Source organism: Molossus molossus, unplaced genomic scaffold, assembly GCF_014108415.1.
Source record: "Molossus molossus isolate mMolMol1 unplaced genomic scaffold, mMolMol1.p scaffold_m16_p_1, whole genome shotgun sequence".
NCBI lineage: Eukaryota > Metazoa > Chordata > Mammalia > Chiroptera > Molossidae > Molossus > Molossus molossus.
In genome coordinates this window covers 60,471,862-60,760,219 of record NW_023425344.1, presented here as the reverse complement: position 1 = coordinate 60,760,219, position 288,358 = coordinate 60,471,862, and the positions used below count along the sequence as shown (strand labels likewise).

The following is a 288,358-nucleotide window of genomic DNA, read 5'->3' as shown; positions in this document are numbered from 1 at the left end:
GTCTCTTTTCAGTCTATGACACTTTTCCATTCTTCTCAATCTGTAGAAATTGTTTTCTTAGGCTCCGGGAGGGACTGTATTTAGTTCTCTCAGCCAAAGATACTTTCATGAGTGGGCTTTACTGTGGAACTTTGGCTTTCGTCTTGCCAGCCCTCCAGACGTTATCTGTGTGTGTGTGAAGACTGGGTGCAGTGCCCACAGGCCCCGGCAAAGCTCCCGAGGGCGCTTCCCACAGCTGGCTTAGCAAAGTGTGAGGACGGGTTGCTCATCGACCTACAGTCTGTCGCGGAGCACGTTTCTCTTGTCCCTTTCAGGAACTGTATTTTATTTTATTTATTATTTTTTTTAATGAATTTTTATTTATTTTTTTGTTACAGATATTTTACCTTTTTACCCCATTGGCACCCCCCACCCCACCCCACCTCTGCCCTGTCCCTGGCTTAGTTGTCCATGTCCATTGGTCATGCATACATGCATATAAGTTCTGTGGTTTATCTCTTCCCACCCCCCCAACCCCCCATCCCCTCTTCTGAGGGATGTCAGTCTGTGCCCTACTTCCGTGTGTCTGGGTCTACTGTATTCCTCAGACTGTTATGTTCATTATATTCCATAAATAAGTGAGATCATGTGGTATTTGTCTTTTTCTGCTTGGCTTCTTTCCCTTAGGATAATACTTTCCAGGTCCCTCCATGTCGTCTCAAAGGATAAGAGATCTTTCTTTCTTACCGCTGCATAGTACTCCATTGTGAATATGCACCACAGCTTTTTTATCCATTGGTCTACTGGTGGACACTTGGGCTGTTTCCAGATCTTAGCAGGAACTGTATTTTAAACATTCAGTGTTTGAGGGCCATGGAAACAGTGGCAGGAGTGACAGGCCTAAGATAGCCCAGCACGATGCCTGGCGTGGGACAGATGCACGGTAAATGCCTGGTGAAAAAAATAAGTCAATAACTGCTTACTAAAAAAAATACAATCTCTTCAGAAGGGAAGGGGCATGTTAGCAATATTGATAAGTCACTACTAATTTGCTAACTTAGAAAGAGTCTCCATAAAATCGCAAGGAATAACTAAAAGAATTTTGATTAGCGATGCTCACAAAAAGCACGTGGCCTGTCTGCATGCTGCCTGCTGTCTGGTGGTGAACATCAGCAGGGTAAGCCATCACAGAGACTAATCACTAATTCCGTTGCTCAGGGATAAGGATTTTACTCTTTGAAATTTGTAGTTTTGAGGCTCTCGAACAAGTCATGGGGAAGCAGAAACATGAAACTTACATTCTTCTTTGTGGAACCTCAATGTGCAGGGTTCATTTAAATGGTCTCAGTAAGCCCTAAAAAAACAAAAAACAAAAACCCCAAAACACCTTGTACAAGTTAGTCATATACCCACTTTTATGACAGACATGTAACAGGGTGGAAAGAGGATTTCTGAAGGTGCCAGTCATTTATGAACACAATAACTTTGTTTTCAAAGTAGTCATGTTGAACCAGAGATAAGATATACACAAGTACGTAATGTCTTCAAAACAGCTTTGGACGGTACAGCATCACGCCTTCTCCATGCAGACCGGGCATGGCAAACTTTCTCCTTAGAACCTTCATCAGGAATAAAAGATGCCCAATTCCAGCAGTGACTCCAAACCACCAGTTGGTGGATCAGCTGCATTAGAATGAGCAAGGGAACTTGACAAAATATTGATATTGGGGCCACACTCTTGAAATTATGACTAAGTAGATCTTGGTGAGGCCCTACTATGTGTGTGAATTAAAAATTTTTATTTCTGGCCCTGGCCGGTTTGGCTCAGCGGTTGGAGCATCGGCCTGCGGTACAGAGAGACCCGGGTTCAGTTCCCGCTAAGGGCATGTACCTCGGTTGCAGTTTGTCCCCGGCCCTGGTTGGTCGTGCGGGTGGCAGCCACTCGATGTGTCCCTTCACATCGATGTTTCTCTCTCTCTCTCCCTTTCTCTCCCTCCCACTCTATCTGAACAAAAAATGGAAAAGTGTCCTCGGGTGAGGATAAAAAAAATAAAAAAATAAAAATTTTTATTTCTGGTGATAGAATGGATAAGATGATTGGAGAAACCTTTCCTGATATATGTCTAAAAATGCCCAGTAAGATATTTCTCACACACACACACTTTATATGTAGCTGAGTTGGAGGCAGAATAATGGAATTCTTTGGGTTCAGGTATGATAAGAAAGTTTAACTATAGAATTAAGCAAAGCCCAAACCTGGCCTTGACCTGGTGTACCTGCTTAGTACCAGTGTCTGCAGCCTGGGTTTTGCCCTCATGTGCATTGAGGGAGGAAAGGAAGCCTAGGGTCCCAAGCAGATTAGGAAGTTAGAACATAGTTTACGTGCAAACCCAGGACCCCCAAAGACAGTATGCTGAGTGGGTAGGCCAGAAAGCTGTCTGCCCTGAGTAATGTGGACATGCACCTGTTTCAGCTTCGGCTGTGGATAGAACAAAGACATAAGCAAATTGCCTCCTCTGATCATCCCTGAACATAAGCTCACTCTCATGCAGGATCATGGCTTGAATTTACACAGCCTCGTATGTAAGTGCCCAGACATTCCAAGCTGTACATTAAATGTGAGAAAGCCTGTAGGTGGCAAGCGGAAACCGAAGGTATGCACTTTAAACAGGGCCTCAGAAAAGTCTCACAGGTGATATTCCAAGTAAGTGAACACATAATTTCAAAAGCCCTATGGACATGAGGAAATAAGCCACTATAAGAGAGAAATAGCTGGAACAAAGACATACGGAAGCAGAGATACAAAAACTATAGGCATTGGAAGTATCAGGTATCAAATATAATATAGAATAACAAATTGAAGGCATTTATTTTACAATCAAAAATAAGAAGATGTCCACTATTATTGCTTTATATTCTCCAACTGGGGCAGGATTGAATCCATGAACTGTGATTTATGGGTATATTTTTAAGACTAATAAATAAAAATATATCTGTATTAGTGTGCTAGGGTTGTCAAAACAAAGTACCATATAGTCTGGGTGGCTTCAGTAGCAGAGATGTATTCTCCTGCAGTTCTAAGACCTGAAGTCTGGGACCAAAGTGTTGTCAGGGTTAGTTTCTTCGGGTCCTCTCTCCTTGGCTGGTAGACAGCCATCTCCTCCCTGTGTCTCTACATTGTCTTTCCTCTGTGCATCTCTGTGTCCAGATTACTATTCTTATAAGGACACCACCCATATTGGATTAGGTCCCATCCCAATGACCTCTTTTTAACTCAATTATCTCTTTCAAGACCCTGTCTTCAAATATAGTCACATTCTGGGGTATGGGGCAGGGCTTAGGACTTCAATATATGAATTTGGGGAGACATAATTCGGCCCATAGCAAGGTTCAAGGGTAACAAATCCAATAAGGAAAAATAAGGTGGGAAAAGGGTTGGGAATATCTAGAGGCTGCAGTTTTAAGTTGGATTGTTAGGGAGAGTCTCTCTAGGAAAGCGACACAAGCAAAGACCTCAGGGAGGTGAGGAAGCCGCTCATACACCAAGGGGTGTCAGGTATGCTCCAGAAAAAGTCACAAAATACCATTTCATACCCCCAATATCAACTAATAGGCCTGAGGACAGCAGTTTTTGGCAAGGATGTGAAGAAATAGAAATCCTTATACAGTGCTGGCAGGAGGCATCCACGTTGAAATAAACACTTTGGGAATTATGTAGACATTTCCAGGTAAGAACGGAGATGACTGTGGCCTGCGAGCACCCCAGTCCTCAGTACACTGGCAAGGAAACTCCTGCCTGAACATCAGGAGAAGAGTAAAAGAATATTCATGGCAACATGGTGACATTCACAGCAGCAAAAAATGGGCAACAATAATACAATGTTCATCAACGGAAGGATTAATCAATAAGCTGCATGTATTAATAAATGAAACATTGTAACAGTGTAAGTGGATGAAATACAGCGCTGTATATCAGAGTGGGTGGCTAAACTAATGTTGAGCACATATGTAGTATGCTTCTGCATAAATACAGTCCATGAACAAACAAAAGTCCTTCTTTTAAGGATTGCTGATGCCCATGCATGCGCACAGCATCCACACATTTGTGCTAAAGCTGCAGAGGAAGGCCAGAGGATGATTAACAAGTTTTTAAGCAAGGAAATGATGAATAAATATTGGGGTTGGAGTTTACCTTTGGTGGGGAGAGAAGGAGATTGGATTGGGAAAGAGCACACAAAGGAACAGAAAAGCGTTTTGATTCTCCCTCTTAAACCAGTTGATTGCATGGGCATTTAAATACTCAAATATAAAAGTCTTGACATGGTTAGTGTAGGTAAAGTATATAAGTCACAGGTTAACACAGAGAAGATGGGGTCAGATTTATTTCTCATTGTTTCATCTCGTAATCAGGAATGTGTACTCTTGCTTAAATCAGTGCTAGAAAATAATGTTTTCTTAAATACAGCCTTAAATTTTGCGTAGTGGTCTTTTTTTTTTTTTTCTTTTCCCATTTAATCAAACTTTTTGTGTGTGTGAGAGTTGGGAGAATTCTACACAATCTTTTATGACAACATTAATGCTATATTTATTAATGTGCTTTCTCTTTTCACACTTAAAAAAAACCACACACACCCAACATTGAATCTCTTACAATGCTGAAGCAGAGTCAGCACTGGGTAGAGTCAGGACTATAGTCTATTTCACAGCCGACAAAGCTTACTTAAAGCACTGAATAGACATGATTAACCCTATTTAAACATTCACTTCCTTTCTTTCCACTAAAAGGTGCATTTAGCTTCTCTGACCAGCTATTCCTGTTGATGACCCAAGTAAACTACCAAGGAGAGAATATATTCACTGGAGTATTCAATTTGTGTGATTAAAATTTGAAATCATTTCCTTTGGTGACAAGATTTCATCATATTGCTATATAAGCTTATAGCTTATCTGTAAGCATGTTCCCATGTTTCCTGACTTGAGCCTTTACCACCCCGAGAGTGAGGTAAACAGTTGGAACTATAGAGGAAAATGGTCTTAAGGCCATGAAGTCTTCTCGTTAATGAACAGAAGGGTCAGAATTTGAGTCTAGATCTTCTGACTTCTAGGCCTGCTCCTTTTCTCTTATATAACATGTTGCTTTTCATTCGTCCTCCAGTTTTCAGTTTCAGAAATACATGTTTTACGAAGGAACAAGACACAGCAACTGGCTTATGTAAAGAGCAGATTATTCTTCTCAGAAGTCCAGGGCAGGGGTAGGCACTGCTGATGTTGGTTTAGGTGAAGGCTCAAAACTATCCTGATGTCTCTGTTCCCTCGTGATCACAAGATCCTTGTGGCAGTTTCAGATGCCATGTCCATATTCCAGGCAAAAGCAGATAAAAATTGGAAAGGTGTTGCCAACAGATCTTCATTTACATCCTTTTGTCCAGAGCTGTGATATAAATATCTCTCACTGAAAGACGTGCTGAGAAATTATTTTGTTGTGTTTTCAGCCTCGACAGTAGAAGCAGGCGAAGGAGAATAGGGTTGAGATTGAGCTGGGCTTTGCATACGCTAAAGCCGGTCGTGTTTGTCACAAGAAATCAGAGGCATAGCTCAGATGCTGATGCTGGGTGCTGTGATTAATCAATATGTGCACAGCCATTTAGTTTTAAGCTTAAGGAATTCTTTGTAAGCCCCTCTTTATGGGTTGCTCCACAGTGGACCATAAGTAATTACTGAGATTCTGTCTATTAATTAAAAAGCAGATTACTGGGAAAGTTAGAACAACGACTAGCAGTGTTTCTCTGTGGTCACATAGCTTCCAAATCAATCCCTTGTAGGTGTAGCTGCTGGTCTTGCCCTTGGGCACTTACAGCTTTGCCCTTTGCTTTTACAAAGCATCGGACAGCTGGAGACTCAGGCGATCAAACCAGGGTCCGATGCTAAGGGCTGGGTTTTGTGTGTGTGTGTTTAATTCAGCAAAACATAACTGTAAAAAGTCATCTTTACTCACTTTGTACACATTTATTTAAAGCCTGGGAATACACTCTAAAATAGGGGTTGGCAAACTTTCTGCCATATTTTAAGCTTGTGGGCATTATTGCCTTTGTGTTGTGACTAATCAACTCTGCTATTATAGAGCGAAACAATCATAGAAAAAATGTAAATGATGGGCTGTGGTTTATTGTTATCTACAAAAAACAGACAGAGGGCTGGATTTGACACCTGGACCTAAGTTTGTCTATTCTTGCTCTAGAGAGGAGCTCTGGAGGAGGAATAATAATAATAATAATAATAATACAACATAATAGCCAAACTTCCACAGTACTTCTGAGCCAGACCTTGTTCTAAGTCCTTTCCAAATAGTATTTCATTTTGTTCCCATACTAATCCTATGGGGTGGATACTGTCATTAACTCATTTCACATATGAGAAAACAGGCACAGGGAGTGTGTTTGTCTTGCCCCAATGCCCAGCTAGTGCAGTCGTAGTAGGTCTTCAAATTTAGTTTGGCTTCACTGTGTGTTCTCTCCTAAGACAGTGTTTGTAAATGTCTTTTGAAGAAATTTAGGTAATAAAGCAAAAGAATATTTTTCCATAATCTATTCATCCACGCTTATACCCACCCAGCCAGTCATTTAACCTAGGTAACAGATATTTATTTGCTAGCTCTCAGGTGGCAGGCACTGTTCTAGGCAGTGGTGACTCAACAGTGAACAAGACTGACTAGATTTCTCTCTCCGCAGAAGCTCGTTGTCTAGTGAGCAGAGCCAGGCAGATAAACAAGTAACAAAGAACATCATGCCAGAAAGTGAAGACTACGTGCTCGGATGAAGTGATAATGACTGGGCTGGCCAGTCCCCTAATGATGAGAGAAATGAGCCACAGAAAGATCTGGGAGAAAGGGAGTTCCAGGCAGAAAGGAAAACTCATACAACTTCCTGAGCTGGGAATGAGCTTGGCCGGAGGCTGCACGGCAGGGTGTAGAGAGGGCCTTACAAACGAGTGATGTGAGGGGCAGCTGCAGAGTTAATCCTGGGGCAGGACCTATGGGACCTTTTAGGTGGAGATGAATTTGTCTCATTCTAGTTTGGTGAGAGGTCACTGAGGGTTTAAAGTAAGAAAGTGGACGATCTGATTTACAGTTTGCTATATTGTGATTTATAAGAAATCACATTCAGATGACCAGAATGTGTTTCTCATACATATCTGTTTTTCACTCACAGTTCCTGGCTAGCACCTCCCAAACCTCTTGGAATTTCTTAAGTGTCGAGAGTGGAAAAGTGTCTTTTGGTAAATTGATGAGGTGACTTTGGGGATGCACCTAAGGATGGGGGCTGGTTGCCAGAAGACCTAATCTAAAGATTAGAACTTTTTGTCTCACCTCTTACCTCTTGGAATCAGCTGCTACTGGCCAGTGATGTAATCAGACATGCCCATGTAACAAAACTTCTGTAATGACCCAAGTGGACAGGGGATGAGGTTGGGAGGCGTCTGGGCCAGTGAACCTGGGAAGAAGTGGGGAGAGTGGAGCACCTCGTGAGGGTATGGAAGCTCCGTGCACTTCCTCTGTGCCTCGCCCTATGCATCTCTTCTGTCTGGCTGTTCCCGAGTTCTGTATCCTTTTATAATAAACCAGTAATCTGCTAAGTAACACGTTCCTCTGAGTTCTGGAGCCGTTACAGCAAATTAATTGAACCCGAGGTGGGGGTTGTGGAAACCTCTGATGTATAGTCGGTCGGTCAGAAGAGCAGCTAGCAACCTGGACTTGGGATTGGCATGCTGAGTTGGAGAGATTTGTTAGCCTCTCCAATCCATGGCCAGTTGATCTGGAGCAGAGGGAGCTGGGCTTGTGGCGGGCCTCAAGTTTGTGTGTCTGGCATGGGACAGTCTTGTAGGACAGATTCTTATGAAATCTGACTCTATTTCTAGGAAGTAGATAGTGTCAGAATTTAGTTGAATTCTAGGACACCCTGCTGGGGTCTGAGACTTGTTTCTAGGAACCCAATTTATTGTTTGAGATAATCAACTCTGGCTGCTCTGAGGAGATTATAGGAGGAAGGAGGAGGGTGGTTAGGAGGTTAATGCATGAGTCTGAGAGAGAGAAGATGGCTGTAGAGAGATGAAAAGTGTGAAGTTTGGGGATTTTCATAGATAGGGTGGATAGATTGGACATGGTTGCCAGGGGAAAGGGTAATCCAAGACAACACCTGTGGTTTGGCTTGAGCATATGGTAATATTTGCAAAGATGGGCAACTCTATGAGAGAGAGAATTTGAGAGGGAAAGGGGTAACCAGGAGCTCTTTTGAGGACAAGTTAGTTTTGTACGACTATTCCATGTCCAAGGAGAGCTGTCAAGGCAAGTTATAGGTATTAATCTGAATTGTAGGGCAGATGTTATAACTGAGATAAAAATTTCAGAGTTATATGAATGTACCTGATTATATCAATTAGAAAGTTCCTGTTGCATGTAATAAGAAACCCAAATTGAACTAGATTAAATGATAATTGCTCATAGGAGGAAGCCCAGATGTAGGTCAGACTTCTGGTTTGGTTTATTGAACACTTCAATGCTATCTTCAAAGACCCAAATATTTTCTTCTTTTTATTGTGCTATATCAGTGTCTTCTGTATCCCAGAGTTAGTTTTTGTGTGGTTGACATCAAAGCTATAGTCTTCCTCATTCGTAGGTGAAGGGGGTATAGGATGGGTGGGGTGTGGGTGGGTGTAGAAGACAGAGAGACAGAGAAACAAACGCAATGACTATGTATGCCTCTCAAAAATAAAAATGTTCCTTGCCAAGGATCCCTGAGGAAACCTTTGCTCACATATTATTGGTCCAACTTGGCTTAGGCCTGCCCATCCCCCAAACAGTAACTGGCAGTAATCATGAGATTCCATGAGTCAGGAAAGACCATTGTCCTGTAGAATATTCATTTTTGACTGGGTTGGGGCCAGAAGCAGGATACTAACTCTAAATTTATAAAATCCCAATGTTTGCTAAGTTATTGTTTCCAGAGGAAGGGTAAGGAGTGTTAAGCATTTATGGTCCTCTTTTTAAATTTACTAATTATGAATCGATAGTCCCTAGAAAAAGTTGTTCATAATTGGTCTTGTTTGCAGGGTGAAATATCTCTTTTCAGACCTTTGAAGATAGACCAAAGATCAAGTTTCACACATCAGTACCCAGGTTTTTTATCTTTTAGAATACCATAAGCTGATAAAAAAGTAAAATGAATATGAAAATACTAAAATCTTATTTCTTTATCCTTCCTTTTGGGCTTCTACACATTCTTTCTTATTCATATATGCCTGAGTAGACCACAGCTATACAGAGGGCAGGCGTGTCAAAACTACCCCTGACTACACGTGAAATTTATGTGGATATCAGTGACAATACCGTGTTCCCTTATCCTGAGGAATGGAATCATGGATGGATGGGTGAGGGATGGATAGAATGCTGAAATGCTATATGTTCAAATTTCTTAATCACGCCCAGGGTGAGACAAAGTCAAATGTCATGTAGATGAGGTGAGGGGCCAAAAGGATCGGGAATGTGGAAGGATGATAATACAGCATGTTTTGCAGAGTATTTGGACTTTCTTGTATCTCTTTCTTTAAAAGTCTGATTCCTCCTTGAAATTCTGAACTCCTTTGGGGAAAGGATTCTACTTTATTTATTTATTTTTTACTTTTATATTTTCAGTGCTTAAAGAGTGTCATGGCTGTAAAAATGTTAAGTAAATGGAAAGAGAAGGTTGGATGGAATGGGGTAGGTTGGCGTAGGACTGATGTTACATACAGGAAACAATAGTTTTGCATTTCTGTGTGATGCTATTCATTATGTGTGAAACCTGTCAAGAGAAGCACCATGTGAAGAAATAAAAAGCTTCTGAAATGATTCCACTAATCCAACTAATCCAGTGGTTCAACCAGGGGCAATTTTGCATCTCAAGAGACATTTGGAAACATCTGAAGACATTGGGTAGTTTTCTATGCATTTGCTTCTTATTTCCTTGTAGAATAGTGCTTACAGTTATCTTGGTAATGAGACTGGAGAGGAGCCGAGCCCTTCCTAGATTTCATGGTGATGTGGAGCTTTTTAAAAGAGTCCACGTCATGCCTAGACGGTGTGGCTCAGTAGTTGACCCATGCACCAAGAGGTCGCCGTTCGATTCCCGGTCAGGGCACATGCCCAGGTTGTGGGCAAGTCCCCAGTGGGGGGCATGCAGGAGGTGGCCAATCGATGTTCTCTCTCATTGATGTTTCGTTCTCTCTCTCCCTCTCCCTTCCTCTCTCTCTAAGATCAATAAAAAGAAAAATAATTTAAATGAAATAAAATATTCCATATGATGTGTTAGTGTAGAATTTTCAGACAGTCATCTTGGTTGTAAAGAAATTGTGCTTCATCTGCTCCTTTCGTTTCTCTGGATTCGGACTTCATTCTTTACGTGAGGGCCTAACCTAGCACACCTAGAGTGCACAGTACAGATTCACCAATGATCCAATGGATGACAGAGTGAGTAATGAAAGGTGCTGTGTGTGACTCCCTGCTCCCCACCCTGTATTCACATGGCACTGCACTGAAACATGTAACAATGCTGCTGTGTCCGCTCGACTTTCCCATGTGGAAATGAACAGCAGGTGGTGTCTGACCAGCTGAAGGATGCTGAATAAAGCTCCACACAGCTGTAGATAGCAGGGAGCTCCCCAGGACACGCAGGGAGTGCTGGGCTCCTTCCTAATCTGGCAGGCTTCTGTGCAATCACATCTGCGTGCATAGTTGCGACGTCTCTCATTACCATTTCAAATGATGAGCTTATTTTTTAATGCACATAAATTGCCTTCAATAGACGTAGTGATTGAACACTGTAAATATTTTTCTGTGCCACTAAAAATAGTGAGCCCTCTGGAAAGCGTTTTTGTTTCCTTTTCTGCAAAGGCTTGTCTTCCTGCAAAGGCTTGTCTTCCTGCAGAAGCTGAGCCCTTGAACGTGATCTTTTACACACACCCTTCTCACTGCATCTTTTGCCACCTCCTTTACCCGGGTGAGCTGTCAGGGCTGCTGCACACCCCACTACCCTCAGTAGTGCTGAGCTGGCCTGGGGAATGTTTCCCTCGGTGTACATGGTGGGGGGGGGGGGCAGGGTAGGGCAATGGCTTTGGGAAAAGCTGCTGGATTGGGGACAGAAAGGGCCCTCTGCCAGTTGGCTGCCTTGCACGCATGTGTCTAGGCTGCCCGGCCTCTGTTCCTTAGGGCAAAACACCAGCTTGCTCTTTCTGCATATTGTTAAGGGCCTGCCATCCCCTGAGGAGCTGCTCATGCAAATGATACGTGGCAAACCGTGTCTTCCTCTGTCCCCTGCTTTCTGGGAGCACTTACCCTTAGACTGTTGTGTTAGCAGTCTTGGAGTCAGAATGAGGGGTTCCCATCAGCCAGGCCTCAAGAAGTTGTGTCAAGTGCTCTTGGTGAGGGGGAGGGAATGTGCACTGAAAAAAATCTGTGCTTGTGGTTCCAAGTTTGATTGTCTAGGGTAGCACTGAATAAAACAGCTTTGCTTCAAGTTCATATAGAGGACGAATGAGTTGAAGTGAGAAGGAGAAGTCTGCGGCCCAGGGCAGAGGGCTCAGGTACTCAGACGCTTCCCCTTTGTGCCGCTGCATGTTCCAGAGCTGCTGTGCTCTCCAGAAAGTAAGCTATGGGGCAGGAGGGATGGGTTTCTGTTGATCCTGCTACTTGGTTTTTTCATGTTATTCCCTACAGTCAATATTCTATATTCTGGTGATCTTATAGAGAAAATGTACAAAATATTGCTAGTGTCTTCCCCTGACATTTGAAAACGTTCTCATTACATTGATAAATCTCCTTTGGGGGCTGGAAGCAGCCTCCTGGGTGAGCTGCCCCAGGTCAACGGCAGGAATTCAGCGCAGGAAGCAGGTACCAGCTCTGCCTTAGTCTCTAGGTGTCGGTCTTGCTTTGACTCCTAACACTCTGCTGAGTTCTTTCAGCTGCAGAAAGAGGGAAGTATGACCTGTTCTGCACTGCTCCTACTTGTAGGTCCAGGACTCCTGAGCTGTTTGTTGGTGAAGATGTCGTACACGCGTGTTCTTGATAACACTGTTCATTTGCCTCAGTCAACTGACTCCATCCAAAAATAAGAAGGGAGATGTGTTTAAAGCCCCAGAGCTATTGGGGTGTCTGTTCTGTGTGGGCAAGACACTGACTGAGTGTTCTTCCCTGTATGAGGTGTGTATGTACGTGTGCATTTGTGTATATATGTGTTTGTGCACATGCACATGAATGTATGTGTCTGTGTGTATGCATGGTCACAGAAGGCTGCTGGACGGGAGCAGGTGCTGGGCCCAGGTGCCAAGTGAACCACAGGAGCAGGGTAAGGGCTTTTGGTGTTGTTCTAAGCTATGGTTCCCACCACTGTTGTTACAGCACCAGCAGGCAAGGGGTTGCCTCACAGACGTTTCTTGGAGACCAAGGGGCTTCTTTGCAGAGAAACTGCTGCTTGGCAAGGCAAGAAGAAGAGCTGTGAATCTATCACCCTGTTGGCAGGGGGCCTGGTGGTTACAAAGGGGCAGGCTGGATGCCCAAAGCAAACGAGTTCTGGCCGGGATTTCTGAGTGGACCCTCTGGCAGCTGTTTCCTGGAGCTCGGTTCACAAGGATGAATGGGTGACACAGATGCTCAAGTCTCTCGTGGAAACAGATCTACCATGAACACAGTCACAAATAAAATAAATGTATTATTCTGATTGCTAGGAGAAACACAGCCACAAATATTTTTTCTTGTAAATGTGTAAAATACTCCATGGTATTTTTCTGTTTTTTAAATTTTAGGACTTTGTATAGTCTTAAATTAAGACTGCAGGTTTAGAAACCAGCTCACTCAAAATAAATTCTTCAGGCATTTTTGTGAGGAATGCAAATAAGGATGCTTCTCAAGAAATGGGGCGATGGCGAATGTGATTCCCAGCACACAGCTCTACACACTTACCCACCTCATGGGCTGATTTGGGGCTCCCCCCACCCACCCCACCAAATCAATATTTTGAAGTCCTAACACCCAGTACCTTGGAAATGACTGTATTTGGAGATGGGGTCTTTAAAGAGGTAATTAAGCTAAAATGAAGTTATCCGGGTGGTCCTAACCCTGTATGACTGCTGTCCTTATTAGAACAGAGAATTAGACACAGACACAGAGGACAAACCATGTGAAAACTGAGAGAAAAGATGGTTATCTGCAGGCTAAGGAGACAGGGCTCAGAAAAAGCCAACATCTTGAACTTGAACGCCTACCCTTCAGAAGCAGGGGGGCTACTATTTTGTGGTAAGAAAGTAAAATTTTGGAGAAAAAGATATTTGAGTTGGTGCGGTGCCAGGCGAAGAAAAGATGATGGCCAGGGGGAGGGATTATTTGAGTAAAGTGTAGTTAAAAGTCATTGAAGGTGAAGGAAAAAGAAAAAGCCAGAGGTTCATTTTTATCACAATTTATCATGAAAAAGAAAACAAGGTGAAATCTCTGTGAGGAGTGAGCAGCCAGGACTGGGGTGGCAGGAGATAAGCTTAATGATGATTAATAATGAGACATTTTCCCCTTAGGAAAGAGCATTTGCTTGCTTATTTATTTTGGGGCATGCTTATTTAAATAGAGGGAGTAGACAGTGTGGGTTTTTCCATTTCTAATGTCAAATAAATCCCTAGTAGCTGGAGAAAAAGCAACACAGATGTGATTGATGCTCTAAATAATGAACTCTCCCTCAATGCCACGAAATTGCAAATGAGTCGTGATGTGCTCATGATTATTTTGTTAATGAAAATGTGACATTAAGCTATTCCCAGCAACATAGTAAACTTCTGTTTGCTGATACACCGGGCCTTTCATTAACCTTTTCGCACGTGCCGTAGGATCCATTTTCTGTTCATCAAAGCTTTATATTCAAACCCCTCATAAATGCTATCAAAGTAGAAATGTACTTGGAGAGTTTATTTTCAGCACACGAGAGAAGAGGGTAGGAGGCTTTACCTTGCTGTCCTCAAGCACCAAAGACACTAAAAGCAAGATTGGTGAATGGAGCAAATTGAAATCTTGAATCACAGTTGTCATGGGAAGGTTAAAATCCCTGTAGGGTTCTCGTGAAATTCTAGATCTAACTAGCTCAGACTTAGTCTTGATGTTTTATATTATTTCCCGTTGGCTGGCTTTTAGAATAAAATTGATAAAGATGTAGAAAAGAGGTAAGACAATTTGCAAAAAAGTTATATAGGTTAAGAAAAGTTCATGAGGCTGATCTATTAGGTTCCTAAGACTCTTACTCTTAAGTCATTTGTGGGGCTTATGGGGTCTCAGGCTTTGCCCTGTAAATTGTCCATCACAAATTACTATTTGTGGTGCAGTGTGTTCTTCATAGCTGTTCCTTAAGCTGCAGCATAGGAAAAGCTACAGTAAATTTACCTGAGCGTGTCTTATATGGGCTGCTGAGGCATGAATACGCCAGGGTGCTGTGGGACATGCATTTCTCAGGCTTACCTTTCAAATAGCTTGGTATTGTTTTCTTCTGCTTGGTTTCATGTTCTACATTGTTAGCGATGCCACTGTTGGAACGTTCACTGTGCTCGCCTGGATCAGAGTTTAGTCAAACAGTATGGGCAGAAGGACCACTGGAGAGCCACTGAAATGTTATTCAACCAGCCAGAAATGAGTGGTGAGCAGCAAGAAGGACTGTTCATTTCACTCAAGGGCTACACGGGGACCGGTTAGCCCGGCATGGTCTCTGCAAGCTAAGTGGAAGTTTCTTTGCCCTCTTCCCCCTGCTACTGCAAAGTCTTGAATCTTTTCAAATGGATTCATATTCCTTACGTCCATACCAATACCTCCTGAAGCTGGCTCTTATTCTTACCCCACCCCAGTCCACTGTTCAGTGTCAAAGCATATGGATCTGCATTTAACCCACAGCACAGATTGTCTAACCTTGAGAACCTGGTCTTTTTTTGGTCCAATCTCTATCAGAACTTGCTTACCAGAAAGCATAATTATGAAGGATTGTTTGCTGATGTTACAGTCTATCCACTTCTCCAGGTATTAAAAGTGTTTCCCTCAGATGAAGAAAACCATCCGAGAATTGTTCACCTTGATCCTTATCGGTCCCTTGTCAAAGTGCTTTAGCTGAATGGCACCTCAAAATTTGAACTCCTTTAGCTTTGCAGGGCAGGTTTTCATCAGCAACACCTGAGCATCCTTTGCTATGGATTTTCCTATGGGATATGTTTGAGGGCATTGCCCACCACACTCTACAGTGTCCCCTCTGGGTGATCCCAAGGAGACATTGACCTCAGGTGAAAGCCAGGCCACTCCCAGGCAGTTGGTTTGTTTTCCTCCTAAAGATGTGATTCATCTTGTAACATGTTTTTCCCTCTTTGCTTTAGCCATTAGAAAGTTAGAGCTCAAATAGAGACTTAGCTCTAAAAAGTATAATGCTAATTTTACCCTTAGCTTTATTATATTCCCATCCATTTTACCTCATGTACCAGCTTCTTCAAGGATTTTATATCCTTTTGTGATTGTATTAGGAATTACATAAAATCTCTCTCAATTTGAAGACATTATGATACACAGTCTCAAGTGTTTGCCAATAAAATAGTGAAGATATAGCTCCTGGTGCTCAAAGAAAATGAAAGTAATGACCCCATGACAAAGGCGGCTCAGTTCAAAGTATGTGTCCATTGCAAAGAATGGCCACCATGCAGCTTCATGTCATTTATTTTAAGTCAAAAGGATACTGCCAGAATCAGTGTTCCCTGGAGTGCGTTCTATAGGACATTAGTTCTTAAAGGATTTTATGTTCAATTATGTTTGGGATACTCAAGGAATAGATTTAGCTTTTTTAAAACCTGGATTTCTAGAAGTTCTTAGCTTACATTCATCGTGAATCTTCAGGAGGTAGACTGTGTGGTGAGTATTTCCAAATTTATTTGACTGTTTATTTTTCCTGGAGCATGTCCAAGAGCTAATCTTTATTGAGACATACTGGGGTAGAATAATGCCATTATAATTATAATTATTAGAAAATAATGTTCTATTTTCTCTTAAAAAGTGTAGGACAAAGGCTTAGATATTTATTGGTAGTAATCTTAAATTTTTTTAAAATATTTTTTTCTTTATTGATTCCAGAGAGAGAGGTAAAGAGAGGGAGAGAAAGAGAGAAACATCAATGAGAGAGGATATTGATTGGCCGTCTCCTACATGCCCCCCACTGGGGATCTGGCGTACAACCTGGGCATGTGCCCTGACCAGGAACCAAACCAGCAACCTCTTGGTGCATGGGTAGACGCTCAACCACTGAGCAACACCAAATTTTTATTTTAAAGTGTAAAGTGACAATGCATTAAAAATAAAAGCAAAAAAAAAACCTTTATAAGCCACATATGGTGCTTTGTGTATTTATTTAGTGGAGTCTTTTATATTTAGGTCATTCCTTCTTAATTTAATGTTTAAAGCTCTTAATTGTAGGACAATGTGATGTTGAGGTGGAATCCTTGGCAACGTGCTGATTTGATAACATACTTACACTTTAGGAAGGCACAATAGTGAAGTGGTTGGAGTCTGGAATAAGACATTGTTTCAGTTTCTAGCTCTATCTAGGTCTATGAACTCGGGAAAGTGAATTAAATTCTATGAGCCTTGGTTTCCTTGTCTGTAACATGGGTATTATGATACACCTACCTCGTAGACTTGTTCTGGGGATTAAATTAGTGCGTGTGTGTGTGTGTATGTTTTGTGTGTGTGTGTGTGTGTGGAGTGCTTAGCACAGTGCTTGTCATATAGTGAGTACCTAATAAACTGTACCTGTTTAAATTTTTGTTTATTTAGCAATAATTTATAGAGCCACTTCTAGGTAATAAGTACTGTGTTGTGTATGTGCTTATAACTATAAATGAGTCACAGTCTCTGCCCTTGAAAAACGTCATCAAGTAGACAAACAACAGTTACATATGTGTGTGAAGTAAAGTATTTATGGACTGATAACCATACATGCAGAAAGAGTGGGGTCATAGAAGAGATGGTTGTCAGTACTTTGGGACAAAGGTGGCTGGCATGAGGATCCATAGTGGATACTACATTAAAGATGAGTTATAAAGGCGGCTCCGTGTTTGCCAGGGAGAGGACAGTGAGGCCAGGGGTGCTGGCAAAAGGGATTCCAGGGTGCTTAAGAGAATGAACAAAGGAGGCAGAGTAAGTCCAAGAGGCTGCAGCTGGCTCAGAAGAGCTGTGAATGGCAAGGGCAGGGCAGAGGTATGAGGTGGCCAAGGTCAGCAGTGGCTAGAGCATGAGGGTCTTAAATCCCAGAGTGAAGCATTTGCAAGTCCTCAAGTCATGCAGCAAGTACTGGGGAGGCGCTGAGGTATTTCGGCAGTGGAGTGACCACTGCATTGTCTCTGGTCAGTGCTACTCCCCGTGTGGCAGTGCACTTGCTGTATTAGCATCAGACAGGACTTTTACTAGAAATGCAGATTCTCAGGACCCATCCACAGTTACCGAATCAGAGTCCCATGTTTTGGCAAGCTCTCTGGGTGATGTTTTTTGTAACATTACAGTTGGCAAAGCACTGGTTTAGATAGATCGCTCTTTGTGCTTTATAGAGGATTAGACTGGACTCTCTCCAGTTAGAAGCAGGGAGATTAATGAGTGAAGAACCATTGTCCAGGTGAGGAATGATGGCAGGGTCTGAACTAAATCAGAAGTGGGGAAAAAAGAGGAAGAGATATATAATAAAAATATTAATAAAGTTTACTTTATGGAACCTTAGTTACTACTTGGATGTTACGTTAGGAAAAGGGATGATTCAGGGTAACGCCTAGATTTCTTGCTGCATTAATAGATTGTGATGTTGTGCATTGAGAAAGGGAATATAGGAAGAGTATAAGGTTTTATTTGTTTTTGTTTTTGTTTTTGGCAACGAAAGCAATCTACATACCACTCAAACTAAATATACCACTTGAAGTTCTCTAAACATACATGCTATCTTAACTTTCAGGCCTTGGTACATGCTGTTGTTCCCTTGCCAAGAACATTCCCTGCCTCATTCCCTTGCTCAGCTCTCTGCATCTAGCAAACACCTACTGATTCCTCAAGACCTCCTTCAAAGTAATCTTCTCCCCAGAAATGTGCTCCTTCTAGATGCTTTCTTAGGGCTACTACTTTAAACAGTTTCTCTGTTTCCTTTGTGCTTAGGTCCTGACAAGGTCTGTGTCTGGTTCCACATTTTGCCCCAGTCCCTGGCAGGCTACCAGGTGCTCAAAAACTAATTGTTGGATAAGTTATAAAAGAATGGTCAGAAGAAGAAGAGTTGTCAGAAGAAGACTAAGAAAGCATCATATTAGAAGCAGAAGGAGTACAAGGAGGAAGTGATGTCATGGAAACCAATGAAAGAAGTCTCAGAAGGGAGTGATTGGTAGTGTCAAAAGCTTCCAAGCAATCATGTAAGATAAAGACTAAAAATGTCTCTAGGATTTCATAATCAGGGCAGTGGCACCCTTAGCCTGGTTGGTTTGAGGGAGTGAGCTCTCATAGTAGAAATGAGATTGCGATGTTAGAAGAATAGCTGGCCCATGATAGAAAGGATGGAAGAAGAGGACATGTGTGTCAAAGGAACACTCTTTGAAATGAGAGATGATTTAATAGATTTAATATATGTTTGCTATTCAGTGGGGTCCTGGCATAATGAATCTACAGTAAAGAAGGAGGAAGAAGAATGATAACCAACTAGATTCCAGTTTAGAGGAAGGGATCAAGCTTCATGAGGAAGAATTAATCTTAAATTGGAGGAGAATGGAGATGGGTGTGGACATAGACAAGTTTATTGAGATGGGGAAGGAAGTTCTGAGAGTTTACAATTGATAGCTTAATTTTCTCGTTGAAATTAAGAGCAACAAACTAGGAGTTCCCACTTATGAACGTGTGTGAGCATGTGAGTGTGCGTGTGTGTGTGTGTGTGTTTACGGGGTGGTCTGGACAGCCCCAGGGATGGAGGGAATGAAGGTTCCAAGCAGTCATGTAAGACCCAACAGAGTGAGCTGACCAGAAACACATTATTATTATTATTTTAGAAAAGGAAGTCCTATCGTTTTAAGATTAGTACCCCTTATGAATTCTAAGAATTTATTGATTTAGATGAGAAATTCTTATTGAGTATATGGGGAGTGTTGTAAGGTCATTATTAATTTATAATATTATGTTTCAGAGACTATCACTGAGGAAACAATCTTTTTAAAGGGCTATTTTTCCATAATTCAAAGAATGTTATTCGCCTCACCATCTAAATATTTATATACTATATAAACAACCCGAACATTTAATAACAGTGTGATCCATGTGAGCCTCCCACATTACAAAAGCGGGCAGAATCCAACCATGTTATTACTTTGGTTGAGTTTGTCACATTTCTTAGTTAAATGCATGAGCAAACTGTGCTGTACTGCCTTGAATAAACTATTAATCAGTATAAAAATATAGAGATATGGACCTTAAAATCATGGTTTTATGTCCTAAGTGGCTCTGTAATATTAAACATTAACATTTATTGCATTCTTACATAATGTCGTATATTATGCTATAAGCTTTCCCAGCATAATCTCATTTAAACTTCATACTAATTCCCAGGAGGCAGGACATATTCAAGTCATGTTTATGGACAAAGAAATTGAGGCTTAAAAAATAGGACCCTTGCCCTCTTTTAGCTTTCTGTTCCAAGGAGAATGTGTAAACTTCAGATGGCCTGGTATTTAGTTAGTTTAGGGTTCTATATTTAAACTGCAATTACACAATTTTACAACATTGAATAACCTAGGTAGGGAAGTTTGAAAGTCCAGGCTAGCCTGGTCTAGCCCCTGTGCTCATGATGAACAGATACATGGCACATGTGCCTTCCCGTCCTCTTCTGCACCCATTGCAGACATTGATAATCAATCGTAGCACACTTGAGGCCAGACTTGGTCTCAGCAACCTGCTGAGACAGTGATGCAGGCAACCATAATAGCTGATTTGTCATCCTGAGGCTGACGTAGCCAGTTATTTTCTAATCACAATGGGGAGGCAAGAGTGTCAGTTCGGATAAACTGAGAAACAGCCAACGTGGGATGAGACCTATAAGGGCTTTATTGGGAGAAGTGCTAGTGTAGATAAAGGGGAAGCAGGGAGGGGAACTGTTGTAGACAAGGAGGGTCTTCAGACTACAGTGCAGGTTTGACCATGGTGAAAGGATAGAAGTAAGGATCGGATAGGTAGGATCTCCGGCTGTGGCACAGTTCTGAGAACGTCTCAGCCAGGATGAGGGGTGTCCCGAGTAAAGGTGTCTTTTAAAAGAATGCCCTGTTGGGCAGGAAGGGGCAGCCGGGGGGGAGTGTGACCTTGGAGTTGATAGCCACAAGTCAGCTGAGTCCTTGGTGAAGATTTGAATGCACACTTCCATTGCAGTCATGGCAAGTAGCTCTGGAAGTGTCTTAGCAGGGTCCTGTAGATCACGTAGGAACTATGCGCTGCTGCTAGTGCTGGCGATTCGGAGCCACTGAAAGTTTCTCAGCAGCTGGAAGATTAGAGCTCCATTTCTCTTTCCCAGAGAGGGGCCATCTTCTGGAGTCTTGAGGAGTTGGATGTGGACAGAGTTCCTGTGTGTTTGTGGAGCCCCTGGCTCCTCCCCTCACCACCAAACCCCAAGGAAGAAGAGGAAGTGGCAGCCACTCTTTTTGTCCTGTAACAACTGATCCCTGATCTTACCCTTCATTCTGTGGGAAATGATGTTTCACTTAGCAAAAGTCATTCTCTTTGTTACAAGGGTTGTAACATCATAACATATGCTTTATCAAGTATTTAAAAAATATTGCTATGTACATTGGTACCTAAAACATTAGAATGTGTTCAAGATCTTTAAATATTTCCTGAAATTAGAAATACAGAAATGTTTATACAGCTCATTGGCTTCCTCCCAAATTATATTTTCACTGGAAGACATAGGCATTTATCTTTCTCATGTGATGAACACTTTTATTTTTCTTAACAAATGAAGATTCTGCTACTTCGAGAGTCACTGACAGTAAGTTGCACCTCAGCAGGGCTGCTGGGCTGGTAACTCAGTTCATTCCTTACTCAGTGATCTCGTCCTGCACACCAGTCTCAGAGCAGGTGGGGATGAAGGTGTATTTCCGCAAGATTACACCACACTGTACCAATGACAGCACTCACAGTTACTACCTGCCAGTTATTGACTATCCATTGCCAAGGCACTGCATTTGAAATGCATTAATATTAAATGTTTATAATAATCCTATGAGGTAGATGGTACTACCCCTTTAAAAAAGGGGGGGGGGGGATCAGAGAAGTTAATGAGGTTACCAAAGTCAAATAGTTAGTGGCAGAACTGATTTAAAACCACAAATCCTTTGGCTCCAAATCCCAAGCTTTTAATTAATGTTTGGGGTTACTCACAATGAGTCAGAAGCTGTAGGTCAAATCAATTTATAGCAGGGCCTGCTGCATATAATACCATACCCCTTCCTCCCACAGTTTGATCAAATTTTCTTTTAGCGCTAGATGCAAATATCATTAGATGAAAACCCTTATCTAAATATATTAATCATGCCCCACACCTTAAGGCTAGCTTCAGAAAAAGGAGCTTTAGTACAGGGGTTTTTCTAATGCACATTAAAAATAGAGGGCCTGGAGAGGATTGTGCTGAGCAAAGTAAGCCAGTCAGAGAAAGACAAGTGCCACATGATCTCACTTATTTATGAGTATCGTGAACAAAACAAGCTGTCAACCAAAAGAGATCCAGGATCACGGAAGTCAGGAACAGACTGACTAACCTCGGAGGAAAAGGCAGTGGGGGGATTGGGAAGAGATAAACCGAAGAACTGATATGCATATATCATAACCAGTGAACACAGACTACAGTGTGGAGGAGGGGATCAATGGGGGAAAAGGGAGGTTAACTCTAATACTTTGAACAATATAGAACTAAAATAAAATATAACATAAAAATAAAGTTAAGTTAAAAGAGGATGCTTTCGGGGAGAGATAAACCACAGAACTTATATGCATGCATATATGAACAATGGACATGGACAACAAAGGTGGGGAATGGTGGGGAGGGAGCGGGAGGGGGGGATCAGTGGGTGAAAAATAGGAAACATCTGTAATAAAAATAAATTAATTAAGAAAATTAAATTAAAATTTAAAAAAAAAGAAAAGAGGATGCTTTCTCTGTTTCTCTCTTCTCAAAATTACATGGAGGCCAAGGGCAGTGTTATAAGCGATAGGTGGGCAGAAGCCATGTCTAGCTTATCCCTGGTTTCTAGCACTGTGCCTGGGACCTAAGGGAAGTTCTAAGCTCTATGGCCATTGCATGAAGGATTGCTGGCATATCATGGGCAGGAAAAGAATACCTTAAGTTTACTTAAATTAAGATGAAAACATATCTAGAATGTTGTGTGCCCCAAGTATGGTCAGTAGCCTACTCTTCTTTGAGGTTGAGGGTGGTTCGTTGTGGATCTGATTTTCCGAAAGGACACAAAAAGGGGCAGTTGGCTTAGCCATTAAGAGGAGAAAATGAAAAGAAACATCTGACCACTGTTTTTCAAAAAATGCCTTATTACAGGTCCTGGGAAAATGTGTGCGGCAGATCAAAACAGCCAGGTGCTTGGAGAACAGCCCTCTGGGGCCAGCTGGCAGAGGGCAGCTGATCTTCAGAGTGGATGGGAAAAAACATCTGAAAGATGAAGAGTTAGCCCTGGAAAGGGCACAGGAAAGCACCCAGTGTGAGGGAGGCTATGGACAACCGTAAATTATATGGATGAGAAAAGAAAAAGGAGCACAATTTAGAAGGTGCTAATGTCTAATAAAAGGCCTGTAATTAGCAGAGGCAGATGTCCAGCTAGGAAATCAGTTGTCCCTTCAGATGTGGGGGATGAGAAGACGTGCACAGCATTCGAGAGGTGGAGAGACTGACTCGATGCTCTGATGAGCCCGAGCACCTCCAGCCAGGGAACCGCCAAGCTCGGGGCTCTAAATTACAAGGCAAGTGTCTGTGGGTTGAAGGAAGGGGATGGGAAACTACCCAAATTGGACAAATACCATGCAATTATCAATGGCTTTATGGGGGGAGAAATCCAAAATGTTTTGGATTTTGAACTTCTTGTCAAGTAAAATGATGGACTATATGTATAAGGGAGAAATACAAAGTACTGCTGAGGTCCCCCTACTGCCTACCCCTCCACTCTCTTCTTCACTTGTGTTCCCAAGGCAACAGCATGCTGTAAATAACAACTAACACTGCTTGGCACTTGTTGCATATAGGCACTATTTTAAGTTTTTTACATAGATTAAATTGTTGATCCTCACAAAACCCCTCTGAGATGACACTTTTATTATCCCTATTTTACAGATGAGGCAAATGGGTCACAGAGAGGGAATTGATAAAAGGAAAAAAAGAGCACCTAACACCCAATAGGGTAAGAAAACGTAGCCCCACCAGTGTTAAAACAAACTACTGGTGCCCTGGTCGGTTTGGCTCAGTGGTTAGAGCGTTGGCCTGCAGTCCAGAGAGACCCGGGTTCGGTTCCTGCTAAGGGCACGTACCTTGGTTGCAGTTTGTCCCCGGCCCTGGTTGGTCGTGCGGGTGGCAGCCACTCAATGTGTCCTTTTTACATAGATGTTTCTCTCTCTCTCTCTCCCTCCCACTTTATCTGAACAAAAAATGGAAAAAATGTCCTTGGGTGAGGATAAAAAATTTTTTAAAAAAGCAACTGGTTATAGTAACTGAGAGCTAGAGATGAAAGGTAGAAAGGACAGATAGGGAAAATGGGCAAAAAATGAAGCTAGAAGAATAACCTTTGATTTGGGGGTGGGGTAGGGTGGGGTGGTGGAGACTAATCTTAAAGGAATAAAGCTAAGTAATAGGCCTAAAGTCTATAAAATTTGACCAACATTTACATATTAAAGGGACTTTAGAGCTAGAGCACAATCTTTAAATTCTGAAAATAAAACATTTCGTCTAGATCCTCAAGTTAGCCTAGTGATGTTGAAAAAGCTCTGGGAATAAAAGGAAGCAAAGAAGTGGGGGGAAGCCCTGACCAGGTGGTTCAGTGGTTGGAACATTGTCCCACACACCAAAAGGCTGCAGATTCGACCCCCAGTCGGGGTGCCTACTGGAGGCAACCGATCGATGTTTCGTTCTCACATCAATGTTTTTCTCTCTCTCTTCTTCCCTTCTTCTGTGTCTAAAAATCAATTAACAAAAACATATCCTCAGGGGGTGGGGAGTCAGCAGACGTGGAGGACACAGAACACACTGTTGACAGTATGGGGTTGACCATCTGTCACGGTCCATAAACCCTCAGGGCTTTGGCTCCCAAGCCCAGAAACTCTCATGTCTTCTGTAGGGTCCTGGGAGAGAAATTAACAGGCTCCACTCGCGTGGCACAGCAGTCTGTTGTTACACATATGTTCAAACTGAGACTGTCTTCCAAGAGAAGCTGTTTTTCATTCATGCATGTGTACGCTGAATCAGCCAATCAACTTCTAGTGGTTCAAGGCCACTCTTAGCTGATGTCTTTACTTGCCCTTGCCTGTCTCCCACCCACTGCTGCCTTCAAAGCAGGTGACGAGACCCCGAGTCCTATAGACTGAGTCAATGTACAGGGCTCTGTCTGCCTTACGATTCTCAACTTATCACAGCAAAAGGCACTGTTGCTAAGAACTTGGCCGGGGAAATTGCAAAGATGTTTTCCACCAGGAAAAAATATGCAAATAAACTGTTTTGAAAGGAAGTACGGGGCAAATCCAGAATCTTAGCTTCTGAGCTGGAGCAGAGAGAACCAAGAAGTTAATGTGATTGTCTGTGGCTTGGAAATAGAAATGTAGCGACTCCATTGCTTTTAGTGTCCTTGTGGAGTCAGAAAGCTGAAAGATAAAACAGGAATACTCCAAACTTGATCAAGTTGGAGACCTCAAAATACGAGCTTAGATTAAAATCTTTTCTCATTTCATAAGATGCCTGACATGCTTATTTGAAATCTTTGCACGGCAAATATAGAAGGGGTTAGCTTTCCTCTCTGCTCTGGTGTGACTTTTGGAGAGCCCAGTTCCTGGCCACTCTGCCCCTCCTCTGCTGTTGTCAGAAGAAAATTCCTTCCCAGCCCATTTTCCTGTATCTTAAAGGTTACTGTCTCTTCTGTGAGGACTCACTTACTCTCTTAAACCATCATGTTGAGGTATGAGCTAGGTGCAGACAGTCCACTTCCTGAGAGGAGGGAGGGACAGGAATACTTCTCCCAGCTGGAAATCTTAGCCAACTGGGCAGGCAGAAGGTTGTATGTGTGTGCCTGCCTGCACATCAACTTGATTGCTGGCAACAACTGTGTTGTCAATTTATCAGGTGAATCTTTGCGATGAACTGATGTATAGACCTCTATTTAGGCTCACTGATTTATTTTCTCAATGTACTAGTAAACATAGGGCTCTCTACACTATTTAGTCCAACAGTGGTTCTAAACATTGGCTGCGCATTGTCGTTATCTGGGGAGCTGTAAAACACCCCACAGGAGACTCAGATTCCGTTGGTCTGGGTGTGGCCTGTGCATCAGGACCTTCAAAAGCTCTGAAGGTGATTCTAATTTGCAAACAAAACTAAGCACTAAAGACATAGAGTTACAAACTAATGAGAATCCTAAGGATTCCTCAGGCTACTGGGCCAGATGAAAGGACCCGGTATAGTGACACAATTAGTCAAAAGGAGGAAGACATTAAAAATCACTATGTCAATGCAGCTATTTCTGTTTACAAAACAGCAGCATGATCAGCTGTGAGTCAGTACGGGAGGCCACAGAAAACACTGGATCTCTTCCAAGTTGTATTTTTATAGTTAATCCATTTGTATCAAGGTAGGTTATGATTCCCCTCTCTTAAACACTAGGAGATGCTCAGGAAGCCTGGAGGCCAAGCACAGCTTTATTAGCAACGTGTTCACTGATTCTCCCTGGAGTTCAAGTAACAGAGTGATCTCTGCAGACAAAACCCACTGCTGTCAGTGCACATCAAGACAGACACCAAATCAAGTCGTTCACCCTGTTCTCCAAATGAACACACTATGAAACCAGAAAACTATGCCACTGGGGTCTGGAAAAGGCAGTGTCAGTCAGGGTCTCCTTGTCTTTCTGCATCTCGACACCCAGGCAACTTTCAAGACTCGACTTGGTTTTAGTGAAGGAATTCCTTCCCTTGTAATTGTATCAAATCCGATCGGTGATGACATGCCACCTTCACCCAGCACTGCTATGAACCAGGCATTTTGCTAAGGGCTTTATATGGATTATCTCATTGCATCCTCACTTTCTCTACAGGAAGTAGCCTCTGTTTTCCCTCATTTCACAGGAGAGGAAATTGAGACTTATTGTGGCCTTATGATGTGTTCATTATCTAGAGGCTAGTCAATAATAGAGCAAGGATTTTAGAGCTGTCACTTCAAAATCCGAGCTTTTGTCACTGTGCTATGCCCTTGGTTTATAGACTTCCAGGATAAAACAATTCAATTTTGCTTGTTTTTCAATCCGTTAGTTTAAACTTTCCTAGAATCTGAACCCTCGTAATTTTCTTGATGAGTAATTTTTTTTGTTGTTGATTTATTTAAAAATGTAACTTTCTCTGAGAGGTTGCTAAGGCATACGTGAGCTTCAAACAACAGCTGACCTTGTGATTCGGGATCGAGATGTTCCTTCCTGCAATCTGACTAATCGCAAGACGGAAGCGCCTGGCAATAAAAACCGAGTCAGGAGCCGCTGGGCGAGCGTCTGTGCTGACTCACGCCCTCAGCGCTGCTGTTTCGTCAACACTGGAAACGCAATTTGATGCTTTATACTGTTCCTTTTCTGTTTTAGCTAACGGGTAACGTTTTGCTCGATCTGCCAGAGATACTTGAAAATCTTCCCAAAGCTATGGTTAGTGAGTAATGAAACGGGGCCAGCCTGGGTTTCTCTGCCCAGCGGTATGTGGAGGCCTGGGTGCGGTGTGAGCTGTGACGACACCTGGGCCTTTCTAACACTGACCCTCTTACCACAAAGTCATAAACCGAGAGGACAGCCAATGAAGGCTTGGCTCATGCGTATTTGAATGCGTGTCGGTAGAAGGACACACATGTATGTGTCTTCTGCTAACTTGTGTCGTCATCGGAGTGCATGTTGAATGAATGGCTTGGGCCTCGCTACTGTCTGAGCCTGCCCAGCTCTCTGTGGGCTGGCTCTTCTCCAACAGGAATGTTCTAGCCATTCTGTAGGATGCCAGGGCTTCTTGCTCGGGGTTCTGCACTTGAACTCGGTGTCATTGGGTGAAACGCGTCCATGGGGATCTATGGAAGCTCCAGGACTTCTAAAATAAGTTGCAACTTTTCAGAGTCTACCGAGGCCAGAAAGCCTAGAATAAGTAAATCTCAAGATCAGTTTATTTTCTTTTGAAGCTTTTACTCCTCTGAGGCTGAGACCAAATTTTTTACCTCCCCAAATAAAGCATGTAGCAACGTGTCTTTTTTTTTTTTTATCCTCACCAGAGGACATTTTTCCATTTTTTGTTCAGGTAGAGTGGGAGGGAGAGAGAGGAACAGAGAGAGAGAGAGAAACATCGACACGAAAGGGACACATCGAGTGGCTGCCACCCGCACGACCAACCAGGGCTGGGGACAAACTGCAACCGAGGTACGTGCCCTTAGTGGGAACCGAACCCGGGTCTCTCAGGACCGCAGGCCGACGCTCTAACCGCTGAGCCAAACCGGCCAGGGCGCAACGTGTCTTTTTATACTATGGGCTCCTCTAACTTCTGCCTAAAGGACACAACAGGTTGAGAAGGTGATGGAAGAGCTTACGACCCCCTCGTTCACTGGTGGCACAGCCTGTGCGCTGCTGTCCCCTAACTTTAGGAAAGATGCCCGTGGCAGAATGCAGGAGGTTCCGTCTGATGGGGAGACCAGGTTTGGTTTCCTTCTGATTGTGATAGATATTATTACTTATATAATTATATACATGTAGTGATATGTATTTCTACTATACTATAATGTAAATTTTAACTAAAATGAATTTTGGAAATAATGCAAAGATATTTGTAAAACCTGGAGAGGCTGCAGTGGTCAGAATGACTCTGTGGGATTCACAGGGCTGCTCCACAGCTCCCTTGCCTTCCAGGCCCACAGTAGGACTGCAGTTCCCCACCATCCTCTTGACCTAGGTGTGGCCTTGAGACTGCCTTGGTCAACCAGGTGTGCATGCAGGGGGGCACTGTGCTCCTGGGCAGAAGCTTTAAAGCTACTGTGTGTTTTGAAAGGCTCACCTGCCACATGGTGGGTGGCTGCTCCCACAGCCCGGATCCCTGATGGGATCTTCCTGTGGACCCACTGTGGACAAGTAGATGGAACAAGAAACATTCTTTTATGATTTGAAGCTACTGGATTTAGAGATTACTTGGATTGGCAACATAGTCTGATTGATAAAAAAAAAAAAAAATCATCATATTAAAGCTCCCATGTTGAGAGGCAGTAGAAATATGACAAAGGAAATTGCTCAAGAGGAAAGGACTTGAAAATTGAAAATTGTTTGTTTGTTGTAACCTTAGGAACTGCTGGCCAGAAAATGTAGGAAAGGATTGAAAAGTTATTAAATTGCCCAGGCCAAACCCTATAAATTCTCTGTTTTGTTGTTTGTTTTTTTTCAATTGTAGTAAAATATATATGACATAAAATTTGCTATTTTAACCATTTTTATGTGTATAATCAGTGGCATTAAGTACATTCACATTGTTGTGCAACCATCACCACCATCAGCATCCAGAACCTTTTCATCATCCCAAACGGAAACTTGGTGCCTATTAGACCCTAACTCCCCATTCTCCCTTCCTTAACTCCTGGCAACCACCATTTACTTTCTGTCTCTATGAATTTGTCTTACCTCATAGTATAAGTCCAATTATATAGTATTTGCCCATCTGGGTCCTTTAAAGCCCCTCCCCCCTTTAATACTCACTGGAGGATATGTTTATTGACTTGAGAGAGTAGAAGGGGGAAGGAAGGAGAGAGAGAGAGAGGAACATCACTTGGCTGCCTCCCATACCTGCTGGGACTAGGGATCAAACCCCAACCTAGGTATGTGCCCTGACTGGGAATCAAACCCATGACCTTCCAGTGCACAGGCTGATGCTCCAACCAACTGAGCCCCCCACCCTGGGCAAGTCACTCCCCACCTTTTAATAAAAAGATTGCGTTCTAGTTTTTGCTACCAACCCCAAATCTGTGTGGCAATTTCTAAGACAGTTTTAGCTCAAAAAAGAGAGAGGATGACAAGAACCCGTCCCAGTCGCTGACTGTTGCCTCTGGCAGTGGGTCAAGGTGGCTTTATGCTTTCTAGGCCAGGGGTTAGCAACCTTTCCAAATTGGAATGCCAGAGTTCCAAGCCCTGCACTTCCCCTGAGTCAGGGGTCAGGGGTCAGGGGTCACAGATGGTTTCAAGCCTCCAGTGACCAAGTTCTGCCTCCTGCTGATATGAGGAAAGGCAGATTGCTCTGTTCTGCAAATTGAGTGGAGGGACAGCTTTGATTTCTTTCAGATGTAGAGTAAATGTTGAGCCCAGTGACAGCAGGTGGTTATAGCTTTCAGAAGTTAGCTGTGATAATGGTGACCGGTCCTAATGACATAGGAAACCATCCTCTGAACTATCCAAGAAGGGGGAAGCTTCTTTATCATACTTTTACTTGAATAAAAGGAAGTTGTCAGAGGAAGTTATTTACCCTTTCTGGTCATTGCTCCTCCCTCCCCCAGAATTGCACCTGTTAGACTTGAGTAGGTAGTCTAAGGTAGACACCAGAGGGGCTGAGGGATAGCAGTGGGAGTGGGGTCAGAGAACTTCAGGTTGGAGGATGCAAAATCATTTACATTCATGTGGTCCCCTGAGCTCCTGTTCAGGGAGGTGGGCTCGCCTTGGAGGTCATGGGTGAGCCATCGGAACCATCCCTGAAATCTAGCTTCTGCATGCTCTGTTAGTGGGCCACATGGGCAGAGTAGTGAAATCCCTGTCTACTGGTAATATTAAAGTTTTTGTTTGAAAATTAGCAGAATCAAAGGTTTAGTTTTTTTAAGGGGTCATAGGAAATTTCAACAATTGCCTTAGAGATAACAAACTGTGCTCTGTCTTATGTATTAGCTCAGTAGGTATCTATGTGTCAGGCATTTAACTGGGTGCTGAGGACATTACAGAAGCAGAAACAGACATAGTTTCCTCCTCCATGGAGCACCCAGGCCAGGGAGCAGACAGACATTAATCAAATAACAAGTCACTTAGTATTTATTGAGTATGCATTATGTTCCAGACACTGAGGATACTCCAGGAAGCTAATCAAACATAAATCTTGTGAACAAAAATACCAAATTATAACTCTAATGGGGGCTAGACCAAAAGATCTGCTCTGGACCATGGCAGTCTGTGGTCCATGTTTGGGATCGCCGGGGAAACTTGTTTGGAGATCAAGGGACAGAAGAGCTTCACCAGGTGGAAGGGGACACGAGCACATTCCCGGCGGCGGGAGTAGCATGGACAGGGCCTGTGGGAGGGAACTGGGTGAGAATGAGGACGGATGAGGCCATCTGAGGTAGGAGTGGAGAAAGGAGGCCTTGGTGGACGAGGTGAGGCTGGAGGGGCAGGCGGAGCTGGTCAGGAAAGGCGCGCTCATAGAAGTGAGAGGAGTCTGCTGAGTGTCTTCCTTGTCAGAAAGACTAAGAGCGTGGATTCTGGAGCCAGACTTCCAGGCTGGATCCCTGCTCTCCCACGCATCAGCTTTGGGACCAGAAGCAAATTATTTCACCTCTCTGTGCCTCAGTTTCCTCATCTGTAAAATGTCGAATATGATGGTGCCTACCTTATAAACTCGTCAGGAAAACTGAGTGAGTTTATGCACGTGAAGAGTTTAGAACCATGTCAAGCACTGACGGTAAGTGCTGCATACATCAGACGTGTTATCATCACCCTACATGGAAGAGAGCAACACTTGTCACCAGATACTCCCCCGTCCGTGTGTGAATAGAAATCCACACTGATGATATCCAGAGGACGTAAATGTTTGCATCAAACAGAAAAAAACTAAAACGAACCGTTGGTCTCTTCAATGCCCATTGAGAGTGCGGAAACGGCATTTTTCAAGTAAATCATCTTGGGGCAACGCTCTTTCAAAGGTGAGGGAATCGAACCGCCTTCTATTTTGCCCAGTGTGCATCTGAGATTTTTGATGCTGATTCGGGTGATGCACGGAACTGAGGGCAGAACTTACCTCAGATCCTTTCATCGTTTCATCATTGATGGAACAGTGCAGCCAGAAGCGACCCTAGAGATCAACTAGTCATTTGTTCTGATTTCATTGGCTGTTGGTTTCTACAGGAAGTGATCCCATTAGAAAAAAGAGCTGCCAGCTTAAGTCCTTAACAGACAAGTATTTCATTCACCGAGGTGCCTCTGTGAAAATCATTAATCATCTGCAGTTTTTCCTTTGGAAGGTGGTAATGCATTTTTGCTGAACTTAAAAAATTTTTTTCTTCTGAAAAATAAAAATAATAAGCAGCCTTACTTTTCACCTATAGGTTTGTTGACATGGTGAGTCATCAGACCCTCCGTGTAGACAGCACTATGTTATTAAACAAACAAACTGTTATGGAAAGCTCACTATGTATGGAGCCTTGTGATGGATTCTTTTATATGCTGCCCTGTCTGATCCTCACGGTGATTATGGGGAGTCCTGGGCAGGTCTTGGGCCGGTGGCCCTGGGATTCCGTCTCGCCCTTCCTCTGCTCTGCTCTGTTTCAGGGCACTGATTCCTGCAGCTGTCTTTCCCAGCCTCTCCTGCCCACGAGTTCCTGGTTGGGTTTGGGCTTTGGCAGCTCTGGTGGAGATGTGGGATGGGGTAGACAGAGGAGCCAGGGTATTTCCTCTCTCTCTCTGTCTCTCTCTCTATATATATATATATATATATATTCCCCCCCCCCCCCCCACTCCTCTTCTTCTCTCTCTCGTTCTCTGCCTCCAGCTGACACGGGACGAGCAGAGCAGGGTTCAACTTCGTCCCTAGGCTCCCATATCATGGTTTCCTCTCTCAGCCTCCCCAGCCAGTGGATGGTAGCACTTCCTTCTCTTGTTCATCCTGAAATCACCCCACCATCTGCTGTTTGGCGTACAGTCCCATCACCTGTATAACCGGTTTCCTGCATTAAATTCCCCCATGAAAAATAGCGATGTCATCCCTGTTTTCTTATGGAGGTGCTAACCCATAGAGTTCAGTCTACTTCTACCTGTTTTTGTTTTTTAATATATGTGGAAACTGAGGACCGTACAGACTATATATATCATAACATTAAGCTGTCAGCTTAATCAATATTATAAATCTAACTGAATCAAATCAAAGTCCTTGCACTTCTGAGCTCACGTATCCTTTTTGTATTGTTATACTGTGGTGCCTTCGTAACTCTCCGGGAAAGGGAAACCCGCCTTCTAGGGGTGATTCCTTTTGCACATTAGTGTCATGATGGGTTTTAACACAGTCTTGTTTAGTTCAGTTGGATCGATAACTTACTGTAGGATGAGTTTGAGGATCAACATCTTGCATCTCTCCTGACACAGAATTATTAGGACCCTCAGGCAGTAGATTAGAAAGATGTCCTTTCGTGTGTCCACTAAAGCTTGGTTCTTGGGAAATCTTCTGCAGATCCACGAAGCCACCAAGTTCTGACCAGGTGATGAATTTCCCCTTGTCTCAGATCAAATAAAAAATTGAAATCTTTATTCCTCACTTTGAATTCACTCAGAAGCAGGATAGGGAGACTCTTAAATTATCATGAACTTCTACACAAGATCAAAGACTTTAGACTTTATCATAATTTTAGACTTAATTTTTAGATTCTTTTCATAGGAATAAATCATAGGCTAAAATGTTTGTGGTCTGAAAGCACTGAAGGACTCTTAAGATAACCTCGATTTCCTTGCAGCGACTCTTCTTATGAAGCAGTTGCCATTCAAAAAAGGACAATGAAATGCTAAGCCAGCAGTGAAGAAACAGCCTCTGAATTCTCTCCTGTTAAATAGTAAGAATAGATAGATGGGATCAAGTAGTAGGAAGTGTTAAGTCTAGATTAGTGTCTGTGTGTGTATATGTGTGTATGCAAGTGGGGTGCGATGCCAAGCTATCAAAGCAGTCAGTGATTTGACTATGTGTTTAAGTAAACAGGTAAAATTGTGTTGGTTGAACTTAGAGATGAGGAAGAGGGTCTGGATGGAGGGTACTATTATAATGTTATTATAGACTGTATATATAGCATATAGTATATATATTACAACACTATTATGAAAAGTAACACAGACTTGAACTAAGTGACTTGGAAGTAGAAGCTGCAGGTGGATCTGGGAAATGATGTGGAGGTAGAACTGATAAGATCTACTCATTGGTTGGGGTAGGAGACGAGGGAGGAGAGAAAACAGGAGAAGGATTCCATCTGGAGTCTTCATGACTTTCTTTTCTTTTTTTCACATAATGTCCAACCCAAATAACTTTTCACCCTTTTGTGAAACGTTCATATGACTACGGGAAACTGTTTGCCAGCCAGCCTTTGGTGAGGACAGAGGAATGCGCACGGTGGCTTAGCACAGCCCCCCTCAGCCCTCGGAGGCAGAAAGGGAGCAACTAGGAGACTGCGAAGCGTCTGTGCTGCTGGCCCCAGACGGAGACCACGGCGGGTGAAGGACAAGGGCGCCTTCCATGGACTCATCACACAGGGAGTGACTGCCAGTCCCTGGGCTTCGCAGTGTGTAGAGCTCTAGAACATCCTTGTAAGGTGAGAATTGTGCACAGGGTCAGGCAAGGACTGAGGTAATTACTACCTCAGCTTCACCTGCGGTCAGAAGCAAGCCATGAAGGTTCTGAAACCTGGCGAGGGCCTCCACTCCACTCAGGCCGGTCTCCGCACTGCTCTGAGGGGAGGGGACACCTTTCCTCACCTTTGTGTCCCTGTGCTGGCTGGTCCTCTTACCTGCGCGACTTGTTCCTCGTTGCCTTTGCGTCCTTCCCATCACCAGGGCCTGAGTGCCTCCTGCTGCCCACCCCGGTGATGTGTTTTCCTTTAAACTATTACAGCGTGCTTATTTTTATTTTGTACTTCACGATATAGTGCATTTTGTGACCATTGAATTTCTCCAGTCGTGTTAGTCTTATCTTTCCAAGCACATCACAGAATCCCTGAGGGAAGAACTATGTCTTATTCTTTCTCATCCTCCACAGCACCTTGGAAGGGGTGAATCCTTCATGAACGATTTAGTATGAAAAATTTGCTCCCACCTTCTCCGAGCCCCCTGACCTCCTTAGTTACCTCTCTGCTTCCTTCTTCAGCTGGTGGGCTGCCGCCATGCCTATGAACACACAGTGCAAATTCTGGACCTGAGATATTTCTTCCAGACAGAGACAGAGAGAGTCCCACACGCAGTGGTGCAGAGGGAGAAAGGCAGAAAGAAAAATGTGCTTAGAAACAAACACAGCTTGTCCTTGGACCTGGGAGAACTTGTTTGCTGGAAGTTACCAAAACATAAAGCTGCTCGAACAATTATCAGTCCATCTTCAGACTCTGGTATGTCTTAAAACAGCAGTCCAGTTGGAAATGACGTAAGCCAAGAAATTCTTGGTGCAGCATTTGGGTAAAAAGGGTTTTCTGCTCTAAGAACATTAACTTTTTTTTTTTTTATCCTCACCCGAGGATATTTTTCAATATTTTGTTCAGATAGAGAGAGAGAGAGAGAGAGAGAATCATCGATGTGAAAGGGACACATCGAGTGGCTGCCACCCACACGACCCAACCAGGGCCGGGGACAAACTGCAACTGAGGCACATGCCCTTAGCGGGAACCGAACCCAGGTCTCTCTGGTCCGCAGGCTGACGCTCTAACCGCTGAGCCAAACCGGCCAGGGTGAGAATATTAGCTTCTTTATCAGTACAAGAGACCAGCAGGTCATGTTTCAGTAACTACTATTTATCCATCTAGGAATACGATGGTCACACATCTATGTGTTGAATTTTCCCCCACATAGATACACATACATAAATTTATCCTAACTTTCACTAAAAATGAATACACTGAGATTCAGGGAGTTTAAGTAACTGAACATCAGTAAGTTGCCTCCTCCAGGAAGCCTTCCTTGCACCTTTAGGATGGGTTAAGCTATCTTTATCTTAGCCCCTTCATATTATTTTTATATTTTATATATATAATATAAATATCTGTTTAATATAATAATATAATAATCTGTTTTATATCTCTTTCCTCTCCCTCTATTAGATTGCAGCCTCCTTGAAAACCAAGTTCAGTTTCTAAGTCCAGTTCTTTTTTTCCCTGTTACATTTACACTACCATTTTAACGCATGTCATAGACCTTGGACTTTTTAAACATGGAGTGCCCTTTAGTTACTGAGAATAATTACTAGCTTTATTACATGGTCAAGGTTACTCGGCGTGTCCTCCTTCCCTTTGGGAAGGGAGTATTTAGAACGTTTTTTTTTTTCTTATGAGACACCCACCCCACTGCATTTTGGTGGCTAAGGAGGCTCTGTTTCTGGAATTTAACATCAAAGGAAGGTAGCTGATAGTTATAATTGCTCCCTGGCAGAAAGGTTGCCACGGACACTAGAGAACATTCACGGTCAGGTTTTTAGAACCGCGGCTAATGGGACAAATCACTGAGCCATGGAGCTCTCTCCAGTTGAAGGAGAATAAAGAGACACAGAGGGGGAAGCAGGTCATGGGCTCTGCCCTGGGGTTCATGGCAAGGAGAAAGCAGGCAGCTGTGACTCACTGGGTCAGCTGTGGGTGGCATTGGACTCAGCTGTCACAGTGGGGCTGACATCAGCAGCACATGATTGACATCAGGGCAAAGACAGCACCAGCCACCCAGGAGCACGTGGTGGGGACAACCACGGTTTGAATCCTGTAGATGAAACTCTTCTGTTGGGGGACACCAGGTAGCAGCAGAGAGCCCTCTCTTGCTGTCTAAAGTCTCACGAGGCTCAGACGACTTGGAGAACTTATCTAGGAGGTGCTATGACTTAGTTTAGATCACACAGAGCATTGGAGGCCAGACCGGGGCTAACAATGGGGTGTTCAGATTCCCAGGCTAGTGCTCTCTGCATGGACCACACTGAAAGGGAGACGTGAGCGGATTTTCAAGAAGTTGTGAAATCAGGTTAGGAACCAACTGACCCTTGGACAGCTTCCTTCTTTAAAGCACAAAAGTTCTTTCGGGTGTTGGGTGGCTGCAGTGATTTGACACAGCAGCTTGTACTTATTTCCTGGGGGTGATTCTTGCAGATTAAGCCAGAGAAATATTGCCATTGTTCAGTCATCATGGTGCTGATCTTTACTGATGTATGAGAAGTAGCCACAGTGCTGCTTGCAAGAAAGATTTCAGTGGGTCCCCTCCGGTGCAGGCAACCGGGTGCTTTTCAGACAGGAAGTAGTAGTGCAGACTTAAAACTGTAACAATCTTTAACATAATTTTAAAAGATGACAAACAGCTTGACTTTGCTAAAAGCTTCAATTATCACAAATGTTTGATGAAGTCTATCTCATTTGATCTTCACAGCCATCTCTCCATAATGTAGTAGGCAGTAGGAGACACTCATTTTGCAGAAGAAGCGTCTGAAACCAGAGAGGTTTGGCAAGTTGCCCAAGATCACACAGTTAGAACCAGGACAGGAATTTTGGTTCTTATCTAGTGTTTTTGTGTAGTAAAGTTCACAATCCCTTATCTGAAATTCTGAAATCCAAACACACCAAACAAAATAACCTGAGTCTATTTTTTCTTTCCTAATTCGTTTGGTGGCAAAATGTTACCTTCCCCAAAGTACTGTGGCGACAAAGCCTGGCTTGAGGTGACGTGAAGCTCTTTCTTGTTCTCTTTAGGGAGAATATTCATGTGTTTTAGTGCAGAAATTTTACTGTGTTCAATTACAAATGCTGCCTGAAACCGGTATATGATATTTATTGTTATAAGCCGTACTGTCTTTATAAAGTCCAAGAAAAATTCTGATTTCAAAAGCACATCTGAACAGGAGCGTTCTACATCGTTGTAACCTTGAGGCAGACTGCCTGTGCCCTCTAACAGTCAGGATATGAAGCCTTGACGCTAACCACATATTCTGGTTACCTGTCAATAGAGGTGCCATGTATGTATTGCTATGTTGAGCGATTTAGACTATAATGAAATACACTTAATATCAACTCAGCAGTTGTGAGGGTTAAATCAGACAATTCAGGTAAGTCAGTTGGCAGAGTGTCTAGTTCATGACACGCATTGCATACCAAGAGTGTTGGCTGTTACCTTTCTTTAAAAAATTTTTTTTTTCTTTATTGATTTTAGAGAGAGAAAGGGAGAGGGAGAGAGAGAGAAACATGGATGACAGAGAACATCGATTGGCTGCCTCCTGCATGCCCTGCACTGGGGATCAGGCCCACAACCCAGTCATTCGCCCTGACCGGGAATCAAACCAGTGACCTCTTGGTGCATGGGTCTACACTCATGCACCACACCACTGAGCCACACCAGCTCGGCAGGCTATTACCTTTCTCAATTAGCTTTGTATCTCCATGTTACGGAGGAAACAGTGACAGACTGAAAGGTCAAGTAACTTGCTCAAGGTCACATGGCTAGTAATGGCTTGTAAGTGGCACCACCAGGACTGGACACCCAGACTGTCTCTTCTGCCCAAAGCATATGAATAACCATGAGGGTAGAAATAATTCTTGGATCTTCCAGGGGTCTTTAGAAATCTTTCCACATCATCATCGTGAAAATAAAGTATGGAATCACTGGACTGTCGTATGTGGAAGCGCAGCTTAATAGCTTGCTGGTTAAGTCAGGTTTTGTTGTGGAGAGAGAAAGGGGGGTGGGAGAAGGAGAAGGGGTGGGAGAGAGGGGAGGGATGACTTATGGATTGGCAGACCTTTATTCCAGAGAATTATTATAAGTATATTATAAGCATAGTAACTCCCTTGGATGAATTGAATGAGATCTTTCTGGGAATTAGAGCAAAGAAAAGACACTCCTTCCCAGGGCTATCCCCCAAATTCTGTGCATCAGGCCAATGAAACTTATAGTTTGGCAGGAAAATAATCATGACTTGTGTTGTCACTTCTATAATAAGAAGTCACTCCACTCCCATCCTGCCCCCTGCTCCCCTCACAGTGGCTTCTCCTACGATTTCCTTACTTTGAATGCAAGGCTTTTCTTTTCCAAACCGCACTTTGGAGGTGAGTGCCCGCTGGGCAGTGGGGAAGGTGAGGGGCTGGGAGAGGGCGGAAGCGTGAGGTGCAGGCCCAGGCAATGAGGGGAGAGCAATGCTGACCTTCCCATCCCCAGCTCCCTTCCTGCCACAGCTCACATCCGGGTGGTGAGAGGAGCTCTCCACGCCTGTGCCTGTGGTCTGTCAGGACAGGCTGCCGGGGAAAGTGAGCCCTGGGCCGCTAAGCCGAGGAGAGACCTGTCCCATTGTGCTGGCAGCTGCTCCGACTCCGCGTGCTGTGCGGCAGCGGCACATGTCTCGCCTTATTTGCTGTTTGGGACTCGCACTGAAAGGTGCCCCTCCCCCAGCCTCCTTGACATTTGTCCAGAGATTAATTGGGCTAATCCCCTTCTTGGAAGAATGGGTTGGAGGGCGGGTTTCTGGGGGGGGGTGAGGAGGCAGGCCTCCGGGACTGCAGAGCCCAGCATTAATGAAGGCGCTGGGGCTGGCTGGAGCCTTTGAAGGAAGAAATTTCTCTGCTGTTCCTGGACGAGGCTGACAGGTGGGCAGGGAGACTGCAGCTCTTCTGTTCTGCCCGGCGTTGCCAGAAGGTCTGTGCACACCAGCAGCAACGGTGCTGACAGCTCCAGCTGTCACTCAGGGAGGAAGTGCTCCCCGCACACCTTGGCCTGCGGGCAGAAGGGGAGAGGCGAGGACGGCCGTCCGACCTGGAAACACACAGGGCTTGGGGACTTGTCTGGGGAACTTACAAAAGTACTTTTAAATTTTGTTTTGAATCAGGCGTTCAAAATAAACATTATTTATTATTTGAGATTTGGGGTCAGAGGGAAGGCAGGGGACTAGGGACAGTTGCTTTCTTATACTCTGTGCAACTGTCCCTGTTTGGAGGGAAGGGAGGGCCACCAAGCTCTTCACCTTATTGTCTAATAATAAGAGCTAGCAGTTACTGGGAGCTTATGTGCCAAGGCACTGTTTCAAACATTTTACATCTATTAATTAGTTTATTGTTCTTAACAACCTATATGAAGGAGGTGCTAAAACTGTCTGCATTGGACCGCATCGGTCGCCTCCCCAGCATCATTTGTAAATGTGGCACCAAGACTCCACTGCCCACTGCTCCGTTCTCGGCCCCACCCTCCTAACCAGGGCACAGGGCGGCATTGCTGACAGAGAAAAGGGAACACGCATTTAGCCTGGGCCAGTTCCAGGTTAGAACATGACTTCAGCGAGATTGAACAGTTAATTGAGGATAATGCATCCCGGGAGAACTAAGGATAAAGAGCCGTGGAAATACTTAGAGGTCCCTGGAAACCTCTGAAAGCTATGTGCTTAATTGTACCACTGGTGGAAAATTCCCTCCAGCAAACAGGATTCGGAGCGCGCTGTGTCTCCGTAAATTACTGCAGACCCTGGCGTGAGGAATATGAAAGCATTGGTGGCCAATCAAATGCACCTACAGGAAGCGAGTTCTTCAAGTGGGATTTATACCGATGCCCATTACAAAAACTGTTAATAATGAGCAATTTTTAAAATGTCATTGCAAGGTGAAAAGAAATGTGCAAAGGTATGACTATGTGCTTATTTTGATCAGAGGTATGATAACTAGGTCACGGAATCTGCTTTGGGGAAACAGAAAGGAGAGATAATGTCAGAACAACGGTTAGGAAATTTTGGGCATGTCTTTGTGATTTTTGAGCAGGACAAGCAACCTTGGACTTAGGAGCACCTGACTCACCTTGGTTTCTCCCTTCTGGGTAACCACGGTCCACCCGGCAGGAAGCACACACCGCCTGTGTTCTTCCGGCCCCGTCTTGTTCTGGTGCGGGGATTCGTTTCCTGACCCTCCCGTCAGGACAGATTCTCAGGTGGGAAAAAGAAGAGAAGGGAAAGGTGGTGTAGAGTCACCTTGTATTTGATCTTGGAAACCAAGCTGAGAAGGAAGACTGCCTTCACTGGATGACAAGGAAACTCAAGTTGGAAGCAGTTGCTAACTGAAGATCATGCAGTGAGTAAGTGGTCAAGCTGGGTTTGTGCACAGGCTGTGACGTCCAGAGTGGTGCCTCCCTCGCCGCGTCCACTCCTCCTCGCCAGCATGTCTCCGGCCCCAGGTGGTAAAGATGGCAAAGTAGGAAAGGGAAACGGCATCCCTCCACCTTGGTGCCAGCCCCCTTCCCTCCTCTGCTTTGCTGCCAGACTACTTTGCCAACCCAATCAGTGTTCTTGCTCCAGACAGAGCTGGGGGAAAGGGATAAAGGTAGGCTTCCTTGCTTCTTCCCAGTTTCACGCCTTTCTCCCTGTTCAGCCACAACCCCCCTCACCTCCTCACCCTGCTCTCATCCCATGCGGGTCCTCCCTGCTCGCTTGGACCTGAGAACATTTACACCACTGTCGACTCCTTCACCTAGAAAATGACTTCGGTCATCTTCACGAAACTTCGGCCTGACAGATCTGAGGAGTAAATCTTCCCGTGTGCTCAGGAAAGTGTTTTTCAATATCCATCACCAGTACAGTTACCATACCCAGAAAAGACTGATGTGAGAGTTTGTCAGCAGAGAACCTGTCCCAAACCAGATTTCCCTAAACGACTGGAACAGGCTCCTTTTTACAAGCTGGGGAATCACTAGCGAAATCTCCTCTATATAGGGAGTCTTCAGTTTCTAGGAAAATGCTCAGTGGTTTTCAAGTGGTACTACTGTCTGCATGAAGATCAATCTATTCATTACATACGATAATGCCACCTATATTCATCTGACTGTGCTTTAACATGCCACAACTTGGGCAGTTTTTCTTTCTTGGTACTGCTATGGTGCTTTGGACGCCTGCACCATAGTCATTCACTTGCTTTTGCATCAGACTTGTGAACTCCTTGGTTGCACAGACCATGTTTTAACTGAATTTGAATCTTAGCATAACAACCTTCCACTCTTATCCTGTTCAGTCCATTTGTCACACAGTGGCCAAAGAGAACTTTTGAAACCATAAATCAGATTGTGTCATTTTCTTGCTTGAAAACCTTCCAAGTCTTCCTATTGCCTTCAAATACAATGTGCCTGCCTGGTGGGGACCTACCACCCCTGCGGGGCCTGGCTCTCAGCTCCTCCCCAGCCTTGCTCCAGGCCTGCTGGCCTTTGCTCGGCTCTGCTACCTGGGGGCTGGTGCTTCTTTCGGTCTGGAATGCCCTCCCCCGGCTTTCGCGGAGTTGGCTCATTCTCACGTCTCCAGTCTTTAAATGCTTAAATGTCACCTTAAATGTCAGAGAGACCTTTTCCTGAACACTCCATCTGGTGCATCTTCCTTGTTCCTTTCTATCCCTGTACTCTGTTTAATTTCTTTACTGTATGTATCACAGTCAGCCATTCCTCTGTTTATTGACTCATTTCGGGTTCTCTGTTTCTCTGTTGAGAATGCAGGCATCCTGAGGACATGGTCCACATCTGTTCACAGATGCATCTTCAGCACACAGAGCAGTTTGTGCTTGGCATGGAGCATTGCTCTCTATGAACGTGTTTAATAAATGAGTGCATGAATGAACAGTCTCAGAGGTTCCCTTATAGTCATTCCCCAATGATTTGTGTCTTTTGTATTTTCCCAAGGGGATGGTGTAACCCCCTCACACTCTTGAACACACCAACCACAGGGAACCAAGAGAAAGGCAGCTGTTGTTATAAGAGAGTGCTGCCTGAGGGCAGAGAGGATGTTCAAGGGTCCCAGTGCTGTTCTGCATGCCTGCTGCTCATGCTGTCCGCCCCCTCCTCCTGCCAAAGCCTAGGTCTTTGCAAGCCTGAGATGGCCAATTGCCCTTAGACACTCTATGAATAACAATGAATTGGCAGGTTCTCGCTCCTAAATTTGGGAGACTCTTACTCATAGCTCTTTAAATAAAGTATCTGCTTTTACAGGAAGCTTTAAGTAAATGGGAGTGGATAATTGGGATCTAACCCCTCAAGGCTGCTCCCTTAACTACAGCATCACTCCCTCTGGGAACTGAACATCCTCAGAAACAGGTGATTGGTATTGCCATATTCAAAGCCCTGTGTCTCTTTTTCAGGTCTGGTTTTAGCATCCTGAGAGGCAAGGGAGTGAGTCTTACCAATTGTATAAACATTTAGGGTGACTTATTTTTTTGGCTCAACTTGACAATTCTCAAATTTATGCTAAAACAAAGAAAAGGTGACTGGAACCCAACAGACCAAGGTTTCCCCAGTACCTCTGTTGCTCTTCGATTTATACAATAAGGCCCAGAGGCATTCTGTGGAAAATAACTCCTTCAAATATCCATGTTATATAGGTCATTTGAAATGTATTTTCTTAGACATAGATGATATTTTGCTTTAAATTTTCTGTTTGTTTATATTTACAATGCTTACTAGAATTTTGGTTAAGCTCCTATAGCACGCTTAAGAAATGTGGACTCAAAATAGAAAATGACAGGGATTGTCTAATAGTATTCAGGAAACAATGAGTTCATCCTTGTATTATCAGTTCTTTTGAGATTGAAAAATAATTTCCTGAATTGCGGCCTAAGGTGATAATCTCCTAAATATAGTCTCCTCTCAGTGAAAGGGTTTGGAATCCTTGTTTTGTTTCTTGCCTTTGAAACATTTATGGATTTAAAGCCACCCCGCCAAGCACCAACGGGTCTCTGCCAGGTGCGTTGGCCTCAATGGGTTGGAAGTGAAATGTGGGTCCCAGGCAGGGAAACAGATGAAAACCACATTCACAGTTTATTTGTTCACAGATGTTCACATAATAGGCACTGAAATTTAAGAAGTAGCTTCTTTCTCTTTGTATTTGGCAAGAGACAAAGAAAACAGTTGTGTGGGGGGTTGGGAAGGCAAGCGGCCATGCAACTCTGAGAATAAGTGGGAATGCCCCATGGTCATCAGCCCTGGCAAGAGAGCATGTTCATTGACAAGAGGATTGATTTTCTTTCCCAGGAACACAGACTAAGGCATTTTGGGCTCTTGATGATTCTTTTGCAAGTGACTTTTGCCCCAGGAAGGAACTAGGGCTTGATCCTGGATGAGGCCTGGGAGACCCCAGCACTGATTTCTCCTCGGACCCTGAAGAGCTGTGAGGGAACAATTATGCTGCGTTAGGGTCACGACGACTCCTTGTGCTTGTGAGCTGCTGAGATGCTGGGCACAGATGTCCTCTCCGTCCGTGTCAGCGGTCAGTGCGGGTCTGCGTTTACTGCAGTGACTTGTCACCTTGTGGTAGCGAGTTCTCTGTTCCTCATGCATAAAAAGGTGGGCGAGAACGAAATTTGCTGTGACTTTCTAAGCTCGGACTCGCCACGCTGCTCTCTTCCCTTCTGTGTGCCGTGCTCCTTTAATCACCCTCAACGACTACATGAACAATTGCTTCTGAATTATGATTTTTATGGTCTGAACAGCTAGATCTCTTTTAGGTTTGGTTAAATGAGCCAATGATGATTTCCCCATATATTGTGATGCTTCTAAAACTTATGTTTATAACATTGTATTTTAAATTCATGTTACCCTGCATTCTCACATTGAGGAGTCTGTCTCCTGGGCCTTGCCCTAGTGCTCAGTGCTTATCTCTGCTGAAACAGCAGTGCAGGTGGGATCATGCTAGGTTTTCCAGACCAACAGGCATTATTCTATTGATATCTCCAAATATCTTATTTTTACCTGTATGAAACTTAAAAGAAACATATATATGTAATTTGCATCATATCTCTTACTTTCTTCAAAATGTTCACTTCATGCATAATAATGATGAATATACTCATTAGTTAGGGCAGGATAACTGCTACCTAAAACAATGTCCACATTTCAGTGGCTTTACACAATAAAATTCATTTTTTTATTTGAATGGGAGATGTGGGGAAGATGTTCTATTCAGCCATTCAGAGACTCGGTTTCCTTCTGTTGTGTGGCTCCTCATTTGTCTAGAGCTGGGGTATCTTGTTCATTCAGCTGGTGATGGAAAAGAGAGTATTATGCACTGGGGATGTTTATGGGTCAGACCTGGAGGAGTCTGCATTATATTCGTATAATTTTATTGACTAGAATTAGGTTACACAACCAAACCCTGGTGCGAGGGAGATTAAAAATACAGGCTTGACAGCCAGGTAAAAAAGGTAAACATAGATACTGGTAAATACCAGCAGTCTGCCATACCAAAAAAGCTTTAAAAGGAGGAAAAACCTTGATCTTTTTACTTTTCTATTTCTAGAGAGATTTCTGAGTTAATGACAGATTTGTTTGGCCAGTTAAGGAGTTCGTCCTAACAGTCTTGACTGCCAACCTCTCAGGACACCAAGATTTTCTCTGTTACTCTGCCTTTGACTGAAGCTGAACCATAGGGATATCTGGGTCATTGGGTCATCAGACATCTACTGTACACAAGATGATTCGTATTGCCTCTTTTTTGGCCCACTAGACTTTGTTACCCATTAGCTCCTGAAGCCCTGGAACTTGTTTTATTTATATTGTGCCCTTGGCTCCTGGCTCGCTGTTTATGACATGGTAGGCCTTCAACAAACGTTCTGCAGTGGTTCTCAAAGTGTGGCCCCTGGACCAGGAATATCAGCATTATATGGAATCTGTAAGGAATATAGACTGACAAATGTCAGAGAGGAAGGGGTTGGGGGGGGTTGGGCTGGATAAAAGAAGGTGAAGAGGTTAGCCAAAGAACATGTATGCATAGCCCATGGACACAGACAATAGTGCGGTGAAGGCTGAGGCAGGGGGGTCTGGGCAGAGATGGTCAAGGGGTGAGGGAGAACATCTGTACTAGTGTCAACAATTAAAAGAGAAAAGAAGTGCAAATTCCTGTGGTGACCTTGTGTTTTAACAAGCTCTCCAGGGTTCTGAGACATGCCGAAGTCAGAGAACCAGACAGTGTCAGCTACTTCACTGTTGTTCACTGTTCTCAGTCACGTTGAGTCTAGCCTTGGTTTTAGTTCAAGTTTAAGTAAAATACTTGAGAACCTTTTCTGGGGTTTACCTATAATAATGGAGCTTTCTTCATTTTCGCCAGATGTCTCGTAATATCCCAGTCGATGCTTTAGATTCTACCGGGTGAGGGTGATACTGGACTTGCCTCCAGAACTAGGAGAGAAGCATCTTTGTTGTTTCTATCACCAGGTTTGTGGTAATCTGTTACAGCAGTCACAGGGAACAGATACATGCAGGCTTCTCCAAGCATTTGGTTTTTCCTGTTGGTGAAATATTTTGAGCCTGTCATTCAGAATATGTTTATTCATAAACACTTGCACGTAATATATTCATTATATTATATACATTGTAAGATATGCAATATAATATTTTAAAATGGTACACTAAGAAAGGGAAAAAAAATACTATCTTATAGGACATTTCATATTACTGAATGGCATAAAAATCTTTTACTCCCACTAAGAATAATCATGCTTCAGTAAAAACAGTGTATTTGAATGTGCTTGGTTAGTTTGAAAACCTTGTTTAACACTTTGTTAAAGATCTGTCAAAGTTACTTAGATATTTATTCTAATGGTCATTGTGGCTGAAAAATACCTCACAAGAATATGCAGACTTAAAAGGAGTGTGTATGTTTTGGGTGGGGAGAGTACTCTGAGTATTTTAAATAAAATTCCTAGAATTCGGGCCAAGAAAGGCATACGCAGGAGGAGAGTTCTTCCCTAGAGAAAATCCAGAGATCTTTGAGAAAAGCCTTTTTTCCCCCCTCCCATCATCTTTAGGTTCTTTCAAACTCCTAGGCATTTCTAAACCTGAATCTTCTCTTAGCTTCTGGTGATCAGTCTTAAAGGGACAGGTGGCTCCTTGTTTATGGTGGCGCTGGGGTGGGAATATCAATTACCTATTAAGGAGAAGGAACTTGAGGCCCAGAGGAGACACTCAATCCACCAAAGGTCAAATGAGTCAATGACAGTGTAGGACCTAGAACATTAACTGGAGTTTTATTCACTTGAACACCCGATTTTCCAGGACAGAAAGTAAGCTGGTTTCCCCTCACAGACGGATATTTTTTCTGTGGCATCTGACACTCTGTTTTTCTTAATTACCTAGTTGTGGGGCTCCAGAAGGTATGAGTACGTCTTTGTGAGACTAAAAGAGAAAAGGCAGACTGTTCAAATATGAAGCATTGTGTGAACTAAAAGGGGTGCATTATGATCAACAAACTGTCAGAGGAAAGAGCAATGAAACATTTTATTCAAAGAAAACTAATTTCTTTATCGAAATAAATCAGAGTCTCCAAATACTGTTCCATGCTGTGTATGAACTAGACTGGGCCTTAACCCATGCCTCCCACAGGAGCATGAGCCGCACCCCCTTGAACTGTATGGTACCGAATTCTGCCCCCACGAGGACAGTGCCAGACACATAGAAGGTATTCAGTAAATATTTGCTGGGTGGATAAATGTGCCGGCCGCTCTCAACTTCCAGAGTCATTTCCCTGCTAGACTCTAGCAAACCCTCCTCTAGTGTTCTTGGTTGGGATGTTGAAAGACAGGTGGGGTGGCGTGACCTACTGTGTTAGAAGGAAGTTACCATTATTAATCTCCTTTCACAGGCCACGTGTGTGAATGGCTAGTGCATTGAGGATTTGAAAACCAGGATGCCTCTGACTTCACCACTGTTCTGTAGCCCTGACTTAATCTGTTGTCAAATCATAGCGAATTGGCCTGCACCTGCATAGTGATCATCCAACTGGCCATTCAACAAGGGTTTTTGGAAAGCCTACTGTGGCCAGGCACAGGCAGTACCGGCAAGTACACAGATAAATGATATAGGCTCTGCTTCTGATTCGTTTGTTATTTAGTTCATGGCAGCCCCCAGGAGGCTGAGGGTTGTAAGAAGAGGCGGGTCCAGCAGTGCCGGGCTGCCTGAGGTATCTGCACTTACTTGAAGAAGGCTGTGCTGCTGGCGTACTGTGTGGGCCCCTGTGATGCGGTGTACAACGAAGATGTCAACACTGAATGTGAACAGTGTTCAGACACGAAGAGAAAGGTGAAGCTCCTTTTGCTCACCGCAGCCCCGCCCTTTGATCCCGAAGGCCTGAGCGGCACTCCGTTCCCTACCCAGGACGGGAACCCTGCAAAGATCACTGCGGCACCAACGTGAGAATGGGGAGGAGAGCGAGGTGCAGTTCCAAGAGGACCAGACTGGCTGGAGGCTTGGAGGAGGGCAGTCAGAGAGAAAAGGTCTGTCTGGATGCAATGGAGCGTAGCCACCACATGCTGGGTGCTCACTGACTGTGGCCGGCACTGTTCTCTGCACTCTACATGTTACTTCATTGAATCCGTACAACAACCCTGTGTGGTTGATATGATCAGAGTGTTTTTCAGGTGAAGAAACTGAGGCGTGGAGTCATTAAGTTACTTGCTCAAGGACACACAGCTAGTAAGTGGGAGAAGCAGGGTTTGGGCTCTTGACCACCTCTCTCGGCTGCACTGTGCTTGATAGATTGGATGTGAGAAGAGCAATGAAGGGAGAGCCCAAGGGTGAGAGCCTGGCTTCCGGTTCAGAAGCCACTCCCCCTGGTTGCTTACTGTCAGGGGGGCTTCAGAGGAAGGGCAGGGTTGGGAGGCCAGGGAAGTGTGGTTTGGGATAATCTGAGATGGAGGCATCTTTGGAAACTGCAGGTGGAGATGTTAGTCAATGATACATGGTTGTGGAATTCAGGAGAGAAATCTGAGCCTGAAAGAAACTGAGCTAGATATAAACAAACAAAAACAAAGAAATAAACCACAAGCCCCCCCCACATAGCAAAAAAAACCACAAATATTTGTAATAATACTTGAAAATGTAACCTGATATTTTGAGTAGCTGGTACCTAGAGTCACTACTTAGTCCAATCCTGAGCGCTTATACAGAATAGGCCTTCGTACATAGAGTCCTTTCCTCTGGCTATTCTCACGAGGAGGCCCAGCTCTGAGTGAATGTATATCTATCAGCAGCGATGATCTGCCATTATTTCATTCATTGTCTGTGACACCATGGCCAGCTGTGTGGGTACAGTTTGTGTTCATGGAATTCATTGACATCTACTGACATTTCATGCTCAGCATCCGTTCCCTGGGCAGCTTATACCCACTGGAGGACCTGAGCGGTAGAAATACTGAGGCAGAGGAGATGCTGCAGACATTTTTATGAGTCTGTAAAAATACTATTTCAGGGCTTTATATTTAATACATCTACTTGCACAACTGCTGGTGCTTTCTATATTGTCGGGGAAATAAATGAGCCGAATGACTGTGCGGGACTTTGTTCCTTGTTCAACAAGGGGGCACAGCTCATGTACGGCTGTTGCCCACAGGAAGCTGCACTTCAGTCTTTAGTGAAAGATGTTTGTCCAGGGCAACAAATGCACCGTCTCCAACCCTAATCAGAACACGCCCCCATTTTTTTACCTCTCTTGAATGCCTCTCAGAGAATCAGTTTCATGGTGATCCTCGGTGATGAGTGGTTTAAAACTAAAGGTCTTTGACATGAGGTTACTGATGACTTCCTGTGGCAGGAAGTCATTTTCATAAACGCAGACAGCTCCTTGTCTCTGTCTCTCTGTGGGTGCGGCGGTGGGCTGTGCTGTCGCATGTGAGAACTGGGAGCCCACTAGTTAGAAAATGGACAAAAAATTACAAAGAAAAAGAAAAATCGCAACCAAGACATTAAGTAGTGCAAAGTTGCTCTGAGGAAAAGCTGGATCTGCAGATTTCTGAATACCCAGAATGATAGGTGCCTCAGGACATGCCTCCAATTTTTTCCCTCTAATGGGAATTGCCTGAAAGACCATTCCTTCTGTCCGCTGTGTAGCCAGGGGAGCTGTTGCTAAGTGAGTCACCTCTGAGAGAAACCAATGTTTTTTGAAAGGGGCTTAGCATTATTCTTCTTCCTCTCTTTAAACTATGAGTCTTTAAATTTTTTTAACTGTCTTCCCCATCGATAGAAAAAACTTGGGTAAGGACTGTTCAATATGGTGCGACCCAGCAGCCCACAAGAGCAGTGGGAAGCCAGAGCCCAAGAGGACTGGTGTGATCCAGCTGCCTGCCCACGGGACCTGCAGGGTGTGAGGGCACCAGACAGGCCTGTGCAACCCAGCAGGGACTGTGTCATTCAGTTACCTTTGGGACCTGTGGGGTGCTGAAGCACCAGAGAGGCCTGTGCAACCCAGCAGCCCATAAGATAGGCATAGAGCCGGGTCTCCAAAGGGACTGTGCCATCCAGTTACCTGCAGGACCCGCAGGGTGCAGGGGCATCAGAGAGACCTGTGTGACCCAGCTGTACACAAGATAGGCTCAAAGGATGTGAAAATGGAGGCAGAGTGAATGGAAGCTACACAGACGATCTCCCAGGACCAAACTGGAATTACAACTAAAATAAAGACAAATCCTCAGAAAAAAAGCAACAGAAAAGCAGCAGGACAGGAACATATAACCAGGGACACTGGTAGGATCTGCGGAGGTGCGAGAGGGTGGCAGGCTGGGAGCCCATGGACAGCAGCAGACTTAGCTGTGAGCAGCACCCTTGGGGAATAAAGACTAAGCCCACTTCACAGCGCAGAGAGCCAGGACAGAGCACTAAACTAGCCACTGCCACTCACCTGGGGGCTACAGCAGAGGGTGGGTAGACTGGGCTGGAACTCTGTGGGGACATCCAGGATTTGGAAGGCACTCAGATTTTGTGCTGATTTGCGGCCACAAAGGACAGTGGCCAATGTGCTCCTTCCCAGAGCTGTGGGGAAAAGCAGCAGCCTCCCTCGTTGAAGATTCAGCCTTTTCCAGGTGAGGCAAAGAAATGCAAATTACGGCTTATTAACAACCAGCATCTATCCCACCCTCTGAAAATCCTCTTATGCAGAACACAAGGGCTATATTCCAAGGCACTGAGTAACTGAGACTACTAGCTTCCAGGAAAAAGCTAGAGGAGAACTGAACCTTTCCTGGGCTTGCAAATCTACCCAGGAAAGTAAGTCTTGACAGTAGTGTTTAACATGGGCCCACCCAGGCTTGTCCAAACCCAGTAGAAAGAGCCACAAACAGCCGAACACCAACACCCACAGGGAAAATTTGGCGGGTTCCAAAACCCACTGAGATAGCCAAACTGGTGAAACAAAGAAACAAATCCCATATGAAAGAACAAGAGAACTCTATTGAAGATGAGATCAATGAAATGCAGTTAAGCAAATTGTCAGAGGTAGAGTTCAGAGCCAGGATCTTGAGGAAGCTCAGCAGCATGAATAAGGACATCAGCACCATGAGTAAAGATATAGAAACATAGAAAACCAAACAAGAGGAAATGAAGAATGACAGCAGAAATAAAGAACACATTGGAAGGACTAACCAGCAGAGTAGAGGAAGCTGAGGACCAGATCAGTGAATTAGAAGACAGGGTAGAAAAAAATCAACCAATCAGAAAACCAAAAGGAAAAAACAATGAAAAAACAGGAAGATGGCTTAAGAGAACTGTGTGACAATTGGAAACGTAATAACATTCGTATCATAAGAGTCCCTGAAGAGGAAGAAAATGGGCAAGGAGCCCTGGCTGGTTTTGCTCAATGGTTAGAGCGTCAGCCTGCTGTCCAGAGAGACCTGGGTTCGGTTCCCACTAAGGGCATGTACCTGGCCCTGGTTTGGTTCTGCGAGTGGCAACCACTAGATGTGTCCCTTTCACATCGATGTTTCTCTCTCTCTCTCTCTCCCCCTACCACTCTATCTGAACAAAATATGGAAAAATGTTCTCAGGTGAGGATAAAAAAGAAAAAAGAAAATGGGCAAGGGTTAGAGAATATATTTGAAGAAATAGTGACAGAAAACTTTCCTAACTTGTTGAAGGAAGAAGGCATTCAAGTTCAAGAAGCACAGAGAGCCCCAAGTAAGAACCCAAACAGGCTCACACCAAGACACATAGTAATTAAAATGCCAAAAATTAATAACAAAAAGAGAATCCTAAAGGCAGCAAGAGATAAGCAACAGGTTACCTACAAAGGAAACCCCACAAAACTCTCAGCTGACTTCTCAACAGAAACACTACAGGCCAGAAGGGAATGGCATGAGGTAATCAAAGTCATGAAAAACAAGGATCTGAATCCAAGGCTACTCTATCCAGCAAGACTATCATTCAAAAAAGAAGGTCAAATAATGAGCTTTCCAGACAAAAAAAAAAAGTCTAAGGGAATATATTAACACCAAACCAGCACTGCAAGATATGCTAAAAGGACTGCTGTAATTAGTAGAAGAAATAAGAAGAAAAATATAACCACACTGAACAAAAATGGCAATAAATAAGTACATATCAATTATCACCTTAAATGTGAATGGTTTGAATACTCCGATAAAAAGACATAAGAGTAGCTGACTGGATAAGAAAGCATAACTCACATATATGTTATTTACAAGAAACCGACCTCACAACAAAAGATTCACATAGGTTGAAAGTGAAGGGATGGGAAAAAAATCATTCAAGCAAACAGAAAGGAAAAAAAAGGCTAGGGTAGTAATACTCATATCTGATAAAGTAGATTTCAAAATGAAGGCCATAACTAGAGACAAAGAAGGCCACTACATAATATTGAAAGGATCTATCCAACAGGAAGATACAGTGATACCTCGGTTCTCGAACATAATTCGTTCCAGGAGGACGGTCGAGAACCAAATTGTTCGAGAACCGAAGCAATGAAATAAGCAATAGGAAATAATGGAAACTGGATTAATTCGTTCCAAGCCCCAGAAAATGCCTATTTACTGGCCTAATTTGTATATAATATGTAGAAAAACATAAGTCTCAACAAGAAATAAAAGTGTACAATATGTCTAAGGGTTAAATTCAGTGTAAAGCGTGACTCTCTCCACAAAGCGTGACTCTCTCCACAAAGCGTGACTCTCTCTCTGCACTCACACTGATGACGCAAGCAAGGCGCACTGGGCCGAATGAACGCCATTCGGCTCAACTTGGCTCATCTCGGAAGTTAGAGTTCCAAATATTTGTTTGGATTCCAAGACAAAAGTTTCTCGAATCTCCTGGTCGAATACCGATTTGGTCGAAATCCGAGGCGTTCGAGAACCGAGGTATCACTGTATAACCTTGGTAAACATATATGCACCCAAGATAGGAGCACCAACATATATTAAAAATCTTCTGGAGGACTTCAAAGGAGAAATCAACAGCAATACAATCATAGCAGGGGACTTCAACACCCCTCTGACATCACTGGATATATCATCTAGACAAAAATTAACATGGAAACACAAACTCTAAATGAAGTGCTAGATCGAATGGATTTAATAGATATCTACAGAGAATTACACCCCAAAACCGCAGAATTCACATTCTTCTCAAGTGCAGATGGGACATTCTCAAAGATAGACCACATGTTAGGGCATAAACTAAGTCTCTACAAGTTAAAGAACATTGAAATCATATCAAGCATCTTCTCAGATCACAATGGCATGCAACTAGAAATCAATTGCAACAAGAACATGCAAAGACATTTGAAAACATGGAGGCTAAATAGCATGTTATTGAACAATGAATGAGTTACTATGGAGATCAAGGATGAAATTTAAAACTTCCTGGAAACCAATGAAAATGAACACACAACAACACAAAATCTATGGGATGCAGCGAAAGCAGTCCTGAAAGGGAAGTTCATAGGACTACATGCCTACCTCAAGAAGCAAGAAAAATTTCTAATAGACTAACCTCACAACTTAAAGAACTAGAAAGCAAACAAAAAGAAAACTCCAGAGCAAGTAGAAGGAAGGAAATAGTAAAGATCAGAGCAGAAATAAATGACATGGAGACCAATGAAACAATTCAAAGGATCAATGAAACAAAGAGCTGGTTCTTTGAAAAGATAAACAAGATTGATGGACCCTTAGCTAGACTCATCAAGAAATGAAGAGAGACAACCCAAATATAAAAAATAAGAAATGAAAGAGGAGAAATAATAACTGACACCACAGAAAAACAAAGGATCATTAACAAATATTATGAACAATTATATAGCAACAAATTCAACAATCTAAGCGAAATGGACAAGTTTTGAGAAACACATAGTCTCCCAAATCTGAACCAGAAAGAGATAGAAAACTTGAACAGACCAATAACAACAAAAGAAATTGAAGATATACTCAAGACTCTCCCAGCAAACAAAAGACCAGGCACTGACGGCTTCACGGGGAAATTGTACAGAACATTCAAAGAAGAACTAATACCCATTCTCCTCAAACTATTTCAAAAAATTCAAAAAGAACGAAGACTTACAAACTTGTTTTATGAGGGCAGTATAATTCTAATTTCAAAACCAGAAAAAGACACTACAAAGAAAGAAAACTACAGGCCAATATCCCTGATGAACATAGATGCCAACATCCTGAACAAAATACTAGCAAATCAAATCCAGCAATACATCAAAAAAATTATTCACCATGACCAAGTGGGATTCATCCCAGGGATACAAGGCTGGTACAATATTCGCAAATTAATAAATGTGATACACCACATAAACAAAATGAAAGATAAAAATCATATGATCATATCAATAGATGCTGAAAAAGCATTCGACAAAATCCAGCACCCATTTTTGATAAAAACGCTCAGCAATCTGGAAATATAGGGATCATATCTTGACATAATAAAGGCCATATATGAAAGACCTACAGTCAACATTATACTCAATGGGCAAAAACTAAAAGCATTTTGCTTAAGAACAGGAACAAGATAGGGATGCCCACTTTTGCCACTCTTATTTAACATAGTACTGGAATTCTTAGCCACAGCAATCAGACAGGAAGAAAAAATAAGAGGGATCCCAATTGGAAAGGAGGAAGTAAAACTGTCATTATTCGTAGATGACATGATACTATCCGTAGAAAAACCCAAAGACTCCATCAAAAATTTACTAGACTTAATAAATGAATTTGGCAAAGTAGCAGGATACAAAATTAACGTCAAGAAACCGACGGCATTCTTATACACCAATGATGAACTCACGGTAAGAGAAACTAAAAAAAACAACAATCACATTTACCATTACAGCAAAAAAATTAAGATACCTAGGAATAAACTTAACCAAAGAAATAAAGTACCTATTGGCAGAAAACTATAGGTCATTGAAAAAAGAAATAGAGGAAGATATAAAAAAGTGGAAGCGCATACCTTGTTCACAGATTGGAAGGATTAACATCATTAAAACATCCATACTACCCAAAGCAATCTATAGATTCAAGGCAATCCCCATCAAAATATCAACGACATACTTCACAGAACTAGAACAAATACTTCAAAAGTTCATATTAAACCAAAAAAGACCCCGAATAGCCACAGAAATCTTGATAAAGAAGAACAAAGTTGGCAGGATCACATTACCAGATTTCAGGTTATACTACAAAGCCACTGTAATGAAAACAGCCTGGTACTGGCACAAGAACAGGCAGATAGATTGTAGAACAGAGTAGAGAACCCAGAATGGACCCAAGACAATATGCTCAATTAATATTTGACAAAGGCGGCAAGAGCATACAGTGGAGTCAAGATAGCCTCTTTAATAAATTGTGAAGGGAAAACTGGACAGCTACATGCAAAAAAATAAAACTAGACCATGAACTTATACCACACACAAGAATAAACTCAAAATGGATAAAAAACTTAAATGTAACTCATGAATCCATAAAAATCCCAGAAGAAAATGTAGGCATCAAAATTTCAGACATCATACGCAGCAGAATTTTCACTGATACATCACCTATGGCAAAAAAAACAAAGGAGAAAATGAACACATGGGACTACATCAAACTCAAAAGCGTCTGCACAGCAAAAGAAACAACCACCAAAATGGAAAGGCAACCCACTCTATGGGACAGTATAATTGCCAACAATACATCAGATAAGGGGTTAATTTCCAAAATATATACAGTGCTCATACAACTCAACAAAAGGAACACAAAGAACCCAATTAAAAAATGAGCAGAGGAACTAAATAGACACCTCTCCAATCAGGACATACAAATGGCCAAGAGACATAGGAAGAAATGCTCAACATCACTAATCATCAGAGAGATCCAAATTAAAACAACAGTGAGGTAGCACCTCACACCTGTCAGAATGGCTGCCTTGAACAAATCATAAAACAACCAAGTGTTGGCAAGGGTGTGGAGAAAAGGGGACTCTAATACACTGCTGGTGGGAATGCAGACTGGTGCAGCCACTAGGGAAAACAATATGGTCTTACCTCAAAAAATTAAAAATTGAACTACCATTTGACCTAGTGATCCCACTTCTAATAATATACCCTAAGAAACCCAAAACACCAATCAGAAAGAATATATGTACCCCATGTTTGTAGCAGCACTATTTACAATAGCTAAGATCTAGAAACAGCCCAAGTGTCCATCAGTAGACGAATGGATAAAAAAGCAGTGGTACATATACACAATGGAGTACTATGCAACTGTAAGAAAGAAAGAAAGATCTCTTATCCTTTGAGGCGACATGGAGGGACCTGGAAAGTATTATCCTAAGCAAAACAAGCTAAACAGAGAAAGACAAGTATCATATGATCTCACTTATTTGTGGAATATCATGAACATAACAGTCTGAGGAATGGGGTTGTTCCAGAGACGTGGAAGTGGGGTACAGACTGACAATCCCCAGAAGAGGGGGTGGGGGGGGGGAGATAAACCACAGAACTTATATGCATGTGTGCATAAGCAATGGACATGGACAACAAAGCTGGGGACAGGGCGGGGTGGGAGGGGGAGTGGGGGGAAAGGAGACACATCTGTAAAAAAATTAATTAGTCAATTTAAAAAAGAGTGTATATATATATATATATATATATATGTATTCTTAAATCGTGTGTGTGTGTGTGTGTGTGTGTGTGTGTGTGTGCGCACTTAGTACTGGCTGATATGCGCATTATAAAAGTTTTCCTTACCCACTCAAGTTAAGCATTTTGGCATTTACTGAGTGAGAAGGGCATTGTTATTTCAGTTCTTAAGTATTTGTGATTGTTAGTGAAAAAGAAAACCTTGTTGTAATGTAGTATGTCCACATATATCTGGATACCCACAGATGTCTCAATACCCCATATGCACTGAACACCTATTTTGTGCCTTTGAACAAAGCAAGTCCCCACCAAATGAGCCTCTGTTCCTGAGAGAGCCAGCTACCCTGGGATGTGGCTCAAATCGGTGCCATATTCCTAGGCCACATGGAAGTCCAGGAGCATGTGGTGCTGGTGAGGGAAGTACACGTGTACCTGCTGGCCAGGAAGAGTGGGTGCTAAGAGGGAGAAGTGTAGACTGAGGGTGTAGGGAGCGAGAGGGCTGCTCTTTGTCATGGGGATGTCTTCTGAGAAGGGAATCAATGGAGGGGGGACCTGACTGCAGGGAGGCCACTCCTCCTGTGGAGGTTGGAAGAAGGGCATTCTCGGTTTTCTTTCTGGGTTCCATCCTTGGGTCCCTGGCTGCAGATGAGCACAGCCCCGCAGGCCTGGGAACGATCTGCTGGGGGCTTGCTGGCTCCAGGGAACAGGAGGCCCATCCTCAGCAGCTGTGAGCTGCCACATAAATAAAGCACCAGCGCTTTGTTCCGCTCAGTCTGCTCGCTGTCAGTCCTGACAAGGCAGCACCCTTTGTGCTCACGATAATGGATGTCCCTTCTGAGGCGCCATCAGGTTCTGAAACACAGACTGTGGGGTAGTAAGCCCAGCTTGTCTCTCCCCACCTCTCCCTCCACAAGTCTGGGAACTCAGATGCTTATAAAGACTTTTAGGAATGTGGATTGTTACAGTCTTGTATAAAATGGATGTCCAAGCTATTCAAACGGTTTACTCACCAGCTGGCCAGACCTTACCCTGTAGTGACCAAGTACTTTAGAAAGTGGACCTAGATAAGAAGGACATTGCTTGTGAGATGAGGCCGGGGTAGAAAGCGGGAACTTTTTTTGCAAGGACTATTGGGAGTCTTTGTAGTCTCTTCCCTCTATGTTCCTACTGAACATTTCTTAAATGATAGAAATAGCACATTTGTTAATAAGCCCAACAATACAATGGTATAAAAAAATAATAATCTCTAACCCATTCCTCTAATAACTTGTGTGGTAGAATAGTGCAGAGGTCTAGTGGGCACCTGGGCTCCCTCCGAGCGGCTTTGGCATGACCGTCTCGGCAGTGGTACCTGCTCAGTGAAAGGTATGGGGCTTAAGATGCAGGGTCTCACGCTGTCAGTTCTCTTCCCAAGTAGGCTAGAAGCCCTTTGAGGACAGTGGTTGTACCTCACGTGACCTTTCACAAGTTCATCTGTTTTGGCCTCAGTTTCCTTATCTGTAAAATGGGAGTGTTAACAGTCTTATACCGACCTTACAAGGTTGCTGCGAGTATTAAATGAGTAGCACATACTGTACTTAAAATAATACCTGGTAAAAGGTAAGCACTCTGTTCATAGTAGCTATTATTAGCATAGCTATTACATGTCACTTTTTTCTTTGTTTTCTCTTAAATCATCATAAAAAACTTGGAAACTTTTGTGTGTTTTTTCTCACTTAACCTATCACAAGTATCTTTTTAGGTCCAAATCCAAACATATGTAAATATTATCATTAGTTTTTTTTTTGTTTGTTTTTTTTTTATCCTCACCCGAGGACATTTTTCCATTTTTTGTTCAGACAGAGCGGGAGGGAGAGAGAGGAAGAGAGAGAGAGAGAAACATCGATGTGAAGGGACACATCGAGTGGCTGCCACCCGCATGACCAACCAGGGCCGGGGACAAACTGCAACCGAGATACGTGCCCTTAGCGGGAACCGAACCCGGGTCTCTCTGTACCGCAGGCCGACGCTCTAACCGCTGAGCCAAACCAGCCAGGGCTATCATTAGTTTTTAACAGCTGCATACAACTACTTAATATGGATAGTCATTGATCTGTTTAGACATTTTTAGTAGGTGTTTGCTTGTTTCTAAGTTTTTAACTCTTATGAACAATGTAGCAATAAAGATTATAGTACACAAATCCTTTTGTGCTGTTGTTTCTAAAACATTTTTAAAACTGGGATCGCTGGATCAAAAGTCACGAGATTTTGAAGTGGTAATAGATGGCCCAAAATATCACAGCAATTTGCACTCCAACCAGAAATATACCAGTGCTCATTCCCCATGTGCTTACCAGCAGTGGATGCTATCCATCTTCAATTTTTTCCTAGTCCAGCGGGCGAAAAATAGAATCTCATTGTCCTTTCAAATGACATTTCTCTGACTACCAGTGAGCTTCAGAACTCTGAGGGGTTCTAAGCTGGCACAGCCTAGTAAGAGTCCTCGTCGGAAAGAGCGTGGCCACGGCCATGTGGAGGACTAAATAGGATGGGCGTGGGGAGGGCTGATCTGGAACCAGAGGGTGGTTAGCAGGCTGTTTCTGTTCTCCTACCTTTACCCGTTATTTCGCAATAACCTCTACTTCCAAATGTCAACCTTGAACGCCTGATCATTGTACTAGGTTCTAGGATCATGTTTCTTTGTCTGTATTACACATGTAGAGGCAGCTGTCTCCAAATGTCCAGAATAAATCCCTCTCTTCTCTTTCCCCTCTCCCCAACCTATCCTTTCTCTTATTTCCTTGACTTAGTTAATGGCCTCGCTGTCTTCCTAACTAAATCTAGCATTAGGGTTAAATCTAGGATTTGTAGTTTTGCCTAAACTACAAAATTTGGAGCCACTTTTCGGTCCCTCTCCTTTCCCTCCTACAGCCAATCCATCCCTGCGTCCTGTGATTTTACCTCTGCTGACCTTTTGAGTCCTCCCTCCCTCGAATTCCCCCAGGGGCTGCCAATTGATCACACCTCCATCATCTTTTCCTTGCTCACTGTATACCTTCTTGAGTTCCCAGCCTGATCATGTTTCTTCATTCTCTTCTCTCTGCTTGGCATTATCTGTCACTGGCTCCCAAACAGTGACGTGGAACTTCTTCCTAAGCTCAGCTGGATTGTTCCTTTTCCTGGGAAGTCCCTGGTATTCACACTCTGCTCCAGGCAGAACCCCCGGTGCCGCTGTGTGCTTCCATGTGTCCCTACATGCTCAGGTTGCCACACTTCCCCTGTATCATCTCCACTCGAATGCACAGCACTCTCTTCCTCCCCCAACTAGCTGTGACCTTGAGGACACCAGCCGTGACTTCCTCACTGTAGTTTGTTGAAGCAAGGAAGGCACACAGGTTTAAACTTCTGCTGTGAGGAATGACGTTGTCATTAAAAATACCTTATCTTTAATATCTTTTAAAATTGTAAAACAGCACTGATTCCTTGTAGGAAATTTGGGGGGGAAATGAAACGTAGAAGTAATGTCATCCATTTTCCATTTATAATTTTATTTTGCCTTTCCCCATCTTAGTTTAATGACTACATAATAAATTATAGCGGGTGAGTATCCCCTGCCTCCACCGCCATGTCCCCATTCCAGAGTCTGGGGACCCAGTGCAAAGCCTGCTGCGATACCGGTCAGCACTGGAACGAGAAGGGCAGTTCTTTAATGCACTGGCTGCAAAGTATGTTAGCAGCAGGCTGTCCTGCACAGCACTGCAATAGAGGAGATATTTCCCAGAGCGGTGCCATGGCTCTGAGCGACGTTCTTGTAGGGACTGAGCCAGGAATGAATGGACTGGATGATGGGGCTCATCTTGAATCCCCACCACTCGATGTGTACTTAAAAAAAAAAAATGTTTTTTTATAGATTTTGAGAGAGAGGAAGGGAGAGAGATAGAAACATTGATGTGAGAGAGACACATCGATCAGCTGCCTCCTGCATGCCCCCAACTGGGGATTGAGCCCCCAATGGGCCTGTGCCCTGACCGGGAATCAAACTGGGACCTCTCAGTCCATGGGATGATGCTCAGTCCACTGAGCCACACTGGCCGGGCCTCAGTGCATACTTTATCACTCATCATCATGTTTTTATTTTTTCCTTAGCAGTAGAGTTTCTCTGGTGAGATTCTGCTTCTCTCCCTCACTCATTTTCAGTGAGCAAAACAATGAGCAAACTGTAGTTGCTGTCCACTTTATAATAGGGCTTGGAAAAAGGCAAGAGAGGTGGGACAGATCTCATCTCACCAGATCTTTACGTCATTAGACTCAGAAACAACCAAATAAAGCTATTGAACTTCCTCTGGTACATCTGCTTTGTAACTGACTCTTCACCTTCTCTCTTCCATGTTGAGAGGCGTGGTTGCAATTTCCCTTTATTCAATATAGTATCATAATTTACACACTCAATCCCATGATATTGGACATTTAAATGTTTTCTTTGTTTAACCATTATAATAATTATAATTATTAAATATTTGAGGCAGTAAATATTTTGTGTATTTAACTTGATATCCTTTAGCCAGTTTTAGATATAGGGTTACTGAATCGAAGGATAAGAACAGTTTGAGGTTCTTGATACATTTTGTATACTTTTTTTTCCAAAAGAGTTTTTCAAATTTACACTTTTTCCTATAATGTATGAAAGTGGCATTTTAATCATATTGTTTCCAAGAGTGAATGTTGGCGATTAAAAAATAAACTTCTGCTAATTTGCTAGGTGATGGGCTGTTACAGAATTTTTACAGATTATGTCCTCACCTCTTCAGGAAATCTTAAGACTGACCAGGACTGTTTATCTGGGTTAAAGGTCTGTTATAGATGACTTTAAATGTTCTGATAGCCCTGTAATTCTGGGCAACCCCAAGCATTGCTCCCATTTACAAGGTGTACTGGTGTGCTTCAAAAACAGCTGGGTGTGCTTCAAAAACAGCTGGCTATACATAACAGGGGCTGTGCCATCTTTGTGTAGGAGGAATGACTCCTTGTAAGGAGATGGCAGCCAGGGGCCCTAGGGAGAAAGGAAAAGAAAGAAGATGTTTGATTAGGCGTAAGTTGGGTAATCTAGAAATGAGCTCACTAACATTTGCCAACCATAAATTACAGTTTTAAGACCAAAAGGACTGTTAGACAATGTAACTAGGGACTTGCTTTCTTTTGCAGTTGAAAACAAATCGCACACATATTCCTCTAGGTATAGGCAGGGGAGGGGGAAGAAGGGAGAGACAAGAAAATCCTTTGAGCCTTGATTCCCCTTAAATGAGGTCCCTGAGCACTCATTGGGACTCACTGAGAGTCCCTGTTTTTTATGATATTTGGTTGCCTCTCTCTAGCTGTATGCTTTTCCTGAGCGCATAAAATATAAAGTACAAGGTTTGGATTTCAAATTGCCACTTGGGATCATAATTTCAAAGTCCCCCCAGAATGGGAAGTGGCCATTTGTGGCAAATGCTTCTTCAACTTTTTCTAGCCCTTCACTGAAACTTTCTCCCTAATCACCATGTGTAGTTGTTGCTGTTCCGTAGAAGGAAAGTTATATGGTGAGATGAGAGTCTGCTGCTCTCCCTTACTCATTTTTAATGCCCGATTAGAGCATTCAACAGATGTGGATCATTGTCTACTTCGTGCTGGGCCTTGGAAAGGACCGGAGGTCTGGCCAGGTCCCACCCTGCCGGATCCTCTGTTTAAGAAAAAAATTCAAGGTGATTAGTAACTAAGTGAAGTTCTGCTTTCCAGTAGATTACAGTCAAGTTTGGTAGAGACCCATGGGCCCCAGTCATGGAATTGTTCGGGTGAGTAATGACCGGGTGCCAAATGCTGGGGGACAAGTGTGAGTGCAGGCCAAGATGAATGATACTGGAACTTTGCTAGAGCCTCACAATTTAGAAAGAACTTGTAAAGAAGTTATTCTTATTTGAGCTTCCCCGAAACAAAGTCTCACAAAGTCACCATTTTACAACTGAAGTCACTGAGGCTCAGAGATATTAAATAAACAGCCTGTCAAGCAGAACTCTGTGAGTCAGGACACAGACAGGAATAAACCTCCCAGTTCATGACTCAGTGAGGAGACTGGCCTGTCTGGGGCTTTACAAAGTGATCTCCTGGGAATATGATTTCAGAGGTAGGGTGGAGCCTTTGGGACGAAATTCGATGTCTTTGATTTTGGGGGGAAAAGTTTTAGCAGGAATCTGATGTATTAAAAGTGATGCTTGGCGTAGGTATACAGGTTGAATTCGGATGGGGAGAAGTTGGTTTATAGAGGTTGGCTAAGTAATGTTGTAATAGCCAAGGTATGCTACAACTCACATTAATTTTGGATGGGAAGGTGGTATAGGATGGATAGGAGACCCATGAAGGACATATCCAAAGAAACACATGGAGGTCAGTCGTAGTAATGAAACGGACATGGTTGATGATATGGTATTGAGGCGGGGACAAGAACGGCAGCTCAATGAGCCCAGACCTGGCTCCCTGAATTCTCAGGCAGTCAGACAAGTCTCTGAAAGTATTTCCATTGTTGGAGGGACACAGGGTTGAAGGGGAGTTACACAACTTGAGTTCTCTGGCTTGTTTATAATCAGCAAATTAATTCAATGAGGAAGCCATCCAGTAAGAGATAGGGAGAACTAAGTTTTTGTCAAAATGTTTCCAGTGTTGATGAGTGGGATTCTCTGCTACAAAAACAGCAACACTAAACCACTTTATCCAGTTTTCTGCCTTGTTTGGGGATGGTGTTACTTCAAGCTACAGCATGGGATGGGTAGAGACTAGAGTTCTTTAATAACAAGATTTCCATTTGTGAAGTTTTCAATCTCCTTGCAGAAAAATAGATATAGTTATTATAATCATTTGTATTTCTCTGGCTTCCCTGACTAGCACAGCTTCTGAATGTACCTCTAAAACACATTATTGCTCTTTTAGCAATGTGGGCATTGCTAAATGAAGTCAGTGATAACAATCATCTTTGAATACAAGGGTGTCCTAAGCAGATTTCAATATAATTAGTAGCTCATGGAATAATTATACAGGATGGGGCAAAGGTAGGTTTATTAATTACTATATTATTTTCCATACAAACAACTGTAAACCTACACTTGCCTCACTCTATATTCTCACGTCTCGGAGTTTTCCTTATTTCAATGATAAAGAATATTTTATAAGAGAAAAATTATATAACTAGATTTCACAGTTTTTGGTGAGTAGTGGAGAGGAGGCTAGGTTAGGCATCTTTCATGCACACAGAAGAATCAGAATTGTTAAATGGCCTTTTCATTTACCTGAGTCTCTGCACAAGTGAGCAACAAAGCAAAATGTTAATAGGAGTTTTCAGTCCTTTTGTTCCCAGTCTTTTTTGGGTATGAGACCTTGAGCCTGTAGCAGCAATCAGGGCCTTCCAGATGCAGACTCTTTGATCTGAAATGAAGAAAAGGGGTGTGAGCGCTGACCTTCCGGTGCTGGAGGCAGAAGAGAAGCTGAGAGTACTTCCTTTCTCCTTGTCCCCCACACACTGCTCCTCCCCCACCCACTGAGCGCCGCCTGCCTTCTCCTACCTTTGCCAGGTTATCTATGTGCACTTTCTACTATGGAAACAGTCATACCTTGCATCCTAAAAACGCATTCCACACTTTTTACAGCAGGTTGGCAAGCATTTTCTGAAAACCTCCTACATACCCTGTGCTAGTTCTTGTGCAAAAAAAATGTTCCCCCACGTTGACTGAGTCTTCCTCCTTGTCCCTGTGGTGACTTTGATAGGAAGCTAAGTAGCACTCCCAGGAGGATGCCATTGGGTTTGGGATTTGGACAATGCTGGGGCAAGTGTTCCCTAGTGAACTAGTGTCATTTGCTACTGAGGGTTTCTCAGCTGGAATTTTCCCAGCCTGCTGGGAGGCTTTGTCCTAGCTGTTTGACTTTGGTCAAATCCTTTGGTTTCTCTACACCTCAGTTGTCTCCTCTGTGAAATAAATGGTGGGGCTAGAGGCTGCTTGAAATCCATGCCCTTCCTCCTCGCTCCAATATTCCACTATCATATTTTACTTAACTTTTGTTAGGAAAAGTTCTTTATCCTCAGAGTGCTCAGTAAACTGATGCAAACTATATTAACTTGAAATATTTATAAAAGATGTTTTGCTTGCTATTTAAAAACAAAGTTTTGCCCATCACTGGAAAATAAATGGACTTGAGTGTATTATTTGTATAATGTTCATGGGTAGCCTCTTTTAACTCCAGTGTTTTGCATGTGGAAAACAAGTGTAAATTTTTTCAAAAGAGAGAAAGCCTCAGATTTTTATCAGACCATTGACTACATCTGCTATCTGGAGCCCATATTCTGTTTGTTTATGGGAAAATGACTTTCTTCAGTAGATTATGTAAGCACAACACATTTCCATGGTGGCAGTGTGGAGGGAGGTTGGAATCCTGGGGTGCAAGGATACGGAGGAGAGAGAACTAGGTAGAAACAAAATGCGTCCTAATAAAGTCTGTGTTCCCTCTGGAAAGAACAAAAGGCACAGCTGCTCCTATGAGTCTCAAATAAATGAATAAAGGTTTGTGGTTTAATTATTCAGTTACATGCTCCCTGTTAAGTGATGAGAGTGAAGGGAACGAAATCATCTATTTAAATTAAAATGTCACAGGGTGTTCTTTTGGGCCTTAGCTACTTCTCTGACTCGCCCTTGGAAGTTTGCTCTATGGGTTGGCATCAGCCCAGCCGCGATGGTGGCTGTGTTGCCCTTGACTTCAGTAGAACTGAGGGGGTGGGGAGGGAGGGGGTGCAGGGAGGGAGGGAGACTTGGGTCAGCTGTGCTTACCCTCCCGGACTCATTCAGGGAAACATATGCCTGAAAGAAGGCAAACCCTGCCTGCCCCTGTGATTTCTCTACCCTGTAATTCTAGGGCAAATCATCATTTCTTTGGTTGCTTTTGAGACCTGTGCTTTTGAAGCAAAGTTGGACTCTTCCACAAGATTCCCTACCTAGAGTTTAAAGCGGGCTCTGATCTATTCTCAATTCACTGCAAGCTTTTTGTTCCATTGCCAAGGTTCTGTAGCCCTCAGTTACAGGACCAGGTGCGATTCTGCTAGCAGCTAAATCTGGTCCCTTGATAACTACCAAAGGCAATGGCTTCCAGCGGGGGCCGCCCTGGCCTTGGGCTGCTGTGTGGTCAGACTGGTAATTGCTGCCTCTGATGTTTGTCATCACAATGCCTAAGAATGAAGATATTCCAATCTAAGGTTCTTCTGCTCCTGTGAATTTGAAGTTGCACAAAGGTGGTTCTATAGGTGGGGGTGGGGAGGGCCGTTGGGGGCGAGTAGGTTGCCCGAGGTCATGATTCCTCTCTGGGTCGCACCTTCCATATCTGATCAAAGAGAAGGTTGTCTGAGGTCATTGCCAGCTCAAACACTCCAACATATCACGGTGCTCACGTCTTTATCGCTGTTTTCCTACCAAGTTCCTGCTCAGATCTCATCGGCCCCATGAAGCGTCTTTGTGCAGACCCTCCTGCCTCCATCAGAATTAATTTCTCTCATTGCAATATCATCTCCCCGTGTTCTGTTATAACCCTCACCACAGCCCACTTTGTATTTAGGCCTTGGGTCTGTGTCTGTGCCCCGACTAGACGGTGAACTCCTGAGGATCAGGCCTGCTCCCATCTTATTCACCCTCCCATTTCTCCCAGGCTTTCTGCATCGCAGGCCGGCACTCCAGACGGGTCTCATTTGGACAGAACTTCTCACTTGCAGTCACAAGGAAGCAATCTGTAAGCACGTCCTTAGGAATACACGTGCAAAATCCCAGTTCCTGTTAATGTCTTAGAAGCTTAGTCGTTGGGGTAGGTGGCCCCTTGTGCCCTAGACCAAAGTTAATTAAAAGGACAGCTACCTTCCAGAATCCTACTTTCCAATGCATTTTTAAAGTTCTGTAGTAAACAAGGTTATTTTCATTTCTGCTCAATTAGTGACCCCACAGAGAAGTAGCCTGTACACATATTCCAGAGATAGCAAGTCTTGGAATCCGTTGAAAACTGAGACCAATCAGAGCTCTTTTTGCCCTGTTGAGGGAGAAAATCAAAACAGCATCACTTTGGTGTATTCTCCAAAGATTCGAGTGCATGGTATGTTCAATGGATGGCAGGATGTACACAGCTGAAGAGAATGCAGCACCTGCAATTAAAAGCTTGCAGCTTTATAGAAGGTTTAAGGAATCACCTGCCTAAGGGGAGTGTGAGGCCGGGTTTAACAAGTGTGTCAGCAAATGAGAAAGTGCCAGTTCTGGATGCACAGGAGAGAGCTCACATCCACCCTCACTAATTCAAAAAGGCTTCTTGGACAATGTAGAGTTTGAGAACGGCATTGAAGGACAAATGCAACTTTAGTAGACAGGGGAACTATATACACAAGGGAGAGGAAGTGGGAAGACCTGCAGCAAACAAATAATAGTCCAGATTATTCAGAAAGGAGATGGCACACGTCAGAGTTATGGGAGACAAGACAGGGGAGGAGGGAGGTTCATGCTATGGAGGATGTTGAACCTCTGTCTATTGAATAGCTTATTCTGAAATTGGTAGGTAATAGGGTGCTAGAAAAAAAACCAAACAAACATTTTTTTCAGGAGAGTGAATATTTTAAATCAGAGATTGGCAAACTTTTGGCAGGAGGCCAAATCCAGCCTGCTGTTCTATTTTACTAGAACATAGCCCCCTTGTTTGTGTGTTGTCTATGGCTGCCTTTGGGCCACATGAGGGAGTTGAGTAGTTAGGCAGAGACACATGGCCATGTGGCCCATGAAGCCTTAGTGTTTACTATCTGACCTTTTATGGAAAAGATTTGCTGACCCCTGAAAGAAACATCATTCATTTATTCAGCCATTCATTCATTTCCTCATTTATTAACACACACTCAGTGCTTACTGAGTGCTAGGGATGTGCTTTGTCATTTTCTCCCATTATTTCATTTAGAGTTGAATTTTTCCTCAAGTTGCCCTTTAGAATTGTTCAGAGAATTTATATTCTTGTGTAATTCATTATTAAACATGCAGTTTTTTTTTTTTTCAAATGACATGGAAATGTTCCTTTTTCAAGCATTATTGGCTAATCATGTCAGGACTAAAGTTCAAACAATGTTTATATCAATGATTCAGGTGGAAAGTGATCTTCTAAGATTATAAATTAGATAATGCAGCAGAGAAAGCTGCTATAATTTAAGTTGAAGACAGGGAGGCCAACTGTACTACATAAGGAAAAATTGGTTCAGCCTCTTTGTCGATAACGGCTTGTCCTAGCTTTTCCTGTAAGAAAGAAGGGAAGGGTGTGCAGTCTACCCACAGGCTCACCAGCACCGTCACCTCTACAGCTCCTGTTCCACTGCCCCTGCACCAGCTCTGCTGATACTCCCTGCAGTACGCAGGTGCACACACCGACAGGGTTGGTTCCGTTCTGAGGCCTCTCTCCTTGGGCTGCAGATATGTCTTTCCCCTCTGTCTTCCCATGGCCTTTCTCTGTGCCCACATGTCTGTGTCTTATTCTCTCCTCCTCTTGTGAGGACACCAGACATATTGGATTGGGGCCCACCCTAATGAGCTCATTTTACTTCAACCAACTCTTTAAAAACTCAACCTCCAAAAATAGTCACCTTCTGAATCACCAAGGGTTTGGACATCGGTATATGAAGTTGAGGGAACTCAATTCGGTTCATAGCAATGACCAATTGGTACACTATGTGCTTTGTTTTTATTTTTGAATTTAATTCAAATAATAATTATTAATGAGAAACTATTTTAGGAGGTACACTAATCTCCGTTCCACGTATGAGCAGAAATCGTGGCGCTGTGACTGTGAACAGAGAAATCAGTCTGCACGTGTTTAGGCCGTGGTTGCCATTGCTCTAGCAACATCCCTTGCTCGGCTGACGTCCAGCAGAGAGAGACCTCCAGTGTTCCTCCCCCAGTGCTGTCGGATTCACCTTTCTAAAGGGAAACTCCGATCGTGTCTTTTTCATTACTATGAGCATTTTAAGGGAAGTAATTGCATCTGATTAACTGCGAACCTTAGGAGCCTAGCCCATTACCCAGTGAACAGCAGATACTCAATAAATGTTTATGGAAATGAAAGTGAGATACTACATGCAAAAAAAAAAAAAAAAAGGTTTTATTCTGGTTACTAATGTTGCATAAGTGACTCCAAAACGTAGTTTCTCAAAACAGCAACCATTTTCTTATTCATGAATTCTGTGGGTCAGAAATTTGAACCAAGTACAGCAGAGATGGCTTGTATTGGCCCCAGCTGTCCAGATCCCTGGCTGAAGAGATGTAAAGGCTTGGAATGACTTCATGGCTGGAACTTTTTCACTACCATGCCTTGCACTTGAGCAGGGTTGACAGGGCAATGCCACCTAAAGCATCTCTTTGTGGATTCTCTATGTGGCTTGAGCCTCCCAGCTGTGGGGTCATTAGATTTCTTACCTGCTGGCTCAGGGCTCCAAGCACAGGTGTTCCAATGAACAGGGCAGAAGCTGCATCACCTTTTATTACCCAGCCTCAGATGACACACGGCATCATATCCACCAGACTCTATTGGTCAATGTGCCACAGGTCTCCTAAATTCAAGGAGAGTACCACTTGATGGGGAGTGGCATTTTCTCATAATGTAAGGAAATATGGGATGGCAATTATTATTGTGGCCTTCTTTGGGAAATAAAATCTGCCCTTAAAAAAAAAAAATCAAACCTACCTAATTAACAGATACTATATAGAATTCTTCTTAGTTGCCAAATTTTAAAGAGGCTTATGGATGAATACTAAACTACTCATCTACTATCAGTAGAGAAATGGTTGAATAAACCCTCCTCTTGTTCTTATCCACCTACCAAAAACACTATTTACTCAGATATGTAGTAACATGGATATATTAGCGTCATTGCTGGTTGAGCTAGATTGGGGAAAGCAACTTGACTACTTTTGGCTTCCTATTAATTTCTTTCCTAAATTACACTCTTCTGCCCAGAACTGTAAGCAATCCTGCTCCAAGATAGAGGAACTAGAACATATACACTCGTACAGATCCTGGAGGAGGTCCAATTGTATATTGAGGTTTTTGACCCATTAGCTCCACCCAGATGGGTATGTGAACATTGGAACAATGGATGTCAGATTCACCAGCTCGCCAACCAGACACATCATCCCTGCCATGGAGGTGGAGTGTGAGGCTGGAAGTGTTTCTCTCACATTTTCCCTGCCAGGGAGAACTTTCCTCCTCAAGTATTAGTTGTAGAGGTGCATTCTCCAACTAACATTTATGTAATAAGTGAAAAAGCACATAACAAAATTATGTAATTATAATTTTATATATAACACATCTATGTTATATATAGTTCTCTCTCTCTAAATAGATATAGTTTTATATATAATTTTATATATAGTCATATCATCAGATGGGAGATATATGTATATATATAGCACTATATATAACATATACATGTTCATATGCACGCACACACCTACACACATATACACATTTTAACTCTATGCATAAAAGAAGAGACAAAGAAAATACACCAAAATAATAATACTGGTTATCTTTCGGTTGTGGGACTAAAGATACCTTTTTTTTTTCTTTTCTCCATTTTTAGTATTTATTAAATTATCTGTAATTAATGTGAATTACTCTTTGATGAAAATGTATCCTTTCTAAAATTTAAAAGGTAAATTATGAAATTATTTACCCCTAAGCAAGTTATTCATAACCAAACAGCTGGCGCTTCCCGGTGTCTTTGGGAACAAGCTCTGTCGCACAATCGCTGTAAGAATGAACGAAGGACTTTGGAAAGAATTATTCTCAGAACACATTTTTCTTTCTGGAGATTGAAAAAAAAAAAGTCAAATTCTAAAACTTGTCTAGTCTTTGAAGAAGTGAAAATTTCTAATAAGGAAAAATTAGAACACTGACAGATAAAAACACAAAGTTTTAAACACAAACATAGTTCAAACTTTGTTTATTTCCAAAAGAGTTATGCTGACAAATGCAGCCCACTCGTGTTTTCTTTGGCTTGGGTAGTGTTGTAAAAAAATTGAGAGAGATGGAATACAAATCTAGAATTCTGGCTTCTAACATAAATCTGAAAATATTTGGTATGCATTCCAGTATGGACACCAGCTATGCCATAGAGAAAGTGGGTTGTAGTTGCCACTGACCCATTTCCCCCCTAATTCTGGTAGAGTTGTGGTTGCAATTCATCAACGCACTCAGTTCTGCTCCTTTGAATAGAAAGCCAGGCCAGGAACACTTTGTGTTTCAAGAAAAGTTTCCTTGAGGGAGAGGTGAGGAGTTAACAAATGTTCAATATGAATACATTGGCCTGTTTGTTCATTTGGGTCACCTGTCTGTCTCTGTGGTCATTTGAAGCGATGACCTGCCTGTGGACTTTGGGAATCTCTTGAGTGATAACAACCCAAAGGACCAGATGTCACAGCCAGGACCAGGCTGGGTGAGACTGAGGGGATGGTGAAATTGAGGGAATGCTACACGCACCCCTCTGTCATCCTCCCAGAAGTTCTAGGGGGATTTTTACCCTGGTGGAAAGCTGAGCCAGAGAGGCTTGGGCATGCTATGGAAACAAACATTCCCAGCTCTCAGTGTCTTAAGGCAGTGGGTTTTACTTCCTTCTCACACGACACATGTCCACTGTGTGTGAAGGGGGGGATCTGCTTCATGCCGTTATCACTTCAGCACCTCACCCTCAACGCAGACACCACCTGGAACACTGCCAGTAGCTGTGCTGGAAGGAAAGCGAGCCCTGGCCAATTGTTCACTGGCTCTTCAAACTTCTGCTTGGAAACTACACACATTATTTCTGCACACATTTCATCGGCCCAGGTCAATCACGTGGCCACGCCTCACTACCAAGAGCGCACTTCATGCAGTCCGACCATGTCAGAGAGTTGGAACCGCTGCGTGGAAAGCACTAAGGACTGCGACACACACTCTTCGTTTTCTGGTTCTACAGAAGGCGTTTGAATCAGTCCACCTTAAACTGAACTGGAGACAAGAATGATGGATCAATATTGACATGACTGACTGGTCGTATTGACAGCCAAGGAATCAGAGACAATGTGCTTGGACATGAACTTTGAGGAGGTGGCCCTGTTTGTTCAGTAGCAGTTGCCCTTTGGCAGAATGAGCCTAGTGACCTTTTCAAAGCTTTCTGACCCAAAGCATTAACAGCCATTCCCACCGTGACAAGCACAGCAGAAGAACTGAAGCTGTTGTTTTCTTCCAGAAAGGGAGAAATAAATAAAACCACTACTTTGGCCCTTCATTGCTGTCTTTCTCATCTACCCTCAAAATGACGATCAGCATGCTGTATATGCTTGTTGGACGTGACATGATTTGAATGTACTGACAAGTTACTGTAGTCTTTGAAAATTCCATAACATCGACACAGACATTCCCTGTATGTTTGGATAGTGGTAGTGAATAGCTTGCTAAGCATTTCAAATTAGGTAATCAAATAACCAAGTATGATTTCAGAAGACTCTCAGGACCTCTAATCACTAAGTCAGTGCACTTGACTGGTTTACATTTCCCTAAGGGAATGCTTCCTGAAAGGTTTTGGTGGTACAGAAGTATTGAAACAGTCATTTTAATCTTTTAGGGGAATTTCAGCTCCTGGAAAGTCATATCTACTGTCATCAAGATTTATACTGCTTTTTATTTTTAAAGTACCTCCGTACGATTTGTCTTTGTGGAGAAAGGAAGGTTAATTATTGAACATGTGCATACAGAAATAGAAGTATATTGCCCAAAGTGTGATTGGCAGCTGGGAGTAGTGTGACTGGAGATTTATTTTCTTTAATCATGAAGGGGTGATGAGGAATATTTCTACATATTAATTAAGGAGAAGATATAAAAGACACAGATAACTAAAGTCCCATGTGTTTTGGGGTAAATAAATGCCAGAAAGGCTCTATATTGTTCTGATATGATTTAAGGTTCTTTTATTTTCATCAGGGAATCAAAAACCTTTTTGTGGGTCTGTTTATGTTTTACTCAGCCTGTTAAGAGGGAGAAATGAAAAATGTAGTTAGAATTTCTTCCTACAGAGACCTTGTCTTCTTAAATAAGTAATCCACAATGACATAATTATTTGATCCATGAAAGACCCCTTCTCAGGGCTCAGAAAGCAAAATCACAGAGCTCAGTTTGTTTGGTCATCTCATGATACATGGAAGGTCCTAGTCTGAGTTGTATGTATCAATGGATTTCTGACGACTGGCTTTGTGTAAGTCTAACCCCTGAGCAGGAATGAAGACGGCCTCAACAAAAAACAGTAGAATCAACTGACCCTTTAAGGGACTGAAATGTAACTACCCAGAATGCCAGCAGACTCCCAGAAGTCCTGGTTGAGTGTCCTGGCTTCCTGCAGACTGCTGTTCTCAGACTCTCCTGAGCCAGGTGACATGGGGCCCTCTCCCTTCCCCAGAGAAAAGCAGTTCCATTCATCGCTGCGGCAGCGGGTTGCATTCCGTCTTTTCAAAGCAATGTGTGTCACCTTTCATCTCAGAATCCCTGAAGGGCTTTGCAAAAAAATACTTGCACATCATGGAAAGCATGTTATCCCAGTTTACAGATAGAGAAGCTGAGCCAGAAAGACTTATCAAATCAAAAAAGACAATGTTCTCAAGTAGAGTAGAAACCGGAAGGCATAAGGCTGTGATTCTAATAGAGTGATCTCATTAAATCACAGTTCATGGGCACTTTTTTCCCCTTCTTCTAAATCAGCCCTGCAATTACAACATAATTATGCTTGGCTCTTCCATGATACCTTTCACCCAGGGAACAGAAAGCACTTTACAAACATTAATTAAGCAGCACAACACCCCTGTGAGAAGGTGGGGTTATCCTGCTCTTAGATGTGGTGACGTGGACACTGAAGAGTTGTCGCTGTATCCATGATTCCAGTGGGGATTGCTGTCCGAAGTTCCATATGGCTGAAGTTTCTCTTTGGTCTCATCTTTCAGTTAGACTTCTTTGAAATGTACTCATAATCTTTTGTGAAAAAGTATTTTCAACTGCTTATTGCTATTAGCATTTTATGTTATTTTTAAATTTGTGCTTTTGTGAGTCCTTTTCATTATATATCTGTTTTAAACTTCAAGTCAGAGCTTAAATTATAGGGAACTTTTTGGTATGTTTAATTATTAGAGTACTCTAAATATCTAAGGTTTCATTTGAACCTAAAAGTCATTTAAGTACTCTTATCTTTCAGTAAACTTTTTATTGAGCTATACTGAAATAATACATAGATACAGAAAAGTGCAAAAGTTGTAAACATAAGGCTTGATGAATTTTCACAAAGTGAATATGCCTGTGACCAGCACAAAGCATTAGCACCCCACAGCCTCTCACCCTTGGGCCCACTTCTTCTTTTTTTTTTTTTTTTATCCTCACCTGAGGACTGTTCAGATAGAGTGGGAGGGGGAGAGAGGAAGGGAGAGAGAGAGAGAAACATCGACATGAAAGGGACACATCGAGTGGCTGCCCCCCGCACGACCAACCAGGGCTGGGGACAAACTGCAACCGAAGCTCACGCCCTTAGCGGGAACCGAACCCGGATCTCTCTGTACTGCAGGCCGACGCTCTAACTGCTGAGCCAAACCGACCAGGGCCCCACTTCTTATTTTTTCCTATTTATCTTTAGATAGAGTGGGAGGGAGGGAAGGAGGAAGAGAGAGAAAGAGAGAGAGAAATCCATGAGAGAGAGAGAGAGATAAATGTGAGCGAGACACATCAATTGGCTGCCTTTCACAGGACCCCAACCAGGGCCGGGAAAGAATTGCAACTGCAGTACATGGCCTTGACCGGTATTGAACTCTCGACTCTTTGGTCAGCCCACTGACGCTCTAACTGCTGAGACAAACTGGCCAGGGCTGTGGACCCACCTCTGCTCAGTGCCTTTCCAAAGGTAACCCATAGCCTGCGTTCTAACAACATGGATTAGTCTGACTGTTTTTGTGTTTAGATACATGGACTCAGGCTGTAGTTATTCATTTGTGCCTGTCTTCTTTCACTCAGCCTTATGTTTGTGACATTCATCCACGCTGTCGCTTGCAGTTAGAGTACGTTCATTCTCATTGCTGTAGAATCTTCGACTGTTTAAAACACCACACTCACTATATCTATACTACTGTTGGTGAACAGTTGGGTTGTCTCCAGTTTGAGGTAGTTGAAGTATTATTTTAAAGATACGCTCCTGTACACACTCTTATCAATTAGGTTGAAATAAATCAGAGAGCCCTGGCTGGTTTGGCTCAGCAGTTAGAGCGTTGGCCCATGGACCAATGAGTCTTGGGTTTGATTCCAGTCAAGGGCACGTGCCTTGGTTGCGGTTCATCCCGGGCCCTGGTTGGGTTGTGCGGGAGGCACCAGTTGATGTGGCTCTATTACATCGATGTTTCTCTCTGTCTCTTTCTCTCCCTCCCTCCCACTCTATCTGATAATAAGTGGAAAAATATCCTTGGGTGAGGAATAAAAAAGCAAACAAACAAAAAATGAAATTGGAGATAACTTTTTACACGCTTTACCATGAAGGCATGAGATGCATGAATGATGTGAACTAAGGACTTGCTAAAAGTTATTTGTATAAAGAGGATTGATTAAGAACCTGTTTCCCAGTTGCAGGGATGGGAATAATTTAAAATGTTCTCTAAACTTGTAATTGTCACCTGCCGGTCTGGGTTGGCGGAGTTCACACAGCCCATAGGGAAGTGCAGGGGGCTCGGCTGGGTGTGAGCCTTGGCTCTAGCACCTGCTGTGTGGCCTCGGCCAGCTCGGCCTCGCTCAGCTCCCCCTCTTAGCCATCGAATGGCCTCACAGGTTGTTGAAAGATATGAAATTAAATACATAGCATCAAACAGGAATTCAGTGAATGGCACATATTATTAGGTATTTTTGGACCTAATATGACTCTAAATCCTACCGAATGGTAGTCTGACTGACCTAGATTATAATTTTGGATTATTAAGAATACTTACTTAAGCCCTGGCTGGTGTGGCTCGGTTGGGCATCATCTAGTGCACTGAAAGGTTATGGGTTTGATTTCCAGTCAGGGCACATGCCCAGGTTGTGGGCTTGATCCTCAGTTGGGGTGAGTGCGGGAGGCAGCTGATCGATGTTTCTCTCTCTCTCCCCCTCTCCCTTTAAAATCAAATTTTTAAAAAGTCTCTTTAAAAAAAAACTTATTTGAAAAATTTAGTAAGTAACTGTATAGTGAGTATAGAAACATCTGTATTCAAAGGGACCTCCAACATGAAGGATCTCTGTATGTCTCCCTGAGATAGATTAATGATGACTACACGGTGATGAATTGAGTCAGTCTTAGTTAGCCTCCCTGAAAGAATTTATCATAGCTCTAATAAAAAATCAGATCAGGTGTCATCACAGACATACGCTGTAAACAGCTTGATTCAATGTATGGTTTAGACTGGAAAATTGTTGGCTTTAAGCTCAGAATTCTGGGAAGTGGAGGTTTGGGCAGAAAATTGCTGTGGGGCTTTGCATTTGTGGAATCCTACATCAAGGAGCCTCATGTTCAATGATATTTCAGAAATAACGGAGTGAACTGAATGGGAGCTGACTCTCGTGTGGCTAGCTGTCAATGAAATACATTTCACAAATTCTTGTCTTTCCACTAGAGAGTCATTTGTCACGGTGATTTTCAACTTTTTTCGTCTCATGGTACACATAAACTACTAAAATTCTGTGGCAAACCAAAAAATGTACTTTTTGCGATCTGACAAAAAACAGGTATAATTTTAATTAATTTGACTTAAATGTATTTTTTAATTGATTTTAGTGAGGAGAGGGAGAGGGAGATAGAAACATCAATGAGAGAGAGACATCAATCGGCTGCCTCCTGCATGCCCCCTAATGGGTATCGAACCCACAACCCAGGCATGTACCCTAACCAAGAGTCAAACCAGTGACCTCTTGGTGCATGGGATGACACTCAATCCACTGAGCCACACCGGCAGGGCAAATTAGATATAATTTTGATTCATTCACAGTAGATGGCTATTGCTGTGTTGGCTGTTGTCATTTTTTTATTTGGCAATCTAAGGGAAAAGAGGTCAGTGCACCTGACTAAACAGTCAGGTATTGCCTGTTTTGAAGTTTCTTGTGGCACACCAGTGGAAAATCGCTGATGTATCAGGTTCACCCCCTTGCCCTAGTCTACCCTTTGCCATCTGAGGGAATGGTGGAGCCAGCTGTTCAAGCAGAGCCTCCGTATTCTTGGGTCCTCATTCTAGCCAGTCCCCACCAATCCAACAATTCCTGCCAACCTACCTCCTGAATATTTGCAAAGCCACCCACTTTTCTCTGTCCTGTTACCACTGCCATAGTCCAGTCTGCCAATCTCTCCCACCTAGGTCACTGCAGGAGGCTTATACCTGATCTCCCAGCATCCATTCTAACCCTATGTTGAACCTAGAAGTGATTGGTTCAACAAACCAGATTGGTTCGGTCTTTCGCTTTAAACCCTTTAATAGTTTCACATTGAATTTAGGGTAAGGTCCATATTGTTCACTTAAAAAATGGCCTTTTCTACTTTGCTGCTCTGCCCAAGAGATTTCATGCTACAACCAGACGGGCCTTCTTTTTGGTCCTTAAATGCCACGTCTCCTTCCTTCAGATGCTTTGTTTTTCTGTACCCTGTCTTTTCATAGCAAACTTCTGCTAATTCTTCAGATCTTGGATTTAATACATTTCTTTAGGAAAACATCCCGCGATGCCATGCATTAAATTATTGGTTCCCTCCATGTATACTTTCATAACAGCTCTGTTTGTATTTATATTACCATACATACTTAGAATTTTGCACATAATGCTTACTTTCTTTTCTAGTCTGTAAGCTTTATGACAGTAGGGATTCTGTTTACTTTATTTATCTAGGTGTTTCTATTGCAAATTGCTCAATAAACATTACTGACTGATTGAGCCAATCATTTCTATAGGGTAGGATTAACTTGTTAATATCTCCAGAGGAAGCAGTGGGCAATTTTTTTACCTTTTCAGAAATGTTGAAATGATATTTTTAAACAGTGAAGGAAATTATCTGTGTTGTTTGTGAAACTAAAGAGAATGAACCCTTCAAAAGGGATTATAAAGGTTTTATGCTGATACTTATTTTGACCATTTTAAATTTATTTTGTTATCACGACAACAACAACAAAATCCAATGCATGTGTCCTTTGATATCTCAGTAATAACATATAGCAGCACAATATATCCCAAGGGAACTCCTTTAGCAGCCTACATTTTCTACCTTCTTGACTACTTTTCTTCTGCATATATTGAGCCTCTGGATCAAGGCCATTGGCAAGTGCAGAGGTGATGTCTCTCTCTTCTCCGCTGCATCATCCAGGTGCGGTGCTAGTTCCTCAGATGGAGTCATGGGAACCATCTCATTCAGAACCCCCGGGGTTTTAGCTACAAGTGCAGATTCCGCTCCCATCAAACCCTGGGAATTAAATCTCTGATGGATGAGGCCTAGGGAACTATGTCTTTAACAAGAACCCAATGTTTCCAATCTGTCGGCCTAGTGCCTACTTATTACAGGTTTAGGACTGACAACAGGCAGGTGTGCATGAGGATAACTTTGGGGAACACAGGATTACAGTTTATGCACACCTTGGTCAAGAAGGCCACTCTGTCAGCTTTAACCTTGAAATAAGCCTGAATCTCTAGCATGGTAGGAATCATAGAAACACAAAGATAAAAGGACCTTAAAAGACCATTTGGTTAAACTGTGTTTCAGGCATATTTATACCCAGAACACATAAGACGGCTAATGATCTGTTTCCTTACTAGAGATATTTAAGGACAGAAAACCCATGAATATATCTGGGGGTTATCACGGAGGTAATCAGATAATCGTAGGTGATCTTCTTACAACATTAAAACCTCTTGGCTCTGCCTAGGGTCCATTTCTTCTTCTTTGGGACTTTTAAACATGGAGAACAACTAACATTGTTACCATCTTAAAATACCTACATATAGACACATCATCGTCCATCAAGACTGGTGCGCCACAGAACCCCCAGCACAGACTTCCTGAGGTGGAAACAACTTTAGACACTGCTTAAGTGGAACCTCTTCATTTTATAGACACGAATACAAGTCCAGGGATTAGATGGCATAAATCTGAATGACAGATTTATGAGTATAATTCAACACCTCAAATTAATTTTTATCCTTGATTCTGTTTTCCCATGGTTCAGTTGGAAAGCATCTGGCCGGTCTAAATTAAGATCTGGTTCAAACCTGAGCTCCATTTTCTCCATGTGATATATGAAGATAAAAATCACAATTTAATTGAGAAGTAAATGAGATATAGCATGGTGCCTGGTACATAGTAAGTGCTCAGTTAAAAAGTTTATGTGTTGCCCTGGCTAGTTTTGTTCAGTGGTTAGAGTGTCAGCCCAAGGACCAAAGAGTCCTGGGTTTGATTCTGGCCAAGGGCAGGTACCTCAGTTGCAGTTTGGTCCCTGGCCCAGGAGGCAACCAATGATGTGTCTCTCTCATCTCTCTCTCTCTCTCTCTCTCTCTCTCTCTCCCCCCCCCCCCATACTCTATCTGAAGATAAATGGAAAAATATCTTCGAGTGAGGATTAAAAAAAACCAAATCATGTGTTTGTTGTTGATACAATGTTTGGAAGGCACTTTGGCAACATGTATGAAAGTATAAGATATGCATACCCTGTGAGCTGGCAATGCCAGTCATTGTTGAGATCAAGCACCACACGAGGTGTGCAGAACCTGTGCTGCAGCTCACTGCCGCAGGGCTGGAGGTACACAGTGGGTCAGAGCTTGTTTGCTTAAAGAAGGACCCAGAGTGAAACCTGGAAACAACCCAAATATCCTCGAACAGTGATGCTGACAGTCCTTTAGACAGATTTAACTCTCCCATTTTAGCCATAAAAAGAAAAACAATCCTGATCGACAGTGAGGGTTGATCGTCTGTTTCGTGCGCACGGTGTGGCAGTCCCGGGCTTCCTCGCCTGGTCCTTGCCGTGCGCTCTGACGCAGACGCAGTGCTCTTCATACTTGAGCGATGAGTCGCCTGTGCGTCTTGCGGGGAGCAGTGCGTGCAGGGCTTTCCCAGCGAGTTCGTGACTGAGTCTGCATCCGAACAGAAGGAGCTGTGGTTCCTCAGCCAAGTGACCGATTCTGTAACTCTTCTCTGTGCAGATGGAAACCAAGTAACAGAAAGCACATTCCTGGAGGGCCCCCTCCCAGAGTTTATGAGCGTCAGAAGTGGAAGACAGGCAGGGCTTAGAACAACGGTCATGTCCATTGTACTTGTCTCTCGATGTGCCTTTTATGAGGTCTGCTTGTTAAAAAGAAAACATGCTACTGTGGACGTGATGACCCGAATCAGTTCCTGTGGCCCCATTTTCACCCATCAGACGGGTGTTCTTCCTACAGCATCTTTGAGTGGACTCAGCAGTGCGGTCTGCATTTGAAAGATCCCGGTGAAGAACCCCAACTAGGTACAAATGCACTGGTTTGTTTTACTTACTAATGGGTGGGTGTAGGTTTCCTTCTTCTTCCTCCTCAAGGAAGCTGAGGTTCTGAGGCAGCCACAGACTACAACATAAATATGGGGAGGAAGGGAGGGAAAATCTTGGAAAACTCAAAGCTTGATATTTCCCAGACATGCCCCAATCTGTTTTTGACCTCGCTCCAAAGGAGTGGTTTCCATAACAGAATGTCTGTCACGTCATGTGACCCTCCTGGAGCACTTTCCCATTAGATAGTAGCCTTCCCTTTCTTATGGCCCGAACTCAAGTCTTTGGTTCTTGTTGCCAACTGCTGAGACAGGGACCGGTGCTCGGACCCGCTGTCTGTACGGCTACGGGGCAGCCCGGCCTCAGCGCTGCCTCCTTCTCCACTGCCATCACCAGCCTGGTGGGAATCATTTGTGCCCCGAGTTACACGTGTAGTTTACAAGTGTTCATTAATCACATCCTCCTGTTCCTCAACCAGCCCTGCTGGTGGGTAATCTGAGAGCTAAAACAGTTTCTCTTTGCACTTGGTGGCAGAAAAGAGAAAGATCTGGGAGGTGACAGAATCTGCCCCAAGCAGCATGGGGAGGGAACAGAGCCAGACGGAACTCGGCTCTTAGCGTTTACAATCTATTAGGCAAGATTATATCCCAGTCTGACGGGTGAGCTGTCTCATTCTGCTCAGTCCTCTGCCGTGAGGGTTCCTTCTGAGACTAGCAACAAGGTTAGAAGGGTCAGCCGGCTGGGTGCCTTGGCGATGGCTTCTATTAGGACAGCTTCTCCCTCCATAATGATGAAATTTAATCTCACAGTTTAAATGCTTGTCCCAAAATATTTCAAAATGTGAAATGCATGTGAGCCAAATGACAAAAATGTTTTTTTAAAAAAACAAAAACATGGGCTTCTTGTCATCCACCACACTGGCTGTTTCAAAGTCTGCTCAGTCAGTAAATTATTCTTTCTGATCTTCATTTCTGATGATATCCAGATGGTCTAAAAGTCAGTCTTTTCTGTGAGGGAGAAATTCTCTGTGAAGTTAAAAGTAAGTAGCCATCATGTTCTGATACTGTGAGTAGGAAGTAAATGGCATGACATAGGATTATCTGTACCCAATCAACAATAATTGATATTTAAATAATTACAGTGCCTATATATTCACCTTGGGTTGGGCTTAACTTTTAAATGTTATTAACTCTTAAACAAAAACCTTATCTGTCTCCCTAATTTATAAGACATTCTATAAAGGCCAAAATTGCTAATGTTAACTTTCTTTCTTTCTATTTCCTCTGAATCTTCTAGAATTAAAATTCTGTTCGGATGTGTTCAAAGCTGTTCTGTGGTCAGCCTACCACAGGTAGATTCTGAGAGCGTAAACGGGTCTTGGTGTGGATTATGGTGTTTAAGGTTTATTCTGTTTCTTTTAAAGTGTAACCTTAAAATGCCTAATTAATAATAATAACCTATTGTTAATATAATGTGTAAGTCACCATCATTTATTAGACTTTGAAAAGAAATAACATTCTTTTTCAAAATGAAAAGAGCCATATTAGCTTTTCTTTATTGAGTCTCTACCTGCTCTATGTCTAGTAGTAGATTCTTTCACTTGTTATCTCATTTAGTTATTTTTATTTTTTACTTTATTTATCTGCCACCACCATTGATAAGGTGACCACAGCGCAGGTCCTGTAGGCCTGGGCTCCTGTGGCAGCCACGCCCTCCATTCCCCACGGCGGATACACACACGTACACACGTGTGCGTAAGGGCTGCCTCCCAACATCACATACAAGGAAAGGCAAGAGAAACACAGATGCATTCTGTCTCCTGTGTGCCAGACATTGCAGTAGGTTCTTGCATCTTAAAGACTAGACAGCATATAACAAATCAGATTATTGTGAGCACCCATTGAATTACCAGCCAAACGTCAGTAACCAGAACCTCCGTACATTGAATAGCTCTATAACTGGTGTTTTTAATGATGACCTTATTAAATGATTAAATTAAATGATAAGATACTAAAAGTCTAAATCATAAAAGAGTAATTAAATTATATTAATTAGAACTCTCATGTTTCTAATATCATCTTAAAAGTCAATTTCTAGTGACTCCAAATGTGAAAAAAAAATTCTATCCTAAATATTACACACTTGACCCCAGATGTTAGTGGCTTGAAAGGGACCTTCTTTCCCAAGAGTAGTTTTCTGGACTTGTAGTCTGTGATGTGAGTACTGTAATTTAAACAATTATTCCTCTAGCAATGGGAAGCCTGTCTTTTATAAGATTCCTTCTGTTTATAGCACCCAAATGTTCCCCAGAATTTACCCTTCACAGGGATTGGTGTTCCTAGCATAAGATTGTGCAAAGAATCCTTGAATGGAATTTGCACGCATCCTGGAGTCTGTGTCTCCCCCACCACCTCTCTTCCAACAGCTTGGCTTGTGTCCCAGGGCAAATCAGCCACCGGGTAAGAGGCAGGACAGCTGGTGGGGAGATATTGACGGGTGATCACTGAACAAAGTAGGGTCTCCTGGCTACACCATGGTTTCAGAAAAGGATTTGAGTCTCTGTAGTCAATTCATAGGTTGAATGTTTACCATTTTCTTTTGTTTTTGAAATTTTCACCATAAATTCAAGACAATGAAGAATATTCTAACTGCTGGAAAATTATAAACCCATTGATAGTAAGGGGGTAACTCATAACGGAATTAAATTTTTTGACTGAAAACCTGTGCAAAAGAAAGAACACAAACTTTGAAGTGAGAAAAACTTGTGTTTCTACAGTGGGCCTCACTAGCTGGGTGATTCTGGGCCTGATAATTACATTTCTCGTCTCTTAAATGGGGGTGATGATATTTACTTTTTAGAGTTATTATAAGGATTCAAGATAATGTGTGCAAAGCTCCTGACATATAAAAGATGCTCAATAAATATCAGCTATTGATTGTGACTAGAATGATGGTTCCCGAAGGCCACTGTGTGAATCAGTGTGATCTTTGACACATGTTCACCATTCCATGATGGTGTAAAATAATTACAGTATAAGTAGTTTGCCACAAATTTAAATTTATGTGGTGTTTCTTTTTATGAAATGATATTGACAGTAGATGGTAATTATTATTTTCAACTTAGCAAAAGAAAACCTGGTAAATCAAAGATATCTGCCCTTAGAAATATATCTAATTTGTCTTATCTACAAATCGAAAATTATAGGACTCACTGAATCAAGACATCTTAATCATACTGAATATTAGAGTCAGCAAAATCAATTCATTTTCACTTTCAAATCATTTTAATTGAGGCGGTGGGATTCTGGACATTCCCTAGCCACTTCATGCTACAACCAGCTACTGTCTCCTGAATTCTTGTATTACCTCTCGTCGAGATATCGCAATTCACACTCATTGTGTGTGTGTTCTTAGCACCAGTACTCTATATAGTATCAGTATGTCTTATATCTTTACCAAAAGACTTTGGAGTCACACACGACAATGCAAGGAGGCCATACATCGCTGTGTAGAGTCTGAGCTCTGCAGTCAAACTGGCTGGGTTCAAGCTCCGGGTTCACTGGGCAGCTGTACAGCCTTTCGTGTGCCTCAGCTGCATTATCCATCAAACTTCAACCTTAACATTGCCAACCTAATAGGGTTGCTCAGAACATTTGCTGAGATAATCCCAGCAAGCATTTAGTATAATGCTGGATACATAGCAAGTGCTCAAAAATAATAACAAAGCCAACAAACAAAGAACAAGCAAATAAAAAACTCTTGGGAGTCAGACACAGTTGAGATGTGACACACACCTTCCATTGCCAACCCCTCCTTCTTGATTTCATCATATGGCTTTAGGCAAGTTATTAGCACCTCTGCCCCTTATTTTCCCCACATTTGTTGTCAGTATCAAATAAGTTATTCTGTGTATTTAATATTGTGTATGAGTCATTGTAGTTGCACAATAAATGTTTTATCTACTCCTTCACCTTTTGTAAACCTGTATTGTACCCAGCCCTTCCTCTGTACTTTGCACACAATTGTAATTAAGTATTTATTGCAGCCCTGTACCCAACTCTGTCTCGCTGCCTCTCACCTGCATGTCAGTTACTCTACAAGGGAGAGCTAAGACCAGTGTACTCTGACATAGAACAGGAGTCTTACTTTCTGGGACTCCGGTTGCCTGGACCTTTGGCCATTCCTCTGCTTTGGTGAAGACAGTCTCCTAAGAGACTTCCCAGATGACAGCACATCAAGAAAGACACTGGATTAGGACATTTTGCGATATCTTATCACAGTTAGGAGAGTTATGGGCCCAATATATTATTTTAAAGACATTGTATATCTTAAGAAGTTTGTGGTTGGATGTCTGTCTCTTTCCTGAGCACTCCAACCTCAGCCTGTTCCTTTTTGTGATTCTCACACTCAGCTCGTGGGGCAGAGGTGGACTGCCTGCCTCATGGGCCTTGACCACAGAGCCTGCTGTACAGGGGGGAAACTTGTGAGGAATATTTCTGCCGTACGTGATCTGTCTCTCAAGTTAAATAAATGCCACTGCCCTTAAAAAAAAAGGCAACAGACTTTTAAGGGCCATTTTGAAGTGAGATAATGTTTATTTTTACTGCTGAAATGAGGGAATGAAAGGACGGATGATTGTAGAATAAACCAGTAACATAGACTTTAAATATAATTTTAAAATTTTTTAAAGTTTATTTTTATTGTTGAAAGTATTATAGATGTCCCCCCTTCCACCCCTATTGACCCCCCTCCTCCTCGCTCCCACCCCCCTCCTCTGCCTTCCCCACACTATTGTCTGTGTCCATTGGTTATGCATGTATGCATATATGTTCTCTGGTTAGTCTCTTCCCACCCTCCCTCCCCCCTTGACATCAATGTTCTAATGTATAAGGGTGCGGTGCTCCTTGCACTAAACCCTGGTCCCCAGTCTTTTCTCTTTTTCAACCTCTTGTAACCTGGAACAGCTTTCTTTCCCTTTTTTTTTTAAACATTTTTTTGTTTGTTTTTCAATTAATGCAGCATTTTAGGAGAGACTCCTTCTAAAAGTGAGAATTTAGAAGGATTGGTTAAAACGCTGACTCTGTATCATTTGAAGATGCACCCTAAAAATTATGGGGTCAGAAAGCGGAAGGTGTGTTCTGCATTGGTGGGCTTGCAATCGGGCAGCTGAGGGCACCTGGCCGGGAACAGGCGCGGGCACTGCTTGGCATGTTCACTTTGGGCGCATTAGTTGCAGCGTGTTGCTTCTCAGGTGTTTACCATCTTCACTGCTCAGAATAGAACGTTCCTTGACCACAATTCAAGCGCCTTCACCAGCTCCACAATAGTACTGTTTGCAACCGTTGGGGAAGAGGTTTGCAAAATCTCCTTAAATATTTACACTTGCTCTGCGCTGTCAAAATGAATTTAGACTAGTTCCGTGTGCCCTTTTCCTCACACCTTTTTTATTTTTTATCCTCGCCCAAGGACATTTTTCCATTTTTTTGTTCATATATGGGAGGAAGAGAGAGAGAGAAACATCGAAGTGAAAGGGACACATTGAGTGGCCACCACCCACACAACCCAACCAGGGCCGGGGACAAACTGCAACCGAGGTACATGCCCTTAGCGAGAACTGAACCTGAACCCTGGTCTCTGTGGACCACAGGCCAACGCTCTAACCGCTGAGCCAAACCGGCCAGGGCTTCCTCACACCTTTTTTAACATAATCTTTTTGTGACTGTGTGACAATACATCTTGATTAAAAAGGGATTAGGGTCTCTAAGAACATCACCTTCTCTTAGGAACAAAAAGGGGCAAGAAAACAAGCTTTTTTTTTTTAACATTAGCCAGATTAGATTAGCTTTTCCCAACTTAAGTTCTTCAAAGACTGGTCATGATGTTTTTATTTTTATTTTTATCTATTTATCATTTCTCTCATTACTTCATAGGTCTCCCTCCCCCCTTTAAATTGATATGATTTAAAGAAACACACATATAGCTTTTCCTAAGAAATTAAAGATTTTGCATTCAAGTTTCCTAACATATGAAAATAAACCCATGACAATTAGTATTAAATTTTAAAATACAGGCATTACTTAAAACCACCTGTGTAACACTGGTGATAAGCTTACTAAACTTTGGGAACATTGAACTGGGTTGTCCCACTATTGAAACTGAAATCAGGAATCAAGACCACATTCCGATAGGGATGGGGAATGTAGGCGTGCATTTGCAAAACCAAGGTTGGTGAAACACCCGTAGGTGTGCCCAGGTATTTAAGGCCTTCTCTCTCTTGCCTGCTCTCAGCCTACTCTCTTCTAATCCTGGGAGTTTGAACACTAGGACTCTCCCTCCTCTTCTGGGTTCTTGACCTCCATTCTTAATTACTACCTCTGCTTCGCCCCTGATTGTGACTGCACGCTGCCCACCTCAGGCTGAAGATGTAATGCCCACATGCAGAGGCCCTTTCATGGGTTTCCCTTTGGCCTTTTTGACTGCGGGCCTTTCCCCAATTTCTATTATTATGGAACTAGTAACAGCAAAATAATACAAAGGAGTACAAAACAGCAAATTAGAGCTGAAAGTGCTCCGGGAAAAAAACCTGATCTGGAAGGATTTTGACTACGGAAGGGGCCGTTACCAATTAAAAAAAAATCTCGTGAGAAGAGAATGTGAGAAGTTGAAAATAAAAGTGGTGTGTCTGCCTGTATGTCTCAGAAACATTTTCTATCTGAACTGGGAAAAATGCAGACCACCCTCACGAGCCCTCTCATTATTTCCTGAGCCAAAAGAGTGCTCATTGCTGCCAGAGTAATTGCTAAATATTCTTCAACGTGATTTCACCATTCTTCACAGGCGTTCCAGGAGACTACGGACAGTTTTAGGGCTGGAGGAGGAGAAATTCAAAGAAATTTACTAGTGTAACTGAATCTTCTGCCTCTTGGTCTAGGACTCTCTTCACTGATCTTTGTTTCCTCTTTTTTTTTTTTTTTAAGCTGAAAATACGTATAATTTGACATGAAATAAAAATACCTAAAGACTTTTCCTTTAACCAGATATTGTAGAACGGGGTGTGGATTTTTAAAGGACAAAATCTAGTAATAGCGCTGCTGAGTAATGTTACAACTGATTGGCTTATTAAATCCACAAGGATGCCTCTGAGGGAAACGCCTCTGAATGCTACACTTCTGCTGAGTCGGATCGAGTTCTGGGGCCACGAAGTCCCACTATGAATGTGTAGTTTTTACCCGGAGTCTTATTCATACTGATGCAATTTGCAAGTCACCTTTTAAACAAAGGAGGGTGATGCCATCTGCTGAGACACTACAAGGGAGGAACACGGAGATACCCCAACAGTTTTGAAATCCTTTTCCTCTAAAATACCTGAATTTTAACTAGATTTTGGAGATAGGAAATTCCTGATTCATGCTAACCAACATAAGCAAAGCCCAAACCAAAGGGGCACGTCTGAAGGGACTGTCGCCCAGGTGGCGGAGGAAGATGTCAGTGTACAGGACATATTCCCGTGGGCAGCTGTTACGTGCGGAGTCCTCTGAGAGCAGAATGTGCTGTGCTTGTGAGACTCACTACTTCTCTGTCCCCACCCCACAGGGCATGTGCCTGACAGTTGCCAGTCCTTCATGATATTATCTACAAATTATTGTTCTTACTTTGCGGGACACATTCATCAGCCTTTGAATTTCTTCAGACCTAAAACAGCTAAAAAAAACAAAAACAAAACATGGCCAAGGAGGAGCAGAAATGGAAAGTTCTCGCCGGGTGTTTCTAATGATAGCTTGAAATGCTGAAGTTATTTACTGATGTAGCAGCATCAGAACTGGCTCTGTGGATTAGGAATATCAGAATCACAGAGACTTGGGCTGGAATGAGGAGACCCACCCCAAAATGAACACAGCGCTTCCCAGGAAAGCCAAGCCAAATTTCTGCCTTTATTGGTCTGCCTTTCTGTCTCTGCAATGTTTCTTCCAAATAACCCACACATCTACCATTTTCTTCACAACTTTTAAGGCAAGGATGAGGTCCTTCGAGAGAAAAATAATTTACTTATTCATAATTCAACTCATGACTCTGCTTAAGTAAATAAACAGATAAATAATTGCAGAGTTCCTTAATCCTGGAACTCTATCCTTGGCATATTTGATTCTTCGCTTGACTTTGATACCATCAAAACCGATCATTTGCGTGTGAAAGAGGACTGCAGCGTCTGCGGGTGCTTTTCATGAAGTCCCCTGCTCCCCTGGATCCTTGACTTAGAGTGGGAATTCAAGGCGCATGCGTCCCAAACCTCTGTGGTTTAAGCAAGATGGTACAGCACAGTGGAAAGAGCACTGGAAACCTGGTTTCACATTCTGGTTTTGCCACTAATTAGTTTTGTGACCTTAAGCAAGTTTTTAATCTCATTTTCCACGAAATTTCAGAACTGGGCTTGTCTCAAGTGCCAATTCGGATTCATTGGTGGTGGTCTCTGGAGAGTGTTGAGAAGGATCATAAGACCGTCTCCAGGCACAGTGGGAAAGAGTATGCTCGTTGACTCGGGCACAGGCTCATCCTGCTGAGCTCTGCCCGTGCTGCAGGGCTAACGGCAGGAGCGTCTCGTAGGTGTTAACCCCAGCGAGGAATGCACTCTAAGGGGCATTTCATCTCCAGATGAGAGAGGTATAGCACATGTCAGAAGCAGCAAGACTGTTTTATGATTTTCAGAACCCGAAGTAGAAAATTCTCTGAAGCAGACATGTTTTTAGAGATTTGATTCTTTCTAACACCTTGGCCCAGCCTCTCCTGTGTTTCTTCTGACTTTTAATAATCAGAAAGAACAAATGGCCAGATGACGCACCCTGTCTGGGGAATGAATGAAAGCATCCAGAAATTGCTTCCTTACTCAGGTTCATCAGGCAGAACTGGGAAGGGGTAATTTGCTTACCAATCAACTCATAATATGTTAGTACAAAGTACTTGCAACGAATTGTAAACTGGAGGCTTTATATAATTTTATTTTGATGGGATCAACTCCAAGAGGTCTTTAAATCATCCAGAAATCAAAATTATTCAAGTCTACATAATCTTAAAGAGAAAGTTTGCCACATAATTAATTGTCATGTTGACGTCTATACTTTGGAATTTATGATGAGTGCCCTGAACAGCTTCAAAAACACAAGTCTGTCATTTCTTTGTGTGTTTAATGAAGATTTTTTTAGTTTCTAAAAACCTCAAACTTTGAAGATTCGGATCACTGTTTATTTATCCATCAGAGCAATTCGCTTGAGTTAAAGCGGAGGCTTTGGAATCACCATTCATTACCATCTGTCCGAGAACTTTGTATTTGACTATGAATCAGAGTTTGGGGATTCTGGTCCTTTTTTGTTTGTTTTATTGGATCTATTCCTAAATTTAGGAAAATTATTGAAGTATGTCTGTTCCTTTCCCCAAACAACTGCATATTTGCTTTTGCCTCTTGACTGTACTGCAAGAACATTTGAGAACTGTCAAAGAAGGTTTAGGAGGTCCAACGAGGTCCTCTGGTGAAAGTTACTCATGCCATTGCCATTGTCGTTGCTGGCTAGGTTGTCACTTACTCTGTGTCTTCATGAGAAATAGCTGTGTGTTCTCTGGAGCCCAGAGATACCCTTTGGATGCCATTTACAGCACTCAGAAACTGCAGAGGATCAGAAGAAATAATTTTGACCATGAAATACTAATGCAATTTTTTACCTTTATCCACAAAACAAGTTCATCTACTTTGTGATCTCTTAAATGTCCGGGAGAACTTCTGCAGCGAAGTCTGCTGCCAGGACACACAGTGTGTTGGCAGATGTCCTAAGCAGGTTCGATGCCCTTCAGGCTGCTCCAGCCTCTTACCGTCACTTGTTCTGTCAGAGGCGAGAAGGAACAGGAGTTATGTGTCGTGGCTTGATTATCCTTGAAATCTATTAACTTCAAGAGGACAGATATATACATCTTCAGAGGATATGCTTTTATTTCAATGGATCCTCTCCTAGATTATAATTGTAGTGAACTTGCTTTATATTATTAGAACTGGTTTTTGTGCCAATATTGGTTTTGTTCTCCTTCCCAATCTACTCCACATTCTTTACTCCATGTTAATAGTGGTGTGTAAGTCCAGGTTTAACAACGGGATCTGTGTGGAAAGAAAGAAGAGTCCTGATTTATGACATCTGCCAATTTTGTGGTGTTAACACTGTCATCATGGCCATTTTCAAGTTACTAACAGGATATCCCTGAACATATTGGGAAGAGATGCAGACTAGCTCACCATAATATAGTATTACCACCCAGAAACAACAGATGCAAATGGACTTAAGAGCACAGATAATAGTAAAAAGAAGTAAAATAATTAGGAAGTGGCTGTTTTGAGTATACATTACCCTTGTTTTAAACATAGTTTATTTGTACATATAATTTAATTTTTAATAACAGCTGTGTTTAACAACTGGCTCACAAAATTCCTGAAAATTTAATGGTCGGGTCTTGCAAGCTGGTATGGACTGTTTCCAGCTCACCATTACAAATGAGATATGTAGAGACAAAAGTTTATTAATTCCTTGGGAATACTTGAAAAAGTGGGCAGGGAAATGTTAAGTGATTTAAACTCCCATCCTGAGCAGAGCAAATTAAAGAGCAGGGATGTGTCCATTTAACATGCTTTATTTGGTGCAGTACAAAGCCCTGGCATTTGTGTGCTTAATGCAGAGATCATATCAACAGCAAAAAGTGGGGAGACCAGGCTTGCCAGATAGGCCACTTTTAAAAACATCAAAAAGACTCGTTATGAGTTTTAAAGGAATATAAACACAACTGAACATGAAACCAGAAGAACTGGGAGAGATATATTTTTACAAAGTTAGTTTAATCTAGACAGTATAAACACATAGAGAGAGTATTAAATCTGTCTGGGAAGGCAATACTATAGACATCATTGTTCATTGTGTATGAAATGAAGGAAGTAAAGAAGACGGGCCAAAAGGAAACAGAGCCTTAGAGTTTGATGTATGTAGGTAGATTAAGAAAATACAATTTACAGTTACTTTGGCTACCAGTGAATGGATCTGAGACCACCACAAGTCAGTCTTTAAAGCTTGACTGCTTGGTTAGAATAGCTCAAGATGCCAGGAGGGAATATGAATTCTACTGTGTCTAGCAATAGTAAAAGAAGAAAGCAAAAACATCCTAGTCTACAGATCTTTCTTCTCCTCCTCCTCCAGAAATTGCCTCCAAGCAATGCACTCCCTACATCCTGTTGATTCTACCTTATCTCCTATTGCCAGGCATTTACCTGGAAGTCTCTTTATCTGTTTCTTGCCTAGTTTCACTTACCATCTCCTCCCAAATTCTGCTGTCCTTGAAATTGCAGCTTGAGTATCAGTTCTGGGAAACCTTCCTGGACCCCTAAGTGCGTGCTGGGAGACACACCAAGTTAAAATGACATGCTTATTGGTATGTCCCCATAATCTTAAGATTGCTTAAGGATGGAAATATATCTTATGCCATTGTATACGTGCTGAGAATAAATCCTAATTATGCAATAGGTGCTAAAAAATACTTTTTTTTTTTTTTTTTTTTTTTATCTTCACCCGAGGACATATTTGCATTTATCTTCAAATGGAGAGGGAGGAAGAGACAGAGAAAAATGTTGATGTGAGAGAGACATATCCACATCGACAGGTTGCCACCTACAGGACCCCAGACAGGGCCTGGGACAAACTGCAACTGAGGTATGTGCCCTTAGTGGGAACCAATCCCGGGTCCCTCTGGTCTGTGGGCTGATGCTCTAACTGCTAAGCCAAACTGAACAGGGCTACTTTTTTTCAATGAGTAAAATAAATGACTCAGTGCTCACAGAGGAGACAGACCCAATGGACCCTGGAAGGCTTTTCATTTCTTAATACACATAATATCCCCTATATCACTGGATGATAACATTGCCTTTACACTGTCTCTCAATAATGAGCAGAACAAAGTCAGTGAAGAATTGTCCTTCAATGGACATGCCTTCTGTTGTTCTTCTTCATGCCAGTCTCTGTTATTCTCCCATCAGCTATGTTAATAACCTTGTCTCTCTTTCCCCTAATTACCTTCTGGGGCTCACTGTTTACCATACCAAGCACAATAGATGGTCTGTAATTACCTGAAATGAAATGAAGGAGGAGAGTAGATTCCAATGCTCTCTACCTTTGAGCACCTGTGTTACTGCTCTCCTCTCTTTCCACCTACCTGAATAATTGGATGCATGCTCCTTTGTCTTGCTCTCTAGTGCTCTGGTAACCACTGCTCTCTCCCTATTCGTGGAGACAAAATAAAATGGAGTAAGGAAAAAGTACAGGTTAGACAAGTGTCTGGTGATAGCCTAAATTATTATCTTTGCAGAAAGCTAAAGGTTGACGTAGGCCCTTTACACACCTCCAAAGACACGAAATTCAGGTTCTAAATGAGAGGTAGAATTACATTCTATAGCTTGGTATTTTATTCTCAGGTGTTTGCAAGATGTCTGGAAGCAAAATGGCTTCAGCACCTATGGGCTGGGGCTACTTCAGTTGGGATTTCTGTCATGTTCATGATTTTTAATAAGTAGATATGCCTTGCACTATGACTTTCGCTCCTTTCAGTCAGTTAGAGTGAACATCATTTTATTTACTGCCCTCAAAGCCATCTAGGCACAACTGATGACAACCTGTCAACAGTGAGAACTTTTACTTCCTTTGTGATCATAGCATGTGAAATGTCCTGCTGGCAGTGGGGGAGATTACCAGTTCTTACCTGTACTTTTTCTGCTTGATCTTATTCCCTCTACTGATATGAGAGCCTCAGGCACCCTCATTACTCCTTCAAAGTCTTCCAGAGCAATGGGAACCAGCCTTCAGCAGTGTGGTTATTTGTTATCTCCGTAGCCACTGGAAATGGCCACTCTGAAGCTCTGGGTATTTGTTAATGGTCTCTTCTCTCTTTGTTGAATTAAGTAGAAACTTTGTAACTGGCAATAATTTAAAACCTTGAGGTTCCAAAAGATATTTATATTAAACTTTTTTGAAGGATCTAAAATAGTAACCTAATCTAATTTGCTTAATGTAGAACTTTGTCTGTCGATTCTTTAGGACTCCACCAAAAGATGTAGAAGAGTGTACACATATTGTCACATATTACATCCAATTACTTCTCAGGAGTATCGGTTCAAAATATTTTATTTGCATGAAAGTCATTAAGAAAGCGTAAGGTGATTATTTTTAATGCAGTGTTTAAAATAGTGTTTCTCAAAGTGTGGGCTAGTCTTCTGGCAAATTACTTGGAGAGCTTGTTTAAAATGCAGATCTCTAGGCCTCACACTGGATATCCCAACTCAGAATATCTGAGGGTGGGACCCAGGAATCTACATATTTAGCAGGTTCCCAGATGATATTGATATACTTTACAGACTAATGACCATTAATTTGGAACATTCAAAAAAAAGAAAATAGCCCTGGCCGATTTGGCTCAGCAGTTAGAGCATCGGCCTATGGTCCAGAGAGACCTGGGTTTGGTTTCTGCTAAGGGCACGTACCTTGGTTGCAGTTTTTCCCCGGCCCTGGTTGGGTTGTGCAGGTGCCAGCCACTCGATATGTCCCTTTCACGTCGATGTTTCTCTCTCTCTCTCTCTCTCTCTCTCTCTCTCTCTCTCTCTCTCTCTCTCTCCCCCTCCCACTCTATCTGAACAAAAAATGGAAAAATGTCCTCGGGTGAGGATTAAAAAAAAACAAAAAAAGAAAATACAAGAAATACCCTGTTATTTCTCTTCAAACACAATGAAATCAGCACCTTTCTTATTATTGTGGGAGTTGATAAATGTATATTGTTGGGCAGCCATGTAGGTGGGTGTGTATGGCAGAACCTGAGCCATAGTGGCTCTAAAAATTGATAGCCTCATGTATCAATGACAGAGTGGCCTACAATCGAACATTATGCATTGTGCATGAATTCGACGATGTAGGTTAGACTTAATAATACAGATGGGGTGGAGCAAATAGTTTTCCTGGCCCATAAGTAATGAGTACATTTCTCCTCATGATCTCTATAGATTAGGTGAGATGAGGACAAAGATATCTTAGGTGTATTTATTCATTTATTCATTCACCCACTTGACAGATAATTATTGGCCACTGACTTTGTCTCAGGCTCTATGCTAGATTCTGGGAATCTAGATCTAGATAGAACCAAACCGATGTAGTCCCTGAACTCAAGGGTCTTATAACAGAGTGGAAGGAAGACATTAAATAAATAATTCTAGAATCACAGAAATAATCACAGAAAATGTGTGTTAAAGGCTCTGAAGAAAAACTGGTGCTGAGAGAGCATGACAAGACACTCGAATACAAACCAGACTATAACATTTAATGTATAGTGCAACTGTTAACTCAGCGGAACAACCTGAGCACTTCCCCATCTCTTTGTTATATCTCTACATATAATAGACATCCTCAAAATAATAGGTAACATTACTGAGTACCAACTATCTGTCTTGACACCATGGTTGAGTTTTACAAATGTTTTCTCGTTTAACCTTCTCAATAACCCTATGAGATATGTCTCGTTTCACACCTAAGAAAGCAGAAGCTCCCAGAGCTAGTAAATGACTCAACTGGGATTCAGATTCTGGTCTATCTGATCCCAGTGCCTGTATCCTGTTCACTTCAACACCTTAGACAGATACCCTAGATTCACAGAGTGTTCACACTATGCCAGAACTCATTTGCCCACCACTCAACACCCCATTTATAGGTGCAGATACAGAAACTAAGTACCTATCAAACTCACATGAAAACTGGCTGAGAGCACAGTTGAATCTAAACCCAGCTCTTGGGCCCCAGTTTAAGGCTCTTCTCACTCTACGGTGGTGCCTCTATATCTCACAGTTATGTGTACTCTGCTAGGAATTTAGCATTTAAATGATTCTCTATTGTAAAATAAATTTAAAAAACCTGTTTGGTTTAAGCTGCAGAAATAATTCCCAGTTATCAAAAATTGCATCACATTGTTCTCATTTGTCATTATCCCCTTAGCTTCCTTTTAAGCGTTCAGAATCCACCTTTTGATTGCCGGTAGTAATGTGCTGCTCTTCGGCTCAGGCGCTGTGCTGTTGGTGCACTCTCTGTAAGGAACAGGCTTAGCTGTATTTTCAGTAGTGGAAATGGATTAATTTATTTTTTCTGCTTTTTACCCTGGGTCACAGTCATGTCAAGGGCAATGGCCTGGTGCCTGGGGTCCACACACCTGCAGGATAAACATGGCGCATCCTCCTAGAGCATAATTAAGCCAACGGCAAGTATTTTTTGAACCCCCTTTTTAAAATATTACAGCAAGCATGAATATGTTATGGACTAGAATGCAAAATTAGAATGAATTTTTTAGATAACAGAATACTTTTTTAGATAATAGAAGAAATTATGCGAATGCAGCCAAATGCTTCAGACTAACACCCCCTAAAGCATGCCGTGTCTCCTACCCAACATGCACCCACACTCACTCACATGCAGACACTCACTCTTCTCTGCCATTAGGGAGAATTTGCTGGAAAAATTTTAAGAAAGTGTGCCTTACATTCATTACACTCTCAGTCCTTTGTCTATTCCTGAAGGTGTAACGTAGAGGGAAAATCTTTGGGATAAGTGGGACTCGGGTTTGAATGTTGGAAGCACAGATTCCCAGCTATGTGACTTCTGTACCCTGAGGCTCAGGTTGTTTAGCTGTGTATTGGAGATGTACTGCAGATACCATAAGCCTGTTTTGATGATTACATGAGACAAATGTAAAGTGCTAGTATCTGGGACATAGAAGGCACTCAAGAAATGATGGTTGCTCACAATCACATATACCATAATCACATATTTATCAGATAGTAGGCAGAGGGTAGGGCATAGCGTGTGACCAGAGAAAGCTACTGGTCCAAGAAGGATTTCTACTATGTCTTGGCTTCTAGAGCATTGAAACAAGATGTAAAAGCAAAGTAAACACACACACACACACACATTCACACTCATACTCACACTCAGAGCTGCATTTGTGGGAAGAGGGGAGAAGCAAATTATAGATGGGAAAAGGTGGACCACAGGAGAGAAGCTTCAGAAATTTAGAGCTTTTGAGATGTGAAGAGTATGAATTAAACTATTATAAAAAGACCAAGGGTCCCTCTTTCTTTCAAACACTCATTTACAAAAAGTTAGGGAAACAGTAGGGATATGATTTTTTTTCTCCGACAGATAGTTTGCTTTAAATCTAGTCTCTATTTTCTTCACATCTGTTGCAAGACCGGTACTGTTCGCGGTATCAGAACCAGAAAGTACTTTGTGCCAGAACTAATGAGACTCAGATTTTGCCTTAAATTTGAAATCTTTGATTTTCTGGTTTACTTTCTCATTTCCCGTTTCCAAGGCAAGAGCTTTAAAAAGATCAGAAAATAATTATCACACAATATTAGGCCCAAAGGAAAAGAACATTTTTATGAGTCAAGTGAAAATTTGTCAGAATTATATAGCTTAAAATATCTTCTGCAGGCTATATATAAGTTTATAGGGGGGAAAAACACCCTTGGGTTTGACTCATTCAAGCTATGAAAACTCTACCGTCAGATAACAAAACCAGCCAACAGATTTCTTGTGTTGCTCATGCATTATGTTTGTAAGTGTCCTCCCCCACACACCCATAATGCATGAAGGCCCAAACAGCAGTTTTGTATAGACCCACCTTGAGTCTGGTTCTTCCATGGAAGAAGCGAAGAGAGGACAATTGCCTTGATGATCAGGAAAGTGTTGAGTTTGGCTGCTAGCCTGGGGGAAGTAGATAGGATGAATTCCAGGCCCTCCTCCAGAGGACATATTCTACCCACCTCTGCTCTATCCCAGCTGACATTTGCAGCTCACTCCACCGAATCTCATCACACTCTTCGGGAGTGAAGAGATTCGCATCTTATGTCACCTCTCTAGCTATAGAGAGGATGACTTCCTGGTCTCTGTCTTCAAACCAGCAGCATCTCTGTGTTTCTCGATTAACTATAGAAAGAGTTATAACATCTTTGTGCTTTCCAAGAAAAGTTTTAATGTTATTTCTAAAAATAAAAATATCTAAGAGAAATTAAGAACCCCACCGAACCACCTTTGCCCACAGTCCTGTTGCACCTCTTGCTTCCTTATATTTCTCAGGGCCACTCCTCATTATACCTTTTAAGGACATTCAAAGATACTTGTCCTTTAGAGGAATCAGAAATAGGTGGAGGTGACAGAGCTCTCAGAAATACTTACATTTTTTTTCTCCCTGCCCACACATCTCTGAACATGGCATCACACCCAGATCCATGGTGAATTCTTGCCCAGCTTGAAGATGTCATTAGCTGGCCTGCTCCAGAGAGAAGATCCACTGATCATTTCAAGTGTGTATGACTGAGCATAGAAGGACAATGCTGACAGTTTTGGTCAAAGACAGAGATAGCCTAAACCAGATGTTGGCAGTTCTCAGGACTAAAAGCTTAGGCCAATGAGTCATAGTTGCTTCAAAGAGGTGTCATGAGGCTCAGGGCCTTAGGAACTAGTTCTTCTTTGTGGCACCAGGATACGGTGAGAAGAGAAGGTATTGAAGGGCTCCTAACAGTGCCTCGGAGCATCAGATCCTACACAGTAAAGACATTCAGAGAAATTTCCATCTCTACTGAATGACTGTCATTTTATAGGCACAATCATAATTAGGAATGTTTGTTTTCATAATGCATACTTTCAGATGACAAGTATCTGGGCAGAGGGTCAATACTGTGAATTAACTGAGGTCAAGAGCACTTGGCATGTGGAATGAATTACTGTGGCCTTCCAGCAAGAGAGGGAAGTTTAGAATTTGAGGCTAAGTGCAGGCTTTCCTAAGACTCTTACTAGCCATAGGCAGTTATCTACAGAATGTGATATGAGGAGTGTGTCTCCATTCCACAGATATTTATTGAGTCAGTCACTATGCTAGGTATTGGGAGAAAACAGAAGAGGTGAGTCCCTGCCCTCACAGAATCTACAGACTAACAGGAGAGAGACACATCAAATACTTCCATAGGGAGCTGGAACCCCAGGTCTCCCACGGGCCCCCACCAACTTCAGTGCTTACTTTTGTTTCTCAGTTCTCTCTCAAGAGTGTCCTCCAAGTCTGGCCCACTGGCCTGGTATATCATTGTCTCCTGGGGAGCTTGTTTACAATGCATATTTCTGGGACCCACAGAATAAAATTTCCTGGATTTTAACAAGTGTCCCAAATATTTCTGATATCATACATCATCTCTTGGCATATTTTAAATTTGATAAGGCTTCACAATGTTTCTTTAAGAGGGAACACATGAGTAGGCATGTTGGCTCGTGGTAGAGTAAGCACAGGATTTGTGGCTTTCAGACAGGACCCTAGATGTTGCCCCCCAGTTACAACTTTGCTTTTGAGTCTCAGTTTCTTTATCCCCCAGCCCACTGAAGGCTTGTACATGACAATGCCAAGTCCATGGTCTATGATCACTTTAGGCTACTTTATCTATTAGTAACAAGTTACTCATAAACAGTGTTCAAACACAAGCCATGTACAGGGATACATTATTTGTAATATGTATATATAATACATAAATATAATAAATATATATACATATGTATATGTGTGTGTGTGTGTGTGTGTATATATATATACATATACATATATATAACAGTTCCTATAATAAAAGCATGGAAAAATTAGCAAGGGATGTGCACAAGAAATTCACAGAGAAGGAAACTGAATCAGAAAAAACTCAATTGGTTGGTTACAAGAAAATAGGAATGAAAAAACCATGATGTACCCTTTATTGTAGTCTGACAATACCAAGAGTTGTCATAATGTGGGTGAAGTGGTACTATCCTGCATTGGTCTTGAGACTATAATTTGATACACTCACTTTCAAGATATATTGACAGCTTGTAGTAAAATTCAAGATATACTTCTAGGTCTCAGTAATTCCACTGCTGTGTATACATTCAACAAAAACTGGTGTATGGGTTGAGAGTCATGTAAAAGGTTGGGCATTTCAACATTGCTTGTAAGAGTAAATCTGTTGGAAACAATCTAAATGTCCATTTATAGAGAAATGGGTAGATAAAATGAGCAGTTTAAAGTGATCATCTAAATCCACTGGTTAGATCTCAAGAACTTTATGTTGAGTGAAAACAAGAAGAAGAAAAACAAAAGCCTTACTATAAACAACAAATATATATAATATCTTGTTTTATAATGCATGTTTATGCATGTACATTAAAAATAATAGGAATCAAAACTTATGATATTTGTTGCCTGAGAAGAATAATGGGCAAGGGATAGGTTGCTAAAAAAAATTGTTTGATTGTATTTGTCATTTAATTCCATAAAAGCAAAATATTAAAACCTGGAAGAGATACAACTAAATCTTAACAGTTGCTAAATCTAGATCATAGGACTATGAATGTTTATTGTTATATTATTCTTTGTAGTTTTCTGTAAAGTTAATATTTCTGAAAATTCAAAGATGAAACTGATAACTCTTCCTTGTCCCATAGCTGAAGAAGCTAGTTGGGTAAAGAGGTAGTGGCTAACCTGAGATGCGGTGAGGGGTCCTGGTATACCTACTAGCTGGAGGATCTAGGATTGTCTGGGGAGTGTTGGAGGTCCCTCGAAGGCTTTCAGCTTCCTGCAGGGGGCAGGGGACGCCCCCCAAAATGTGAACCAGGTTTGTAATGTAATTGTATTTGTTTTTAATGCTCTCAGCTACTGTTTATGTAGACAGTGAGATTACCACTCAGAGATTCAGAGAATAAATAGCTCTCTTTCTTCTCTTCCATGTCCCCCCTTTTCACCCTCCACCCGCCTGCGGTTTGGCAGGCACCCTGACTGCATTGCTACTGGCTACTCCTCTCTATTTCTATGTCATCTTCCTGTCTGGTAGGTGGCTGCCGTGGGAGTATAAAGGAGAGAGGAATGGAGAAAACAAAGAAGGAGAATGTAATCGACTCAGTAAAGAAAGGACAGCTCTCGGTTGATCGTCCAAAATTCCATGCGTGGACCCGCACGTCATCTTGGAGATGAGTCGACCCAGGGTGCTAACTTGCAGGTCCCTGAGCTGTTCTGTAGTGACCTTTAACTTTCTTGCAGGCTGTTCTCTAGAAATGTGGCAAATACAGAGACACACACACACACATACACTCAAACCCCACTCCCACCTCCCACACGTTAATAAAGCCTCCAGCTTGTATGGGCAGCATCCACTCCCATGAATAGAAACCAGTGTGTTCAGGAGAGTGGGACACAAGGCATCACCTTCATTTGAATGTTCTTTCTTCCTCATGTTTGCATTTAACTCACATGCTCCCAGTGATACAAGTCAAAGGAAAAGAGGGGGTATTTTTCTTTGTAATGAATGTGTTATCATTTGGCTTTGATATACCATCCAGGTTTTTGTTTTTTTTCTTTTGGGAGAGCGGATAGATGTTTGTGGATTCTGTCCTGCTGGGAAACAGCTGGCATAGTAGAAAGCACTGGTTTCCAGAAAGTGAGGTCCAGTACGAGTAGCATCAGCAGTACCTAGATTTGGGAGGAATGCAAATTCTTGGGACCTACCCAGACCTACTGCTGGGTGAAGGCCCAACAGCCACCCCCAGGTGATTCTGATGCATGTAAAAGTTCTAGAACCTCTATTATAAAGAACCAGAAATTCAGAGAAAAAAATTCAAGTCTCAATGCCTTTACTTACCAGCTGTGCTACCTTGGGCAAATAACTCATTAGAATTGAGTGTGTTTAGTATAATGCAAACAGCAACATTTACTGAATCATAACTTCTATGAAAGTTCTCTGAAAGCTGAAGGATCATATAACTTGTCATTATTGCTCTTATCGTGTCCTGGGTGTGCTTTTGTTTGCTAATTTAGATGCTCTGATTGAAGCCTCTCTTCTGCCTCCCTTGGAGGCTGCTTATCACTTATCCATAAAGAATTGCCAGAGGTATCACCTCACACCTGTCAGAATGGCCGCCATCAACAAATCATCAAACAACAAGTGCTGGTGAGGGTGTGGAGAAAAGGGGACTCTAGTACACTGCTGGTGGGAATGCAGACTGGTGCAGCCACTATGGAAAACACTATGGTGTTACCTCAAAAAAATTAAAAATTGAACTTCCATTTGACCCAGTGATCCCACTTCTAGGAATATACCCTAAGAAGCCTGAAACACCAATCAGAAAGAATATATGTACCCCTATGTTTATAGCAGCACTATTTACAATAGCTAAGATCTGGAAACAGCCCAAGTGTCCATCAGTAGACAAATGGATAAAAAAGCAGTGGTACATATACACAATGGAGTACTACGCAGCTGTAAGAAAGAAAGACCTCTTATCCTTTGAGACTACATGGAGGGACCTGGAAAGTATCATCCTAAGTGAAACAAGCCAAACAGAGAAAGACAAGTATCATATAATCTCACTTATTTGTGGAATATAATGAACATAACAGTCTGAGGAAGGGGGTAGTCCCAGAGACGCAGAGGTGTGATACAGACTGACAATCCCCTAAATAGGGGGGTTGTGGGGAAGAGGTAAACCACAGAACTTATATGCATGTGTGCATGAACAGTGGACATGGACAACAAACTGGGGAAAGGGCAGGGAGGGAGGGGGAGGGGGGAATCAGTGGGGGGGGGAGGAGAAACATCTGTGACAAAAATTAATTAATAAAAAAAAAATAGAATCGCCAGATCTAGCAAATAAAAACAGGACACCCAGTTAAATTTGAATTTCTAAGAAACCACAAATGTTTTAAAATGTATGTCCCAAATGTTGAATAGATGTACTTATACTTAAAATCACTCCTTGTTTTTAACAAGTCCTATATTTAATTTGATGTCCTGTACTTATACTTGCATCCCTCTCTTTAAAGGGTCTTTTTTTTTTTTTAAGATTAGGAACCAGTTTTTATTGATTTGAAAATGGTCATGTATGAGAAGGAACACTTTAAGCGTCAAGTAACAGAAGCCTCAGAGTTTTGAATGAGTGGAGTTTATTTGTTCTCCACGGTAGGTAGTCTTGGAGTGAGGTGATTCTAGGAGAGGTTCAATGGCTCAGAGACATTAAGGCTCTGGTTCTGGGTGCCTGTGATTCTCTTGGTCTTTCCCTCATCATCACAGAATGGCTGCAGTAGCTCTAAGCAGCATAGCTTCACAGAGCGTTCCTGTCAGACAGCTTTATAGTGTCAGAAAGAGAAACGTCTTTCCCAGAATCTTTCTGGAAAACTGCAGTTACCATTTCCAGTCTCTCTGGTGGAGGGAGCCAAGGAGAGATGGGTGAGGGAAGCCTTTGGGGTAGCTACGTGAAAGCATCTTCCAGTGCTGAGTGCCTACTCTGCGCCAAACCCTGGGCCTAGTGTGAGGGATACAGAGATGTGTCAGACAAGGACCCTGCCCTCCAGGAGGGTCCTTCCTGGATATCCTGTCCAGGAAGGCAGATATAAGTCCCAAGAGTTGATATTATTAGCGGTGTGCTTTGTTAAAGACAGATGTGTGCCCGGAGGGCCACTTCCAGGCCAGGGGGTCAGAAAAAGGCCTCCCGAAGAGACTCGACTCAGCACATAGTAAGTGCTTGGGATGGGGCGAGGAATTAATCAGCTTTTGTAGATATAGATCTTATTGTAGCTCTGGCAGTCATAGGCTACAACAGATATTAGCTCTTATGATGATGATTATCCTAGTGGGAGCCAGTGCCTGGCCTGCCACATGGGTGCCCATCTTTTATTGGCTGATCTAAATCAGGGGGTGTGAGCTGCCTACCTGACAGGGTTCGGGTGCTGAACGAGGAGTGCGGAAAATGAGCAGAAGCCAAGCAGACGGCAGAAGCAGGGACATTAAAGTTCATGTGTCTAAAGAGCTATCTGATCAGTATTTCTCAAAAGTTTTACAGCCTTTCCTCTTTTTTTTTTTTTTTTTTTATCCTCACCCGAGGATATTTTTCCATTTTTTGTACAGATAGAGAGGGAGGGAGAGAGAGGAAGGGAGAGAGAGAGAGAAACATCGACGTGAAGGGACACATCGAGTGGCTGCCACCCGCACGACCAACCAGGGCCGGGAACAAACTGCAACCGAAGTACGTGCCCTTAGCGGGAACCGAACCCGGGTCTCTCTGGACCGCAGGCCGACGCTCCAACCGCTGAGCCAAACCAGCCAGGGCCAGCCTTTCCTCTTTTATGTACGTGTGTGTAATCCTCATATGATTATTGATGTTGATTGAAATTCAAAATGAGTTCAAAATTATAACTAAAAAGAGTGGGACAGCACGCTGTTTTATTTTCAAGCTGTATCACATCTCCCTTTGCCTCACAAATGCCATTTAGATACTCTTCCTTCTGCCCACCCTGTTCATAATTACTGCTTTGGAGATCATATGGGCCAGTGGTTTTCATTCTGTGCTTCCCTGGGTCTCTTGAGGGTGCCACAGGGCTACCCTGTGAAGGCCGAGCATTCTGGACTCTGCTCTTTTAACCATCTTACATAGCCTCTTCCAAGCACACACACACACACACACACAAATACACTCATGCCAAACAGGACTTCCACTTAGCCTGGAGGTTAAAAGCCAATACTGGAAAGTCTGAATCTCTGCCCCCTACTAGCTGTGTGACCTTGGGCAAGTTTCTTAACTTCTCTGTGCATTGGTTTCCTCATCTGTGAAATAGGAATGACAATAAGATTTCCTGTCTTATACTGTTAAGAGTGAGAATTAAATGAGGTAATCCATCTGAAATGCTCAGTAGAAAGCCTGGCAGATTCTAAGTATGCAGTAGTTGTGAATTATTTGTACCATTTCCATTAGTTATTGGGGGTTTGAAAATGATTTACCTGAACAAAGAGTTCTATTGCTTAAAAAAGGGGGGTGGCACTGTTCTCATCAAACAGCTTCTACAGCTGAAACCCTTGAGGTCCAGAGAACTTGAGCGGCTTGTGAGGTCATTCGGGCAGTGGTAGGTCTGGGTCCAGAAGTCAGGCCCTCAGACGGCACCACAGAGCGTATGGAGATGCGCAGCTCACAAGGAATTTTCAGAGCTCAAAGGAATTTTACCTGAATTGTAAGACTGGCAGCAGATAGCAAGAGTCCTTACGAATGTATTTCAAACACTGGTTTCCATGATTTGAGGTCTGAACACCCACCTCCACAGCAGGCAGGGGGGTCCCCTTGGCCCGCAGACAGGATTCCCTTCCAGATCTCTTCCATTGCTGCCCTGGACCCGGTTCCACTCTCAGCTGTTTTAGAGAACTGTCCTCCCAACAGGCTGAACCCTCACTGAGCCACTAAGTAAACCCAGGGAGCTGGCCATGGAAAACTACCAAGTTCTCCCTCCAGAGGAGAAAGTCACCCATACTCCTTGTAGGTGCCCTGTCTAGAAACCCAAAAGTTATCTTTATTTTTCCTTCCCTGCATTCTTACGTTCATTTCCACATAACCTTCAAAGGCCTTTTCCTAAAGCCTGGCTCTACTTGGACTCTCTCTAATGTAATCTCTTCCATTAGCCAGGTCATTCTCCTCACTGGACCCAGCAAGTCCTGGATCTACTTAAAATGGGCGTAGACAATAGGACGTATCGTCTCACATGACGAATCTAGGGAAGGCAGTGACAGGGTTAACGCAGGGTCAAGGTGCTGGGGCAGCTTCTTTGTAATTCTGTTGTGTTCAGCTCCTGGTACAAGGTGGCTACTGCACTCCAGGTCCATGTCCTTCAGGACAGAGTCCTTGCTAGCCTCTCCTTGCTTAGGATAGAAGACCTTCCCCAGAGTCCCGCGGGGAACTCTCCTTTCTGTGCTGGGTCGGTTCTGTGGTCTGTGTCCCAGCTGCAGAGGCAGTTGGGTGGCTTAGTGGTTCAAGGTGGGCTCTGCCAGGTAGGAAGAAAGGCTTGGGGAGTGGGAGGGTGGGTGTTTGGTAGGTGTATTAGTCTGCTAGGGCTGCCGTAGCAGAATACTACAAATTGTGTGTCTTAAACAACAGATACTTATTTTTCCACAGTTCTGGAGGCTGGCCTCATTTAATCAATCTCCTCTTTAAAGGCCTTCTCTTCAAATACAGCCCTATTCTGAAGTATTGGGGGTTAGGACTTCAACACATGCATTTGAGGGGCGGGGGACACTATTTAGCCCACAACAGCAGGCAACTGATACCTGTCATATTGCCAGTGACAGGTTTCTTTCTACCTACCCCTAAAGCTTGGCTTGTTATATCCCTCTTATTTAGAATCACTGTCTCCTCTCCAGATGTCCAAGACAATCATTTCCAAAGCAAATCCAAAGCCCGCCTCTCCCAGGAACCCCATTCCTCTGCCTTTGTTCCCCTTCCCAGCCCACCTCACGTGAACTCTGCCTCCATTCCTACCTGCGCACCGTTATCATTGAAGACGCATCCGCCTGGGAATGACTTGATTGGAGCTGAAGAAACATTACAGACAAGTCACGACATCACTCAGTGTGCATGCTCGTTTGGACATAACCTGGGTTATAATGAACTTTGGCTGAAGTGGGGGAAAGAGTCATCACTCGTGGAGTTCAATCTGGGATCTTTTAAGGGGACCTTAGAATAAGAAACTGAAAAATGAGATTTTATTTACGAAAGGGAAATTGGTTGGCACCATTTTAGATACTGTTTAATTTCTGATCAGGAGGTTCTCAATAGAATTATAGTCTCATGCTATATGCTTTCCCCTCTCTAGCTCTTATCCTTATTCTAATGTATTCATGTGGAGATGAGAGAATGGCAATTTCAAGATTAAAAATCTCAGCTCATATACTTTTATAGCAGCAACCATACCTCCATTTGATTTTAAAAGGTACAGTTAACCTCATAGTTCTCCATAAAAAGTGTATATTTCTCAGAGGAGGGATCTGGGGTCCCTCATTGATAAGATCCTCCTGGGTGTGGAATTCTTATTTGTCTCAGCTTCTCTGGGTAACTTTTTAAAGTGAACTATTGCAACATTATTCCGAATCTGCAATTTTTAAAAAAGGAACTGTTACCACATGAGCCTGCTTAAGGCATCATGCTTTTAAATTTGCTCTCCTCTTAATGCAAAGGTATTTTTCTTTCTGATTAGTGATGGACTTCAAAGAGAGGGACAAATTTTGCACATCTTGCCTCTCCACCAATTTTTTCTCTGCAGCTTTTACTAAAAGGAAGCCAGCACACACCTACATATATGACATGCACACAAAATAGCAGGTGCTGGGCCAGAGCCTTCCAAAGAACAGCCATGTATGTGATCTGAGGAGCCACGAAAATGGTCTTTTAAGTCAGCAGCCTTTGTTGTCAGGCTCACAAGGAAAATATAGCCTCAGAGGTCTGGCTTTACATTTAGATTATCCACTGTTCTGTCACCTGCACGTCCGCCATGCTTTCTTCCTTAAAATCAACAGAGGCCTACCCACTCTAATACTGTGATACATTCTACATGACTGGCACTGCCCTAAATAAGTAAAGGGCAATAGGAATGTGAAGTCAGGTGTCATCAGTTCTATCTGACAAGGGGAAAATCAGACACGTTTACAAAGAAAGAAGCCTTGAAAATGAATAGAGTAGAATTTTGCCAGATTGGAGGGTAAAGAATTCTGGGCAAAGGCAAGAGCATGGGCAAGTGAAAATGCAGGGTCTGTTGGAGGAAGGAAGAACAGTGGCACAAGAGGTTGGGCAGGTAGATACAATTTTGGAGGGAGAGAACACATGCACAAGTTCGCTATTAGAGGATGCAAGGCACTGAGAAATCAGAAAAGGGAACATTAATGGAATAACAAAATATGCAGGAAAAGATTGTGGTACTAATATTTTACACAATTGAAAAGACTATAGACCAATACTTGTAAAGTAGTTAAGAACAAGAAAAATTATTGTATTATCATGTTCTCAACTGAATTATCTGGACTATAAGTGCATATTTAGAGATGAGACAGGGTGTGTTCAGAGGTCAGCATATTCAAGGAAGTCTTCCCAAAGTGGGTGGAGACTTGAATGATCAGAGAGGTACAGAAGGCCCTCTCTCTGCGCCAGTGAGTAGGATTGTGGGAGTAGAGGTGGTAGATATGAAAGACAATCAAGTGATTAGTTTAGCAGTGGGTGGGAAGTGGGAGGGTGCAAGGGTGGGGGTGGTTAAGCTGTGGAGTCAGTTCAGTGCTTCTCAGCCTTGATTGCACATCAGATCACCTGGGAAGATTTTTATTTTATTTTTTTATTTTAGGGAGAGAGAGAGAGATAGAGAGAGAGAGAACATTGATGAGAGAGAGAAACATTGATCAACTGCCTCCTGCATGTGCCCCCTATTGGGGATCAAGCCCGTAACCCAGGCACATGCCCTGAATGGTAAATGAACCAGTGACCTCTTGGTGCATGGGACAACACTCAACCAACTGAGCCATACAGGCTGGCCCACTCTCTTTTTTTTTTCTTATCTTTTTTTTTTTTTTATGAATTTTTATTTTTTTTTTTGTTACAGATATTTTACCTTTTTACCCCATTGGCACCCCCCCACCCTACCCCCCCTCCACCCTGTCCCCAGCTTAGTTGTCCATGTCCATTGGTCATGCATACATGCATATAAGTTCTGTGGTTTATCTCTTCCCTCCCCCCCACCCCCCATTCCCTCTTCTGAGGGATGTCAGTCTGTGCCCTACTTCCATGTGTCTGGGTCTACTGTATTCCTCAGACTGTTATGTTCATTATATTCCGTATATAAGTGAGATCATGTGGTATTTGTCTTTTTCTGCTTGGCTTCTTTCACTTAGGATAATACTTTCCAGGTCCCTCCATGTCGTCTCAAAGGATAAGAGATCTTTCTTTCTTACCGCTGCATAATACTCCATTGTGTATATGTACCACAGCTTTTTGATCCATTTGTCTACTGGTGGACACTTGGGCTGTTTCCAGATCTTAGCTATTGTAAATAGTGCTGCTATGAACATGGGGGTACATATATTCTTCCTGATTGGTGTTTCAGGCTTCTTAGGGTATATTCCCAGCAGTGGGATCACTGGGTCAAATGGAAGTTCAATTTTTAATTTTTTGAGGTAGCACCATATTGTTTTCCATAGCGGCTGCACCAGTCTACATTCCCACCAGCAGTGTATTAGAGTCCCCTTTTCTCCACACCCTCGCCAACACTTGTTGTTTGATGATTTGTTGATGGCGGCCATTCTGACAGGTGTGAGGTGATACCTCATTGTTGTTTTAATTTGCATCTCTCTGATGATTAGTGATGTTGAGCATTTCTTCATATGTCTCTTAGGCCCACTCTCTTGATGGTATCCTTTGAAGCACAAGTTTTTAATTTTGATGAAGTTCAATTTATCTATTTTTTCTTTCATTTCTTATGCTTTTGCTCTATCTAAGAAGTCTATGATTTATTTGGAATTAATTTTTATCGATGGTGTGAGGAAGGAGTACAACTTCATTCTTTTGTATGCACCATTTATTGAAAAGACCATCCTTTTCCCATTAAATTGTTTTGGTGCCCTTGTCAAGAATACGTATGTCTGGTCTTACACTGCCTTATCTTTTGAATGAGAAGATAATCCAAGTTTAGAAAATCATACAAAACATACTGCTACTACTCTTCATTGTTGGATTAAGTTTATGTCATTAAAACATTTAAAATGATCTACCATTGCCTTTTTAAAAATAGACTGATCTGATTTAGACTTTTCAATATTTCGTATAAAAAATTTATGGTGAGAAAATTATCAGATTTTTTTCATGTTTCCAAAAAGAAAAGAAGGAACACACACCACGGAGACCCGACTTTAGGTCACAGCTGTGGTGCATACACTGTTCCCTGTCGCACTTTCCCAAGCATCTCTCTGCATTCTTTCCTTAATGCATAACCCGGCCAACCGACGGTAGGTTTTGTGGCTAGGTAACCGTGCTTAATTATTTCTTTATGTTCATCACTGTGAATTTTCAATACAACTCCAGCAGTCTTGTGTATCTACCCCAAATATCTCAAAATCCTTTTAAAAATGTGCATTGTTTCTCTGCCCTGAAGGTAAAACACAGCAACCTTGTTTAATGGTGAAACTCATATGGCTAGTGATTCACAAACAGAAGGATTGATTGTCTTCCCTCCGGGTCTCGTCCTCATTTGTTCAATTAAAAGATGAGGAGCAGAGCTGAAAAGGGGCGAGCGGGTGGGCCAGTCAGAGCTGCTCTCTATTGAAGGCTAAGAGAGCATATGGGGCTGCCTTTCAGGGGACGCTCTCCCTGCAGAATGTGTGAGAGGCAGACGGTGGGCAGCAGGCCTTGGGGCAGAGTTAATCTGTATCCTCAAGGGCACAGATGATTTCCAATTCTTTAAGCTGCCCTAGTAGTAGTCTCAGGATGCCAGACTAACAGGCAGAGGGTGATTTGGACCCAAAATGGATAGTAGAAAGTGATTCTGGAAAGGAACCAAAAATCCAGCCATCCCCACCTGCCTGGAGTCTCAGTGATTGTCTTCTAATAACATATGCTATGGTATTTTGTCTTCCCCTTGGAGGGAGGAGCATGGTGGATATGTGGAGAAATGGAGTTTCTGTGCATCCAGTAATAGCACTGAAAAGACAAACAAAATCTGATCAGCCTTGAAACATTTTTGTGAGATGACGTAAGGAATTAATGCTAGGATTTTGTTTTCTCTGAAGCTAGGGCCTGGGTTACCCTTTAAAATAGCATGAGAAGCCCGGCTGGTGTGGCTCAATGTTTGAGCATCATCCCGTGCACCAAGAGATCGCTGGTTAGATTCCCGGTCAGGGTACATGCCCAGGTTGTGGGCCAAATCCCCAGTGGGAAGCATGCAGGAGGCGGCCGATCGATGTTCTCTCTCATTGATGTTTCTATCTCTCTCTCCCTCTCTCTTCTTTTCTCTCTCAAAGCAATAAAGAAAAACCAAATTTTTAATAGCCTGAGAAATTAATTAGCTGACAATTCAGACGATCATAATTATGCCATTCACATAATTTTGCACCAGTTTCTGCTTTGTTCCTTGTGGGTGCTTGCCAGAAATATAGAATTGGTCTGTTCTACAGAAATGAAAACTTATTGTTCTTCCTGATATTATTTCTTCTTTGTGGGTAAATATAGGATGGAAAAGTGCAAGTAACGTGAATATCATTTATTTACTTTGGATTTCCTATTGAAGAATTGTGTATTTATCTATTTAATTTGTAACATAAATGCACTCTGAATCACTTACCTTCAATAGAGCGTCTTATTTTGAAGTTCTAGATCCCTCTGTAAACCTTGTCTAGGCTAAGAGTTTCCAGTCTTCCTTGCCTAAGAAATGCTGGTTCTTAATGGCGGACAGTCCAGTGGAGGGTGTTTAGAAGTGTTGTTGAGGCAGAGATGGAGGAGTAAGAGAGGCAAGAGATGCTAGACGCCTTGCAATGTGAGGGGCAGTCCTGCACAACTAAGACGTTCCCCAGCCAGAATGTGAATAGACCATTGAGAAACGGATCCACTCACTTGGGCCTAGGTCTACACACCCTGGGTTGATAACCACACGGAGGCCTCTGATGCAGTGATAAGAAAAACATTCTGAGATGTTCTAAATTAATTTACAGTGGCTGGAGATTGAGAAAAGGAGACAAAACTGCTGGTCTGTTGGCTGCTGACCAGTGTATAGATTTCTCAGACCCCTGTTTTGCCTGTTGCAGTTTCCGATGAATTCCAGGTAGCTATTTCCGAAGATTGTTTTAGCCAGGCACCACAAAACCTGGAGACTCTGCTCGTTTACATGCGTGCCTCCCACTGCTGCTCCAGCCAATCCATAGGAGCGGCCACTTCCTCTTGCAGGCTCTGCGCCTATCCCAGAGCTGGTCCCGCCCACTTCCCCTTCGCCCACCCCTTGCCTACAGCTCCTGTCAATCCTTTCTGACAGCTCTGTCTCTCTTCCTCCTTCCCTCCACTTGATACAAAAATGCTTGCAAAACTCTCGAATGATGACTTGTCTTTTCTACCTAGCCGTGCTGCTGGTGGTTTAGACTCCCTGCCCCCAAACTGGTCTTTTGCAGCATTTTTAGCTTAATAAAACCTGACTTACAAAAAGATTTTCAGCTGTGGAAGTTAAAATTTTTATAGTTTGTAACACAGTGATGGCATCACCTGGGTCTGTGGTGCTCATTTACCTTCCTGCTTGCTTCCCCTGTGATCTACCCCCCTCTCCAGACTCATCAATGTTCATCTTGTTATTCTTACTAATAACAACAACAATGAACATTTACTGGGTGCTTACTTGGTATCAGAAAAGGCTGGATGATATTTTTTTATATATATCATTTCATTTTGTCACTACAACAATCCCAAGAGGAGGTTATCATTATTTAAATATAATCTCCTTTACAGAAATGAAACTGATGCTTTGAGGAGTTCAGTAACTCGCTGAAAGTCATACAGAGAGGACAGAGAAGGTTGTGGAGCTGGAATTTGATCCCAGGTCTGTGCACTTGCAAAGCCCAATGCTGGGGTCAGCTGTGCCACACTACCGCCCCCAGCCTTTGTCTCTTAGCTGCGGACAGTGCACTGGCTCCCCGCCAGCTTGCTCTTCGGGTGCTGTCCCCTCTGCCAGAAACCTTCTTTCTTCCCCATCCTCTTCCCAGCCTCCTTTGCCTGGCTGATTCCTATTTAGTCTTTTATAAAATTAATTTAATTTTCCAGTCTTTATTCTTGAGTGTATTACAGATATCCACCCCCCCTTTTCCCCCCTTGCCCCCCTCTACCCAGTTCCCATTCCAACCCTGGCCATCAGTACCCTATTGTCTGTGTCCATGGACAATGCATATATGCATATAAGTTCTTTGGTTAATTTTCTCCCATCCCCACCCCCCAGGTTTGTCATTCTGTTCCCTACTTCCATGTCTCTGAATCTATTTTGTTCCTCAGCTTATTTTGTTCATTATATTCCACATGTAAGTGAGATCATGTGATATTTGTCTTTCTCTGACTGCCATATTTTGCTTAGCATAGTAATGTCCAGGTCCCTCTGGCTGTCTCAAAGGGTAAGCTACAGAGGATTCCATTGTGTAAATGTACCACAGCTTTCTTATGCACTCATCTACTGATGGACACTTGGACTTAGCCTTTAATCTCGCTTCCTTGGGGAAGCTTTGGGTGGCTTTTCCCACTCTGGGTTAAGGGCTTCATCTCCATGCACCCTCTATTTCCCCAAACATGGGCAATGATGACAATGTTATAAGTACAGATCACAAGTCTATAGCCCTTATTAGACATTAAGGTATTGTGACTTGTTTAACCCTCTGTCCCTGATGCCTAGCACAATTTAGGTGCTACACAGGTATCTGTGGAATGTGGAAAAGGTGGCCTTAGCTCACCTCTCTAACTCTCGATATTCCAAGAGTGGCTTGGGTGGGTACTACCCCCTAGCCCCAGCTCTCTGGTGACAGCTAGCCTTCTTGATTGGGACCCTCTGCCAGGCCATCTCTCAGGGATGGGGAGCATAATCAGAGCTTGGGGGGAGACTAACTCTGGTGGAGTATGGAGGAAGGGGTTTGCATGAGAGAGAGACTTGTGGTCCCATTGCAGAACCTACGGGGCAAGTGAGACACACTGTCATAATGTGGACTTCCTGAGCCACACAAGGAATTTGAAATAGCTCCTGATCCACTGATTTCCTCTAACATCAGAGTTCTAGTAGTGCCCCCCCCCCCAAGCCCTCCAAGTGACTTGATAGGATAAAAAGTGGTAGGTTTTATGAGAAAAACAACAGAGAAAGAACATTTCTGGAGTAATGCTTTTGGCATTCAGCATAAAGGAAAACGAGTTCGTTACTTAGAAGTCAACAAATCAGGCATATTTTTATAGGATTATTTAGATTCTTAGCACAATTATTACATTGTGAGGGTGCATACCATGTGCCAGGGACATTAAGCATGTGTGTGTGTGAGTTTGTTTGTTGATTTATTTTTCTCTCTAATGTTTACCACCATCCTAAGACTTGGGTACTAATTTCCCTATTCACACATAAGAAACAAAGATTATGTAACTTGCCCAAGGTCATACACCTCGTAAGTGACTGAGATAGCATTGGAACTCAAGTCTGTCTGAATCCAGAGTATGGTTAGTTACTGGTTATTTCTTGCAAAGGCATCACCATCCTTCCTCACCACATTCCTCTCACTTCCTCATTCTCACGGAGATGATGTCTCTGTCACCTGGTGTGAGTTGAGTGGCCCAAGAAAGCACGAGGAAAAAAAGAGTCAGGCATGACAGGGGTGGGTGTGTGAAGAGGAGGACTCGGTCTTTCTTTGCCAAAATATAAGCTAGAACCTCTGCCAGGCTGCAGGTGTATATGATCTGTGCTACAAATAGGAAGCTTTTCTTTTCATTGACGGCTCTTCATCAAGCAGAACTGAGTGAAAACACTCTGGGTTAAAGAATTTACCCAAGTTTGTTTATTTGTATCCACATTTCGTTTTTTAGACCCAGAAAAATATTCCGTCTGACTCAGTCAGGAAACCTGTACTCATAAATAGATCCTTCTGAACATAATCAAAATGATAATTGTCTCCCTGGGGCTCAGGCAGCCCTGGTGGCCCAACTGCAATTACCGGCTATGTGCCCGGCTCCCGAGCCTGTCACTGTGTCAGTCGGTCCAGCAAGCGTAGAGCTGGGTGTTTTTCCCCCCGGCAGCTCACATCCTCCCAGTCTCCAGGGACAAGCGTGACTGCTGTAAGTCAAGTCAAATTTGCAATTCCCAGGGTGTCCTTTATCACTGTTGTGCAAACACTGTCCTGCAAACCTGTCTGAGGCGAGCATGTGACACCTCTGCCTCACCTGACTCCAGGAGGTCAGAGCCAGCTCGCTTTCCTCTGCGCATATTCTCGCCAGACCAGCCGGGATCTGGCCTCCCTACGGTGAGATGGCAGCTCTGTTCCCACTGTTCCATACACGTGCAGCTCCATTTACCAGGGCGGGTCATTACCAAACAGAGGAAATGAGTGGGTGGAGGTGGGGGGCGGTGATACGTGTTCCCTGGAGGTCAAACATTTTAAGTGTGTCCATGTGTGCCCATTTACGACAGGCTCACTTCCTGTCCTGCAGCCCCTCCGGGAACGCATGACGATGTCACGAGGTGTGTGACGTAGATAATTAGATGGTGTGCTGCACAGACACGTTTGGAGCTTGTCATCAAGAGGACTTGGGATGATAGGCAGGTGACGAGGACTCTATTTCCATTGTCCAGAGAGAGAAGCTGATGAGACGGAGATTTCAGCTCCATAGCTCCTGTCTGTCAGCGACGATGTAATCAGCTTGTGATCATTTAGAGGCTGCTTTTCTGCTCACTGAATGATTTAGGGCCTTTCGTTGTGATTGCCAGCACTTGGGGGCAGGGGGAGGGGAAACAAGTTGAAGCTCAAACACATCCGTGGCCGAAGAAGGTCATGTGGAGTGGGGAGCATAACACGAATAACTGTGGTGTTCTTGAGATGTTTTCTATTTTTATTGTTAAATTGCTTTTTATTTTCCAATTATAGTTGATGGTCAATATTATATTAGTTTCAGGTGTACAACATAGTGATTAGACATATATAATACAAAGTGATCACCTGGCTAAGTCTAGTACCCATCTGCCATCGTACATAGTTATTGCAATATTATTGACAACATTCCTTATGGCCTTGGAATGGTTTTCAGAGGAAGGCATAGTTAATATATCTGTATCACTCTGTTCCTTAGAGTTAACAATGAAATTAAAAGAACCTCAGGAAATTGGAACTCCCATTTCCGTGCCCCAGCTCTAGCATGTAAGAAGAGATGTCCAGGTCCCCGTGATTAAAGCTCTCGCCCAACATTTGCACCCTAAGTCCACACCCTGTTTCTTGAAACTGTCTCCTCCTCTCCTTTCCCTTAGTCTGCACTCTTTTGCTCCCTCCTTCTTGACACATCCTCAGCCTCCTTTGCTAATTCCTAATTTTTCCACTGAGCTGTGGGACAGGGAACTACCTTAGGGTCTACAGTCACCCCCCTCTCTGCTGCATTTTCTTCCTCAGAGCGATCCCACCCACTCCCACATCCTCACTCATCCCTGGTCCTGTTGGTGCCGGAGCCCAGGGTCTCACTGCCTGCTGGGTGTCCCCATTCAGACCTCCAGCAGGCATCTCACACTCCATTAGCCCCAGATCAAACTAAACTGCTGCTTCCTTCCCTCCCCTGCACCACCCGGCCCTCCATTCTCACAGTTGCTCATCATCACTAAGAATTTCCATTTATTGCTGGTAGAGCAACAATTGCTTTACATTCTTTGAAAAGAAATTTGGAAGACTCAGTTACAATGTAAAATACATATACTCTTTAACCCAGCAATCTCACTCTTGGGTTTTATCTTATAGAAATCAAAGCACGTCTCCATATAAGGGTATACATGTAAGGCTGTTTATTGTCTGTAGTGGTGGAAACTGGGAACAAGCTGAATGCCCATCAGGGAGAGTAGATGTCAGTGATCTGTAGCCATTATATAGCTGTTTGATACGAAAAGATGTCCATAAAGTGTTCTGAAGTCAAAAAGCAACTTGCAAAGTAATGTGTGTAATATCTAATTATTGTACCAAAAAAAACCCTCAAAATAACAAAAACTCTATGTGTGTATATGTGTGTGTGTGCTTGACTGGACACGGGGAACAAAGCAGAAGGATATTCAGCAGACTGTTAGTTTGGTTCCCTGGGTGGGGCAGTGCCAGGAGGAGTGAATACGTGCTGCTTTTGTAATATTTGAAAAAAGTATGTAATTGCTCATCCTCCAGTACTTCTTGCTAGTCACTCAAGAAAGAATCTTAGCATCATCTTCGGTACCTCTTCCCCACCCCTTCCTCTTCTTTCCAGTGATTCATTGTTTTCATGTTTGTGTCCTCCACCTGACTACAGCCACCGAGGGCAAAGACCTTCTGTGGAGTACTTTGTACATATTTCTCAACAGTGAGTATTGACTTCAAATGGATATTATAATGTGTCATTGTTCCATATTTCTATTATATATACATATATATACATATATGTGTGTATGTATATATATATATATATATATATATATAAGCTTTTATTTCTAAATCAGAGGAAGCCAGTGCTTTTACCAAACCCCTCAATACACATTGCCTTATACCACCCTGCTTTGGAAAACGTGCCCTTGGAATATATGGCATTACATCACATACTCTTCCCCCAGGTTTACTGACACACATTTATTCCCTTATGCATATTTTTACTCAACTCTGCATCCAGCTTTCAGAATCATTTAGAGTCTTTTGCACAGGAGGTAGGTAAACAGGTAAACAGTCCCCTGAAGGGCTGTGTGCATATATGCACTGGAACGAGCAAAGAAGAGCATCTGTGTCAACCACAGTGGAGAACAGGTGGGTCAGACCTCCAGGTGTCTTCCAATGTCAAATGCTTGGCTGTATGAAACCACAACATTCAGGCATTTTACAACCAATTCTTAAAATAGTCTAATCTCATACTAATGATAAGGAACATTTTGTCATACCCAAGGAAACCTTTAAGCACACTCACGACCTTCTTCATACACCCACACCCACACCCAAATGCACAAACACACTACATTGAACTTTAACTGAACCCCAGCTTGCTGAATCATGATTTCACTGGCTTTGCTCCCGTGGCTTTCCAGGGCTTATGGTTAGTGTCTGAGTCGCCTGAAGGGGGCGTGATAGATGTTCAGTCAGACTTGATAGACAAACTGCTTCACCCGTCTTTTCTACTGGTTCTGCATGCCCTCCTCCAGTCTGCATTCCAGAACCTTGAACACATTCTGGTACAAAGATCTTCGAGTGGCCGTCCTCACAATTTGTGACATTGCCTAGCACATTGCATGACCAGGCATGATGTCATTTCCATGCAAATAAATGACAACAGGGGCTCCTGAAAGCAGATTGAGTTATATCATCAACATGCTGTTTATACCCCGACACTTTCCGGCTGAGAGTTCAGTGTAACGCAGATGTCAATCTCAATGCTCCTTTGTTCCTGGAAGTCGCCATGCATCACTATTGGCATTTCACTGATGGCAGAAGTGGGGACGATGTGCTTTATCCACAAAAATATTGCTCATAAGGGCTCGGGTTTGGCATTCCATTAAGAAATATAAACTCTTCAAACAGTAAAACCCAAGTAGATAAAAAAAAAAGGGACATGAAACAAAACATCTATCCATAAGTAAAGCATATCATTCGATTCTAAGCTTAATATACTCAACAGATAGAATCTCATGCAGAAGTTATGCTTCTTGAACCCTGCTATCTGTGTGTTCTGCATTTTTTAAGGGTTGATGTCAGGCTAGTAATTACGAGGGGGCTGCATTTTTTTCTGTTGGTACTGAATTCTGCATATAGCCTCCTCACTCCAGTCAGTTGGCTGTTCTGATTGGAGTCAACCCTTTGGAAAGATATTCTTATACATTTGGCTCTTTACTGAGCCCTCTTTCTCTGCCTCCCTCCTCCCCAGACCAACAGGAAATACTACCCCGAGCAGCACAATGTTCTCTGAATGAGCATAATCTCTTAGCATAAGAAGTTAGTGGGAGTTTTGCCCAGGGAGAGGAATTAGAAATCAGCCCATAAAAATAAATGAATCTGTTTCCATAGTGACGGGAGTCTTTCTCTCCATAGTTTTCATCCTGTGTTCCCCCACAGATCCCTTAGGCAGAATAACAATAAACTCGAAGAAAACATTTTATTATCTTAATGGATTCTTAATTTAAAGCCAAAAGCCTTTAAATTATCTTCCCAAGGATACAGTTGGCCATAACTTTTGGAATTGAATACCTGAACAGCATTGCAAGAGGAATATCACCTCCCAGAACTCAGCCAAGCGGGAGTAGCAGAGCGGGAAGGACCTCATGGGTTACACATGCTCCATGTACACAGCTTTCCTGATGGGTAGTGCACCTGTCATGTTTAATATTTCATCAGTGAAGGAAATGTGCATCTGTCTGTGTTCATCTGCTGAGTGAAATTTTGCGCTGATGAAGCCTGCATGTGGTGAACACAACAGGGCTGCCTCATTATGCTCCTCAATCGTATTCGGTAGCAACCAGGAGGAAGGAATTCGTATCTGCAGCAAAGCCTGAGCCACTGCTCTTCACCCACCAGCCAGCTCCAGGGGGCCCTTTACCTTTTTCTGCAGCTGGGTCTAGGCCTGCCTCTGCCATCACACTGCGGAGGCTGGAGAAAGGCCAGCAGCTGGAGAGTTGGAAGCATGGCTGCAGAGACAAAGGGCCTAGAGGAGCAAATTACTGGGCAGAAATGTCCTAGGGTGCAGGTGAGAAACTGGGAGCCACCTCCAGGAAGGCGGAGCTGGTAAAAATCTCCTGGTGTAAACACTGTAAACTTGTAAGACAGGTGACCCAAGTTTGGAATGGGGCAGGTGACATAAGTGGAAATTTTTCCATCATTGTTGCAAAAACCAAAAGGCTGAGTAAATACCTTTGATTTTCTGTGAGGTTGTCTCCATAGAAAAAGAAGCCTTGAATTCCTTTCTTAATGCCTTAGGAAGGTGAATGCATATTCCAGTTTCCTTGAGAAATTTAGGGTATGCCTACTGTCCTAGGATAACTACAAATGCCAACACATTTCATTCTCTGCCTGCATGACTTCATTTAAATTTAGGAGACAGAGAATTTAGTTTTCCCAGCTTTTTTTTTTTTTTTTTTTAAATACTGCAAACCAAAGGATGAGCTTAGCGCAAATGCTCACCATAAGCTTAATTCCCTGCAGCCTGAATGGCAGTAGGAGGAGGAAAATAAAAGGGATTGTGTAATATAAAATGTAGTTGCTTAGATATCAGGAGCTAAGGGTGAAAAATCGACCTCAAAGCTTCCTCCAAAAGTGAGCAGATAACTAACTGACATCTCTATTGCAGAGAATGAATCAAGTCCCTGAGGGGGAATTGAGAGTTAACTGGGGAGGTTAAATATTATCACCAAGTATCTAGAATCAAGAGTAGGCTTGTTCGGGAAATTGAAACCAACATTCAGCAAAGTTTAGCAAAGACCAGTTTGGAATGGGAGGAGGCGGTGAGCAATTAGAGAAGGAGTCTAAGGAGCATTTCTAATGGAGGCTGATCTATTGTTTTCGGAGGGTAACACCCGCCATTTCTACTTTATTGGGCAACGGAGGGAATCGGGCAAGTTCTCAAATCCATATGCATATAGAGTCGTGTATTTAACTAATCCAAGACAAGAACTGAAGGGAATCTGAGAGTTCATATAATTATAGTTGTGGTGCGCCAATGCTCTTGCCCTCATTCATTGAGGACTTACTAGGTGCAAGGCATTGCCATCAACACTGGGAATATAGCAACACTTTCCCACCGTGACACTCCCTTCGCTCTTCCCTGATTTTTGTTCACAGCACTTTTAACTTTCTGAAATACTACCCATTTTCCTTTTTAATTTTTTTATTCCCTCCTGGATTCTATGATCCATGGAATCTAAGCTCTGTGAGAATAGGAATGTTCGCAGTTTTATGCAATGTTGTATTTGCAGCATCTAAAAAGTGCCTTGCTAAAAAATAACTTGTTGAATAAATTAATGAATTCCATGATTTATCTGTGTTACTTGCATGAGAAAGAAGAGAGAGCATATTCAAACGTCAGAAACTATCTGAGTGTTCCCTAGAACATTGATGAGGCATGTATGCGGTTCTGCATGTAAGGATGTTTGTGTCTTATTGGGCATAAATGTGTCTTCAACACGTTTATGAGTGTATTAGTCAGGGTAGGCTACATTATGCGGCTGTAACAAATTAACTCCTGAATCTCAGTGGCTTAACACAACATATGCAGTGCTCGGTAGCAGGAGACTCTGCAGAAGCCTGGGCTGACAAAGTCTCCACCATCCGTTGATGCCATTATCTCAACATGTACTTCAGGGTTTGCTGCTGCAGAGGAGAATGAGAATAATTCATAACTCCATTTGTGTTTGCTCAGAGCTTGCTCCTTTCTCCAGTGTGACCACACATTTCTCCATCATGACCTCTAGGGGAGCTGGGAAGGCTTCCTGTGTATTCAGGAAGGAGAGAAGAGCCAGTTGTAGTAAGCACACACATCTCCATCAGTGGCCGTGACCAATGATTGGAACTGTCAATAATATTTGACATCAAAAGCCTTTGGAGGACACAGATTGGACTTTTTGGATTAAATTGTTTGGTTCAACAAGGTTTGAAACACAGGGTTAGAACTAAATAATGACAATTATATGAGTGTTATTGCATATGTATGAACGACACTTGAAACGATTGTTTTCAGTACCTTAAAAGAAAAAAATCACACAGGGCTGTCAAGAAGTGGTCACTGACCCACTCAAGTGATTCAGTCAAGACTCTGTCACAAAACTCTGTACTCGAACCAGCACTCGCTGTACTCATTTCCTTTCCCCTCATTGAGAGGGAACTTATTTTTACCTCCTATTAGTGTGAAAATGCTCCAGCAGAATTCATGTTTCTGTATAGAATTGTCCATTTGAACCTGACCTTCAAGGCCCCATTAAGCAGGAAAAGCAAGTGTTTACGATCTTCTAAGACAACAAATTCTGGCATTTTATCTTCTTACGAAGGAAATTCCATCATAGCAGCTCAGTCACTGACCTTGAACACTCAGCTTGGCAGGAGGAGCTGTGCACAGTGTCAACAAGCCCAGTTTTCATGAATTCACCCTGCTCCTCATGGGAAATCTTTGCAGAAACTGGTTGTATGAGCAGGCAAGGAAAAACGTCCTGTTCCTCTTAAATTCATTTAATTTTAATTTCTGGATAGACTGGTTGATAAATTGGCTCATGGAAGTAAAAGAAGTAGAATATTAAGCATTATAAAAATAACATTCTTTTTTTACTATTATAAAAAATGTATGTTTATTGTAAAAAAAATTAGAAAATGCAGAAATGTACACAGGATGCAACTTAGCAGCAAGGACAAAAATATATATATTCACTGTCACCAATTTTGTGCAGGGAAGAATGGTAGGTGCTGGGGATACAACAGGGACTAAAACAGAATTTTTGCCTCCGTGGATGGAGTACTATTTAGAGATAATCACTGCTAAACATTTCAATGTTAAACTACAAGCCTTCCAGTCATTTTTATTTATTTATTATGTTGTATTTTTTTAGAGCAGTTTTAGGTGCATAACAAAATTAAGAGTAAGATGCAGAGATTTCTCATGCACCCTCTGTCCCCCACATGCATAGCCTCCCCTTATCAACACCCACCCCAGAGTGGTACATTTGTGACAACTGGTGAACCTACTTTGACACATCACAATTTCCCAAAGTACATTGTTTACCTTAGGGCTTACTCTCAATGTTGTACTGTATGGGTTTGGACAAGTATATAATACAATGATAACATCTATACTATCACATAGTATCATACAGAGTAGTTTCACTGCCCTGAAAATCCGCTTTCAAAGCCCATTTGTCCCCTCTCTCAATGTTTGACAACCTCCGACCTTTTTACTGTCTCCCTACTTCTCCTTTTCCAGAATGTCATGTATTTGGAGTCACACTGTATGTAGCCTTTTCAGATTGGCTGCTTTCAGTTGGTAATACGCAGTTAAGGTTCTTCCATGTCTTTATAGCTCATTTATCTTTAGTGCTGAATGATATTCCATTGTCTGGAGGTACCACACAGTTTATTTATTAATTCACCTACTAAAGGATATCTTTGTTGTTTCCGAGTATTGGCAATTATGAATAAACCTACTATAAATATCTATGTGCAGGTTTTTGTGTGGACATAAGTTTTCAACTCCTTTGGGTAAAATACTGGGAGAATAATTACTGGATCATATAGTAGGAGTATATTTTGTTTTGCAAGAAATTGCCAGACTGTCTTCTAAAGGTGCTGTATTGTTTTCTATTCCCATCAGCACCAAAGGAGAGTTTCTGTTGCTCCCCATCCTTGTCAGCATTTGGTGTTGTCAGTGTGCCAGCTTTTGGCCATTGTTAGTGGTATCTCATTGTTGTCGTGACTGCATTTTCCATATGACATCTGATGGGAGCATCTTTTCGTGAGCCTGTTTGCCATCTGTATGTCTTTGGTGAGATGCCTGTTAAGGTCTTTAGCCCATTTTTTAAACTAGTTGTTTTCTTATTCTTGACTTTTAAGAGGTTTTGTACATTTTGGATAGCAATCCTTTATCAGAGGTGTCTTTTGCAAATATACTCTCCTAGTCTGTGGCTTGTCTTCTCATTCCCTTGACATTTTCTTTCACAGAGACATTTTTAATTTTAGGGAAATCCAGCTTATCAGTTATTTCTTTCATGGATTGTGCTGTTGGTGTTATATCTTAAAACTCATTGCATACTCAAAGTCATATATACATTTTCTCTTCTGGGAATTTTATTGTTTCACATTTTACATTTAGGTTTGTGATGCATTTTTAATTAGTTTTTGTGAAGTGTGTAAGGTCTGCATCTAGATCCATTATTCTGCATGTGGTTGTCCAGCTGTTCCAGCAACACTTATTAACAGTATTATCTTTGCTTCATTGTATTGCCTTTTGCTCCTTTGTCAAAGATTAGTTGAGTATATTTGTATGGGTCTATTTCTGGGCTCTCAATTCTGTTTCATTGATTTATTTTTTATATTCTTTTGCCAATAGCACACTGTATTGATTATTGTAGCTTCTTTCTAGTCATTTTTATTTTTATTTACACACACACACACACACACACACACACACCTTGAGGATACTGAAGCAAATGGGCATGGCCACAATTTACAGCTGCTTTGAGTATAGCCTATTTTTAGATCAAAGTCATCCCCAGAATATATGAGAATTCTCAGTCCCTCCAAATCAGAACACATGCATTGGACTGACATTACAGAATACAAAAAAGGAAGTCAACATCTGCATCTGACACATGATTTTCACTAAATTAGTACAATTCAGAGCTACATTTCAATATGTGAATGGTACTTTTAAAAAGAAACCAAGCAAGTGAATCTTCAGTGAATCCAACACAAGGTTTAATATTAAACTGAATTTAGTTGATGTGAACAACTAACACTGACCTTAGCTAGGTCCCAAATTTCAGCAAAAACAAATAGATTTTATAGAAACCAGAGTTCAAATTCAACCAAAGAGCAGCAGACATTTCCTGGGTAAAAAATTGATAAAATGACTTTTCCTTATTTTACAAATTCTGCCATAATGTTTTCTGTTACACTTTCATGTAATGGTCAGATACTAAACGTCCTTAGATTTTATCATGCCAGATCAAGTAGTGTCCAGAGATAGACCAAATTTAATGATAAATTAAGGTGGATCGACTTTTCCTTTTATCTCCATTCTTTATTTATATCCACTAATGTCGAAGGGTAAATCCTGAAATGAAATAGAATGCTAACAAGAATATAATGGCTATGTTGCCATGTTTTATTTGTATTTTTAACATTGTCTAAGACTTTAAGGAAAACCCATTAAAAGCATCAATTTGGGAATAATGAATTAGAGGGAGGGTGACTCAGAGAAACTAAACACCAGGTTGACAACTGAAGCACCTAAATACAGTGATACCTCGGTTCTTGAACATAATTCGTTCCAGGAGGACGGTCGAGAACCAAATTGTTCGAGAACCGAAGCAATGAAACCAATAGGAAATAATGGAAACTGGATTAATTTGTTCCAAGCCCCAGAAAATGCCTATTTACTGGCCTAATTTGTATATAATATGTAGAAAAACATAAGTGTCAACAAGAAATAAAAGTGTACAGTATGTCTAAGGGTTAAATTCAGTGTAAAGCGTGACTCTCTCCACAAAGCGTGACTCTCTCTCTGCACTCACACTGGTGACGCAAGCAAGGTGCGCTGGGCTGAATGAACGCCATTCGGCTCAACTCGGCTCATCTCGGAAGTTCGAGTTCCAAATATTTGTTCAGATTCCAAGACAAAAGTTTCTCGAATCTCCTGGTCGAATACCGATTTGGTCGAAATCCGAGGCGTTCGAGAACCGAGGTATCACTGTACCAGGTTCCAGACCAGCAGTAGCTCATCCTCTGAGTCTCTGAGACGGTTTTCTTTTTTTATCCTCACCCAAGGACATTTTTCCAGTTTTGGTTCAGATAGAGGGGAGGGAGAGATAGAGAGAGAGAGAGAGAGAGAGAGAGAGAGAGAAACATGGACATGAAAGGGACACATTGAGTGGCTGCCACCCGCATGACCCAACCAGGGCCGGGGACAAACTGCACCCACGGTACATGCTCTTAGCGGGAACCGAACCCGGGTTTCTCTGGACCGCAGGCTGATGCTCTAACTGCTGAGCCAAACCAGCCAGGGCCGAGATGGTTGTTTTTTTTTTTATCCTCACCCGAGGACATTTTTCCATTTTTTGTTCAGATAGAGCGGGAGGGAGAGAGAGGAAGAGAGAGAGAGAGAAACATCGATGTGAAAGGACACATCGAGTGGCTGCCACCCACACGACCAACCAGGGCCGGGGACAAACTGCAACCGAAGTACGTGCCCTTAGCGGGAACCGAACCCGGTTCTCTCTGTACCGCAGGCCGACGCTCCAACCGCTGCGCCAAACCGGCCAGGGCCCGAGATGGTTTTTTTAAAAGAAAATTCCGAGCCTAAACAGAGTGTTCTCCATCAAGAGCTTTATTCTAACTTCAATTCGTCTTCAACTACCTAGTACATTTCTATGGCTCAGAAGTCAGCTTTTTAAATAATTATAAATAAAATGTTGGAGACACTCAGAAAGAATCAACTGCCCATTCAGAACATTGAGGCTTGGGAGGAGAGTGTTACCTGGATACCATTACTAGGGTTTACATTTTCTGGTGCTGCACAGGCCGACTTCGTATGCCGTGTGCCTGCCCTTCTCCAGAAGAGGCTGACTTTCCCTGACGATGGGAGGGCATTTCCCTGCCTGGGAATGTGACTGAGGATGAAGTGCAGAAAGTGAGCAGGCTCACCTGGTGTAACGTGTGGAGTCAGCTGCCCGCATTCTGCAGGCTGAGTGGCCCTGGTGGGAGTAGCAGCTGGTACGCATGTGCTCCCATCAGCCAGAGCTGCAGAGGTAGAAAAGCACCAACACTAGAACTCTCTTTGCATTGGGATGGAGGTCACAGTTTTCACTTCCCTTCAAGGCTGATGAATTAGACCATTTTCATCTCGTAATCACTTGTCAATTATAAGCAGCAGGCAGTGGATGATACTGAAACTCTGCTCAATGGTGATTTTTAGAAAGGAGTGTTCAGAATAGAACTGGTTTAAGAAACAATTTAATTAAATAAGGAACCAAGAAAAAATATTTCAGCTCTTCTTATTGTCCGACTCTCATCTTCTCTATTTGACCAAGAGAAATCTTTTCTCAGCGGTTCTTACTACCAGTCTCTTAGAGGATCCCAATGCTGTCTTTGAATGTGACATGACTTTATAACTACAGCTACATGATATGCAGAAATGCCCTTAGTATGTGCCAACTCTATGCAATTAAAAAAAAATTAATGTTAGCTATGTTTTGGAATAATTTGAACTTAATAAAAGAATTGAAGGCAATTCTGCCTAAGAAAGAAATCCTTTTCATTTGAATAAAGTTCCCCTAAGCATTTACCACGGGCCATGGACAAGTAACACTTGATGCCAGTCAAACATCAAAAAACTATCACCAACGTAGTAACAGCAACAAGGCCAACCAACCAAAACACATCAGTTCTACAATCTGTAAAATTCTTAGACGTTAAATCAGTTTAGTCTTTTGATAAGTTCATTCAAATTTAGTATTTATCTGTCAGAATGAAATGAAACAAAACATAACAGAAAACAAAGTTATATTCCTTCTGTCGTCTGTATTCACCCTGAAAAGAAATGGCATCTTTCAAAGAAAGATTTGAGCGCAGATGGTGAAGAAACACCTCACTCTTCATGACCTAGCAGCATTATGACATAATGGTTTAGGGATGCTAAACACTTTATGAATGCGAGTTGCCATTATTACCTAGACTCTCCTCTTAGCAGAGTTGGAATGCGGCACCAATAGCTGCCAGTAACGAGAATATTGGCAAACAATCTGTCCTGCTCTCCATTCCCTGAAATGTTCCAGTATTTCCATGACACATCCACCATCTTGCCGAGCAGATGCTGCACAGACACTGGGCAGAGGGAGAACCCTGGAAGGTGGCGGGTGCTGTCTGATGTCATTTAGAGTTAACAGAATCTTCTGTAAATGCCCTTCATAAATGAATCAACTATTTTCTTGGCTTTAACAAGAGGCAATACCAGTGCGGTATTTTGGTGAACAGCATAGTTTTTGGAGCCAGAAAACCTTGGGTTCAATTTTGTTCTGTCATTATATAGATCATCTTAACCAGTGTATCTCCATGTATCAAATGTCATTACGTGAAGACTTTTTTCACGTCTTGTGAAGCTCTTATTTGCAAGCAGCAGAAATGAACTCTGGCTAATATAAATAGAAAAACAAAGGTACTAAAAGATATGGCTGGGGGACTATAAACTGGGTGGAGTGCATATTGGCACAACCACTAAAACTAATTGGCATTGTGTACTAGAATTGAATACTGTACACGCAGAGTCTGTCATCTAGCAATTCTACTCTCAGCTGTACGCCACATAGGAAAAGCACACATATATGTGCCAAAGGCACCAGCACGAATGTCCATACAGCATTGTGTGATAGCCCTCAACGGGAAACAACACACATGTCCATCAGCAGTGAAATGGCTGAATTGTTGCGTATTCACAAACTGGAATACTATACTGGACATCAATGAAAGTGAACCAATGATAGGACGTACATGATGGACGATGGATCTCAAAATCATAATGTTGAGGAAAAGAGTGCAGATCCAGAAGGCCACATTTTGTATAATTTCATTTATACAAAGTTCAAGACTGGCATTGGGGGGAACTATGGCATTAGAGATCAGGATAGTGGCTTCCTTTAGAGCAATAACTGAGTGGCATTTCCATCTGGATGGGGCTAAGCAAGAGACTGTCTGTCCCCAAGGAGGTGAAGAAAACTTGATCCTCCCTGACCTGAGAGGTCTGGGAAGCTCAGACTGCTTTGATTAGAGATGTGAGAAGAAAGTCAGACCCACTAAGAGACAAGGGGCAGAGGTGACTCCGTGTCCTAAAACATGTCTGCTTTTTTTATCTTTACCTTTCATGATCTGATTTCAGACAAAAAAATGTCATTGGCATGCATCCTCTCTACTAAAATAAATACCACTATAAATGCTGTTTCTTTTTTTGTTTGAGAGAGACTGAAATGGGTGTGGTACTACATGTTCTGGTTTGTAAGTCACACTCATAGGCTTTATCGCTTGTGAAGTGTTGCTTCAAGAATGAAAGACAATGTCAAAAAAGCCTCAATCACTGTGTCTGACCAAAACATCAATCTAACAAAGCTGAGTTGGGTAGGGCAGGGAAAAGGAAGGTAGTCATGTCGTTTCTTTCCTTTTTCAGGCATCAAAAACAAAGAAAGTCTCACATCCAGAACTTTTGATACTAGATTCTGTTGCCCTCTATCTGAAGGCAGCTTGTGTAATGACTCACAGGTAATAAAGAAAATCAGCTGACTTAGCAGTTGCATGTAATGAACACACAGTGCTGTGCTATGAGCCCCATGCCAGATGCTTCCCTTGGCACGTCCAAGCGGGAGTCACCTCTGGTCTTGTTTTCAAGTCCAGCCCAGAGCGAGCTCCCGTCATCAGGAGGAGCTCGTCTACTGCCTTCATAAAACACCATTCCCGTTCCTGAGAATCCTAACCGTAATCTCACTTAAATACCCAAAATGATACAGAATGTAGGACTCACGATGTGAATAATTTTTAAGAATGTTTATTTTTTCCCTCTTAAGTGGAGGTTAAATTGGGAAGGGCAACTTTTGGCTCGTATATCACTATAGACTAGAACATGTGATCTGGGAACCTCAAAACCCAGATGAGGCAGACGCGGTATGAGCACTACTGCCCCCTCCATTTCAACTGCAATCATCGGTGCTCCTCTTTGCTCTATTTCCTATCAAAACCTGGTCTTCAGAGATTATTCTTCCTCAGCCATTTCCCTTGCTGTGAATTAAAACCAACATGTCATCTCTCCCAAGAAACTGTACACTTTAATCCTTTGGCTAATTTTTTTTTTTCTCTTTTAAATGTCCTTTTGTTAGATTTTTAAAAATTATTTTTCTGTTATAGTTGACATACGATATTATATTAGTTTCAGGTGTACAACTTAGTAATTAGACATTTATATACCTTATGAAGTGGTCACCCTAATGAGTCTATTAATTATAGAATGAATGTCTTTGCCCTGCAAAAGAAATTTCAGGTGCAGACAATCAGTGGGTGGGACATCCTTAACCTTTGCACTTGAAATTGTAGCACCGTTCTGCCCTTGGATTGTGCCCATGGATTATGGCTCCATTTGTGATCTGCCAACTGACCTTACTTTCTAGTAACACAGGAACATTTTAGAATGACTAGTAAAGGGCTTTGTTGTTTGGAAATTTTATGACTGTATATACTTCTTAGAAATATTAAGTTACGCTAAGCAATCATTCAGCTTCAGAGAGAGAAAATTCAGATATCTTTCACTTTATTATGTTTGCCATGGAATAAAGGCATATCTTAGTCTGAAAATTAAGGTGAGAATCAGCATCCCCAATCAATGTACAAGTTTTTATACCTTTGATTGCCACCTATCCTTTGATATTCCCCACCCAAACTCTAGAAGCACCTCCACACCCTTCTTTTTAAAAACAAAAAAAAATTTTTTTCTTTTTATCCTCACCCGAGGACATTTTTTGTTTAGATAGAGTGGGAGGGAGAGAGAGAGAGAACATCGACATGAAAGGGACACATCGAGTGGTTGCCACCTGCATGACCCAACCAGGGCCGGGGACAAACTGCAACTGAGGTACGTGCCCTTAGCGGGAACCGAACCCGGGTCTCTCTGGACCGCAGGCCGACGCTCTAACCGCTGAACCAAACCGGCCAGGGCTTAATTTTTTTTTTTTTTATCGATTTTCAGAGAGAGAGGAAGGAAGAGGGAGAGAGAGATAGAAACATCAATGAGAGAAAATATCGATTGACCTCTTGGTGCATGGTTCGACGCTCAACCACTGAGCCACACCGGACGGCCTCCCTTCTTTTATTTCAGAACACAAAGACACAATACTAACTTAATATCAAGATATCTATACAAAATGAAATGAGGGCATTCATTAAGCACAGTCAAAGAACCAAATAATATTAAAACAACAACAACTTTAGTATTGGTCAATAATTATCTGTAAGAGGGTGATAAGTTGATTTTCCTAAATTCAATTTCTCCTGTATGTCCCCAGACATCACCACCTTATTTCAGCTCCCAGGATCCTGCCCAATCTCAGGGCCTCTGGCCTCACAGTCTTCTGATACCTTCTTCCCCACGACACCAGAGTGACTCTCGTAGAGCACATTGCGGATCCTGGTGCTCCTGGTCTAAAACGTTTTTCTGGCTCCTGCACATCTTCTTGATAATCAAAGGCTTTCATGATTTGGCCCTCCTGGGACCCTATGGCCTTTCAGACAATATGCAATTATTCAAAGACATTTGGTTTCTTATCTTTCTATATATGTATATTAACCTACTGTCTCGAAATCTCTACCTCATTTTCTTTGCCTGTCCCTCTCTGTCATTTTTTTATAATTAAATATTTTTTTTCATTTACAGTTGACCTACAATATTATATTAGTTTCAGGTGTACAACATAGTGATTAGACATTTATATAACTTATGGTGTGATCCCCCCAATAAGTCTAGTACCCATTTGACACACTGTATAGTTATAATATTATTGACTGTATTTCATATCTATTACTTATCTTTTAAGAATTGTCTTAGGAATTCATCCATTTCTTCACTTACCTGTTTATTCACTCAATAAATATCTGTTAAATGCCTATGATATGCCAGGTACGGTGCTAAAGTTTGGGGACACAATGATGAACAAGAATAGAGAAAGCCCTGGCTCTTGGGGAGTGGACCCAAATCATATGTGCTTTCTTATTAAAATCACACAAATATATATGTACCAAAAAATGCCCACCAGTGGCAACTGTGATAAAGACTACAAAGGAGAAGTGCTTTATGGGAAGAGAACGCAGAAGAAGGTGAATATAACCCAGTGGAAATTAGCACTGGAGTGATGTGGAAAGGGAAGGGCGGAGGTTCAGTGCGGTGCCTGCAGGTGGGGGAGTTTTCTGGAAGAGAGAAGAGCATAAGTAAAAGTCCTGTGGCAGAAGAGAATCTGACATTCAAGACACCAGAAGGGGGCAAATGGTGCAAGATGAGTCAGGAGAGACAAAAAGAGACTTGGCCAAGAAGGGCCTTGTAAGCCAAGGTGAAACTTTAGTTTGCATCCAGGAGCAGCAGGAAACCTCTGAAGTGCTTGGTTTGAGGGCGGATGGAATAAAGCAGGAAGATCACAATTTAAATTATTGTTTCTTGCCCTGGCTGGTTTGGTCAGTGGTTAGAGCATTGGCCTGAGGACCAAAGAGTCTCAGGTTTGAATCCGGTCAAGGGCACGTACCTAGGTTGCGGTTTATCCCTGGCCCCGGTTAGGGTCGTGTGGGAGGCAACCAGCTGATGTGTCTCTTTCGCATAGATGTTTCTCTCTCTCCCTCCCACTCTGCCTGAAAATAAATGGAAAAATATCTTCCCGTGAGGATTTTTTTAAAAAAAGTATTATTATTTTAAATCTCCCAATTTATTAGGTGTAGTGTAGAATGCTTTTCTGAGGAGAGCAAGACTAGAGAATCTGCCCGGCTGTCTCAGTGGTTGAGCATCGACCCATGCACCAAGAAGTCGCTGGTTCGATTCCCAATCAGGGCACATACCTGGGTTTTGGGCTCGATCCCCAGTGTGGGGGCATGCAGGAGGCAGCAGATCCATGTTGATGCTTCTCTCTCACTGATGTTTTATCTCGCTCTCCCTCTCCCTTCCTCTCTCTCTAAAAAAAAAAAAAAAAAAATCAATTAAAAAAAAAAAAAAAGAATAGAGAATCTTCCAGAAATCCAAGGAAGAGACGTTCATGAGTGAAAATGGAGAGCAGTGAGGTCCACTTCTGTGAACATTTCCTGATTTCCCTAACCCTCAACCCTGTCCATCCCCAAGTCTGGATTGGAGCTTCTTTCCTTGTGCTTCTGTGAAATCCTGTGGTGTTTGTTCTGTTTTTAAATTTGATCTACACAACAACCTTGTTCAGTGAGCATGCCCAGTATCCTCATTTTCTGTTTGAGGAAGTTTGAGGTTTGGAAAGGTGAAGGAACCTTCCCGTGTTCCCACAACTGGTAGATGGTGAGAAGGGGAGGCTGAGGTGTGAGGAAGACCCGAGCGTAAACAAGTCAGGTCTTCATGGGAGTGAGCAGAACAGTTTGGCTGCAGCAAGAGGTTCAAGTGGAGACAGAAAGCAGGTTAAGGACAAAAAGGTATACAGTGGTTCCCCCTTCTCAGTGGGGGATGTGTTCCAAGCCCCCCCAGTGGCTGCTTGAAACTACGGGGGTACCAAACCCATATACACTGTGTTTTCTGCCTATACATACATCCTTTTCATGTAAAGGAAGCACCTCCGGCTTCTCTTGGGCACATCTGGATTGCCAGCAGCGCTCCTCTTGCACTTTGGGGCCATGAGGCTTGCTTGAACACAAGCGCTGACACTGGCAGATCTGATAGCCCAGCTGGCTACCAAGTGACTAATGGGCAGGTGGCCTATACGGCGTGGGGACCTGGACAATACAAAGGGATGATTCACGTCCCAGGGACAGCTCGAGATTTCACTGCCCTGCTCAGAATGGTGCGCAATTTAAAACTTATGAATTGTTTACTTCTGGAATTTTCCATTGGATATTTTTGGACCTTGGTTAACTGCGGGCAACTGAAACTGCAGAAAGTGAAACTGTGGATAAGGTGGGACAACTGTACACAATTTGCACCAAAGACCAGTATGTTTAGAATCAGAGCTCCAAAGGTGGCCGTGCTCTTTGTGTCTGTTGGTGCCTTCGGCAGACCCTGAGGCACATACGCTCTCCCTCCTGGCTCCTCACCTGCACCCTAACCGTGTTCTTCCTTTCTCCTGGGGTCCTAGCAAGAGGCTGTACCCTTCATCCGCTCTTCCTTTCTCCTTAGACACCTGCAAATAATCCTTGCTAGCTCAACCTCCACTTCCAAGCCGTGTATATAAGTTCTGATGATTTTAATTCCAACCTTTTTCTGAAGCCTTTCCTTTTCCTAGCCCTCTGCTCCTTTTCTAGTCCAGATTCTCAGTCGCTAGCCTCTGTCTCCTGGTCTGAGACAACAGCAGCCTAGGTGGCTCCCTAGTTTACAGTCTTTCCTCCTGTCAAATGCGTGCGCCCCTCTGATGGCCAAGGTATCAACTCAAACATTTTTGCAAACGAATGCTGTGCATCCTGCCTGCCTTTTCCTGTGCCACCTCTCACCACCTCTGACTCACTCTGAGATCTAACAGCACCAACTTATCTGTGGCTCGCATAAAATTCAACATTTCTTTTTATTTCACACCTCTTGCGCTCATTAAATATTTTCTCTGCCTGAAACACCATAAACCTCTTTTCATATTGCCAGGCCCTCCCTGCCCCCACAACACCACTTCTTTGTCTACCTAACTTTTGTTTTGTCCTATACTCAGCTTCTACACCACCGCCCCCTGGCCACAGGAACTCCTCTCCTGGCTGAGCTGGAGGCTCCTCCATCTGCTCCTGTTGCAGCGTTTGCATACCTATATCTTTAATATGCACAACTCCTTTTGAGTATTATTTGTTCACCTCTCTCCTCCACTAGACTTGGGGGCAGCTCCTTGAGGATAAGATGCCCTCTTATTCACCTGAGTATACCCAAGGCCTACTCTATACTGATGTACAGAATGCCACCCATTCAAACTCCTGCACCTGCTTTGTCCCCGGTCACTGCAGTACCCAATCTCCAATTCATTTGGAAACTTTTACCTACACTAACTGCCTAAAAGCCCCCAAATGGCTTTTATCCTAAAAGTCCTTCCCTGTGATATTAACAGTATTTTTTTGCTAGGTAACTATTTAGGCTATTTTTGTTACAAACCTGGGAAGATAGGCTCATGCCCAAAAATCTGGACTAGCAATGTAGCAGAAGGCTATGATGCCTTGGATTATTTTCCAGGGCTGCCATAACCAAGTACCACAGACTGGGTGGTTTGAACAACAGAAATGTATTTCCTCACAGTTCTGGAGGTGACAAGTCTGAGGTCAAGGTGTGACAGAGTTTGTTTCTTCTGAGACCTCTCTCCTTGGCTTATAGGTGGCCATCTTCTCTCTGTCTTTACATGATCTTCCTTTGATGTGTGTCTGTGTATAAATTCCCTCTGCTTATAAGCACCGAAGTCATTTGCATGACCCTAATGACCTCATTTTAACTCAATCACCTAGTTAAAGACACATTCTGAGGTACTGGAAGTTAGGACTTCAACACATTAATTGTAGGGGGACACAATTCAGCCCATACCATGCCTCCTACTTATTGATACTTTCCTCCAAATTTACTGCACCCAAGTTGTTCCCTCCCTCCCTCTCTCCTCCCCTCCCCCCTCCCTCCCTCCCCCTCCTCCCTCCTTCCCTCCCTCCTGTCAAAAGCGCCATTGTGATCACTTTCCGTCTGGACCTCTTAGAGCCCATACTTCTAGAATCATTTTGTGTATGAAATTGACCTCTAGCTAGTAACATATGAGAACTGTGGAGAACTATTTCTTCTCCTACGTGATGTTTTCTCATGTTTGAATAGATGACTTCCTTTTTTTTTTTTTTTTTTCCTGTCTTTTTTGAATTCCTGGAGAATTTAAGGTTCATGTAATATAAGTGAAAGGAACTTTGTGTGGTGTAACTAGACCATGCCTTGGTTTTGATGGTCCAAGGAGATGTATAATTTTTATGTATTATTGAATGTTTTCAGATATATTGCCTATTGGATCTTCTAAAAAAACAAATAAACAAAAGGCATATTGCATACTATATTTTTTTAATGCTAAAGAAATGGAACCCCAAAGAGGTCATATATCAAGTAAGTGTCAAAGCCATTCTCAAATTCAGGTTTTCAGAATAGACGACCAGGGCTCTTTCCACTATATCATTGTTCTTTTATTTACAAAGTTCTCAGAGCCAGACATATACTTATTTTAAAAGCATTTACTTTTATGAGCCTATGTTTATTTTATTAATTCAAAATTAATTACTCTTTTAAAATATTTGCTTATTTTAGAGACTGTAATTACATGTTTTTAAGTAAAATTAAAATTTATAATTATGGTTTATAAGAAAAAGTTTTGAATATTTTTTAAATTAAAAAGTATTGTTATTTAAACATATGTAATAAACTTCTGAATAATCTATTTGTCCCTTTTATAATTGTTATAATCTATAATTGTTATAATTTTTATTGAAACATTTTTGTAAATCTTTATATTACTTATTAATGTTTTTATATAAAAATTCTTATAAACTTCACACAGAGCTAAGTGATAATACTCAGAAAATAATTTTTTGATTGACTGTAGGGGAGGAAATCTATTAAATGATAATAGAGATTCATAGATGCCTGATATTTCATAACAATAAAATATTTGTCATTAATAAAACATTGTATTAGTGCTTATTATGTAAGTTTCTTTGGCTGAACCAGATTTTAATTTAAATCCTCCAGATGAGCCTCTGATGTAGGTATCATTCTGTCCTACCTTTGGGGAAACTGAGGCTTAGCAAGATTCCACAGTTTATTAGTAATCTCCAAGCTAGTAAGTAATGAGGCTGGAATGTAATCCCATGTCTCTGACTCCATGCTTATTGTTTCACTGTGACACAAGTGAAGAAATTACAGGCTAGAGACATAGTCAGAAATTACTCATTGAAACCAGGGACACATTGGGTACAGATACTTTAAGCCAATGAAGCCCATAAAAAGGGCGTTGTATTGCTTTGGTTGGTCATCTGACACTGAGTTACTTAACCTCTGTGGCCCTTAGTTTTTCTTCTATAAATCTGAGATTAATTGTGGCATCTTCTTCATAAGTTTGCCATGAAGAAAAAAGAGTCACGTGTGTGTGCATACATGTAAGTGGTAGCTATGCAAACCAGTCCAATCCTTTGTAAAGAAATAATTTAGACAGTAGTAATAAGAGCCATAAAAATGTCCATTATTTTCGGCACAACCCAACTGCTGAAAATATATTCAAAAAAAGCAACTCGAAAGGCAAAAAAGTAGCCCTGGCCTGTGTGGCTCAGTTGGTTGAGGATTGTCCCATGCACTGAGAGGTCACCGGTTCAACTCCCAGTCAGGGCACATGCCCAGGTTGTGGGCTCAATCCCCAATGGGGAGCAGCTGATAGATGTTTCTCTCCCATCAATGTTTCTCTCCCTCTCCTGTCTTCTCTCTCTCAAATCAATAAAAACATTAAAAAAAAGAGAAGAGATCAAAGTTTTTAAAGAGACAAAGTATATTTGCATAGTTGCTAATTACAGAGAAAAACAGTTTGGTACTTTCTCAAAATGTGAACTATAGAATTACCTTATGATATAGCATTTCTACTCCATGTGTAACCAAAAGAAATGAAAACATATATCTCACACAAAAACTTGTACATGAATGTTCACACATGCCTTATTCATAATAGCTCCAAAGTAGAAACAACTCAACTGGATGAATAGATAAAGTGTGGTATATTTTTGGCAATGGAAAAGGATGAAGTAAAGATACATGCTACAAGATGGAAGAACTTTGAAAATATTATGCCAAATGAAAGTCATAAAAGACCACGCATTTTATGGTCTTTATATAAAATGTCCAGAATGGGCAAAAATATAAGATAGAAAGTAGACTAGTGATTGCCTAGAGCTGGGGAGGGGAACAGGAGGGCTGGTGAATGACTGCTGATAGGTAAAAAGTTTCTTTTGGCAGAGGACAGACATATTCTAAAATTATATTGCGGTGATGGCTGCACAACCCTGTGAGTATACTAAGAAACATTGCATGTGTACCTCAAATGGATGAATTGTAAAACTGTTTTTAAACTTTTTAAAAAATTAGAAAAAATAAATAAAAACAACCCAACTATTTATCATGATATCAAATACATTATACTCTGTTCTGTTGATGGAACATGATGTAGTCACTAAATATTATAAATAAGATTTGTTGTGACAAAGATTATGTAACAACACAGAAGATATGTCATGTGACGTTAAGTGGAAAAATGTGTAAGAGTGTGGTGCAGTAGCTAAATATACATGCACTTGGGTAAAGGCTGGCGGGAGACGAGAAAGCTTGGCGAAGGGAACGTGCCTTCTTTCAGAAGTCGCAGTCATGTTGCTGGGAGTTCCCAGAGCACTTGTGTTCATGTGTTTGTAATGGTAGCCTTGTGGCTGGTGCAGCTGGTACTGAAGATGCATAAAACATAGCGAAGGAAGGAAAAAGCTCAAGGGACATTTTAAAAATTAGCATGTAAAACATCCAAGAAATGGAAATTTAAATGCAAATGTTTAGTGGGAGGGACATTTAAGGGAACTGGGGACGGAGGGGGTGCTGAAGAATGTGTAAGCAGGTCAGGCTCCAATAGGATTCTGCCCAGAAAACTGAAAAACTGGAATGCTTATAAGTATGCTCTTCCCTGTGGCCTGCTCTCTGCTCATGAGTGTTGTGGGGAGGGGATTTTCACACACTGGAGCTGGTGTGGGTCTGTGATAAAAACCCAGAAGGAAGTAGGAAAGCTTAGCAGTATATGCATGGTTTACTCAAGTTCACCAAAATTGTACTGGAGTGTGGAAAAAGGGAGGAAGTCTGGTCAAGCCTGAGTGAGTCAGCATTTAATGGCCCTCCACCCAGATCCCCTCCCTTCCCAAGGCCACCTCACCTCTGTGTCTGTGTGTTTGACCCTAGTGAGGAATGAACTCCAGCTGGGGTGGGTGGAGCAAACTCCAAACCCTGTTGGTTGGCTCCAGTCAATAAGCTGGGGAGTGGGGCAGAGAGAACAGGGACCAGAGCAATGGCAACAATCTATACCATGTTCTTTTTAAAGAACTTTATCCTTCCTGGGTTCCCACTGAATGTTTGAAATAGCATAGCTCCTTCAATATCTAGGTCCCAGAAACAGCTTGTGGCTTTTGTGAGCATCAACTAAAGTGCTGTGTCAGCAGTTCTTGAGAAACACTCTACAGATGCAAGGTACAGTTATTTTTATGCTGGAGAAATAACAGGTGACAGGCTGAGGTTAGGGGGTGGGATGACAGTCTTCAAGGTAGAATCTGCTTCCATTTCGAAACAACACATTGATCCTAGGTATGGGGAAGGTAGGTGGGCAGTTGCTGGACATCAGTGTCCATGTTTTCTATGGAATATAAAGTGAAGATTTCTAAGGAAGGACATATTCTTTCCTTCAAAATTATTGGGAAAGATGAGCTGCCCAGGGATGCCCCCTGGATGGATCCCACTGCTCAGTTAACTAGCTGAGCCGCCAGGTAATCCCTGCAGCCGTTCTTCCTCATCAAAATCCTAGGTTATTTCAGTCCTTTTGCACCAGGGGTTGCTCTGATATTTCAGGCACCAGGATAAACACTGAAGGTTGTAATTACAGTTCAAGCCTTTAACTACGTCTTCGGTCTCCTTTTAGGAATTCAGTCTTAGAAAAGTAACACCAGGTACCTTTGATGTGGAGACCTCTGAGCAATTCTGCAGCTTCTTGGGTTGGCTAACTTGCTTTTTTTCTAACTCTGTTATTCCACTTTGTCCAAGGCCTTCTTCAGCGCCCCCATTCCCACATTTAGCAAATGGTGGGTAGATGTGGAGTGTCTAATACCAGCCACCCTGCCACTCAGCCATCCAACGACAGCAACAAAACCCTGTCTGAAAAGCCTGAAATGAGGAGAAGAGATAGGGAAAGGGAAACCCTATTTAGTAATAACTACATGCCCCTCACTACTCTGTGTTTTGCATTTGAACCCATTTTTTTTTTCAGACATTCCTTTTCTTGTATGGCCCAGAATCATCACATATTTTCCCACCAAACAAATAATTTCTAGGTGAGAAATCCACATTTCGCAACTGCTGGGCTGTTTTAGTCTTGAGAACACCCAGTGCAAACAGTATCAAGAGAATCTTTAACCTAAAGAAAATCAAGCTGCACAACAACCTAAGAAAACTAGTTATGTGTTGCCATAGCAACCAGGCCAGCCTCGCAGGGAAGGGCAGAGTTCCTCAGATTCATCTACTGCGTCTGCAGATTGACTTCCTTGAAACAGAATCATGTGTCCTGATCATCAAAACGGAACCTGTTATTTTCATTAAAAAAAAAAAAAAGTTCTGGTCTCAAGTTGATCTCTTTTGGTCATTACCCTGGTGCCATTCAAAGTCTTTTTATCTTGGAAAGGTGGGATTTGGTAACTGGATCCTTTGAAACTTCTATTCATTCATTTGCTAATATATTAGGGACCTGAGCCAGTGGGGTTTGAGAGTAATTAAACTTTGATGGCTGGAACATGACCTGTGAAAGGAGTTGCTAGTCTCAGTTTAACTCCTAATGGACAGAAATCCACGTCCAGCCATAACCCCTGCTTTCCGACCAGGAGAAGTCAGAGGTTTGAACAGCCTCTCCTGAGGGTACCCTGCACAGCCTCTTCCCCAGGAATTATGCTTTGCCTTTCTAGGCCACAGATATCTTCACAATTAGTCTCAAAATACCCTGCAAGATGTGTGTAAATAACACAAAACACATTTACAGACAGGGCCACCCTGGTGGAAAATACAAGTAATGTGTCCAGGTTAAGATAATTAGTAACAGCAGGGGTAGAGATGCCAGAGGGTCATTCGCCATTCCTTTTTGAAGACCACTGAAAACCTTTCTTTCACTCAAGAAAGGTGGCCAATTAATGGACAGCAGGAGGTGGGATGGGTCAATACTAGTGGATTCCTTTTTAAAGGTCATTTTCATTTTATGGGGTTATTGGTACCTATAGTTAAATCTTTTTTTCAATAACAAGCCTCTCGATGTTTCCTCTGAAAGAGAGCGAGAAGTGTGGACAGTGAGAACGAACGCTGGGGTCGAAGAGAGCTGGACCTGGGAGGGGGTTTGGAAATCAGTTACTGCATAAAGAGAGATTCAGCTGACAAAGGAAAGAGTCCTCTTAGGGAAAACACCCGCAGGAATGTTCAGCTGCTATAACAAGATGCCCCAGGCTGGTTGTCTTATGAACAACAGAAATGTATTTCTTACAGTTTTGGAGGTTGGGAATCTGAGATCAGGGTGCCAACATGGTCAGGTGAGGTCCCTTTGCCAGGCTGCAAACTTCTCATTGTATCCTCACATGGGAAAGGGACTTCTTCCATAAAGACATTAATCCCACTCGTGGGGGCTTTGCCATCCTGACCTCATCCTTTCCCAAAGACCTTACTTCCTAACAGCATCACCCTGGGGATTAGGACTTCAACCTGCAGATTTTGTGGGGACACAAACATTCAGACCATAGCAACGTGTAAGGCGTACGCTGGATTTCGAAGGTAACAAAGACAACTAAGATGCGAGTCCTTTCCTCGGTTGCTCACGTTCCCAGCAGAGAGTGATGAATACTCTAATAATAGCACCTGGGTCCTGAGGGAAAGAGCAAAATATTTCCTAGGGAATCTGAGCTGGGCTCCATAGCACAGGTAAGAAGTCACAGGCAGATACTGAGGACAGAATACTTTAGGAGCCAGAGACAGCGAAAATAAAATAGACTAGAGTCTGTTCAAGAAAAACACATTCACCAGATATGGCTTGAGGTTTAGAATAAATTGTGGGACAGAGTTAGAGCTGAATCCCCCCAAATGGGAAAGGGCCACATTTTTCAGGGTTCTGAAAAGCAGGTAGGGAACTTTTGAATAGTGTTCTACACAGCTTCAAAGATTTGAAAACCAGACGTTAACTGTGGTCATTATTTTCATGCAATGAGATATTAGTAAAGTTATTTTTTAAAAAAGATTCACACAGCCCATGTACCAAGAGGTCGCCAGTTTGATTCCAGGTTAGGGCACATGCCCAGGTTGTGGGCCAAATCAGTGAGGGGCATGCCGGAGGCGGCTAACTGATGTTCTTTCTCTCTTATCGATGTTCCTATCTCTCTCCCTCTCCCTTCCTCTGTCTCTAAAATCAATAAAGAAAAAACAATGTTTTTAAAGAGTCACACATAGTCCGATCTATGTTCTATGAAGATACCTTAACAGATTAAACTGAAAATATTCTGCATTCATGTCAACATATGTGTAAGAATTCCTTCAAAATGTCATAAATGGTTTTGTACTATGTCCCTGCACAAGGTTAAATGAATTTGCACAAGCTGCAAACTGAAGATGCCTGTGCAAAAATGCTGACTCGGGTATTTCAAGTGAACTATTCAGTTTGAGTGCTTCAGGGATTATTGGGAGAAGCAAGGAAACGGTTCCACGCAGCAGAAAAGCCAGTCAAGTCCCTGAAATCTCTTTCTGTGTTTCCTTTCTTATAGGAACAGCAATGGAAAACGTCAATGTACAGCAGCATAACTCCAGTCTGCTTTACCAGCCCTCTGATTGAGAAGCCAATTGGCAAAGTAAGAATGAATCTGTTTCTTGTTGAACAATACAATTTCAGCCTGTTAGCTATTATCTCTTTTTGTCTTGAGCTATTTGGGGGAGGTAAGCAAATAGACCTCATAGAAATGGCTGATAAAATCTAAAATTTGAACTATCTGGTTGGTCCTCGTGGCACTTGCCCGAGGCATAAATGTAGAGAAAATGTTAATCTGAGGTTCCTTATTTCCGCTTTGCCTCTACTTCCATCCTAATGATGTCCTCCCCAATTCCCTTAATGTCCTGGTATCTTGTGCTCTTTGATTCACCTTCCCCTGACTGTCAAAACTGGTTAGAAGGAAAGAGGATGCTTTTAGTCACTTACATCATAGGGGAGGAAAAAACCTTTTCCTCTACTCTCTTAGGTTCAGTACCTGGGGCAATGCAAATTAAATTGAAAAACAAAAAGACAGATAAACAGAAAAAAAAAAAGGTTTATTACTATGAATAAGGAGGCCTTTATAGAAAAGAAATGAAGACCCAAAGAAGCAGTTATAGTTGAGGTTTATACACCATTTTGACAAAGAGTGATAAACTGTGGAGAAGTGACAAGAGAAAGAAAGAAGGCTTTGGGCTTCTCTGGGCATTAAATTGTGAGAAGGTGAATATATGGGGGAAGTGAATGGAAGATAAGAGTTATTTAGTAAGGTTTGTTATGCAGACTCAAGTTGGTGCCTTTTCTATTGATAAGTCACCCACCTCCTGGTATAAGAGAAGAAGGCACCTTTACAAATTCATGTTGCCTTTACAAAGGGAAATGTATGTACTGCTTTTAGACAGAATGGGGGAGAGCAGAGAGCTTTTCCTGTATCTGCTGTTTCTCAGTTGCCTTTGTTACCAAGCAAGGGCCCCTGCCCTATGCTCATAGGAGCCAAAACTATGACACTGACCTTAGAGAAAAGAAAGAGTGATGTATTTATTGCTGCGTCGACTCAAGGGAGGCAGGAGGCACCAGGGAGAATAGTCACATGAGGTAATGGTGGTGGGGCAAGTTTTGATTGGAGGGATTTGAAACTTGGCCAATTGTGGTATAGGGTTGAGGGGCAAGGGAATGCACGAAGGAATTCCCGTCTGGCAGAGTCTGATTGATCCGTGTTTTGATTTGTCCACATTTGATCCATGCGTGGGATCTTCCTCACTGGAGGAGCTCTTGCTTCGTAGAGGGTGGCAGTGGCCACACTTCTATTACTTGAGTTGTGTAGACGGAAGATTCTTGGCTCCGGTTCACCCTGAGGACAGGAGTGGCACATGTGTAGTGCTGTCTCTGTAAAATCGCTCAGATTGAGTGGATCACCAATCTGCTTTAAGGGAGCAGAACCAGTTTTAAGCTGGTCAGTGAGATTTAGATGCTATTTCGCCTTCATCTCAAAATAATCCTTATGCCAAAGTGGCACGGTTTGGGGTGGTGTTTTCTGGCCCCCTTCAACATATTAATATGAAATCCAGCCACAGCACTACCTCTTTCAAACATAGTAGTTATTTAAACTATTTTGTGGGAGAAAGACTTTGCCTCTAGAGGAGAAATGACAGGTTTTTGCCTGAACTGCTACTATCCTGAAGCTGAAATCATGCACGTAGTCCCGCCATGGAGTGTAGAGCTAGAAGATAAGAGTGTGGGCTCTCCGGAGCCAGCCTGCCTGGTTCAAATCCCAGTTCTCTTATTCACTGGCTATGTGACTTTGAGAAAGTCAGCTGTAATAAAAGAGCATCATAACAGTACCTGCCTCATGGGACTGTCACCAGGATTACATAATTTAATATAATTTCACAAGAGCCAGGATTTTTTAAAACATATTTTGTTCACTGTGTATTAAGAACTCAACAAATTACGCAAATGAAAAGCAATACACATAGTAAGCTTAGAGGAAACACAGTCTCAATTTGCTTATCTCAAGAAATGGGTCCAGCCGGTGTAGCTCAGTGTTTGAGTGTTGACCCATGCACCAAGATGTCGACGGGTTCTATTCTGGGTCAGGACACATGCCCAGGTTGTGGTCCCAATCCCCAATGGGGGCATGCAGGAGGCAGCCAATCGATGTTCTCTCTCTTTGATGTTTCTATTTCTTTCTCCCTCTGATTTCCTGTCAAAAAAAAATCAATAAAGGAAAGGAAAAAGAAATGGGAGAGCTACAGAAGGTGGTGTCACATGTCAGGAAGAGAAGTAAAATGCTGGCAAGTATATCCAGGACACTTTCCAGGCACACCTTACCAGAAGGGCCACGGTCCACCTGGGACACCTGCCACTTCCCTGTCCTTTTGCTGTAGTGGTGCATCTCTAGAGTATACGCAGCCAGTGACTAGGATGAAACATTGTCCCTGTTGGGACAAGTCAGAAACAAATAATTCTTTCAATAGAGCTTTTGTCTTTAACACATAAGTATCTGTGGACAGACCAGAGTTTTTGCAGTCTTCAAAGGAAATTATTCTATTTTTCCTGCATGTCCTAGCAATGTCGCCTTGGTGGCAAGTCCTGCAGAGTGCGAACTCCCAGATGAACAGGAAGCTCCAGGCTGGGCTGTTGGCAGGCACAGCAGGGGAGCGACCCAAGCTTCTTGGGACTGAGTTTCTGTGAGGTCTGCACTTCCCCTCTGCTGACTCCAGTGCAAGTGAGAGGAGTATCATTTGGCCCAAAGATTAAAACAACAAATAAACAAAACACACCCTGAACATCACAAAGTGTGTTGGCTTTGGCTCCAACACTCCCTGTCTCGCCTCTGTCCCCTCCAGCCCCACCTATTTTGACTTTGTTTATATAGATTCTAAATAGACCACCACTTTGTGAGGACAGAAAGAAGCCATTTCAAAGGCAGAGGCCAGAAGTCAATGAACCCCAGAGGGTCTCTTTGGACTAAATTTTATTTCAATCCAATAGACAGCCTTGACTTTCCTCCACATTTTCCTAGACCTGGGCAGGAACACAAACAGCAGTGTAAGAATGGTAGGAAGTGACTTTTTGGACTGCTTTTCAGAGAGCAGAAGACTATCGAGTGCAGTGCCATCACCCCCGGTTTGGGGATCTTTGCTAGGGTTCTCAGCTCCCCTCCCCAGGCCAGGGCAGAGTTAGCAGTAGGTGTCTGGACAGTGACACCAGGGCTGTTTTGGGTTGAGTGGGATTGCTCCCAGAGGACATTCTTGCTCTCTTTTCCCCTCATAGCTCTGGCTCCTGGGCTTAATATTCTTGTTGTAAAATACCCTAATAAACTCACTTGGCAATCAACTGTTATCTGTCCACCTGGAGAGGAAAAATGATGCCGAAAATGTAAGCAAGAGTCAAACTTTAATTACAGGGGTCAGTGGAAGGCAGCACTAGGGGTGGATAATTGAAACCTGTAATTCATCTGCCTAGAATTCAAACTCTTTCACTGTCAAGAAACTTTCTGTTGGGTGAAAGACTATAAGCTGGACCCAGATGTCATTTCTGTCACCCAAATTATGGTGCCTCAAACTGAACCAGGGACCAATGTCTTTGCTATGGGGGAGGAAAGATGTGAGAACCTCCGACTGGAAAACAGAAGATGCCAAAGCGAGCTTATAATAGATAAAAGAATATGTTGGAGCTAATTACAGTCTTACAACTAAACAATAACTATTTTTTATTAACGGTTATGATTATTGAATAGAAATAAAGGAGAGAAACTTCTGGACCGAAGAGGGAGAAGCCAGAGAAATCACTGGGCTGCAGGCAGGCGGGCAAGCCTGAAATATGTGGTTATCTACCCTCAAGTCAAGAGGAGTTGTGTGTTTTATTTTACATAATTAGAGTCAGAACCTTTTGAATGAAGCATGCAAATTTATGTAAATAAGAATGCAAATGTTAAAAATATGTGTCTTGGGATTTCCAGGGGATGACCTGGCAGCTTCATCTTTCTTACCTTTGCAGCTACTAAATACTATGTTGTGAAAATTCAAGATTAACTTATTTCTTCAAATTCCACAATGTTTTAACTGGAGGACTTTCTTTGTAATTTCTAGGAGATATTCTGGAGAATAAATTAAGACCGACTATTTGAATGTATTCAACAATAACAATGTTAGCCCCAAGAGACTTCAAAGGGTAACAGTAAATGCAAAAGGGGTTTTGGGATTTTATAAATTAATGGCAGATCCAAAGTGGACTATTGAAAGGGAATTAGACGATGATGACAGAGACAAAAGCAGGGACTTAGGGAGATAAGTAACATTAGAGGATGACATTAAATTCAACTACCAGGCTCTCCCACAAAATTCTCATTGGTGCTACTGGCAAGACAAGAGACTGGGCTGAAAGAATTATTTCGACTCAGCAAAGCATTGTGTAGATCATGCCGAATCAGAACAACCCAGGAAAGTGCCATGACCTCTGCAAACTGCACAGAATACACAGGCAGATGGAGTTGTTTTGGATTAGAAGCTGCCCATGACCATGGCTATGCTGACCTTCCTTTCTCAAAAATAATTTAGGTGACAGGTAAACTTGTCTTCAATCAAAAGAAACGTAGCGGTGACATATTATTTGATTTAACCAGAAGGATATGGAGACACACACCGCCTTGAAGGACAGCAGTGTTATTAGATGGAAGGGTGGCTAGGGACGTGAACAGGCTCCCTGGGCCTTCCGTATTTCTGGGTGAGTGAAGGGGAAACTGCAGGGGCCAGGTGGAAGTAACTGGATAAACAACAGATAAAAAGAAAGGAACTGGTGATCTGAGAATCAACAAAATACAGAGCTGCTTTATTTCAAACTTGGGAGGCATCTGTGGGAAGAAAAGAAATAGAGGTGCCCCTTTTTACAGATTAATCTTTAGCTCCTTTTAGCGCTGGAGAAATTTTCTTACCAAAGGAAAGTTTATCTTAGCAAACAGAGAGCATTTTCAGAGTAGTCTTGTAAATCGCAGCTCGTTGAGAATGATTGACTGTTATATCATTATGTCATGGCTGGGTCTGGAGAGACACCCCCAATTCTATAAGAGGTACCTTGGGTCTTAATATTTAGGGCTCTCAGTGACCCAAGAAGATGAAGAAACATTTTCTGTTACACCCATTAGAGTCCATGCCATTTATTCCCATCATTTTGGTCCACAAAACTACTGAAAGTCAGGACTGGAATCAGAAAATAATAATTAAAGCAAGCCACTATAATTACTATAGTTTTAGATAAACATAATTTTAATTTTTTGAGTATAAGTGCCCCTGATTTGACTGGATCTATTTCTCTATGTATTTAGCTTTTGGTCACTGAGGCAAAATACATTAAACCAAGTATTTTTATTCTAGGGCTTTTGTGACAAGGTGAAAGAAACTTTCACATTAAGAGGTCAGTTTTCGTTTTCTTTTTAAATTAATGGAGGTTTTAATGGGGCACATGTCTACCCTGCTGAAGAGAACCCTTTTTTTTAGCCTCCCTTGCTGCTAGAAGTGGCTATATGATGAGATTATGGCCAATGGGATGTGAGTGGAAGTGATATAGGCTATTTCTGAGTCATGCCCTTCATAGGAAAGGCAGGATACTCTTGCTGGCTGGGATACACATGTGGTAAGGGAAAGCCAGAAGGTCCACCTTAGACCAAGAGAATATGACTGAGAAACAGTGAAGAAGAGGTGGCATTTCTGACTCCATAGAACCGTTGACAGCTTGTGTTCAGACTGCTAATGCCTGGGACAGAAATCCACTTCTATCTTTCTACATCACTAGTATTTTGGCCATTGATACAGTAGCTGTAGTGGTGTCCTAGTGCACAATTAGAGCAGGGAGAGAGTGGGCCACATGCTCTATGGGAAGTCAATTAGAATCCAGTGAAGGTAGAAGTCAGAACCTGGTACAGAAAATATAGTTAAAGGTATTAAAATAAGGAGTTGCTGACACCTATGTCAAGCCTGGATGAGGAAGAAGAGATACAGAAGCTAACTTCTAGCTTTGAGAACAAGATGATGAGCAGAACTCTGCTAAGCAGAGAACCCTGTTTTTGAGCTCTGAATGTAGTAAACGTAGGTATCATATACTGAATTTCAAAGAAGTTCTCCTTAGAACTGAGGCAAACAAATTTTTACTAAAAATACTCCAACTCAATCACTGTCATGGAACCCATTATCTGATCAAATAACATTTCTATTGATACTTATATGTAGGAGCTGTCATTATTTTGATAATATTTATGAATATCTTTATTCATGTATTTGGCATACTGTTCCATTCTTTTACCATCAGAAACAGGCTTGGAGTTCCTGGGGCAAACATCTTGGGATCTAGCTTTTGCTATAACCCTATCACACAGGATTTTATGGGTTGAGTAAATTCTTTCCTCATACCTCATCCTGGATCCATTCTCCTTTTATCTAACATAAAATAATACTTATTATTTTGACTCAATAAGTTAACCCTTTAACACATCAAGTATTACACCCATTAAAGTCCATGTCATTTCTTCCCATTGTCTCTTTCCTCAAAATGCCTGACACAAAGGCATGCACATAGTAGGCAGGTGGTGCTTGTCTATTGGTGGTGAAGTGAATGTGGAATCTTAGCCTGTCATTCAGTCAGCTATTTTCATCTTCTTATTCCTCATAATGGCTACTGAAGTAGTATTCTATGTGAGTGGCCTACGATATCTGCTGAAGACAAGGAATTTTTTTTTTTAAATCTTTACCTGAGGATATTTTTTCATTTATTTTCAGATGGGTGGGGTGGGGGGAAAGAAAGAGAGAAACATCGATGTGCAAGAGACACATAATTGGTTGTCTTCCGCATGACTCCAACTAGGGCTGGGGACTGAACTGCAACCAAGGTCTGTGCCCTTGACCGGAATTGAACCTTTGGTTGGTGCACCAACGCTCTAACTGCTGAGCCAAACTGGCCAGGACAAGACAAGAAATTTTTTAAATCAGTATCATTAGCACTATTCTTTAAATATTAAATAAACAGAGGTGGAAATAGATATACCTAAAATTTCAGTTTCTGGATTCTCACTACCACTGAAGCACAACTTAGGCTGGAGTGTATCTATTACATTAGGTCCAAAGGTAAGAGTCTAAATGGGGAAGAAATGCATTCTGATGTACAAAGACAAGAAGTCTACCCATCCCAACATTGCTAACAGGCCAGATGGCTCTATCAACAGACTTTATAAGCTCCAAAGAATTGTAATAAGATCAAACAAATATGCTTAAACCAATACAATTCAATCTATGTTCTCCTGTAAGCATATAAAAATATTCAATGCCAGCTCCCAAAGGCTGCAGAAAATCAATGATGTTCGTACAATTCGTATCTGTAGAATACACTTAATTAGGTTTATAAAATTCATCAATTCGGACATATGCAGATGCCCATACACTATTAAAAATAGGAAACAACAAACTTAGACAAAAATCCTTCCTGTTATTCTGATCTTGCTTCATAGCTTATCTAGAAAGGCTGACATAGTACCACATGTATGGGCTGATGCATAGACACAATGCACTTGATGTTTAAATATTAGAGAAATGATTGGCTGACAGCCCCGCCCCCCCCCCCCACACACATAATCTCCAGACTCTTACTATTGGGGACTTCCCCATTATCAAAGGTCATGGAGTCATATTTGTTTTAAAGAACTCTTGTTTATTCTATCCTTGTCTCAATGTGCTGACCCTTTTCCATTAACATTGCCCCAACTTTTTCTCCCAAACCCAGCTTGAAAAAATCAAATGGAACTTCAGATGGAAATGTTAAGTCAAAATACTGTCCTGATCGGTTATTGACATAAAAAGAACTACTTTGTCCCACCTGGGAATAGGGAAAAAAGGTGACCTAAGATTAGCATAATATATGCATACTCTCTATTTATATAGATGAGAAAAAATAGTATCACTAAATTCTGAGAAATAGTGCTACAGAGTTATCAGCAGAATTAATACAGGATTTATGCAGTTTTGCTACCTTCTGAATGCTCTGGTTACCCTTGAGAAAGCCCAAGGAGAGGAAGCCCTTCTTGGAAATAGTGCATTCTAAGCATTCTGTGTCAGCCAAGCATCCACTAAGAAATAAACAGACACTGAATGCCTTTCATATGTGAGGTGGTGTGCTTTAAATGGTAATCCAGGGCCACTTGGTATGAAGGATAACAGCAACAATAATTATTATTATAGCTACCATTGTTTGAGAACTCTCCGCCAAACACTAACACACATTCTTCATATCTAGTCTCTCATTTGATCATTTTCCTGGTGAAACCCAGAGAAGATAAAGAACTTGTCCAAGGTCACAGGCTAATAAATGGTAAAGTTGCCATCCCAAACCAGGCAAGCACCTCTGCCCTAACCACCTGCAAGAGAAGGTTTTATATTTGGAGATTTCTTTTCTATTCCTATTTGAAATATAATCAAAGGGGCACAGAAGGATGCCCAAAAAGTGTGACCTGACTTATATTATGGGTCTCTCTAGCTACAGTTTTTCATTTTCATTTTCCAAAAGGCCTCAGTTATAAATAGCAAGCCTGCGCAAGTGGGAAATAATGTGTGAGCATACAGCATTAGGTCGTCCCTTTAAAGGCACTTGCTTTACAAAGAACTTTAAAAGGGGTATGAACTGCAAAGATCACCATGAGGTGACTCAGATCAAAACAGTGTTTCTCGGAAGCCATTCCAGATAACTTGCTGTCCCAGTTTATCTTCTCCGGGAGAAGGAGGCTTTGGTGCTCACATAATCCATGAGGCTCTGCATTTAATTTTAAGAACTTTACCACTCGATGAAAAGAGTCCAAGTGGTATTGTTCAAGTTCAACTTAACAAAAGGATCAGAATAAAGCCTGAAATCTCCACTAATGCCTGTTAGGTTTTTCATACAGACAGTCTGGGTGCCTGGTAAAATAAATGAGTACAAATGAACTGAACAGAGAGCCGATTGCATAAAAGTTTATGGTCTGAAGAGTTGGGAGGTAATCAGTGGTGCGATGAACTCCCCAGTTGTGTCTATGTTTTTAAAGGTCGTTTCCTGTGTTTTATGAGAGATGGGGAATTACATTTGAGCCCCCGTAGAAGTTTATGTTTACTAGTAGGGATATTTATTTTAGCCTAGCTTACTTTTAGGGTTGGCTGAGAGTGTGTCTGTCTTTTGCAGGGGTTGGTAATCAGATTGGCTGGGGGCTTGGGTGGAGCAGGATTGTGCCTTGTTTGTTATTTATGCCCCCAAAGCACCAAGCATAATTATTTCCATATTGAAGCTGCTTGCTAAGAAGGACAGGGAAGTGGTAGAAAAAGAAAGGGAAAGAAATTCTCATATTGTTGTATCTGAGATTGCTGTTTTCTGATTACCTGGGGTTAGGTTGCTTTTCTTTAAGTGCCTTGTGAAACCTTTCTGATGAATAGCTTAATGAATAAATTCAACTTTCCTTTAAAAAAACATTTGCTTACAGAATAGCTTTGTGTGTGTGTGTGTGTGTGTGTGTGTGTGCGTTAGTCCTCATCAGAGGACATTTTTCCATTGATTTTCAGATAGAGTGGAAGGGAGGGAGGAAGGAGAGAGAGAGAGAGAGAGAGAGAGAGAGAGAGAGAGAGAGAGAGAGAAACATCAATGTGAGAGAGACATATTGACTGGTTGCCTCCTGCACGACTCTGACAAGGGATGGGGACCAAACCTGCAACCCAGGTACGTGCCCTTGACCAGGAATCAAACCCGAGACCCTGCAGGTCGATGCTCTAACCACTGAGCAAACTGGCCAGGCCCCTACAGGATAGCTCTCAAAAAGCTCTATTCATTTGTAAGAGTCAGAAACTGCAATTCTTATACTAAGAACTTTCAAAGAAAATCAGCCATAAGAGGCAAGTTGAGATTAAAACAAAATAGATGGGAGAGAGAGAGAGAAACAGAGAGACAGAGACAAAGTTGTTTTTTTCCTTCACTGCACCAGTGAAAGTGATCTTGTCAAGGTCAGCAGGAAACTGCTGAACCAAGGATACATTTCAGTTCTCTAACTTGATGCATTTGACCTCTTCTCAAAAGTTGTTCCTCTCTTGGCTTTTATGAGAGCTGACTTCTAATTCTCATTTGACCTTACTCTCTTTTGCTATTTCATTCTTCCTCAGTAATGCCTCCAATTTTGTGTTCCCCAGTGTTCCATTCCTGGTGCACCTTTTTTCCCCTTTAAATCAACCCTCTCCCTGAGCAATTTTCTTTATTCTCTTATTTCATTCTTTCAACATGTTCCAAACTAAACCAGTTAGCTTCTCTTTCCCTTCTTTTGATTCTCCTGCTCTACAAATGTTCTGCTCCTCTCTCAATGAATGTTTCTGCCTTCTACCCAACAAATCAAGCCAGATACTTGGGCATCGTCCATAATTTTCCCCTCTCCCTCATCCACTGGGTCAGCCATCTAATTTAGATGATTCTAAATCCTTAACATTCACCCTCTCCTTCCCCATTGTGGTTCCTGTGATTAAGGCCTTCATCATCTCTCTCATCTGATTACTGATGAGCCTTCTAACTAGTTTCTCTGTCTTCACTCTCACCTACTTTTTCCAACACCTCACCCATACCACTGCAGAGTTATCCTTCCAAATTGCAAATGTGATCAAGTTACTTACTTGACTAGAGGTGGATTAGCTTCCTATTGACTACTGAGTTAGTCTAAATCTCTCCGATTGGTAGAGTGAGGCATGTGCGATATACCTACCCCACCTCATCTCCCCAGGCTCAGCTCCTATTGCACATTTCCTCAAACCCTACACACTACTCTCTACTTTATGACTCTGGGCCATTGTGCATGCTGTTCCCTGTATTAATTCCTGCCTCATTCCCTTCTCCAAAGTCTCTCTCCCAATTCCACTTCTCTCCTACCCCTCCTTCAACCTTTATTCTAAGTTAAAAGCACTCTGTTCTCTTTTGCATCATTGCCCTCACCCTGTTGAAACTGCTTGCTTGTATTTCCATCTCCACTTAGTAATGGAGCACATTTCTGATCGATGTGCTCCTCGGTGTGTGGCACAACACTAGGCACCGAATGGTCTGCACATCCTGTTTCTGCTTATGAATACTCTTGTCTGTTCCTTTCACACACATGCAGAATTCAAAGCTCATATGAACCCACGGTTTAGAACTCTTCTACCCGCTCACAGATTTTAGAATTCTGTTGGCTAGTGTACCTGACTCTAAACTTCTGTTGATGAGGAAAGTTGAATCCTCCTCATAGGTGATTAATGCTGATTATTATGTTGGAGCTCATCATAAGAAAAGGAAAGGTTTTTATCAGAGAGCATGAAGATAGCACCCTGGCCTACGTGAATTCCTCCTTATTAACTTATAACAGTGATAACTGAGGAAGATAGGCATATTACCCCATTAGGTAATTCTACCCGATCTATTTTATTAAGTAGAATTGTAGTGAGAGTTTGAACTGCCTGCTGTGCCTTTAGGAGCAAGCATGGTTGTGGTCAGTGTTTCCAGATGCTCTCTGTACAAAGAAAAGGAAAAATGGTTACTGGCTCCAGCTTAGACTTTCCATAGGAGGTCAGTCATGAAAGAAAGTTTGGCCTTTTGTATCTTAAAAATATCTAACCAGTTTTAAATTTGGCATTCTGATAGGAAAACACAAAGTGGGAAAAGATAAGAGCTTTTTACATATGAATTCAAATGTCCATAAAGAAGAGTTTGTAGTACTAAAATTTACACTTTAGTCAATTTACACATTTAGTCAATACTGGCAATTATAATAAGATTTAGTGATATACTTTCTTTAGAGGAGACAAGATATAAGAAAATAAAAAATCCTCACATATCTTCTTACTATGAGAAAAACAAACATTTATAATTATATAATCAAAATATTTATTAAAAATAGTAGATGAACATTATTTGATCAATAGTGCTACGTATTCTGGGAGATGCTAAATAAGTTATTTTTGTCTTAAGGGATACAGAATGACTGACTTGGTATTGGAAGATAATTTAAATGTCATCTAGCCCAGCCCTGGCCGGTTTGGCTCAGCGGTTAGAGCTTAGGCCTGCGGTTCGGAGAGACCCGGGTTTGGTTCCCGCTAAGGGCACGTACCTCGGTTGCAGTTTGTCCCCGGCCCTGGTTGGTCGTGCGGGTGGCAGCCACTCGATGTGTCCCTTTCACATCGATGTTTCCCTCTCTCTCTCTTCCTCTCTCCCCCTCCCACTCTACCTGAACAAAAAAACAAAAAACAAAAAAAATAAATGTCATCTAGCCCAACTTGTCATCTGATGCTTAAATCTACCCTACAAACACCTCCCAAACCTCCTGTGAATATCTCCAGTTAGAATGAGCTTCCTACCTCCTGAGGCAGTTCATTTTGTATGAATATAGCTCCTATTATGAATGATGATAAGTAAAATTTCTTGAGAGAGACACATCGACTGGTTGCCTCCCACATGACCCCAACAGGGCCAGGGACTAAACCACAACCGAGGTACATGCCCTTGACAAGAATCAAACCCGTGATTCTTGGGTCTGCAAGCTGACACTCTAATTGCTGAGCCAAACCAGGCAAGGCCTTCTATGCAATCTTTATCACAACCTTATAAAATGGTACTTTTTCATTTTATAGATGAGGGAGAAACTGGGGTTTTGTGAGATTGGGCAACGACTCAATATCACACAATTGATAAGCCAAGGACCCAACATTGAATACATAGTTGTACTCTTAAACAGCATACATATGTTATCATTTTGTTAACCAATGTTAACTCCAACACATTTAATTTTTTAAAAAACAATATACATATGCAGCCTCTACAACTCTACTCTATTCCTATGTTGACCTGAAATCCACCTTCTTATAGCTTCTATTCATTGGTCCTAATTTTTAGAGAGATGATACTAAATATGGTCCTAATTTTTAGAGAGATGATACTGAATATGTCCGGTTTCTTTCCACATGATAGCTCTTCAAATAGTTGGAGATGGTTATCTTATCCACTCTGCCCTCTCAGTCTTTCTACGAGATACACAGTTGCATTACCTTCCATTTTTCCTTGTGTAAGATGGTTTCTAGGCCCTTTAGCATCATGGTCACTGTCCTTGGGCAAACCCACTTGGAGATCTTTTACCTTTCACACAGCATAAAGCCATATTAATGTGGTTGGAAGAGTGAAAATACAAGGCTGAGTTACATGCTTGTGTTTTACATATGTGTTGGTAAACTATATCTCTATTGTCCTGCATTCACTCAGTTGGTTTTGGAACTTGAATTTAGAGCTTTGTAGTTACTTCAGTTATATTTTATCTTAATAGCATAGTTTAGTGTTCTAGAATGCTAAAATATTTTAAGATCAAGATTTTTGCCATCTGAAATCTGTTTTCCCTTTGTATTCATAATGTTTGCCATGTATTAGGCCATCCCAAACTTAGTGGATTAAAATAGTAATTTGGTTCCTAATTCTGTGTCAGAATTTAGGCTGTAGTCAAATTGTGGTTCTTTTGGGTTTGATAGGCTTACTCATGCGTCTGTGGTCAGCTCCTAGGTCACCTGGGGGCTGGTGGGTCTAGAGGCACCTCAGCTGGGATGGTTGGTCTCTGCCCATCATGCTTTCCCATCCTCCAGCAGACTAGCCTAGGCTTGTCACACGTTGGAAGAAGAGTCCCAAGACAGCAACTAAAACCAAGAAAAGCCCTATGACTCCTAAGCACAGGACAGGGGCATCATTATTTTCCCTGTATTCTACTGGCCAAAATAAGTCCAAAGGCCAGCAACCTTCAAAGGCTGGGGAAATAGACTCCATCTCTTTGTAGGAGGAGCTTCAAAGACACTTTATAGAGGACTTTGGCATAAGAAAACATGACAATTGTGTGCATTTAAAAAAATCTGCCACACTCTTAGAGTCATGCTATTTATTGATTTGATAAGCACACAATCACAATTGCCTTTTAAAAATTCATGGGAATTTCAATTTATTAAGATTTTAAAATAAAGTCCTATGAATACAGTAGACCCAGACACATGGAAGTAGGGCACAGACTGACATCCCTCAGAAGAGGGGATGGGGGGTGGGGGAGGGTGGGAAGAGATAAACCACAGAACTTATATGCATGTATGCATGACCAATGGACATGGACAACTAAGCCAGGGACAGGGTGGAGGGGGGTGGGGTGGAGGGTGCAATGGGGTAAAAAGGTAAAATATCTGTAACAAAAAAATAAATAAAAATTCATAAAATAAAGTCCTATGTAGCATACTATGTTTGCTCTTGCAATCTAGTTAACCATAACAAACACACTGTGAAAGAGAAAACTTACATGCTAAACCACTCCATTCTCTTTCTAAATAGATATACTTTAGAGAACAAAGAGCTGCAAGGGCCATCACCAGGAAAATGCTGCAGATCAGTTTACACTTGATCTGGATTTGAAAAGTAAAAGCAAGGCTAGAATGTGTATTGGGAAAGAGAAATGAGAAAGTGTTCAGGTTAAGGATTAGCATGTGTAAAAGCAGACAGAGCCAGAGAGCAGAATGGAGTGGCAATATTGAGGAGTTTCTCAGAAGGAGTGGAAAGAGAAAAGGTGGTTAGGTGGTAAGGGATCCATAATGAAATTCAGAACTCAAAAGTAGGTGGTTGGGGCCCTGGCCAGTTTGGCTCAGCGGCTGAGTGTTGGCCTGCGGACCAGAGAGTCCTGGGTTCGGTCCCCGCTAGGGGCATGTACCACCAAAAAAAAAAAGTATGTGGTTGAATTTGAATTTGATTTTGGTGAGCTATGGATGGTTCTTGAACAAAAAGATAATTGATTAATTTTTTTGAACAATCAACCTAACATTAGTTTGAATGGAACATTTTTTGAATCAGTGAAAGCATTGAGAAGAACCTTATAGTTTTTTTAATATCTAATTAAAACTAAGTATCTAAAACCATTTTCCCTAAGGTAGTAGGAAAAAAAAGGACTTAAATAGTTACCCTGCCAATAAGTTTCATTTCTGCCAATTTAAGGAGCTAAGGAGCAGACAGAAGGTGCCAGCATCTGAAAGAGGTGACTATGTTCTTTTTCTTAAAGAGAAGAAAAGAAAATGTAACTAATCCTGCTTAACTTTGAGTCGTTTAGGTCACGTGTACAGAGTTTTCAAGGTTATTTCTCTCAATGGCAAAATGAGCATTTGTGGAAATAAAAATCAGACATTTTCGAGATTCAAAAACTTAGTGATTGAATAAAACCTTGAGCAATCACAAAAGTCTTAGTTTTCCATTGTAGTATAGAAGTGCTACTTACCTCAAGAGGACAGACAGGTAAGCACTTACTGTAAGCACCCAAACCTCCTCCAGTATCCTTTTACAGGCTCTCCTGTAAAATGGAATCTCTCTTTAATCAATGTTTTTAAAAAGCCCACACAGTAAAATCCTGGGAACATAGCTAATGATCTGCTATTGTGCTAGAGTAAGACTTTCGAAGCTTAAAAGTGTGCATTGGCACATGAGTGCGCTAATGGATCTAGGAAACAATTACTAATGACCATTAAAACTGTCAGCTCAAACATTAATTAGGAATTTTATAAAGGAGAGATCAGGTTGACAATGCCTGCCACCACTAATTAATTTTAACATCACTGAAAGTAGGGCACTCAGACATTATATGTCCCCTGATGTGATACAAAAGGAGGGTTACAGCACACCTGTGCAGTAGTCTGGCCCCAAAATTAAACCAGAAGTGTATCGAGTCTGTGGCTCTAACTACCACTTGGTACAAAATTCAAGGGGGTAGAAGAGCATTTTAAATGACATCCCAAGGATACAGTCATCCAAATCCCGAAAATGGGAAATTCCTTAGGGCAAATGACCCAGTGTCTTCAACAAATAAATGGCGTAGAATATAAAAGAGAGAGGAAACCTCAGTGACATCTCAGCCAAACATAGCACAAGGGTTCCATTTGGATCTGGATTCAAAAATCCAATTCTGAATGACATTTTTTAAAATAAAAAAGAGGAAACTGAGCCAGACTGGATATTAGATATTAAGGAGTTATTATAAATGTTGATGGGTGTGTTAGTTGTTATTTGAAAAGCTCTTATCAGCTAGAGAAATATTCTGAGGTACTGATATGTGATAAGACATCATATCTGAGATTTATTTTTAAATACTTCAGCTAAAGAACAGTGAGGGGATAGGAGAGAATAGATACAACAAGAGCTGTAGAATGTTGATAATTACTGTGTGGGATGGCAGAACGTCGGTAATTATTGTACTGGGTAATGAGTGTGTGTGAGTTTATTGTAATATCCCCTTTCTTACTTTTGTGTGTTTTGGAAATCTCTGTACAAATCATTTGAAAGTTGTTGGAAAATATTACAAAGGAAAAGGTTAATTTATCTTCACAAACAAAATTAAGATTTGCTAGGCTTTCTTAAATAACAGGCTGGGGAAAATATTTGTTACAAATGTGGCAGACAAATAGTTAACATCTGTTTTCATCCACACACATGCATGTACATATACACATAGAAGCTAATGGGAAGAAGATTAAGAACCCAATTGCTAAATATCAACAGAATTCAAAAGGGGAAATGCAAATTGCTTTAAATAGCCCTTTAGAAATAATCATAAAAGAGCAAATTAAAATTTCTTGAACTGCTAAAGCAAGCTATTCTCCAGAACATACATGCCTTTTATGTCCTGGAAAATAGTCATTTCCTATGATCAATAGAAAATTTTTTAAAAATAGTAGCAGCTTTTTTGTTAAATGCCAAAAAAGTGTCATGTGCTGTACAGTCAGGACTATTTTTGGAAATTCTTTCTAACACTTCTCCAGTGCTGATAAAAATCCTGGCCAAAAACCCCTGCTGGGGCTATAGAGGGAGTTCATGAAAACAAACAAAGAAACAAACAAACAAAAAAGCACCCCAAAAAACCCACAAAAAAACCAAACTCAGGGTGAGAATGTGACCAGGAAGGGCTCTGCAGGGTGCTTCCGGTGTGTTGACAATGTTAATTTGGTTCTAGCCATTGGAGTTTTCCTTTATCACTGTTTCTTAAATTGTGCATATGCTTCGTAGTTTTCAGTAGATAGGTTCTTCACATCCTTTGTTTAGTTTATTCCCATTATAATTTATAAGTGCATTAAAATTTATAATAAAAGGGTTTTTTTATTTGTTTGTTTTTTAACTTAACTCCCACAAGTGTGCTCACCCACGTGCCTTGAGCTGCTTTATGGGGTGGTTGGCCTGAAATCATCCTGAGTGAGTCCAGCATGGGCGTGGGCTTCAGGGCCTGTAGTGGTAGAAGCAATGTCCCAAGGGGAACTCTTAACGCCTGTTTGGCTATAGGGGCTCCCCAAAGGCATTGTTGGCTGTTAAGGGAATGTTCAGCTCCGGAACTACCCTAAAATTAGAATACCGCAGGAATATCCAAGAATCCCCTGATAATTTGTTTTCTCTTTTTTTAAATCCATCCATACGGGATGTTTTTAATGACCAGAAGAGCTATAGGTATATTATGCATGAAGATACTGGCATCAGACCTCTCTAAGAATGGACAAACTGTAAGATGCTTTAAATAGTAAAGATGGATTTATTCTTAATTATTTTTACCTTGTTACTTAGTTTCCCTAAGTGACTAACTCTACATATTTGCAAGATGGAAGGTGGGGGGTAAAGGGGCGGATGATTTTGTTAAGCTTTGACATTATAAAATCAACCAAATTTATTCCCCAAAAAGTCTACTTCAGCTCTAAAATGCTGTGCGTACTTTGTGATTATCCAGAAAGCTGTGTGTTCAGCAATTGTATCTGGTCAAGATCAAATCCTATTTTAGCACCAGGTGCTCAATCATGATTTGTCCATGGTCACACAATTTAAAAAAAAGATAAATGATAAAAACTGAAATATATCAAAGAAAGATGTGACCATTTGTTGACCAAATTGTGGTGATAATCTATTGCAAAGTGCTTTTAAAAAAACCTATTGTCTCAGACAAATGGCAAAATATGAATATAATAATAATTCATCTTCAATGGCTTCTAGTAATTTGTTGCCTTCTTTATAATTTAGAACAAGGAACGAAGGCTTTTCTTGGAACCATATAATTCACATTATGCTCTAAAATTCTCCCCTCCAACTTGATCAGATTACCTGGAACCTGAGTATTACGCTGTATCCCCAAGAAAGTCTCCCCCAGGAACAAGGGATTTAGTTTTAAATTTTATCCATGAGGTTGAAATGTTAATTACTGACAAATAAGAGTGGCATTTGATTTTTTACAAGAGAATTTAGATTTTTTTCCTTGGTTCTAGAAAAAATGCTTCTTTTTCTGATTATGGAAGTAATACTCTCTCATTCTTCCTTATTATGGGTAATTTGGAAAATTCAGGGAAGGTCAGAAGGAAGCAAAAATTTCCATAATCTAAAGATAACCACAGTTAACATTTTGGTGCATTTTCTTCCTTTTTATGCATATATTTGTGTTATGTAACTGAGATTATTCAACAGATGCAGTTTTCTATTCCATAGAAAGAGTTTTAACTGCACACTGTTGCATGAGAATTTTACAATGTCATTATACAGATTTCAAAATCTTGACTTTTATAAGTAATATTTGTCCTCACCTGAGGACATTTTTTCATTTTTTGTTCAGATAGAGCGGGAGGGAGAGAGAGGAAGAGAGAGAGAGAGAAACATCGATGTGAAGGGACACATCGAGTGGCTGCCACCCACACGACCAACCAGGGCCGGGGACAAACTGCAACCGAGGTACGCGCCCTTAGCGGGAACCAAACCCGGGTCTCTCTGTACCACAGGCCGACGCTCCAACCGCTGAGCCAAACCGGCCAGGGCTATAAGTAATATTTGAATATATCACTATAGCTTAAATTATTTTTACCAATAAACTAACTCTGGACCTTTTTGGTTGTTTTTAACTTTTGTCATTATAAATAATGCTAAAATAAATAACAAAAATAGTTATACATATATCTGTGTATATTTCTCTGATTATTTCTTTTTTTCTTTTTAAACTTATCTTTATTGTTGAATGTATTATGGATGCCGTTCCACTCCCATCCTCCTCCTGCCTTTCCCACACTATTGTCAGTGTCTATTGGTTGTGCATATATGCATATAAGTTCTTTGGTTTCTCTCTTCCTGCCCCACCTCCCCCCTTCCCTTTGAGGTTCCTAAATCTAACAACCAATGCACCACTTAATCCCTTTATCTTTTTCAGCCATTCTCCCAAACCCCCTCCCATCTGGCAACCAACAAAAAATTCTCTGTATATATGAGTCTGTTTCTGTTCTGCTTTCTCGTTTATTTATAGATCCAATTGCTGATAGATATGTATTGCCACTTTATTGTTTATATTTTTTTATCTTCTTCTTCAAAAAGACCCATCAACATGTCATAATACTGGTTTGGTGGTGGTAGTGAACTCCTTTAGCTTTTTCTTGTCTGGGAAACTCTTTACATGTCCATCGATTATAAATGATAGCTTTGCAGGATAGAGTAATCTTCTTTGTAGGTCCTTGCTTTTCATCACTTTAAATATTTCTTTTTTTTTTTTTTTTTTTATCCTCACCAGAGGACATTTTTCCATTTTTTGTTCAGGTAGAGTGGGAGGGAGAGAGAGGAACAGAGAGAGAGAGAGAAACATCGATGTGAAAGGAACACATCGAGTGGCTGCCACCCGCACAACCGACCAGGGCCGGGGACAAACTGCAACCGAGGTACATGCCCTTAGCGGGAACCGAACCCGGGTCTCTCCGGACCGCAGGCCGACGCTCTAACCGCTGAGCCAAACCGGCCAGGGCTCTTTAAATATTTCTTGCTACCCCCTTCTGACCTACAAAGTTTCTTTTGAGAAATTGGCTGACAGTCTTATGGGAGCTCTGTTGTAGGTAACTAACTGCTTTTTTCTTGCTGCTTTTAAGATTCTCTCTTTGTCTTGAACCTTTTGCATTTTTAAAAAATATATGCACAGATATTTTATTTTATTTATTTATTTTTTTATCCTCACCCAAGGACTTTTTTTTTTCCCCATTTTTTGTTCAGATAGAGTGGGAGGAAGAGAGAGAGAGAGAGAAAGAAACATCTATGTGAAAGGGACACATCGAGTGGCTGCCACCCGCACCACCCAACCAGGGCCGGGAACAAACCACAACTGAGGTACGTGCCCTTAGCAGGAACCAAACCCAGGTCTCTCTGGACCGCAGGCCGATGCTCTAACTGCTGAGCCAAACCGGTCAGGGCATTGAACCTTTTGCATTTTGATGATGCTATGTCTTGGTGTAGACCCCTTTGGGTTCATCTCATTTGGGACTCTCTGTGTTTCCTGTACTTGTATGTCTTGTTTCTTTCACCAAGTTAGGGAAGTTTTCTGTTATTATTTTTTAAAATAGGTTTTCAACTTTTTGCGCTCTCTCTTCTCCTTCTGGCCCTCCCATGATGTGAATGTTGGTATGCTTGAAGTTGTTCCACAGGCTCCTTACACTATCCTCATTTTGGGGGGTTCCTTTTTGGGTTTTTTTGAAGTTCTGATTGAGTATTTCTTGTTTCCTTATATTCCAAATTGATGGTTTGCTTCGTGGCTTCACCCTCTCTACTATTGATTCCCTGTAAATTATTCTTTATTTCAATTAATGCATCCTTCATTTCTAACTGGTCCTTTATTATGCTCCTGAGGTCCTCACTAAGTTTCTTGATGTTCTCATGAAATTCCTTGAAATTCTCACTAAGTTTATTGAGCGTCTTTATAAGCAGTGTTTTGAACTCTGCATCTGTTAGCTTGCTTATCTCCATTTTGTTTAATTGTTTTCCTGGAGTTTTGTCCTGTTCTTTCATTTGGGACATGTTTCTTTTTCTCCTTATTTGGCTGCCTCCCTGTGCTTGTTTCTATGTATTAGGTACAGTGGCTATGTTTCCTAGGCTTCCTATGGTGGCCTGTTATAGTAGGTGTCCTGTAGGGTCCCGTGACACAGCTTCCCTGGTCACCCAGCTAGGCTCTTGAGGTGCAAGCCTCATGTGGACTTTAACCCTTCTGTTGTGATTGAGTTTTGATTGCTGTCTGTACATCTATGAGAGGGTTTTGCTCAGGCTGATCAGTTGCAAGGATTGACTGTGCCCACTAACCACCAAACTCTGACTACCTTGGATGATCAGCTGTGTAAGGGCCCACCACACAGAACAAGACTTACTTCAGCAGTGCTCTGGTACCCACTGAGTTCATTCCTTGAGTGTGTCACTTGTGGAGGTGGTTGGGTGGTGGTGCTTTGATGTGGTCTGAAGCTGTTCACTGGGTGTGCAGGCTCTGGGGCAAGGTCAGCCACTGCCTGTGTTCTACCTGAGGCCACCAGGCATAAGCTACAAAGTGATCTGCAGATGGCTGCTGCTTGTGCTGGGCTTGGAGGTGCCCAGGCAAAGCCAAGCTATGAACCAAGCTGGCTGCTTCTAATGCCAGGCCTGGGGCCACTTACTGAGAAGTATGGGGTTCACTGTGGCCAGATGCTGCTTGTTTGAGAGAATATGGGAAAATCTGAAGCAGGAGCCCAAACAGGCCAATCCTATGGTAGAGCCACTGAAAACGGCTTGGGTGGGCCCAAAATCTGGGTGGGGCAGGGCCTCAGGGCAGGGCAAACAGAGTGAGCCAGATTGCTGGAGTCCAGATATGGTACCCGTCTGCCTGCCTCATGAGGGAAGGGCTCACCAAAGGAAAAATGGTCTCCACCAGCATGTCTGTCCAGGAGAAAGCTGCCTCTCCAGAGCCCTTGCCCTGATGCCAAACAATTCACTCAGTTCTTCCCCATATGTCTCTGGTGCACGGGCCCTTTAAGAGGAGCTTCCTGGCACTCTAGAAGCCTCAGCCTCCCTCAGTGATTGGGACTTCTCTTCCTGGCACTGGAACCCTGAGCTGGGGTAATACCATATTACAGATGAGGAAACCAAAATGCAGAGTGGTGAAGAACTTTCCCAAGGTCAAGTAGCTAGGATTTGAACCCAAATCTGATACTCCAGTCTGTTCTGTTCTCTAGTCCTTTTTTACTTGACTTTCCAGCAAAATAAATAATTTTATTTGTAGATTGCTTAAAATTTAATAAAAGGCTTTTACACACGTTATCTTAAATTTTTTCAGAACTAACCTTTGAGTTAAGTTGGACCATGATCATTCCTAAATAATACCAAATAAACACTAAAACTTTGTCTCTTACTTTGTAGATGGTTTAGCTAAATCATACTATCATCTACTCCCTGAAAAAAGATAAGGCATAGCACTCAAAGAAAGGCTACTAACTAAGCTGGTGTGTGTGTGTGTGTGTGTGTGTGTGTGTGTGTGTTTCGCCACTTCTGGTAGGTAAAAGGAATTTTAAAAGAACATTGGAGTTCTTCCTGAATCATTTGGGCAACCACAGGTCTTAGATTTCTTATTACCTAGGGAATAATCTTAATAGTATCAACAGTAATCAACTTTGTTGTTATTCAGGTATCTCATGCAGTATGTCCATACTATGAAATATTACTTAGTCAAACAATGATATTTTTAAAGTATATGTAATAACTTGGGGACATATTTTATAATATAGTCAATAAAAAAAATGTCAATTCAAATTTAACTTGTTTGGAGTCAGGTCTGTCTTGGTTTTCGATAACATTGACCCGGCTCAGTGTGTTCCTGAAGTCTCACGAGATTTGGAGCATGGGAATCAAGGGCAGATAGATGTCTTGAAAATTGAATCTGAAAAATCATTGAGCATAAAGTTCCTTTCTTAGGCTACTGTGTTTCCCTGCTGAGTCTTCTCCCTGCATGCCTGCTCCATAGTTCTTTCTCTAGGATGCCAACTCCATCTCTTTAAACATCGTTTCTCTCTCTCATAACTTCAGCTTGCACAGAGTTCTATAATATCGTACATGTGTTCACATCAGCTTCATTACTCTGTCAGGAATGGGAAACTTTCCCCTTACCCCTTTAATTCTTCTGGTTGGTCAAATGATTCAAACAACATGCATCAACTTAATCAAAGAAAATCAAATTTTAACACATGCACATGGGGAATTCACATAAGCATGAAAATTCCAAAGACGGTGAGGCAAAATGAGGTATACAGGTCATTTTGGACTAAGAAGGGGGAGGTAGGCAATTCATAGGTAGAGGAGACAGAGCCAGTATTTGGTAAACAAATTCTTGCAGGGCCACAGAGAACCAGTGGGACACGGGGTGGGGGGTCTAGAGGAAGAGATTTGCTTGGATCCTCCCAGCCTGCCCCCCAATTCATATGTGCTATGGCGAATGTGCTTGGGTTCCCTTTGTGAAGCAGGTCTTCAGTCTCAATCCCTTTAGGCAAGGAAGGGGGAATTAAACAGACAAATCAACTCTTCCTGGCTTTGTTGGGCTCTAATTGTTTTCAGATTGAACTAATCTGTGTGTCAAGGTCGTGGGTTCTGGGGAGGCTCACTCCTGACCCTCACAACTCCCAGGCTTCACCTCTCAGTCTTCCGGTTCCAAATCCCCGCACCGACTGGCTCAGCTTGTCTTTGTTTGTCAGACCACAACTCAGAGGTCCTTAGTCAGTCAAAGAATGGGCTACCCTTGGGGCTGGTCGCCAGAAAGATCACTTTGGCATAAGGTATGTACATTCAGGCCGGAGGAGTTCTAGGTGAGAAGCACCATAAACGTACTAGTACTTAAATACTATGTAGAAATAGGTATGAACAGAAAATAGAATTAGGGAAATATACAAAAATAGTTAACAGCCATGGTCTCTGGGCAGCGATATTCCAAAGATTTCTTTATTTTGTCTAATTTTCCTTCAATGAACACGCTATCGTATAATCACAAACATAATAAACTTCAAAATACTAAAACAATTTTTAGGAGAATGATGATATTAAAATGAAAAGAGACTTCAGGATGATATAATTCAACACCACTTCAGTTTATGAAAGTTCAAACAGGCCCACGTGGTAAAGTGAATTTCCCACAGTCACAGAACAAGGGAGTGATTAGGCTTCGAATCTCCTGACTTACTCAATGATCTTAGCCACAAACTGGACTGCCTTGCCTGAGCCCGATGAGATCAATGCATCTGATAGCAAATCAGAGCCTGTAGGCAGCAGATCTCTAAGTGTGAGATCTAACTGTAAACCATGCTCTAAATCTCTAGGACTTGGGCAAGTTTGTTAAAAACAATACCCAGTTGACTTGAACTCCAATTCCCAAGTTTCATTAAGCCATCATTTTGCGATGAGTTATAGTTTGCTAAGGGCTTCTACTTACTCCAAATTGTCAGCTCTGCTTTATGTTAAAACAATACCAACAGTAGAGAGATAAAAGAGGAATTAGGAAATTTCCAGATGTGAAGTACAGTCCTTCTCTACACGTGTGTCTGTCTCTCCACTGCAGTGGTTTTGGTTTTGGCTTCCATCCCTGCAATATGTTTTCTCTTGATGGACTAACATGATCTCTTAAGAAGGAAATACAGTCCTTGGGGTTGAGAGTGAAGGAGAAGCTGTGGGGGCACAACATTAGATCTACGCCAAGGAAGGAAAGGAAAGAAAAGTTAGAGGTCTCTTAGGTTTTATTCGAGACCAGGACTTCGAGCTGAAATGAAATACCAAGCCTTGCAGGAAAAGGTTCCCACCTAGTTAAGCTGGAGGCAATAAAAACTCTGAGAGATTTAGTCAACGCTGGTCTCAAAATGCTCAGATAATCCCAGCTCTAAAGCACTGACAATGTGTAAATTCCTCCTACCTCAAGCCTCAGAGAAGCTCATGATACAATTCAGGTAGAAGTCTGGTCCGTTTAGTATTTCTTTCACTGTTGGCTTAGAACAGGATGAGCTGATATGACATAGGTCACATGAATGACAGGCTCCAGATTCAAAAATGTCTCAATAGTCTGTAGTTTCAAAAATCATTCCCAAGAAAATGAGATGAAAAAAATTTTAAATAAATAAAGTCCTAAACTCAGAAACAAACAAACATTAACCATACAAATAAAAGATGAGCCAGTGTTGCTTGATAGTAGTTGACATAAAACTGGTGTCGATTTTAAGCTTATTGTGAGTTAAGCATGTTCAAGAAAATGAATATAGACAAAAGTATCAAAAACTTGTTTTTAGATTTTAGTATTTTATGTTAGAAAAGTGGCACAAACACACTGGAAATGCCCAAAGTAGGGAGGAGGGTCTGCAAACCATGTCTTAGGGAATCAGGAATATTTATTTTGGATAAAGATATTCTGTTCGGGGGAAGGAAGGAGAGGAGGAAGAGTATGTAATAATGTTTTTCAAATGCTTGAATGATCCTCATGGAGTTAGAAGCCTTTGATAAAGAACCAAAGGGTTAAGTGACAGGGGGCAATGTTCAGTTCAAAATGAAGAATATCTTTATAATGATCGGAGCTATCCCCAAACTGGGGTGAGCTGTCGTGAGATAATACAGGACATTAAAATGACCTAAAATAACAGCAAAGCACCAGTAGCTAAGGTTGCCCCGTGCAATCCTTAATTACTGTTCTTAAAATTTTCTCCACCATTTATTGAGCATCTGCTGTGTGCCAGGGTCCAGGATGCAAACATAAAAAAGACATGTCTCCCCAGGACACAGTTTTATTTGAGGCAATAACCCATATAATATGCAGGGCAGTGTTTTCTCAATGCTAAAATAAACTTCATCTGTTTTAAACTCTTTCTGGTTTTAATGCTTGTCCCATTTTGTTAGATGCTTTAAATATCCTTAGACCAGTGATTTTCAACTGTTTTCATCTCATGACACATGTAAACTAATTCTGTGGCAGACCAAAGCATATATATTTTGCTAATCTGACAAAAAAAAAAAATTGGTACAATATTGGTTCATTCACACCTGACGGCTATTGTTGTGTTGGCTGTTGTCATTTTTTTTATTTGGCAATCTCAGGAAAAAAGAGGTTGGTGCCCCTGACCAAATAGTCAGGTATGGGATGTTTTAAAAATCCTCGCGGCACACCGACTGAAAATCACCACCTTAGATGCAAGTTGTTGAAGTGTATATTGGTGAGCCATATCTAATGTTGTAGTGGCTTTCAGTTGAGAGATTTTATTTTATTTTTTATTATTTTTTTTATCCTCACCTGAGGATATTTTTCCATTTTTTGTACAGATAGAGTGGGAGGGAGAGAGAGGAAGGGAGAGAGAGTGAGAAACATCGACGTGAAGGGACACATCGAGTGGCTGCCACCCGCACAACCAACCAGGGCCGGGGACAAACTGCAACCGAAGTACATGCCCTTAGCGGGAACCGAACCCGGGTCTCTCCGGACCACAGGCTGACACTCTAACCGCTGAGCCAAACTGGCCAGGGCAGTTGAGAGATTTTAAGACATGCATGCTGAGAAATGGTTTTATTACAGTCTACTTAAGTAAAGTAGAAAACAAATACGTGGGTATTTGTTTCAAGCATCTTCCTTTATGCCACTGTCTTTGAATGTTTAGCAGGTTTATTCAGTACTTATATGTAAGGTAGTTTTTTATCTTACATGTTGAGCTGATGACATTTAAGTTCAGAAGACATTTCTGCTAATTAGAGGTCCTTTGTTGTAAAGTATTCCACATTTTATTTGTGAGCAGATGTTGGCCTGCATTAAGCATTAAGATAAAAAAAAAGAAAGTTAAATGGGAGGTTAATATTGTAGAAGGTGTCAGTGGTATCCAATGATGTTTTGGATTCCAGTGTTATTTGCTCCTTGACTATTGCAACTAACTGCTTTCTTTGTACTTTTCACAAATTACATCAGGTTCTTTTTTTTTTTTTTTTTTAAAGCAACCTCTAAAGTTGCACTGAATTTGCTAAACCACCACAATCGATCTGAGTGTGTAGGTGAGGAGGGTTGGGGGAGGGGATCCTTGACCAAGCCTGTACTGTACTTTGGGGACTGAAATGTGATACTTCTCAACAGAAGAAAAGGCAGATTAATTGTCCCATAGAGAACAGCCAGGCTACTTAGGAAGCTGATCACATTTTCATCATTGCTTGTTGCTTAGGTTTGGCTGTGAAATGAATCTGAATTCTAAGGAATTAACATGTAACGGTCATGTTCTTAGAAAGATCCATATCCACTTTTCGGAATACCTGTTTCCTTAAACAGGACAGCATTGTTGTGTGTATGTTACTTTACTGCAGAATGTCCAGCTGCTGTTTTTAAACAATAATGATAACCTGTGACTATTTTTGTTTTAACATGTGTCAGCACTGGAACAGAGCCACTCTTGGTGAAACCCACTCTATCACCAAAGGCACAACTGTAGGAAATCAGAGCATAATAATAACAGTGAACCACAGTATCACCAGATTATATGACACTTCCCTTCCTGCTTAGTTAGTGCAATTGTATGAAATGCAGGGAGGACCCTTTTTCAAAGTTGTATCTGTATGTATTACTGGGAACAGAATACCAGATGTCTGAGCAGTTGTTGGAATCTGAGAAGAATCACTGATCTATATCTTGCCAGCGCTAGTGATCTTTAGATGGGGTGGCTGAAATATCCATGCCTGGTGTGCTGGTGACCCTGAGAGGAGCACCTGCTGTCACATTCAGACCCTGGCCCCTGGAGAAGACAGGTCTGTGACTTTACTCAAGGTAGCAGGAACTCACATCGATCTGTTTATCATTCCTTGTAATATTTAACAGTTATGACATAAATGAACAGCAAGGAAGAGCAGACTCAAAAGGCAGGACAGAGAGGGACCATTTATATAAGTCTCCAAGACGGACCTGTCTTTTTCTGTGTGTAATGAAGCGTGTTCACTACTGATGTCCTTCCAGGCCATCCTGCCATTTCAGCATCCTTTCATGCTTGCATCATACAGCATGATGCTATCAACCCAGGTAAGTTTCAGTGCCGCACATTTCAGAAAGCCGATGGGGAGAACTACAAATTTCACTGCCAGAAATTCCCAAACACTACTCCTCTATGTATAGCTGTGATGTGCACGTGAAGGATGGACTGAAAAACTCTGATGCTGTCTTGCATCAAATTTAGAAAGTTCTACAGTTCTGCAAAATCAGTATAGGTGCCTGTCTAATAATTCTTTGTCACTTTCTATGGCTTTACTATAGCCCTGGACCTTTATGTTTTTTCTCAAATTCTATTCCAGACTATTAGACATTAATACTGGCCAAAATTTTTTCTTCTTTTAATAGTTTTCAGATGTCCTGCATATAGTGTGGTTAAGAAAAAATGTGAATGTCTCAGGAATTAAAATTGTTCACAAGCCATCAGTATAATGCCTTGATCATAAATGATGAATTCTAGGCAGAAATTCATGCTATTATTTCAAGAGGCTATGACTGGTCCCATCTCCCAGTTTGACAGGAATCAATCTGAGCTCCTACAAATTAAATGTACAGTCTTATTCTAGTAACAAGGAGAATAGAGAAGATTTCAAGCATCAAAATTCCAGTTGAAACTGGCATACAATAAGTGAATTTTCACTTTACAGATGATTCAGGATATTGGCATTGGGTGTAATAACTCTTTCCAACTTCAAAAGATTCCTGCTTAGCATTCTTGATGATGAATCTTAGTAGGACATTCATTGATATTGGCCTAAAAAAAAAGACATCAGCCTATGAGACTATATTAAAATATCTAAATGAATTAATAGCTGTTAATGATGGTGTTACCTCTAAATTCAGACCATCCAAGGCCCCAGGCCAGTGAGAGCCAGAGAGTGTTGCATTAAGGCTACTGCTCCCCATCCCTGCTTACTAGTGAATGGGAACTGGAAGCAGTATTTCCTTTAAACCTCGGGTTGAACTGAAGTCTGGTGCCCCTGTGAGCATGGAGCTACAGCCTCCCTTAAACTTTATGAGTGTGGTGACTCTGTGTGCCTTGGCCCTGGTGCCAAGTGACCTCCTGTAACTCCTTAGCCCTAGATAACTATTTTACCCAGCTTCTGTATGATCATTTTCCATTGAACTGGACCTTGCTTCTCACCCCTCTTACTGTTCTTATCCTGGGCTTCCAAGGTTAACTGGATATTCATACTATGGTCAACTAGAGCGAAATACTTTGAAACTCAGACAAGATGTCTACCTGACACCCCTCAGATCTGTCTTCTCTTTGACCACCAAGTCCGACCCAGATGGGATTGGGGTTCCTTACTCTCTCTCAACACTTGTTTTGATTTAGCAACCCTTCCCAGTTTTTCCAGGGGCCCTGAATTGGTACTGGTTTTTCTCCCCAGCAAAATCTTCTATCACAGCATGGTTTTGGTGAACCCGTGTATGAGACCTAGAAGTGTATTACATAACCCAAAGGACAGGGAGTTTTCCAAGAGCGTCAGTGGTCTAGGACATTCAGATATGCTTACACGTGAGATACTACAGAAGGTAACTTTCTGTTTGTAGATTCAAGGGTGTGGCAAATTTAATAAACTACGATTTTCATAATTAATTAAATTGTAAATCAGGAGTGTGCTGCAGAAGTTATATCAAGTGGGATGACTTGATCTTTATTATTCTTTTAAAAAGTTTTTAAATTTTATTTGAGACAGAGAGGAAGGACGTGGGGAGAGACAGAGAGGAAGGAAGTGGGGAGAGACAGAGAGGAAGGAAGTGGGGAGAGACAGAGGAAGAAACATCAATTTGTTGTTCCACTTATATGCATATTCATTGATTGTTTCTTAATTGTGTCCTGACCAGGGATGGAACCCAGAATCTTAGTGTCTAGGGATAACACTCTTACCAACTGAGCTACCTGAACAGGGCCTTTATTATTAAAATATATGAATTTTATGTGCTCAGCTGTTATATAGTAATACATCTCAAAAAATCTTAGTAATAGCTATTAAATTATTCTGTTGCAATGAGTGCCCAATGAGTTTTATTATAGATATAGTTCATCAATAATAAGAAAAATAATTCACCCCAAGGACCTTTGCTAAAGTTGAGAGACTATATAACCACAATCGGCGCTGCTTAAACTGCTATGTGAACATGCATACTGGCTTTTCCACCAAAAAGCTTCCACTCAACCTAGGAGAGGCCCAGGGAAACCTCTCAGAAAGGGACACTTCACAGAGAGAATGTAATTGCCAGAAGAGACTAAATGTGCAAAGTCAACAACATATATGCCTGTTTATTATCTGAGAAAACTGGAGCTTCCAAGTTGTATCGGTACTATTATTTTTTGGACCCCACCAATTCACTACCTCACTTGTATATTCTAAAAGCATCTTTTGTCTGAAGGAACAATTGATGGCTGAGCTCTGGAGATAGTATAGCCTAAAACAGTGGTCCTCGAGTGTCCCAATGCATGAGGATCACATAAAGAGTTATCAAAAGGACAGATATTCAGGCCCTGCTATGAGAGATTCTGGTTTAGTAGTTTTGGGGCAAGGCTAAGTAATCTGTATTCAAAATAAGCACCCAAGTGATTCTGATGCTGGTTCCATGTTATACACTTTGAAAAACTAAGGAAAGAGCATGGATTTTGAGATCAGATAGGCTTTAAAATCCGAATTTAACCATTTATTTGTTTGTAGCCTTAGGTAAGTCATTGCACTCTCTGACTATGAAATCTGTTGCCCAAACTGGGACACTTTTGAGAGTGAAAGGAGGTGATATTAATAAATCTGCTGAGACAACAGTGTAACTGTTGAGAACTGTATAGTCACATTAATTATTAGTCAAATAAAAGACCACATAATTACATTACTTTGCTCCAATCTACTCTACATTCTTTTTTTTTTTTAGGTGGATGTAGTCTTTGCAGTCGTTTTTGTTGGCAAAAGTTTTTCAGTCACTGTTGGTAATCTCTTTGCAGTCAGAATCTGCCCAGAATGCATTTTTGTTGTCTCTGCAATGCCTGGTATTAGCACTGTGTACTGAACATAGGTTCCTCGGAAAATAATTTTGAATGATTAAATGATATAATTTCTCTGTTAATACAACTATCCCCAAATAAAAAGCATTCTAAGTCAATTCTCATTTTCTATTATGTCTGAAACTTTCCAAAGAACTAAAATAATAAGGATCATAGCACAATTCTATTTAAATTCCTCTATTGGTTTCCTTTTGTGTAGAATATATAGAGTGAAATTCTCTCGATCTATGATTCTCAGAATGCAGGTCACCTGGCATCTCCACATACCCAAGAGTGCCATTTCACAGCAGAAGCTGGGTGACCTTTCCTTTGAACCGATCTCATACTTGCTGCCAATAGATACTTTGATAGTCATGATAAAAGAAACAGAAATAGGGATTTTTAACTCTTTTAATACCCTTGAAGGTTTCATTTAACAATTGGAATGTCAAAGAATGTTATTTGAAGGTATTTATTATACAACAGTTTGTTTTAACATAAAACCAGAAAGAATTTAAATGCACAACAAGGTGGAACTGGTTAAATAAGAAATGACAGCCCTGGCTAGTATGGCCTGGTTGGTTGGGCATCATCCTCTGCATCACAATGTTGCTGGTTCGATTCCCATCAAGGCACATGTCTGGGTTTCAGGTTTGATCCTCAGTAGTGGGTGTGCAGCTGATGGATGTTTCACTCTCACATCAATATTTCTCTCTCTCTCTCCCTCTCCCTTCATCTCTTTCTATTATATATAGAAAAATGATAGCTGTTCTCAAAGTGTGATCACAAACCTCTGGGATTGACTGTGAGGCTATTTTCTTATAATACTAAGACCTTTCTCATTGTTTTGACATTGGCACTGATGGTGCAGAAGCAATGGCAGGTAACCACACCGGCGCCTTAGCAGAATCAAGGCAGCGGCACCAAACTGTGCTGGTAGTCATTTCATTCTTTACCACACGTGCTTGTCCATTCAAAAGAAAAGGAAAAGCTAGTTTTACTTAAGAATATCCTTGATCAAGCAGTACAAGTGACCAGTTCCATTAGATTTCAATGACCCTTGAGTACTCATCATTCGATATTCTGTGTGACAAAATGGGAAGCATACAGATAGCATTGCCGCGTTCTGAAACAGGAGATTGTCTCAAGGAAAAGCACTTATGTGATTATTTGAGCGGTAATAATGGAACATTTCACATGAAAAGCTGATGGGTAAAACGTAGTTATTCAGAGTTGTGTGTTTGGCAGACATTTCTTCAAAAACAAATGAACTGAACTTACCACTTCAAGGAAAACAATGGATCACATTTCTTGCCAATGGTAAAATTTGAGCTTTCAAGAGAAAATTAGAATTTTAGAAAGCCACCAGGAATTTGACAAGTTCTCAATACTTAAAGACTTTTCTGGAGAAATTGGTGGTGATATTAGTGAATATTATTTTGTGATAAAATAAGTCAACATTTGGAAGATTTGCATAACTTAGTGAATTCTATTTTCCAAATAAATAATGAATGATGCTACATAACCCTGCATAAATAAGCGATCCATTCAAAGTGAGTTAGACCAACAGTTCATAACACTGTATATCATATAAAGTTGCTAAGAGAGTAGATCTTAAAAGTTCTTATCATGAGAAGAAAATTCTCTTACTATGTATGGTGGCATATGTTAACTAGATTCATTGTGGTGATCATTTCACAATATATACAAATGTTGAATCATTATGCTGTATACCTGAAATTAATATAATGTTGTATGTCAGTTATACCACAGTTCTTAAAAAAGTATATAACAGTCCAATAGATTTTAATGTAACAAAGTAGGAAAAGTTTATTAATGTGGTTTCTATAGTGTAGCTAACCTTTAAGAAACTACCATTGAGTTTTAATGTAGTCAGAGAATATTTACAATTATCTGAAGAGGTTATTAAAATACTCCTCCCTCTTTCGACCATATGTCTATGTGAGGCCAATATTCTTTATTTCTTTATATATTTCAACCAAAACAACATTTTGTAACAGATTAAATACAAAAGGAAATGTGGGAATCTAATTGTATTTAATTAGGCCAAACATTAAAGGGATTTACAAAATTATAAAGCAATGCCATTTTTTACACTAAATCTGAAAGATATAGCTAATTTTCACAAAATGCATTTATAACTCATTTTAAATTAATTAATATATGTTTCATTTTTTTTTTCAGAATTTAGAATACATAGACATATATAATGTGTTACATAAGTATCAATACAAATAGGAAGAAATCATTGGATTCTTCAGTAATTTTTAAGAGTGTAAAGGCTCCAGAGACCAAAAGTTTGAGAACTGCCTAGTTAAGTTCTATTAATAAAATGGAGTTCTGTGTAGCAGTGGAATATGTAAGTATTTCCTGGAATTCACTCCGTTATAAATTAGGTGAATGAAGTGAGTTGCATTATAATATGGATAGTATGCTTCCATTTGTGTAAAAATTGGGGAATAGAAATGTATAGTAATAGATATACACATAGACACATTATTTATGAGTGGAGGTTTCTTACATGTCCTAAACTGTGGTTACATGTGGGAAAGTAGCCTGGGGTTTGAGGAGATGGGGGAGTAACTTTGCATTCTGTATTCTTTTGTATATAAAAAAATTTTTTTACAATAGACTTATGCTATTAAGAAAGCTATTTAATAATTTAAAAACACAGAAATCATATGAAGAAGTGATAAATTGTCCCATGTTAGGTAAAAATACTCAGAAGGACAGAATCGGTCGTTGGCCCTAGGTGTGCTTAACACTGAGTATGCCAAATTTGGTTCATTATATATTTAAAGAAATGTTTCCTTTTGGGGTCACAGTTTCAAATTTTAACTTCAACCACTGCAAATAAGTACTATGTGTCCTGCTTCCTATCTTTCTGCAAATGTTTGTTTTTCATGAATGTTAAGCAATTCCGCGGGCAGTGCTTATTTCTGTTAAAGTGGAATGACAAAATTCCGCAGGCAGGAAATGTCTTTTCTTGGTAAGATTCGGTGTATTGGAAGAGGGAAAGAAAGACAAATAGAACACGAGGGACATAAAAGATAAGAATCGTGGGTGAAGTTACTGAAGAGAATTAGGGATGGGATTCAGATGAGAACGGGCAAGGGTTACAGTGGGAGGAGAAAATGACGGGAAGAAGAGTTGAGAACGGCCTGGACAGAAACCAGGAGAGGAGGAGGCAGAATCAGTACAAGGTCAGAGAGCAAGCACTTGGAGATAAGTAGAAAGGGGAGAGAAAAATAGAAATCGAAACAAGGGGAAGCTGAGTTGAAAACAAAATTTAAAAAAAACACACAGTCTATTGAAGAGAAGCGGCCCCCTCAGCAAGTACCTGGGGGAGCGCTGACTTTGGCTCCAAGGGCAAATCACTGGACAAACATTCAGTGGAAACTGAGGAATTGGATGGGCATGACACACGACAAGAGGGGCTCCAGAGTATTTTCATTGATTTAAATGAGACTCCTTTTTTTTTTTCCAATTTAAGATAGAAATTCTGGGTAGATAGTTTCCAGGTACAAATGATGGGTCACATCAACTTTCTGCGTTCTGTCTGGAAAGCTAGACGCTTAGGGAAGGTGACCTTATCCTGGGAGGCGGAGCAGAGGGGGTGCTGAAAGAGTCCTTTATCCACTGGCTCTGCAGCTGGACTCCCAGCCTATCTCCAGCTGAGTCACCAGTCACTTCTGACCCAGACAGTCCCTGACAAGCAGGGGTCCGCCCACCAGCCTCGGGCTGTGGCCAAAGGCTGTGGGAGGCTAGGAATAAGCAGAACAACCTCTAGACTAGAATATTAGGGAAATGGAAATTTTGAGAGAGAAGGGGAAAGAGGGGATTGGCGTAGCAAAAGTGAAACTTCCACTCTAGAAAACCTTGGGTGTAAATTGAGGAACAAAGGTAGGGAGGAGAGCACTAAGCAAAAAAACACAGAATCACGCAACTGCATTTTGACTTAAGGGTGTGCTTGTTATTCATTTTAAGGAGTTTTATTTATTCTGTGATGATAAAGAATTTGGGGGTTCTAGGTCAGCAATTCGTCGGCATTGTTATCATGTTCTGGATCCTCGGTCCTCTGATTTTATCTTTTAAGGCTGAGCTTTGGCCACCATTGTCTGTTCTTTGCAAACCCCTAGTTGTGTTAAAGGGAGTTAGTTACACAGCAAGTTACCCAAAACACCAAAAGAACTAGCCACAAAGGAACAATTTACTGATGTGCTAGTGTAACGCTGTATTAGCCTACAATCGATATTGGGATGACCATCCATGGAAAGCAAGGATGGGACAATTTAGTCACATTCTTATCTTAGCAGTTATGTCCCATCTATATGCCATCAGTCTACAGAGGAGCTATTGATGTTATAGTCCTACTGTTGGGCCAACCTTTGCCAAGCAGCCAGTGTTCTCAAGTGATGAGAAAACTGAGCACAAGGTTAAATTTTATAGTACAAATAAATTACCCAGAAACATCTGCGATGAGTCATTCAATATAGTTGACACTTTATTCCTTGAAGCACAAGACTACTTTTATTGTAGTTGTTTTATGTGAAAATGATATTAAATAACATCGTTCATTCTCCTCTTTCTTAAAGAGTGCACTCTGGTTTTATTTTTGCCTTTTCTTTATTACTCAGTGTTAATTATTGTTAAAATTAAGTTATTTTTCTCTACAACTATATAGTATGATCTGGGACCTATGAAAAAATATACACATCCTTTTTTGCCCCTATGTTCCATTTCTAGATCAGCTGCGTGTTTCAGGGTTTTCTCTTGAATTTCCTTTTCTTAGTTTTCTGTCCCTCTCCTAGCCACCCGGCTGTCAGCAGCTGCTCCTTCAGACTTGCTGTTTCTAGTGTCCTGAGGACTTGGGAGTCAAATAGCATACAAAAGTCACAGTTAAAGGAAGGAAAATAGGCTCTGGACCAGTACAGGAGCAAAACACCTGGACTTCAGTGTGTTAGATTTGTCGGTCTGTTGGTTTAGTGTGTGAACCAAGTGACATCACCTGGATGCTCATAGTTATTTTTGTTTTATTTGATATTTAATCTCTGATCTTGTTGACAGAGACTGCCAGGTGAATCGAGGAAACATGAAGTAATTTGAACATACATTGAGGAACTTTTAGCCAATTGTTAAAGTTCTACTGAGCACAAACTTGACAATGAAAATAATATTTGTGAAAAGGGAGGTCAGATCATCCCCCAAACAAATCAAGACACAATTACTCTCAAAACTCAAATTCATGGTTATTTTACAAAATATCAGAAACAAAGAAAAAGGAGACAAAATAAACATCTCAAACAGACTACCAAATAAACCCACTCTTAATATTAAGATCTTTCAGGAACCACCATTTAAATAGCTGCTAGTTTTCTTATACATAGGTGTACTGAGACAGGAGTTTGTTACTTCACAGCCTCCAAACGGACCGAGAAAATCGCTGTTGTGGAATGTGCATGCTGCAGGGAAATCTGCTCACTACTGAGCATCTTCACACACCTTGAGAAAGAAAGCACAGCTTTTATTTATGTACTTCTGAAGTACATCAAAAAACAGCAAGCAACTTAATATCAGATTAGAGGACTTATCCCATGTATTAGAATTTATTAGTTTAAACTCTATTTAAATGAATTTCTCTAAGAGACGAAACCTCCATTTGGAACACAGTAATAGATTTAAAATAAAGTCAGGCATTATGCCTCTCCCAAAGATTTAGTGTATCTGGGAGAAAGAGTCTACATACAATAACTTAAAGTGACATAACTAGTCTGCTGAGGGCATTTCCGTCGTTTCAGACATGAGAGTGAGCGTGGTCTAGCCACGAGCTTGTAAAGGCCTCAGTTTCCTCACTTGTTGGATGGAATGGTTGCACGAGGAGCCCTCAGAGAGCCAGGGGGCGCTACACCTGGAAGGAAGGTCGGAAGCGGCAGCATTCCGACGTGGATTCACCTGCAAAGTTAAGCTGAGGATATCCTTCCGTAAAAACACTGGCTCCACTGCCTACAGAGGTCGTTGGGAAAAAACCCGATACTTTCCCACTTGCATGATCACAGCTGCTGGTTTCATTTCTTTGTCAGAACCCCCTTCTGTGACGTACAGGAAGGATGCTTGAAATGGAAGCAAAAGCGGAACCTCCAGGCAATATAGGAAACACCATATGAACCTATAGCCCTGCAAGGAGGCCCTGGCTATTTATTGTTCTGAGTAATTTGAAAGTAAAGGTACTTAACCATATCCACTTCCTCAATATTAAACACGTGAGTCTAAATTTCAACGTAGAACTTCCCTAGAGATGTGCTTAGAATAGAAATAAATGTCACGTACTATCAGAGGTCAACTGAAATTTTTTGTTGTAAATGTACCAGTTAAAAACAGTTAGGGAGCCATCGAATAGAAAAGCTCTTTAACAAGGATGGTAATAGAGAGAACTTGCAAAGAGAATAGATTCATCAGAGATTTATAAGGGGCTATTCAAGCCCATCCAAAGGACCGGTTTATTTTGCCAATTATGTAATTGGAACATGCTGCTCCCCAGGGCCAATACACTGCCCCAAATTCGGCATTTCTCTGCCTGCTTGCTTGTGCTCCAAGCTATTTTCAGTAGCCCTGGACATCTTTAAGGGTGGGTCTAGAATAGCATTTTAAAACCTTTTTTTAACTAACTCTCACAATAGAAATACATTTTAAACCATGAACTAGTACTCACATATGTGAACGTATGCATGTATGTATATAAGTAAACACATCCAAAAAGAGTCTCAGGAAATGATACACTCACCATATGGGGTGTGCTCAGAGGCTTTCTATTTTAGTCGGTGCTGCTTTATTTGTGAAAATGCTATGGCAACAGACTGTATTGACTAGGCAATCACAGCCCACAGTTTGAAAAACATTGTCCTAGATTAATAACGATGGCGATAAATAGTATAACAGTACATGATAATAATACAATAAAAGCATCAACCAACAGACCCCTAAGTTTATTTAGAAGAATCGGTTATTTAACGTAGACGAGGAAAGGTATAGAGGAACTCACAGTCCAGGGGAGTTTTCTGAGATAATAGTTGACAACCGCTTCAGAGACTCTTTGTCCTCATTCCACCTGTGTTTCTGACCCATCTAAATAGTGTGCCTTAGATGTTTGAAAGATCTACTTCTATATATATTCTGCCCTTTAACCGGATTTGGAAATTAGAAGAACATTCAATTGTGTAACACACCATTATTTTATGAACTGCTAAGAAAGAAAAAATAAAGTATAATTGTAAAATGCCATCAATTATATGACCTATCTCCATTTTAGAGGTGTTAAAATCTGAAAAAATATATACATGTTAAAATCAACAACAATCAGCACGGGGCTAATCTTATTCCCGTGGACCACTCAGGCCTTCTAGCTGCCCTGTTCTTTCCTTGACGGAACCAACAGGGGTTTTCTTATCCATGTGGAAAATTAGCAGGGTTGGATTTTATGCAGTTTCTTAGAATTCTAAGTTTGAAAAACATCCTCAGCGATCATCTAGATTGTACCTCATGTTAGAGGTGAGGAATCTGACACCCAGGCAGATGACGCGACTTGCCCCAGATAACATACCAAAGCAGAGACTAAAACAGGTAAAAAAACAAACAAACAAAAGATCTAGGTCATGAGGCTGGAAAGGAGAAATCATAGCACAGAGAAAATCAAGGCTGGAACCAAAAACCTCAGGTTTGTTTATCTCATCCCCTGAGTTCTGGATATGAGATTGGTCACATCAGAACAAGGGGACCATACGCCCCTCTATCTTACGGACCCAGTATCTCCATTCTGTGTGCAGAGATAAATTATTGCCAGGCACTGTCTTCTTCCAACATATTTGTAATCATGATATTTGCCCTTCTGAAGAACTCAGAAGCTACCTTAGTTCCCATCTAATTATTTTCTGTCAGACCATCAGGATCTTCCTCTATCAATTTGTTTATTTATAATTTATATCCCACCCATAACGTTCAGCCTTTCCACCTAGAAAACACAATCTAGTCATGCCATCCTCATTCTCATTGATTTTTGACAAAGTCTCAATCTGCTCTTTAAGTAAATCCACCTGCCATCGTCCATGTGTGGTGTGAGTCTTTCCATTTCCATTGCTTTATAAATGTTCCTCATGCCAATTCCTGTCTTTTAAAATTTTTTTTTTTCTTTTTTGAGTTTAGAGAGAGATGAAGGGAGAGGGAGAGTGGGATAGAAACATCAATGCAAGAGAACATCGATTGGCTGCCTCCTGCGTGCCCCCCACTGGGGATCGGACCCGCAACATGGACATGTGCCCTGACCGGGAATCAGACTGGTGACCTCTTGGTACATGGGTCAGCACTCAACCACTGAGCCACACCCGCTGGGCTCTTTTTAAATTTTTAATCCAACATTTATTTCCCCTCTGAAAAACATTATTTAACTAATGTTGTTTTGTGTTCTCTGTGTGCTTATAAGGTATTCTACATTTCTTTCCTTTTTACTCAGCTATCTACTTAAAAAATGCTTTCTAACTTACCTCAGCTCTTACATGTGTTCCTTTGCAGGTACCACTTTTGCTCTGCCCGTGACTTTGAGGAGGATACTCAGTCTGGAACGTTCTCTGATTCACATGGCCCCTGTCCTCAGGAGCCAATCACTTAGTAGGAAGGAATAGCCAAGTACACACACACTGCTCACTGAGACACAGGAAGGGACACAGGAACAAAACAGCAAAGCTTTATGAATGTTGATTGACAAAAGGTTAGTTCATCACCTGATGAACAGCCAAAGGTACAGAATGTTTGACTAAATGAGAGAGTTTGACCTCCTCTCCCAATACTCACTATCTGCACCTTCACCCTCACTCCATACTTAACTATTTTCCACGCCTCCAGGATGCTCTGCCACACCTCAGCGCCTGTATGTATAACCTCCTTTGTCCAGGGCACCCCTTACCCCTTTCTTCACCTGGGTCACACATGTCCTCCCTGAACTCTCTCAGGAGAAGTTACTTGTCACCCTCTCTGTCCATGTGCCCCTTCACCGCGGAGGCATAGAGACATGGAGCCTGAGTGGCCATGGCCATCGTAACATCTGTCACCGTATCCTAATTGTCTGCTTACATGTTTCTGTTCTCAACTTGCCTGAGAGGTGCTTAAGGTAAGGTGCCAAGGCTCCTCTTTGAACCTATGGCACCTAGAATGGTGCTGAAAACTGTAACTGTAGTTAATTCTTCTTGTCCCAGGAACACAAGAGAGAATACATGTGAGAGAATTGCTATATAGCCACCACGGGAGGGAATACCACCTTCTGGGGCTAGTGAGCCACAGACCACAGTGATTTCTCCCAGATGTTAGAAGTTATTCTTAGAGTCAGGTTGCTCCTTAGAGTTTGTCTTTGGTGTGGAATAAGTCACATAAGCTAGTTAGGAATATATTAGAAAAAATATATCTTCTGAAAGGTTAGAGCCAGCTGGACTTCTGTTCAGTGACTCATCAGACAGCTTTCGGAATGCTGTGTCTCCCTTATGCTGCAGCATAATGTTGTCTAGGTTGGATAACTCATGTTATATTGATTTGCTTGTTTTCTCTTGAATTGTAGTATTCTTTACCCTTTAAATCTAGTTATATGTGTATTCACCTTAACAGAGTTCTATTCATTCATTTCAGTTCACTTTATTCTCTGCTATCACCACCACCCCATGGACAAAGTTTTCAGAACAAGGGAAGGGATTATCTGAAGGAAGGACAAGGCAGTTGAGGTTTATTTTCAAATACTCAGTAAAAAACTTGAATATCAGTCAATTTGCATTCTGGATTTATAATCTGAGGGGTATTCCTTTTACCTTGAACCACATAAGAAGGACATCTCTAGATTAATCACTGATACTCGAGTTTCTCCTTTTCCGGCTTTGCTAGATGTTAGGACATTTAGCCCAGTGGAAATGCAATGGATTCTGGAGTCACAGAAACATCTGTGGAATGCCACGTGCATCGTAAGGGTGACGCAAAGGGCACCTGAGTCACACAAAGCTTGATTTAACCTCCTCTGTCATTGGCCACCTGGGCGACATTGGGCAGATTACTTCTGTGCCTCTCTTACCACATCTGTAAAATGGGATTTAAAAACACTTGCCTCATAGACTTGTTATGAAACATGTATGTGAAATAGTATATGTAAAGACTCATGTATACTTAATGTCAGGTACATATTAAATCTTTAAAATGTTGGTTATTACTAGTATCGCTTCCGGGCTATTTTATAAAATTGTTAGCTTATTAAATAATTTTTCATTAGTACTTCACATTAGTCAAAGATTTAAATTTGTAAAACACAGTCAATAGCCTATTGGGCATTGGCACCGGCATTGATGTTGTAGATTTAAGATTTCATACGCCACTCATCCAGGCACAAGCATTATCACGAAGTGAATCGCTCGTGGACCCACAATGCGGTGACTGATACTCGGCAGAGAGCGTCCTACCGGAGTCCTTGGGAAACTCTCTGGTGGTTCCTTTTGGCTGAACCAATTACTTTGGGAAATTTCACTGATCCAGGAAAGCCTGCGCTGGGGTGACAGCATCATAAAATCACCCATAAATCCAAAGAGCAGCTTCCAAATCATTTCGTCCGTGATATGTAGAAGACAGTGTGTGACAAGCCAGCAGAAAACAAGAGGAACTTGTTCCCCAAACACAGGCGTGCCTATGTGGGCCGCGAGGGATTGCCTCAAGGCTCCCGGTATAGATCGAAGGTTGTGGGGCACAATCTGTACACAGCAAGGCTGTTTAAAAGAATATGGCATTTCAGAAAGTTGTTCACAAGTTAGTTTTAAGTGAAAAGACAAATACCAAAATACAGAAAATCTAGAGATGTAAACATCAAAATGCAAAAAGAGTGTGGTGGGATTGCAGGTGGGTTTCCTTTTATTTACGTGTCTTTTTTTTTTATCCTCACCCGAGGACATTTTTGCATTTATCTTCAGATAGAGCAGAAGGGAGAAAGGGAGGAAGAGAGAGAGAGAAACATCAATGTAAGTGAGTCACATCGACTGGTTGCCACCCACACGACCCCAACTGAGATACATGCTCTTAGCAGAAACCGAACTCGGGACTCTCTGGTCCACGGGCCAACGCTCTAACCGCTGAGCCAAACTAGCCAGGGCTATTTACGTGTCTTTCTAATTTCTAAATAATAAGCATGTGCACCTTATGAAGTAAGATATGAGTCACATAAAAAAGAAAGTGAATGTTGTTGAAAATGTATCTGCATGAAATTCAAGGACTTCTATAGCAGTTCCTATCACCTGGTAATAATCATTTAAGTATTGATGTAACAGGGAAGGGAAAAGTGGATTATATTTAAAAGACCTAGGCTGAGAGGCCTCAGTCCTTGCAAGAATACTCAACAACACCCAAAAATACAAAATGAATGTCTACATTTGTCTCCTATTCATATGGGTAGGAGCACCTTCCACAGAATATTTTCAAAAGCACTTTTGCCAGGATCATTGAGACCAACATTCATCCTGCAATATTTCAGTAAAAACAGTTGTTGGAAACTGTTACTTATTTAGTAAAAGTATGATCCTATCATAAAAAGAAGAGTCTGGCCTGGTTGGTGTGGCTCAGTGGATTGAGCATCATTCCAAGAACTGAGAGTTCCCAGTTCGATTCCAGGTCAGGGCACAGGCCCAGGTTGTGGGCTCGATCCCTGGTATGGGGTGTGCAGGAAGCAACCGATCAATGTTCTCTCTCACATTGATGTTTCTATCTCTCTCTAAAAAGAAAAAAAAAGAAAAACATATTAAAAAAAAAAAAAAAGAAGTCTGCTTGTCATTACAAGGGAGTAATGCAGAAGCCTCTTGGTAAAGAAGAATTGGGTTATCCTACTAATAAGAAGCTTGCAGAGCTTAAAACCAGAAGATTAAGAACTGAAGAAATAGAATTTTACAAAAAAAAAAAATTATATTGCTAAAAATTAATATTGGCCATATGAAGAAGAGGCTTTCAAAGAAAGAGTAAGCTTGGCTTGCCTTCCAGAGTTAAAAATCTTAGTAATTACACTTCAGAAAACAAAACAAAAAATACAAAGAATTGCCATGTAATTGCTCACCACCAAAGAACAAAGCATGCTAAACATCAGACCACAGATTCTTACAGAACTCAACTTTTTCCTAAACCAAAAATGATAAAGGCAGTCATAAAATAAAGAATACTTTGTGTTTTTAATTTTGGTTTAGATTTGAGGTAGCAAGATAAAAAGAGTCTCTTTACTAAAATGAAACCAAACAATTTTGAAGGTGAACTGTTGGCAAGAAGCCATTAGACATTGAACTTTCAGTTAGACAGACCTCAGTTAAAGCAGAATTCCAAGTTAGAAAAGGAAACCCTAGAGGCAGCCACCTTGGAGAGACGTCCACCTTGAGAGAGACATCTATTAATTCCATACCTGCTAGTTTGTGAGCCTCACTCTCTTGTCCGTTAAAAGCTTATGGTCGTTGTTGTTTCTATCTCTTGTTCCCTCTCCCTTCCTCTCCCTCTAAAATCAATAGAGAAAATATTTTTTTAAAAAAGCCTGGCTGGTGTGGCTCAGAGGGTGAACATAGGTAGACCCATGCACCAAGAGGTAGCCAGTTCAACTCCCGGTCAGAGCACATGCCCAATGGGAGTCTTGCAGGAGGTGGCCAATTGATGTTCTCTCTCATTGATGTTTCTATCTCTCTCTCCCTCTCCCTTCCTCTCTCTCTAAAATCAATAAAGAAAATATATATTAAAATAAAGCTTATAGTGGTTGAGGGCAAGGGGTTGTGAGGGAGAGGAAAGATAACTGGGTGTGGCAAGGTAGTAAGGTATGTGATTTGTTCCTTTGTTATGGCTTGTTCCTTTCAGATCTGAGTCTTTCATGATTAATAAAGTAGAGAGTAGATTAATGATATACTTCTTTATTCTAATGTTTTATGATTAGCCCCTACTTTTTCTGCTAACACTGCTTCTCTTTTATGACAAATTATGTGTTCTATGAGTCATTGATCTTTCTTAGTTATTAATGCTTTTTTTTTTAAAATCAGAAATCTATGGATAAGTAGGCCCCTTCAATAGTCCAAGCAGAGAGCAGGTAGTGATATTCCTAGTCTTCCTTTTGTAGACTTTTCAGCAGTGGGACATAATGGGACATTTTAAATTGTTAAATAAATTTTTACTTGAATAAAGGATTATTTCTACCATTATTGTATCACCACTCTATCTAACAAGACTTAGGAGAGTAAAGTGAAGATCTATATCGAGATTACTACATATTACATAACTTTGCAATGAATTGATTAGGGTAGGCCCAGTAGAGAAGTAGACTGTTGGGATCCATGTAGGTATCTAGTCAGTCTGTGCTTATAATACCAGTAACTTTAATTATAATAAAAATATTTCTCTCCACATATCCTTTTTTTTTGCAATTCCACAGGCAGAAATTTTACTAATGTAAAGTGTTTTCCAAGTATTTTGTAAAACCAAGTACTATTCTATTTCCTGCCCAGAAACAGGGTAATTTGATCATTATAAAATCTATAGCTGTGTGATTTTTTTTTTTTTTAAAGGATAGATTCTGGCTTGTACATTCAAAAAATTTATTGAGCATCTGTTATTTGTCAGGTAGTAGGGAATTTTTATCTCCGGGCATTTACAATTTAGTGGAGGAAACAGACAAGAGACAATAAAAATTCATTGTGATAAATGTGAACTTTAGGCATAAGAACAATATGTTGCAATAAATTTAGTAATTTATTTATTCTATTTTTTAAAATGTTTAAGGTCAAACTAGTCTCAGGGCCAGCTAGATCTAGGGACTCATACAATGTTATGAGAACCAGGTGTCTTTCATCATTGGTTTTGTCTTGTTTTGTGACAGTGTCAATCTTAGGCAGTAGATTGGCTCCAACAGCTCCAGGCTTAGTCCCACCAAAAGAGAAACCCCATTGCATCAGTTCCTGCTTAAGTCCCAGAGCTGGGTGTGATGAGCTCTTCTTGAGTCACAGGTGCACATCCGGTGCAAGCACTGTGGTCCTGTGATACACTGCTCTTGTCGGCTACCTGGTTATATGGACTGACTTAAGGATGGGTGAGTTGCCAAGGAAAAATCAGGGTGCTACTTGCTGGAGAAGCAACAGATGTCCACCATATATGATCATCAACTTTATTAAACAGCATGAGCTCTCTTACACATTATGTTTAATGACTCTATGCTATATCAAATTCTACCTTAAATCAAATCTAACTACTCTGTAGTTGAATATAATGTGTAAGAAGTCTATACTAAGTTATTTGAGATAAACACATAGAGTCCCTTCCTAAAACAGAGGTCTGTTAAAGAGCTGAGCAATATTCAGATGTACCACTGAGAAGTGCAAAGCATGAACAGGCAAGGTTGAAAACAAGAGACTACATTGGAAAGTAAGATGGAATAAAGAAGAGAGAGAGAGAGAGAGAGAGAGAGAGAGAGAGAGAAAGAAAGAGAAAGAAAGAAAGAAAAGGGAAACAATGAAAAAGTAAAAGAAACATGGTGGAATATATTCCCAAATCCTTCAATCCACTCACTGATTTTTAGGAGATTTGTCCCACCAGCCAGAGAGATAATATAGATCAAATAGACTATAATGACTTCTGAGTATTTAAAATGCTAAACTAAATGTTTTTACGACTCCTTAATTTTTATCTCAGAGAACAGAACAAAAGCAAGAAACAAACAAATAAAAAATCTTGAAATTAGTCCTTTCTCTTCCAATTTGTTTGATTTTCCAGAATGTTGCTTGAATGATGCTTTAATGTGGCAGGTCATTACATAAGCAGGAAATAAGTTATCAGCAAACACATAACTGTATTTTTCCACAGGACCAAGATGTTCTAATGATTTCCCAGTAAATAAGTTTACTTTATTAAAGATCTGTTTTTATAAGCCAAAGGTTATTAGTGGTCATTGCTACCATGAGCTTGTCATAAATAAACCAAAAAATAAGCACATTGAATAATCTCTGTCATAAAAATCCAGGCCTGGCCCTGGCTGGTGTGCTCAGTGGTTAGAGCACCGGCCCATGCACCAAAGGGTCTCAGGTTTGGTTCCCAGTCAAGGACATGTACCTGGGTTGCAGGTTTGATCCCCAGCCCAGTCGGGGCGCATGGGGGAGGCAACCAATCTTTGTGTCTCTCTTATATTGATGTTTCTCTCTCTCCCTCCTCCTCCCTCCCTCCCTTTCACAACCTCTAAAAATCAATGAAAAAAATACCCTTAGGTGAGGATTAACAAAACAAAACAAAAGTCCAGGTCTGGGAATAGTCATGTATCAAAAAATCCGGCATAGTACTTACCATTTTTATGTGTTCACAAATATTTCTAGAGACCACCTAATGATTATGTTAAATTAGTTGGCACCCCCCCCCCCCACACACACTCTGTACCTCACAGAATTTTGTTATAGCATTGATCATGTTCATTTTTGTAAGATTTGTTGTGCCCGCCTTCTTGTGGAAAAAGATTTATGACAGGTGTCGTTTGCCTCTTTGCATGCCTCTTTATACCTGGACTACAAGCTCTTAAGGAAAAGGACCAAATCTTTATCTTTTTATCTCCAGACACTGCGTTTGACACCTATGAAAGTACCAAATAAATGCTGAGTGAAAAAAAGAATGAGTAGGTGAATTAATGCACTCTTCCATTTAAATGAATTCCCGAGCTCCTGTCTATTATTTATTGTTTCTATTAGTTTCATGTTTTAGGTGCTTCAAAGCTCCATTCTATGTAAATTAGCCAGCTCCCCAGTATATACCTGCTTTGTGTATGACTTACAGCGAGTGGGAATGGATGCTGGGCCCGGGCCAGGCCGCTGCTGGACACAGGGTTGGCAGTGTCTGGTTAACTCACAGGAGAACACCAGTTGCCTTTTGTATTGAGTGACTCCTCGTGAAAAGCTCCAACTATGTTTCCTGCTGGGACTAGACACACGTGGGTATGTTAGGTAGATTCCTGAGTCTGGTCCAGAGAAGGTTTGGGGGTTAGGAGATAGGTATGGGGGCTGTGATATCTTCTGGAAGAGAATTAAATTTAAGGGAAAACAGCCAAGCATGACAGCCAAGCCAACGGCACAGTCTTTCTTCCTTTGGAAGGAAAGGCGATTCTGTGCTCAAGCAGGTCTGCTGCTTGGACTGTCTTCTCTGTCCGCCTGTCAGACCCAGGGAGGGCAGGGGGGTGATGAGCCAAAGCTGAACTCTTGATAACTCTCTAACACTGGGGCATGTTTTCACAGAGCTTTGGGATCCCTCAAACAGAGCACAAGACAAAGTAGGGCCGGCCATTCTCCCTCTGCCCCTGCCCTACCAGCTCTTTATCATGTTCCATTGCATAGTCTTCAGGGGAGACATTTAATCTCCCATCTTCATGCTTTCACAGAGGAAGGAACGTCCTTTCTCCTCCCATCAAGGCTGTGGCTTTGCAAGAAAGCGTCTAGCTTCTCTCCCACCCCGTACCTGCTTCCCCATGAAGGAGGAAGGGTAGCCCATTTCTGGGAGATTTCCTGGGTTGAGAGTGATGGCTCCCGCACAGCCTCTTGTTCCCTGGGACCCACGTGGGGGCAGCGGGCACGCAGGCTCTCTAGCTCCCTTTGTTTCCATAACAAGAAAGAGAGAACTGACCTCTTACCTTTTCTTTGCTCTCCGGCCAGCCAGTCACAGGGTTAATGAGACAGGCCTGTGAACTTTCATGTACCTGATGTCCCATTTCTCCCGTACCCTCCCAGCCCGCTGCAGATGGCCCCGAAGTTTGCATGTGGGTGGGGATGGGATGAAACACTTTGGCTGTAGTTCCAAACTGTGTTCTCCAACCCAGAATTGACCAGAGTTTGCAGACATCTTGAGCAGTTGCCCCATTCACTAATACATGCGGTTCATTAATACACCTACAGTGATCATCCGTTAGCTGTCAGTTCCTCGAGTCTGTACCCTCTCCGCTGGAATCTGGTGGGGAGTCAAGGTGGATCATGACTTCCTCTCCCCCACACCCGAGGTGCTGCTCTCACACTGGTCAGGCCCGGGGAATCGGTGGGCTGTGCCTAACAGGGTAGTGGCAGAGGAGTGACGTGTGCCCTAGAGAAGCCAGCAGGGCGGACCTGACGGGATGTTGGTGAAACACACCAGGATGGCTGAGTCGCAGAAGCTCAGCTTGGACGGAGGGGCTACATTGCCCAACAGGAATCTACTCACAAGTACCGGCTGGTGGCTTCCAGAAATGGTTGAGGACGGGGAAGCTGCACATGGGTATGGAGGACCTACAGCACGTGGGTGAAGGCAGTGAACATTCAATGATGGTTTTAAGTGATCTCATTCATATTCACAAACTGACGGCTGCTGGGAAAATCATGGTTACCTTCATCTTACTGTCAACTCTGAGCACTCATTCATTGGAACAACTCGTCCAAAATGGGCAATTATGGTAGGAATTTGAATGGATTGATTCACTTGAGGTGCTGACCATTTCAGACATCGCTGTTTAAAGAATTGTGTGTTGAAATGAGAAAACCACTATTTTTATGAAATATTAATGTGCTAATTAGACAATTTCAAATTATTATTTTTTTGTTCAGTTCTGTGTGTCCTGACTTTGGAATATAGTGAAAAGTAAGTTTGCAAACTAGAAATGATGGTTTATTCCCTAAAATTTTTCCAAGACGATGTCATTATCTCAAGCTGATTCTCTATATCCTAAAGAATTCTCTTTGTTGCAACCTCAGAACCACGTTGCAGATCAAAACTGTTTGGTTTCAAAGTGAATTTCTTTCAGCTGAGTTAGTATTTCAAAAGGTAAAGCCAACCCTGCACACAGTTTGCATTTGAAATCTGTTCCATCAAGTAGATGGGACTTCATTCATTTTTCAAATCTAATTCTTACTTGGCATTAAAATATATACATATATGCACATGTATACATAGAATTTTATTTTGCTATAAAATGCACCTTTTCACTTCCAAATATTATGCTTATAATTTTAGATATTTCCCAAATTTTATGACATATTTCCTTTGTTTTATCATAAACAATTACTTATTCTTTTTCAGGTAGTGGCAATATTTGTTTCCTATTTTCACTGAAATGGAAGCTAATATAATTCTGAAACTATGGAAATACTTTTATTTGTGTTATAATAGTCAGATGGTTTTTATTCTTTTTCTTCTCAAGAATAACATTTATATCAGTTCATTTCTGTAGCCTGGATCAGTAGTAGAGTTTGGGTTTTTCAAATGGCTAATTTGCATCTAAATTGAGTTTTATAAACTTTTAGGACATTAATGTAATCCACGTATTTAAGGTGTTAGTTACAAAATGACATATGTTCTCAATATCCTCACCAATTAGGCAAGCCTTAAGATATTTTTCCAGCTGTGTTGACCAGTAGATATTTTTCCTGCACTCCTGTCCCACTAGCTTTCTCTCAGAGGTAATGATACGAATGCTCTCATCATGGAAAGGTAGTTTGATATGGCAGAAACAAGGTGGACTTCTGAAAAAAAACTATCTGGGCTGACATCTCGCCTCTACTGCTGACCAGCTGTGTGATGTTGAGAAAGTTGGTGCACCCCTCTGAACCCCAGTTCCTGCATGTGTGAAATAAGAATCACTCATGTGTGCTGGGCCAATTAAACAAACAATGTTTGTTGTGTGTGTGTAACAGGGTAGGCTCGGAAAAATGCCGGTTTCTTTATCTAGTAATATATTGCTCCCTGGAAGCTCAGCCATCTCTATGGGTTTCATATAACATTCAGCTTTTAAGCAGTTATGAACTCGTAAGACTTTATGGCTGGAAGTTACCTTAGAGATCCATTAGTGGTATTTCACAGATGGGGAGGAAGACACGGCACAGGAAAGTTAAACAGAATAAAGAGTCTTTTAATATGTTTGGTGTAATAAAGAAACTGGAGGCAGAATCATTAGTTGTGCATGTTTCTATCTGAAAAGAGCAGGCAAAACAAACCCTTAGAAGGGTGGTAACAGGTATGAGACAAGCCTCGATGACAGCTGATGGGGCACACCTGAAGTAAGATAAAGCTGGTGTATTGGAGAGCGGGGCTCCCTGGCTTTACTGTGACTGTGCGTCTGAATGTGTCAGAGAATCCTGAACATTGTGACCTGAGTGCGTGTGATCAGTTGTCCAGTGTCTGAGGAAGTAGACATTCACGGTGATTGATAACTCCACATCCCTAAGATATTGCAGACACACTGAAGGTATTTTTATCTGAGACTAGTCCTATTACTGTCGATGTGATTCTGAGAAATAAGAAATCCTAGGCCCTAATTCCCATTAACTTACCACATATAGAGGGGGCTTCATATTCATCAGCAACACAAAAGACAGATCAGAGGAATAGATCCCACAGCACAATCCTTTCCATTGCCACGGTCACAATTTTTATTGTATACACACCTAGAATGTTTACTTTGTACAAATAGCCTCATTCATTAAACCTAACCTCCTCCTAAACAACAATATCTGGGAAGTGGCACATTTGTCATACTGATTCTATTTTTTCTAATGTAAAGATAATGTCATGACTATTAAAATACAAGATGTCTATATACAACCACCCAGGACCGTCTCACATACACTCTGGTTCCTCCTAGTGCTGGTAGGGTCTCACTCTTCCGCCCACGGTGACAATGCCCTTTCTGGTCTCAAGTGTTTAGTCTCTGAGATTAGAAAGAAAAAAAGAGCCACTGGCCTGGAAGATGTGGCTCTGCGTGGGGGAGCGTGGGGGGACCCTGTGATTTCGGATAGGCACAAGGCAACATGGTGCCAAACCCAGTCGCACGCCCTGTTTAAAGTGTCGTTTAAAGGATTGAAGCACCACCCTTAGGAAGTATTTATTTATTTTTAGATTACTTTCAATCACATTTAGTTAAGTCCAAATCTTTCCCATCAATTCATACTTATCTAGAAAAACGTCATCTAAAAACTAACATTCTTTAATAACATTACTAAAAGTCTGTGGAAATTGTAACAGCCCCACACAATATTTCCTCAAAAATAAAATATTTGGCCCTGGCCAGTTTGGCTCAGCAATTAGAGCATCGGCCTGCAGACCAGAGAGACTCGGGTTTGGTTCCGCTAAGGGCATGTACCTCGGTTGCAGTTTGTCCCCGGCCCCGGTTGGGGTCGTGTGGGTGGCAGCCGGTCGATGTGTCTCTCTCACATTGATGTTTCTCTCTCTCTCTTCCTCCCTCTCTCCCTTCTGCTCTATCTGAAGATAAATGCAAAAATGTCCTTGGGTGAGGATAAAAAAAATAAAATAAAATATTTGCATAGGAATAAGTGGAAGAAAGTACATTAAAAAAAATGACCCCTCATTAATAAAGAATATGCATTTTAGAAAAGATCTCAGAGAGTGGACGGAAATCCCCGCATCACATAAATGTTCCCCAGTAGACACTGACCCTCTTGAGTGAACTGGTTCAGGATCACAAAATTCCTTCTCTTCACCAAGAATCAAAACTGCATTCTCCCTTTTTTTTCAAATTTGAACCCATTTTTCTTTTTTAAATAAATGTATAAATAGAATCATGGCTATTTTCTATTACATAGATACGTAAGTAAATAACTAAATATATAGATGGATACTCTTTACACACATATGTGTATTCTGCATATCTGTATTTATATAATTGACACAAACAAAGGATGCTTTATTGGGGAGAATGTTAGTGTTCATCGAGCTTGGCGTCACCCCAACTGTGTTCCACAGTTCCCATGCAGTGTTAAATAGGTGTTTCATTGGAAAGGGGATCCATGATCAAATAACTTTGGTAAACATTAGATTAAACATAACTTAACGCTATATACATTTTAATTTAGCAATGCTTGTCAAACTTTTTTTTTTTTTTTTAAATGGTACAATTCTTTTTATTTTAAAAAGTCAAATTGTTGCCCTGGCCCATTTGGCTCAGCGGTTAGAGCGTCGATCCCAAGGACCACAGAGTCATGGGTTCGATTCCAGTCAAGGGCATGTACTTTGGTTGTGGTTAGCCCCCAACCCTGGTTGGAGTCGTGTGGGAGGCAACCAATTGATATATGCTTGTCAAACTTTAATGTGCATATAAGGTGCCTGTTGAGTAGGTCTGGCCTGGGCCTGTGATTCTGCATTTCTAATAAGCTGCAGTGATGCTAGTGCTTCTGGTCAAGGACTGCACTTTGAATAGCAAGCGCATCTATCTTAAAACCTTGTTTTACCAGTGGACTGTGCCCCCCTAACACAGTTAGTGTTTATAATTTTTGGTTGGTTGGCTGGCTGGCTGGCTGACTTATTGGTTGGTGTTTGTCAGTTTTGAAAATGAACATCACTGATCTGTAATTTTAGAACCTGTTAATATAGCTGAATTCTATAATTACATAGGAGTTAGCTGTCATTTTTAAAGTTCACCCTACCTTGGCAATGGCTTTGCCTTGCTTCACTCAGGCTGCGCTTGGGGGAACTTGAAACCCCATATCATTGTAGAAAGGGGTGAAGGAAACAAAAGGGCACATCTCTCAAGTTCTATTTCATGTGCAATGAAGGATGCACTCACTCTGTAAGCCACTAAAAATATACTTGGCTCTTCCAGCTAGGCTAAAATTTACTAGCAAACAACTGTTTGGATTTATATTGCTGATGAACACTTAATCATGGGATCAGACAGCAAATCATCCCACTGCTTTAGGTATCCGGCAAGCCAGCCACTCAGGGCCCTTCCACCTACTCATCCGCCCACTGCCATTCACCTATGCATCCACCTGCTTAACTGTACACTTATCCACTCGCACATCCAGTCCCCACCTATTCATCCAGTCACGTGGCCGGTGTGTGTTCACCACCCATCCATTCACGCTCCCATTCCTTTATATGAATTTGTCAACATTTATGTGACATCACTTTTTTGCAAACATGAAGTAAAAGCAAAATCAATCTGTGAGACTAAAATAGGTAAAAGAGTTAATTACTTGTTATTTTACAGTCTTACAATATACTTCCTTCTGTGCTAAACTCTCAATCTGTGAAAATGTGTTTCAGACGGTTCCTGACTTATAATGGTTCCATGGATTATTTTTTGACTTTATGATGGTCCACAAGCAATACAAATTCAGTAGAAAGCATGCTTTTGTTTTTTCCATCTGACCTTTTTCTGGACTAGCGACACGTGGTACAACGCTCTCCCGTGAAGCTGGGCGCAGTCAGCGAGCTGCAGCTCCCACAGCTACACGGTCGTGGGGGAGACGGTGGCTGCTCCACACTGAACTGTGTGGCCCGCGTTTCTGGGGTGTTGTGGTTGGTGTTTTGACATCCCATTATGTCTACAAAGCCCCCATTTATATCCCTCACTTCTAGTAAGAAGAAGAAGGCAATTACTCTTGAGATGAAACTCCAGATAATTGCCCAACGATGGTTAATGTATATGTCCTGAGGGTGTTTCATGTAGGCTCGACTAAGCTCTGATGTTTGGTTGGTTAGGTGTATTAAATGCATTTTCAGTTTATGATATTCTCTACAATGGATTTATTGGGATTAATCCTGGCATAAGTCAAGAAGCATCTATATTTCAGTGGTAGGTTTGGAACAATGTCTGGGATGGGGATAGCGTAGGAAGAGGAACAAGCTGCTGTGAGCAGAGATCTGAGCTGTCCCACGTCTCCTCAACCTGACATTCCTCATCCTTTGTTCCAGGACAGATTCATCTGATCCTTTCCCACCCCTGTTCCTGGCTTTCCCCTTCACACTGCCCTCCAGCCAGCCAAACCCAGCTGCTTGAAATTGCCCGAACTCTGCCTTTGACACTTTTCCTCCACGTGGACTGCACTCCTGCTGACCTGGATGTCTCCTTCAGAGCCCGGACGGCTCTCCTCCCTAATGTCCCCAGGTCTGCTTTTTCCTGGTTGTCAGTCACAGGTCTCTGGCACTCACCACTTTTGACCTTATATTCGAGTTATTTATGGGTATGCCTGATCTTACCTAGTAGGTATAAAGTTCCCTAGAAAAATGAAGTCTCTTCCTGATTTATCTTTGCTTCCTTCACAGAATCTCAAGCAGGGCCACTCAGTAAAGATTTCTTGAATGAATTAATCGATCTATCTACACTTCTGATTGAGTGAAGACTTTGTGCTGATTCATGAGCAATTGAGGACTTTGATGCTAAGAAATATCCTGGTGCCTATAAAATTCTTAGTTAACTCTATTAGGGGGTTGTTATTGCTGAATCATTTACGAAATTTTTTGCCATGTCTTTCCCCACCCAACACTTCACCCTTCATCCTCACCTTGGAGGCAAGAAGGACCAGGGAACAATCAGTACTTTTTCCTTTACAGACCTCGAGACCCAATCCATCACTTCTTGCATCTTTTCCTTTGGAAAAGATAGTTTAAATTCCAAGCAATTTCAGTGAACTTCGAACACAGATTGTGTTTGATTTGGGGACTGTGTGTACTCACATTGAGGAAGTAAGGTCACAGATACCAGCTACTGTCCGACTGCTGAGTGAACACTTAACACTTCTTTGTAATGTAATTCTCTGAAGACAGGAAACTGCAGGCAGCTGCTCCCCCCACAACCCCCATTCAAAAAGCACTTTGCTCCTTCATGGCAAAAGAGCTGAACTGTGAAGTGAACTTGCTGTCTGGGTTGGGACTAGGTAGTTTGGCAGCCATTCAAGGCTTATTTGAGGGGCATATCCATTAAACAGGAAGTTTGTGAGGTACTGCTTAAAATGCTTGGTCCGATTCTTCATAGATTAGAGCAGGATAGGGAGGGAGCGGGAATCCAGTCACACATCTTTTTTTTTTTCTTTGCAGCTGGAGAAACTGAGGCAATGAGAAGAAGGACATTATGCAGGGTCACAGAGGGGAGCCTGCAATCTTGAGAAAATGATTTTCATTTACTCTGTCGCTTCCAGGCAGCTGGTTGAGAGCTAATCTTATTTTTAGATAAGCTTAGTTGTCTGGGATAGTATTGGCCACTCCATCACTCGGGAAGGTGGTATGTTTTAGGAATAAGGTTAGTTGTCAGAAATCTACCAAAGACAAAATTAAAGAAAAAAGATTTATTTCCTTAATAAAACTATTTAACAAATTCATTTTTATTGTTGGGCACAAACAAAAATTAGTGTAACACAAATTGAGGAATATATTGAAGTGATGAAACACAACACCCGTTTCCAACTTAAGAACTAGAATATTAACACCACCATAGAAACTTCTTGTGTGTTCTTCTCCAAACTTCTCAAGTGTTCCCCACCCTCCACACAGAGGTAAACTAGCTCCTGGATTTATGTTTGTCTGCTCTGTGGCTTTATTTTCACAGCTTTATCATATATACATGTATCAGTAGACACTATAATATTGTATTTTGCTTGTTTTTGGAGCTTCATAAAAATGGTATCATATTATATATACTTTTCTGCATCTTCATTTATATTCCAATATTATATTTCTAAGATACATCTATATTATTGCTTAAAGCTGTGGCTTACTCATATTTACTGCTGTATAATAGTCTTTGTGTGACTATACCAACAACATTTAGTGGCTAGTGGATTTTTGGGTTTGTGGGTAAAGAATTAATAATCAAGACTGGGCTGTTGTACTTGTCCAACAATCTTTCCAGGTCAGTGGCTTTCAAAAACAATTCTTTTTACTCTTATCAAAAACAAATACATTTTATACTGTATCTTAGTACACATATAAGTAACTGAAACAAAGTTCAATGAAATAATACTGGTTTTACCACGTGCGATGTACTCTAGTCCATTTTATTTCATTTTTACTTTTCAATGCTTAATTTGCATTGGGTGAGGCCCACCAAATTTATTTCATTACCCTCTGTATTGGAGATCACAGTTTATAAAACAATGCTCTAAGTCTTATAGTGAAGAACAAAGTAGTAAGCCCAAAACTATAGCACACTTATTTTTAATATTACTTTTGCGGGGGGGGGGGGGGGGAGTCAGGAAAAACAATGTAGCAAAATCTATATAATATTCATATTCAGTATTCTTCAGTATGATCACTATGATTATAAGATTTTGTCCCTCACATCAGTAAAGCTCCCTAATGAGATAAAAAAAACATTCCACAGACTCTAATACTTCTAGAAGTCTTTTTATCTAAACTATTTTTTAAAGTTCAGCACAATATAAGTTTTTAATAAAATAATTTTTCATGTCACTTTAGAAATTTTAATTTTATCATCAGAAAAAGCAAAATAATTTTTCTTTCCTTTCCAGATTAGGAGTCAGAAAACTAAGTACCCGTAGACCTTATATGTGGTCATTTCCCCTGAGTTTCTAACTCTAAGGAGCAGGCAAGAGAGACCGTTATCACGAAATCTACCCCCATCTCTCTTTGATTGCATAAAGACACTAGGAAAATTCTGCATTTCAGCCCCCTCAGGGGACCATTGGAGAAGTCTCCTTTGTCTACTTTCAAATCCAAAGCAGCCCTAAAAGCTCTTTTTCTACTTTATCAGAGCCAATGGGGATTGATCATTTTCCATTCAAATTGTAGACATCTTCAAACCTCAAGTTACAAAGTTTCCTTCCTATTACAAGAGCATTCTAAAAAGCTGGGTACATCTGTGTGTCAAGTAGCCTCACCCCAAAAAGGACAAAGGTCACTGAATCATTCTGTCGCCACTTTTCCCTTCATATCTCTTACCCCTTGTGTGAGGAATGGGCTAGTCAAAGGGTTCTCAGTGAGGTACCCAGATTTTAGGATATTCTGCTTGTCTCTAGACCCTCTCTTTCTTGCTTGGGAATGGAATTATCCTACATTAGAAGAACTACTCGAGTCCTCCCAAGTAAAACAGGAAATGTTTTTAGAAAGGATTAAAACCATATTTTTATAATTATGATAACACTCGGTTATTTTTAGATCATAAATTAGTCTCTTCCTTAAACTTTCTCTTTCTTCAGAGACTAGTCAAAAAGTTAGAACTATTTCAAATTCTAATTTTTTAAGCAGATTTTTTTTTCATTATTTTTCTTCTTTTCTATATAATTTCATCAAGGGATTTTGTTTAGCATTCACAATAGTGCCTATTTCTTCCCCCCTTTCTTTTTGTTTGTAAATCACTGGCTGTTTCGCAACTTCTACTTAAGAAACAAAGTTTATATCAGAGAACATTTATATTTTAGAAAGAGTCTAGTGATTACGAGCGACCTCTGGAGCCAGACATGTTGGGCTCAGGGCCCGGCTCTTCCACGGACTAGTTGCGTGTAGACATTGGCAAGTTACTTAAACACGCGTGCCTCCGTTTCCTCATCTGTAACATGCAAATAATAATGACATCTTCTTTATCAGGGGGCTGTTGTAGGATTAAGCACTTTAAGTCATATAAGTGCACAGACCAGTACCAGATACATAGCGAAGGCTCAACCTATGTTATTCTCATGACTTTCATCATTTCTACATCATTGCAGTTATATTACATGGCAGCACGCCACCTCCCTCTGGCTGCCTAAGAAGCCAAGGCTCATTGTTTTATTTCTAAATCTGTTAAAACCCACATATTTTATCCTCTTTGAGAAACTATATATACCCAACATAACTTACTGATGAAAGTTTAGCTTTGCTTAGTTATTAAATTAGATAAAGTCTATAAAGTACTTTGCAAATCATAAGCTACTATACAAATGTCAGTTATTGTAATACCTATACCAAGAAAATTTCTATTTTCCAGATGCTATTATTTAAGAGAGGGCTTATCTTTCCTTTTGGAAATAAATGTGAGGTGATTTTTCCATAAAGAGTAATCTTTATAGAACCTGAAAGATCTTAGACTAAGATTTGTTGATGACATTTTTCATTATTGGGATAAGGATTTAGATTGTATCAGACTTAAACACATTTGCAATTTCAGCTTTTCCTTCAACAAAGATATGAACAGATTGCTGGCCCTTGTCTGTCAGAAAAAGCAAAGCTCTCTTGGTTGCAGGAATTTTAAAAATAAAGGTTAGATAAAATAGGTTTCTAGAAACCTCAACTCAGACCATTTGATGCATATTTCATTTAGCTGACCGTAATAAATTGCATATCTTAAGAAATTTCCCAGAAGGGGACATCCAATTTTCAGTTGCTGGGATTTCTTAGACCATCAATGTTCTCTCCTTCTTCAATTTCCTTTTGTACACACAGTGCAAGTCTGCCTTAACTAAGACCTTATCGTGATGTATATTATCCTGTTTCCAGTCTGTCAGCCCTACGCAAGCTGGCATTTTGTTATCAGTATATAATGTCATCATAGGTACAATTATTTCCTGAGTGTATCTGCCTCCTCAACTAAATATTAAACCCTTGAAATCAAGGATCATATTTTATACCAGTCATAATCTTTTTTATAATAGCCAGCAAAGTCCTAAGCACAGAATAGTTGGTTGCTCAGGTAGCGCTGATTGATTGATTGATTGAAACTCACATGTGCCCACTGTAGAATCTAATGTGACAAGGCCCATACTTTCCCCATATAAAACAAGACCTCATAACAGAATGTTTTCACTTTTCCTCGGCCCCTTCTACGGGCTTCTCTGTTGCTTCTGCGACCAGCAGATGTAGCAGTACAAAAAACAGAGTTCCAGTTGGAGTTAAGCATGTCTGGGCTTTGAGTACTGACTGTGAAGCAGGGTATTTAACCTCCCGGAGTCTCGGTTTTCTCATCAATAAAATGAGAAAAATCATGTCTTCGGTGTTTTGAACACTGGAGAAACTATTTTCTATGAAATGCCTGACACTGTGCCTTGCTGGGGTGCCATGGAAGTAGGCTGTTCAACGCCTGCTTAAGTGGAGGTGCTGATTTGAAATTGACAGCTGGTTTTCAAAGACAGTATGTCCAAAGCCAAGCTCATGATTTTTCCCAACTCCCAAACCTAAACCTGGCCCTCCTTCAGGGCATAGCACCACTACCCGTACACTTACGCAAACCAAAATCTAGAATTTATCTCTAACCTTTCTCATATCCTCTTCCACACCGCCCTTTTCCAAACCAACACAAGCTCATTGCCTCCTGAGTCTTCCCACACCTCCCCACCTCCCACAACCACCAGCTGGGTAGAAGCTGCTCCCATCATTTCCCACTGGGTCCACCAAACACCTCCAACTCAGCTCCCTGCTTCCTCCAGGAGTGGCTCCAATCTGCTCATCTTACATGAGTGGCCTTCTTTTATGGGTGCAAATCTGAGCGCATCTTTCCCTCACTGCCTATCACTTTTAGAAAAACAAATTCACACATCCTTCACTTGACCCAGAAGATCTGGTAGGATTTGGCCCATACTCTGAGGGTATTTTCCATTTGCCTTTCCAGATCCACTTGATCCTTCTCCACCCTGCTCTGTACCCTGGGAGCTGGCATTTATGGGCTACCTCAAAGGGCTCCCCCACCATCTGACTTTCAGCCTGTTTGCCTAGATGAAGAACGGAGGGAGATGTGAAGGTGGCTGGAGATTGCAGTACTTGTTTCCCTGGATCCCTTCCTGCGGTGCAGCCTCAGGCTGGCTGCATCTTCTGCCAGCCGCAGCTACTGTGAGGTGTCTTTTTCCTGGGCTGTTTCCTCTGGTAAATATAGGCATAGGAGGGAGCCTTTCATTATTGGGTACTATACATCCCTTGTTGATTTTCCTTAACCATTACGACACCATTAGAAAGAGTTTCTTTATTAAACTGTCCTCAATGGCCCCATTTGAGTGTGCCCTGTTTTCTGCTAGAACCCTGACTGAATCATTCTTCCCTCCTTAAGCTACTGGCCTTTCAGTTCTTCAAATAGTCCATGCTTCCTCCCACCTCTGCCTAGATTAGTTTTTCTCTGTCCTTGGTTAACACTATCTCATCCCTCACATCTCAGCTGAAATATCACTTCCTAGAGGAAGCTCTTCCTGACTCCCCAAGTAGGTCAAGTAACTTTATAATAAACTTTCTTATCTCTATGTAATTTTCCACAGCACTTATAAGAAGATAATAAATGCATCATTTCATTAAGTATGACTTTGCCATGAATGTAGGTACCATGTCTGTTTTGCTCATCACTGTACCCCAGCTCCTAATGTCTGGCACGTGTGGTTCTCAGAACAAAAATGATAAAAGAATGAATGCATTCAGTTTGCTAGCCCCTGACTAGAAATGTGCTGATCTTGAGGTGTATACAGTGGACCGCATTTATCTATTTTGTAGATCCGTGTCCCATATGCTAATTATAGTTTGGACAAAGAGATTTTTTTCATTCTTTCTTCCAATCGCAATTTTCAAAGCCAAGCATTTCATAGTTACATTATGTTAGGAATTTCCTGGCTGCCTACTTGCCTCAAATGACTGTCCCTTTCTTCTTTCCAATTCTGCACTTTCTATTTTCCTCAATGAATACTTTTCCCTTTCTATTATTCCTTATTTGTAGGCTGGAATGTCCTTCTACCTCCGCCAACCTCCCCATATCCATGTGACTAACTCATTCCTCTTTTTCAAAGCTGTGCTTAAAAGTTTTCCCAATGGGGTCTGCCCTAACCACACTATTTAAATGTTCTGAAGCAACTCTCCCTGAATCTCCTGTGCCCTGCTCTGTTTTTCAATAACTTTTATCATTGTCTAGCATCATTTATATTTTTTATGATGCTTATTTTTTATTGTCTGTCTCCTCTAATAAAAACAATATATATCTCAGGTGCCTAGAACAGTACCTAGGACATAGTAGGCCTCAACAATATCTATTGAATGAATGAAATCAGTGTCCTTTTCTCCACCCTTGAGTGGCCTGTACTTCTTTATTCATAACTACGCTTTCCCCGTAAACCAAAAGGCAATTATAGATTTAAAGATTCTCCCTTGTCCTTTTCTCTTTCTGGACAAAACTTTATGATGCAAAAAATTTTAAAGAACTCTCATGTGATTTAAAGGAAATGCCCTTACCACACATACTTCCTAACTTGGTAATTAAGCAACATGAGCACAGGAATCATGCCTTTTAGATTTAATGTCCTACACTCAGTAAATATTTTGTTTGAGAGCAATAAAAATGAAAGCAAGTGTTAATGAAAGTCCATAAAGGTGTAAGTAAAATGCCTAATCTCTATTTGCCAAGCAATTAATTTCTATCTCCATTTTATCTTTAAGTCACTTTAGAAATATTGCACCAAAAGCAAATTTGTTATATAATCTAGCAAAAGAAACGGCTTATAAATTTTAGTTTTCTCATTCTGAGTTATATTCATCATTGATATTCCAAATAGTCAAGATTCTGCAAGATCCCAAAGTGCCTCTGAATCATTAAACATTAAATCTTTAATAGCATTTCAGGACCATCTTATTAACGGAATATTGATTATCCATGCCCATCCCATTTACCCGCTAGTAACCAGAATATTCCAACCAATCAATCCGATAGGAAGTATCTACTAAAAGACTAGCGTGAGCTTGTCCTAGCACTGTCTTATTAACCAGAACACTGCGTCTCTGTGCTAAATGCTGAGAGTTTACTGCATTGCTAACCGCCGCGGATCTGTGAGTCTGAAATCACGTTTACCCGAGGAGTGAGGTGACGGCTGGGTTGACATCCCTGTCAGTTCTCATCCCTTCGCGAGGCTGCCTCTTCTCTGAGGCATAGGCCTCCTTTCTCCTCGTGATTAATCATGTTGAAATGCTAATTGGTTTTTCTCCTTTAAGGGAAACATGGTAGAACAATTTTTCTGAAATGTTTTATGTCTTTTTTTTCCCCTCTCTCCCTTTTATATTACATGTTAATAAAAGAAAAATTGGGAAGTATGGGGGATGGGACAAAGAAAAAATAATTCCCATTCTCCCACATATTTTGTCATTAAAGGTCACGACTGTTAAATTTGGGATCTGTTTCTTTCCATGGGTTTTACACAGACGTGTTGTGTGTGCGCGCACAACACGCACCAGTGATCTGAAACATGTCAGTAGTGGTGAGCTAGAAAAAGAACAGCCCAACCCCATAAAAGTGACATCTATAAAAAAAATACCTAAAAAAAAAGAAAGAAAGAAAGAATGAAAACCTCGCCTTTAGGGTAAAGGTTAACAACTGAACTGTCATTTAGAGTTGATGATTTGCTTTTCCCTAAGCTTAGAGCTTTCGGGGAATTAGTTTATGATCCCAGGCAGCTTTCTTGGTGGGGGGGAGGGTGCCCAGTTAGCCCTAATTATTACATTTTGTTTCACATTCCCTCTTAAACAGCTAACCTTTTCTTTCTAATGGGTCTGGACTCTGGCAGCCACAGCTTGAATGGACTGAGCAGTTCTTTCTCTAAATGGCCTTTTGTGTGTGGATAATGACCCCACTCTCTTGAATCGGGTTTTTCTGTACTTACTGTAGCTAAATGCATCATTGGAAAAAATAAAGTGAAGAGAAATTGCAGTAAAAATGGTACATAATGGGGTGGAGGGTAGGCTTGGCTCTTAGACTTCCACATGTTCCTTCTTCTAAAGTTTCCTACAGAATAATATTAAACCTCCGAGTGGGCTGGGGGCTGCGGTAGGCGGCACCCTGTGGGATCTGGCCTTGTTCTGGCTGTGCTTTGAGAAGACAAGCTGCCACAGAAGGAAGGGGTGCCTGGGTCCTCTCAGCGGAAATACTGCTCTGCTCCTCGACCCCGCTTAGTGGGTCAGAGCCTGCCTCAGAGCAAGTGCTCAGAAATAAAAATTTCTTCCTGGCCGACCTCAGGCTTCCGAGGGACGTGGGTCATTCTCCTTCTTGTGTTAAAATTCTGTTGTGAAACCTGAAGGTACGGTGTCCGTGAAAATGGGGGAGCCGTGTGAAACAGATGAGTGCAAGCTCTTGGACATCCACTTTATGTTCCAAGCTTTAGAATTATAAAAACCAAATGCCCTTGTAATGAGAGAAATAATGGTGTCAGAGTTCATAAAATTTTACAGCAGGGTTTGAACCACCTATTTTGAAATTAAATTAAGGGGATATCTGGATCTCTTTGTAGTCCCAATGTAGTTTATATGTCAGTGTAACCTAAAATCACAGTCAGGCGATTTTAAGGTCTAAAGATAGTGTTACTGGAGCTTCCCTGTCTATAGTAATTCACTACCCTCTCTTTCATTGCTTTGTTTACTCACCTCCTATATGTAAAAAGCACTTTCAAATTACCAGACGTTGTATAAATAAATACCAGGCAGCTGTGATCTAATCGCTCGCCCTTCTCTTCTGTACCCAATTCCCTCCCTTGCATCTTATTTACTTGGTACTTACAGATTCTGTCCAATCTATTTCTCCCACCTCACTCCTTGAGTATGTTAATGGCTTCATTTAATAAAGTAATAGCCCATAATGGGTTAATAAAGGGTAGTTAGGGATGCTAGGGTGAATCCTTTGAAGAAGTGTAAGGTGCTTTCCTGCGGTGATTCATTCGCTCCCACTTCTGAGGGCCGTAGGTACCTCATCTGGAAGGGGGGTAATAATAATACATTTCTTCTGTACTCAAACCAGTGAAGAGATAGTTCCGGCATGTGTCTGTATGTTTAATATTTTTAAAGTTAGGTCTCTGCATAAGCAAGAAGGCAAGAAAAAGACCTGCAACATAGACAGAAGAAGGCTGAGGAGATTGGTTCCTCCTAACGACAAACTTTGGGAGGAGAGACAAGAGCAATTCCAATATCTATTCCTGGAGCATTTTTGTTTCATCACAAGAAATTTTGAATAGGTTTTTAGCAGTTTCCACTTTTATAAAATACAATTCGTTTTGAAGATCCAGTGAGGTTTGGAGAAAATTCAAGCAGTCAAACTCATTCTGTATGAAGATGTAGGGTAGCACTGATGTGTATTCCTACTCTTCCCAAAAAGTTTGAGGCAAGTGTTGCTTTGCCCAATGGCTTTGGGCTGCAGCTGCTGAAGGGGAGAGTGGCCACAGAGAAGTAGTGATTCGTTTACAAACCTTGACCACACGTAGACTAAACACCTTTGACTCTCCAGCTTTCAATTTAGGTGATACCTATAACCGATGTAAGAAACTGAAAGAGGACTGAAATTTCTGACACCAGGAAGGCTGGTATAATTTAGAGAAACACTCCACTTACGTGCTCTTTGTGGGACTAGACGTGTCATCATGAGTCCAACCATTTGCAAATGACCTGGATCAGTCCAGAGTGGCTTGGAACACCTTCAGAGCAGATGCTAAACAGTGATGTCTGAAATACAGAAAGGTCAGAGACTTGGGTGGAATGATTCCAATTAGATCATTATAAATGGGACAGTGACATTCTATATCACTGCACTTACTACATGGGGCATTCATTCATCCATATATTCACAAATCTTTTTTTTTTTTTAAATATTTTTTCTTTATTGATTTTAGAGAAGAAGGGAGAGGGAGAGAGAGAGAAACGTCGCTGAGAGAGAACACTGACTGGCCGCCTCCTGCATGCCCCCACCCTGGGGATCGGGCCCACAACCTGGGCATGTGCCCTGCCTGGGAATAGAACCGGTGACCTCTTGGTGCATGGGTCTATGCTCAACCACTGAGCCACACCGGCCTGGCCATATATTGACAAATCTTATTGAGCATTTCTTATTTGCTAGACATGGTATAAGAGTCCAAGGATACAGAAGATGATTACTGCCCTCAGTAGGTCACATCTACTAAAAGAGATTGGAATATAAATAACAAAATAACAGGTCTCATTTATTTATCCCAAGTGAGTTCCTGCTACTGTTCTAAGTGATTTACATTCAGGCGCTCACTTAATCTCACAGTGACCGTATGGGATAAGCATTATCTTCCTTTCTCTACAGATAATTGAACTGAGGCACACAGATTTTCGTACGTGTGCATGATCACACAGTGGTAAGTCATGAAACAAAATTCAGACCAGACCCCTTGCTCTTCCCCACTGCCTGGAATACCACATTCCTAGAGAAAGGTGTAAAAAGAGGATCAGATCTGATCAGTAATCCCTGAGAAGGGACTAGCACGGTTATTAAACCTTTGTTTTATTCCTATCTCACATATATAACTTTCTTTGAGAGTTTGGTAAATTTCCTTTCATCTTTTTTTTGGGGGCGGGGATGGTATGTGCCCCTAGTGGGAACCAAAGCCCGGACTCTCTGGTCCGCAGTCCGATGCTCCAACCGCTGAGCCAAACCGGTCAGGGCTCCTTTCATCTTTCTATGCTACTAGTTTTGCTATATTATTTGATTTTTTAAAAAACATAGTTGTAATTGTATTGTATATACAATGTTTAATGTGTAATTCTGAAGTGTGTAGTCCTTGAATGTTACTAGCAATGACAGGAAGTCCTTGAAAATCATTGCTTAAGGGCTTTCATAGCCCAAGAGATACATTTTTTAAGGTACATTTAAAGAACAACTCACTGGGAAAGTAGTCATCTACTTGCATGATGTGTAAATTATAATAACAAGCAATTTATATATAAGAATCATCATGAAATCTCACCGACATATTGAAATAACTAGAAGTCTCAAGAATCAAAATGATATTTAATTACGTTTACTTCCTCGTTACTTAACCTATATGAGTTAAGTTGGTGAACCAGAAATGTAAATGTGTTTACAATTTTAGAAATTTCCAAAGTATTCAACAAAGCTCAGTAAGAATAATGTTTCTTTTATGACAATGTTAAACATTAGACATGGGGGAGGGAGGGAATTGAACAATCATTATTATAGCCGGTCTTTCCATAAAAGGTATGTCTGTTTAAACTTTAATGATGATATAAACAGGAATGTGTTCACTCCATGGGCTACACCTCTCACCTATTAAGAAGGCACATGAAACTCTTGTTAGAAAAATAAGGAAGTGGGTTGGGGGAGGGTAAGAAAATGTGCTTCAGACTGTTTAACTGTAGCTACTGCTTTCGTATCAGAAGCCAATTCTTCCATCTGAAACTCCAACTGAGCTAAGCAGATTTTTAGCTTGCCAACTAATGAGTGTAAAAACGAAGTCCTCTTGTTGGTGCTTGATTTTCTTTCTGCTTCAGTTTTTTTTTTTTTTCCCCAAATAAAATGCTGAAATGCCAAGGAAGCAACTTTCAGAAATGCATTGGTAACTAAATCACAGCTCTGTGTATCCCATGTCGCTGGACTTCACTGGTGTCACCTGAAGACTATAACATGCTAATATTTAAAGGCAGAAAACTCAATGCCTCAGGAAGGGAACTTCTTAGCCTGTGTGGACAGAAGCAGAGCAAAATTACCTGGTCATGAAGTCATAAAAAGACTCTCGTCTTTTCTTGATGATTGCAAATTTACTAAAACCTCACCCTTAACATAATAATTTCTTCAATATAAGACAAATTTGCCCAAATAGGATCCAAGATATGCTTTTAAAAAGCAGCAGTATTTGACCCAAGCACAGTACTTAGATTACTTCAGGTGATCTTCATTAAAACCTTATAAAACAGCCATCATAACTTCTGTCACTTTACAGATAAGAAAATCGAGGCACAGATTTTAGGTCGCCAGCCCTTGTTTACAGTTAAGGAGTGGCAAGGCTGGAATGTGAACACAGATAAGGGCTCAAAGCCTTATTTTTTGCCACTTCCTCATCTAAAATCTCCAGTGGCCCAGTGGCAATGCATAGCCTATCAGTTCAATTGACAAGAGATGAAAGGCCAGAATATGTCTTGAGAGAGCCGGGCATGAATGAAGGCATAGGGAAGCGAAGGCACAAATTTTGCTTTTTTGGTTTCTTTTGGTTAATACTCACTCAAGGATACTTTCTCCATTGGTTTTTTAGAGACAGTGGAAGAGAGGGAGGGAGAGAGAGAGAAACATCTGTGTGATAGACACACCTAGATTGGTTGCTTCCCGCACAACGCCAACCAGGGCTGGGACTCAAACCTGCAACCCAGGTATGTGCTTTTGACCAGGAATTGAACTCCTGACCCTTCGGTCCACAGGCCAACACTCTAACTGCTGAACCAAACCGGCCAGGGCGAAGGTGCAAAGTTTTTAAACCAGCTTTCAGTTTCTGCTCACATTATGGCCTGGCGATTCTGTTTGCCCCAGTCCCGGACCTGTTCTCCAGCCTTCTCCACAGCCTCTCTCATGCTCTCTGGCTTCCAGTGGGTTCAGCCGGTGGGAGGCACTGCAGCAACACGAGGGCTGGGGGACAGGTCAGCTCCTCCCTTCCTCATGCCCTCCCTACTGCAGTGCTTGTCTCAAGTAATTATTTATCTTTTCTGCCAAGCTCCTGCCCTTTCAGTCTTAGCAGGGCTATCAACCTCTTGTGGCTAGTCTCTGGGTTCTTCAGCATCTCTGATTTCTTTCTTTAACCATACCTCTTTAAGTCATTCCTTCATTAAAGCCACACTGGAATTATCTGGGAGGAATTCTGTTTCCTGTTGAGACTGACTGATTGACTGTCTTTCTAGTCTTACCTCCCCCCCCACACACACCTAAATCCATTCATTTATTAAACAGGTATTCCCTAAACCAGTACCTCAAAGTGAAGAGCATCAAGATGAATAAGACAGACAAGGTCCTTGCTTTCTTGAAACTTAATAAATATCTCAGGCCTATACTTCCCTGTAGTTTATTTCCTACTCCCCACACATCTCTTGCCAATTGTAATTCTTTAAGCACTTGTTTAAATATTTCTCCTTCAGAATTGCAATTTGGACTTCTTTTGAGCACTGTGAAAGGACTAGGTTCTGTGCTAACCACAAAGAATCTAAGAAAGTGTTCACTGGACACCCCCGCTGTCCAGCTCTCCTCTCCAGGAGTCCATAACTCGCGGAAGTCCAGAGGAGGAGGAGATAGAATTTTTCTGAGTGGACTTCAGCTATTTGTCCCTGAAATGGTTGGCTTTCCCAGATGATAAAGATATGCTTGTGTCACAGGATAATTTATGAGATAATAGACAGTATCTTTCCCTCACCATTTCCAGTTAGCAGAGCTTTCGGACTCCTTTGCCTCAGGATAAGGCTGTGTTGAAGAAAGCAGTTTTCCACAGATAACCTGCATCCTTGGCTTTTGTTTCTCGAGGCATGAGCTCCTGAGGAAATCAGGGAGGTGGGGACAGGGAGATGAAGGTGGTTGGAGGTAGGAGATGGAGAGGAAACTGCTTAAGACTTGAGAAGGGGCGGAGGCTGCTGCATAACATTTCAGAGAGGTGGCAGTGGCTATATGTGGACCCAAGAAATCTGACTTCTAGGCTCTCATCCAAGATGAAGACCCAGGGAGTTCCTGAGCTCCCAATATCCCCTGACCAAATTGGTACCACAGAGCAGAACCTCTGCCTTCAAAGGACACAGGTAAATTTGTTGTCAAATAAAGTAATTACACTTTCAGATGCCAATGCTGCATAATTTCCTAGCAGCTGGATATACTGTCTACTATTGGTTTTTTGACATTGAGGTCACAATATGTTACTGCTTATGAGGAAAATAAAATTGTAGCTAACCTGGGTGAGTAGGAGTATTTCATCCAAAAAAAGCCTTTTGTTTTCCTTGTATGCCTGTTCATGGTAGCAGGATGGGGTGGGAGAGGGAGGAGAGAGAGAGAGAGGGAGAGAGGAGAGGGGAGGGGAGGGGATGGGAGGGGAGCGGAGGGGAGAGCTTAGCTTGAAACAGGAAGTTCTCTCAGAGACATTATAATAACATCTTCCATTTATAGAACTCTTACTTCATTAGCAACTCAGTTTAAGCCTCAAGTCTACCCTGAGAGGTAGATATTTTCAAGATGTTATGAAGGTGGGGCAATGAGTTGAGATGTAAAAGTTAAAAGGTGTGTTCCATCCATAAAACTCTAGAGGTTGGAGAATGAAGAGGAAGTATAATGCCAAGAGCTGGGTTTTCTGCCCACCTGACATGAGGTCTGGTCTTATGGCAAATAAAAAGATCAACTTTGTTCAGACCACATTGCAGCACCACCACACCACCTCCACAAGCCACACACTTGAGGGCCAAACTCAGCAGGCAACAGCAGATTAGATAAAGCAGAGAATCAAATCAACAATTTTTTTTAATCCTCACCCAAGGACATTTTTTTATTTTTTTGTCCAGACAGTAGGAGGAGAGAGAGGAAGAGAGAGAGAGAGAAACATCGAAGTGAAAGGGACACATCAAGTAGCTGCCACCCGCACAACCCAACCAGGGCCGGGGACAAACTGCAACCGAGGTACGTGCCCCTAGCAGGAACTGAGCCCGGGTCTTTCTGGACTGTAGGCCAACGCTCTAACCGCTGAGCCAAACCAACAAGGGCCAAATCAGCAATTTAGAAGACAAGGTAGCAAAAGACACCCAATTAGAACAGCAAAAAAAAAAAAATATATATATATATATATATTTTTTTTTTTAATTAGGATAGTTTAAAGGACATCTGGGATGATATCAAGCATAACAACATCCATATCATAAGGATATCAGAAGAAGAAGAGAGAAAGCAAGGGATTGAGAACCTGTTTGGAAAAACAGTGACTGAAAACTTCCCTAACCTGGTAAAGAAAAGACACACAAACCCAAGAAGTGCAGAGAGTCACAAACACAATGAACCCAAATAAGCCCACATCAAAACACATCATAATTAAAATGCAAAAGGTTAAAGACAGAGAATCTTAAAAGCAGCAAGAGAAAATCAGTTACTTATCTTGAAGGGACTTCCTATAAGACTGTCAGCTGATTCCTCAACAGAAAATTTGCAGACCAGAAGAGATTGGCAAAAAATATTCAAAGTGATAAAGAACAAGGACCTACAACCAAGATTACTCTACACAGCAAAGCTATCATTTACAATGGAAGGTCAGTAAAGAGCTTCCCTGACAAAAAAAAAAAAAAAAGCTGAAGAGCTTATCACCACCAAACTAGCATTATAAGAAATGTTAAAAAGTCTTCTTTAAGAAGAAAAAGAATAAGAAAAACATCAAAAATATGAACAATAAAATAGCAATAAATACATATCTTTCAACAATTACTTTAAATGCAAATGGGTTAAATGCTCCTTTCAAAGACATCTGGAGTCTGAATGGATAGCAAAACAAGACCCTTACATATGCTGTCTACAAGAGATTTACTTCAGATCAAAAGACACAGACTGAAAGTAAAGGGATGGAAAAAGATATTTCATGAAAATGGAAACAAACAAAAGCTGGGGTAGCGATACTTATACCAGAAAAAATAGACTTTAGAACAAAAGGCTAACGAGACAAAGAAGGACCTAGTAATTCCATTTCTGGGTATTTTATCCAAAGAAACCCAAAACACTAAATCAGAAGACATCACAGCATTATTTATAATAGCTAAGATATGGAAGCAACTTAAGTGTTCATCAATAGATGAATGGACAAAGAAGTGGTGCACATATACAATAGAAGATGACTCCATATAAAAAAAGAATAAAATCTTGCCATCTGCAACAACATGGATGGACCTAGAGGGTATTGTGCTGAGTGAAATACGTCACACAGAGAAAGACAAATGCCATATGATTTCACTTACATGAAAAATCTAAAAATAAAATAAATGAACAAGCAGAACAGAAACAAACTCATAGATACAGAGAATATTTTGATGCCTGCCAGATGGGAGGGGAATGGGGGGGACGGGTGGAAAAGGTGAAGGGATTAAGACGTAAAAATTGTTGTTACAGAATAGTCACAGGGATGTTAGGTGCAGCATGAGAAATATAGTCAATAATACTATAATAACTATGTATGGTGTCAGATGGGTACTAGTTTTATTGGGGTGATCACTTTTTAAGTATGTAATGTCTAATCACTGAGTTGTACACCTGAAACTACTATATTATATGTCAACTATAATAGAAAAATAAAAAATTATTTAAAGTAAAAAAAAGATGAACTTTACAGAGTTGTTACAAAGAATCCGTGACCTAACTTCTGAAAAAACACCTATCAGTGTCTGGCAAGTAGTGGTTGAAAGTAGTTGGTTTACTTTCTTCCTCTTTTTTTTTCTAACTACATTTTATATTTACCAAAGTGTATATGGATTATGAATAAAGAAACATTGGAAGAGTACAAGAGGAATGAATAAAAATGTTAAAATTATGGCTGGAGATTGGGTATGGGTAGACAGAAACAGGAGTGGGAACATTGTTTTGATTTTGAAACATAAATATATTAGCTATCTATCAAAAATTAAATTAAAAATCTGTAATGAGGCTTAATTTTGGAACTATAAATTTTAGAGCTGCCCCAGTAGAAAAGCCTACCCAATTTTATAATGTTTTTCCCCCAAATATTGATTTTATTTCATTCTGTCCTTTTTTAAATCTACTTTGACATTTATTGATTGATCGATTTGAACACATAATAGGTATCCGAATTTCTTTGTTTATACTAATAACTCCTATGGATCACAGCGATTCTTCAGCCAGTCATTAAATTTTGTAACCGAAAAGTAGCTTCCACCAGCTTGTTATATCTGGTTTTCATGTATTTTTCTATTTACTGTTGTTTCAATCCAATAGCATTATTTGTGCAAACACGTGTATTCTATTGTAGGTAAAATACTATTTATCAATAGATATCAACTTAAATAATTTCATATTTAATTGTTCATAGAATAGTTTAAAAACGTACAAAAGCATTCCAATGGCTTGTGATTGTACAGAGAATCAAGTCCTAGCCTGTGAACAGGAAGCACACGGCCTGCTGGGGCCTGGTCCCTGCCTTCTACGCTCCGTCTCCTGGTGCCCTCTGACAAGCACTGACACTTGCAGGCCTCACTGTGTCCATGCTGCTTCTTATCTGAGTGTCTGCCACTTAGTACATGCTTAGTAAATATTTAATACATTGATGAATGAATGACCAGTATTGATTTCATTTTCCAGAATGCTGTTCCTACTAGGGAGGAATTAGGTAGGCTAAATTACTTAACATACATACATATACCCTATTCTTCTTAATAATTATGCGTAGCTTTCTAAATTATCAAACTGGCTTTTTATAAACCAGCTCTTCTGGGTTTAGTTAATGTGGATCAAATCACCTATAGGTAGATTGGTGAAAGTAAGTCTCAAGACCCACTGAGCCTATGGCTTGGAACAAACATTCCAGAAGACAGACTTGAGAGGCACACACAGCTTCTTTACCTCCACTACCAGAGTCCCTGGGGCTACTCTGTGTCCCCCACTCCAAACCCTGCTTTCATTCTCTTTCTGAAGACCTCATAGGTCAGACTCTGTTAGGATAATGTTCAAGGCTTTTTATCAATTGGCCCAAATTTACTCTTTTGAACCATTTCCCCCAGGTCGGTCAGCGTCATGAAAACATATGCTGTTTATTTCTACACTCAAATCTTAAACCATATTCTTCCCATTAAGAACAAAGGCCCCTAGGTGTATTTGTTTTTAAAGTGACTTGTTTTGTTTATGCCAATTAAAACTTTATATGTCATAAAAGCTTAAATAAAACTCAGGCCTTTCCCATAATCTTTCTCGGCATCTGCAGTTTTCATCATAACATCCAGTTCTTGTCTATGTGCCCTAATTGCTTCCCAGTTGCATTTTGTTTATATATCTTGTCTCCTCAACTAGAAGGAATGTTCTTCTGAGACATCGTTTGGGTTTGCCACTTCTTTATCATTTCTCATGATGCCTACCACAGAGCTCGCTGGACTGAGCCAGTGATCTCAGGATGCCAATTAAATGGGATCTCCAGAGGGTGTTGCAATTGCGAGGAAGAGAATGAATAGGATAACTGCATACTATCTGCCATGATAGGTGTTCACTGTTCGTTATCTAATGTCGTCTTCACAAAACGCTGCCCCACATGTATTAGTAGCTTTATCTTTTAGAGATGAAGCAACAGATCTTCACAAATATTTAGTGACTTACCCAACCTCACACGGCTGGTCTGTGGCAGCAGAGGAATTTAAAAACACATCTGCTTGACGTCAAAGGTTGTTTTTTCTCTCCACTCAATGTTTCACCAGTAGCTAACAGTGGGAACAATCTCTAAGACTGAAGACTATAAAGTGGTCTGCATTTTTAGTGGGTAATCTGATTTAGAAAATTTAATTTTTTCTATAAAATAGCATTTTTATCTTTCTTTTAAAATAAAAATAAAATTACGCAGGGGACAGCTTTTCTTTGTCAAATAAAATACGGAAACAATCAGGGATCATTAGGGAAATAAAGGTAATCGTTAGAGAAACAAAGCTGTGTCCATCTTAGTTCACTAAACTGGAGTTTAGACAAACCTCGGGCTCCCCAATTTCTGGGAGAGGCAGCAAGAAGACTGAGTTTTATTTCCTGCTGCTGGCAAAAGGGTCTTTTGAAGACCCAGCCTCTTTCTTCCTCTCTCTCTCCTTTAACTTTAGAAGATAAACTAAATAGCAGTACTCGTTTAATTTCTAGTACTTTCCAAAATAAAACCTCGGCCCAGTATTCCAAGCAGGCAATATGGCAACAACAATAAATTTATTTTTTTTCTTGAAACCCAGATCCTCTTTTCATCTCCAACCCTCAGCCACATTACCCGCTCTCCTTGGAAACAGAGTGTGTGTTTGTTTTGTCTTTTTCCCGTTGGGCTTTTTTCTCTCTTTGAGGGTGCTCACTGAACAGAAAGCCTGATGCCCCGTAGCTGGGGGAAGGCACACTGCACCCCAGAGCTGCCGGACCCAGGCGGGGGGTTGTGGTGTGCAGCCTGCCTCGCAGAAGGGCAACTCAGCCTGAGAAACTTTCAAGCCCCTTTTGTGAGATGACTACAGAAAAATACATCTCACTGACATACTGGCTTCCAGTTGTTCCCACCGCCTTTCCTTCCGGTGAGACCTGGAAACTCACATGATAAGTCATTCCCCTGGAACTGCTCTGGATGACGGACATCGTTCTGAAGCTGGAGAATAAGAGGAAGGGAAAGGATGAGGGGGAGGGCAGGGGCTTTCTGGAGGAGGTTGATGCTTTCCTTACACAGAAAACCCATTTCCCTTTATTCTAACCCCGGGCTTGTTTTAATTGTAAGTTATTAATTTGAAATAGCTAATCAGTTGCCCCAGGCATACACACATTGCCAAGACTGCAAAATACCTATCCTTCTCTAGTCAGCCCCAAAGTGGTAATGATTTATATGCATGTGTGCCCTGAGCCTGCAAAGCCCGGGTACTTTCTACAGGATGGTTTGCTGAGCTTATGCAGGAGGACTGTCTAATTCATACCAAGGGCTGAGAGGCTCATGGAGAGTTACAACATTTTCCTGACTGGATACACACTTTTTTTTTTTTTTTTTTTTTAAATTCCCAAAACTCAAACTCCAGGAAGATATTTCACAAAACTTATTTTCCCGTTTATTTGGACAAGTGTCATTTTGCTTTGAATGTTTGCCATTCTCGATCGGGTACTAGCAGAAATGTCCTAGGAGCCCCCAAAGAGAAGTGAGGTTCACATAGCATAGCTTTCATTGCTGCTCTGATACCAAATAGTTACTGGGAAGCAGGATGGCTTCCTTCATTTAAATGAGAATTATTTGGTTGGGCTAATGAAGCCAGAATTAACTGTTAGCTGTATCACTTAACCCACTGCTGTGAGGTATCTGTCTTTATTAAGGAAACCCAATACATGCTTGGCAGGTCACAGCAACACTATTCATTTAAGGGAATTGGTGAGAAAGACGACTATAGATTCTAATTGAAATGACAGCAGGAATTTGAGCAGAAGGCAACAGTCTGTATTGAAATGTTACCTCCATCCCAATTAGTTTGTGTCTTGTGTTCTACCTAAATGGCCAATCAGATATTCACTGACCTGTCGAAGCAATATCTTGACCACCCCCTTAAGTGTCATTCTGAGGGTTCCATTTCTATAGTGAGGTGTTCTCCCCAGGGAAAGCACAACTCCAGCATCATTAAGTGTCAAACCCATCATAGCAACTTCGCTTGGAGTTCTGCCATTGGAGTCAACGTCAGTGATGATCCAACCGAAATTATGAAATATCTAGGGGAACATTGTAATTCTAGAGGACATGGTGGCAGAGAAATTGCTTTATACTTGGTTGAATTTGACTCATCTTTTCCTAAAAACCTTTCCCAAATGAAGGTATATGCAATATCATAATTAAAATATACTCAACATTTAAATGAGTAGATTTCTGAGACAAAGTCTTTTTATTATTGCAGTCAATGTAATATTAGAGATAGGGAGTCATGAAAAAAGACAGCGTGGGAAATAAGAGAAGAAACTGAGGATTCATTTTTCAACTAGAAATTCTACTTGATATGCTACTTTACAGTAATGCTATTTTATTTTAGTGCCCGACTCTCAAATATCTCAATATACTTTACCAAAAATGCCCTTTGTCTTTGTTTTGACATTTTGTAACTTCAAAAACAGCCTTTTCCCAGTGATGAGAGGGAATCCTTGAATTTTTTTATAGCGAATCCTTGAAACATAATATTGGTAGAATAATCTGTTGTTCCTCTCTATGGGTCCTCATTACTGTTTCCTCAACCAATGTTTCAACAGAGAATGAAACCCTGTGCTGCATAGAATGGATAGGAACATGAACATCTTCAGGCTACAGTCTCTTTACAGAATTATTTTTAATTTAATTTAATTTAATTTATTTTAATCTCATTTATCCCTTCTGTGCCCTCTTCTACCACCTCTTTCCCCCCAACCCCCTGAAATCACCACCCTGTTGTCCATGTCCAAGAGTTCCTTCTCTCTCTCTCTCTCTCTCTCTCTCTCTCTCTCTCTTTCAATCTTCAGTATTGGAAACATGGAAACAGAAGAGGAATATTGAATTATCTTGTATTGTCTGTTACTAAGGTTGCCAGTTTATAAAGTGAATCAGTTGACCCTCGGGTCAAAGACTTGCCCAGAACATTTGGGTAGTTACAGCTTGAGCAATTATTTGGTGAAGACGTGTCTCCAGAACACGCAGATACCTTGGGAAGAAGTATTGATAACTCATTTCCCCCCAGCCAATTCTGAACCAATCCCTGTATGAGTTGCTAAGAGAACTGATGATATTCCTTAAAAGATGCCTTGTACTTCTTCTGTCCCAAAGCTTCCCTCTCCTTTTTATCACAGTCATATTCTAAGTGAGGTCATTCCATCCTAACGTGCCTGTTACCGATCCAAATGGGTGTCACAGTGCATTTCCCCCACAGCATATGGCTTCTGTGGGAAAGTGAGGCACAGATAAATGCATTGCCACATGTGCTAGAAACCCATTGGGTCTTCCAAATGCTCCAAATGTATAGTTGCTAGTTGTAGGGTGTGTGAACGTGTAGGAGACTGTCAATCAAAAATGGAACTTACCATGTACTGTGACTTTTGATATTGAAACACGCTTCTTTTCCCACCTCTGCTGTGAGTCAGAAATGAAGTGGAGCAAGTTAATTAAAACAATGCTTTTCCGCCACTGAGAGTTTCCAGGCAACCCTTCTCTGGAGCATCCTTCGTTATTGGGAAGCTCATCTGTTGCCAACAGAGAGATTCTTTAAAAAAACAGAATAATTTCTTCTGAGTAATAATTTTTTGGCCTCTTTATTTTAAGATCTGAAGGGAACAATTTCGCAGACTATGATGCCATGGAAGTGAGGGAAGCCATCCTATGTTACGAGCACACTGCTAGATAACAGCTCTATTGGCAGGCACCCACTTCTCTTGTCCTGTGCGCAGCCGTCGAACGGTCTGCCCACCAGCATTTGGCTGAATCCTGAGGAATAAATAACAACAAAATCCTTCCTAAGTTTTTTTAGGTTGTTCTTGGCTCTTGATGTCTTAGATATAGAAGTATGTGGGAAGAGATTTATTTGTATGTTGAACTCTTTGCTCTGTGTGAAATTATTTGAAGAATTATTTTAAAACTAAAATATTTTACTCTACAAGGACTAAGAATGCCATCATGGAATGTTCCTCTCCCAGAAGTTGCTAACTTGGCGGCCCACAGGCCACATCCAGCCTGCAGACATGCTTTTTTGTGGTCTGTATGGTTTGTTTTTTTTAAATCCTCACTGGAGGATATGTTTCTATTGATATTTTAGAATGAGAGGAAGGGAGAGAGAGATACATGGAGTGGTTGCCTCCTATAGGCACCCCAGGGTGATCGAACCTGCAACCTTTTTGATGTATGGGACAACGCGCCAACCAATTGAGCCCAGCCTGGGCTCTATATGTTTTTTATTAATTGACTTAGGAACCATTTTATGTGAATTGGGAATTTTACATACAAATGGATTTGGGGATTTTTAAAAATCTGTCAATATTGGGGATGCACTATTCCTAGGTAGGAGCTAAGTAGCAACTAACCCTGTTTATATGGAGCTCAGGCCCTCCAGTAGGGGTTGGGTCCCTTTATATCAGGCAGACATTCTTTAGTGGCCCCCTTTAGATAGGCATGGGCCCTTCATTTTGCCCCAGTTTCCCACAAACCGCAAATCAAATCCTACTATAGGTTTATCAGAGACATTTGCTTTTGTGATAACTGCTCATAATAGAGAACTTTTTGATATCATAATCTTGATTAGTCACAACAGGAGGGAAACTATGATAAATGCTTTTTAGAGTTTGTTAAGTAACTCCCTTTCCAAGAACATGAACCATCGTTTATTAAGCAACTATGATGTGCCAGGCATCTTTTTTTACCCCATATCTTGTGATCATCACAACTCTACGCAGTAGGTGTCTTACAGAAAAGAAAAGTGGGGCTCGGAGAGACTAACTTGCCTAAGATCACACAGTTCTTAGTCGGCAGAACTGAATTGCATTTCCAGGCCTGCTTGGTGCCCAAGTACAGACTCCTCCAAATGTTCTGAAGACTTCAGATGACTCCATACAGAACCTCATTTCTCTTACCACTTCCCTGGCTGTAGGAAGGGGCTGAGTCAGACAAGTGAAAGAGGAAAAGGGAAATTTTTTATGTTTTTTCTCAATTACTACGTCATCGTTTCCTTCTTAGAACTACAATAAATTATGTATATTTGTAATTCCTCAAGACAAGTTGTAAAACTTAACCTATGTGTGGCTCTTACAGGCTGCTAGAAAGTGGGCATCCACGTGGTTTTTATTTTTCTATGGGTCAGGTAGTCTCACCTCTCAATTGCTTCATCGCTGTATGGAGCTCAAATTGCAATAAAAGTGGTTTAGTGCAAACTGTACATATATAATGGCCTTTGATTTACCCCCAGGCTTTGCAAATCTCTCTTAATTACCTGCCTATAGACTGGGGATTCTTTGCCAAGTCTCTTCATTTACTGAGGTGTCTCCGGAGCAGCTTCTTCAGAAGTGGGAGCTGGCTCCAAGCCCTCATGTTGGGCAGGTCCGTGCGAGTGGTGAAATTGATGTAAAAACCTACTCCAGTGAGGAAGTCACTTAAGAAAAGGCACTCTGTAAAAATGGGAATAAGAGAGGCAAACAACACTCTACAGGCCAGAACCGAAGGAATAAGCATTGAGTTGAGCTGATTCCCTGACTGGAGGGGAAGGTCTTCCTTCTGCTCTGCGTAGCTTCAAATTCCTGCTTTCCCCAACACTCCTGTACAACCTTTCCGAGACCTTCATTTATAGTCTTTCATCCATTACGTTATCCATCCAAGCCACTTCCGAGCACCTCTGTAAAATAACGCCTCTCCATCCTTCTCCACCCCCTCACTTCCTGTACTCCTTTCTTTTCACATGTATCACTGCCACGTTATATTATACATTCAATTTCTATACATTGTTTGTCTCTCTCACCTAACTGCAAGCTCTCTAAGCACAAAGACCTGGTCTGTTTTGTTCACTGTTCTATCCCTAGCTCCTTGTGCATGGCACATTGTAGGAACTCAAGAAATATAAGCTGATGAATTTCCGCTACATCCTTAGGATCTAACAATGACTAAGACATGGTTTCCACCTTCAAGGCATTCATGGATTTTGCAAAGAGACAGGTATAAACATAAATGCAACTCACACTAGGAGAACTTGACTTATATTCATGACTTTAGCAAAAGTCATTTAACTGGTTAGCTGTAAGACTCCTGGGTGTGATGGTTAATTTTATTTGTCAATTTGCCTGGGCCTCAGAGTACACAGATACTTGGTTAAACATTATTCTGGATGTGTCTGTGTGGGTATTTCTGGAGGAGATGAACATTTGTATCAGTAGACCAAGTAAAGTAAACTGTGTCCACTAATGTAGGTGGGCCTCATGTAATCAGTTGAAGGCCTGAATAGAACAAAAAGGCTGACACCACAGCACCCTCCCACCCCTCAGGAGTAATTCCTTTTGCCTAACTGCTTTGACATTGGTCTTTTCTGTTCCCCAGACTCATGCTGAAACAGGAGCTCTTCTTGGGTCTCAGGTCTGCCAGCCTTCTGACAGGAGCTTCACCATCAGCTCTTAGGCCTTGGGATTTGGACTGGAAATAAGCATAAGCTTTCCTGAGTCTCTAGCTTTCCAACTGCAGACCTTGGGACTTCTCAGACTTGGGCCAGTTCCTCCTGATAACATACACACATGTTGTTATGAACTGAGAGGAGAGTATATATACTACATATATTGCATAGGCCTATATATTATAGATAAATAACATATAATATTATAATATATAATATCTCTGTATAGAATCTCCTGTTGGCTCTGTTTCTCTGGAGAACCCTAATACAGTGTACCAGTTACAGAAACATTTGAAAGTATCATGTTCTGTTTCTCCTCTACTTCTCCTAGACAGATGACAAATGGAACCAAATGTGCCAGAGGTTTACTGAGGGAAGTACCTGTGAAGGATACGAGACAAAGGGGGAAGGAGCAGGAGTAGGCAGGGGCAGCTTTCAGTCTAGTACATAAACCTGAGACCTATAAAAGGGAAGAGGGAAGGAAGGGTTGAGTAGGAAGAGTTTCAGACCAGAGCACAGCTCTGAGAAAATTTTGGCCATCCTGATGGAGAGTCCCCAAACCACAGTGACCATTTTAAGAATGCCCCTTGAGACAGGAATGGCCCAGGTCTGGTCCCTGCAGTGTGCTTAGTTCTGGGCTGGAATAGCCCTGGGGAAGTGTGGACTCAGAGTGAATACTGCAGGAGACACAAAGCACAGCATCTGGAGACCCTCAATTAGCCAAGCTCTAAACCAGTTCTCTAAGCAGGGCACCTTCATGATCTGTCCTTCTGGAATGCCCATCTGCGGCTAGGGGTGGGCTTTCCCAAGTTCTGATAATCATAGAGTCTATGTGGGAAGGACAATATGATTTTAAAGGGGAGATCCTAGGGACTTATCTTAGAGCACACGGTCTTACTTAGATTGTCTATTTACCAAAGCCAATCTTGGAGCTGCCTCTGTCCAAGAGCAGGAATGGGATGGACTGAAGAAGGATGGCGATGGGAGTCCAGGGAAAGAGGGCACAGAAGCTGGACTGTCTGTCAACTCTGCCAAAGCCAGCAGCATGAGAACAGTAGGCACCTGCCATCTCGAGTGACAGGAGGGGTCCTGGTTTTTTAACCCAGTAATACATCAGTCCATGGACCAGCTTTGGTAGCCACACTTTAGTTGACAGACCTTGGCTGAGATTTTGAGGATCTGGATACATTTCAGTAGAGCTGGGAGGAATATGGCAGAGATGAGCTTTCCTTAGTTGGAGCAGAAAATCTCCTGCAACTGGGCAGAAAAAGATAGTAGGCCACCTGTTCGTCTGGCAAACCAAATAGTGCTTGTTTCATTAAATGATTATAAATCAAGTTCTTCTATTTCTCCTTTAGGATAAAAATGTATTAGCAATCTAGAAGATTTATGTGGGCTGGGCTTCCCCTGTAAACATTTCACTTCTTTGGTGTATTTCCCCATCTCAGCAAATTAAGAGAATTGCCACTTACACCTCATAAAAACAACAACCACCTTGTCAGTTAATTTGGATGGAATCATAGTGATAAAACATCAGTGCTAGGCAGGAACTGGAGATCCTTTATTGTTACATATAGGGAAATTGAAACCCAGAGAGATGAGTGATCGCCCAAGGTCACCTGGCTGACTGTGGGCAGGTGTAGGCTGGAACCCACAGCTTTGGTTTTTAGGCCATAGCTCTGCCCACCATGGCAGCCTAGCTTTCTTTCCTCATCATACCCTTCATTCTTCTTTAAGTCCTTCAAGTTAAGCAAATACTTGGTTAGCCAAACATTTTCTTGTTAATCCTCATCCAAAGATATTTTTTTCCCATTGATTTTTAGAGGGAGTGGAAGGGAGGGAAAGAGAGAGAGAGAGAGAGAGGGAGAGAGAGAGAGGAACATCAAGAGGAGAGAGACACATAGATTGGTTGCCTCCTGCATATGCCCAGACTGAGCTAGAGATCAAACATGCAACCCAGGTATGTGCCTCTGACTGGGAATCCAACCCACAACCTTTCAGTGCATAGGCTCACGCTCTAACCATCGAGCAACACTGTCCAGGGCCAAAGCCTTTTTTTAAATAACCCTTTTTCTAGGAAATCCCTTTTTTCTCTAAGAGTTTTGTGACCTAACTTAATTTTAGAGAACAAGACAAAGAACAAAAAGCAGCGGTGTACTTCAGGAGCCTGCACAAATGTATTGCTTTGAAAACATTGGCAAAAGCTTAACATAAAACCTGAAAAGAAAAGGAGGCCCCCAAATCACCCAGCTTTGTGACTGGAAGAGCCAACACTTGTTTACTCATATGCAAGGTTCTGGCAGCTGTTTGCCTGTGGACTCTGAAAGGTCTTTGAGCTGGAGGGAACCTTGATGGTTATCTACGCAGAAACAGAGCTCCAGCAAAAGCAAGTTAGGACTGGAACCCACACCTCCCAACTCCTATCCAGATAATTGTCTACAACAAAATATTTTGACGAGTGCAAAATATTGTCTTAACGTTTGAGTTGAGACAAGCAAGGGCTCGTGTCCAGAGCCGGGCACTGGCAGTGATGGTCACTGCTGCTGCCCGCTCCGTTCCAGGCACGGTTCTCTGTGCTGTACGTGGATGGAGTCCTTCTTTCTCTGGACTGAGTCAGCTTCAACAGGTTATGTCCCAGCAACAACCCCAAAGTCTCAGTGGCTTACAGCAGAAGGTTATTCCTCATGTGTTATATGTCGTTGGTTGTGGTGGCTGAGGCTCTGTTCCCTGTGGCTTCTTCATCGCAGGATCTGGCGTGAGTGGGGAGACCCTGTTTGAGACATGGCAACCTTGAGGCAGAAGGAAAATGGTAGATGACCCTGAAAGCTTCTGCTCACTTCCATTCAAATCCCACAGGACAAAGCAAGTCATGTGACCAGGCCTGATGCCATGAGGGGAGCACCGGGAGCCATGCGACAGTGGGAATGTGTATATTAAATACGAGGGCAACCAGATATTTGAAACAGTATTGCAATCTACCGCACTGGGAATCACCACTGTACATTAGCTTTTTCCATCTGTATAAAAAAAAAAACTTATGAGCCCAGCTGGTGTGGCTCAGTGGTTGAGTGTTGACCCATGCACCAAGAGGTCGCCAGTTTGATTCCCGGTCAGGGCACATGCCCAGGTTGTGGGCCCAATCCCCAGTGGGGCACATGCAGGAGGCGGCCAATTGGTGTTCTCTCTCATCAATGTTTCTGTCTCTCTCTTCCTCTCTTTTCCTCTCTCTCTAAAATCAATTAAAAAAAACAAACCCTATGACGTAGGTAGAAATATTATTTAATGTCCAAAGTTATACAGTTAAGAGCCCAAGCTGGTATTTGAACCCAAGCAGTATGGCTCAAGAGCCTATACTTAATCAATAGGCTATAATCAATAAGTTGCTTTTCATAATATGCTGCGTTTATTCTGATAACCCCTTGGCACAGTTCGCCGCTGCCCCGCCCTCTATCAACTAGTGAAGTCTGCCTAATGCCCAACACCGAGGCTTCGGCCATCTGCTCTTTTTACCTGTATCGCCACATTCACCTATTTATTTAAAAATACATAGTCTAACTACTGTGCTGTACATCTGAAACTAATACAAAATGATATCAAATGTAAACTGCGACTGAAAAAATTTTTAAATGTTTAAAAAAGATTACATTTAAAAAATTAAAATAATAAATGTTTATTATGTTTGAGAAAAACCAACTATATATATGTATATATATGTATATATAGAGAGAGAGAGAGAGAGAGACAGAAACAGAAAGAGAGAGAGAAAGACAGAGACTGACAGAGACAGAGAGAGAGACAGAGAAAGACAGAGAGAGCTCACCTGTGAGCAGTGGGCACAGAGTGGTTAAACCAGAAACAGATGATGGGCCCTGCTCTCAGAAACCTGGTCAGAATATGTATCACTGACATGCATGGAATCAATTGATGAATCCTAAACACATGTGAACCTACCATTAGAGTGCTGTGGGGAAGTAAGTGATTTCCTCCGGAGAGGGAAGTCTAGAACAGGATGGGAGGCGTTGGAAGGAGATCTGCAGTTGGGGGAGGAGCGGACTGCATGAAGACCGGAGGGATGAGGTGGAGCAGCAGAGCCTCAGTTCAAGGTGCACACAGCAGGGGCCTCGGACGACCCTGTCTCAGCAGCACGCGACTGGCGACAGTAGGGAGGGCTGCATCACTCTAGTTTAAGCAGGTGTTCCAGTACTGGTCATACTGTCTATAGTGACTGGACATTAATATTTTATAACTCCTGTAATTATATTTGAATAGCACAATTATATTAAATTGTGTTTAATAAACATAAAAAGCATTGAGGTTATAAACATTATCTTTTAAAATATATCAAATATTTTAAAATCCTGTTTTGACCTTTCTTCACTTTTAAAAACCACACCAGCACCTTCAAAACAATGAAAGCAGATTTCATTACAGGCCCTGCAGTAAAACACAGTAGAAAGAAAGTACACTAGTTTGGGCTGGGAAGATTGTTTTTTCATTCATTTATTCATTCAACCAACAAACACTTAATGAGCACTTACTACAAACAAGACATTATTCTAGGTCTTGGGGATGCAGGAGTGAACAAGAAGCACACGTTCTGCCCACATGGATTGGACATTCTGCTGAGTGTGCAAAGAGAAGTAGTGAGAACCAAAGAGCTAACTTGCACATTTATAGAGGAAGTGAACCTTTATCGTCGGGCTGACTAGTATAATTTTTATTTTTATTTTTTTATTTACTGATTTTAGAGAGAAAGGAAGTGAAAGGGAGAGAGAGATGGAAACATCGATTGGCTGCCTCCTGCATGCCCCCCACTAGGGATTGGGCCCACAACCTGGGCATGGGTCCTGACCAGGAATCGAACCGGCAACCTCTCGGTGCATGGGTCGACGCTCAACTGCTGAACCACACCGGCTGGACTAATTTTTCTTCTGCAGAATGGGGGGAGTCACTGAAGGACTTCTGCAGGGAAGACTTAATGAGACTAGGCTTTGGGTAGTCAATCGGGCAGTATTGAGTGTGTGTGTGGTGGGAGTGAACTAAAACGGGACCTGAGTGGAAGAAGGGACATCCAGACAGCATCTGATGTCCAGCAGACGAAAAAGCAGTTCTGAACCCAGCAGTCGGAGCAAATGCAAAGCGTGGACAACATGTGAAAGATCCCCACCAGGTGGGACAGCAGGAGAGGAGCTCCTGATGGTGTGGGTGGGGGACCATGACAGAGGAATCGAAGTTCCTGCAGTTTGCAGCCTGCTCTCTGGCAGAGACAAGTTGGTTTGGCCCAGAAGTACGCTGAGGGGACTTTAGATCAAATGACTCTAGCTTCGAAGTCTGGTCTGAAACTTACCAGCTGTGAACCTTTCAGTAGGTTGCTTAACCTTTCTGAGCTTTGATTGCCCTGTCTGTAAAAGTGAAATATAACCCCTAATTTGTGGGATAATTAAGAAAAATATAGTGCACAGGACACAGGCGAAGCTTTCAGTAGCTTTGGTTATGATTATTGTGGGTACGTGGAGGATGAACTGGCTTGAGGCATGCATTAGGAGTCAGTGCAGGACATCCAAGACGAGGTGCTGAGTGGACAGTTGCAAAGATGGCAGCCTTAGATGAGCTTCTGCATCAAGTACCAATGGATTAACATTTATTTTTGAGCATTGATTGTGTTAAGCACTTGACGAGCTTTAGTTCAGTTAGTCCTCACAGCAAGCCTGTAAAGAAGATATGGTTGTCATCATGATTTTATAAATGAAGAAACAGCTTTAGTTAACTGAACTCAGGCCAGCCCACACAGCTAATGAGAGGCATAATTTGAACTCAGCCCCCCTTGACTCCAAAGCCGAACACTCTTTTTTTCTTCAATTACAGTTTACTTCCAATATTATTTTGCATTGGTGTCAGGTGTGATGCATATTGGGTAGACAATCACATACTTTACAAAGTGTTCCCCCTGATATTTCCAGTACCCACCTGGTTCCATCCATAGTTATTAGAATATTACTGACTCTATTCTCTATGCTATACTTTACAGCATCAGGACTATTTTGTAACTACCGATTTGTACTTCTTAATCCCTTCTCACCTCTTTCACCCAGCCCCCAACCCTACTCCCTTCTGGCAACCACCAGCCCACTCTCTGTGTCTATGAGTCTGTTTCAATTTTGTTAGTTTGTGTATTTTGTTCTTTAGATTCCACATATAAGTGAAATCATATGGTATTTGTCTTTCTCTGGCTGGCTTATTTCATTGGGCATAATACCCTCTAAGTCCATCCATGCTGTCACAAATGGTAAGATTTTACTATTTTTTATGGCTGAGTAATATTCCATTGTGTATATGTACCACTACTTTTTTATCCCCTCCTCTATTGATGGGCACTTGGGTTGCTTCCATAGCTTGGCTATTGTAAATAATGCTGCAGTGAACATAGGGGCACATAGATTCTTTCGAATTCGTGTTTTGGGTTTCTTCGGATACATACCCAAAAGAGGGGAATCACTGAGTCATAAGGCAGTTTCATTTTTAATTTTTTGAGGAACCCCCATGCTGTTTTCTGTAGTCAAAGCCCAAACTCTTAAACGTTCAAAGTTTGTAGTAGCCAGTCTGGAGGTGGCATTACAGTCATGCTCTGCAACAGCATCTTGGTCAGCGAGAGACCAAATATATGATGGTGGTCCCATAACATCATAATGGACCATAATGGAAATTCCTATCACCCAGTGATGTTGTATCCATTTAACATGGCAGCCAATCACCTTACTCGCGTGTTCATGGTGATGCTGGGGCTGGTGTAAACAAACCTACTGCCATGCCAGTTGTATGCACAGTACATCATACTCAATAATAACAAATGACTATTGATTTATGTACTTACTGTACTATACTTTTCATCATTATTTTAGTGTGCTCTTTCTACTTATATTTTTAAGGTTTGCTGTAACAAATATGCTGTATTATGCCAACAGCAGCGTCATACACTTTGTGTTTACTATGTCTTTTTATTTTTTTATTTTTTGTAATTTTTCTTCTTTATTGATTTTAGAGCTAGAGGAAGGGAGAGGGAGAGAGAGATAGAAACATTGATGAGCCAGAACATGGATTGGCTGCCTCCTGCATGCCCCCCACTGGGGATTGGGCCCACAACCTGGGCATGTGCCCTGACAGGGAATCGAACCGGTGACCTCTTGGTGCATGGGTCGATGCTCAACCACTGAGCCACAGCGGCTGGGTTACCGTGTCTCTTAATAGCATCATTTTCTCTTATAATTGATTTGATCTGACATTGTTTTGTACAGTAACAGGCTGGTAGCCTAGCAACAGGCTAGACCAAATAGCCTAGGTGTGCAGTAGGCTATCCCACCTAGGTTTGTGGAAGTGCACTCGAACGACAACAAAATCTCCTAACAATGCATTTCTCAAAACACATCCCCGTCATTAAAGAGCAAATGACTGTAATTTAGTTTAAGAACTGCAACTCCCCCTGCCCATCCACACTCAGACCGCCACCCCACCCTGTGGCTGGCCCCGATTCTCCTGCGGTGCTTCGGAAGGACTGAGTTCAGTCTGAAGGGAACCACCCTGCCCATCTGAGCAGCACCTTTTTGTGGCTTGGGGCACATTTTGTGGTTCCACTGAGATACCACTCAGCCAGCGTAATTGCCATCTCCACAGCTCACCGTCCTTCCAGTTTGTTTTCCCTATCTCTGGTAATTTTGACCAAATCCCTGAGCTGGAAGCTAATGTGATGAAAATACACAACCCAAGAGTCAAGACCCTGGATCAATTTGGGCCTCCACCTGTCACTGCCTGTGTGATTTGGGGAAAGTCCCTTATCGTTTTCGAGCCTCTCTCTTTCTCATCTGCACACCAGAGATAAAGACCCCAGGCTCAGATCAAACAACAGGGACATGAAGGCATGTGCAGAAGAAATCACTATATAAATAGGGGCTGTTCTCTGTGAGGACTGGGCTCCAACCGTCGGCCAACTGGGAACTGGGAGCAATGGGGCCCCAGTCTCAGAGGATGTCCAAGTCTGCAGCCATGGAGGCTCCCGAGGGAAACATCACACCTGACCTTTCCTTCGCTGGACTACCTTGAACTGATGTGAAACCTCTTAACTCTGTTGTCTGCCAAGTGCAGCCATATTGAGTCATTTTTCACTCAAGAAAAATTGTCACATTCACAGTTCTGCCCCTTCTATTTTGACGCTAATTTCAGCATTACCTATGCAAAGTGCAGGTTTCTGATCCCAAACAAGCCCCACTTAGAACAGAATGGAGGCAGCGCTCTGACTCAGGCTTCACACCAAGCACCGTAATAGCTTTGCCATTTCTCAGGGAACAGGATCCGGCAACAAAGCCGATTGTAGTTCTTTCCTAATAATTTTCTGTATGAGGATCCGAAAATTGGCTTTCAAAAACCCGTGGTACAAAGAGAGCCTTTGCCAGCTAGGATTTGGGAAGAATGTGATATTGTCAGAAGAAAGCCCGATACAAATTGTTCCATGTGTAAGGCGGGCGCACATGACTTCGCTGCTTATTCGGAGTCAGTCCTTTTAAAATATGAACTCATCCCAGTGAGCACAGATCTGCCTTTTACGAACCTTCACTTCTCACACTGTCTCACAAGTAGGCATTTTTCCTGTTTCTCTTTTCTTTTTCTCCCATGTCCGATCTGGCCTGTCTAAGGAGACACCAACATGCCAGAGCAGTCAAGCGCATAATCGGCATTTGCTCTGGGCTCTGCCGCGTTTTCTAGCCAGAAGGACGGCCGAGTGGAGTGAGTGGTGTCTCTCTCTGCCTGCGGCTTTGTGTGGCGGTCCTGCCAAGCATTGCGATTCCAGCCCTTAAACCTGTGCCAGGCTGTTAATGTCTTAATGCTTATTCAAGTGTCAGGGAGCGCTGGCAGATGTCAGGGAGAATGGGAGGCTGTCAATAAGGAAATTACTTACATTCACAGGGTGATTGCAGGCGTCTGTCAGGTAGTGCTGCTGAGGATGTCAAGCTGAAAAAGAAGCAGAGAAAATAAAAGGTGGCGGCAAACAGCATTGGGGGAGGGTCCTTTTTTTTTTTAAATAAATTGTTTAGAGATATTTTATTTTCCTTTTATTTCTAGAGCTAGGCTCCAGATACAGCTGTCATAGGTCAAGAAATAAACAAACAGTGATTTCCTATCTCTGGAGATTTCACACGTAAGAGCTGCATGACTGGGGCCTTTTGTTTTAACACACGACAGATAATTCAAATTTTTTCCTGAGAAGACAGAAGGAGTCAGGTCCCTGGTCACCAGGAAACACATATTTTATTCAACAACTACTTACTCACTGCCTGCTCTGTGCGAGGTGTGGTCAATAACCCGACGGCTGCATGTACACAGGAAATTTTTTTTAAAGCACATTCTTTAACTTCTAGAGGCAAAGGCATCCTCTTTGCTGTGTGGTTTTAAGATTAGGGATTTGGACTGAGGAGAGTCCCGCCCTCCTAACTCTAACAGCACCTGCCTGCCTCCTTTGCCTGTGTATAGAGACCCGAGCTTCTGGGGAAAGAGGCTTGGAGGTAATCTTGCCTTGAAAGGCTTCTCTCAGTCCTGGATTTGCCAGGCGATTCTATTTATTGCCTCCTTAAGCCCGCAAAGCTCTACTCCTGTCTCATTTCTTTACTGGTCTTTATTCCCCTCCCCCTCCCTCCAGTGTGTGTATACGTGTGTGCTTGGAAGAGGAGACGGCAATCCTCTTGTCATTGGCCAGTACTTAGACACAATGGTCTAATTACAAGGGGGAAAATACACAGGTAGCTACAAAACTTACCTTTGTAATGAAAGGCTGGCCCCTCGGAATCACCCTGGAAACATGAGACACCTTCAGTGTTTATCCCTGGTGATGAGAAAAACATCATCACATTTAAAGGGAACTTGGCGATTCCATTCGTGGTTAATGGTAGCTTTTTAGGGCTGTCTACACTTAATGTCCCGTATTACCTGTTGTAACCTAGCTCCCTTATAATACCTTCGAATTTCTCCCAGAAGGAACAGAAGAGAGGAAGTTGGGCACATTCATTAGCCGTTTCAGACTAGTTAAGGAAATGCAAACCTTTTACTGATGGGAACTCTGGGGCTAAAGGTGCCCCAAAATAACAGGAATCAAGGACAGGGAACTTTTCCCCAGAGTACCTGAGTCAAACAAACTCCTGAAAGATGCTGCTGGAAGGATCAGACTCCATGGGGACAAAAGCCGCTGGGCTAAATGGGGGTGAAACCCTGAAGTCCAGACTTGGCCTGGACAAAGAGATGGGCCTGGACGATTGGGGGGAGAGGGGCTTCCCACAGCCCTTCCTGCCCGCAGATGAAGCAGGGTGGAGTCTGGACTCTGGATACGAATGTGCTGTGTCCCCGGCAGCAGGGCCCCCCAGGAGCTCCTCGCCCCCCCGCTGGTCTGGCTGTGTACGCATGGATTTCCAGGGCGCACACCTCCATTGAATGTGACATCACTCACAGTGAGGCTGCCCCCCAGGAGCGCCTCGCCCCCCCGCTGGTTCGGCTGTGTACGCATGGATTTCCAGGGCACATACCTCCATTGAATGTGACATCACTCACAGTGAGGCTCCGGCTTCTCAAGTGCCCTCTGACCCTTTGAAGTGCTGTCCCCAAGGAGGTGTAAGCAAATTTCTCTCTGAAAAATGTGGCACTACTTTACCCAGCCCCCAAGGGACTCTTCCAGGGGCACCTCACATTTCAGGAAAGAGTCAATATATTTCTATCAACTTAACGCACAGCTTTTCATCTTTTTCTTGCTCTGTGAGTCATATATTAGCTTGGAAACATCTTTCCTCATTAGCGCTACTGGTCGTCTACCCTCACGCCCACAGCCTGTACACAAGAAAGCCAATCTGACCCTTTCTTCCATATGCTGCAATAGTAAGCTCTGGGCAAAAGAGCATTTCAATTAATCAGTCAATCAATCCAGGACTAATGCTGAAAAAAATACTTAAAAACACAGAAAAATATGCTATCAGCAGACATAAGCAATATCATGACAGTATTCAAAGGGTGTCAGAAAAAAACATTAACAAAGCGTTAGGTTTCCTGTATGCATTTATTTTCCTATTTGGTTACTTAAAATACACTGTTTAATTTACTGAAGAACTCTATTTTTTAAAAAATTATAATCCAACAAAAAATTCACAGCATTTTAAAAAATATTTTTTTCTTCCCTATCCTTTCTATTTTTAGGATTGTTATTATTCTAAATCTTGGATTCTTTTATCTTGTTCTCTAACTGGATACTGGTCAAGAAGTAATGAGAAAAAAAAAAGAATGACAAGACCAATAACTATCGTTAATTAAGTACTTACTAAGTGCTGGAATAACCTCTTTGTTATCTCACTAAGACTGTAGGACAATCCACTACCCCTATTTTACAGGCCAGAACTGGGGTTTAGAAATGTTAAACAACTCAAGGTCTCTTGTTTTGTGACCCCAGCTCAAAGGTCATTTCCTCAGGAAGTGCCATCAACTAGGACAGACACCTCGTTAAATGTTCTTACAATCTTATAACATCTACCTTTTTCCTTCAGTCTTATGAAAATTTGTAATTTTGTAATTTTACATTTATTTATGAAATTAAATGATTTAGGCATTTCTCCCCACTAAACTCTGAGTTCTAGGATAGCAGAAACCATATCCATTTCTGCTGTTACTGATCCTGATATATGGTAGGATTATAATACATGTTAAATGAATGAATGTGGGAATGACTTAATGAGTAGGTGAGTCCTTATCTGTCCAACTGTACAACTGGAGAGTTTTACTTTAGACAGTAGGATTGCTTTTTATTTTTTATCCTCACCCGAGGACATTTTTGGATATTTTGTTCAGATAGAGTGGGAAGGAAGGAGAGAGAGAGAGAGAGAGAGAGAGAGAGAGAGAGAGAGAGAGAGAGAGAGAGAGAAACACCGACGTGAACCGCACAACCCAACCAGGGCTGGAGACAAACTGCAACCGAGGTACATGCCCTTAGCGGGAACCAAACCCGGGTCTCTCGGTACCGCAGGCTGACGCTCCAACCACTGAGCCAAACCGGCCAGGGTAGTTGGATTGCTTTTTAAATGAAGTCCTAGGTGACAAACTATCCTAAATGCTCTATACCATATACAGTATTGATTAGTCTGGCCGAACTACCTGCATTTGAACCCCAGCACCACCATTCTTTAACTGTGTGCCTTTAGACAAATTACTTGACCTCTCTGTGTCTGTTTCCTCATTTGCAAAATGGAGATGAGAGAACTCACTTCATATAGTTATGAAGGTTCAATGAATGCGTAACCTGTCAGAACAGTGTACTTAGAAAGTTCTGTATCTGTGTTAGAGTTCATCAAATATTCAGGAACTTACCTAGTACAGAAAAATAAAACATCCCAGACTAATTTCATTCAAAGACTACAATGTGTTAGTTTTTATTCATTGACTGAAACTCCCTGTTCTGGTCCTTTTTAGAAGGTCCTGAGGGTGTGAATCCTAAAGAAGTGGCCCCAGGTTTTCACTCTTACACAGAAAATACCCAACATGAGTCCATCTTGAGATTTTCACTAATATTTCACCTACAAGTTCAGAAAGAAAATATTTAATGAAGATAATTTTTTTAATATTTTGAACATGTACTATAAATATTTTTTAAAAATATGTAGTACCCTGCTACTGGACACATATCATCTACAATATCATCTACAATCTCTCTCTTTCTCTCTCTCTCTCCCTCTCTCTCTCTCTCTCTCCATATATATATGTTATATAGGTTTCAGTTGTAACTGTGGAATGAGGCAAGTGATTAGGGGCCAGACCCAGAGTTCCACAGTCCCAGATCGCATCGCAGCTCTGCCACCTGTTAGCTATCTGGTCTTGCATAAGACTGTTAACTGCTTCTTGTCTGTTAACGGTTTCCTCAGCTAGAAAATAGAGATGGCATTAATTAGACTGTGATGGTTAAATGAGACTAAGTTCTGAGGACCCTGGTAAATCAGAAATGCTTAGCAAAAGTTAGTTTTTCATTACCCCCCTCCCTTCTGATTTTCCTTTTTATAGCCATTTCAACCAGGGTTTGACCAACACTCTGTTTCCTTTTGTGCCTTCTCTGATCACTTCTTCAGTGTTTCTCCAGCCTTCCCAAGACCAGAGTCACCAAGTGGCATTTTTCCTTTTCCTTCTCGAAGCGCTTGCAAGACTCTAAGTGATAAAAGAAGAGTAGTGGGAAAATAAACAGCCACTCAAAATACCTAAATGGGAGTTTGTCTCCAGTTTTGCTTCTGACTTGATTTTGAGCAACTTATTTAACCTATCTAGGTTTCCTTTCGCTCATCTGTAAAAATGAGACATATTCTTCATGAAGCATATCCTGAAATATTTTTTTTCTCCCTCTGCCCTCTCTATGTTCGTGTCATAATAACAGTAACAGTTGTACTATTTTCAATTTACACTTTCCAAAGTCTTTTATATTTATTGTATTATTTAGTGACCATGTCAATTTGGAGGTATTCCAATTAGGCACTATCATTCCATTTCCAGATAAGGGAATTGAGCTGAGAGGGGATATAGGACTTGGTAAGTCACAAAAACCCTAGAACACAGATATGTTTTACTGTGGTCGTCATATTTCTATGGTACACCTGCTATATGCAATGCACTGGCAGAGTGCTGGTGATTCAGCAAGGGTCCCATATGTTTTTGCAAAGGAATCTACACTAAAGTAAGTGGTAACTGAAAGTATTGGGTGCTCAGAGCCAAATGAGTAACCCTGAATTCCTTTCCCTCTTATTGGTTTGCCTGTGAAGAAAGAATCTCTTCTTTTCTGAGATGGAATTCCCCTGTCACTGTGTCCGCCCCCCTCCTGTGGGTCCCATGGAGAGTCCACGGCAGAAAGACACTAATTTTACTCTGACAACATTAATTCAGTTTTCTGTAAGAATTAGCCTTGGAATGACTATCTTTCAACAATGGTCTCTTTGGACTTTAAATAATCATGTTTAAATGTATGCTAAAACATTGAATTTCTGTAAAACAAAACTCAAGATTGGAAATTATCTTGACAAGTTTTCTTGTGAGATTTTTCCTGAGTCCATGTTTTAGGTCTGGGTGTCTGAGAAGTATGCAGAGTTTCAGTTTCATTTTTCATGAAACTGAGAAGTAATGGAATTGGTTCTAAAATCCCACAACAAGAATACTTTCTATAAAAATATCTGGGATATTTTCTATTATAAAAAAAATACATTTTCCCAGGAGTTTTGATAGGGATTTTAAAGAATATTTAAAATTTTGACTATTTTATATATTCACAGACTTCAAACACAAAAAAGTATGAAGAGGCATCTTGGACAAGGTTTCCTTCCTCTTTCTCCCTTTCACTGTCTACCATCTGCCTAGTTCCCATCCCCTCTCCCAGTAGCTAACCCCTTATCATTCCTTGCTTATCTGCCCCCCAATTTTTTTTTTTTTTTTTTATCCTCACCCGAGGACATTTTTCCATTCTTTGTTCAGGTAGAGTGGGAGGGAGAGAGAGGGAGAGAGAGAGAGAGAAACATCGACGTGAAGGGACACATCGAGTGGCTGCCACCCGCACGACCAACCAGGGCCGGGGACAAACTGCAACCGAGGTACGTGCCCTTAGCGGGAACCGAACCCGGGTCTCTCTGGACCGCAGGCCGACGCTCTAACCGCTGAGCCAAATCGGCCAGGGCTGCCCCCAAATTTTTATGTAAAAAATAATACAGTACAAATATATGTTCCTTCTTTTTTCCTTCATCTGCCTACTTTATAGCATACACTACATAATAATCTGTACCTTTATTCACAAAATAGCATATGAGCATTCCATGTCAGTACAGTTTATCAAAACTTAGGACAGTGAGCCCTAGCCCGCTGGCTCGGTTGGTTAGCATGTTGTCCTGGATACACCAAGGTTGCGGGTTCCATCCCTGGTCAGGGCACATGCAAGAATCAACCAATGAATGCATCAATAAGTGGAACAACAAATCAATATTTCTCTCCCCCCACCAGCCCCAATTCCTCTCTCTGTCGAAAATCAATCAGTAAAAATTAAAAACAAAACAAAACAAAACTTAGGACAGTTAGTTGCTTCTAATTGTTGACCTGAGAAAATGAATAACTTTACTCATGTGTTATTTCACATAATGAGTGGAGTGTATCTATAGGATCATTTTCGTTAGCTGGCACTGCTGGATCAATAGGTACATGCATTTGTAATCCTTCACAATGGATACAATGGAGTTTTGCTAATCTGATGAGTTAAAGAAAAAGGTTTCAGTATAATTTTTATTTACATTTTTGTTAATGAGTCAGGTTGAGCATCTTTCATCTCAGTAAAAGCCTTTTCAGATACAAACTATGTGATCATATCCTTTGCTGATTTTCTCTTAGGTTGTTGATGATTTCCATCTAGTAAAAGTACAATAAATAAGTGTATATTCTCTATTTCCTAAGTTTGCTATGGGGTAGGCTTCTTTTTTAGCAAAAGGTGATTCTTATCGTTTTGTATTTAAAACTACAGACAATTTTGGCAAGCTCTAACAAATCATAGGTCTTTCTATTCTGTTTTTAAGAGTTGGCTGAAGTTGACTTTGAACAAATTGAAGCATAACTATACCCAAAGTCCTTCTCTTTCTTTCTTTTTTTTTTTTTTTTAATATGTTTTTATTGATTTTTTAGAGAGAGAGGAAGGGAGAGAAATAGAAACATCAATGTGAGAGAGAAACATCAATTGGCTGCCTCCTGCATGCTCCCCACTGGGGCTTGAGCCAACAACCTGGGCATATGCTCAGATCGGGAATCGAACCGGGACCTCTCAGTCCATGAGACGACACTCAATCCACTGAGCCACACTGTCCAGGCAAAGTCCTTCTCTTTCTATTGCACTTCTCCACCTAGTTGAAATTTGCTCATTATATTTGAAAGAAACAATTACAGCTAAGATACACTCACAGTCTTTTTTTCCTCTGTAAATAATTTTTGAGTCATTTTACCAGTCCTTACATTAAGAACTAGAACTGGTAATGGGAAAAGAATTTTTTAAATGGAATTGTCTGCAACTGAATTATAGCTAAATGATTATTTGCATTTTCTCCTCTCTCAGAAGTTTGAAAATGATTCTTTCTGTCAATATATAGTTTTCAGAATTTTGAAAAATAGTGGCATGTTCTCATTAAACCTGCTATAAAATTCACCTATTGCCTTTATGGTACACATTTAGAAAAAGAGAAAAATACTATAGTATGAAAGGAAGACGAGTTGCCTATATGTTGAAAATTAATCCAGTATGTATTACTGAGCAGTAATTATGAGTCAGGACTTCTACAGAACATTGAAAACATGTAGTAGTAAATAGGGAAGGTGTGCGCTTCCTCCTGCCTTCTCAGAGTTTGTGTTGTAAACCAGTCACTCTCTACCTTGCTTACAGTGAGAATCACCTGGGGAGGCTTTACATAAATACCCATGCCTGGGCCCCAGGCTAGAAACTCTTGGGGTGCAACTAAGTACCAAACAATTTTTAAAAGTCCCCTGAAGATTCTAAGTGAAGCCAGAGTGGAAAACCACTGGTCGGTCTCACCATACCCCGGAGAAAGCTAAAAAAACCCACAAAATATTTTGAAGAGGAAGTGGTCATGGAAATTTTTATGTGATGTAATACGAACTGCACAGCATCGACTTTGAAGCGTTCTTGCCACAGTGTTTAACTGAAAAGCGATACGGCTTTAAGACCTGTATTCTAATGTATAGATAACTCGGAGGACAGAGAACAAGTTACATGGAACCTTGAGGAAAAGTATCAGACAAATCCAGAAAGTGGTACTTTCTCCAAGACAGTGGCTTGGTTTCTTTAAAAAAGGCAAAGTCACGAGAAGCCGAGAAGGGCTGGGAGAAGAGTGGGGACTGATACAGACTGAGAAAGAACAAAGAAACAACCAGCAAATGTACCTCGTTAACCTTGGCTACATCCTGGTTCAAAAAATTCTTTAGAATAGTTTTTGGGGACAATGTAGGAAATTTAAATATATACTAGGAATTGCATGATATTGGGTAATGTTGTTGATTTTTCTTAGGAGCTTAGATATATAAATATGTACTCGAATGTCCTTAATTTTAGGAGCTGCTCACTAAAGAATTTAAGGGTGTCAGCAACTTTCAAATGGTTCTTCAACACTAAATCAAATCACACATGTAGAAAACCAAACATAGTCATTCTTTTACGGGAGTTTGGAAGAAGCTGAGGTATTAAGGAAGAAAGAGGCTGCCGAATAGCGATGATATAATTATATTTAATTAACTACCATTTATCGAGTGAATTCTATGTTCTAGATACTGTACTAATGACTTTAAAGCATGATATTATTTCTGTTTTAAAACAAGTATTATTATTTTAATTTCACAAGTGGAAAACCTGAAGTCTGTAATGATTAAACAACTTGTTCAAGTTCACACTGAGTCAAGATTTGAGCCGAGTTCTTCCTGTTTCCGCTGTGGGCGATCGTGATCTTGATCTTCAGGCAGCACAGCCCGAGCCCACAGGGTGCCGCGGCCACATCATGTGGTCGTGGAAAGCACACAAGCCGTGGATTCATTTCAATTTCAGCACCTACTACAATTCAAATTCACCTGCTGTTTGTGTGTCTGCTCTATAGACTGTGTCCTCCTTGGTCTACGGAGACCATGGAGTCAGGCCCACCTGGATCCACATCTTGGTTCTGTCAGTTACTAGGGGTTTGTTCCTGGGCATTGTTTAAAACTTTCCTCAGCTTCAGTTTCCTCTTCTGTAAAGAGGGAGATAATATTAGTGCTTTCTAGGATTGTTATGCAGATTAAATAAATGTATGTATATAAAAAGCACTTAGCACAATCCCTGGCACGTAGTAAATGCTCAAAACTACCTTTTCTTAAATTCAATTGGGACGGCCACAAATGATTCCTGCTAATATAGGAAACACTGTGATGCTCAAAGTGATCGCCAATGCTGAATCCCTCGGTCACGTCCATTAACCAACTTAGCATCAGGGACCACAGCTTTGAATCGCTTACACTACAACAGGAGAACTAACTCAACCAGTGTTCAAAATGTGTTGGTAGTATTAAATCGTCACATGACAGTAATTATGATTCTTTTTAAGGTTGTGTCAGGTATTAACAGTTCCCTATGGGAACTTAAAATAAAGATAATTTTAATGGGCTTCTAAAATGCAGGCCGAAGCAGTTATTCAATTATATTTGGGGACTATGAAAGTTTATTTCAGGTCAGTGGAATGGTATGAGAAAAGTTATAGAGATAGAAAAACACTTTTTTTTTTTTTTAAATCTAGAGACAGGCAGTTCTCTCAATTGGATTATTATGTATGTAACAGCAAAAATAAGAGATAAGATTGGAAAGTTTGGTTGAGAACCTTGATTGCTTCAATAGAGCAAACCACTGTCAGTTTTGAAGTAAGTGAGCAATTCAGGGTCCTGAGATACCACAAATGAGGGGTAGTTTATTCTGGCAGTATATTATATATGTATCTGTATGTGCTTGGTGGTGGGGAAAGGGGTGGCAATCAAGTCGGTGGTTGTTTCTAGTCTCTGAATGCAATGGGACCAGAAAGGGCAGGGAAGGGAAGGAGGATTTGGAGGGTAGAAAATGAGGAGATACCGCTGCTGACTGAATGCAGACAACAAGCTTGAATAGGAGGCCAAGAGGACTCTGAGGTCTCCACCCTGAGAACAAAGGTATCGTTATCAGAAATTAGAAGGTCATAAGGGGGAGCTATTCTGGGGGAGGTGAGAAATTTCCTGATGGAAATGATAAGTTTGTTAGACCTCTGACTTCTTTTAATTAGTAACACTACAACCCACTGTCAGAGGCCGGTTAGTGTAACACTGAAGGCTTGAAATTATGAGATAAATCTCTCCTCAGTGGCAGAGAACCTAATATCTTATGAGCCAATACATGGGCCCAGAGCAAAGGAAAAGGGCTTCAGAAACCTCACTTGGAGCAAGTAGGCACAGGCTGGCTCAGAATAACTCTGGTGTAAAGCTTGTGAGTGTTTCGTGGCCCACAGGATTTATAACTCCATCTGCTCTATGGACAGGCTGGTTGAGAAAAGGGGAATCATTCAGGAAAAGTGAGTTTAGGGAGCTATATAGTAAATCAAAAGGTAGCAAGATTTTCACTCGTTTATTTATTCAGTGTATATTAAGCACCAAGTATTGTTGTGGGCATAGGAGTTATATATAAGGGCTTTGCTCATGTGTACTTTTTATTCTAATTATTCTATTAGAATTTTCATTCTAAACACAGTTCTAATAGTAAATTTATAAATGGATAAATAAGACAAGTTTAGAGAGTGAGAAGGTCTTCCTTAAGTGCCTCTTCATTCTTAGAAATGACCTAGAACTAACCTGCCCTGGCAACACTCATAACTGAGTCCTCATCCTTCAGGTCTTCCCTTAAGAGAATCTTTCCTTGACCCCTCTAAGCAGGGCCCCACGATTGTTTTCCATTCCAGTAATGATACTTCTCTGTGATGATTGGTTGTTTATTTTCCCTCTTGTTTAATGTCTGTCATGCCCACCTGGATAGTATCCCCATGACAGCAAGAACCTTGTCTATTTTGTTCTCATTAAGTTCCCAAAGCCTTTTCTAGGACCTGGGCCACAGTAGGTTCTCAGTAAATATCTGTGGAATTAGGGTGACCAACTATTTCAGTTTGCCTGGAGCTGAGGGTTTGCCCAAGACATAGGGCTTTCAGGACTAAAACCAGGACAGTCCTGGCAAACTGGAATGGCTGGTCACCCTATATGGAATGCATATCCGTTGGATAAGAAATTAGCTCCAGAAATAGACCTTCCAAGCCTCATTCACCAAACCTTGAGCAGAAGTATCACTATGCCATAGCATACAGGGTTGCAGTCACTGCCCCTAACATAGGCCAAGTCTTAGGAAAAGTGAAAGCAGATCCCTAGGGACTCTTGCAAGCATCATAATCATTATAGCAATGCAGACATTGAACTGCAGGGAAAGAGTATGCCAGTAATCATAAAATCAGCGGGGTTGGGTCAAGTATATCACTTCTGGGTTTCCTCAAGCTTCTTGGCTCATTTCTAAGGTATCCAGATGGAACTGGTCTAAAAACTAACAATTAAAACTGTCTTAATACGAAGTAGCATTTGACAGCTAGAAGACACCTCTGAAATCACGTAATCCAATCCACCCCAAATTTTACAGTAGAGGAAGCTAAGAATCTGAGATGTTAACGTCTCTAAAGGAGAGCCACCTTTTATAGAATCCTCTTTATTTGTTCCTACGCTGACCAGAGTCTCTGAGCCGTACTGGCCAACTGCCCTTCTTCTAGTCCCTTCCACTGTCCCTTCCTGCTCTGAGCAGGCTGTCCTGTTTTGCATTTCCTCCCTCGTTTTGTGTGCTCTGGGACAAGTTCTGCTAGCTTTTGTGCAAATAACTTATTTCAATACACCAGTTGTTTCTCCCTAAAAAAACTCTTGTTTAACAGGTTTAGGCATTTCTTCTTCCTTGAAGGTGGGTTAATGATTTGGAATGAAAAATTTTCACCATCTATGCAGTTTGCTAATGAAGGAAGGAAGGAAGGAAGGAAGGAAAGGACAGGAGGGTGGAAGGAAGGAAGGAAGGAAAGGAGGGAGGGAAGGAAGGAAGGAAGGAAGGAAGGAAGGAAGGGAGGGAGGAGGGAGGGAGGGAGGGAGGGAAAAACCCTATAAATTATAAAAATATATGAAGCATAATAGGCGCCTTACTTGTGAGGTGAGATATTCCAGGAGTTTATGTCATTGTAATATACTTTAAAAGATTGGTTGTGGAAATATATATGTTTTTTTCCCCTCACTAAATGGAAAGACACAGAACAAAATTCAAACTCACTTTTTATTTTGTTGTGTGTTCTAAATCAAAAAATGATATATATCTGCCATTAGCCTTACCATAAGAGCAGGAGGAGGGCTAACAAGAATTGCACTTATTTAGAGATATTTTCAAAATAATATATCCTAATTTAACTATTTTGTGAAAAATATACAGCTTGGCCCTGGCTGGTTTGGCTCAGTGGTTAGAACGTCAGCCTGTGGTCCAGAGAGACCTGGGTTCGGTTCCCACTAGGGGCACGTACCTCGGTTGCAGTTTGTTCCCAGTCCTGGTTGGGTCATGCTGGAGGCAGCCACTCAATGTGTCCCTTTCACGTTGATATTTCTCTTTCTCTTACTCTCTCTCCCTCTCACTCTATCTGAACAAAAATGGAAAAATGTCCTCGGGTGAGGTTAAAAAAAAAAAAATACAGCTTGTTGTTAGTATTTTGGAAGTGAGCAAGTTTAGGTTCATAATTGCCTTTTGTAACAGTTGGTGCTTGACTTTTAGCTTAGGAAGGCTGGGCATTTGAAAAACAGTCTTTAACCTGTTAACCGGGGAATTCCCTTTTTACTGTATGCAACGTTTGACGTATTTATACGTCCCGCTCGGCTAACAGGTTAATGAGTTCTTCAAAAACAAAAACAGAACTTAAGACGAATGTTTAGTTGGGGAACTTTATCCAGAGTGAGACATTTTATTTTACCCTTTCTTCTGAATTCCATCCAGTGAGGGGTGTTGAATCCATACCTGTGTAGAAAAGGCCTTGGTCTTTCTGAGGCTGTTTCTTTATATATGTTTTCTTAGAGGGAAATCTCTTTAAAATCACTGAACAATAGTCTGGGCCGAAAAATTCCTCTATTCTTCTCTTCTAACTCTTTCCAAACTCTACCTCTACAATCAACAGCCACGTCCTTCCACCCTGCCAGCTCCTTCAAACACATCTCGAAACACCCGCCTGGACTTTCTCAACAGGCCTGAAATAAATGGACCATTCCACTAATAGGGACGTTTTATCCGTATATCCAACCTCCATTTGCCTTTAGTTCTTGACCACTCTTCAGAGACAGCTAATTAGAGACAATTATGTGAATAATTGTAGATTCTAAAATTATCACCAGTTAATTCCAGGCTCTAGAAACATTAATCATATGCTAGTGGTGTTGGTCTGTGAGAGATTCCACTTTAAAACAGGCTTCAGTCAACAATCAAAACTGTTTTGTGTGTTTATTCACAATACACATCACTGTCTAAGAGGGGACACCAGAAAGCAAGAGAGGGGCTAATTTTGATAAACTATGTGAGATGCCTAATATTCTTTGATAAAGTTTTCACATGTTATCATTTTGTATGATGGGACCAAATAAAATCCTTTGTACTTCTGATGGACAGTTATACTGTGTCAATGTGCCTAACCAGTGAGCAGAGAAACGTAAGACAAGCACGTTGCCAGTGTATATTGCCTTAAAATATAGACTTTAAATATGTTGAAGATTATGCAGTATAGCTCTATGAAAATATACAATTTTGACTATAAATTTCTTTTGTTTTTCTAAAGAAATTTACAAAATATAAACACTTGTGTACCCACCACGCACAAATGAAACTAATGAACACTTTGCCACATCTGCTGTACGTCTCTTTATGAAAGAGATCCAACACTACATGGAGTTGAAGCTCCCTTTTCTCCCGTTCCCGGTCTCAACGCCACCCCTTCCCAGAGGTAGCTGTTCTAATTCGCTAGAGAAATGCAATTGAACTATATGATCTGCTCCATTTATTTCTGTGCAGAAAATATATTTAGCATTATGTTTTCCCATAGCAATATCTAGCTAAAAATACTGTATAGAAATTCTGGCTTTTCTATGGAATTAATGATTTCCACGTGTCAAAATGAATGTTTGGACATTTTACAAAATTAACCCTCCCTGAATCATCTAAAAATCATAACGATGCTCTAATATATTTTTAAAAATGATACTCTTATGAAAATAAATTATTTTATTACATGAAAGAGAAAATACCTTAGGGATATGTTTTCATGATGACAATAGTAAATGCTTACTAAATAAACGTTTTTGATCAACATAATTTCTTCAGTATACTTTATAAAGTCCGATTAATAGTCCAGACCACGTTACTTTAATGTTAAAGCAACCAAGAGTTTACTATTTTACTATCTTAAATATTACATAAGATAAATGGTACTAGCAATATTTAGAGAATTCTAATCAAAGGCTTTAGCAACATCTAGAAAATACTTTATGATTTTATTAAGAAATGATTAATAGGGAATATTTGTCACCAATATTTGAAAACAAATTGTACTTTGATAATATCAAAGTATCTCCATAGATTTCACCCCTGTGGGAATAATTAGGAAGTAAAATCATGTAGTGTTTGAAGTCTTGGGTTTATCAGCCAGGCTCTTTGACTCGGTAACTTTGCTATTATCTTGTTGGATGGCCTTGGAGAGAGATCATTTACTCTCCCTTGGATTCAATTTTCTCATCTCAAAAACACTTTTAAAAAATCTGCCTTGGTTGGTGGCATGGGGGTGGGGAAAGATGAAACGAGATGATCATTAATATTTCTCTCAGCTCTAAAATTTTATTATTCTATTATTCATATTATCCCTTCTCCTTTCCCACTCAATGGTCTAGGACATAGATCGGTGATTAGTCCAAACTGAGGGGATCTTCTATCAAGACAATCAGCTTTAATATAACATCATGAAATAATTTGAGATAGAAAAACCTTTTCTTAGTTCATTATAAAATCAATTTATTTACGAGGAACCAGACAAAAACTGTAGAAAAAGACATTAGAAATAGAGAAATATGTTTATATTTACCATTAACTGTAAAAATTTTATAGACTGAAGAATATCTAAATATACTCATGTTAAACATAGTTGAATTTCTACTCAATACATGTAGCTTATCAAAATGATGCATGTTTGTCAGTACAGAAATAACAATTCACTATGCAGTATATAATCAATAAAGATGTCTCACGACTCTGTGATTAGGCCAAGTTATATTTAATTTCTCAATATCAGTATCCCTCTTGAGGATATTTTTAATAATTACTTTGTAAGAGTATATAAGAATTGACAAATTAGTGAAACAATAAGGCTTATACAGGGAAAATAATAAATTTGCCTTTCAATAGTTCTTGTCTGCTATAAATGAAAATAAAGTAAATATTTACATCTTCTTAGGACACTCTGAAACCTACTCAGTGTGTTGTGGAATTTTCCAGGCCGTCTCGTTGCATTCTTTTGTACAACTTTAAGGTCTGGGAGATGAAGGACAGCGATAAAGGATCGCAGGGACATGCGGAAGAGACTTCCCTGAAGTGATCTTCTCGAGTCAATTCCCTTCTATTTAGGAGTGTTTTCCTAGCAAATTTAAATGGCTACCTATGACATTTTTAGTGATTCCAGGAAAGGAAAATATATGCCTTTGTAGTGACCACTATTATAACTGACTGACCTCACAGATCCTACGTTCTCCTTACGAGATAATGGATGTGCAAGAACACTGTGCACTATAACAAATGTTGGGAATTATTACTGAGATGACCATTCCACAGCTGACCCAATCCCGTGTTTCATCACAAGAATTCCTTCGAAGCGGCAGGATTCATTTTATACTAATGAAGGGATTGGTGTGACTGGGCAGGGACGCAGGATCTTGAGTATCTGAATCTTCATGCCCTGCCTTCATCATCCTTCTCTCGGCTCCAGGGAAATGTTCGTACAGAGGCAATGCCAAGTACATGCACACGTTTTATTACCATGGAATTCCAACAGGGCCCCTAGTAAGCAAGGTTATACAGGAGCAGAATTCCTTCTACTCAGGCTAGAAGCAGGAAGAGGGCATGAAACCAAAGCATGCCAAGCAGTCTCCTTCCCACTTTCACTGGAGGCTCGCAGATGAGGAGGAAAGGGAAGTCAAGGAAAGGCACATGAAAACGCAAGGGGGAAAGTAAGGGATTTTCTCTAAGACCTGTCTTCTGTGACGGGGTGGGGGTGGGAGTGAAATCATCATATTTTCTTCCTCTTCCTTAACTCTATTCTCTGTGCAACAGGAATTACTATTTTCTTCATATAAAATAAGCACTTTGATATCTGTGCCGTACTCTAGGTAGTATAAGTTTGTGTTTATTTCCTACCAGTTGGAAAAAAAAGAGAGTTTGTGTGTTCCAAAGAGCTATGATTAGATCAGAGGGGCTATGGGACAAGTTAACCAGCTACAAAGTCAGATGAACAAACCTTGCTAGGTAACTGTTAAGTGATTTCTCAAAACTTCATTCTTTACTTTTTTGCTTTATAAAGTATTCATAATCTTTTGTCAACAAGAATGGCAATATGCATCATACTTATCAAAAATGGGCTTATCAGCCACAGCAAAGTTGGAGGAATCACATTACCAGATTTCAGGTTATATTACAAAGCTACCATAATCAAAACAGCCTGGTACTGGCACAAGAACAGGCATATAGACCAGTGGAACAGAACAGAGAACCCAGAAATGGACCCAAGGCAATATGCTCAATTAATATTTGACAAAGATGGCAAGAGCATACAGTGGAATAAGCCTCTTTAATAAATGATGCTGGGAAAATTGGACAGCTACATGCAGAAAAATGAAACTAGACCATCAACTTACACCCTACACAAGAATAAACTCAAAATGGATAAAAGACTTAAATGTGACTCATGAATCCATAAAAATCCTAGAAGAAACTGTAGGCAACAAAATTTCAGACATTATACGCAGCAGAATTTTCACTGATACATCACCTAAGGCAATAGAAACAAAGGAGAAAATGAACATATGGGACTACATCAAACTCAAAAGCTTCTGCACAGTGAAAGATACAATCATCAAAACGGAAAGGCTACCCACTGTATGGGAGAGCATAATTGCCAATGATATATCAGATAAGGGGTTAATTTCCAATACATATAGAGAGCTCATACAACTCCACAAAAGGAACACAAAGAACCCAATTAAAAAATGGGCAGAGGAACTAAATAGACACCTCTCCAAACAGGACATACAAATGGCTAACAGACATATGAAGAAATGCTCATCATCACTAATCAACAGAGAGATGCAAATTAAAACAACAATGAGGTATCACCTCACACCTGTCAGAATGGCCGCCATCAACAAATCATCAAACAAGTGTTGGAGAGTGTATGGAGAAAAGGGTACTCTAGTGCACTGCTGGTGGGAATGCAGACTGGTGTAGCCACTATGGAAAACAATACGGTGTTACCTCAAAAAATTAAAAATTGAACTGCCATTTGACCCAGTGATCTCACTTCTAGGAATATACCCTAAGAAGCCTGAAACACCAATCAGAAAGAATATATGTACCCCCATGTTTGTAGCAGCACTATTTACAATAGCTAAGATCTGGAAACAGCCCAAGTGCCCATCAGTAGACAAATGGATAAAAAAGCCGTGGTACATATACACAATGGAGTATTATGCAGCTGTAAGAAAGAAAGATCTCTTATCCTTTGAGACTACATGGAGGGACCTGGAAAGTATCATCCTAAATGAAACAAACCAAACAGAGAAAGACAAGTATCATATGATTTCACTTATTTGTGAAATATAATGAACATAACAGTCTGAGGAATGGGGTAGTCCCAGAGATGTGGAAGTGGGGTACAGACTGACAATCCCCAGAAGAGGGGATGGTGGGGGAGAGATAAACCACAGAACTTATATGCATGTATGCATGAACAGTGGACATGGACAACAAACTGGAGACAGGGCAGCAGGGAGGGAGGGGGAGGGGGGAATCAGTGGGGGAAAAGGAGAAACATCTGCAACAAAAATTAATTAATAAACTCACACTTCTGATTAAAAAAAAAAAAAGGCTTATCTTCCATGTCTTTGAAAGTGAGAAGGTAGTCTGTGGTCTACATTGGCTGTCAATAAGTTGTGTGACCAGTGCCTCTGTTTCATCTTATAAACGGAGGTCAAGGTTCCATATCCTTGGAGTGTTCATCTCCATATTCGAGAGTGGTATTGAGAAAATAAATGAAAGGGGAAATGTGGATTTGTTTTGAAGAGTTATTGGCCATTTCACAAGGTCCTTTTAGATTCAATGCTGAAAAAGGCAGCTCCACACTTCGGACACCTTGAATGTTTTTCGTACACTGAAGCTGTGATCCATTCTCTTACACTTTTTCCTCTTAGGCCCTATCTCATGTTCTGGAGCCTCATTCCCCTTTCACATGACAAGTTTTAAATATTTTAAGGCAGTTATGCTTTGTGAGATTTTCATTTAAAGTTCAAGAGTTTTAAGAATACCATAAACCACAAAAAATAATATTAAACTTGTGTCTGAGACAAATAATAAACATTGCTTTGCAATGAAAACAACTGGCTTCTAGTTTAAATATACATAGCCTCTAGTTGTTTGTTGTTGTTTTACAAAATAAACTTTTATTTTGGAATGATTTTTAATTTACAGAAAAGTGGCCAAAACAGTAGAATTCCCATATACATAGCACCCAGACTACCCCGAGTCAACATCGTACACCATACATGGTATATTTGTCAAAACTAAGAGACTGACCATGGTATGTTATTATTAACTAAAATCCAGGCCTTATTCAGAGTTCCAGTTTTTCCACTAATGTTCTTTTCTTTATCCCTTTTGTTTCAAGATCCAGTCCAGGACCTTATACTGCATTTAGAACTATATTCCTATTGGTCACCTCAGTGATTTTTCCCTGGGACAGAGAATGGGTGGGAGAGCTGTTGTCTTCATTACTGAGCTGGAGAAACTGAGGCTTGAAAATACCAAGTGACTAAGATCCCATCAGGGAGAGAAAGGCCAGCCTCACTTTACACCCTTCCTACGTTTTCCCTTCTCCCCAGGACTCCTGGTTTTCAGAGGCCCCTTTGGAATGTCCCGCCTGGCTCACTCCATCCCGGTGCAGACAAAGAGATGCCTCTATGAGAGTGGGCCGACCCCTGCTCCATCACCTCTTCCCTAGATTTGAGGGCAGAACAATTTTTAGTGAGCAGAAGGAGGCCTTGAGAGAGGGAGAGGGGGTGGGGAGGAAAGAGGGAGAGGGAAACACTATTATTTGCTTATGCAAATAATTTGTGATAGATGAAAAATGACACAAATTATTTTCAGTTTCTCTAAGAAGAATCTGGGCCACCTCTTGAATCCTGGGCCAGCCTTATGATTTGCACTGTGGGCAAATAATTGACTTGTTTTTGGCTGCTAAGTTTGGGGTGTTTGTTGCACAGCAAAGGCTGACCGATACATAATTCCTCATGTCTCTCTTGGTGATGATATTCCAATTTTATTTCAGGACGCAGTGTGGCAGTCCCAGGAGATAGGATACAATCCGTTCACTCAATTGTGACAATTCTGTTCCCTGCTGTCTTAGCTTGCTTTGCAGCTAGGGGAGGCAATGGTAGCTGGTTTGGGCCAAGGAGACCTTAGTGGAAATATGCAGGGGAGAGGGTAGGAAACAGGCCTCTGGCAAAGGGTTGACTTTATGCTAGAAATTGACAGAGTCAGCTGGCTCGGCCCTTATTCCACCCCCACTCCTTTCTTCCTTGAACATAGCCATGATTCTTGGAGGTACCTCAGCCATCTCATGACCATGAAGTGATAAGCAACAAAGGAAAGACGGAAAGGATCACAGAGATGTGGGTGCTACCCTCACTGAGCTGTTAAACCAACACCATTAGTCACCTCTCTCCAGGATTGATGCTATATGGAAAAACAAACTTCTCTTTGTTTAAGTCACTATAACCTAGGTTTTCATTACCTACAGCTAATTCTATTCCACATAATAGGATAAACTAAGACAAAAATGCGTAAGGATCCTTGTCCTTGGGAATCTGGAGCCAGTCACATGTGGCTCTCCAAACCCATGTCCTTCCTCATTTCACCGTCTCAATAATCCCTTGAGAACAAAGACATGACGCATTTTCACAGCAGTGGGAACTGGGCCTCCCACACTGTTCAGCTGTGAGTCCAAGGTCTTGCATTTAGCAAAGAGGGTGCTTAAAGCCTCCTTCCAGGTATAAAGAGAATGTACCCCTGCTACACCTTCGGCATGGCAAGCCCACTGGAGGTCAGGTGTGTCTTCTGGGCTTTTGGGAGTGGTGACAGGCACCAAGGAGATTACTATTGTAAGTCCTGCACGAAGCACCCAGGTACATACTGTTAGGTCTGAGAGGGTGGACTAGACAATCTTAGCAGGGATGGTCTCTCGCTGCAGCTCCTGGTAGGACACGAAGCTGTGGCAGCCCTGAAGGAATAGAAGTAGTCACCACCCTCGGCCCCTTTGATCCAGAAGACATTGATGGGGCACACTGTCTGGGTCCTCCCAGATCATGCCCATGAGGCTCTACACCTTGGCCAGGTCAAGTGCAGATGGCAGCGGTGGGATGAGCAGGCTCAGTGGCATGTTGGGCACTGTGGCAATGCAGCCCCAGTGGATGCTACTCGCTGAGTGCCACCGCTCACTCTGCCCAGGCCCCTGGGTGCTCCCCACCCCCCACCAGCCTGGCCCAGTGCTCCCATGCACAGCCCCATTGTGCCACTGCACACATGTCTACTACTTTTAACAGCAATATCTTGGGCATGTAAATTCAATCCAGTTAATGGTAGAGGATTTTTTTCAGACATTATTTCATAAATCTTAGAGTAAGCAACTATATCCAATTTATAGAGTGGGAAGACAGGAGCATTGGAGTCCGAGAAATATGGGTTTAATTCATGGCTTCTTCAGCTAAATGGCCTTGATAAGCTACCCACCTTCCTAAGCCTCATCTCTTCATGTCTGAAATGGAGGGAATCATACCTACATCTCAGGGGTTTGGCAAGGATAAAAGATCATGTAAGTAAAAAATCGTAACACAGCCCTGGCCGGTTTGGCTCAGCAGTTGGAGCATCAGCCTGCGGACCAGAGAGTCCCAGGTTCGGTTCCCGTTAGGGGCGCGTATGTCGGTTGCAGTTTGTACCCGGCCCCGGTTGGTGTAATGTGGGTGGCGACCACTCGATGTGTCTCTCTCACATCAATGTTTCTCTCTCTCTCTCCCTCCTTTTCTCCCTCCCATTCTATCTGAAGATAAATGCAAAAAAAAAAAAAAAAAAAAAAATGTCCTTGGGTGAGTATAAAAAAAACAAAAACATAGTACAAATATGGTGAAATACTTAACTGGGAGTAAAAGGAGTAAACAACATCAACAGGTCAACATAGATGATCAAAATCAAAGCTAGAGGGAAACCAGTGAGAGGCAGAATGAGACAAATTACACAATTACATGTGGGTAAATACACTCATGTGTACTCACACAAAACAATGCCATCATTGTTCATGATAGGTGGATTGAAAAACACACTGTGTGAAAGACTAAACACCGTTGGGGTGGTGAAAACTGGGACTTTAGATGGGAAATGAAAAAGACTAAAATAAACTGGAGAGTGTTAGACACGGATCAGTCATGATGCTTACTCTAATTGTGTGCACCTGAGGTCCAAGAGGAACGGAAAAGGAAAACAATGTTTAGCACAGAGCCTGACACTTAGCAGAAGCTCAGGACAGTTGGCTATTTTTGTTATTCAAGTAAAGTCCTACTCAGTAGGGCTTTATTTGCATTAATTTGACTAGTATTATTGAGCTTACCAACATTTACAGAGATAAGAGATGAGTTCATGGAGTCAAAAGACCAGAAAGAAACTATTAGAAGTAGAGGATATCTTTTTTTATGATAGAGAATAATTGATACATAGTTATATTATTTGAGTGCTTACCATGTGCTAGGCATTAATTAATTCAACCAATATATATTTATTGAGAGCTCATAATGTGTGAGACGCTATTCTAGACACTGGAAATACAGCAAGAAAATAACTACAATGACAACACACCTGGCTCTTATCAAGCTTCTATCCTAGTGACGGGGGAGAGGCAATAATAAGTAAAATATACAGTGTGTTAATGGTGGTAAGTCCTTTGGAGGAAATAACAAAACAGAGAAGGACACTATGGAGTGGGGTTGACTACAGTTTTCAATATAGGGATAGGGGAAGGCTCCTCTGAATGATGTGGTTCCAAACCCATTTCATGTATTGTCTTTTTAAATCTTCTCAGCACCCCAATGAAGAAGTTACCAATGCAAACCATGAGTGCTATTTTCAGATAAGTAAACTGGGGCCCAGAGTCCTTCCATGCCTCTCCTAAGGTTTGATGGCTGGCTAAGCGATAGAGACAGGATTGGGGTTTGGACCACCTAGCTTTGGAGCTGCCCCCTACTTATCACCTCTCAGACAGGGAGCTGGAAGGGGCCCCGGGGATTCACCAGAATGGGGAGCAGAAATATGGTTTGGTAAAGCATTGAAAAATATTTTCATAGTATCTTTTTTATATTTTGAGAAACTAAAATAAACATTTTTTTGTTTGGTTTTGGTGGGAAAAAACTTCAGAAAGTAAAACTGGGCAAAATCTTTTTGGCTGGTGTGTGTATCCAGTGGTTACAAAGGATATGTCAAATATTTTCCATTAAGGAATCCTGATTTAGTTCAACCCTTTTAATGTATTGCTATACTACCAGGAATCTCAAGATTGTAAATGACCTGCCCGGCTTCCTATGGCTTGTTTGTTACAGAAGCAGAATGGAAAACTGAGCGTGAACGACAACCCGCCACAGCAGTTGGGCCGCCCAAGCCTCTGCTTTACTCTGCAGGCTGGCCCCAGCCAACCTCTCTTGGCTGGGTGGCTGCTTTAAACTGCAGAGAGGCTGGGATAAGTGAGAGTGAGTTACTGAGTCAGGGAGACCCATTTGCAGGAGAGAAGGAGGGAGTATAATTAGAGGAAGAGAAGTGAGAGGAGGCACAGATGAAGAAAATGAGGGTAGAAATCAGCTAAGAATAGGCAAGGTGAACTTCAAGATGACGGTTTCCACCCCAGGAAGGAGGAGGAAGGGGGAGAAGATGGAGCAGGGACATAAAAAGGTTTCTGAATCTCAGTAATCCTAATTATAGTCCTAGAAACAGGTATGAATAGTGTTGTTTTATATATGGGAACACCGAAGCTCAGAAAAGCTATTTCACTTACTCAAGGTCACATAGCTGGCAAGATAGTCTCCTTATGTTTTTGTTTTTTTCTTTCTCTGGGTCTCTTTCTTTCCTTATTTGTTTCCATTGTTTCTTCCCGCCAACCTCCTTTTATTTGTACAAGGTGAAGTACTGAGGTTTTTACCTTAAAAAAAAAAGTTATCAAGTATCCAATGATAGAGTATATGGTTACCATGACAACACAGCCTTTACGGAGGACTGACCTCCCCTCTTTGCCTCCAGAATCATATTTCACAGCACAGGTTCCCTTCCTTTGTGGAACTTGTAACAGCCGCAACTTTCCAGTTTGTTTGGGTGACCATTTGCTCGATGTTCGTGCTCCGCTAGACTGTAAGCTTCGCAACGACAGGGACCAGCCTACTTGGACCTGAAGTGTGCCCCCGGCGTTGGGCACAATGCCTAGCCCTCCGGCTCTCTGTAAATACTTGCTGAGCGAAGGTTCTTGTGATTGCTCTCAGCGCTCTTCTGAAAGTTACTTGGACAGTAAGCCTTAGCTCATAATTATGTTAATAAAAACTGTATAACTAGTCGGGCCGGTATTTACAGGTAGTACACAGGTAAGTGAACACACACACACACACGCATGCACAAACAGCCCCGGGCAGGTGTACTCAGGAGGAAACGCTCGCCCTCGGAACGAGCCGAACCAGTGCGGGTAAACACCACCGCGCTGGGCTCGCGGGCCTCCTCCGCGTGGGAGGGCACCCGGGCGACCGCACCGCAGGAGTCCCGCCCCCGGAGACGTGTGGGCCGCCCCGGCGCTGGAGGCGGCTGCGGAGTGGGCGGTGAGCTGCGCCGTGATTGGTTGTGCCAGCCGGGGCTGGGCGGGGCTGCGGTGGAAGGCGGGCACTCGGAGCCTAGGGGGTGTGCGCGGCAGCTGAGCTGTAGTTTCAGTATAAACAGGGAGCGGACTGGTTGTGCGGGATTTTTTTTCCCTACTTCTTCCCGCGCGCTTTCGCTCCCTGTCCTTAGGTTGCATCTGTGGGCGCGCGGCAAACAGCCGCGAAGGCGAGGACCTGGGGTTCATCTGCAGGTGGGTTGTTCCCCGACCAGGCTAGTCTCCTGGGAAGGACAGAGCTGGGCAGCAGGAACGCACGATCGCTCTGCGCGCTTTGCTGCTCAGAAGACCCGGGAACTGCGCGTCGAGCCAGCCCGGCTCTCAGACTGCGCCCCGGCTGCCCGGTGCTCCCTGGGTGGCGGGAGAGCCTGGGGCAAGCGCGCTCTCGCTGGCTCAAAGCGCCGCGTAGAGCCAGGGACCGGGGAGTCCCACTGTCCCGCTGCCGAGGGCGCCCGGGCTGCCCTGGGAGCGGATCCAGTGCCAACAGGTGCGGGGCCCAGCTTCTGGGGCTCGGACGGGGACAGGCTTGGGTTTTGCCTTGCTTCTCTCGACCCGATCGCGCAGCCAGGCTCTCTGTTGTGAGATCTTGGTATAGTTTTTGAGCATTTTTCTGAGTTGTAGTCGCGTTCATCCCTTCTTCACCCCTTCCTTTGCACAGCTAGGTTGTTCTCTTATACTTATTGGCTAGTTTTCCCGTGTGTGTGTGTGTGTGTGTGTGTGTGTGTGTGTGTCGGGGGGGGTGCTTACGGGGAATTGTTTATTTTTAATGTCGGAGCCGTATAAACTATGTTCTTATTAGGAAGGGACAAGGGAACAGTCAAGTCGTGAGCTCGCTCCCGACGAGGTGATATTCTTTTATTCCACTCCGGTTCATCTGGCGAACTTGGGACACACCAAGTCGCCTTGTTCTCTGAGCTCAGGTGAATGAATAGCTGCCGGTGACCTGCTGGACGGTAATAACATGGACTGGGGGTACCTGGGAGCCTCGCAGGCAGCTATCATGAGGGAGGCTCCTCTTTCTAGAGCAACGGTGGGGACAACTTCAGTGCTGTACGGGAGAAAAGGGCACAACAGGGGGGCCTGCGTTTGTGTGCGCGCGCGTGGGCGTGCACGGGCGTATTTGCATATCTTTGAATATTGCTTCTCACCTTAACCAGACCGAATTGGTGCAGTTCAAGCAAAAACAATGTACAGAGGGTGGCACAAGTGTGGTAAATAGCAGTAGGAGGTCTCTGGGGAGCGACTTTCTCTGATGAATGTAGATATGTCTGGCATTGCTGATTAATTCAGTGCGTACAGTGATATAGATGAAAATATATTGAAATTTGCATAGGTGTGTTTGGATTGAACACATCTCTAAGGAAATCTTTCGTCAATAGCACCATGTGACGATGGTCAGGGACGCCTGGTGTTCGTAGATCTATATTTAGTCCTGGATGATCTCTAATTAGACGGAGGGAAGGTCCCTGAACTGGGTACATAAAAAAAGGGGAAGAGTCCAGGGGTCAAGGTTTTGCACTCTTGAATAATGTCTGGTACAGTCAGACTCAGATGGGGTGAATAGTTATTCTTTCCTCTTGAAAACAGTAGCTAGAGCTTGGCATGTGATATCTGTGTCTCAATTTAAAACATAGTTGGACCATGGTGATAAGCCTGTGCTAAGAAACGAGGTTCAATGAACCAGACAGTATATACTGATTGGAGATTTGGAAGGAAAATAACAGGTCAGGTGAAGGTGGGAGTGAATGTAGAATTGATGTCTAAAGAGAAATAACAACAAAATAATTCTTGGCTGTTGAGATTTTCATAGGAAAAAAGTGACAGCTTGTTAGACCTTTTCGGTGAATGGCTCTTTATTTTTTGGGGAGACAGTGGTTGAGCCAGTGAGGACCCAGGGCACTTTTGATAGAAATCAGGGTTCACAAGCAGTGCTGTATTATGCCTTTCAAGCAGATTTTTCCAGCAAAGATGAAAAGATCAGCCACTGATTAGCAAATTTCTTGTTGGCGTTCTTCCACTGCTTGTCTGTCAATCCTTTGTTTTCCTAGAGGTGGCAACATTTCTGGCTACTAAGCATACTGGCTTTGGACTTTCTGGCTGTCTAATGGAGTGTTAAATTCTTAGAATTTATTTCTCCCATGCGTATTTTCAGTTTTGCTCAGTTTTATGTGCTCCATTAGACAGTTAATCTGCTTCTACCACACCTGATACCTGGGGATCATACTATCTTTTGGAATTGAAAATCACCAGAAACCATTTACATTTATTGTTCCCCTTACCTTCCTCAGCTTAGCATCTAATTTAACTTATTCTTTGGTATATATTTCTAAATATGTATCATTTATGATAAGACATATTTCTTATATTGTGCCTAACATTACCTTCTTACCATCTAAAATTAATTACTGGCTAAGAAACTATAATAAGGCAAAAAAAAAATCAATTGAATAACACAACCTAGGAAAAAGAGAAATGGTCATAAAATTGAAGGGGAGAAGCTGGGTGACTGTCTATGCTAGGTAAGGTACCTAATATGGCACAGGAAGTGATGGGATCAACTGTATCCATCTCCAAAGGCAACCTGAGAGAATTGTACTTCGGAGAAGCAGGTGGATGACCCCAAAGACAGGAGATGGGGAAAGGAGGGTATTCTCCCTCACGAGAGAAGAGTCTGGAATCTCTGAAGCAGGGATTGAGATTCTTGAATCCCATGTCCGCAAATTAATAAATGGAAAGGCCATTATAATATCCTAAAATGACAGATATTGTAGCCTGGTGCTCTGGACAGAGTTCTGCCTTCAAAATAGAGAGAGACGAAGGTCCTAGCTGACCTGGTGCCCTAACAAGTCACTTACTCTCCCTGTACCTGCACTATCTGTGAAATTAGACAGGGTGTTGAACTAGATGATTTATGGGCCTTCAGCTCTGTGATGACTGATTTCTTTTGCTATACTACCACTCCATGCACTTGCAGCCTGGATAAGCGGTGGGGTAATGAAGGCTGAAGTGATCTGCAGTCAGGTGTTCACCTACTTCCTGGGTGCATGGAAGTAAGAAGAGGACAGTGAAGTTTCTTTTTATGGATGAAAATTATATAGAGATTTAACATTTCCTGAAACTGCTTTTGTTTATCTCCTGCAAGTGTATTTAAAAATACTATCAAGAAGGTTGAATCAGGAAATTTTTTTGAATTAACTAAATTTTTAACCAGATTTTTCACCACTTTTTTCTTAGGTTTTTATATTTATTATTTTATTCCAAGGTGTGTCTATATCTGGGAAATCATTCAATTGATAGAAATTCTATTAGGAAACCCTGGTGTGAAAATTAGTTTAACACAGGGAAAGTACCAATAAGTTTTGTAAGAAAGGAAGACACTTTACTGTGTAGTCTACCATAATCTTTCTACTTGTCTAAAAAGAATGGAGGGGGAGGCATTAGTGTAGTTTTTCAAGAACTTGCAGCGTCTCCCCTCCCCCCAATAAAATGATCTCAGTAACCATGTTTTATAATAAGATGCAAGTAGAAAATTCTGCTTGTTTACTAAGTGGCCTCTCTAAGTATCAGGTCATCTACCTGCTGAGATGAATTGGGTTGAGAAAAATATACCAGAGGACTCTCCCAGAAATAATACTCTGTAAATAATTTTGCCTTGGGATGTATCATGTATAAATAATGATTTAGCTACTTTCTTTGTCGTTCAGTATGACAGCTGATAGCCACATGGGGGTATTTAAACTCAAGTTTAATTAAATTAAACAAAATAAAGAATTTTGTTTCTCAGTTGTGCTAGCCATACTTGGCTAGCGGCTACTGTATTGGACAGTGCTGAAGAGGAACATTTCCAGTATCCCAGAAAGTTCTTTTTGACAGCACTTAATTAGCTAATGATGATTTTCATTATCCAGAAGATCGCTTTTATTCCCCTGAGAAAACGAAATAATTAAATGTCATCGTCTATAGACAGCCACCTAGGAAATAAGACTAAGTAGCTTTATCAGCCGGTCTGTATTTTCAACTGTACAGAATGAACAATGCCACTTTCCTAAGTTGAATAATATTCCAAAATTACAAACATTAATTTTGCAGTTTTTCTCCCCCAAACTAGTCCTTTTTACTTTCCTGAACCAGCACCAGCTGTTAATGCTGGAAAGCACCAACCCTTTCAAAGACAAGGAACGTGGAGCCATCTACTGTTTAACTCAGGAACTGCATAAAAATTGTAGACTCAAAACAATGCGTAATGCCAACATGGTCTTGATCAGTTCCCACACAGCAAAGATTTATCTCATAGAAAAGTTTTAAATGATTGTCCAGGCCCATTTAGAGTTTCCATGGACTGAAATTTCATTGTGTGGGTTTTTTTTTTTCTTTTTTTTAATATCCTCACCTGAGGACGTTTTTGCATTTATCTTCAGATAGAGCAGGAGGGAGAGAGGGAGGAAGAGAGAGAGAGAGAAACATTGGTGTGAAAGAGACACATTGACAGGTTGCCACCCACATAACCCCAGCCAGGGCTGGGGACAAACCACAGCCGAGGTACGTGCCTTTAGCAGGAACCAAACCCAGGACTCCCTGGTCCGCGGGCCAACGCTCTAACCGCTGAGCCAAACCGGCCAGGGCTCATTTTGTGTTTTAATTAAACTGCTAGCAAGATACTTCTAAGACAAAAGATGACAAGTTTTAGCATTGTTTTTCTTCCAGGGAAACCAGATAGTAGTTAATTAAGTCAGTCAGAATCCCCTCCTTCCATCAATTAGAAATTAGTAAAGCCTTTTTTTTTTTTTTGGAGTAACATCTAGGACAAATCAAGCAAAATGCAAATTCATTTTTTTTTTTTTTTTTTGTATGGAAGCCTCTATGACAAATCAGAAAATAATACCACCATTTCATTATTGTGGAGAGAAATAGGACCTTCTTCCCTCAAAAAATACTGATATTCTTTTTCCCTGTTGACTGTGAAATCTGCTCAGCATTTGGGGCTCCTTTCCAAAGAATGTACTTACCTGGGTGTTACCTACTTTTTGTTCACATGCCAGAGAAGGGAGTTGATGCCGAGCGGTCAGCTCTGTATGTTTGTACTCTCAACACAATACCTCTTTTTTTCAAGGAGGTTAGCAGAGGTGTAGCATTTCTGCAGTTTCCAGAGCTGTTGCTAGAGATCTCTGCTCTTAGACTTTCTCAAGCTCAAAATAAGCCATGTTTTAGGTAGGGTCAGAAACTGGACTTTGACTTTCACCCTAGCTCAAATCTGTAGTTAGATACATTCTGTAGACTTGCAGGAATCCTTGTACTCTGAGATCCAGCAGGGCCAGTGAGATGCAGGCTGGAGTAGAGCTGACACATGTGAGCGCTTCCTCATTCAGATCTCTGGAATGTCACATGAAAACAGGAAGGAGATATATCTCACCCAAGTGCGAAGTTCCTTTGGAATCTAGATGGCTATTGGGGAACCAGTAATTCTGGAATATTAAATGAAGCCTCTCCTCATTAAACAAATATGCTTTCAAAGTTCAACTGTGATAGGGAGGCCTTTCTCCACCTCAGTGTTTTCTTGTTGTTGTTGTTGTTTTTGAATTGGAACATATGCTCAGCATTTGAACAGAAGCTAAAAGACAGTAATCAATGTAAAGGCATTGGATGTATTAAGTATTTGAAAAAGCGCTTTTCCCCCTGGATTCCTGCCTTTTCTATCTCATTCACTTGAGTGTGAAGGAAATGCTGACCTGACATTCTGGGGGAGATTTACAATCAGCTACCGCAGATGTTGAAGGATAGCTTTTGATTTAGTTCCCACACCCATCTCTTCCTCGACCTCTTTTCCAATTCGAATTGTCACCTGAAACCACCTTATCCTGGTGCACCTGCCTCGTCATAAATAACGCTGTGCAAAAGCAGCCGCTAATTCAAACCCAGTCTGCTGTTGAGAAAAAGGCAGCTTTTCATCTGGCGCTTTAGTTGGTTTGAAACCATTAGGCATGCCTTTCAAATCCATTCATCCCTTAAATCACCCAGAGCTTGCTTCCTTGCTGCTGGATCAATGTCAGGCTGAACTTTTTCAGGGTCCTTGGAAGAACATGATATATCTTTGTGACTGAATTAGCTGCCCCTGTAAGATACCTTGTCTGTCAACCAACTTTCCAGCTTACCAAATTGATTTTAAAAAGAGCATTCATCTTGTCTACCTGGGTTGGAGATATCTTTTACCTCGTTTTGGGAAGTCTTCCAGCAGGACCTGTACTCTGCATGCTAATTTTGATGTTGCTAAACTTTTTTTTAGCCTGGTTTATTGTTTAAAAAAAACAAAATCTATTTTCCATGTCTCATTGCATCCTCTTTATCCAAAAGGGTTGCTCCAATTTAAGAGGGGAAAATGGCTATTTAAATATCTCTGCCTAAACCCAAAGCAGTGTCCTTTTTAAAATCCTCTTCAACTCCTTATGGTTGGTACTAGCTGAATATACAGTATTCCTTGATTTCTGAGGAGGAGTCTCGAATGTGTTCGACCAAGGTTCCCTGCAGAACCATCATGTTCTCCTCCTTGAGGCAGAGTAGATAAACATCTAGGTTTTGTACAGGCCAACACATGGGCGTCCTAATTTTGGGTCTGAGCTCCATGAAAGTATATGTATTTCTTATGGGGAGAGGTTTGTGATTTCCTGAAAAAAAATTAAGAGCCGCTGGCCAAATAGAATATATTCTGAGTTTCCAGAAACTGGTTTACAAATGAAATTTAGTAAGGTGAGCATTGCTTGGTAGATTAACCTGCCCTCTGCCTTATCTTACTGGTAGTGATTTGAATGAAGTCAGCAGCTAGTTCAAGTGTCTCTCATACATCTCTCATTTTATTTCTTCTTCTTCTTCTTTTTTTTTTGTGTGGCATGTGCCCCTAGCAGGAACCGAACCTGGGACTCTTTGGTCCACAGGCCGACACTCAACTGCTGAGCCAAACTGGCCAGGGCACATCTCTCATTTTCCAAAGGAATTTACTACTTTGGAGTCTGACTTAATAGTCAACTCAATGCCACTATTTAACTTCAAGCTGTCATACGTTCTAATTTGGGCAAATTGTCCACTTTTCCTAAACAAGAATTTTGGTTAGCAGGTCCCCATGGATAGGTATGTTGGGTTGGGCAAAATGTGTGCTAAAGAATGTCAGACCATGGAGAAGGTGATTTCGAGATTATGTCAGAAGAGTAGAGAGGAGTTAGTTGAGAGTTCACAGGACCCCAGAGACAGAAACTATTAATTGTGAGAGCTGTAAAGAAGTTTGGTGCAGATGAGAAGAAATCAGAACGACACTGAAATGGAAAAAAGCAAATAAATACATGGGAGCTACGGGATAGGAGCCTCACACGTAGCCCTTCGTCCGCTAGGAAACCATTAGCCAGTGAGTCCTGGAGGTAGTAGTGCCCAGGGGTGAATACAGTTCTCCGGATTCCCATGTCCAGTACTTGGATTTTGTATTTGTCTTCAACAAGAATGAAGCCAATATTTCATCTTCTGAATCTTTTCATTTTCAGAGCCGAAGCAGGTAGAATTAATGTCCTGGACATGAAATCTGAGTAATACTGAACAGCAATAGTTCTTGATGTGGGTGATACTTGGGGGGGGGAAATCCACTATGTTTACTAAAATACAAAGAATTGTATATTAGGATCTCTGAAATCTTTATCTAGAGGGACTATGTTTTGATTGCAAGGGTCAGTAGCTTAAACACTTTTGTAGATAGTATTGTCTTGTAAGAAGAGTAATTAGTGGCCTTAATACATCTTTGGAGCAGGGATTTATGTAGAGCATGTTAAACATAAATTTTTCTAATAGCCTACAATTTGGGACAGGCTTTTCATTTTATGGCTAAACATCAGAAGTTCAAAGAAGACCGCTTGAAGTAGGGTATGATGTGGTGAAATAAATTTCGAACTTGACGTCTGAAGACCTAGGTTTGAAGCCCTGCCCTTTCTGTCCCTGATCTGATGTATAACCCCGGGCAAGTTATTACAGCTTTTCCGAACCTTAGCTTCTCATGCAGTCAAAGCGGAGTGAGGGTGCCTGCCCAACAGGGTAGTTGTAGACTGCACACGGGCATCGTAGGTGGTAAGCCTTACACAGACGGGGCCGCTGACCTTCTCAGAGCCTTCCCCATCATGCTTTGCAGGTGAGGGGCCTGGAGGGAGAATCTGAGAAGCAAAGGAGGTGGGACGTAGAGACCTTCTCCAGCACACAGGATCCCATAGCAGGAATGGACAGCTAAGGAGGGGGGAGGCCTAAGGAACTGTAAGACGCTGTCTTGAGTGTATGGCAAGGTAGGAAAGCTCACCTCTATACATAAAGAAGGGGCTGGAATCTCCTGGAATGACTTGGATCTCAGCAGTTACTATGTGCAAGTTCAACAGTCAGGGCAGCCCGTGGGGAAATCAGGTCAGCGGATTAGCAGCAGAACGTGGGGCCAATCGGAAGTCGGAGAATGACCTGTGACACACTCTCTTCTTAAACTTGATTTTTAAGTATAATAAAGCCATAACCCAGTTAACTTGCCTCGGTGTGGTTTCCATTGCAGTGTTTTCTTTTGGTGCCTGTTTGGAGGGGGTTTTCTGAGTGCTGAGATTTTGTACCTCCTCAGACACATTCTGTGCACGACACGTTTCCAATACCATTGCTCTAGTAAAGCTTTAAGAACTCTGCCATGAGGGAAATTGGTACTTTTGTTGGAATTTCAGAAGGGGTAAACAAAATTGGAAGTCATCTTCCGGATGAAAACCTCCTGGGGTGGGGCTTGTGGGGTAAAAGTTTTCATGGCTGTTCCGCACCAGATTAGAACTTCACTAAACCTGAGTCCTGGTCTGGCTCTGGGTGCTCATCTGCTTGCTGGGAGCATGTAATTAAGATGTACAAGTCCCTGGAGGCTTCTGGTGCCGGCTCCTTGAAAGGGAACTGAGTGACTCGTGTCTGTTTTATGGATGAACGCTTAGTGTTCATAAACCCAAGGCAGCTGGGGAGCAAAAGTCAGGGGAGGTCCACTGGGCTCTCCTGGGGCCGTGGCCACCTCATGTCACATCCCAGGGTCTCATTTTGTGCATTTACAAAAAGAGGAGACTGGACCAGATGGTGGCGGCACTGGGCTTGGGAGTCTTCCATGACCGCCTGGTAGTCATTGCTGGTTACTAACAAGGCACCTGCCCACCACAGGCTGAGTCCTCTCACTCATCCTGGGCCACTTCTCCTGGGTTGCTGCTAGAAAGGGAAATGAAGTCTCTTTTCCATCCTGGACCGGATGATTTGTTTGGTCCCTTTGAACTTCTGACATTTTCTGAAGTCCCCAAATCCTGGGCAGCCATCTCCCAAGAGCACTTTGTACGCGTGGTTTCAGCAGTGATGAGTAGAGAGTGGGGAACCTGAGGAACCCGTGGTTCTGGGCAGAGAAAAAAAGGAACTCCTGGGCACGTCAGCGTGACTTGCCCTTGTCACCCTGTACGTGGCGGACGCTGTGTGGTCTTACCCATCGAAAACTTTTTAAGCCAGATAGAGTGTCCCCTTCAGGTGCACAAAAGTAACTTTTAGGTGCCTCTCATTTCGGGTCCCCGCCTCCCGGTTTAAGGACATTTTGAGGTTCTTCGGGCAAAGGTAGACGGGCTCTTTTCTTTCCTCCCCACCGAGGACGACCCATTCGCAAAAATTCTGTTATTTTCCTCATAGAAAACGAGCAGCTGGACGAGGACAGAAACATACTTTGTCCATGGCCTTGTAAATGTTAAGACTGAGTTATTTATTTAACCGGGAATCCTGCGTGTGAGGTCTGACCAGCGAAGTGTGGAGCATTTGTGCTAACGTTTACATTCCATAGTTCCCAGTCCTTTGGCCATGACCTTGCCCTGCCTCGGCGAGGGGCACAGCAAGGACGACCCTGACATTAACCAGTCTCCCCAGGCAGAGCGGGTCTCCGCGGTCACTTTGTTCCCAGGCGTCGGTGCGTTTCCAGGTATCCATTTACAGTCTCCCTCAGCACGGGGGTGTGTGGATGGGGTCGCTACAGAATGCTGAATGAAGCTTTTTTTCCTCTTTCTTTTTGGGATGCTGCTTTCCCTAAGTGCTGTTTGACCTGCCAGGTTGGCTGCGTCATGGATGCTCTTTCGGACGCCGCACGCCCGCCGCCTCCTGCCCCGGCGCCCGCGCGCACTGTAGGCTGTGGCCCCCTCTCTGGAGCTGGGGCGGATGCCCCGCAGTGAAGGCCGTGTCCCCTCAGCCAGGGCTCCGCACCCCTACCCCATCCGGGTGGGTGCCGATGACTTCTGGCACCTTGAGGAGAAGGATTCGCCCAGGTTGTGTCCTCCTGCAGCCTCCACACACCCGTTGCTGTCAGCCCGAGGCTGGAGTTCGGCTTCCTCTCATTGTTTGGTTTCTGAAACCTCAGTCTGGGCAGCTCCTGAATGCCTCCGCTGTCCAGACATGCTACAAGCGGGGTCTGTTCTCAGGGCCAGAGCTTTGCCCCTGGGAATCCAAGTAATGACTGAACAGCCTCTGGTCTCCCCCGAGCACCCTGACGGGCTCTGAGCTGCAGCCCACAGGTGGAGAGGACTCTGCTCCTCCTCCTCCAGGTCAGCTGCCTTCTCCCCCCTGTGCCAGAACTGAGGCTCTAGGGGCTCCCCACCCCCAAAGGAATTTGACAGAAAGGAGTGAAAATCAACAGCATCTCACCTTCCAGGGAAAGCTGAGGAGTCGGCCTTCAACCTCGTGATACGTCCTCACATCTGTGGACACACACACTGTGCGCTTTATTCTGGGCCTCTTACCATTTCACTGTGTTGGCTTTTGCTTCGGCTATCTCCTCGTCCAGGCCCACTGCGAGTCTGATACTTCTTAAGTGTTAGGTAATAGTTCCCGGTGAACTTGGGAGGCTTGCCCAGTCCCTCGGGGTAGTGCTTGCTGTGGTCGGGTAAGGCAGTGACCCAAAGCGAAGGACTGATGTCTAAGTATGGCAGCCAGAGACTCGAATTTGGATCCTTTGACCTAAGCATTTTATGGTATTAGATTGAATGAGATTGGTACTCAGAAGTATGCATACAGGTGTAAATCAGAGAGCAATTTGCTTCTTGAGGGGTTCTGATATAGTATGAGAACCTAGCCTGTTTTTAAAATGGCTTTTTTCCTCCTCACGGTTAAAGCCTAGTACCTATGAAAGCTTACTTTTCTTTCCGACTACATATTACTAACACTGTGTTTTCTCCTTTCTCGTTGACTTTAGGAAAGCATGCCTCAGACGCCTCCCTTTTCAGCAATGTTTGACAGCAGTGGTTACAACCGAAACCTCTATCAGTCTGCAGAGGACAGCTGTGGAGGGCTGTATTACCATGACAACAACCTCCTCTCCGGGTCTCTGGAAGCACTCATCCAGCACCTAGTGCCTAACGTGGATTACTATCCGGATGTAGGTATCCGTGCGCCTCTGAAACACATGCTTGGGTTCTAATTCAGCAGAATTTATGATTAGTAGTCAGGGACCCTACATACTACAGAATTATATCCGGGATGCCAAGGATTTTTCTAATAAGAAATTGCATACGATTACTGACTGCTTTGAGATAGGAGTGAGCCTGGGTATGATTCAGATTTTGGTGGTTGTCTGCATATCAGTTTCTTTTTAGGGTTGGTACCACATTGGAGGCTGTCAGGTACCATCTAAGCAAAGTATCTGTGGGCTTGTTCAGCATATACCTTGGTCCTTAAGTAGACATTCCAGAGAACATTGGATGCTCTCAGAATATTGAATGCCTTTTTGCTTCCAAGATCATCCCTATGCTGGGAAAAGTAAAGTCAGGGAAATCTCATAGCAAAGAGAACATGTGTTATATTCAAGATGCAATTCTTTGTGATTGGATACCAGATGACATGTTTGCTTATGTTTGACTTTGATAACAGATATTTGTGTAGATCACGCATTCTAATCTAGGCAATTTGTTTGCATTTGCTCAGTCTTTATAGCAGTTCCAAAGGCTGGAGAATAGAAAACAAGTTCATAATTTGCACATGGTCTCACTCCGGGTATCAGCAATCAAACTTGGCTTTTGTAATTCTGAAGCAAGTGATGTGTCCCCCTTCATTTGTGCTACAGCTGCCCCTGCCAATCAACAGCCAGTTGTTGATAATGATTTCGTGAAAATATCTAGACAGTAGATTCATATGTTTTTATAAACATCATAATGACCCTGGTGTGCAAAGGGTAGTTTGTGCTCACCACTGTAATTCAACATAATGTTTCTTACTGAGTTATCTCTCTGTGTGTGATTTGTTACATAGCATTTTCAAATATGTTGCCACACAGGGAAAACTTGTGATCAGAAGTGAAAGGAGTCCCTTGTTCAACCCTGTAGGGCTTTATGAGCTACTAAAGGCACCCAAGGTGGGGGAAAAGAACCCATGGAATTTTTCTTTCCAGTGGGAGTCTGAAACTATTATAACAAATAAGCACCACTTCATTACTGGCTTCTTGGGAGACAATGCAGTTAAAGAAAAGTATATAGCGTGATATTGTTTTCTATCGAATTACGTAGCCTTTGAGCAAGTCAATAGATGAGTTGAAAGCCTGCCTTTGACTGTTCTGACCCAACACACAAACACATCAGTGTGCTACACTGGACTCACTGGAGATTTCTTGAGCTGATGTGGATTGGGTGTTTTTTTTGGGTGGTGGGGTGGGCTTCCATTGAATTACCATAATATTTGGACACAGAACTTGATTCTATATGGGTAGTATATTTTAGTTGGATTTCTCTCTCTGGGCTGAGTTTCATTCTTTTTTACTAGAGTGAGTAATAGGTCCTGATGTCTTGGCTCCCAGAGGATGGACCTGAAAATGTGCTGTGAATAATTGCAGCAGCTAAACTTATCCTGTACCTCTATTATTTTTAGTATGATTTAAAGGAAAAGATACAGGAGAAGGTAAAGGAGAAATCCACCTCGTGTTTTACTACTTTGGAAAGTGCAACATACTAACTTTGATTGAGAGAACTTAATGAAATAAGATGTGTAATATATAGGAAACATGTTAGTTTCAGAGAGAATATAACCATATGATTTTTTTTTCTCTTGCCACAGAGAACATACATATTTACCTTTCTACTCAGTTCTCGGTTATTTATGCATCCCCATGAGCTAATGGCCAAAGTTTGCCACTTATGTATGGAGCACCAGAGACTAAATGATCCTAACTGCGATAAGGTAATGATATGTTTTAAACTTTATGATTTTTTTTTCTATTAGGTTTGGTGATTCTGTGGCGTAGATTTTGTGAAGTTGGGTTCTTTAAATAACCCTAGCTTACCCCCAGGCTGAGGTGCATAAGTCGTATGTATCAAGGTGATGCAAAGGGGATCGGGAACGGCATAAAGAGCACAATATATGTTTAATGCCATCGAAGATTCCTGATCCTGCCTTAAGTTGGTGGCACTTGGCATTGATTCGGGGGGAGGGGGGTGGAACTAGAGCTTCTTCAACCCCAATGACTTTGCACTAGAAGTTTATTAGTGACACTGTATGTGATTATTTGATGTAGTCCATGGTGATAGACATCACTGAATTAGATTGTTGCTTTTTCTCCCTAGAACCAGATAAAAAAAATTGCACCCAAAATCCTTCAACTCCTGACAGAATGGACAGAAACATTTCCTTATGATTTTCGGGATGAAAGAATGATGAGAAACTTAAAAGATCTGGCTCACCGAATAGCCAGCGGCGAGGAGGTGGGTAACCTGACTTAGCACAACTGCTTGAGTCTCTGGGCAGAGCTCGGTGGGAAAGGATGCTGAATTAGGCATCAGCATCTCCGCTGCTCCCTGTTTTACCTCTGGGCCAGTTTTCTACGTAACATATTCGTCTGTCTGGTATGTTAAATGGGGATGATTATGCAAGCCCACTTCAAAGGGTATGATCTAGAGTTTTATGTGATTAATTTTGGGATATGTTCCCATCAATTCATGCACAGGATGCCTGTTGCACACGCGGGTTTGTTTTTTGTCTCTTTTAATTTAAAAAATTTTATTTTTAAATTCAACTTATTGGTTTAACATTGGTTAATAACATTATATAAGTTTCAGGGAGACAATTTTATAGTACATCATCTGTGCATTCCATGTGTACTCACCACCAAAAGTCTGGTCTAACTTCTGTCACCACATGTTTGACCCCCTTTACCCTCTTCATCCTCCTCCCACCCCCTTGCAAATGTTTTAATTTGATTTTACATATACCTTTCTTCTTTCCAAAAAGTTATCAAGTTAGATATTAAATATATTAGGAGATATAAACACTAGTAGATTAAAATAACATATTAATATATTAACAGAGAAGTAGTATATTAATACCTTATAAGTAAAAATAGAGTTCATACCATGGGAACGAGAAAACACACAGGCTAATGTTGAGAACCGGTCCGATAGGACAGGGCTGCTGCGAGTTGAGTATGAGGTCCAGATAAAAGGGAAATACAGTTGATTATATAATTTTTCCTGTCAGTAAAGAAAGCATTTTAGTTTTTCCAGGCATTACATTAAATGCAATGTTTAAAAACCTTTGTATGAGAGACTTTGTACAGGGGCCATAGAATGAGGTCCAGGAGACTGCTCTGGATAGTGTTTATAACAAATACCCCTCGATAAAAAATGGAGGCTGTAGGATTAATGTGTAAAATAGCAAAGGTGATTCTTTGTGAGAGGAGAGGGTCCAGGTCATCCATCTGATATCAGCCTGGGAGTTGCTTGGAGGCTAGCACCTACCCTAGGTGGAGCCGGAATGTAAGTCTCTGAGATCATCTTTCATAAATATTGCTTCCCTCAGGTGAGCCTTTGATAAGAGCTAACTAGCTGTGACAAATTCAAGGTTATCCTCTTTGAAGCTGGCCTGGAGGGCTAGTGTTCTGTGTTGAGGCTTGTTGGGCAAAGATCTTTGTAGTTTCTCTGTAGCTGGTGAGCTCCTGGGAACAAGTTACCTCGGCACAGGTACAACGTTTTCACATAGGAAAGGATAGACAAAGCGCTTGGCAGTCGTAGCAATGACTTGATTCATTCGTCTTGTAATGCAAGTCCCGTTTACGGGTCACCTTCCTTGAGAACTCAGTCTTTCAGTGGTGTGCTGTAAAGACCACGGGGCAAGACACTGTATCTACTCTGTCTGTCTACCTCTCACGACTACATTTTAATACAGTTTCCCCTGACTTAAAAAAATATATCAGAACAAAATTTTATACGATTAGCACTTGAAAAATGTGCCCTTGCTTTCCCCATTGTGTTCTCGTGGAAACAAAATGGAACCCTTTCACTGTTTCCTGGTGACATTGTATTGAATACGACGCTGCAGACAGCCAGTACTTCCATACGGTGCGTGAGCGGTTTCCGGAGTCGTTCTGCAAGTCGCGTCTGTTATAATCATTTTTCCAGTTTGTGTGTGACAGGTTCGAGCAAGGAATGATTAATTGGTAAGCCCCTCACTCACAAAGGCAAAAGTTAAGCATCACAGTTCACTTTTGTAGTAAATACTTTTTGAGAGGGCTCGGCAGGGTCAGTGTGGGCCCAGCGACTTGGTGTTATAACAAGCTGCTCAGATTAGTGACTTCATAAGAACTTTTTCTTATATGAAGGCCAAGCTCTGAGTCCGTTGATGCTTCTGGTTTCGTTGTGTTTGGGTTCTAGATATGGCAGTCACTACCTTCCCTCTACTGCTTATTTAAAAGGTAGAAATGCTGACTTAGTCCTTTCCAAAAGGAACACCTTTTTCTAATCAACACTAATGAAAAGTGTTTTGAAAATGCCAAATGGATGGTTTTGTCCTTGTCATGGGAGAAAGGGAGATCGTTTCTATCTGTGCGGCCAGTTGGACCTTTCTTTTAACAAGATCGGGCCACTCAAGGGTTGGATGGACTGTGCAAGGGGCCAAACAGCCCTGTGACTGGCTTCTTACCAGCATTCCTGTTATAACAAGTCTTCGATAAACCTGGAGGTTTTCAGATGCTCTTGAGTGTGAAAAGAGATGAGATCATAAGCCAAGTCTACCCAAGGAATTGCTTAGCCTGGGGATTGAATGGAGAGGTGGCACCTGCCTTGATCAGGTTGGGTTTTCTGTTCCTTCTGTTTCCGTCCAGTGTTCAGAATCTGGCCCGCACTTGGCAGCTGGCTGATCTGCAGGTGCTTTGGCAAGTCCTTCAATTCCTTGCTCCTTCTTCATTACAATAAATCATAGAGGTGACCGCCCTGTGTTAATGTCCCTTTCAGCTCTAAAATTTTGTGATGGATGCTCTTTCCTCAGTTCTTTGCTTGGTACACCACGTACCTGTCATGTGCTTAGGTGTCTCTCCTCAGAGAGACCTTCCCTCATCACCCCCCCCCCCCCACCACCACATTATTGGTTTCCACCGTTTCCTTCAAGTACTCTGTGATTAGTAAATACCTGCTGTTTTTACAGCTTATTTTTCCCTACTGGACCCCATGCTTTGCCCTCTATGCTCATTATTGTACCCTGGACTCCCAGCTCAGTACCTGGCACTTAATAGGACTCGGTACTGTTTGAATGAATGAACGAATGAACTATTCAATTACTGGAATAGGCAAACAATATTTTCCTCCACTGAAAAATCATTTCCCTCCACAGGAAGGAGCGTGGGCTGGGGTTGGGACTTGTTGCTTCTTGCTTGGGACTTTACAGAATTTTTTGGCAGTCAGTGAATCCAGGTGTGCCCCATATATATAATTTAGTCAAGTTCTTCGAATCTGCTAGGACAGTTCCACATAATTTGGCTTAATATGTTTCCCCCCTGGGGATTTGCCCAAATTAAAGTGGTTTATTAGGACATGCCTGTAAGACACATGCAATGAAACGAAGGAGTGAAGTACGTGACAGATGGCTGTCGTGGGCAGCGTGCAGTTTTCCCTTCCTTAAGGGGCCGGTCGTTATTCCATCTTAATTTGCCAGGCAATTACTGTCACTGGCATTTGAAGTTATAAAAAAGAGTAAGTACATATTTAGCAATTCATGACTCAGTGAGGAAGCATGCTTAACAACACAGAGCTTGGTTTTTTAAGGAATCAAATAGTTGAAGGAAACTTAGAAGAGGTCACACATACATATATGTGGTCTGTCTCTCAGTCTCTCTCTGTCTCTCTCTCTCTGTCTCTCTCTCACACACACACACACGCACACACACACAGAAAGAGACTAGTTCTTTGTTATTTGAATAGCTTTCCCTCTATTGTACACATTTTCCCCTTACGCTTTGCTGTGTTTGCTCACTAGCTAAATACCCGACGGTACCTTCCACTCTACCCCTTCCCTCATGTGTGGAGCAGGGGTCTGTCACCAGGCACACCAGTGCAGCATCGGTTCTCACCCTTACTGTGTGTCAGAACCCCCTAGAGAGCATTTATTATGACAGTTGGAACAGAAGACCAAAGAAACCATTTTAAGTTCATAAACTTTTATTGTAAACTCAAGACTGTGAAAGTAAAAGAGGCAAGGGAAATAGGCACGAGAGATATCTACTTATTTCTTTTTATTGAGGTATAATTGACATAAAGCATCATATTAGTTTCAGGTATACACAAAGTGATTTAACATGTCCGTATTGTGAAATGATCACCAAAATAAGCCTGTCCAGGATTCAGAATTGTCACCGTGCAGAGTTCCAGAAATGTCTTTCTTGTGATAACTTTCAAGATCTACTTTCTTAGCAACTTTCAAATATGCAAAACAAGATCATTAATTATAGTCACCATGGTGCACATTGCATCCCCAGAAAGTTGGTACCTTTCCACCCTCCTTACTCATTTAGCACCCCCCCATGACCTCCCGCACAAGATTTGAAATAGCACCTAATTCAGCCTTGAACTACTTTGAATTCCAAAGAAAGAGGCATTTTCTTTCTGTGATAAACATATTACCCAACAGATAGTATATTCTAAACTGGTCATCTTAATGCTGTGGGGAAGGTAGGTTTTCTAAGGTACAATGTTTTCAAACACTTAGGTGTTTCATTAGTGATTTCAGCATGGTCTGTGACTGTCGAGAGAAAGAAGTGTCATCTAATGGGTTAGTTTAAAGAACTCGGTGGCATATACACCAGGGAAGTCGAGAAGAAGAAAAGAAAGAGAAGCTGTGGTTTTCCTGGCTTAAGTATGCAAATATCTGTTCATTTGAGTTTTTGTAATAGGCTATGGTAACCAAATTGCATCTGTGAAATACTGTGGTTCTTACACTTGTAAGTAAGATGCCATTTAGTTTTCAGATACCTGATCTCAGGAAGTGGTTTTGTGATAACCTTTTAGAAAGGACCTGATTAGGCCGTGAAGTGTGAACAGGCCTTTCTTCTGCTTCTGCCGATTCACTGGGACTGTCCCCCTTCGGAGCTGTTAACCGAGAACTGTGCTAGCGTTGAGGCGGCCCATGTGCTCCTATGTGGCCTCATACCTTACCCAGAAGGACAACTGGTGTTTGTTTGGCAATTTGGGGTAGAAAAGGGAGACTGAAAACTCCATAACTTACATCATTGATAACTGCACCCCAGAGATCTGTTGATTGTGAAGTTATTTCTTTGACTTAACAAGTGTTTTAAAAGGCACGGAGTTGACACTTACTGATAATACAGGCATTGCTTTGAAAACCAGCTTCTCTTAAGTGTTATGGCCGAAGCATAATGTAGTAGCGAGCAAGGTGGCAGGTGGTGGTGGCATTACAGGGAGACTTGCCGTGAGGACAAATTTGGTTGTGAACTTGAGTACTGATTCAGGGAAGCAGGAGAAATGGACACGAGTCAGGCAGAGGTTGGGTACCAGAAATGAATACGCAGTGCTTCCTTGTGGTCACCTATGTTATGTGTAGAAGTCAGGAAGGTGGTTGAGGGGTGAATGGGAAGTAATGGTGTGTTTCTGTAAGGTAGCTGTTAATGCCCTTGGACTATGAGACTGGAAATGTTAAAAGTAGGGAAATCATGAAGGTGGCCCGAAAGAAAGCATGTTAGGAAAAGGATGCTCTAACTTGAGAGCAATGCATTTTAATCCACCGAAATTAACCCAATGCCTTCTGATGCAGCCCAGGGAACATTTAGTTACCTGTGGTTCTTAGAGCAGCCCAGTTAAAGGACTAAATCTCACAAGTCTGAAGAGACACCTTTTGTGTATGTGTCTCTTTTAAACTGTTAGAGCTTGGCTGAATCCTCCTGTAACTGCCCTGGGCCAAGGTGGTTCTCCACCATTATTTAAGTACATGGTCTGTGAGTTTGCATAGTAGTGAAATAGACTTGCAGAGCAAGGATGTAATCCGTGGCTTCTTCCCCCGCAGACTTATAGGAAGAACGTCCAGCAGGTGATCCAGTGTCTAATCCGCAAACTTGCTGCCCTCAGCCAGTACGAGGAAGTCCTGGCAAAAATCAGCTCCACGACGACCGATCGGCTCACCGTCCTCAAGACCAAGCCACAGTCCATACAAAGGGACATCATCACTGTCTGCAGTGACCCTTACACGCTGGCCCAGCAGCTGACTCACATAGAGCTGGTAAGATTACTGTTGTCCTGTGCTTTATGGCCACAGACCTGGTTTGCTGTGGCAACCAGACAGCGTGTTTGAAGTAGTAATGTCACGGGAGAGCTCAGAACAATCCAAATGGAAACAAATCTGTGAAATAGCTGGAATGGGTTTTGTTTAGATGTTTGAGTATGAATGTTTCTGATATTCTGGGAATTCACTTTCAAGTAAATACAAAGTCTGAAAAGGAAAGAGTTGATTGACCTCCCTTAACTTACCCTTCTAATTAATTTTTCTGCAACTCGGTTAGCCTTTCACCATCTCCTGTAGCATTGACTTAAGCAGAACTTTGCCTCTGCTCGGGGCTAAAGGCTCATTTTACATGCTGCGTAAAGAAATGGGGATTGTGCCAAAAGTCAGTAGATAGTTGAAAGTCCATTCCTTCGCAATTTTTAAATATTGTTGACCTGCTGGGTTTGTGTTCCAGGAAAGGCTCAATTACATCGGACCAGAAGAATTTGTTCAGGCATTTGTGCAGAAGGACCCTTTGGACAATGACAAGGTAATCAGTCCACTCACAGGTCAGCTCCAAAATCAGAAGTGGAATTCTTTAGCCATGGCCGGTGTGACTCAGAGGACTGAGCATCGGCCCATGCACCAAGAGGTCACTAGTTAGATTCTCAGTCAGGGCACATGCCCAGGTTGTGGGCTCAGTCCCCAGGAGGGGGTGTGCAGGAGACAGCCGATCAATGTTGCTCTCTCTCATCGATGTTTCTCTCTCTCCCTCTCTCTAAAATCATTTAAAAGTATTTACAAAAAAGAAATGGAACTCCTTAGCCTATGATAGTGTAGGAGACAGAAATTGGAACTATTTTGGTCTAGGTTTTAAAAGCAAATTGAAAACACAGATTTCATTAGCCAGGTCTGATTCATTGCATTTTCCTTGCATCAGGTGTCCAAGTGCCTTCACGGTATTCTTTCCCTGTCTCTCACCAACTTTGAGCCTCTTCTTCCTCTGTTTTGGGAAATTTTAACAAGCAAGTAGATGCAGGCATTTGTGGTGATGAAGTTAGGAGATATGAGCATAATGGTTTTAGCAGATTAAGTGAGAAAGAAAATACAAGAGAATGCTCTGCTCATGACTCAACAGTAGCCAGGACAGTGAAAACAGGACGCACACCCAGCGTGGCGAGGGAGGGTCTCGACTGGCCTGTGTCACAGCGAATCCCTCACGAACGGTTTACTGCCCGAGCGAACCCCACATGTAAGGAAAATAACACTGGGCATGTGGACTGTAAAATCAGTGTACACACAAGAAATTTTTTTCCCTAGTGACCTTCAGAGGCATTTCAAATTATTAGGCAAAGACTGCATCACTCGCTAATGAAAACTCCCCTTTGGGAGTCGGGACAACAGCTGTTTTCCGGCCTTAGAATAGTTTCCCGCAGTACAGGAAGTGAAGATTTGGTTTTGCAATCAATAGACAGTTAGTGGACATTTTTGTGTGTTTTTTTCTTTTGGAAGGAAGGAAAGAGGGGTGTAATTAACTTCTTCAAGCTTGGCCTTGAACTCTGACATGAGCTGAACTCCTCTGGTTTTTGAACAGTATGTTATTCACCCTTGTAAGGACCATCATAGTATAGACTTCCATTTCTCTACCTTGAAAGATAATTAGTTAGTGCTATATAATGCTCCAAAACTTTGTTCTAGACTTAATTTTGAGAAAAAATGTTCAGGTCTCTGGCACTCTCGGCTTCTCCTTGCGGTGTTGGTAGCAGTTGGTATTCACGCCCATGCATCAGGCAAGACGTCTTAGAATGCAGCCAGAGCCCGTCTTTGATGTGTGTTTTTTGTTGTTTAAAAACAATTTTTTTTTCTTTATTGATTTTAGAGAGAGAGGAAAGGAGAGGGAGAGAGAGATGGAAACATCGATGAGAGAGAACGTCGATCAGCCCTGCATGACCCCCACTGGGGATTTGGCCCAGCACCTGGGCATGTGCCCTGACCAGGAATCCAACCAGCGACCTCTTGGCGACCACACCAGCTGGGCTGACTTGTGTTTTTGATGGCAGTTCTACCCAGAGGAACTCAGTAATGAACTCATCAGAGTACATTTCTAGACATTAGGGGTTTCTCTGGACTACATATACAAGAGATTCTGATAGTTCTGTAAGGAGAGTCACGAATGTTAGTGTCTCCTCGGCCTCTCCATCTCTTTCTCTGGCTCTCTTGTTCCTATAAAGCTTTCCTAATTCATAAACTGAGAGTAAAGGCCCACCTCTGACAAAAATGAGAGCCTAATGCCCTCTTTCTCTACAGCTCATCTGCTCCCTCTGCTTTGCTTTTAGAGTTGCTACAGTGAACGGAAGAAAACACGGAATTTAGAGGCTTATGTGGAATGGTTTAATCGCCTCAGCTACTTGGTTGCTACAGAAATCTGCATGGTGAGCCAATTTCTGTCTCCTAGTTCTCCCTGTTATTTTTCCATAGCTATTTTACCTCTGTTGGGCCTGCATGTTGGGTAACTTTCCTCATTTTTCTTTTTCTGTACAGCCTGTGAAGAAGAAGCACCGGGCGAGGATGATCGAGTATTTCATTGACGTCGCTCGGGAGTGTTTTAACATTGGCAACTTCAATTCCTTGATGGCAATAATCTGTAAGTGTTTTCTGCAAGATACACGTCCTTTATTTTTATAGGTCCTGTGAAATGTATCCACTGAACATTTCCAAATAGTACAGTTTTGTTAATGGAAACTGTACTTTTTGATCCTGAATTATTTTAGAATGTCCAGGATGCTTAACATACCTAAATTTGGGTACATGTGTGAATAATCTTTTATAAGGATACAAAAATTCATGGAACATAGTCACTTTATCCTCATCTAAATATTTACCTATAAAAGCTTATAAGTGAGATATTTGTCTGAATTGTGTTTAAAAAGTGTTTGGGCCCTGACCAGTTTGGCTCAGCAGTTCAAGTGCCACCCCACAGACCAGAGAGTCCCGGGTTTGGTTCCCCCTAAGGGCATGTACCTCAGTTGCAGTTTGTCCCCAGCCCTGGTTGGGGTTGTGTGGGTGGCAGCCACCCGATGTCTTTCTCGCATCGATGTTTCTCGCTCTCTCTCCCCCCTCATCTCCCTCCTGCTCTATCTGAAGATAAATGCAAAAAAATGTCCTTGGGTGAAAAAACAAACAAACAAACAAAAAACCAAAAAAAGCACAGTGTTTGGGCAGCTTATGTATCCAGCATTATAGAAATAGCTGATCTGAGACTAAATGCTATGATGCCATCAGCAGGGACAAGAGGGTGGCTTGAGAAACTAGAACATTTTCTGACTGCCAGTCTCCTAGCGCCTATCCACGCATACCTTATTGCCTGGAACACAGTCTTCGCCATCCTCACCATCATGGGGGTTTAAGTGCCCACGGCCATGTGTCCCTCCAGTCATCCTGTCAACACTGAGCATGGGTAACAGTAGTTTTCCCAAATTACACCTGTTGTCTTGCCACATTGATTGACAATGAACTTTTTTATTAAAAAGTGTCCTAATTCATATGATAAATGATATGGCTGTCCTACGCATTGCGGATACTTAGTAAATATTGGAATATTTTCCTGGCTCTTTACTGTCTGAAGCCAGAGAACCCACCTAATTTAATTGCGTAATTTTGGGCCTAAGACATTTCTCCTCTCACCAGTTTCCCTTTCCATCTTCTTTTCATATCACTCCCCCTTTATCTTTCTCATAAAAATACTGGCCACGTTTCAGCTCTTTGCTCACTCCAAGCAAACAGTGAACAGATGATACCTAAGCAGGGCCCTGAAAGGCCTACAGTCTAGGCAACAGATGATGACTTAACTTTAGTATATGAGAATTCATGGAATACAGTTAGTATTTATTTTTCCTTTTATACCATTAGGAAAATGTTAAGACAAGCCGTATCATGGGAGAATATAATTATAATATGTGTAGTTGAAAAAGAACTTGTGCCCTGGCCGGTTTGGCTCAGCGGTCCAGAGAGACCCGGGTTCGTTTCCCACTAAGAGCGCCTACCTCGGTTGCAGTGTCCCCGGCCCTGGTTGCGTCATGCGGGTGGCGGCCACTCGATATATCCCTTTCATGTCGGTCGATCTCTCTCTCTCTCTCTCTCTCTCTCTCTCTCTCTCTCTCCCCCTCCCACTCTATCTGAACAAAAAAATGGAAAAATGTCCTTGGGTGAGCATAAAAAAAAGAAAAGAAAAAGAACTTGTATCTAGAATCTATAAAGAACTCTATAAATCAGTAGTCAGACAAATAACCCTGTGAAAAAAAGGGCAACATATTTGAACATAGATTTCACAAAGGAAGACACACTAGTGGATAATAAATACATGAAAAGGTACTCCACCCACATCATTAGTCATCAGAAATGCAAATTAACCTCACAGTGAAATACCACTTCACCCACTGGAATGACCGAAATTGAAAAGGTTGTGCCAATATCGGTGAGGCTGTGGAGCAAATGGAACTTCCAGATGTTATTGGTGGGAGGGTGAAATGTCACTGCTGTTTTGTGAAACTGGCGGCTTAAGCAGTGAACACTTTTTCACTTACACTTAAGCAGTGAACACTTTTTCAGAATATAAGAACGAATTTTCTTATTTCTCTCTCTCAACGTTCTTTCCCCCCCTCTCCATTTTAAATGGGAAGCTGGCATGAACATGAGCCCCGTGTCTCGACTCAAGAAAACCTGGGCCAAAGTGAAGACGGCGAAGTTTGACATTCTTGAGGTATGTGAAGCTGACGTTTCACTATTTTCGCTAAGTAGCATTTTATACCTGGACAGTCAAATTCTTCTGTGTGATCTGGCCTCTTGATCAGATAGTTCTACACAGAAGAAAACCCACCTTAGAGATCCTGGGAAAGGAAAGGGGTAGAATTGGAGGAGGCGGAATCAGGTTGGAGACCAGCCTCTTCATGGAGAGGACTGAAGGAAGGGCCACCTGTCAGCCACTTCACGTGGTGTGTCAGGGCAGAATTTGGGTCCCGAACCATTTGGAGTTTGACTTCAGTGTTTGCCTACTAACTTTATTTATTTACTGTGTCCCAAGGGAGGAGTTCCCCGTCCCCCCCAAAATATTCATTCTCCATCCTTTCAACAAATTTCACTAACCTGTGAAAATGCCCTTTCCATCTAGCTCTCAGGACAGTAAAGTAAGGCTTAGTCATATCACCTTGGTGTTGGTGCTTTGAATCTACTATCTTTGGAGATATTGAGAACGTGTTTTTTTTCCCTAAAATTTCCCCCAAATTAGGAATTAATATTGGGTGTGTTACATTTTGCCTTATTCATATTGCGTAATAAACTTCTTTTCCTTCTCATAAGGTAGAATGCCCCAATTATTTGTTAATGATTTGTTACCTACAGCAAAGCACAAGTTCACTGTAGAGCATGGGATCACTGTGTGATGGCTAACCATCCACTGATACATCAACCTTCAAATGAAACCAGGGCATGGCTTCCCATGTTGGTGTTTGACTCGTAGTTATCTGTTTTAAGTCTGAACTCAACATTTAACCTGGAAGGAATTCGGTCTGGGTTTAACATTATCGAAGCTGACATCAGCTTGTATAATAAATAAACCAAACTTCAGGAAAGAACACATTTGTGTTCTTATGTGTTTTATGCCTATGTGTGTGTCTATCAGAGAGATAAATGACATTCTTAATGAATTCCCTAATTCTTTTGAATTTTTTATGTAGAGTTAAAAGAAGGATCTTGTATACTTTCTGCAGGTGAGAAGTAGATTGTTCAAACTCTCCTTTCTTTTGTCCACAGCATCAGATGGACCCTTCCAGTAATTTCTACAATTACCGAACGGCTCTCCGTGGGGCAGCACAAAGGTCACTAACTGCCCACAGTAGCAGAGAGAAGGTATGTGTTTAAAGAAGTTTTATTCGTGCAGGAGTTGCCATGCATTGCACTGAAAAGAGTGTGAACTGGTGTACAGCTTCTTTCACCTGTTCACATCTAAGAGCCCTGATACACTGGAGACATTGTATCGCTTGCCTCTAGGGACGGGGAGCCATGAAGGCAAGTTGGACTGAGGAAGGGAAAGGGTAGACTTTGCAAATGTGTATTACTGTGTTATTATTGCATTATTTAAATGATTATTTTGTAATGGGTCTTAGTTGCGTTTCAAGCAATAAATTAAGTCATATGTTAAGTCATGTGTTAAGATGACTAATAGAATTAGAGAGTAATTTAGTTGAATGGAAAATAGATATTTAAGCTCTGCACATGGTAGCTGACTTAATGTAACCTTTTCAATTAAAAGCATCAGCTTACCTCCCATGGTTAAGTCATTTATTTTCAGAAAGTAGGTCGTTGCTGTAGCATTAGGCCTGCTATTACTCACTGGCTATGTGGGTGGCAGAAAAGAACAGAATGATGTCTGAGGAATGAGTGATTCTCACTCTGTTTGCCCCAACCCTTGCACAACCATGCTGTCTGGGTGCACCAGACTCTTGACTCTGAGGGTCCTTTCTTGGCACGTTTCGATGTCCTATTTCCTTGCATGGGAATGATAAGTTGTTGGGACACTTGGAGATCGAGTTGTTTGAGAAGTCGGTACCTGGTCGTGGTGAAGGCTGATGAAAGTTGGGTGATCACAGTTATTTTGTGCACAGATTCTGTTCATCCTTTAACTTAAACTGCATCTTCAACACATAGAGGAAAATGAAGGTAAAAACAATTCAGGGCATCTCTGTTATTTCTACCCCCCAGAAAGCTTCCGTCTCAGTGATCTAAAGCAAAAACAAATGCAAAAATAACCCCCACCATTGTAAAGGCTAAATTGGGTCTCGACAAAATCTGAAGTAGCAATTCTGATCGTGTTGGACAGATACTGTAAATACATTGGCTTCTCTTTAAATAAAGAAACAAAGTCAGAGAGGGGATGAAGCATAATTCACTTTCTGACTTAGGCCCGTGGCGTTCACCAGCTTTTTAGTTTTACTTCCCCGAGTGCCTGTACTCCTCTGACTAGACTGGGAAAAGATCTAATCAGAAGTTTTTCGAGCTTTGGAAAACGAGCACACGCCTGGGAGGATCCCAGCACCCTGAAGCGTGAGGACATATCTGGAGGCTGTAGGCAGCTTCTCATTCGTCTCCGCGTGTTGGGTGCAAGTCTCCCCCTGCCTGTCTGCAAGGCCCCCCTGAGAGTTTGTGGGCTGAGCCTCAGTGAGGCGGCCGCAGAATCGTGTCTTAGCGTGGAGCTGTGGCACTGGCCAAAATAATTCTGAAGTCTCACCCCCACCCCCCAAAAACCTCATTGAATATTATACTTGTGGGCGTCTAATAGCTTTTTATAGGAAAAAATAAATACTACCAAGGTATTACCCTCTACATCATTTAATAAATTCTGCCTATTTAATTTTGTTGTTTTTTAAACCAGTTCTGTGTGAGCATATGGATTGTACTCTTTAGTTCATAAAACAAGTGAAATCACCACCATTAAAAAATATATACTGTTTCTTTTTCACAATTGGTCGTAAAGGCTGTGAATATAAACATTTCTAGATAAAATCCAAATTTTATGCAAGAAAATTGGAATTATTTATTCATTTATTTTTTGGAAGTGAGGGTGAACGCTCTTTGTGCCTAATTTCCTGTTTTAAAACATTCCTGGCCATAGGACTGGAGTAATAGACTCTTAGGTATTCTTGCAGATCTCGAGTTCATGTGGCCAAAGTGGCTCATCTGTACTACATCATAAACACATCAAATGTCTTCCACTCAAGGGCCTTAATTAAATGATCTTCAGATAGTTTTTTTTTTTTTTCCCTATGGGACCTAGCTTCTCCAGGTTTTTAACCATTCTTGATGCGATTGTATGCTTATACATGCTCTTACCATTCTCCTTGTGATGGTGGGAACTTGTTCATGCTCATCAGCCTGCATTTCTAGGTGTGGAACTGATGATGCCTTTAAGGTGTAGTGGCTGAGTCTCTGAATTGAGGACATTCTGAGAGGGAATTGAAAAACATTATTATTTGAGAAGTTCTCCCATGAAAGACATCGTTGGCAAGATCTCCTAGAAACCAGACCTTTCCTCTCTCCTGTTAGTGACCCATACATTCACCGTAGCTCACGGGAACACCAAGCCCTTAGACCCTCCTGATTCGAATTGTGTTAGACGTAGATAGGACCTAGAGAGCCGAAGGGAACTACCCATGAGTCAATGAGAAGCTGAAGAAGACTGTGAAGAAGACTTTTTTTCTGGAAAAGTGATTGAATTAGTAGTGGAGCATCATGCAGGCACCCTGAATGCAAAAATCCCAAAAGGTATAGCCTTTGACACCCAACAAGGGGTACAGGGCATGAACTTATGAAATGTTTAAATATCAGCACGAGACAGTACATTATCAGCACCCTATGACTCTCACAGCCCAGCACTACAAAACAGAACACAGACATGGAGTTCTTGCTTAAAGCCTGTTACCCCAGGTGAAGACTGCATCTCGGTTATAATATTGCCTCATTTCCCGGCGGCTGCCTTGTGATGATGCTGTCTTGTCTTTTAAGTGCATCAGTAATATATCTGTCCCTTTGTATGGGGCCCATTGTTTTTTTGGGAGTATCACTGAAGTCAAACCTGTATTATTTAAGTTAATTCTTATCCCAACTCAATGAGGTTGTTGCTGCTGTTTCCATTTTAAGGCGAGGACACTAGACTTTCTTAGTATGTTAGGCTTTACCAGGGGTTGGCAATTTTTTTCCATTAAGGACCAGATCAAAAATATGTTAGGCTTTGTGGGCCATACTGTTTCTGTTGCAGCTACTGAACTCCGATACGTAGCACAAAGCACACACAGGCGACACGTGGGTGCAGGAGCCTGGCTGTTTTCCAGCAAAGCTCAATGGCTGCTGTAATTGGAAATCATATCATTTTCATGCCCATGAAATATTATCATTTGATATTTTTCCAGCCATTTAAAACTGTAAACTATAGGGCTCTTAAGCTATCCCAGAACAGGTATTGGGCCGGGGCCGGGCCGGGGCCACAGTTTGCAGACCCCTGGCTCAGGCTGCCAGCAAATTGCAGAGCCAGATTTTTAACTGCTACCTGACAAAGTCCAGAGTCCAGCACTTCCCAGTCACAAACGGTTTTTCTAAGAAGCAAGGTTTAGATGTGCTTTTGTCATTGGCACTGTGTCTGTTTAATTCTAAAATTAACAGAAACATTAGTAACATTTGAAGGAGAGGGGGATCGTTAATAATTCAGCTTAAGAGATTTCCACTACAGACAATAGCAAGTGATTCAAAGTATATTCAATGAGGCTATCAGAACTGAAATTCACTTTTCAGAGATCAATGAAACAAAAAATAATTAAAGCTTTTTTTTTTTCTTTTCTTAAATGGCTTTAGGGGAAAAACCGAATTTGTCTCTAGAAGTGGAAATTGATACTTACTTTTTGGGGTATGAGCCAAAATGTGTGTCAAAGACCTCCCATTCATTTAGTTTAGGGGTATCCCACGGGTCATAAACTTGGGGAAACTTTAAACACCTGCTCTTGGAAAGCAACACTGGCCCACAGTTTGTGTTTGGAGCCCTGTGTGAATTGCAGGCAATTTAGAATCTTTAAAATCATGTTGGCATTTGAGAAAAGTGGAAGTTACTGTGTCTGAGCTTTGTTCTTTATTCAGTAGGGGCTTAGTAGGATTTAGGGGGACTCTTAGACATTATTACTATTTTAGGTTAGTTAATTAAATACCACCTCATCAAACCAAAGATGCGAGGCAGGAAAGTCTTACTAAAGAAGGCTCATTGTTTTTTAAATAACCATTCATTTTAAGATGCACATTTATATTCCTCCTTCGCTTGGACGCATCTCACAGCATATTGTGTAAGGTGCTCTTCGGTGATTTCCCAGGAGACCAAGTGTGAACTTGTTCTGTCATCCCAACGCCAGGTTTACTCAATGGGTAGTTTGTAGCAACTACTAGCTAAAACTCCGAGGTCTCACATTACCTTGAGCAGTGAGAGCTCTTCTGGAGTAAAACAAAATCTTCATCCCCAGAAAAGTCATCTAAAAGGTGGAAGTCTAAATGATACAACAGCACACGTTCTAGCAAGGAGATTGTCACACATCTTAGCGTCTTGATACCTGTGATGACGGGTATTCCGTGAATACTTCGCTAGATGAAAAGCGAGGTTCTATTAGATCTTTTCCCCTTGATCATAGTTAGAACTTCCAGATTTTACTATATGCTCTTGCGTTGAGAAAAGTAGGAATAACATGAAGCCATCTACTTTCCAATGCTACTTGTCTTTGCTGTGGTTTGGTTATTAATAGCATTTGTGTCTCAAGCAAAATTACGTTAGGGAGGGAACTGCTGTCATGGGAGGTAAGCAAAATACTGTATCTTCATTCAGTCTGGCCTTTTATGTAATCCAGAGTTAATGTTGTTCATTAATTTCTCGTATTGTTTGATAAGAGGCTCAGTGTTTATTTGCCCCAAACAAACCAGAATCTTTTGTTTTCTTTAGATTGTGATTCCATTCTTCAGTCTTTTAATCAAAGATATTTATTTCCTCAACGAGGGCTGTGCCAACCGCCTCCCAAACGGCCATGTCAACTTTGAGGTACGTGTCAAAAATCTGGACCCCGAGAGGGGAGCTTCCCCAGCACGACAGGCCGGACAGCCAAGCTGATCCTGAACTTCTAGAACCAGCTTTCTCTTTACCTATATTTTGTAAGAAAATAAGACTACTGAGTAGAATAAATTAGCTGCAGTATTATTACTAATCATGCGGAAGTACTTGAGTCGATTTTTACCTGTACCTAGTTTGTATTAAATTAAGAACACTACATCGTTCAAAAGATTAGAAGCCAGAGAAAGACATTCAATGGAATTGGCTCTTCCAAGCTTATAATTTTTGATGACTGTTATTAAATTTTTTAATTGATTCTTTTTCAGAAATTTTGGGAACTGGCCAAACAAGTGAGTGAATTTATGACGTGGAAACAAGTGGAATGTCCGTTTGAGAGGGACCGGAAGATCTTGCAGTATCTGCTCACCGTTCCCGTCTTCAGTGAAGACTGTGAGTAGGCGGTCGGCTGGGCCTGCCACCCGCTTCCCCAGACCCTGCAGCTGGGAAGTTAGTGTACAGGTGCTTGGTGCCTGGTTGTTCAGATAGTGTGAGGCCTATCTTCTGACCTATTCCATCTTAAGAATTTTCTGTTGCACAGAAAACCGTATGATTTATCCCTAACATATTTTCCACACAGTCACTTAATATTCACCCATAACCAGTATGTTTCTGGGTTTAAACAGTCTTTATAATGTGAGATCTGCAGAAGTTTGGGCATCAGTGGAGAGTTTTTGAAGGACCCCCCCCCCCACCACCACCACACACACACCCCTTGTTTGGGCTTGCTTTGATGGAGAAAGTAAGGTGTTTGTGGTATGTTGATACTGAAGGTAATTTGAGTAACCAAACAAACAGTTAATTGCTTCCCCCTGCTGTTTGAAAAAGTAGTGGAAAGTCTTAACCTGTTAAAACATTGGAGGATGTGAGGCACATAAAGTTGATCGACAGTGTATAGAAAAAAATTGACCAAGAGAGAGTTAAGTTTATAAAAGAATTGGGGATTTATTCTATCATTCTATCAATTTGTCATATCCTGATGCTATAGAAATCAGTAGCATCAATTAATAATGTCCTATGGTATTATTAACTAATAATTTCCTATGATAATGACCGATGAACATTTTGAATTAATATTACCATTCTAGAAGGGGCTGGATCATTTTAGACCTCTATGTAGCGTTAATAATAAGCTTTTACATCTTTGGATGAAGATGCTTTTTGATTTAAAAATAAGAAAATATATTAGAGAGATGAAAAATTGGCCTTGAAATCTAGCTTTTCACCTAAGGCTTAAAAAAAAAAATTCAAGGCCACCAGGAGTGATTCCCACTCCCACCCCCTTCTCTGTAAAGAACATAAATGTGAGTGTGTGATGGCATCATGTAGCTTGCATTTGTAAGCCTTTTTTTGCCTCATAAATTGTCTCATAGTTAATTAAGTTCCATTTTGGCCTAGAGGCCCTTGAGTTTTTGTTGAGATGGTCCATCAGAGGCAAAGTGATATTCTGGGTTCTTAATGAAAGTATGATGCTTTTCAGTCATAAATGATGTGCTAAGGAGAGTGTTTGCTGTAGGGTGTGGCTCAGGTTGAACAGGGGATGGGTGGTGGTAAGTAATCTATCAGGAGAAGGCTTCAGTGTTAATGCATTCTTACTTTTGGTTGATTGTAGCTCTGTACCTGGCTTCCTATGAGAGTGAAGGACCTGAAAATCATATAGAGAAAGACAGATGGAAGTCTTTAAGGTGGGTTTCATTGCGTCTCGTTGCTGTGCAGATTTAAAGATGTTGCCTTACCTAGAGAAAGCACGTGCATTCTGCAGGCCCCTGCCCGAGTGTTCCACGATGGCAGATGTACGCAGTATCTCTGTTTTTCTTTCTATGTCTCATTGTTTTATGGAATGAGGAACTGAAATTACCCCATGATGTGGTAAAAAGAACAGTGACTCATTGTCTTCGTCTGAAAGATAAGATATTCAGACTATATCTCTGAATAGTTCTAACACAAAAATTTTATTGGACCGGAGATGAGAGAGACCTATGTGCCAGTTGGTTCAGTAAATTTTAGAGGGTCACCTACCGACTGGGTCTTGGTCCGCACTTTGGGTTGAGAGAGAGAGAGAGTTGGGACTTTAAACATAACCCAGAATATTTTCAAGTTTAAAAATTCTGTTAACCTATTAGTATTTTCAAATAACTCTATTTTCAAACAAAACCAGGATAAGTAAATTTATATTTTAACCATTTGAGATACTTTAATAGGCAATAGCATCCAGGATATAATAATAATATAATCAAATAAAAAAAATTGCTATATTTGTAGTTCTACAAAGACACTCTGGGAATATGTACTTTCTTATACTAGGGTTGCCAAGCACATTTTTCTCTTCTTCCCACTGTCATTTGGGAATCTTCATAAAATGGAGTGGACTAGTCCATGAACCAGTCCATGAACCAGGATATATATCTCAGATGTCTGGTTTTGTGCGATTTTGTTTGCTTCAATGGAAAATGTAGGCCTTCCTTGTACTTCTCAGTGAGGAGGCTGTGGGACATGGACACTGGAATTGTCCTTAGAACAAGTTGGGGTGATAGGTGAAAGATCGGAGGTGCTTCTTTATCCCCAAACGCATGAAGAAGGTGTGGCCGACACCTGGAACCCTGGGCGTGTGGCAGCCTGCTGGGCTGATGCCCACTCTGGGTTATGGAATTTGGGACTAAATGATTGCTGGAGTCTGCATTCCCGGTGAACCAGACAAACTAAAATAATCCAGACCCTTCTCTAGATGTCAATCTCTTCTAATTCTTATTCTTTTATCCCACATTCCTCTTGAGTGGTGGTTCATCTGGAAGGGTTTGTAAGTAAAAAGGTTGATAGTGAAAGCTAAAGGTTGAATTATGTAATTTTTTCCCCATATTTTTATGTACTGTGCACACAGTATATAGCAACAGTTGACATTTGATTGGTTGAAAGGTGACCCAAGCATTTAGCAGAGAATTTAGAAATGGGGAGTGAACAAGGGGTTGCACTGTGCTGGAGAAAATTCAGACGCAGCCACAAATTCATCCACCATGGCCCCCAACTCAAGAGTGCTCAGAATTCACGGGGAGACCAGCAGTGGTCAGAGAGTGAGTGGTATATGAAGGAATATGTAATAAACACAGTAGAGCTGTATTCTTAGCATACAAGACTAGTTTCTATGTTAAAATTATTTGTAAGGTGGCTTGAAGAACAAACTCTCTTTTGCATCTGGGTTTAAGCCGTGAACTCTGCCTCTTCCTTCTCTTGTCCAGTTTTAAGGCCCCACTGGAACGCCTCCCGCTCCCTGACCCGTCTCTTTCCTAAACCCACACACTCTGAGGCCTTCTTCCTCGCCTGTCACATCTGTTTTGCAGTGGATGTGATTATTTTCCCTCCTACTACATAAGCCAGAGCAGCACCGGTCCTTAGGTCTGCCTGCAGCGTTGAGGAATGAGACCCGGCCCCTGCAGGTGTTGGCCGAGGCATAGCAACTACGGAGAGGATAAAGGAAAGAGAATAGGTTATGGTCCTTTGCAAAGCCACCTATGTTAAGTGGTTACTAAGACTAATTACTCTACCTGAAAGCTGGTATATACATTAGCTTTGAAGGCAGTTAAGATATTTTACATAGACACTTTCCCGCTGGCCCCAGAGCCGGTCGTAGACACTTAAGTTTAGCTGTGGAAATGACAAATTCACCTCTGAGGGCAGACACCTTTCCTGTCACTTGACACTTAAATGCCCTCAATGGGCATGACACGTGAAGATGCTTATATTTACTAAATAAACCCATCTACTGTAAGACCAATACGTATCTAAAAGCTTTTTATCGTTAATGACCTTTCTTTTATGTGTGTGTTTGTTTTACTATGAAGCCACTCAAGGTGTAGATTTATCTATAGACAAAGCTTTGCCATCTCCATTAATGTATATATACTTAAGTGACTAGCAGTTCTCCTAAACACCAGGATTACACCACTCAGTGTTTTTTTTTCTTCCTCTTTAAATATGCAAAACAAAAGAAAACCAAAAAACCCACAACTTAAAACACAGGAAGAACGAAACCAGTATTAGGCAAAGCATTTTAATCCTATTTCAAATAACCGGACACATTTGTTCTGACACTGTCATTTTGATTCCTCAGGTCGAGCCTCTTAGGCAGAGTTTAACACACGGGTGCTGGCTGCTGCTGCTGCGCGGTCCCTGAGGGGCTGGCCTTCGTTGTCTGGCATATAGGACAAGGAAAAGTCCCGAGGTCCTGCAAGCAAGCTCACTCCGGAACGGACGGAGAACTTGTTCCCCGCAGCTGACAGGCTGACTCAGATTTTGTGAGACTGAAATGTTCACTGAAGACACTTGAGAGAGAATCCTCTGAAGATCCCAGAGCTGCGCGTGATTCATCGCCGGGAATTTCCGTGTGAATCACAGCTCTGCACCTGGATGGAGCTTTCTGTTGTGTGTGTGTGTGTGTGTTTATTATTTGGTCGAACATTTGCTGCTAATGGGACTTGCCCAGCTGAGTGCTGGCTCTTCGGAAGCCCATGTTTCTTTGTTAACTTAAATGAAAAAGGGAGAGGAGGGAGAGGAAAAAGAGTCCCTGCAGTCAGACCCCAGAGGCCAGCCGGGCGAGCGGCCAGGGGGGGCACTGCCTGAAGGCGGCCGCGGACTCCGTTCCCCCCAGTTGTGCTGTGTTGTGAATTCCTCTCCTCCCTCTTCTGGCGAGGTTTTGAGTTGGCTGCTGGTTAGCAAACTCCTTTTTACCCGTATAAGTTATTTAATATAATAATGAAACTCAACACTGTGGTAGGAGAATAGCCACTAGAAAAAAAATAAAAGCAGAGTTTGTCATTGGACTGCTTGACGTCCTAGAAGGAGTTTTTGTTTCCTTGACCCCGCTCAGCTGTTTACAACTGATCACTGTATTGGACAGATGTATTTTTTAGTAGTTTTTTTTTGTGACTTAGTTTTCCATGACGCATATTTTTTTTTTTTCTCTTGTAAATTTAAATGATCTCACTTTAAGGGTCTTGGAAAATCCCATGGCCTGATGACAGCTTAATTTTTTCAACAGACTGTTGTTTTTCATTGCCTTTCGGAGGCTGTTGGTGACTAAACATGTGAACAAAGAATAAGCTGGAAAAGTTACCACCACCACCCCTCTGCGACTGCAGCAGCGAGCAAAGCAAAGGAGAAACATCTTGCTGTGAAGTCAAAGGCCGACCTAATTGTGAAATAGTTCACCTTGTTAAACATCTAAATAAGTCTGTAGTTGCTCTGTAAAAAGCCATTATACGTATTTGCTCTAGGAGAAGCTGTAGCATAGTAAACCATGCTAATGAAAACAAAACAAAACATCATGTTCAGCACAGAGATGAATTTGCGAACTTTAGTGACATGGTTTCAGAAACAGAGCATGTGTGGGCTGCGCGACATCTCGGCAGACCTGAAATGTCTCCACTTGTCCCTTTACAACCGTCAATATATTTCACACTCTGCAGCCAGGACTTGTGGCGTCTTCCTTGCTTCATCGATGGGAGTGTTGAGGGGGGTGGGCTGTGGTGGCAGAGTGCAGCTCCAGGGACTGGCTAGAATGTGCGTCCGTGGGAAGTGGCCTTTAGGAGTGTGTGTGAGGGCGGGCTTATGAAAATGAATCATGGGCCTGGCTGGTGTGTCTCAGTGGCTAGAGTGTTGACTGTGTGCAGAAGGGTTGTGGGTTCAATTCCTGGTGAAGGGCACACGCCTGAGTTTCAGGTTCAATCCCCAGCCCCGGTTGGGGCACATGCAGGAGGCAACCAATCGATGTGCCTCTCACATCAGTGTTTCTCTCTCTCTCTTCTCTTCCTTCTCTCCTTTCTACTCTCTCTAAAAATCAATGGAAAACATATCCACAGGTGAGGGTCAACAAAAAACAAAACAAA

The 288,358-nt window shown here is 41.7% G+C and overlaps 1 protein-coding gene, 1 long non-coding RNA gene and 1 pseudogene across 4 annotated transcripts; 1 reads left to right on the top strand and 2 right to left on the bottom strand.

Annotated features, from left to right (window-relative positions):
• The first annotated feature begins 140,308 nt into the window (after positions 1-140,308).
• RASGEF1B (RasGEF domain family member 1B) lies at positions 140,309-287,937 on the top strand. Of its 2 annotated transcripts, none has more exons than XM_036278429.1 (14): positions 140,309-140,353; positions 263,526-263,708; positions 265,376-265,498; positions 265,882-266,019; positions 271,601-271,813; positions 272,271-272,345; positions 274,132-274,227; positions 274,337-274,439; positions 276,475-276,554; positions 277,604-277,699; positions 282,318-282,413; positions 282,749-282,872; positions 284,092-284,164; positions 286,585-287,937. In XM_036278429.1, the coding sequence occupies exons 2-14, from the start codon at positions 263,532-263,534 to the stop codon at positions 286,607-286,609; spliced, it is 1,419 nt and encodes a 472-aa protein (XP_036134322.1). In that variant the 5' UTR covers positions 140,309-140,353; positions 263,526-263,531; the 3' UTR covers positions 286,610-287,937. The 2 variants fall into 2 exon arrangements, with proteins under 2 accessions (XP_036134322.1, XP_036134315.1); XM_036278422.1 differs by lacking the exon at positions 140,309-140,353 and adding an exon at positions 252,349-252,478.
• On the bottom strand, positions 224,308-228,871 carry LOC118641321. 2 transcript variants are annotated; one of them, XR_004961588.1, is made up of 3 exons: positions 228,724-228,871; positions 228,355-228,407; positions 224,308-225,115 (listed from the first exon to the last, which is right to left on the bottom strand). It is a non-coding gene; the product is annotated as an uncharacterized LOC118641321 (long non-coding RNA). The 2 variants fall into 2 exon arrangements; XR_004961589.1 differs by having other exon boundaries at positions 228,728-228,871.
• Positions 248,249-248,901, bottom strand: LOC118627470 (annotated as a pseudogene).
• Positions 287,938-288,358: the final 421 nt, after the last annotated feature.

What these genes read in the sequence shown, in the direction of transcription:
- RASGEF1B (XM_036278429.1), top strand. Translation starts at nt 263,532, where the DNA reads ATGCCTCAGACGCCTCCCTTTTCAGCAATGTTTGACAGCAGTGGTTAC. An exon ending in ATGATCCTAACTGCGATAAG is followed by an intron (nt 265,499 to 265,881) that starts GTAATGATATGT and finishes TTTTCTCCCTAG; the next exon opens with AACCAGATAAAAAAAATTGC. An exon ending in GAATAGCCAGCGGCGAGGAG is followed by an intron (nt 266,020 to 271,600) that starts GTGGGTAACCTG and finishes CTTCCCCCGCAG; the next exon opens with ACTTATAGGAAGAACGTCCA.